Source organism: Heteronotia binoei, chromosome 5 (genome assembly GCF_032191835.1).
Source record: "Heteronotia binoei isolate CCM8104 ecotype False Entrance Well chromosome 5, APGP_CSIRO_Hbin_v1, whole genome shotgun sequence".
NCBI classification, from domain to species: Eukaryota; Metazoa; Chordata; class Lepidosauria; order Squamata; family Gekkonidae; genus Heteronotia; species Heteronotia binoei.
The window spans coordinates 140,763,781-141,052,138 of record NC_083227.1 but is presented as its reverse complement, the minus strand read 5'-3'; the positions used below and the strand labels follow the sequence as shown (position 1 = coordinate 141,052,138).

The 288,358-nt window shown below is 42.6% G+C and overlaps 4 protein-coding genes across 7 annotated transcripts; 1 reads left to right on the top strand and 3 right to left on the bottom strand.

Annotated features, from left to right (window-relative positions):
* Positions 1 to 82,734: 82,734 nt before the first annotated feature.
* NDFIP1 (Nedd4 family interacting protein 1) lies at positions 82,735 to 139,706 on the bottom strand. Of its 3 annotated transcripts, none has more exons than XM_060240528.1 (8): positions 139,291 to 139,706; positions 114,835 to 114,922; positions 107,285 to 107,415; positions 106,200 to 106,287; positions 105,503 to 105,627; positions 102,324 to 102,390; positions 98,325 to 98,430; positions 82,735 to 83,265 (listed from the first exon to the last, which is right to left on the bottom strand). In XM_060240528.1, the coding sequence occupies exons 1-7, from the start codon at positions 139,363 to 139,365 to the stop codon at positions 98,327 to 98,329; spliced, it is 678 nt and encodes a 225-aa protein (XP_060096511.1). In that variant the 5' UTR covers positions 139,366 to 139,706; the 3' UTR covers positions 82,735 to 83,265; positions 98,325 to 98,326. The 3 variants fall into 3 exon arrangements, with proteins under 3 accessions (XP_060096511.1, XP_060096508.1, XP_060096509.1); XM_060240525.1 differs by having other exon boundaries at positions 82,735 to 83,261; positions 139,291 to 139,506; XM_060240526.1 differs by lacking the exon at positions 82,735 to 83,265 and having other exon boundaries at positions 97,877 to 98,430; positions 139,291 to 139,506.
* A 9,747-nt stretch (positions 139,707 to 149,453) lies between these two features.
* Positions 149,454 to 172,018, top strand: GNPDA1 (glucosamine-6-phosphate deaminase 1). The gene is made up of 7 exons (XM_060240524.1): positions 149,454 to 149,592; positions 157,705 to 157,834; positions 160,131 to 160,232; positions 162,352 to 162,534; positions 163,839 to 164,023; positions 167,746 to 167,920; positions 171,563 to 172,018. Exons 2-7 carry the CDS (start codon positions 157,711 to 157,713, stop codon positions 171,658 to 171,660), a joined length of 867 nt encoding a protein of 288 aa, XP_060096507.1. The 5' UTR covers positions 149,454 to 149,592; positions 157,705 to 157,710; the 3' UTR covers positions 171,661 to 172,018.
* RNF14 (ring finger protein 14) lies at positions 171,516 to 194,017 on the bottom strand. Of its 2 annotated transcripts, none has more exons than XM_060240523.1 (8): positions 193,867 to 194,017; positions 191,329 to 191,513; positions 187,965 to 188,116; positions 185,265 to 185,774; positions 184,359 to 184,587; positions 183,257 to 183,429; positions 179,707 to 179,837; positions 171,516 to 173,930 (listed from the first exon to the last, which is right to left on the bottom strand). In XM_060240523.1, the coding sequence occupies exons 2-8, from the start codon at positions 191,480 to 191,482 to the stop codon at positions 173,882 to 173,884; spliced, it is 1,398 nt and encodes a 465-aa protein (XP_060096506.1). In that variant the 5' UTR covers positions 191,483 to 191,513; positions 193,867 to 194,017; the 3' UTR covers positions 171,516 to 173,881. The 2 variants fall into 2 exon arrangements, with proteins under 2 accessions (XP_060096506.1, XP_060096505.1); XM_060240522.1 differs by having other exon boundaries at positions 193,847 to 193,898.
* Positions 194,018 to 210,735: 16,718 nt separating this feature from the next.
* On the bottom strand, positions 210,736 to 278,163 carry HSPA4 (heat shock protein family A (Hsp70) member 4). The gene is made up of 19 exons (XM_060240521.1): positions 277,647 to 278,163; positions 254,998 to 255,055; positions 252,341 to 252,481; positions 250,376 to 250,498; positions 248,400 to 248,499; positions 246,850 to 246,983; positions 245,688 to 245,932; positions 243,940 to 244,016; positions 242,726 to 242,877; positions 241,427 to 241,533; positions 241,022 to 241,155; positions 231,335 to 231,516; positions 230,726 to 230,818; positions 226,967 to 227,119; positions 226,698 to 226,823; positions 225,974 to 226,081; positions 225,030 to 225,149; positions 212,539 to 212,700; positions 210,736 to 212,023 (listed from the first exon to the last, which is right to left on the bottom strand). Exons 1-19 carry the CDS (start codon positions 277,751 to 277,753, stop codon positions 211,817 to 211,819), a joined length of 2,529 nt encoding a protein of 842 aa, XP_060096504.1. The 5' UTR covers positions 277,754 to 278,163; the 3' UTR covers positions 210,736 to 211,816.
* Between the last annotated feature and the right edge of the window lie 10,195 nt (positions 278,164 to 288,358).

Sequence of the window (288,358 nt, the reverse complement as noted above, 5' to 3'; positions counted from 1 at the left end):
CTCTGCGCATGGGCGCGTATCGCTTGGTTACATGCAATAGCGTTGTTACTGTATAATGTTATGGCGATACACTACAGTTTCTCTGTTTTGTTTTTGCTTATTTTGCTTACTAGTAAATGACAGAAGGTGCATTGTAAATGGTGGGGGGGGAGGGCAGTGGAACCCAACTTTGGTGGGTTAAAATCTAATTCGAAACTAATTTGAAACGTAGCGCCTTCAGCGAGGCGGTGGCGTTCGAGAGGACCTCCAGGACCTTCCCCAAGGCCCGGACAGAAGCCGCCCACCACGAGGAGCTGGACAACGACTGCCCAGAGGAGGAAGAAGCCCACCAGCTGCGCCGCCCAGCCGGGCCACCCAGCAGAGCCGCCCAACGCCCCCGAGCGGCCGAACGACCCCCAGCGACGGAGAGGGTCCCGGCCACCAAGTGCGCCAGCTGCGGCGACCCCCACGACAGGCGGGACTGCCGATACCGGACCTGGGACTGCCGGAGCTGCGGAAAAACGGGCCACATTGCGAGGGCTTGCCGAGCCAAGCCCAACCGCCGGAGGCCGACCACGCATCACGAGTCGGCGGAGTTCCACTCCACGGACTCCACGTCCCTGCAGGTACTGAACTTGCCCCTCTCCACCCCCGATAAAATCAAAATGGCGGTCCTCATCGAGGGGAACCCCTGCCAAATGGAAGTGGACTCTGGTTCCTCCATCTCCATTATAGCGGAGGAAACCCTGAGGAAGCTGTGCCCCCCCCAGCGGCTGCAACTAAGGCCGGCGAACTTCATACTCCGGGACTTTCAGAAGAATCCGGTGCAAATCGCGGGGTGGGCGCGGGTGCAAGTCGAGCGGGGGTCCTTCTACGGCCCGCTGGACATCCTGGTGGTAAAGCGCCAGCTTGCCACCCTGCTAGGACTGGCGTGGTTCAAACCCTTGGGGATCCGGGTGGAAGGGGTGGGGCAAACCCTAACACCCAGGGGGTTCGGGGAGATATGCCAGGAGTTCCCTGACGTGTTCGATGGTTCTCTAGGGAGCTACAAAGGGCCGGCCATCTCCCTACCACTAGACCCCACGGTCAGGCCGATTCGGCTCAAGGCGAGGAGGGTCCCGTTCGCTTTAAAGCCAAAAATAGAGGCCGAACTAGACCGCCTCACAGCCCAGGGAGTCCTGGAGCCTGTGGACTACGCCACCTGGGAGACCCCCATCGTAACCCCTATCAAGCCAAACGGGGAGGTGCGGATCTGTGCAGACTATAAATGCACGATAAACAAGGCACTGCAGGATAACCCCTACCCAGTGCCGGTGGTGAGCCACGTTCTGGCTGCCCTAGCGGGGTCCAAGATCTTCGGGAAGCTGGACCTGGCACAGGCCTACCAACAGCTCCCGGTGGATGCTAAGACGGCGGAAGCCCAAACGATAGTGACACACAGGGGGGCCTTCCGGGTGAGGAGGCTTCAATTCGGGGTTAGCGTCGCTCCCGGGATCTTCCAGAGTATAATGGACGCTCTCCTGAAAGGGATCCCGGGAGTCCAGCCGTTTTTTGATGACGTGCTAGTCGCCGCCCCGGACCCCGAAGAATTCGGCAACCGCCTAAGAGAGGTACTCCGCCGGTTCCAGGCAGCGGGGCTCAAAGTCAAGAGGGAGAAATGCCTGTTGGGGGTCCCACGGGTGGAGTTCCTGGGGTTCGCCGTAGACGCAGCGGGAATCCACCCAACGGAAGAGAAGACCCGAGCCATTGTGAAGGCGCCAGCCCCCACCTGCAAAGCGGAGCTACAAAGCTTCTTGGGGGTGCTTAACTTTTACCATTCATTTCTCCCCCACAAAGCGGCCCTAGCAGAGCCCCTGCACCGCCTGCTGGACAAAAAAGCCCCTTGGGTTTGGGGCAAACACCAAGCAGCCGCGTTTCAGGCAGTCAAGGATGTTTTGGTGTCTAACGCGGTGCTCCACCATTTTGACGAGGGCCTCCCCGTCATCCTGGCTTGCGATGCGTCGCCATACGGGGTGGGAGCAGTCCTGGGGCACCAACTCCCCGACGGGAGGGAGGTACCGGTCGCATACTACTCCCGCACACTGACACCAGCCGAGCGCAACTACGCGCAAATAGACAAGGAGGCTCTGGCAATCGTGGCGGGGGTCCGCAAGTTCCATGAATACCTGTATGGGCGGAGGTTCACCATAGCCACGGACCACAAGCCCCTCTTAGGCCTGCTGGCCCCCGACCGTCAAACCCCCCAAATACTGTCGCAGCGCGTGTTGAGGTGGAACCAATTCCTCAACTCCTACACTTACACACTGGTACACAGGGCCGGCAAGGCTATGGGTCACGCGGACGCACTCAGCCGCTTGCCGCTTCCGGAAACGGGTCCAGACCCCGCCCCCGCACACCAGGTCATGCTAATGGAGAGCCTCCCGGAGCCGCCCCTACATGCAGCGGAGGTCGCCAAGGCCACCCGGAAACACAGGACACTAGCACGGGTGCTAGACTGGGTGGTGAGGGGCTGGCCGGAGGGGAACATGGGGGAAGAATTCAAGCCATATAAGACCAGGAGGGAGGAACTAGCAGCCCACAAGGGGTGCCTGTTATGGGGAAGTAGGGTGGTGATTCCACCCCCGCTGCAAAAGCGTGTCCTAGAATCCTTACACGAGACCCATCCCGGCATAGTCCGAATGAAGGCCTTGGCCAGAAGCTACGTCTGGTGGCCGGGGATGGATGGGGAGATAGAGAGCTGGGTCCGACGGTGCCAAACGTATCAAGAGTCACGGCCCGAGCCCCCCAGCGCCCCCGCCACTAGGTGGGAGTCAACCCGGAAACCATGGTCGAGACTCCACCTCGATTTCGCGGGGCCACTCCAGGGGCAGATCTTCATGATAATAGTGGACGCCTACACCAAGTGGTTGGAGGTCATCCCCGTAGGGTCCACCTCATCCGCCGCCGCAACCCGAGCGCTGCGCAGGGTCTTTTGCACACACGGTATCCCGGACACCATAGTCTCAGACAACGGGGCCGCGTTCACGTCTGCAGACTTCCAGGCGTTCCTCCATAGATACCTGATTAGGCACATAAGATCTGCCCCCTTCCACCCAGCCACCAACGGCCAGGCGGAGCGGATGGTCCACACCACGAAAGAAGCCCTGGGCCGAATTGTGCAGGGGGACTGGGACCACCGATTAGCGGCGTTCCTTTTCGACAATAGGGTCACCCCCAACCCGGTCACAGGGGTGAGCCCGGCAGAGCTCCTAATGGGTCGCAAGCTGACAACCCGACTGGACAGACTACACCCCGCCCGGGCGTCAGACACCCGCGAGAGCCCCGAGGTTCGGGACACAGTCAGGGGGTTCTTTGCAGGCGACCCAGTTTACGCCCGGAACTATGCAAGGGGGCCTGATTGGGTGGCGGGCCGAGTGCTACGAGTGACAGGGTCCCGCCACTACGACATATCCACCGAGGGGGGCCAGGTATTACGGCGGCACATAGACCAGTTGCGCCGCCGCACGCCACCGGTGGAGCCGGCGGACGCAGAAGAGGCGTGGTCCGGGGAGGGGCCAACCGAGAGCCGATCCGTGGACGAGGCCCCGACGCCCATCACGCCGACGCAGCAAACACCAGAACGGTCCGAGCCCGAAAGACCCGCGGAACCAGTCCCGCCGCCTTCGGCCACACCACGGGTCGCCGAAGCACCAACCGCGGAAGCAGCGCCTCCCCCACCGGACCTCCCCAGGCGGTCCACCCGGGAGCGCCAACCTCCCGCGTATCTCAAGGACTATGTTCCTTAACTAGGGGGGGAGGGGTGTAATGTATCAGCAACAACATGCGCCCGCGCGGAGGCAACTGGGCTGTCCCAGAAGCCTCCAGCGCAGGGCGCAGAATCACCCGCCAATCAACAGCTGCGGCGGGTAGTTCAACAGGTCAGGATTGGCCTGACCAACCCAGTAGGCTGTACCGGGAATTGTATATAAGCGGGGCCCGGCCCGCGTGCTCTCTCTCTTGCAACGTGCTCCTAATAAACTATGTTGCCCTACGCTCGTCTCCGCCTCGAGTACGTTACAGTTACTGTATAATGTTATGGCGATACACTACAGTTTCTCTGTTTTGTTTTTGCTTATTTTGCTTACTAGTAAATGACAGAAGGTGCATTGTAAATGGTGGTGGGGGGAGGGCAGTGGAACCCAACTTTGGTGGGTTAAAATCTAATTCGAAACTAATTTGAAACGTAATTTTCATGGTGGTAGATCACCAGCACTTTTGTCTGGAAAAAATAGATCACAACCTGTTCGAAGTTGGACATGCCTGTTCTATGCTAAAAAAACTGTTATAATAAAACCCATAAACAATACCACACAATGTAATCTTTGAGTGCATGAAAGATGGCCTCTGAGCATTGTTAACCCTCCTGCATTACTTAATTCTGAAAATACCTTGTTTATGATGCAACACAAGATTGTGTTGCATCATAAGATGGGCTGGGTTGCCACCAGTACGCTGATGACACCCAGCTCTATCTACTCATGGACGGACGGCCTGACTGTGTCCCAGAAAACCTGGACCAGGCATTACAAGCCATGGCTAGATGGCTCAGGCTGAGTGGGCTGAAACTAAATCCAGTGAAGACAGAGGTCCTTTGCTTGGGTCGCCGTGGTCTGGGGGGGGGGCGGAAATTCCCCTTCCAGCCCTTGACGGTGTGCCACTGACAATGGCGCACAGGGTCAAGAGCTTGGGGGTACTACTGGAGCCTGCCTTAACTATGGAGGCCCAGGTAGCAGCCACTGCTAAGTCCGCATTTCTTCATCTTAGGCGGGCGAGGCAGTTGGCTCCCTTCCTGGAGCGGGACGATCCAGCAACAGTGATCCATGCAACGGTCACCTCAAGGTTGGATTACTGTAATGCCCTCTACATGGGGCTGCCCCTGTGCCGAACCTGGAAGTTGCAGCTAGTGTAGAATGCTGCCACTCAGCTGTTATTAGGGCTCCCTAGACGGGAGCACATTCAGCCGGGCCTTCGGGACTGCACTGGCTGCCAATAATATACCGAGTCCGGTACAAGGTGCTGGTTATTACCTTTAAAGCCCTATATGGTCTAGGACCTGCCTACCTTAGGGACCGTCTCTTTCCATATGTTCCCCAGAGAGTACTGCGATCTGGCTCCCAAAATCTGCTCATAATCCCCGGGCCAAAGGAGGCCCGGTTGAAGTCAACCAGGGACAGGGCCTTCTCAATAACAGCCCCTTGCTGATGAAACCAGTTACCGGAAGAGGTCAGGGCCCTGCGGGATATTGGACAATTCCGCAGGGCCTGTAAGACAGTCTTCTTCCGGTTGGCCTATAACTGACCGGCACCAAAACTACCAAAATACTGAAGGAAGTTTATAGATAGCATATTGTTGGATTGATGCACTGATTTTTTAATGTTTTTAATGTTTTAATTATGTAATTTGTTATTGTATTTAAAATTCGAATTTCATTGTTAGAACCTCTGTGTTGTAAGCCGCCCTGAGCCCGCTTTGGTGGGGTAGGGCGGGATATAAATCAAATCAAATCAAATCAAATAAATAAATAAATAAATAAAGATTGTCTGGAAAGATCTAGTCTCACAGACACAGTGAATTAGATTGTCGGATGAAATCTTTCAGCTTTATACTGCTGGATACAGCAACGCTGTGTTCATTTGCACTAACTGTAGACCTAGCCTTAGAGGAGTGGGATAATTTAGATGCTGTCATGCATGTGATGGAAAAGCGACCCACATTCTGTGTGTCAGGATGTGGTACAGGCAGAATTCTCCTTGGTTTCCACTGAGAGCCTCTTTTTTATTTTTAAGAGAACAGGAAATAGCCTTAAGGCAGTCAACAACATTTCTCATGATGTGTGAGAACCACACACAACGTTGTCCTGACAAAATGAAGACATGGTCTAAAATACACAAACATGCTCAAAAGAAGGAAAACCATGGAATTCAGGATAATAAATAACAAAGAGAGGCACATACATAGGATCTGTTAGTGTTTATGAGTCATCAAGATTTTCCTGTCTCATCTTATAAATTGTGGGAATCCACAGTGGTACATCCTCTCTTGAAACCACTGAGGTGCTATTTTCCTCACATACCAACTAGGAGAACCTAAGGATGGGAGAGGAGTCCTTTTGTGGGGAAGGAAAAATTGTATCTTTTTTTTTCTTTCTAAAATGGGAAACCAAATCAGAAGGGCCAAAACACTGTAAGGCACATAAATAGCATCAGCTTCCCAAGCCAGATGGATGAAGAACACCATGTTCTGTTCCAGAGTAGTTTTTCAACTGCAAATGATTTAACAATGGAAAGGACAAGATCAGCAAGGAAAAGATCTTGGGATACAGTGTTTTTCAAAGTTTATCATTGATTTTTATGGAGGAAGGCTTTATTTCATTACCGCTTCCTTCACAGAAGATAAATTATGGATTGCAACCTGCCTTGAACCAAAGGAAAAGTGGGAGTGAAATGTTTTAATAATTTTTTTAAAAAAATAAAGATAAGTCTTAATTCTCTATGCTGTACAGTACATTCCTTTGCTCAGATTGTCACTCCGCATCAATGCAAAGGCAACAGTAAATCTAAACATTTTAATTTGGGGGGAGAACTTTACAACATGAACAGACAGGGCTTTTTTTTTGAGCAGGAATGCACAGGAAAGCAGTTCTGGCTGGCTTGGCATCAGGGGTGTGTGGCCTAATATGCAAATGAGTTCCTGCTGGGCTTTTTCTACCAAAAAAGCCCCTGTGAACAGTGATCCTTGTTATGACCTTTATGCTGTTGCTGAAGCAGTTTCTTGGCTCCTTCCAAGTACTACTGTACCATTAATGAAGAAGAGCACCAAAAAATGAACCTATGTAGTAGTTGCTGATGAGCTGCAGCACAACACAAATCATTTATTGTCATTTTACCCTACACTGCTCCCTACTCTTTATACAGTAGTAGTTTGACATTTCAAAATGTTCAAATACAGGTATTAAGCAACTGGCTGTGTGACCTGCCGATTAACAAGAAATCCTAGCAAGGAACAGCCTTATGCGGAGTCAGATTTCACTACCACCATACTGTTAGTGGTGAGTTAAGTAACTATTGAGAGAGACAGAAGAGGCACATATCCAACCATGCAGTCTGCCTGATGGAACAGCTTTTCCATTTGCAGAACAGGCAGGGACAATCCCTCCCTCCCACTGCAGACACCCCTCTTGCCCCCGAACTGTTCTTGACACTCAAGAGCAAAATGTCAGGGCACTCAGTGGAGGGGAAAGCAGAAAAGTCATGCTTGGCAAGATCTGTGGATGGGTGGGTGGATATATGCCAGAGGTCTTTACCAACCATGGATCTTTTTAACTGGAGACATCAGCATTTGAAGTTGGGATTTTCTAAATTCACAGCATGGGTTCTCCCACTGAACAACGACAATCCAAATATCATCACTTCCCTGAATTGGTAACCTAAAATATGTATCCTCAGAGAAGCAAGCAATTATCCTTATCCTAGGTAAGGCTAAACCCTTCAAAAGAGTTGATGAAATGTAGCTTGGATAGACTGCTCAGGTGGTTGTTTTTTATCTCTCTAAGAAGGATTTCCTAATAGAGTTGTACTGGTTTCCTTTGTTCTTTTCCTCTCCAACCACCAGCAGGCTGGCTAGTTGCCATCTGCAAGAGTGGAGCTTCCTAAAAAGCATGTAAGTCTCTACAGGATCAAGATCAAACAAGAACAGGGTAGCAATTCATTCTGGACACAATAGGAGTTATATCCAAGAGAGCAAGTAGATCAGAGGCAACTCACCAAAAGAGCGGATCAACAGCAAAGCCAGACAAATGCTAAGGAGCAGTCCAAAGACAGCAAAGCAAGAGTAAAGGACAGGATTAGGGTGACCCAATGTGGAGAAGTAGAGGTTAGATTCAGACTGGTAGCATATGTCATTTTTAAATGTGGGGCTGTGTTCTTTACAATCAGAAGTAAATCTAGTAATATTGGAAAATCTATGTAATAGTGACTGTTGATTTCTGAATGAAACACAATGTAAGGACTGTGATTATATACACTCAGAAAGTTTTTTTTTCAAAACACTGAGACAGTTTGGTAACTGGTGGGAATTGAAAATCCCAAGCACAAAGTCCCAATGAGGATCATTCTGTTCATAGGAATCCTTCCGCATGAAAGTTTTCTGTCATACATGCCAGTCCCAATACAAATTCATCCGGTCCTCCTGCTGCACCCCAAACCCAGAAAGCAAAGCACCAGAATAAGTCAGATCATCAAGGAAGGAATACATTATTGTTATAGCTTGTTATAACCCTAGAATGCTATAGTGATCTAGGAATTCCTGATTTTAAAGATATCCTGAAAAGGCTCCTTTTGCTGAGGGAGGGGTAAAATGGTGGCGGGGGGGGGGAGGGGGCTGAGGCAAGGCAAATGACACCAATGTGGGCAACACTTGCAAATATGCACCCCTTCCCATCCATTTGTCTGAAAGAGCTTTGCGTGATTTTCTCAACAAAATTCCGAACCAGGACTGGGAAACATCACAACAAAACACAGGCTAACACAGAGGCAGGATGAATATTTACTTCATTTATTTACTTCATGTGTACCCTGCCTTTCTCCCCAGTGGGAGCCCAAGGCAGCTTACATCGTTCTTTTCTGCTTCTCCTTCTTTTTATCCTCACAACAACTGTACTTTGGTGGACTGGCCCAATGCCACCCAGCAAACTTTGAACCCTCATCTCCCATATACTAGTCCAACCAGGGGTGGAATTCTAGCAGGAGCTCCTTTGCATATTAGGCCACACACCCCTGATGTAGCCAATCCTCCAAGAGCTTATAAGGCTCTTTTTTGGAGGACTGGCTAAATCAGGTGGGTGTGGCCTAATATGCAAAGGAGTTCCTGCTAGAATTCCACCCCTGAGTCCAACACTCTTTACCACTAAACCATACTAGCTCTCTAGAGGATTATGTTATGTAGATGCTCCTGAAAACAATGCTGATATAAGGATACCGAAGTGAAGTCAAATATCCATGCAGAAAGAAGCTTGAGAAGAAGTGTTCTAGGTTCTGTATGAATATTCATCACTGGATGATTGCCTCATGCAAGGCTGTATGTGTGAAGGAGACTTCCAGGATAGACCTGACATATGACCCGAAACACAATATTTTCCACTGTTGTCAGTGAAATATTCCACTTACAGTCAGGTGTCAAGTGATACACATGCCAAGTACAACAGTGCTCTTATACGTAATGTACCATACAATTGTGTAATGCTACCAAACACTTCACCACATGCTCCTGCGCTCTAAGAGCCCCTTACCGTGCTCTTCTAGTGAAATACCAAAATTCAGTAGCTAGTTAGGCCCTTTGTGGGTAGATGTATTTGTTTCATTTAAAAAGCACAAGGGCATGCTGCTTCCCCCCCCCCATCCACTCCATCCAAAGGAGGTGGCATAAATTGGTGTAAATCAATAAAACACATGTCTATTTTAAAGCCCTGCTTTGCCAGCATTACACCCCTCAGCCCCCACAAAAAGTAGTTTGCCCACAGCAGATTCTTAAAACAAAAACCAATATATGTGCAGCTACACAAATCAATAAGCAAAGAGGCTATTCTAAATATTCCATCATTTGACGGAAACAAAAGAGTTGAAACCCCTGAAATGTCAACCGTAAGTGATATAATTTCATGTTTTCACTAACTAAAAGGCACGCTTGAGCAGTTCCTTTCAACACCAATAACACCTCACTTGTTCTTGAGGCCCAAAACAGCAGTCAAGCCAAGAGGCAATGCCTAGCTCTCTTTGGCAGAAAACTAAATGAGAGATGACAGGTTGTAATAATGGCAGAAACCTTGTTAAGGCCCAGGATGCAACCAGCAAAATTCCATGGCAGCTTTGATTTAGGACAGGCTTTATCCTCTCCCTTTGCACACCATGCAACTGTGGTTCTTTAGGAGTTTGTACATATATAACAGCTCTGATACAGAGAGTGCAAAAAGGGTTTATTCTGCCATCCAGTTACTGTTTTGCTAAATGCTTCAACAGCAGTTTGCTATTTTGAGGTTTTTTACAAAGGTGTCCAAAACTAGCTAAATTTTAACTCATCTTGAGCCATGTTTAAGATATCATATGAAAACCAGCCAACACAAAATGACAGTGAGCAGGGTTTTGTTCACAGCAAATGCTGAGAAAGAAAAACAAAAAAATTATACAAGTAATGTGTCAAAAACCTCAAGGAGATTCTACCACAAAGTAAAACCCATAAGACTTATAGTGACACTTCAGAAAACAGTGGCTCAGGATCACTCCCCTTTATAGCTTTCAAAAATATGAGTAAGTCCATTCATGTCTTTAGACTTGTAGCAGTGGCACATTGGTATATGTGGCAAAACCTCCAGACTGGCTTCCTAGGTTTTTCCTAGTCACCTCTTCTCTCAGACCAGAGTACTCCATGTATATTTACAACTGAGCCTTTCTGGTTTAATAGAAATACCAGATACCTAGGAGATCCAGCTTCTTGAAGGGAGGCTAGGAGCCTCTGAAATAATTTGATGCACTTTCACTGAAAAACAATTGCCAAACTTTGCAAGGGAAACTGATGACCATCAAGTGGTACATAACTGACACAATCACAGTTGACAAGGTCACTTGTAGGCACCTGTTCTCCATGTCTGGGCAGCCCCTTGGTTTACTGAGGGGGCTACATATGGCTACAGTGGAGAAAGACTTGTGACAAATCTGACAAGGCATGGGCTAGAGCTGATTTTAACATCTTCTCTTTGGCCATGACAGTAGTAAAGAAACAATATTTCTCCACCACCAATGCATCCACATAGTGTAGACCTGCAGAACTCTTCTGGGTGCTAAGGAACCTGTTCGGTTCTGGGCAAAGGGTGTAGTTGGACTGCTCCATAGCTCACTTGCTCAACACTTTGCAGATAAAATCTTGTGCATCCATTCCAACTTGGACTGTACATATGCAGGGACAGAATCTAATTGTCCCAGTATGCTGGCTTGTCCTGTTATACGGAATGTATTTCAACCTGTTCAGTCTGAGGACATGGATAGGGTTCTTGGATGATTGAAATCTATCACCTGCTTGCTCTTGCTGGATGCTTAATTCAGCTGGGGAAGGAGTGGCAAACTGATAAATACCTCCTCAACAGAAGAAATGGTTGCTTGTCTTGAAGTGGGCAATCGTGTGTGCCCACTTATAAAGAAACTTTCTCTGTACTCAGAGAAGTTAACAGTTCCATCTGAACTATTCCATTTTTGAGCAAGGTGATTGAACTAGAGATGGCTAGGTTACTTCATGGATTCCTTTATGAATTGGAATGTTTGTGTCTATTCCAAACTGGCTTCAGCCTGGTTGTGAGACTGAAAAGGCTTTGGTCACCCTAGTGGATGATCTGCACTGGGAGATGGGTAGAGACATGCATTCCTGTGATTCTCCTGGACCTCTTGGTTGTCTTTGATACCATCAGTCATAGTATCCTTCTGAACTGTCTTTTTGTTGTTGGAGCTAGGAGGCATCATCTTTGACGGGTTTGGTCCTACCTTGAAGGCAGAGCCAGCGCGTCCATTAGGCAACATTCGTCAGCTGCCTCGGGTGCCAGCTCTTGGGGGGGGGGCATTGTTTCTGCTTCCTGAGGGGCCAGAGAAATCTTCCAGCCCCTCACCAAGCAGAAACAATGTGGGGCTTAACTTTCAGTCCCAGGCACTCTCGAGCGCCCAGGACTAAAAGTGCCGCCTTGTTTCTGCTTGCTGAGGGGTTGGAGAAATCATCTGGCCCCTCAGCAAGCAAAAACAACGCAGGCTTAACTTTCAGTCCAAAAGTGTTGCCTTGTTTCTGCTTGCTGAGGGGTCAGAGAAATCTTCCAGCCCCTCAGCAAGCAGAAACAACGTGGGGCTTAATTTTTAGTCCGAAAGTGCCACCTTGTTTCTGCTTGCTGAGGGGTCAGAGAAATCTTCTGGCCCCTCAGCAGGCAGAAACAATGTGGGGCTTAACTTTCAGTACAAAAGTGCCGCCTTGTTTCTACTTGCTGAGGGATCGGAGAAATCTTCCGGCCCCTCAGCAAGCAGAAACAAGGACGTGAAAGCAAGCAGAATAGGTTTGCCAATCCCCAGGTCCCAGAGGGGGTTCTTCCACTTTCCCAGTCTCCTTCCCGCCCCCAGTCAGCTGACCGGCGGGGGGAAACCCCACCCCCCAAAGCCACCATGTGATTTTTTCCCCTTCGGAGGCTCCAGTCTCCGATTGGAAAGGCTTCCTCTTGGGATGGGGTGTCTGTGTTATTTGGAAGAAGCTGGCTGCAACTCGTGAGTAGAGAGGCCAGTCCCTCACTTCAGAGTCGCCAGAAAATGGAGGGGGGGAGGGGAGGAACGTCTGCTGAGCACTTCATTATTCCCTATGTGGAGATCGATTCTCATAGGGTATAATGGGGAATTGATCTGGAGGTTTCAGGGGCTCTGGGGGAGCTGTTTTTTTGAGGTAGAGGCACCAAGTTTTCAGTATAGTATCTAGTGCCTCTCCCCAAAGTACCCTCCAAGTTTCAAAACGATTGGACCAGGGGGTCCAATTCTATGAGCCCCAAAAGAAGGTGCCCCTATCCATTATTTTCTATGGAAGGAAGACATTTTAAAAGGTGTGCTGTCCCTTTAAATGTGATGGCCATAATTCCCTTGGAGTTCAATTATGCTTGTCACACCCTTGTTCCTGGCTCCACCCCCAATGCCTCCTGGCTCCACCTGCAAAGTCTCCTGGCTCCACCCCCAAAGTCCCCAGATATTTCTTGAATTGGACTTGGCAACCCTAAAGCAGAAACAAAGCACATGCGTGATAATTACTGGGCACGCATCGGCATTCTGCCTCAGGTGGCAGAACCCCACGCTCTAGCCCTGCTTGAAGGTGCACTGGGGGACTACCACTCAGCTCCTTCGTCTGTGACCTATAGAGTTCTGCAAGGCTGCACCTAGTACACCATGCTTTTTAGCATCTACATTAAGTCGCTAAAAGAGGTCACCCAGAGATTTAGGCTGTTGTCACCAATTTCCAGATGATACTTAGCTCTACCTTGTGCTGTGGAAATAGTAAACTGGTGCCTGGAGGCAGTTCTGGAATGGATGAGGGCTAAAAAGCTGAAATTTAATCCTGTCAAAATGGAGGTGCTATTGGTAGAAGGAAAGTTTGACCCACAAATGGGGATCTTTTCTGTTCTGGATGGGTTTGCACTAGCCCTCAAGAAGCAGGTTTGTAACTTAGGGTGTTGATGGATCCAGGCCTCCTGAAAGATAAACAGGTGGCAACAATGGCTAGGGGCACCTTTTACCAGCTTCAGCTGGCAATCCAGCTGTGGCCCTTCCTGGGCAAAAAAGATCCTACCACTGTGGTGCACGCCCTGGTAACATCTAGGTTAGACAACTGCAATGTGCTGTATTGCAGGGCTACCCTTGAAGAAAGGAAGCTACAGGAAGCTATAGAACGATGCAGCCAGAATATTTACTAGAATGGATTGTAGAGAAGGCTCCTAGTTTCCAACTATATTGACTCCCAATTTGATCCCTGGCCAAATTCAAGATGCTGATGTTGATCTTTAAAGCCCTGTATGGCTTATGACCAGCATGCCTTAAGGCAGGGCTATAGCTCAGTGGTAGAGCACCTGCTTGGATGGAAGGAGGAGTTGGTTTCATACCCCACCCTTCTCTACCTGAAGGAATCTTGGAGTAGCTTACAATCACCTTCCCTTCCTCTCTCCACAACAGACACCCTTACCGATTCTGCAGTCAATGTTGCTCTGCCCCGGCTTCTGCTTTTTGTCAGATCAAGCAATCAATTCCCCACCAGTTGCCGCATGGGCACATTTTGACTCACAGCTCCCTCCAATTCCCCTCACACTTTCCTGATTTCTAAAAAAACAAGATTGGGAAGGTGCAGGGAGAAATGGAGGGAGCTGTGGCTCAAAATGTGCCCACACAGCAATCAATTGCTTGATCTGACAAAAGCAGGAATCAGTTCCTTGATCTGACAAAAGCAGAAGCCCAGGGGCAGAGCAACAGTGACTGCAGAATTGGTCTCTGTGAGTAGGTGGAGCTAAGAGAGCTCTGAGAGAACTGTAACTGACCCAAGCTCACCCAGCTGGCTGCATATGAAGGAGTGGGTAATCTAACTCGTTTCTCCGGAATAGAGTTTGCTGCTGCTAACCACTACACCACACCTGGCTCTCATTCCAGGCATAACATCCCAGAACATTGCAGGTTTAATCCCTACTGTCTCCAGTTAAAAGGATTGGGAGTCCCTGCTTTGAATGCCCTCACCATCTTGCAAAAGAGGACAGAGCAGGACTTCTACTTTACTGCTGCATGGTTGTTTGTCTATGTGGGTCCTGCAGTCACAGGGTCCAGAAGGACTATTGAGGTGAGGGGAACGCAGGAAACAGCTGTGCTCCTTCCATTCAATCCATATTAAGATATTCATCATTCAAGTGCCACCATTGAATAAATAGCTTCTACAATGTTCCATCAAAGTATATGAAAATACCAGGTAGATAATACTAAAATAAACAGATTTTGTTAAACAAATTATTTTATTATTTCTGTAAAGTGATAACACTGTAGCGCATTCAGTGCCTAGCATCATTCTCCGCTTCAAATGCAAAGCTGGTATCTTAATATCCATCAATATTGTGTCAAAAACTAGTTCAACATATTATGACAAGTGTGCTAACTTAGGTCACAATCCTAAGAATACTTTCCTGGAAGTAAGCCTTATTTAATAAAATTACTTCTGAATAGACTTGCTTAGGATTGCTCTCTAAGCATTGTTAATAGTGTACCATTTCGCAATACATGGCAACTGTAACAGTAGCTTAAAAGCTGTCTTAAAAGTAGAGAACAACTGCAGGACTCATCCAGGTTAAAAACCAATTAATTAATAGGTCCCAAGGAGATAGTTAAATACTTTATCGAAGTCTGATAATAATGACCGGCGCCCAAGAACTGATGATCTGTTGGATTTATTAAGAGAGAGAAAATGTCTCTGTCGACATTGGATCAGCAAACATGCTCTTTGGTGTTTGCCTCATGGAGTAATCAGAAAAGTCTGTGTGCCAATTACTGTAATCATTTCTGTTCTTCAAGAGACCTTTTGGACAAGTGGACAGTAAACGCTGAATACACTTTGGCCAGCTGGACATCAGCAGAGCATACACAGTAAGCAGACTTGCCTAGAACCTCAAGCAATTTAGCAGTACACATGGATTGAAATAGGAAACAAAGCAGCCTAGTTTCTTGCATTACCTTGCCACACCTTTGTAATAAAAGGTCCACGTGGTGAATTGCTCCATTTGTTAGAAGCCTGCATGTGATGATTGGCTGTCTTCCATTTCCTTTCATTCCCTTTGCAGGGATAACAGCAGAAATGATTTTTTAAAAAGTTCTTCCTCTTCAAATTTCATTCATTTTCCAAACTTTCCCCCCATGTTTAAGTATTTTGATAAGCATCTGCCAAATCTGGTATTTGTATATCACAGCAAGAGAAGGAGTATTTTAAAATGGGTCCAAAATGTAATACAGAAAAGAAGTTTAACGTTGTAAGCCAGGTATCATAAAAACAAAGGACAACTGCCTCAAGCTGAAATCAATTTATTTAGAAAATTTTTATGCTGTCTCTCCAGAGAAGGCACTTGAGGTATCTTTCGAAATAAAACATTTTAAAAACCCCTAAAAGATGTTAGCAATTAAACTGTTAAAAACCCAGTCAAAATATTTTAAAAACCCAGCATAAAATACCAAACAGCTGAAAACAAATCTCATTAAACAACTCAGTCCAGGATCAGCCTACAAAATGAAACAATTATTTATAACCAAACTGTAACAATCTAGGAAAGACTTGACAAACCTGCTTTCCCCCCATTATTTGAACAAGATTGGTGATTTTTGTCATTTTGCCCAGTGTCGTTCTTTAGCTGTAACTGCAGCTGAGACATACTGTTTGCAAGCAATTAGCATTTTTGCAACTACTAATATTATTTATTCAGTATATTTATAGTCCACCTCTCCCACTGAGATTTAAGGAGGATTACACAGTGGAAGTCAATGCAATCAATAGGATGAAACATCTGAAAGATTCTGAAGAAGAATTCTGTTTCACCCCATATAGTTCAATAGTACATTTACTGGATTAATGAAGTGTCCCAAGGGTTCTAAAAGAACTTGTGGGTGTAATTTCTGAGCCTCTGGCTATTATTTTTGAGAATTCTTGGAGAACAGGAGAGATGCTGGAAAATGGGAGGTGGGTCAATGTTGTTCCCATCTTCAAGAAGGGGAAAAAGGAGGATCCGGGTAACTACCAACCTGTCAGCTTGACATCTATACCTGGAAAAGTTTTAGAACACATCATCAGTCAGTCCTGGAACATTTAGAAAGGATGGCTGTGATTACTAAGAGCCAGCATGGGTTCCAGGGTTCTTTTTCTAGCAGGAGCTCCTCTGCATATTAGGCCATGCCCCCCTGATGTAGCCCCCCCCCCCCACATCCCCTGATTCTCCAAGAGTTTAGAGGGCTCTTAATACAGAGTTGGAAGGGATCTCACTTCAAGGCTATCTAGTCCAACCCCCTGCACAATGCAGGAAATTCATAAATATCCCTCCCCCCACACACCCCAGTGACACCTGTTCCACACCCAGAAGATGGCAAAAAAAAAAACCCTCCAGGATCCCTGGCAAAACTGTCCTAGAGAAAAATTGCTACCTGACCCCAAAGTGGCAAACAGCATTTCCCTGGGCATCTAAGGAAGGGCCATGAGAACTAAGCACTGATGCAGTCCTTCCTGCCCCCCTCCTCATGATCTGCCTATGTTCACAGAATCAGCATTGCTGTCAGATGGTCATCTAGCCTCTGTTTAAAAACCTCCAAAGAAGGAGAGCCCACCACCTCCACTGAGGAATCCCTCTAATTGTCAGAAAGTTCTTTCTAATGTTTAGTCAAAAACTCTTTTGATTTAATTTCAACCCATTGGTTCTGGTCCGACCTTCTGGGGCAACAGAAAATAACTCTGCACCATCCTCTATATGATAGCCCTTCAAGTACTTAAATATGGTGATCATATCACCTCTCAGTTGTCTCCTTTCTAAGCTAAACACACCCAGCTCCTTCAGCCTCTACTTGTGGGACTTGGTCTCCAGACCCCTCATCATCTTCATTGCCCTCATCTGGACACATTCCAGCTTGTCTATATCCTTCGTAAATTGTGGTGCCCAAAATTGAACACAATACACTAGGTGAGGTCTAATCAGAGCAGAGTAAAGTGATACCATCACTCTGCATGATCTGGACACTGTACTTCTGTTGATACAGCCAAAAAATCACATTTGCCTTTTTAGCTACCACATCACACTGCTGGCTCATGTTCAGTTCAGTGTATAGTCCACTAAGACCCCTAGATCTTTTTCTCATATACTACTGCCAAGACAAGTCTCCCCCATCCTATAATTATGCATTGGATTTGTCCTAGCTAAGTGCAGAACATTACATTCATCCCTGTTAAAATTCATTTTATTGGTTTTAGCCCAGTTTTCCAGCCTGCCAAGATCATCCTGTATCCTGACTCTGTCTTCTCTTGTATGTGCTACCCCTTCCAATGTAGTATCATCTATAAATTTAATAAGCATTCCTTCTATTCCTTCATCCACATCATTTATAAAGATATTAAACAAAAGAGGTCTCGGGACAGATCCTTGAGAAGCTCCACTTGTCACTCCTCTCTGAGAGGATAAGGAACCATTTGCAAGCACTCTTTGGGTGCAATCTGTCAGATCCACCTGGCAGTAACAGGATCCAAACCACATTTTACCAATTTGTCAACCAGAATATCATGTGGAGCCTTATCAGAAGCCTTACCAAAATCAAGATAAAGTATGTCTACAGCCTTCCCCTGATCCAGCAAGGTAGTAACTTTCTAAAAAAATGACTTGTTCTTGAGAAACCCATTCTGGCTCTTAGTAATCACAGCTATCTTAGTAATCACAGCTGCCCTGAGTCTGCTTCGGCGGGGAGGGCAGGATATAAATAAAATTTATTATTATTATTATTATTATTATTATTATTATTATTATTATTATTATTATTATTATTATTATTATTATCATCATCATCATCTTTTCTAAATGCACAGAGACTGACTAACTGATGATTTGTTCTAAAATATTTCCAGGTATAGACATCAAGCTTACAGGTCAGTAGTTACGTGGATCCTCCTTTTTCCCCTTCTTGAAGATGGGGACATTTGCTCCCCTCCAGTTTTCTGGCATCTCACCTGTTCTCTAAGAATTCTCAAAAATAATGGCCAGAGGCTCAGAAATTACATTTGCAAGTTCTTTTAATACCCTTGTATGCAATTCATCTGGTCCCAAGGGCTCAGTTTCATTCAAAGAAAATAGGTGTTTATGTACTACAGTCTGCCAATCCCAACTCCCTTTTCCTCATCATGTGTTCTGTTTTTGCCATATTGAGCACCTTTTCCCTCACATGAGAAGTCTGAAGAAAAGTAGGCATTGAGCAGTTCTGCCCTCTCTTCGTCACCTGTTACAATTTCACTTTCCTGTCCCCACAAGGAGCCTACCATATCTTTGCTCTTTTTCTGACTTTGAACATAAGAAAATAACTCTTTTTTGTTGTTCTTAACATCTCTCATTAGCCTCAGCTCATACTGAGCTTTAGCTTTCCTAACCTCTCTACCAGTGCTGGTTATTTGTTTATATTCATCCTTCATTATAAGGCCCTATTTCTGTTTCCTAAATGAGTCTTTTTTTATTTCTCAAGTCCTTAGAAAGCTGTTTATGGAGCCATCTTGGCTTCTTTAGGCTATTCCCATTTTTCCTTCTAATAGGAATCATTTGTGATTGTGCCTTCAATATTTCACTTTTAAGAAACTCCCAACCCTCTTTAACTCCCTTCTCCTTAAGTACATCTGGCTATGGGATTCTACCCAGCATAACTTTAAGTTTGTCAAAATTTGCTTTCCTGAAGTCCAAACTCTATATATCTGACTATGTACAGCTTTTCCCTTTCCCAAGACTGTAAATTCCAAAAGTGCATGATCACTACTACTCAGGGTGCCCACTACTTCCACCTCATCAACCAGTTCTTCCCTGTTGGAGATAATCAAGTCCCAGATAGCAGATCCCCTTGTTTCCCTCTTGACTTCTATTCTTTCACCTACAGCAAGACTATAACTGTCTCTCACTTCCCATATCTTAGATGTTGTGCAAATTGACCATTCTGATCACTGACTGAAGGTGAGGGGTGCAGGAGAGAGGAGCCCTAGCCCTTTTTTTGTTGCCATGCAGAACAGTGGGAGCTTCCTGCTCTGTGTCCAGCAGGCAAGGACGAGTGCAAAAGGTGTTAACAAGAAGATGAAACCAACCAGGAGCTGAACCTCTAAAGAACTTTTCCTCGGACTTCCGGTTTTGGCAACATGTTGTTAGAAGCAGCTCTAAATTGGACTGTTTGAGGGGACCCTTACAAAGGGTGACTCGACTCTGGGACCCAGGAAGGGTCCCAGAAGGCAGGGAGCTTGAGCAGTTGAATGGGGGTGACAGCAGAGGTGGCTTAAACTACTAAAAAGAAATAAAAGGTAGTTTAACATTCTAAGAATCTTCATAAAAAAACACCTTATAGCTATAGTAAATTAAAAATAAGGAAAAAACCATTAACTGTGATTATTATCCATCTTCTTTATACTCCTTTAGTCTTCAATCTTTTTCATAAAAATAAAATTGAAGAAAAATAAATTCCCATAATCTCATTTTAACTATAATCCTTATCAATATAGGTTGAAAAAAAATTAAGAAAGGGTATAGTCCTATAATCACATTTTTAACTATAGTCCATTTATGTTACCTCTAGCATTTAACTATTGTCAAAAATCACTAAATGTCCTTTCACCTTCCATTGTTTTTTAACATACATCTGAAATTTTCCCCACTCATTTTTAAAATTTTCTAAATCATATTCTTTTAAAATTCTTGTCAGTTTGTCCATTTCACTCCAATGCATAATTTTCATAATCCAGTCCCACTTTTCTGGTATTTTGTCCTGCTTCCACATCTGCGCATATAGTGTTCGTGCAGCTGAAAGCATGTACTAAAGTATTGTTCTATCTTGTTTCGGAAAGCTTTCCATTTGTAATCCCAACAAAAAGACTTCTGGTGCCTTCTTTATGTTATAACCCAGAATCCGGGTGAAAATTTCCTAGAATTACAGCACATCTGTTTTTGAAAAACTCTCCCAAGTTCTTTGTTTATTTATCTTGTCTGACCTGATAAGGTCTAAGCAGAGCGTGTAATTTTAAAACAATGTCCAGGACCTGTTAAGATTCATGTTGATGGGAGTCTAACACCGGCAACATTTGAAATATATTGTATAACATTTCTGGCACCTGCACTCCCACCCTGCAATAGCAAAATATAAGATCGATCAAATTAGAAGGCAGTTATCAAAACATCATGAAGCTGAAAAGGTCTAGTTGTTTTTTTAAAAAAGCTGTGTTCCAAAGCCCCTTGGAAGAAATCACATTCCCAGACACGGGCCTGTGAGAACTCTTTTTGCAAGGATGTGCTTTTTTGTTTTGGCAACCAAAGTTAGATTCTCCAGTCTGGATACTGGCAACCTTCCTGAGTGCTTGCAGAGAACAAGATGCCATCTTCTTCATAATCGTCTGAGAACAGACCGCTGAAGATGCTAGAAAAATAGGATTTAATGTTGGAAAAGCGTGAATAAGAAACTATAGGTGTTTGCAATTAATAATTAATGGGGCAGTGTTATTAGAATGAACAGCAAAACTAGTCATGCTTGTCTTGCAACATTTCCCCCCCTGTAAAACACACAGAGGGACACTGAAAAACCTTTAACACCCTCAACATAGTTTTTTCCCCAAAGCACAGCTTTTGCACAAATGCCCAGCATTAGGGTTGCCAACCTCTGGGTGGTGATCTAGAATTACAATGCATCTGTTTTTGAAAAATTCTCCCATTTCTAATCACAAACCGGTGCAAAACAACAAATAACAACAAATAACTGTGGGGGCTGGCAAACCAAGGATCTAGGATTCAGGCCAAAACTCTATGGCTTTACTGAGCCCCAGAGAGTTGTATCAACACGCAACCTGATGTTAAAGGGACGTGTTATCGGTATAAGGTTAGCTGTGTTCAGTTTAAATCCATCATTTTATCCATTGGGTATGTCTCCTCTTCAAGCTATGTCCACTTAGAACAGTTGCTTCTCCACAATTCTCTAAATAACGTCTGTGTTGCAAAGCATGCTTTCCCCAAACAATATGAAGCAGGCTACACCAGAAGCATAGACTGACCCCTCTTTTTCCCCCATAGAAAACATCTGGTATTCGTTGGATGGGTGGATCCCTAGCCTCCCATCAGGAACAGTTGCTTCAGTCCCCCATAGGAAAACATATGGTATTCATTGTGGGGGGGGGGGCAGGGTGTGTGGGAGGGCAGCTGTCACTTTGGTATGCGGCTTGATGATTATAGGGTACCCCTATCTACTACTGGTGGTTGAGAATGCAAGTTGAATCTAGGTATGCCAAAGACAAGATGACAGGTTTCAATACAGAACAATACACATTTGATAAAATATTTCTAGGCCCACAGGAAAAGTTAATCTCTAAACTATATGCATATCTACTACAGATGAAGATGCAAGACGAAGTTGTAAAAGGTTGTATGGTTCAATGGGCAAAAAATTTTGGTCACAACATTACATTAGAAGAATGGGAGAGATTGTGAAAGTTCAATGTTAAATTAACTAGGTCAGTAACTTTTAAAGAAAACTTGTATAAGATGTTTTTTAGATGGTACTTGACTCCACAGAAATTGTGTAAGATCTATACTAATATGTCTAACAAATGTTGGAAATGTACTAAACAGGTTGGTTCCTTTTATCATATGTGGTGGACATATGAGATGGTGAGGGACTATTGGAAAATGGTTCATGAACTATTACAGAAGATTATGAAGACACAGATTCAATTCAAACCAGAATTGTTTTTATTGAATATATTCCCTGAGGATTATTTGTTGGCACATTTCAATACAGCAGCCAGGATTCTCTTGGAGCAGAAATGGAAATCTCAGGAAATTCTCACGAGAATGGACTTGGTGGGAAAAATTCTGGAAATAGCAGAGCTGGACTTCTTGTCCCAGCTGTTGGCTGGGGAATCTAATGGAAGAAGCAAGAAAATATTGGATGAAATTTTATGCCTGGCTAGACACTCAAGACTCTTAAAATTCTCTGGTGTGAACTTATATCTCCTTTTCGCCTGTATTTTGTATCACAAGATTACCTTTATTGGAATTGTCAAAACCAATAGATATCTTAACAAAAAGATTCATAACATAAAATATAAAAATGTTGATGACGCAAAATTTAGAGATAATATGTGACAATTTATGTATTTTAAGAAAGTATTGCAGATGTAGACTTGTATTCTTTGAAAGTATTTTTTATGCAGAATAAGACTAATATGTACTTTTATTTTCTATCCCCCCCTACTTCCTACCCCTAATTTCTTGAAACTAATAAAACTTTTAAAAACTGTAAGAACTTCTCCTCAGCTGTTGAGCCTCCCCTTCAGTTGAGCGGGCTCTCCTTCTGCGTAAAGTGGAGGTTTGATTCTGTGGCAGTGGAGAAGGGCTATGGGGCAGTCTGTCATCTTCCATCACGTTTAGCATTCTGACTCACATTGTATGGAGCTTCTCAGAATGGTGTAGCAGTCAGAGTATCAGACTAGGACCCAGGTTTGAATTGCCATTCTGCCATGGAAGACCTTGTTAAGCAAGTAGAAAAATGGGTGAAGTTGTTGCAAGAAAAATAGTCTTTTCATCCTTAAAAAAATTAACCCTCAAATTATTGCGCGGGTCAGAACAAGTAGGTTTGGTGATGGTGTTTTTGTTGTTTTAATGTATTTGTCTATTTTTATTTATCTATTCATTTTATTATACATATCCCACCCTCCCCTATCAGGCTCAGGGCAGCTAACAGCAATTACAATAACAAAGAATTAAATCATTACAATAAAATCACAGTAAAATCTATATTAATGCTACCAACCATGAATGAGCAATTGAATTTCCCCAGCATGTATACTGGTGCAATATGAATGCCAGGAAACACAATGGGCAGGATCCTATGGACATTCCATTGGTGAAAGTGGATCTCTCTGTGCCTTCTTCTGCCATGACTGCTATGGGTTGCTGGCACTCAGGGCCGGCCCTCCCACGAGGCAAACTAGGCAATTGCTTAGGGTGCCAGCCTTCTGGGGGCACCGAATTGGGTGCCTCCATATGACTCGATGATGTTATCAGTGGGGGGAGAGGCACCAGAAGTTAGCCTTGCCTAGGGTGCCTTGCTGGCACTGACCTAGATGGTCCATCAGATCTTGGAAGCTAAGCAGGGTTGGCTCTAGTTAGTATTTGGATGGGAGATCACCAAGCAAGTTGAGGGTTGCTTATGCAGAGGAAGACAATGGCAAGCCACCTCTAAACATCTCTTGCCTTTGTTAGATGTTGGGAAACTTTGGGGGGAGGAGTGTCATGTATTGGAACTGGAGTTTGGCCTTAGGGCCAGCAGAGACTTGGCTGAGCTGGAGACCCTTAAACAAGAGCCACCTGGATTCAGCAAGAAGGCCCATCAGAGATCGTTAGGCCAGCTATTAACCCATAGTTGGAATTATGGTAATAGGATTCAGGAAGGAGACCCATCAGGGATCATTAGGCCAGCTATTAACCTATAGTTGTGTGCAATGGGATGATGGTAATGGGTTTTGGGGTGGGGAGGTTTGCATGCATATAAGCAGGGCCATTGGTCCTGCCAGACAGTTCTGTTTCTATCTCTCTATGCTGAATCACTGAATAAAGAGCTGAACTCACTATCTCTTGGGCATCCTCATGCTTTGAACCCAGTACTTTTTAGCCACAGAAAACAATTCTGCACCATCCTCTATATGACAGCCCTTCAAGTACTTCATATCACCTCTCAGCCACCTCCTCTCCAGGCTAAACATGCCCAGCTCCTTCAACCTTTCCTTGTAGGACTTGATCTCCAGCCCCATGCTGTGGTCTGCATAGACAAAAAGCCATGTAGGCTGGGAACCTGCAATTAAGAAGTGAATCAGGTAAGATCACCCATTCTTCCTCTTCTGTCAGCAGAACATCTGTAGGATCCAATCCAATTTTTACACAATTGATGTGACAGGGGATAAATGTTCAGATTTCCTGGAATAACTACCAACCATGCCTTTCTTGCATCAGAGTATGGTCATCTCGAACAGCCCAAAGAGAGAACACCAAGATCTAGTTAAAAAATTAAAAATGTAATTGCAGGAACACTTACCATCTTGTGATTGTGGATCTTTCTTTCTCTATTCATATGGGAATGAGGTCATTTGGGTACATCGGAAGCATCTTTTCCAGCTGTCTGCTGGTGCGATTTATTACTAAACAGAAGGCCAGTTGGAACATGCAGGACAAACAGAGTGAGAAGGGGAATGGTTGACAAACTAAGCACAGATAGGGACAGCAAAGTGTATTGTCAGCTAGTAAAGAAGTATACTCAAGCAAGTTACATTGGCAGACTGTGTATGAATGTAGGAAACTGCGCATTCTTACAGAAAAGGGGTGTTGTTATCTTGCAAGGAATGTCTGCTACATTCTTTAGTGGTTCAAGTGTGTCTGTAAAGCTTATTGTTACATGTATAATGGACTAAATGCTATTTGATGTTTGTCTTCATGTGTTTTGTGTTTATTTAGCGGCATTCATTTCTGGCTTCCCTCGGCTCCTCAGAGGTGGTGTCCTCTTGCTCATCTTTGAATAGCTAGACAAGCTTCTTATTCTTAATTGAATGGACTCAGGGGGGAAGAAGATTGTCCTACTTGATGCCACAACAATAGAGAGGAAAAGGAGCAGCCTGCTTTTGAGAAACCAATGCATTAAGTTAGTTTTGTTAGGAGGAAGCCCATGAATTAGAGTCCCTGATATAAAATCTTATTCATTATTGCCTTACATCCTACTTGCTCAGATGATACAGAGATATACAATGGTCCTGTTCTGATCTGGCTGAGGTTTACTAGGGTGTGGTATTGCCCTAATAAGAGTGTCTGAAGAAGGTGGAGTGCAGCAGGAGTCACAGGAAGCCACACCATTTAAATCACTCACATAACCGACAGAAGCCATAACTGTCAAGTGAGATGTCTCTTCCATATCACCTTTCATACACTGCCGGAATACAGCTTTATCCAGAGCTAGAAAGTTCTTTCACACAAACAAGTTGTGTCATGGAAAGTTTAATCATTCAATTGAAAAACAGGGCCAAATGAATCAGCCCTTATGTTACCCAATAGCTGGCTATAATTCTTCACACAGCAATGTTACAGTCTTGATTATTTAAACAAATGTAACATTCTCAAATCATTGACATGATACCTATTGTTACTGCAGCTATATGGCATTTATCAAATGCATTTCTTCTTGAACACAAAGCTCCCCTCCACCCCAATATCATCAGAGCTTTTTCGGGTTTTTTTTTGTTAAATCACAACTGAATATCATTCTATTAATATAACATTATAACTGTGTGACAGGTTCCCCGAATTCCTAGTTTTCATTTAAAGTCAATGAAAACCTTTTATCTCCACAACTAAAGGCACTGGAAGCTTACTTTTTAAAAAAAATGAAAACTTGGAAGTTCAGAGAACTGTTTATACAAATTGTTATAAAGGTCTATTTATACAATAATATTCAGTTGCTGATTTTTAAAACAGCGACTCCTTTCCCCTGCAATGGGAGGAAATAACCCCTGCGGGGGGGGGGGGGGTGACTGCTGTCTGGGTGGGACTGGGAAAGTCTGAAGTTTGCCATCCATGCAACAGCCATGCAAGCTTTACTGTGATCCTTCCCAAAATTTAAAGAAAAAGAGGTTTGGGAAAGAGACAAGAAAAGTCGGGGAAAACCCAGGAGTCCCACAAATGCTAAGGGGAATTAGGAAAGAAGTCCACTTCCCAATAGTTTTGCAAATAACCTGTGTGGAAATGGCCCCAGTGGCCTAACTGGGACACAAGGTGTGTCAGACGTTTTCAGAACCAGAAGTTTGTTGAGCATCTTCAAAAACTGAAACTTGGGTTTTCTGCCAAATGTTAGGCTGGTGGTGGTGGAAAGTGCTGTCAAGTCGTGGGGGGCTTGTACAGGGTTTTCAAGGCAAGCAACATTCCAAGGTGGTTTTCCGTTGCTACCTCCATGTCATGCCCCTGAACTTCCTTGGAGATCTCCCTTCCAAGTAATAGCTTGGGCCTACATTGCTTAGCTTCTGAGATCTGATTCTGATGAGATCAGAAAAATGCTGGTCTAGGAGAAGGGTTTAAAATAAGATTGCCGTCAGGGATGCTAACCTTAGGGAGACTGCAAGGGGAGACTAAACAGAATGGCATTGCCCAATGTTATGCATAATTTCCATCCACGTATTCAGAAGTACCATCTCCACATGACAGGATAATCTATGATTCCTAGAGCATCTCGAAGCACCGTGATATGAGTTGCGGTTATGTGACCAGAAATAACATTGCAATATTGCAAGATGTTGTTTTAGGCTCTACCTTTTCCCCTGCTGCTTGCTATAGTGAGGATGGCAACGGGTGGCTTGGCCACTAGGTAAGTGCCAACCCTAGTTTTAAATAGGGTTGCCAGGTCTGACTCAAGAAGTATCTGGAGACTCTGGGGATGGTTGTAACAACCATAACTGAACTCTGAAGGGAGTTCAGGCCATCACATTTAAAGGAACTACACACCTTTTAAATGCCTTCCCTCCATTTGGAATAATAAAGGATAGGGGCACCTTCTTTTGGGGCTCATAGAATTGGACCCCCCAGTCCAATCATTTTGAATCTTGGGGGGTGCTTTGAGGAGAGGCATTGGATGCTAAGCTGAAAATTTGGTGCCTTTACCTCAAAAAACAGGGCCCCCCCCAAAGCCCCAGATACCCACAGATCAATTTTCCATTATACCCTATGGGGATTGATCTCCATAGGGAATAATGGAGTGCCCAGCAGATATTTCCCTCCTCCCCCCACCCACTTGCTGACAACCCTGAAGTGGGGGAAGGGTCTCCAAACTTGGGGGTCCCCTGCCCCCACCTGGGGATTGGCAGCCCTAGTTTTAAAGCTGCAGAAAACAGCACATTTTAAAAACAATTAAACAGAAATCTACCACCAGTGCCTCCTCCAGAATCTCCACAGAAATGAATGGAGTGAAAGGGAACTCCATAAAATTACTACTCTGCTCCTGTGTAGTTCTCCTTATTTTCCATCAGGCTAGTGCTGAAGAACTTTCCATTGGACAGTGCACTAAATTGTCCTAAAATGCTGCCAGAAGACCAAAAAGAGCCAACAGATTATTAACTCCAACCCACATCTGTAGGGGAGGATAATTATCCACATATCAGTCATCCATAGATTTCTGTAGTCTATCGTTCAAGTTCTCCTTATAGGATGCCACAACTGCTTGGAATCAGAACATTTGATCTATTCTATCCGTGGATGCATCAACAGCCGCTCAGAAATAACCCCTCATTAACGGGATAGTGGGAAATGGGCCTGCTATTGTGGAAATCACTGCAGAGGATCTGCAGCTGTATCTGTTGGCAGCACATGGCTCATGTTATGTTCTACATGCACACATATTCCTGGAACAGATCATGATGGGTAGCTGTGTTAGTATGTCAGGGGCAGATACCAGGGGTGAGATCACAGGAGAGATTTGGCCTGACCTAGCCATGCCTCCCCTCCGAATTTAATGTGCATGATCACATGCATACATCTACTCCCTGAGTCTCTCCCATACTTACCTCATCTCAGGACAGGCTGGGACTGGATTAAATAGCTCCCGGTATCAAATCTCTAAATGCATGCAGGGCGCGTTTCCTGGCTGTCTGAATGGCCAGGGTGTGTGATGCACCCACCCCACATGCACAGGAGCAGTCTGAATGTTCCTCTTGCACATGTGCAGCCATGCCTCTCTAGGAAGCAAGGTGGGGCCACAACACGTGCCAAAGAACACTGGCTTTTTCAAAGCTGGTTGCACCAAATTCCCAGCGTGATCTGAAGAAGTGAGCAGTGACTCAAGAAAGCTCATCCCCTGCCACAAATTTTGTTGGTCTTTAAGGTGCTACTGGATACTTGCTCTTTTCCACTGCTGCATTCCTGAAATAGTTGAGGTCTGCACTAGACCTAAGCAGCATTCTTATTTCGTTTTCAAGATGCAATTTTATGCGAATACAAAAGATTCCATTAAACAGTACTATTAGTTGCGTCAGTTGGTAGAGCCCAACACTTTGAATAGCTCCTATGTGTTCATGCCGCCCTGAGGGCATGTGTGGCAGTGTCAGGTCACTACTTTCCAGCAGCTTTAACTTGGAAGCTTTAAACCTCAGTACATAATGACAAGTGAAATCCCATCTAAGTCTGTGAAATAGGATGAGACTCAGTGAAGTCACTGTACTTTGACCACATCTACAAGTTCATGCAGCTGCAAAAAACCCCAAAAACTTGCTTATATCTTCACTGAGTCAAGTCGGAAACAAAGAATCAACTGGAGCTAGGTGAAATGTCCATGTCAGGAGGTAGGTGGAATATCCACATCACACCCACCCTGCAGTCACTAGATTGGTCATCAATCAGTTAATGCGTTTCGTTCAAGGTACTGGTTATTAACCCTTCATAGCCTTGAAGCCACATACTTGCAGGACTGTTTTTCCTATCATGCCCTGTCGAGCAAAATCTTCTGATGGGTCGCCCTGCAGATGAGTCAGATTGAAAACATATACATGCTCAGTTGTGACTCCCACCTTGTGAAATAGCCTTCCTAAGGAGATCAAAAAGGCCCCTACCCTGCTACTATTTCACAGGATATGCAAAGCAGATATGTTCGGTAGAGCATTTTTGTAAAGGGATTAGAACTGTAGTATAATGGAACAACTCAGAAGGATGTTTTTATAAGGAGATAGGATTATAGTCTATTGCAATGTTTATTGTATGTATGTATGCATTACCTTTGCTTTTATTGCATTATATTCTAGTTTTGTAATCCAAATCATTGTAATCTAAAAACTTGAAGACCTTCCCCCTCTCCCCAAAACTATAAACTGGGTCCACTGGAAGAGGTCAATGAAAGTGTCAGCAGACCAGATCTTTCTTTCCCTTGCCTTTTCTTGAGAAATGTAAGTTTTGACAACTCTTAAAAAGAGTTGTTTTTCTGAGCAGAGAATTTTTTTTTCTGAGATCAGTATTATCCTTCATGGCCATGTCAAGATAGCATCTCATGAGGGACACTTTCAGGCCTCAAGGCTGGGTTCATCCCCCAAAGTGATGAAGAAGATGTGTTTAGACTTAAGGTTTATAGAAACAGTAAAGAAACAAAGTAATGGTATGTATCATTACATTATTGAGGAAAATGCAGAGATGCCAAACAGTGTGCGACTCAAGGGCGTGTGGTGCCCCAGGCAGGTGTTGCCCCCACGGCGCTGCAACACAGTGCCGCACTCCCTTGCGCCCCCATTGGTGAGGCAAGGCAGCGGCACCCCCTTCTCTCCCCTCAACTCCCCCCCGTGTGTGTTCACAGCACGCTGCACGTGGGCCCTACCGGCCCCAGTGCGGTGTGTATCTTATCTTTAGAAGGACAGCACTGAAGTGAAGGCTTCTCCCCCCTCATTTCCGGAAGGGAGGGGGAGCCAAGTCTTCTCCAGCACTGTCCTTCTAAAAATAAGATACACACCGCATAGGGGCCAGCAGGGCCCACCCGCGCACTGTGATTGGGGCAGTGGGGTGGGGGCAAAGGGAAGGGAAAGGAGGGGTGGGCAGCGGGTGGAGGAGGCAGGCAAACTAGGTGCTTGCCTGGGGCACTGGGAGGGGGGAGCCCAATTTGGCGCCCCCACCCTCCCAGCGCCCTCGACAACCACCTAGTTTGCCTAGTGGGCGAGCCGGCCCTGGTGCTAAGTAGGGCTGCCAACTCTAGGAAAATTCTTGGATATTTGGGAATGGAATGTGGGGAGGGAAGGGTTCTCAGTGGGGATGGCACACTATCGAGCCTACCCTCTAAAGTAGTGGTTTTTCTCCAGTGGAACTGATCTTTGTAATTTGGAGATCAGTTGTAATCCTGGGAGATCTCCTGGAGAATGGCCAGTGCCAAATGCCTGTGGCATCTCATAGTCTGTGCTGATGAAAGAAGCCATGGCATTTCTCCCACTACACTATCTATGTAAATCCTTATATAAAGAGGAGACTGTTGATAGCAGGCTAAGGGCAACTAAAACATTCCAGTTGTGCTTAGCAGCAGCAGCAAACACAAATGCTATTAGGAATGAGAAAAATGTTTCTCTTATTTTGCTAGGATTTGTGCCATCCTCTCCAAACCTGCAACTGGGAAAGAAAGGAGAGTGTAATGTTTTTCCATAAAAAGAATCATCGGTATGTTGACAATTTGCTTGATTGTTAAATACATTTTATTGTTCCTTATAAACTGCCTACAGAGCACTTCGCACCCTAGCTAATATAGTTCAAGGCTAGCATAAAAAAGGTGAGTGCAAAAGTAGTTGAATAAGTGGAAATTGGCCCTGCTCTGTAGTATGCAAGCCAATAGTTCAACTTTCAACCATTTCCGCTACCTGTTAACAATGCACAGAGGAATTTCCAGTTTCCACACATCCCAACTCTGACAGGACTTCCACTTCTAAATTTGGAAATAAAGAAATGGCAGGACATTCTTTTGTTATGTCAGCTCTGCTCACTGTTTGATCTGGCTTTCTTCAACTATGCTAGAGGGGCTTGATTTCCCCAGGAAAATCCTTTGAATAAGCTAAAAGATAAAGAAGAAAAAGAACAGTCTATTTAACAAATGGTTTTGAGCAGCAGAGTGTTGGACTGGATGGGACACAGGCCTGATCCAGCATGGCTTCTCTTATGTCCTTATGTCTGGGGTATGTGATGCTCTGTATTCTTGGTGCTTGGGGGGCAAGAATGGGAGGGCTTCTGGAGTTCTGGCCCTGCTGGTGGACCTCCTCATGGCATCTGGGTTTTGGCCACTGTGTGACACAGAGTGTTGGATTGGTTAGGCCACAGGCCTGATCCAGCATGGCTTCTCTTATGTTCTTAAGAGCAGAGGTCCAACAGTGGCTATTAACCACACAGTATAGAGGGAACACTCTGTCTGGGGCAGTGATGCTCTGTCATCTTGGTGCTTGAAGGGCAACAATGTGGGGAGAGGGCTTCTGGAGCTCTGGCCCCACTGGTGGAGCTCCTGATGGCCCCTGGGTTTTGGACACTGTGTGACCTAGAGTGTTGGACTGGATGGGCCACTAACCTGATTCAACATGGCTTCTCTTATGTCCTTAGGTTCTTAGCAAGGAGAGGTGGATGGCTATGGTAGCCAGCTCCAGGCTGGGAAATACCTGGAAATTTTGGGGGTGGAGTCTGAGAATGACAAGGTTAGGGGAGGGGATGGATTTCAGTGGGGTATAATGCCATGGATTCCACCTTCCAAAACAACTGTTTTCTCCAAGTAAACGTATTTCTGTCACCTAGAGATCAGTTGTAATAGTAAGATATCTCCAGTCACCACCTGGAGGTTGGCATCCCTCTATGGCTATACCTCAAAGGCTGCCCAGGTAGGGTCTGCTGCCTTTTTCTCCAGGCTCTGCTTTTGTGCCCCTAACAGCGGCTGGTCCTAACAAGTGACTCATTTCTAATTTATTTATGTTTGGAAAAGTCTCTACTAAGTACTGATGTACTCAAGTTAAGACCCATGATCATGGCCAGGGAAAGGAAACAAGGGGCCAGGTTATTGTTTGTTGTTTTCCTTCTTTCAGTTTTGGTTCCAGATGTGCATAAAGAGGGATGCACAAAGCCTTCTTTTCTTTTCTCCATGTCAGCCACAGTAAAGTCGAGGTACCAATCATGGTCCCAATCGCTGCTTGCCTCGACAGGTTACAGACACACCCTTAACAGGTTGTCGACACCTTGTCTGGAAGGGTGTTCCTGTGCCTCATAGTGGCTCATGGAAAGGAAACATTTAGCAGGTGTGACTTTCCCCAACACTGATGGGATCACCGGAATGAGAGAAAACCACACCTGCCAAAACTGCTTTTTGGTAAGGACTTGGCAACTGTAATCATACACCCCTGTTCTGCAGGTGTGTATACCAGAGTGATTGCTGGGGAAAATTTGAGAATGTGCATTCAAACAAACAAGCGAATGTTCTCACAGAAAAGAAGAGAAAGAGAAATAAAGTGTCAACATTGAAATAAAACAAAGTGTGTGAGGAACAGAAACATACCCTGTGGACAGTAAGTTAATTCAATAGGCAAGAATCTGGGAATGTGTCTTTCAAAGGATGCGATTGATATAGAAATGGAAAAGAAGGAAAGAGGATGAAACCTAACCCAAACATTTACATCCTTCTTCTATGTTAAGTCAAATGAAGCAAACCGCACAATTTAACCACTTTGTGGCACTGCTGACATATTTAGTGTGCATCAGAGAGGTAGTCTGGCACAGCTCAAACAACTAAACATCTTGTGAGTCCTTACAGGTTAACACATTTATTGTGACATCAGTTTCTGTAGAGCAACCCCATTCCATGAGATGTACGGAATTCCGTACAAGTGCCAGAAATATATAAATGGGTACGAACAGAAGAAGGGTTGGAGACGAGGAATCAAGTGAAGCCAAGAGGCTCTGCCATCCAAGAGATGGATGTGTTCAATGTTCCCTCTAAGCTGTGGAGTCTTGTGAGCAAAAATTCTACTTCATTATCTACTGGCATGAAAGTTGTGAGTGAGTGATTTGGCTACTGCATAAATTAGTTTGCTCTGGGATCATCCTTCCTGAGCAAAAACAAAAATGTGTGAGCCGGAGGCTAAAAAACTGTGAGCTAGCTCACACAAACTCAGCTTAGAGGGAACACTGGATGTGTTATGTTACTGTGGTTCTCTCGGCTTGACTTCGCGAACGAAGATTTAAGAAGGGTGCAATAGTCCACGTCTGCTGCAGGCTCGCTGGTGGCTGACAAGACCAATGCGGGACAGGCAGATCCGGCCACAGTGGCTGCAGGGAAAAGTCTGATTTAGGGTTGGTGCTGTAGCAGTGCGATTCTTCCTCAATCTCCTTTTGTCCCCAAGACCAGCTATGCGTGCGTTCTCAAAGGAAGAGACAGCCTGGTGGATGGTGTGCCTCCATGCTTTGCGATCTGAGGCTAGGTCAGACCACTGGTGATGGTTGATGCGACAGGTGCCAAGGGAGTTCTTCAAGGAGTCCTTGTACCTCTTCTTTGGTGCCCCTCTGTTTCGATGGCCGGTGGAAAGTTCGCCATACAGAGCAATCTTGGGAAGGCGGTGGTTTTCCATCCTGTGGTTAGAACTGTGCTTAGAACAGTTTAAAACCCACATTCAATCCAGATGGATGAGTATGGGAGGAACCAGCCCAGGCTAATGGGTTTCCTCCAATCCCCACGACTTCAAGGTCACATAGGTGGGGTGGAAATGGCCGGGAGGGCATGGCATCCCACTGGTTATTTAAAAAGAACCCAGAAACAGGCTATAACTATGGTGGCTGATCCTGCTTAGAGTCCTGGGGCACAGAGTTCAGTGGAGAAGAGGAAAAGTATCATGATCCCTGGTATAGCAATCCCCTCCACACTGAGGTCTGATGGGCGCTCTAGCAGTAGGAGTCATAGGGGTACTGGGAGCAACTTGTGAGAGTTTGTGGGGTAGGGACATGGGATGCATGGCATTGTGTGTATCACAATGTTCCCGGGGGGGGGGGACCAAAGTGACATCATGTCACTCTAGGAATCACCAGAAAGTCTATGGTAAAGCCATAGAGTTTTTGGTGATTCCCAGAACTACATGGCATCACTTCCAGGTCCCCCCCCCCCCCTCAAGTGAAGTCACATTGCACATCCTACTGGCATTTTTAAAAAATTGAATCCCACCACCACTCAGAGTAGCAGCAGACAACTAAAGGGCAGGCAGTGGACCAGAGGCAGAAGGAATCTCAGCTATATTTTTAGTAACCAAATGAGCTAAGCAAACGATGAAAATAAAATATAATTTTTCTGTTATTTTCCAGTTTTCATATTTGCCCTCTATAAAGGAAAGAAAGTTTTGATGGCTAATTCTAGAGCCTAGAGCACCAAAAAAGACTAGAACCCACTATCCTAGAATGATGGAATAGACAACTTTCAAAAGGAATTAGATAGATTCATGGAGAATAGGTCTACTAGGGTGCGGTCAGACGTCCAAAAAACCCTGCTACAGGCATGAGTTGAGCCCGCATGCATGTCGGATTTTACCGGGATGTTCACACATCCACATCTGTGAAGCGTGCTTAGCCCGTGCCCGTCCCACGCTGATGCGCCTTGCTCGCGGATTAATTTGCCACTGCTTTTAATCCGGAACAAGACGTTTCCTGAGCGCTTCCTGGGCGCTCTGGAGCGTCTGGACGGGCAATCGTTGCTAAGTTGCAACAGCGCTTCCCACTTCCCGCCACAAGCAAAATGCATATCACTGCGCCATCGAAGGAAGGGGGGGGCCTTCTGAAACGTGCAAGCCCGGCCTTTAAAAAAAAAAATATTTTAGTTTATTGCGTAATAGCGATATATCGAAATATCGCACCTGTATGACCAACACGGCTGCACGGTTTTAATCCTGCTATGAGCTTTCGTGCATGCACCATACCAAGGGCTCAGACTGAGAAAAGTTAACTTTCTCCCCCTTTTCAGTTTTTCCCCCCTCTGGAGAATACGGTAAAGGCGTCTCCGTCACGTGCGTCACTTTTCCTTCTCGCTTATGATTATTGGAAGGGAGGAAGACGATTCTCTCGGAGCCCAAGGAAAGTGGGCAGCTTTGGCCGCTCCGAGGAGGAGATGGTTCCACTTTAAAAGCCGCCCTCGGGGAGGGCCGGGACTTCCCTGGGCTGGCGGCGACCACCCCGCGCTCCTGCCTCCGGCTGCAGAGTCTTCTCCAAAGGGGGACCGAGAGGCGCGGCGACCTTCCTTCACTTCTCCTCCTCCTGCCGGCGGATCCGAGTCTTTCCCTTCTAGCCGGGTGTGTGTGCGAGTCGCGTGTCCGGCCCGGGGGACGTGGGAACTTTTGGCCGCCACCATGGGGATGTGTTCCAGCCTCCTGCCCAGGCTGCTGGGGGGCGCCCACCCGCCGATCCCTCCCTACGTGCCGGGAGACGCGGAGGTCTCGGAGCGCGACGGCGACCGGACGGCCACCAAGCAAGAGCTCAAAAATTCCATTTCGACACAACGATATATCGATATATCGATAGAGCAGCGGGGAAACAAAAAAAAAAGAGGTTTAATAGCCGGAAACCCCGCAAACCCTCCTGTTAGCGCCCAGCACTGCGCCTGCACTAATGCGGATTGCTGCCATCTGAAAGAAGTTCCGGAGGGCGCTGTGTGATCGAGCAGGGGACGGGATCAACACGGCATGCCATCGGAACTCCATGCTGTCTGATCGGGAAACAGGATGCGGCAGATTATCTGACATACGAAATAACGGCGCTTTAAAGATGGGTTGCTGATGGATTTAATGTAAGTGTGACCGCACCCCTAGTGGCTACTAGCCACAGTGACTGAGGGAAACCTCCATATTAAGAGGCAGTTACCCTCTAAATCCCAGAGCCAAGAGGCAACATCAAAAGAACATCTCAGCCTCTATGCTACATTGTTGGCCCTACAGAGGAACTGGTTGGCCATTGAATGAGACAAGATGCTGGCCTAGATGGACCACTGGTCTGGTGCAGCAGGACTCTTCTTATGTTCTTACCTTCTTTTGGGGGGGAGGATATAAAATTTTTATTTTCAAGAAAAAAAAGGGGAAAGGGAAAATGAAAATAGAAAAGTAATAATACATTTGTATAGAAAACTAAAATACATTCTGCATGTCGCTGTAGAATTCAAATAAAAGAAAATTTCATCGTACTGTTACATGTTTAGCCTGTCATCGCAATAGTCATATAGAATTATATTGCAAGTTCCCACTTAAGTTATCAAAGTAGCATGAATTTCAACCATATAAACTGAAGAATATTAACCACAGTTCATACCAAAACAATTTAAGTGTCTAGCCATACATATAACTCCTCCCAGTATCCTCTTGCTTCTTCCTTGGATTTCCCAGCAAGCAATAGTGATAAATAGTCCATCTCTGCTGCTTCCAGTATTTTCCCGATCAGTTCCTGTTTCGTGGGTAGTTCTTGGATCTTCCATTTCTGAGAAAACAAAATCCTAGCTGTAGTATTAATATCTGCCATTAAATGTCTTGTCTCTTTTGTATAATCACTAGGATACATATTCAGCAAAAACAGTTCTGGTTTAAGAGGAATCTGCATCTTCAACATTTTCTGCAATAGTTCATGTAACATCTTCCAATGTTCATGTAACATCTTTAAGAGGAATCTGCATCTTCAACATTTTCTGCAATAGTTCATGTAACATCTTCCAATAGTCTTTTGCCTTCTCACAAGTCCACCACATATGATAAAACGATCTCACTTGTTTTGTACATTTCCAACTTTGTTAGTCATATTAGAATACATTTTAGAAAGCTTTTGAGGAGTTACATACCATCTGTAAAACATCTTATACAAATTTTCCTTAAAAGATACTGATTTGGTTAATTTAACATTGAATTTCCAAAGGGTTTCCCATTCATCTAGCGTAATACTACGCCCTATATTCTTAGCCCATTGTACCATACAGTCCTTCACAATCTCATCTTGCATCTTCATCTGTAGTAGATAAGAATATATTTTTGAGATCAGTTTTTCCTGAGGACCCAGGAAAATTTCATTGAAAGGATATTGATCAACATTAAACCCTACTATCTTATCTTTAACATATCTGGACATGATTTGCGTTCTGAGCTACCACTCATATTAATGTTCTTACTCTCTAGTTCTTCCTTGGTTTTCAATTGATTATCTTGTTTCAGTATTTCCTCACATTTTGATCTGGTTTTAAAAGATTTGGTGGTGTAAATGTCCTTACCTTCTTATGATGCAGATTACTAACATTATTTATTCTACAATGAAAAAAAAATATCGATTGCTAGTTATGCCCCCTCTTGCCGCAGGCAAGATTGCAGGATGCTGTCTGCCTTGCAGCCTCTAACCTCATTGTCCAGGCCCCTTTTCATTCCTGAAGATATTCTTGGCATGTGGGCTGACTTTCTAGTAGAGCAATAGGGGAACATGCCCTGGGCATAACCTGATCAAAATCAGCCATTATTAAAATAGCAATAAATTGATATTATTAATGTAGACTTGTTTTCAAGGTGACAAATGGAAAGCCAGATATCAGAGGCTTTGTGAAAGCTGCAGGCCAGCTTCTCACTGACTTTGTGCCAAGTAGCAAAACCCATTCAGACACTGCTGGTGAGAGAAGGAAATCAGAGACACGTGATCTTGGCCAGCTCCTGCTGATTGGACATTTTGCCCTAATGAATCAGCATTCTACTGTGCCTGAATTAATCAAGATGTCCTCTGTAGATACCATGTTCTAGCAATGACTGTTCCACATCTCTGCATTTATGTTCCAGAGGTGACTCAATATGCATAATAATAATATAATAACTATAAGCTCCTTGATGGTTGCTTCACTAATGCAAGAATGCCTGTAATGTTCATCCTTTGAAAAGTGGCAACAGTCCTTGAGATCCATCTGCTTTTCACAGAAGCTATCTGCACATCAGCTTCTCATCCTTTCAGGAAAAAAAATTGTTAGGATGGGACATGGAGCACTCCACTCAGATATTGTTCTTTTCCATGTACAAACAGTACAAATAGTCACAGTAATCTTGACATTTTTCACAGCAGCCGAATGAGATATCATTCAGCACAGAGTGAAGTTCAAGATGCACAACAACAAAGCAACAAACAGGCCCCAGATTCCATGAACTCGCCCTGCCTGCCATCACCAGATTGTTCCACATCTCCCCCTTCGGCCTGCTCTCCTTTCTAGCTGTTTTACAGATCAGAGTGCATGCCCCAAGAGTCTGCACATACTGGGCCACTTTCATAAAATGTGAAAGTGCTCTTCGTTGGACCGTTTCTTTTTGCAAAGGGAAAAGTGGAGAAAGCTCAGCTCCCTTGTAACTTGTCCAAGTCTACTGATGAGTCCCTGATGTATTGGACTGCTTGGTTTTGGTAACGTCTTATAGTACACAACTCTATTAGCCAGAGATTCTTTGGGCTGTTTATTTTCCATCTGCCCATATGTTTCCCACAAAATCTATCCGATCCTCTGTTTTCTGTTTAGGCTGAGAGAAGCTGTAAATGCAGCAGATGAGCAAATGTAGGAAGCCAAGCAGAAACAACACAAGTGAAAACAAACACCATATGTTGCAAGGGTGTCTTCACCCCCTCAGTCCCCTCCACACACAACTAGAAGACTGTAAGGACTGGTTCAATCACGCATGTATTTAGTTTCTCTACGCTTGATGATTGGCAGCTAAGTGTGTGACCTGATAAAACATTGTGTCTGAATTGATATTAGGTATGACAATTCTCCCTGTAATGGTCCGTTCATACACACAAAAATGCCCCATGACATTGCACTTACCATGTGATGAATGCATGTGTATGAACATGATGATTAATTGCCCTCAAGTTGCAACCAGCTTATGGTGGCTTTTGAGGCAAAGAGATGTTCAAAGGTGGTTTGCCATTGTCTCCCTCTGTGTTGCGACCCTGGGTTTCCTTGGTGATCTCCCATCCAAATAGTGACCAGAGCCAACGCTGCTTAGCTTCTAAGATCTGACAAGGTTGGGCTATCCTGAGCCATCCAGGCGAGGGCACTTCAAGATAATCTAATATTTTGATCATGTTATAGTGAGATCCCATCTACATGTGAGGGGCATCGCCAGGTTTGCCCCAGGGACATGCTGCCATTTTTAAAAGTGTGCTTCCAGGAGGGAACTCCTTTGAACTTTGCCACAGGGGCCTCTAACCCAGGGGTCTCAAACATGCAGACTGGGGGTCGAATCAGGTCCCTGGAGGGCTCCTATCAGGCCCCCGAGCAACTGGCTGTCATCTGCTTCCTTCTCCCTATATCTTGCTTCCTTCTGCGTAACAGCTTGCTTTGCAAAGCTTGCTGAATTGCACAGCTGAGCTACTGAGCTATTGGCTGAGGCTCCTCCCCCTCCTGGTTGCCTGAAGAAGGAAGGAAAGAACCACAGCTTCTTTTGCCCAGTTTCCTGGATCCCATGGGAGAAATACAAAGAAAGCACCTTTAAGACCGAGTACTAACATTTTAAGCATGTTTTAAGTTTTTTTAAATATATATATTTAATTGTGTTTGTGTCCTTTATAAAGATTATATCTCTGCCATCTAATCTTAAATAGGTACACACATGGCCTGGCCCGACACGGCTCAGCCCAATCTGACGTAGCCCGGCCCAACAAGGTCTCATTTACGTCACATCCGGCCCTCATAACAAATGAGTTCAGCCCCCCTGCTTTAACCCTTGTTGCCTAAGTCTCCAAACAACTGCAGTACAGAGGGAGGAAGAGATCCTGACTTCCCCTGTTCTTCTCCCTGAAATAGTGCTGAGGGAGTATTAATTGCCCACTTGCCCCATGGTATCATTTTGATGAGGGAAAACAGCATTTGGGGAATCCCCTCCTCCTCCCCCATATCACAGAGGCCTGCTCTGTTCAAATGAAAGAATAGTACCATCACTCTTTTGAATGCAATGATAGGGGGTGCAATCAGTGGTGTGAATCCCCTCCCCCTCCCCCTCCCCATATCACTGTGGTCCCAACCAGATCAATCCTACTTTGCAAAGTTTAAAGGTGTTCCCTCTTAAGAACTTTTAAAAATGGTGGCACATCCCTGGGGCGAAACCAGGGGTGCCCATTATGTCTAGATGGGCCCTCAGGATAACTGACCAGGGAGACCTCTGAAGATCTTCTTCCATTGGACTGAGTGATCCATTTCTGTTACTTCTCATGTAAGAGTGCCCTATAACAGTGGTCTGTAGCTGAGTTGTGTTCTATGGATGTGCATGCTTTAATGCAGCATTGCCTTGCTTTCCCCTTATGCCTGTTCTGTTCAAATGGAAGAATAGTACCATCACTCTTTTGAATGCAATGACAGGGGGAACAATCAGTAGTGTGAAGAACTCTTCCAGGACTGTTGAGAAAGGGGGGCAAAATGTTTAGCTCCTTTTAGCTGGGGACTATTTTCCACCTTTGCTCAGAGGTCCACAACGTCTCTCAGTGGTCATGAATTCCTTGATAATGGGTTTTCAGTGTATGGGATCTTGAATGCTGGCTGGGGGAAAAAAATCTCAGATTTTGAATAGCTAAGAGTGATTCAAGAATACAAGACTTACTTGTGCTTTTCACTTTATTAATAATTGCTGTGACTTTTAACATGCAGGCTATTGTAGAATTCCTCTTTCATTCCACAGCACAGTTCCATATAGGGTTCCTTAGAGCTCAGTTCCCCACTGGAAAAAAAAAACGAGTCTCCCAAAAATGTGCCATAATAGGTGTGTAAAGTGCTGCAAGGCTCCATTTTGGTTTTGCTGCAACAGACCTTTCTGAAACTTGTCCGGTATTGTCATCTTCCTTGTCAATGTGAAGCTGCAGGGGGCTGGAGAGCACCTCCCAAGATGCACCTCTCCATTTGAATGGAGAATGCATCTTAGAAAGGGTCCCAGAACATGGTCCAACATACAGCTGTCCCTCGGCAAAGAAACAGCTATTGAAAATGTTCCCCAGGGGTAAGATGAGGTAGGTCATTGCTATTCCTATTTTACAGATGAGAAGCAGATACCGAAAAGGGGTTCGACTTTTTCAAAGAGATTTGCTATTTATGCAGGGTTTCAAACTCAAGTCTCTGAAGGACAACATTCCATTCATTGGACCCCACTGGCATTTCTGTGCAGAAACTCAAATGATCCCTCTCTCTCTCTTTTTGGCCGACTTACAGCACACAGGAAGCACAAAACTGCCCGAAGAATTTCAGTGTCAAACTAGCAGAGGAAAAAATATTGCTGTAAAATTAGTGAACACTTCTGTATGCATGCTGTCTCCCATCTGGTGGTTATTCACGCCAAAATGGAAAGAAAGACGGAAATAACCCTGTTTTCCCCATTTAAAAAATCCTAATTTAATTCCACCACAAGCTTGCATAAATGCACTGTAACAGCTGTATGTGGTCAACATTGCTAAATAATGCTTAATGACTTCCACATTTGCTTACATGTCGCCATTTTCCCTACGGTCAGCAGTTTCTTTCCATTATGCATATACACAGAGAAGAGGAAAGAGAGAACTCTAATGCTTTGGCAAATGTTCTGTACTTTTGATGCTGCACTTACACTACATCTATGTTGCTTTTCAAAGCCATTGCTTGTCTCGGTAGGCAAGAGGGTATATAAAAGTACCCTTTCTCTTCCCTTTGCAGCTAAATCAATCCCTAAGGTATCATAGAGCCAACCAAACTCTGTACCACTGATGGCAGATGATAACCTTTGAAGAAGCTTTGTTTCAGATCCCAAATATCAAGGATGTTTGCTGGACTCAGAGAGAGACTTCCTAGACATTGCTACAAATGTAGAATGCCATCTCTGGAGATACCGCCGCCCTCTTGTGACATCATTTACCAAGGATGTGCTTACTGAGCAGTGTGTGAAACAGCTGGCTTTGTTCTATCAGATAAATGGCAGATTATAAGCTTTTCTTTCTTTGACATTTCTAACTCCAGGTATTAGGGCAAATGACAATCCAAACTGCTATTTTAATAAAAACAGATTGTACTTCTCACTCCAAGCCACAATGACACATTTTGTTGGGAGTCTGTGATCTGATTCTCAGAAACCCTTCTTCCTATAAGACAATTGCTTTCTTCTAGGAGGATCTCTGAGACCACTGATGGCAAATGGGTTTTCATGCCATTGGAAAAAGTTCTTGCAATCTGTTGACTGCATCCATATAAACATATCAATTGGCATCTGACCTGACCTGGATAGCTCAGGCAAGTCTGATCTTCAGATCTTGGAAGCTAACCAGGGTCAACTCTGGTTAATACAACTCTGGTTAATAAGACCTCCTTGAAATACCAGGTTGAAGGACAGGGCAGGTCTTATTCAGCCACCTCTCTGAATTTCCTCCAGGCCCCAATAGGAGTCTGTCCCCAGAAGTTGAAATAACTTCCAGATGCAGGCACACACACACACTGAAAAAAAAAATACAGAAATACCAAAACATATCTATTGGTGTCCTGCTAGCCTGAAGGCCAGATGGAAAAACTTGATCTACAACCTTATGTCTTCCTGTAAAGTCAGTTTTAATTTAGCCTCTGACCATTAAAAGAGTATAATTCAAATATGGTCTAAAAATTGTAATTTTACATGTATCTGGGGGTGAAATATACCACACTGTTCATGTTATTATAGCAGAGAAAGAGCTTTGATTAATTAAAGGAAAAACTGATCACAACAAAAGTGACTCATGCAGGACGGTTCTAAAATTCTAATCTGGAACAGTAATATTCTGCTTGGATAGATGTAAACTGTTTATTATACTGTTGTGGTTGGCTCTGGATGTTATGCTTAGCATATTGCTGTTTTGGAACATGATCACTGCTGTGATACACTATCCATTACAAAGTCAGTCACACAACAGGATATGCTAAGTGGTTGTATTTGTAACCATTCTATGACAATATTGAAGGATTGAGGAATCTTATCCTGATTACACTTTGTTCATTTTCCAAAGGAAACTATTTAAGCTATTTTTCCCCAGCTACATTAATGTAATGAAAGTTATATCAGAATACAGCACATGCAAATAAGTCTTTCAATCATTTCATTTTTCTTAAATGAAGGTAAAGAATCAGGACTGGACAAGCAATAAAAATGCCTTGATTCAGAGAAGGAAATCCACACATGAAAGCAGTCTACCAGCAGGATCCAGAAACAGGTGTAGATCAAATTCTATATCAAATTTAAAATGGCAACAAAATGTTCTTAATCTGTTATCACATTGTCCTTAATACAGGACTACTTGATTCAGATTATCCTCCTTGTCCACGTGCTGACATCATTTCTTTGTGTGTCAAGTTGCAGCCAACTCACAGCGACCGCAGCAAGTGGCATTCAAAGCAAGTGAAAAGCTAATATGGTTTGCCCTTGCCTTCTGCTGCTAAGTCTTCCTTGGTGGTCTCCCTTCCAAATACTGATCCAGATTAGTTTCTGAAATCTGATGATATTGGACTATACCATACTGCCTTCCCTCCCCTGACATTATGAGTTATATGCAAATATCATTTTTACATTTGACTAGGGCTCGATTAGAACATAAATGAGAAAATGGATCCAGTGTACTTCAATACAAGATAGATTTGCATTATACTCATGATATTATCCTTGCTTAAGAAAAATGCAACAGCTCCCCCCCCCCCAAATAAACCTCAAACCTTCAAACAACTTTAATTTCATCTCATCATCTTCTTATGTGAAAATATGTGTGCATACGTTGAGAAATTCCACAGCTCCATTTAGTTGCCAGCTCTGGGTTGGGAAAAACCTGGAGATGTTGGTGTGGAGCCTGGGAATGGTGGGGTTTCAGGAAAGGAGGAACATCAACAGAGTATAATGCCATAGTAGAGTCCATCTTCTAAAGCAGCCATTTTTTTCAGGGGAATTGGTCATCTGAAGATCTATTGTAATAGCTGGAGACTTCCAGATGTCATCTGAAGGCTGGAAACCGTACCAGTGGTTTATCATAAAGAATGAGACCTGGAAGTCCTTTGGCTCAATGGCTCTATCTATTGTAAAGCCAGCTCTGAATCAACCAAGAACACTTTATTACAAGAAGAAATAGTCACAAACAGCACAGGGACTTCACTCATATATACTCTGGCCATGGTTAACCATGCCCCCCTAGCAGGCAGCAGTTACTCCTGTTGGCTCATTCCAGAATCTTTCATTTGCATCTCTTTGTTACAAGTTGTTACATGCCTAGCATCCTGATTGGCCAGTTCTTCCAGGCTTCAGGATCCTGGTTTTCAAGGAGTGCCTGTCTCAAGCTCAGACAACAAGACCCCAGTACAACATACAGAACACTATTTTCTTCCTTTGCCTGCACAACACAGCTTGGGAATGGAAGACTTCCTGATTCCCAATAAACCACAGTTTGGTGTTACATCTGAAGCACAAATCATGGCCTGTTTCTTACCTATAAATAAATAAAATAAAGCAAGAAACTTCTGAGTATAGCCTGCAAATGATTACTGCATGGTAATCTCCTTCAACACAAAGCGAGGCATGAAAAATCTCTTCAGAAATCTAAGACTCCACATATTCCTTTGGGAGACACAAATTGCTTCAGACAGAAAGAAACACAAATCTTAGTGGAGGGGAAGTACCAAAGGAAGAGCTAAGGAGGCATCTTGCAGGAAGTCCATTTTCCTCCGCTAGAACAGTCTAATGCTTTCAGCCAAATGTTCTTGGCTGTACATGCTTATTGTTTCAAATATGCATGAGGTAATTTGCAGTAAATTCAGGAAGTTTGTAGCTATAAAACACTCCTTCCTCTAGATCTCCAGCTGGATAAGGATTGGGTAATGAATTGTTCTTGCCTGATAAATATCCCTGCTAAACAACCAGCAGGGCCTTCGATGCCAAAAAAAGAGCAACAGCCTGTTGCAGAGGACACATCTTATGCTCACTGTGTCACCTTTTTTTTTGCCAAAGCTCCAACTATGAGTCAATAGCAAGGCAGATTTTTTTTAAAATCCAAAAATGGGCCCCTATTTGCTCATTCTCAGCTCCATGGGAGTAATTATTTAAACACGTCTTCCATAACAGTCTGTACTCAGGAAAGAGGAATATTGAAATGAACACAGATGGACCAAAGTGTGCACACAGTGGAGAACAACAACAACAGAGTACAAATCAATGCACAGGGGAAATGTCCATAGTCTCCATGACTATGTGCCCCCCCCCCGGTGATCTGAAAGGAAATAATTGAGCTGTGTTATCACATCCACTTTACTTATTTACCACATCCTTATTTACCAAGAACAATCCCTACTTTTAAAAACCTGTCAATGGTCAATGCTTGTCCCAATTTTGCATTGTTGGAAGATCTTGAGGATGTCCATTATGGAGGTGTTAGGAGCAGTCCCTCCTGGTCTCAGAAGATAAATCTCTGAGCAGGCATGGATACAAATCAATTCTGGCATGCATGTGTAGACTGGAGCCAGTGGGATTTAAGCACACTAAGTGCACAATATAAACTTGATGAAGATCACAGATCTCCATTGGTAAAAACTAAGTTGTGTTAGTGTATATTCAGCCGCAGTGTGTATTAGGTCCATTTGAAAAGAAAAGAAGGGATCCAATAATTCAACTCCTTCTCAGTTTTACTGATTAAAATTGGGCTCCCTAGTTTTTTATTAGCAGTTTAAAGAAAAGCTGTCCTTTAACACTTTTTTCCCCATTTAAAATGCTAGTGAATGTGGAAACCAGGATTCAGTTAGTGACAGCACAAAGGAGTTGAGGGCCTGATCCCCTTCTCTCTTGCTGCATTGGCCTGATCGGGCCCATTTCTATGTGCATGCACTATTGACATTTGTCAAAACAGAGATCTGTGAACTTCCTTTGATCTATTTTTGCCCTACCTCTGTATTGGTTTGCAGCATGAGGCACTATGCAGTGTATTGCCTGCCCATGCCATGCAGTTAGGTGAGGTTCATTGTGAACTGTGCATAAAATATCAGGAGGGAATGTTGCATGGTATAGCCAGGTCTCATCAGAACTTAGAAGCTAAGCAGGGTCAGTAGCTGGAAGGGAGACCACCAAGGAAGACTCTGCAGAAGAAGGCAATGGCAAACCACCTCTGCTTCTCATTTGTATTGGAAGCCCCTTGCAAAGTTGGCTGCAACTTGATGGCACTTTATGCACATGCATAAGATATCAGAGGGCTATTATTAGGAATGCACATTGGGAACATCATCAAAACCCAGCCTGAACATACCTTGTCCACCAACCTCAAAGGTTACTAATCCCACTGAATTTTTCTCCAGCTTTTGAATCCAGGAAATAACTGAACAGTGACATCACATATATTCTAGTTAGTGGTTCTTATTTACCACTAGATCTGGCCATTGGGGGGGAAGCTAATTATACACTAGTCCACCTGTCCACAAATAAAGGAACAGGGTCTATTTTCCTTTTCCTTTTTTTAACAAAAACAGACCACATGAGTGGGTGAGGGAACAAACTCTGCTCTGCTCTCCTGACCGTTCCCTGCTTTGTTGAGCATTTGGATGGAGCATTTTTTCCTCTCTTGGCCCAGCTAGGAAGCAGGGATTTTAATTGCCTGTCAAATTTGAAGCCATTCTCCTACCTGCCTGAAAGCTAAGAGACAGGATCTCCTGGGTGAGGGGCACAGTCTGCTGTGATTTTATCTGGATTGGTTCGGGTACAAAAAAGGTAACATGTGGGAATGTTTTCCTCACTGAAGCCAAAGACAGTAACTCCAAACACGTGTCATAACAATGTCAAAGAATCTGAACATAACATTTAACTAACAAAATAAACCAACCTGAATAACAGTTCTGCATACAGCCCTAGCAATTATAGTGTTCTAATGTATTAATTTTTTAAAAAACGATATTTTTTAAAAAGCTCCATTTTGGCTTTAAGGAGAGGCTGTCACAGACTAAGGCTGTTTCTGCACAGCAAGGATTCTCCACATCATCTTCCTCACAACTCCAAAGGTAGAGGAATGCCCACTGGCAGTGGAGCTTCCATAGGTGGAAGTTTCCTGTGTGTTTTCCTCTATCTTTTCCCCAGTTTTTAGCAGCTTGGCTATTGCAGTTGCTATGATGGTTAATTATTCCCCCCTTTTTTGTTCTTCTCTTCACACATGCATTATAATAGTTCTATTAAAATCTGAAATAGATATGTGGCGATAGATAGTTACAGGGCTATACCATTACCAATGTTCAAAGAAGTCCTCAAAAAGCTTTCAGGCAGCAGATGACCCCCCCTCTGCCCAAAAAAAAGCTAGAAAAATGGCACCCACGAGGTGGTGGGAAAATAGTGACATTCCTTCCAGACAGCATGCTAATATACTCAGATTGCCATCTTCTCAAACAGAGCAGAATACAACAGGTATGGAAAGAGTGTATTATGGATTGTGAAGACTTGGAAACTGGATGATTACAGCATGATGTCATATGGATGCCCCCCCCCGCCAAGCACTCCAGTTTGGAAGCCAAGGACCTCCACGTAGGAGCAACCTAAATCAATACAGCATGTCCAAGAAGACTGGAAGACTCGTCAACAGTGCGCTCATAGGAAACTAAGGAACTTGCTGTGCAAAGGGGGCCAACGTGGTATGGTCTTTCGAATTGAGGACTAGAATCTGGGAGATTATTTCAAGTTCTGATCCCCACTCTAACTTGGAAGCCTGGAGGATGACCTTGGGCCACTCATTCTCTCTCAGCCTAGCCTACCTCACAGGGTTGTTGAGAGAATAAAATGAAAGAGAGGAGAATGATGTATGCTGCTTTGTGTCCCCACTGGAGAGAAAGGCAGGTTATAAATAAATAAGTAACCAATACTCTTTGCATCTATGAACTGCAAGAGTATATGAGGGGCATCCCATGCTATACATGTCTAAAGCTATCATTATAGACCAATTTATTCAACAGCAGGCCCTAACACTACCCCTACAGCATATTTCTCAAAATGACAAGCAGACAGTTGAAGCCAAGAACAGGTATGGCGGCCAGTGTGAATGCACCTGTTCCATCTGCTTAAGGCCACCTTTGGCATGAAAATACTGTTTAAAATTTGCTGTGGGTGGTAATTTTAGTTCACAAATATTTTCACAATAGTTCATTTCTTCCTAAGCTGTCATGACTCCAGCCTCCCACTGAAAGCGGAACTATTGAGCAACTGTTTGAGAAAAGAATGTTCTGCTGGTTCCATTCATGAAATTCTTGCTTGTGTTCTCAGATATCACAGCCAGTTCAAATGGCCAGATACCAAAGAATAGTTCTGCATGCTGCGGCAGGTATATATAAAGTGCACAATACCGCTGAGGTTGATAAAGATTAGAGACTAAAGAAAATGGGAGCATGAGATCATTATCCCAGTCTTGGGTTCCCTTTTTTAAAGGGTCACTATCCTTATCCAAGCCACAGAACTATAATTCAGTTTTTTCCTATGATATTAGTATAGCAGAAAAGTAAATAAATCACCTTAAAAATATGTCTCGGGAAAAGACAAAGGGACTTGGATTTGGCAACACAATCGCTACAGTCTATTTTTTAGTAATTATAGTTCTCAACAAAGTTCTATTCATCTTCAGGCAAAGATCTTTAATCTTCTTTATTAAGGTTGCCAGGCCCCCGCTAGCCCCTGGTGGGGGATGGGGGAGCAGGGCTGCCATACCTAGGTTGGGAAATTCCTGAAGATTTGGGGACAGAGCCTGAGGAGGACAGTGACCTCAGTAGGGTACAATGTCATGGATGCATGGGATGGAGAAAGTAGAGAAAGAAGTCCTTTTCTCCCTTTCTCACAATACAAGAACTCGTGGGCATTCGATGAAATTGCTGAGCAGCCAGGTTAAAACGGATAAAAGGAAGTACTTCTTCACCCAAAGGGTGATTAACATGTGGAATTCACTGCCACAGGAGGTGGTGGCGGCCACAAGCATAGCCACCTTCAAGAGGGGGTTAGATAAAAATATGGAGCAGAGGTCCATCAGTAGCTATTAGCCACAGTGTGTGTGTATGTATAAAATTTTTTGCCACTGTGTGACACAGAGTGTTGGACTGGATGGGCCATTGGCCTGATCCAACATGGCTTCTCTTATGTTCTTATGTTATAAAGTCCAGGTTCCAAAACATTCATTTTCTCCAGGGGAACTATCTCTGCACTCCAGAGATGAGCTGTAATTCAGAGGGATCTGCAGATTCCCACCTGAACGCTGGCTTCCCTGTTCTGTAAATAGAAAAACTACCCAAATGACTAAGGGCAATCTAATCTCCTCCTTATGCATGCAAGACCAAGGGTAGAGTTTCTCCTTGTACAGATAGAGACTGAAGGTATGCCATAAAGTTTGCACCTCAAATATCAGAATGCTGTATAGAACACAAATCAGCGTGGCCTCAGTGGTGCACCAGCAATACATCAGTGTGTAGGACAAAAAGTATGCACAGCGAGGGCAGATACCATCGAACATCCATTTTGCATACAGAAGTTCCAAAGGTCAACTGCCAGAGATCCAAGTGAAACTATCAGATAGGAGATGATGCAACAGACTGGATAAGGGTTGCCAATCCCCAGGTGGGGACAGGGGTTCCCCCAGTTTGGATTCCTTCCCCCCACTTCAGGGACATCAGAAAGGGGGGGGGGAATGTCTGCTGGGCACTCCATTATTTGCCTTGGAGACTGATTCCCATGGGAATAATGGAGAATTGATCTGCAGCTATTGGAGGCTTGGGAGGCTGTTTTTTGAGGTAGAAACACCAAATTTGTAGCGTAGCATCCAACACCTCTCCTGAAAAGATCCTCCAAGTTTCAAAAAGATTGGACCAAGGGGTCCAATTCTATAAGCCCCAAAAGAAGGTGCTCCTATCCATCATTGTTTCCAATGAAGGGAAGGCATTTAAAAGGTGGGCAGTCCCGTTAAATGTGATAACCAGAACTCCATTTGGAGTTAAATTCTGCTTGTCACATCCTTTTTCTGGGATCCACCCCGAGTGTCTCCTGGCTCCACCCCCAAAGTCTCCTGGCTCCACCCCCAAATTCCCCAGATATTTCTTGAATTGAACTTGGCAACCCAAGACTGGAGACCTTGGAGAGCAACTACCAGTCAGAGTGGACAATGCTGACCTTGACAGACCAGTAATCTGACTCAATAAAATGCAGTTTTGCAGGTTCAAAAGGCTTACTTGGAATTCTATACATGCTCAAGGCTCATTCCTGCCCCTTGAGATGGCATGTGATTGCACCTACAAAAGACCTGATATAAGGATGAGGGCAAATGAAAGCAAACATCACTGGCTGAAGCAACCATGGGCAATTTACTAAATTAACATAAATTGGGTGAGGCAGATGGCTTGAAAGGATGTGGCCACATGAAAGTCATCCTGGTCAGTAAGTTACTTGAATTAGGCCACTGATTCTTGTCCCACTCTTTCTGATTGGCTATAATATTACTGTGACAGTTATGTGTCTGTGTCTTCCCAAATATTTCCTATGCAAGGCCATGGACAGGGATTGAACCCAGGACCTTTAGTGTACTGAACCTGTCTTTTTCCTCAGGGCTACAACCCCCACAATGGCCCTTTATGCTCTCTGGGTTCCATGATTGGGGCAGTGGGGAGTGATGGGGTGCATGGCATGAGCTGAGCCTTAGAAACTAACAATAAATCCCTACACAGAATTCCTCCTCTGCTCTAGGCTTAAAGCTGAGTAACTGCGCATAGGACTGTACTGTTCAAAATCCCTAATTAATAGTGCATTTGTATACTACTGTGAGGTTGGGATTTGGCCTGCCTATTTTGTGTAAAGCAAACTGATCTAGTGCCATTGTTTCCCATGATACTTAGTCATGAGTAACAGCTGGCTTTGGAACCAAACGCTGGTGTTGTTTTCATGGATTTTAAAATGCACTGTCAGCGTGTAACGTCTGTATACCTAATTTCTTTGAGAAAAAATTGTGCAAATTACACTTATTTTTTTTGCCAGGGACAAAGACATTTCCCTTCAAGGCTACGCTGCCATTGTGGGAACCCCATGCTAGGGGACTCTGTTCTGTGAATAACATTAAGAATAATTGATTCCTTCTATATAATAGGAATTCCTGTTTCCAGCTGTCTCCCAGCACTGAGCAGAGCACTCCAGCGATGTCTTCTGAGACAGGACCTTGCTTTAGCAGTGGTTGGCATGAAATGTTTTGTGCATTTGATCATAAGCTGCTTTAGAAACTTCTGGAACACATTAATAACCACCATCTGATTTGCAACTATGCTCAGTCGCATTACAGGGGCAAGAGTAATGTATACAATCTAACTTCCACTGCGTCTAAGCAACTGCAGAATGCCCACATCTCTACCACAATACAGGCTTCCTATACAAATTGATAGATCTTGGTTTGATAATCTGCAGACAATATTTAATTTCTACTTGCCCCCAGAAAGTAGAGGACCCAAATATCAAAAGGATTTCCAAAGGATTGTGGTATAGAAGTTTGAGAGTACATTTTGCACATTATTTTTAAGTATGCTGATAAGTAGATGATTCCTCTCTTTGAGATCTAAGTAGATTCCTCTCTCTTTGGGAAGAATGAGTGGGTGAAACTGGTTCCCTTCAAGGAGCCTCTAAATATCAGTATGCGAGGACAACATCAGTGGAAAGTCTCCGCCTCTATGCCCTGCTGTAAAAGAAGGCTATACGCTACTTGGAAGGGCACAAAAAAGAAGCTACTAGAAATTAATCTTCTCTCCTGTATGGATGGAATTGACTGGGATGCTTGCAGAGTTCCATGCTTTCTTTAGATGTTACAAAGGAGGGGCATTCTTTTAATTTTCCAGCATCCCACAGTTCCTGGAATAAGACGACAGTAGCATTTGGTCTAGAAGCTAAATTGCTGGGTGTAGTCTAAAGCAGTTCTCAGATCACTCTGAAACAAACAGAAGATAAGATAGCATTTTTATTTTGCAGTGTGTCATCCTTTTATGGAAGGTTATGAAAGCAAGTCTGGGATATATGTCATTCGTTTGTACTTTTTCCTCATTGCATACACAGCTTACATAGAGGACTAAATGGCAATAATCCAAATGTTTCCAGAGCTTGTTTTTTAAAAAAGCAGGAATGCACAGAAACACAATTCCTGCTGGGTTGGTTTCAGGGGGTGTGGCCTGATATGCAAATGAGTTCCTGCTGGACTTTTTCTACAGAAAGCCCTGTACAAAACAACAGTGATGTCAGGGGGTGTAGCCTAATATGCAAATGAATCCATGCTGGGCTTTTTTGGTAGTTTCTATGTCTTTGGTAATTTAGCAGTATTTGCACAATGGAGCAGCGGATAATAAGAGCCCAAGGCATCAGGGGACTGCTGAGATGTTAGGGCAGTGGTGGCGAACCTATGGCACGGGTGCCAGAGGCAGCACTCAGAGCCCTTTCTGTGGGCACACGTGCTCCCTTGCCCCTCCCATGCATGAGGCTCAGCTCCCCCCCATGCACAGCCCCCCACCTTCCCTCCCTCCCCGGAGCTGCAATGCAGCTGTGCTCCGTGGCCCCCCTCCTCCTCAGAAGTGTGCCGAGCCGTGCTGTGCCAAAGCTGGACCCTACCGGCTTCAATGCAGCCAGTGTGCCTTCTAACTCTTTGAAGCCCATGCAGCAGAAGGCTTTGCTCCCCCTCACTTCCAGCTTCAAAGAGTTAGGAGGTGCACCGGCCGCATCGAAGCCGATAGGGTCCAGCTTCGGCACAGTGCGGCTCGGCGCACCTCTGAGGAGGAGGGGGGCCACGGAGCACTGCATTGCAGCTCCAGGGAGGGAGGGAAGGCGGGGGGCTGTGGGGGGAGCCAAGCTTCATGCACGGGGAGGCAGGGAGCACGCTTGCCCACAGAGAGGGCTCTGAGTGGCTTGGTTTGGAGAGGGATTTAAAGAAAAAATGCCTTCTCCAAGCTGGCTGATGGGGCGGTGGGGGCTTCGAGATCCACACAATAGTTGCGAAAGAACCATCTGTAGCTCTTGAGTCTTGGTTTGGCCACCCCTGCTCCAGGTGGTAGCTGGAGGTTGCTGGCTTTTACAACTGATCTCCAGGTGACACCTGGAGAAAATATCTGCTTTGGAGGGTGGCATTATACCCTTCTGAGCATGGGTGCAGAACAGGGTAGCCAACCCCCACATGGTTCAACCAACACGTGGTGGCTGGAAACCTCCTGGGATTACAACAAATCTCCAGGTGATAAGAGATCAGTTTTTCTGGAGAAGATGGCTGCTTTGGAAGGTGTACTCTGGAGTCATATCTCATTGCAGCTCCTCGTCTCCCCAAACTCAGGTTCCTTCCCCCAAATCTCCAGGTATTTCCCAACCCAAACCTGGCAACCCTAACTGGGCCTCATTCAGAGAGACAACAGGGCACTCCAACCTTTTTGAGCTCATGGGCACCTTTGGAATTCTGATGTGAGGGGGGTGCAACCACAATACAGACCCCAAGCACAACACACAGAGGAAAATTCCTGCAGTTGTTCCTGCAGTTTTAGGGAGGGGGTTAGATGGGACCCACTAGGGCAGGGTGGCCAAACTTGCTTAACATAAGAGCCATATAGAATAAATGTCAGATGTGTGAGAGCCACCAGACATGAATGTCAGATGTCTGAGAGCAAGAAGGAAGGAAGGAAAACAGGTGGGGAGGGAGACAGAAAGGTGGAAAGAAAGCAACTTGAACTTTAAATGCATTCTCAAAGCCACTGGCTGGCTTGGCTTGAAGAAGTGGTTTAAAGAGACAAATGCCTTCTCTGGTGGGGGCTTCAAGAGCTACACAATGTGTGTGAAAGAGCCACATGTGGTTCCTGAGCCACAGTTTGGCCACCGCTGCATTAGAGAGATGGGTATAAGGCAGCTTCACATTTTCATGTGGCCAAGACCTGATTGTATTTCATATTTCAAAACTGTTGTGGCACGGTCCAAGCTGAAGGGAAGAAGAGAGCATGGATGTGGGGGCGGGGGGAGGAGAGATCAGATCCTTGAATCAAGCACGGTTTTTTTGAAGGGATGTGGGTTTATTACAGAAAATGTTGGATCGAACTAATCTGGCAGATACAGCAGCCGGGATCACTTCTGGTTTAGGAGTGGAAAGGGAGGAACTGCAAGCTTCCTTGCTTTCAAATATTATGCTTCTGATAGCAGTGTCTGAGCAGAGCTCTTTCCAGCTACAGGGAGAAGAAGATATTGGATTTAAAGAAGATATTGGATTCATATCCCGCCCTTCACTCTGAATCTCAGGGTCTCAGAGCAGCTCACAATCTCCTTTATCTTCCTCCCCCACAACAGACACCCTGTGAGGTAGGTGGGGCTGAGAGAAGCTCTCCCAGAAGCTGCACTTTCAAGGACAGCATTGTGATAGCTATGGCTGACCCAAAGCCATTCCAGCAGCTGAAAGTGGGGAATCAAACCCGGTTCTCCCAGATAAGAGTCCACGCACTTAACCTCTACAGCAAACTGACCCTCCTTTCTCACATCAGACTTTCTAGTTAATACAATTCAGACTATCCCTGAAGTTTCCAAGGGTAGCTGTGCTGGTCCATAATAGAACAACTAGATTCGAGCCCAGGAGCACCTTAGAGATGACCAACAAGATTTGGGGGAGGGGGCACAAGCTTTCCAGCAATCAAACTCCCTCGATTCGATAAAAGGAGCTTTGACTCTCAAAAATCTTGTTCTCTAAGGTGCTGCTGGACTCAGATTTAGCCATATAAATCAGTGGACTCCTTTCATCAACTTAATTTATTAACTAATATCATGTATCCCCTGCCTTCCTCCTCCAAAAGGACAATGAAGTGGTTTGACACTCTCTCCCCTTCTCTTTTATCCTCACAGCGAATCTATGATGTGGGTTATCTCAGAGTATATTACTGGTCCAAGGTTTCCCAGCAAGCTGCCGGGGCAGAGTGGGCATATGAATCAGGACCTCCCAGATCTGATTTGGACACCCTAACCACCAGCTCCTACTAAACACACTATATTTTAATGTATTATTTTTTCCTAATGGCAAAATAGAATGATGTTTATAATAAAAGTTCAAAAGTAAATTAGGTGGACAGGAACACCTCTGGGAAAGGCATGTTCTCAGTTTAACCCAGACTTGCAAGCAGCAGAGCAATGAACAGCCTCCATTTATTGCCTTATGACACTCTCACCATCATTCTCCCATTCTGACATGTTACTATTTTGTTGGTTTCCTAAGCAAATGCTATCCAGACCAAATGTTCTTTCAGTTTGTTAATTTCACTATGAGTTGTTTTTTTCTAAACTAAAACCTCAGTATTCAGGTTAAATTGCCGTGTTGGCACTTTGCGATAAATAAGTGGGTTTTAGGTTGCAGTTTGGGCACTCAGTCTCTAAAAGGTTCGCCATCACTGTGTTAGGGGAACAGGTCACTTCAAGGCTGCCAGATATTCTGCACATAATATGACATTCTGCACTGCCATAGCAGAGAACTCAGCATCTACGCATTTCAATTTGTCCGGGGCTTTTTTTGAGCAGGAATGCACCGGAAGGCAGTCCTTTGGTGTTGGGGCGTATGGCCTAATATGCAAATGAGCCCCTGTTGGACTTTTTCTACCCACAAACCCTGTACAAACAACAGTGTTGTCAGGGGTGTGTGGCCTAATATGCAAATGAGTCCCTGCTGGGGGGGGTTTCCTACCAAAAAGTCCTGTTTGAAACAATGGTGATGTCAGGGGTGTGGCCTAAATATGCAAATGAGTTCCTGCTGGGCTTTTCCCTAGGAAAAAAGCCCTGAGTTTGTCTGTTTTCTGGGAACAAGTGTCTAGCCATTATGGATGCAGGAGAGATTTATCTCATGAAATCTCACAAGCCTTTTTTACAACATGTCAGATGAGCATATGTGTGTCTGTTTTATACCTGTTTAAGTACAGGTAGTCAGAACATGGTTTCAATGCCTTCCATATTTTCCATGGCTAGCAGAAGCAGAAGAGGTGATTGTTTTGTTTGCATAATGTATTAATGGCACAGTACCTTGCTTTTTCTGACAGACAATTCTAATATTTTAGCACACAGCTCATATAGCTGCCCATATCATTTCCTGCTAGTTGCCTGTGGACAAATTAATAAAATCCTGTGTAGGCACTATATCACTAGAGAAGAGGAGAAGAAAACTGAAATACTAGAAGAACATGCATTGTTAAAAGAAGCCTGGTTTTATCAGGGATTATGAAAAAGGCCATTTGTTGGAATTCAAGTTATTTACATTTCAGTCATTATGGGCTTAATCAAATGTTAGTAGCTAGTAAGCAGGATATGATGTGTTGTAGTTTGTATCCAATTGAAAATTGTTCGTAGAAAGCCTGCGAAAACCAAGAAGGAAATGGATTGACCTGTAACCTTACTATTGGTCAGCTAACACCTTGTTTGTAAGAATGCTTTGATCTTCTATGCAAGCTTAACAGCTGTGCTTCCTGTCTCTGCACTTGCTGGGAAAAAGAAAGCAACAAGAATCTCTATTACAGAAGTAGCCACGTAGCTGTTAGAATGTCAAGGCAGAATGCATTGTTTATTTTATTTTGTCCCAAGTACTCTTCCCTAATATTTTCCAGTAAACTTCATTTCCTTTAAAGCATTATGACTCATCTCAATAGGGTTGCCAGGTCCAATTCATAAAATAACTGGAAACTTTGGGGATGGAGCCAGGAGACTTTGGGGGTGGAGCCAGGAGCAAGGTTGCGACAAGCAGAATTGAACTCCAAAGGGAGTTCTGGCAATCACATTTAAAGGGACCGCACACCTTTTAAATGCCTTCCCTCCATTGGAAATAATGAAGGATAGGGGCACCTTTTGGGGGGCTCTTAGAATTGGATCCCCTGGTCCAATCTTTTTGAAACTTGGGGGGTATTTTGAGAAGAGTCACCGGATGCTATGCTGAAAATGTAGTGCCTCTACCACAGAAAACAGCCCCCAGAGCCCCAGATACCCACAGATCAATTCTCCATTATAACCTATGGGAATTGGTCTCCATTAGGTATAATGGAGTGCCCAGCAAACATCCCCCCCCCCATTTTCTGATGATTTCCCTCTCCCACCCTACTTTCTGATAATTATCCATTTTACCCTATGGGAATTGGTCTCCATTAGGTATAATGGACTGCCCAGCAGACATTCCCCCCACACACACACTTTCTGATGATCCTGAAGCGGGGGGAGGGCCTTCAAACCAGGGGATCCCCTGTCCACACCTGAGAATTTGCAATCCTACATCTCAATCCATCTGGACTTTAAAATGAGTAGTACCCCAACACCATGTTTGAGGCATGCAAGAAAGCCAAATTAACAGTAGTAGCTTCTGTCCTAAAATGTAAAAATGTAAAACACCCCAAAAGGCAAAAGATTAAAAAAATCATTATATGAGAAAGATGAACTCTGCTTTTTGCATTTCCTTGCTGACAGACAACCTATTTCTGGCACCCTTTTTTTGCCACAGCTCCAATGATTTGTACATAGCTCAAGAGAACTCATTACCTAAGTCTGATCCCGGCATCTCCAGCTGGGTTCAGATAGTTGGCTCAAGGTTGACTCAGCCTTCCATCCTTCCAAGGTAGGTAAAATGAGTACCCAGCTTGCTGGGGGTAAAGTGTACTGACTAGGGAAGGCAATGGCAAATCACCCCGTAAAAAGTCTGCCAAAAAACATCATGATGTGACATCGCCCCATAGGTCATTAATGACTTAGTGCTTGAACCCTGAAATTCCTCCTTACAATGCTAACATCAAGAAATTGTTAGCTTTATCGCAGGCACAGGCTGTCTCTTGTTTGAATTTCTAATAGACAGAACAAGCTCTAACTGTCAGAAGAATGTACAGTACTTGTAAATACTTCCATTTGTTCAGTTCTGTTACTGCCTTTTTTATTATTTTACCTTGAATATGATGTTCCCTCCTCTTTCTTCTTCTTGAAATAGACAACAACGTTCAGAACTAAAAACGCAGCCCTGTTTAAAACTGTCTTCCACCAGTGTTTTTGCATCTGCTCAGTACAACAACAGCGCGGCTGAAAGCAGCCTGATTTTACAGTATTCCCCCATAATCCCTTCCCCCAAAAGAAAGACCAGTGAGAAAGGAGTTGTACTGCAGTGGAAAATACCACTGTTTAGGATTTGGCATTTCAGAAGCAGAACAAGCACTGCTTTGCTCTTCACAGTTTGAAAACCAAACAATCCATCTTACTTGCACTGGCAAAATCAGCCTGGCATAATACATATAATTTAGCATCTCCAAACTAACCTTAAGTACTATGACTGTTGTCTCCTTTTTTCCTCTGACACTATTCTTGTCCCTTTAACAGCCAGGACTTCTGAGCACCAACATATGCCCCCAGATACAGAGTCCTTTGAAAACCAGGGTGGCCAGTTTCCAGGTTTGGCCTGGAGATCCCCCACTATTACAGTTGATCTCCAGTTACAGAGATCCATTCCCATGGAGAAAATGGCTGCTTTGAAGAGTGGGCTATATGGCATTATACCCCACTGAGGTCCCTCTCCTCCCTAAACCCCATCCTGTCTAGGCTGCACCCCCAAATGTCCAGGAATTTCCCAAATCAAATTTGGTGACCCTATAGGAAACCCACCTCACATCACCCAGACCCAACCCATATATTACATGAAAACAAAACACATTATTTGCTGGCAGCATGTAGATTCTATGTGTATCATATATGTTTTCCCAGTTCCTCAGCTTTATATGCCACTTTACAAGTGCTTTTGCTCAATTTTGGCTGGTGCCTCAGCTGTGCCCATTCTTGGTTCAGTCAGATCTAGCCACAGTAATCCATACCTTAGTTACATCTAGATTGGACTACTGGAATGCACTGTGTTTGGGGCTGCCCTTGAACAGTGTTTGGAAGCTGCAGCTAGTCAGAATGCTGTGGCTAGACTGCTGGCCAGGGCCATCTACCAGGAGCAAGTGACCCTGATGCTACAGCAATTACACTGGCTTCCAATCCACTCCTGAGCTCAAGTCAAGGTAAGAACATAAGAGAAGCCATGTTAGATCAGGCCAATGGCCCATCCAGTCCAACACTCTGTGTCACACAGGGCTAATAGCCACTGATGGACCTCTGCTCCATATTTTTATCTAAACCCCTCTTGAAGCTGGCTATGCTTGTGGCCGCCGCTACCTCCTGTGGCAGTGAATTTGTGTTGGTTTCATCCTTTAAAGCTCTACATGGCTTGGGACAGGGTACCTGAAGGATGGTCTTCTCCCTTACATTCTTGCCCTGGAATTATGATCACAGGTAGAGGTCCTCATTTGCATTTCCCTCTAATTACATTATGCTGGTGATGGACAACAGAGAAAAATGTGAACATTCAACAATGTATAAACTTCCAGAATAGTTTCAGCTACTCAACCACTAGAAACAGAATGCTGAACTAGATAGTCCTTTGATCTGATTTGGTAAGACATAGGGATGGGCACAAACTGAGGAAATGATAGTTTGTGTTGGTTTGTGGTTCATTTGACTGCATGAACCATGAACTTACATGAACTTTTCCATTTCCTGAACCAGTTTGTGGTTCATTTGGTTTGGGAAGTGGTGAAACAGCCCCCTCATGAATTAGAGATGCCAAACAAGACAAGGTGTCTTCAGCAGGCTCTCCTCCATCTGCCCTCCAAGTTTAGTGTAGATTGGATTTGGTATGTCCCCCAAAGCAAGTGTCCCCAGGAAAGCTCAGCTGTAGCTTCAGTTTCAGTCACTGAATCTGCAGCAAGGAACACCTTCCCAGCTGGGAGAGGTATTTTAAAAATTGTCTGACTGTGTGTGGTGGGGGAGGGAGGAGCTCCTCAAAACCTCCCCTAAATCAGCCACAGAGCAAACAATTCTTCTGTCACAACAGCTAACTTTTCTCTCTTTGTGCTGCAAAGTGAAAGCAGCTGAGTCAGGGTGTGGTATTATAGAGATATATAATTTGCTTCCATAAAGCAGACTGGGAGCTTCATGGTTGGCTCCCAGAGCTGTCAATCAAACTGTGGACGACTGCTTTGAATGTTTCTAGGGCTCTCCACAAGTCCTCCCTCAGCGTTGCATAGGAAGTGATTGAATTAGTGCCACGCTGTCTGGAGAACATACTGCAAAACAAACCACCCAAACTTCAGGGCGGGGATGGGGGGGAGTTGGTTCTTTTTTTGGTTCAGGAATGATGCGACCAAACGAACTGGTTCAAAACAAACCATGAACCAGCACAGTTTGTGCTCAACCCACAGTTTATTTTTCAATTTATGCCCATTCCTAACAGGATACTTTGGAACCCTGCCAGTGACAAGCCATTCTCCTCTGTTAATGACAACTATTGTTCTCTTCCCTGTGTCACAAGAATACCAAAATTAATTTTCTAGCCCCCAAAACAATGAGAAGGTTGAATTTGGGGGTAATGGGTCAAAAAAGAAAGAGAGAAGTTAATATGTACATTGCAGGGCAATATAAACCTTCCACAATGACCAGTATTGCCTGTCAAAGACAAAAGATGCCCACCTCAGATACTCATGAGGAGGAGACATTGGTCTCTAAGTCTCTCATCATGAGAAACAGCCATCACTGTGGCCACATGCCCTGCCAGTGTGTCAGACAATCAATTGCTATCCAAGAGTTGCCTACATGTAGGGCTGCCAAGCCTCCGGTCTGGGCAGGGAATCCCCCGCCTGTGTGGTTACCAACCTGCCAGCCCACATTGCGACACCCGAGGGGAACCTCCCCCTACATCGCTGGTGCGATGACATCACCTGGAAATGACATCATCAAAATGGTGGCACCCATGCAGGGCCGCTCTAGGCGTTTCCAGAAAAACTCTGTAGTATTTCTGGACACTCGAGCCATTTAAGAGGGAAAACACTATGGTACAATAGGTACCATAGAGTTTTTACCTCCCAAATGGCTACAGCATCTAGGAAAACCATAGAGTTTTCCTGGAAACGCCTAGAGTGACCTGCACAGGGCGCCGCCATTTTGATGACATCACTTCTGGGTAATGTCATTGCGCCGCTCACGCACGCAAACCCCACTCTGGGAAGCTGGGGACTTGGCAACCCTATCTACATGACACACAATGATGGCTCTCTAAACCTTCCATCTTAGCTTACTTCCCCATTCCATTACATAGGGAAACCAACCTCAACATGGGGCCTAGAGTTTTCCCCGAATTACAGTCACCAGACTTACAGATCAGTACAAAGAAATGGCAACTTCAGAGGACAGACTTTATGGCATCACTTCCGTGCTAAGCTCTCCCCTCCCTAAAGTCTGTCCTCCCCAGGCACCGTCCCTAAATCTCCAGGAATCCCCAAAGCCAAAGGTGGCAACCCTAACATTACAGTGCTTTTGCAACATATAATTACAGTTTATCACCTAGGGACAACGTTGTGCAAATACCCTTCCCATTCGTATCACCCTCACAACAGCCTTCTGTTCCACAGCAGCAGATGGATCTAGGGTTGCCAATCTCCAGTTGGTGGCTGGAGATCTCCTGCTTTTGCAACTGATCTCCAGATGACAGAAATCAGTTCACCTGGAGAAAATGGCCATCTCCCAAAACTCCAGGCATTTCTCAACTCAGGGCTGGCATCCCTAGGCAGAGCAGGAAGTGGGAATAACAAGGACTGTTGGCAGGCTTGGTACGGAGACAGAAATTCTGAAGATGAGCTGTTTGGCCACTGAACATATTGGCCTAATTTTTAACAATTTATGGACAATGTCCAGTGTCTAAAATTAGGAGTACCAAGACACAAGCTTGGCAGCCATGCTTTTTGAACTAGTCTGCCCTCAAATGCCAGACACATTCAGACTCACTGGGGTTACTGAGAGAGAAGCAAATAGCATATTTCAAGAGGTCTACCCGTTCAAAAACTGGCCTCCGTGACAGAGCCCTGCTTACCAGTGCTTCATATGAGGAGAGGAAACAGCTGGGCAGACATATACTTCTCTATTGTGCCTTGATCCCTCTCCTCCCTGAAACTTTTTTTTTTTAAAGGAAACCGCTTTGAGAATATTTTGTACAGAAAAGTGATATGTAAAAACAAAAATAACCAAAATAGTCACCCAATCCTAGGCCAAAACCAAGGTGTCATGCTGCCCAAACCTTTCCTGAGATCAATCTTGACCAGTTCTGGTGCTATGCTCAGTGCTTTTTTCTCTGCCCTAGGAGGTTCCTGGCTAAGGAAAACTTCTTCCTGCCACTTCATCTCACAATCCTTTCTGGTGAGGCCAACTGCAGCTTTGACATCTTTGCATATTTTTCGTGATGTTACTTGGGTTCACTTTCTTTCCTTGACTCTCCTTCAACCTTTAGCTTGTTATAGTTTTAGCAGCTGGAACCAATTGGATTTGTTTGATTTGTCTGTTGATGGTTATTAGGTACAGGAAGTGCCGGAAGGGATTTGCCTTGAGTTCAAAAATCCATTCCCATTACAGCCACTAGGTCTTTAATTATAGATTGTGCATGGCTTCTGGTTAAAAAAAAAAAAAAGCAAAAATACACCATGGCCAGAGATACACTTTGTTGCTTTCAGTTTATAAATCTTTGACAAGCACTGGATTATGTATTTGTGCATTTCACTGACTGAACAGGTCGCGGACTTGGATAGGAGGCATGGATCAAAAGTATATTTACTAAACACCAAGCAACATGATACAGATGATATAGACAGCTTCCAGTTCTAGTCAAATGTCCTCCTGCTTCCTAATAGGAGCTTTTGGGTACGCTATAATTTTGATCAGAAAAATAGCACCAGAGAGGCTTGTGGTCCAGGCACAAATCAGGGTTGCACACACTTGGGAATTGTGCCCTCAGTTGGGACATCACAACCAATGTCTGTTTAAAGTCCCATGGGAGGAAGCGTAAAATGTGAAGTACAATTAGGCCCTTTAGGTCCAGACAGTTGAGTAACTTAGCCCACCAAAGGCAATGTTTCCAACAATCCACCATGAATTCTGCATTGTTTTTGTATGCCCAGGAGAGCTCTTTTCCAAATGATGGAGCAGATGGGCACAGGGTAGGACCCAAATATATGGATGCATCAGCTGCCAACCCCACACGCTACCATACTCACACAACCTCTTTAGAAGTCTCCTCAGAATTTGGGCTTTTACCCTCTTCTTGGCGCCGCCTTCCTGTCCTCTGGTTATGTTTGGACATGTTTACTTGAAAACTGTGTGAGCTTCAACTCTGTAAACAATAGAAAGGTAGGATTGAAAAGCTGCAGTAATGATTGAGGGAATGGCACTGCATAGGAATGGACCAGCTGAAGCACAGGCAGGAGATTTAACCCGTACCCATCCCTATTCTGCTTTCCTCTGAGGGACCGTGTTGCCACTAGCGAAGAAAGCTTTATTGATCGGCACTGAAAACATAGTAGCTTAAGAGAGGTTGATTCCCACTGGGAAAATGTCATGGGAGACACTGGTAGGGCTGCTACCCAAGCAAGAAGTAGCACATTTATTAGTACTGTACACGTCTATCAACAAAAAGATACAGACAGTGAACTCTGGTACCATTACAGCAATTGGAAATTAATCTGCATTTTGAGTTGTGCTGTATTCATGGACATTTGTAAGAATTTTGGTGAAGAATGCATGAATGGGATATAAGAAATTGTGGAGCAATTATTTGCAATATATAAATAATGCAGTGGTTTATTAGTTGTTACTAATCCCCAGGTGGGGGCAGGGGATTCCCTAGCTTGGAGGCCCTCCCGCCTCCTCAGGGTCATCAGAAAGTGGGGCGGAGGAAGGGAAATGTCTGCTGGGCACTCTATTATTCCCTACGGAGACCGATTCCAATAGGGTATAATGGAGAATTGATTCACAGGCATCTAGGGCTCAGGGGGGCTGTTTTTTGAGGTATAGGCACCAAATTTACAGCATAGGATCCAATGCCGCTCCTCAAAACACCCTCAAAGTTTCAAAAGGATTGGATCAGGGGGCCCAATTCTATGAGCCCCAAAAGAAGGTGACCCTATCCTTCAATATTTCCAATGGAGGGAATGCTTTAAAAGGTGTGCAGTCCCTATAAATGTGATGGCCAGAACTCCTTTGGAGTTCAATTATGCTTGTCACAACCTTGCTCCTGGTTCCATCCCCAAAGTCTCCCGGCTCCACCCCCAAAGTCCCCAGATATTTAGGAGTGTTGCCACTTCTGGGACTTTACTCAGAAGTGACATAAAAAGATCAGAGACATTTTCCTCTCCCAGACCTTACTCTGAAACAGTTGCCAGGGAATATGGATGCAGGCAGGGTTTGGGGTTTTTTTCTGGAAAAGAGGAGCCAGAACTCTCAAGGGGAATATGAAAGAGAAACACGAGTGCCCCTCGTGAACTTTTAAACATTTTTTGAGAATTCCTTTCCATGAAGAGGTTCTGGAACTCTGTTCCACCATGTTCCTCCAGAAGAAAAGGCCCTGGATGCAAGCCTTACACCCCAGGCCTGGATAGAGTTGCCAGGTCCCCCCTGGTCATCAGTGAGGGATGGGGGTAGGGTTGCCGGATCCAGGTTGGGAAACTACTGGAGAATTGGGGGTGGAATCTGAGGATGCCTCAGTGGAGTACAATGGCATAGTGTCTACCCTCCAAAAGCATCCATTTGCTCCAGGACAACTGTTCTCTGTAGTCTGGAGATGTGCTGTAATTCCAGGAGGTTGGCATCTCTAGGCCCGGAGAAAGGATTAATCTTCCCTCAGCACTGTAACCATGATGTCTTTCCTTGCTGGGAAATTCCCTTAGACTAAGGGTTTCCTGTAAAACTCCCTGGTAATCTGCTGCCACCAATCAGTACTTCCTGAGAACATCTAGACTGACCTGCTGAGAAAGTATTCTTCCAGCACAGCACTAAAGCAATAATGAAGGGTCAGAATAGAAACTCTGGAAAATGTCTTCTAAATATTCCATTAGCACCTGTGCAATCAAGTGCATTAGGAAGAGATTAGGGAAAATATCCCAGAGAAATAAATTGTACTAAGCAAAGCCAAAAACAATGCATTTTTTTTTGGGGGGGGGGTGTTAAAAAAAAGTTTGATATAAAGAGAGAGAGAGAGAGAGAAGGGGGGAAAGTGGCTGAATTCCAAATTGGGGTGGGAAAGGGGCAAAAAACACAATGCAAAGGAAGGCAGGCAGCAACAATGGTTCAGGAAGGTTCAAATGAAAAGCAATACCATTGAACTAGCTAAGCTAAACTCACAAATTGTTTAGCTTATTTAGCTGTGGCAGGTTCCTCAAAACATGTGCAGAGTTCCTTGCAGTAACATGAGGCTGAAAGGGTCGTTAACTCCTACCCAATGTCCTGTGGACCCGGTTTATGCTGAAGACTGAAAACTGAAGACAAGAAAAATCCCCAAAGTCCAGATATTTATGGTGAATGGAATTAGACCTAAGCCAGGGGTGATCAAACTTGCTTAACATGAAGAGCCGCGTAGAATAAATGTCGGCTGTCTGAGAGTTGCAAGACATGAACAAATATTATGCATACATCTTTATTAAAACTCTTAATACTTTCTTTGCACAGAAAGATAAAATACATACGTAAGCACTTTACAACATGACCATGCTAGAAGGGCTTTTTTTTTTTTTAATGGTTGTGTTGTAAAGACCAGCATAGGGAAAAGTTAAGGAATTACCTTTTGGCAACAGCGAGAGAAGGAAACACACATGTACCATATAAATCACTGACCCCTGTTTGCATCATTATGCATCTCTCTTTGCCTTGACACCAAGGTTGGTAAATACAGCTCCTAGAAGAAATATGAAACTAAGAGGGAACCCTGCGCTGACATCTTTAATTCCATCCTTCTTTCTGGTGGCTTCCTCTACACTTTCTTGACCCACTCAAGGTGACTGGGCATCCTCTGTAGTGGAAGAGAAGAGCTTGCAAGCCTGCCTATTTCCCCCTCCTTTCCCGCTTCACACATGGCAGAAACAGTTGCCTATCTATGGGCCAGTGTTCAGAGGCTGACTGAAAACTTGATGTTAAGAACGCTTACTTGAGACTAAGCCTGCATTGAATTCCTCTTTGACCTCCGGGAGCCACACAAGATGTATGAAAGAGCCGCATTTGGCTCCCGAGCCACAGTTTGGCCACCTCTGACCTAAGCCAGCCTCCTTTTTAAGAGTGGAGAGCCGCTTTAGTGAATCCTATGCTCCAACTCTGATGTCAAAGGCTACTGTAACCAATCAGAGCTATATAAAATATAGTCCCACCTCCATGAAGCACCTTGTAAGGGCTCTGAACTTCCATGAAAAATCTAATCTTAAACAAATTGTCTTTTGTTCAAATGGGACTAAGTGTGCCAGAACGGTCCAATGTAGAATGGGAGTGAATAGCTCATACCAATGTACCTGCCAGGAGTCTAAAATCCCAGACAGTCTAGGTGGTGCTTTAAGCCTTGGTAAGTTTTAGGGCAGGGGTGTCAAACATGTGGCCTGGGGGCCAGATCAGGTCCCCAGAGGGTTCCTATCGGACCCCTGAGCAAGTCTGCTTTCATCTCCCTCTCTCTTGCTTCCTTCTGTGTCACAGCTTGGTTGTCGGCTGTCTGAGAGTTGCGCTGAGAGTTGCGCAATTGAGAGGTGTGCTCAATTGCACAGAAACTACAGAGCAAAGCCTCTATTTTCCCCATTAGCTGAGGTTCGTCCCTTGGGGAGGAAGGAGAGCTTGCTTTGCCAGGCTCTCTCAATTGCATGGGAAGGTGGGACGGTGGCTCAGTGGTAGAGCATCTGCTTGGGAAGCAGAAGGTCCCAGGTTCAATCCCTGGCATCTCCAAAAAAGGGTCCAGGCAAATAGGTGTGAAAAGCCTCAGCTTGAAACCCTGGAGAGCCGCTGCCAGTCTGAGAAGACAATACTGACTTTGATGGACCAAAGGTCTGATTCAGTAGAAGGCAGCTTCATATGTTCATATATATGTTCATGGCAGAGCTATTTAGCCAAGCCTCTTTTCCTCTGTTGGCTGAGGCTCCGCCCCTCCTCATCCCCTGGGAAGGGAGGGAAAGAGCTAGAGCTTCCTTTGCCCAGTTCCCTCGATCACAAAGAGAGATTAAAAAAAAAATCCTTAATTGTGTTTGTCTGTCTCCTTTATAAGTTTATATCATCACTATTCTGGCATTACATTTTATGACACGCATAGCCCGACTCGACAAGGTCTTATTTATGTCAGATCTGGCCCTCATAACAAATGAGCTCGACACCCCTGAAAGGTTTCGGTCACAGGCGTGTCTGTGCCAAGACCAAATCTAGAATCTGTTGTTGTTAAGGTGACAAACAGGAACTTTAGTTAGCATTACATGAATGCTGCAGTGCTCAGCCAGGAGCACACAGGAAGTAATTTGATTTAGTACCTTTTCCTCCTGGGTCAATATTACACTCTCTTCAGGAAGGCAGCTATGCAAACTGCATTGCCTTGACAGCACATGAACCAACCCTGTAATCTGCACTGGCTGATGCAGCCCAGTGCCCACTTTCAGTTATAGGGACTATGAAACCGAGGCAACGTTCAAAAGCAGCTTGACACGCAGCAGGGGAAGATGTTCAGTAAAAGGTCACCTCACCCAATGGGGCTGCTTCCAGATGGCAGCAGCAACAGCAAGCAAAATGAGAACAGGTGGGAGAAAAACCAACACACCTCTGTCCCTTCACCATCTGCAGCTATCATTACTCTGAAACTCCTTCTCCCTTTCCCCTTCATGCCTACAGAAAAGCACAGATATGAAAGTGATTCCAATGGGACCCCATATTGCCAGACACGCCCCCCCCAGTAGAGATGGGGGTCCCCACCACCAGGCCTTGCCCGCCCCCGCCTCCCATCAGCTGCCTAGCATGGGAACAAACCATTAGAAAGGCCCAGGCCACATTTGCAGCATCACACAAAAAAATGATGTCATCATGCCAGTGACTTCTGGATGACACTGATATTTGGACAAAAACTCTATGGTAGAAGCCAGTTTTACCATAGTGTTTTTTGTCCAAATACCAGAGTGTTGCCTGGAGGTTGCTGGAGTGATGAGTCACTTCATGTGTGATGCTGGCAATGTGGACTGCTCCATTCTCTTTCTCCTGGTAAGTACCTCTTATGATGGCCCTGTACACTTCCCCCCACCACCACCAGACTCAAGCTTTTCCCTCAGTTTCTCCTTCCCTTTACTGACTGAGCTGCCCTAGTAATGGGTTTTCTTCTTTGCTGAAGAACTCTGGCTGTTCCACCCTGTCACAGTATGATACCTCGGCTGTTGGCTCAGCCTAGGAACCTGAGGAAAGGACCAGGAGCGTGCTTTAACAACTTAAACAGCACTCAAGGTGTTTTGAAATTCAAAAATAACAAAATATTTTATTTAACGTAGAGGGGAAAGGTCAGGAGAACTCAGGGGCTGAAATTACTGAGGTAAACCAGTATATGCACAAACTACTTCTTACATTTCAGGCTAATGAGAGTTTCTTCAGACAGTGACTTGATGTTGAGAGGCATTTGTTCCAGTGTTTTCTCCAAACACCCCAGTACACTTTCTTCAAATATTCTATAGTACACTCTTTCAAGTACGCAGATCCCTTCTCTTGAAACATTAGTAATCATCTTGAGTTTTTAACAGAGTCTTAAGGTCTCTGAAGACAGTTTCTAACCACTTCAAAGCTAACTCCCTGTTTGGCTGAGTAGAGAATTTCTTCTCTCTCTAGACAATCTATCTCCTTTCCTTGACTCAAATAGGAGTCTTCACCTACAGTTTTCCTGTTTGTGTTAAACTGCTCTCAGTGAAGGTGAGTTCCAAAACTGTCAATACTTGACTCTTCTCAATCAGGGATGAAATCAGAACATCAGCATTCAACTCAGTCAAGACAGAAATCTGACTGAATCTCTCCTCAGCAGGCAACACTCTCAAGACTTTCTCTGCTCAGCTGATGCTAACCAATCACATTGCTTGGAGCAGCCTGTCACTCAAAGCTCTCTGTTTCTGTGAAGAATTAGCTCTTCACAGTCCTTTGCCTGGTTGTACAGCACTTCTAAGCTTTTTAAAAGTGCAGTCTGTCATACACCCCATCCCCCCACCAGTTGCCAGGAGGGAACTGGCAAGCCTTGTGGACCTCCACTTCCCCCACCAAGTTGTGCTGTAACTCTACAGTGCAGTTTGGCAGGGAAAGGAGGGAAGCCCTTTAAAGGATTAAAATGGGGAAAATGGCACACAACAGAAAGCCTTTTGAAAGTGGAGTTTAGCTCTGCCCCACTTCCCTTGGTGGCTACAAGTGGAGCATCCAGACAATTGATCTACCTGCAGTCACTTCACAGTTGCAAAACATCCCCCCCCCCCTCTATATTAGAGGGGAAAGCCACAATATGGCATGTGGATGCTCCCTTTTAACTTAGGTTCTATGAGGAGAATATCTATAAGTGGAGGCAGATTTAGCATGCTTAAATCCTTGGGTGTACTTACAGTAAATGTTCACATCCCATTCATAACCAGTCTTTCTTATTCTCTGGCACCAAGATTTGGTATATCGTCAGAAATGATAACATGGCAAATAAGCAAACAGGACCTTGCAGTTCAAAAGCAGACAGTTAGCTTTGTTAGAGATGCAGTGTATAGCTAAGTCAATGCAGGTTTCTTTCTACCCTTTCCTAAATAAACCATTTAAGCCAAACGGGATCAGGAAAACGTAAACAAAACTGCTGAAAAAACCATACCTGACTAATAATATAAAACATCCCCCACATGCACACCTCTAACCACCTAGAAGCTGTTTGCTGCAGGAAGAGAATTGGGACTACTTGAAATTCTAAACTTTGCACCATCAATGTAAGGTAAACATGTGGCTGATTGGTAGGTGCAAATAAATACAGCCCAAGATAAAGTGCTGATACTGTGCCCTTGGTGCTTCTGGCAAAGCCTGTTTGAACGTATTCAGTGAACACACAAAGATCTCTTTGTGCAGCATGACTCTGTGACCATGATTCTCCCTCTCCCATTTTGCCATAAATGTTACCAAGGCACAGGACTTGTTATCACAGCATGTGCTTGCACAAGCATGGCATGTCACCTTGCAATGTCTCAGAGTAGGGATGGGCACAAACCAAATCATGAAACAAAATCTGTGATGAATATTGCCCTGATCGTGGTTCAGGAACTGGAGTCTGTGATGGGCCCACGGTCACAGCTTTCCACAAACTTTTAAGGCAGTTCATGGGGTTTGTGCCGGTTCCTGGCCAGTGCAGAAAGCAGGGGTTTAAAGGGACTCAGAGAGCCCTTTAAATCACTGCTTTCTGCTCCAACAGAAAGCTGCAAAAGCAGCTGAGTAGCTTAGAGTACTCCCTGCTGCTCAGTATTTTGAGGCTTTCTTGTGCAGTCCCCTTTAACGTTTAAGGGAACTGCGCAGGAAATCCAGGAAATGAGGAGCAGCCTGTCTGGTGTCGAGTGCCACTTCAACAGCGAAGTGGAGGAAGCTGGTGGTGAGGAGGCAGCTAGCTGAGGTGGTCAGCAGAGGAAATGACCATGGTGAGCTACTGAGCAGCAGCAGAGCCACAGTGCCAGTACACTGGCCAGGTCCACGCCAGGAGTCCAGGGCAAGGGTGAGGGAGGTGGTGCTGGCAGAGAAGGAGGTTGCTCCAGCCCAGGAACCATGTGAGTTGGGCGTCCCCCCACGGCTGGCAGGCTTCCTGTTGGGCCCAGCTTTGCCACCACCACTAGAAGATGCCCAACCAACATCTCATCTGGGCAAAAATCTGGAACTGATGTCAGCATATCAACAGCTCAACAACAGCACTGGTTGACATCAGCCCATAGTCTAATGTAATTTCCACCCCCCACTGTTTCTCCAGTCAGCCTGAGAGGGCCCATTAGTAGGAACTTGCCCACCTAAAGCAAGCACTTGGCATGCCTAGGCAACCCCCAGAGAGTTAAGATTATAAGGTTGTCTTTAACAGCTACAGGGAACACCAGACATTCAGAAGGTGAAACTTTTGCTGGTTTACATCATCAGGCTGCACCTGAAGGTCAATAGCCAATGCTCTAATAACATTAGAAATTGAAATGAAAATTCAAAAAAGAAAAATTAACAAACATAAAAATCTTTAGTTTATACAAGTTTCTTTGCACATCTTCATAATTTATGAGACCAGCAATTATAAAGGAAAGAGGATGGGGACAGAGTTGCGTTCATATAAGCTTGAAGGTTTCAGATTAGAGGGATATACACCTCTTGAGCTGCAGCTGTTTGTGGTGCTTGTCGCTTAAGCTATTAGCCAGAGAAGAGTCATCTACATCTGTCCCCATCTAATGGGAATAGTAATTGCCAGTGGGAGGGGAATAAAGACAGGAACAGCATTTGGAAAGGCAGCTCTGTCTACATAGACCTGTTGCTATGGTGGATCGTATGAAAACAAATTACATGTCTGATGAATACTTAGATTACAAAAAAACGGATGCATTGTAATTCAATTTATGGTGCTCGTGCTTAGAATGATCACTGGTCAGGACCTTGCAGCTGTATTAAAAACAAGGCATCTCGAAAATGAGCTAGACAACTTTTAACTTGCAGGATCCCACTTGAACGACCACAGTTGTTCTTGCGTGACTCAGCAGTGCAGTAGATGTTGCTCTGAGCCAGTATGGGAGGGTTCAGGACTAGGGAATCTCTAACTCAGGGATTCCCAATATGGCAACCATTGCTGCCATGATGCCTGCCAATGCCTTTCCTGGTGCCCACCAAGTGTTTTAAGAAAAGGGGCAGGCTCAGTCGAGATTTTGCCCTGCAAGGCTTCTGATTGGCTGTACAGATTTTTAGGTTGTTTTGGCAGCAGCTGCCACCACAGCATAAGAATCTTCACTGTGTGATTAAAGGTAAGCTGTGTATATGCAAGGAAATATTTTTAACAATACATTCATCTTAAAAGGCATCCTATTAAACAGAAGTTCTATCTGAAATATGGAAGAGTTACAGTTACAGATATGTATTACCTCACTCGCTGACATTTTGTGGCGGCTCAACCTTTTGAGACTGCCATTTTATGATTGGCTCTACCTTCTGTGGCAACCATTTTGCAGTTGCACCCCTACCCTGTGTCAGAATTCCAAAAGTGCCCACAAGATCAAAAAGATCGGGGAGTCCTGCTCTTGCAACATATTCTATTGGCTTCTGAGCTTGAGCAGGCAAAAGGTTGCTATTTTTCTCTGGCAAGGCTCCTGTGTCTTTAACAGCTTAATTAAAGCAACAATTCAGTGTTCATATCATATAGCTGTCAAAGAAAAAAGGTGGCAACTTGAGCAAAGCAGGTCAAGGTTATTAGTACTGTTTCTTGTCTTGAGCAGCTCCCTGAGAACAAAATCACACAACCATTTATCCTCTGGCTGTTATCAAGTTATTCAGAGCTTCTGCACCCACTTGGAGCATCAAATGTGACTCAGCCTTCCAATTCCTTGGAATTCTCAATAGAGAAAGAGTAGAAGGAAAATGGTGTGTGAAGCTGGAACCCTGAGGCGGTACAAAAGGCTTCATTCCCTAGCTTTGAAAGTTCCTTGACTTTAAAACTCCCTCCAAATAAGAAACAAGCAAAGTTCAACTCTATTCTTTTTGCACTGGGCTTGCACCAGAAGGTTTCCCTCGGTTTGCAATATGTAAAGCAAAGCTTTGTCCTCTGGTCATGGTTCAAAATAGTCTTGCAAATTATGATCCTGGGGGACAGAGGGCAATCAAGAACTTCATGAAGGGCAAGGCAGAGATTTACCACTGAAAGGGGGGACTGGCAAGATTTTCCCCTCCCCTCCTTCTCTGGTAGATCCAAGTCTTCACTTGCTCTGCTGGTTTTTCTTTTTTATTTGTAGCATATTTTGAACAGAGAGAGGCATTTCAAAATGTGATCTTCCCCTGCAGTCTGAAGAGGTGCAGTCCACTCTCGCCTGAACATTCCGCTTCATGTGCACAACCAGGCCTTCACTTCATGGATGGAAGATGCATGACTAATCATCCATGAGGGCAAGTTTTAAAGCAACCCCTAACGTAACATTTTTCTCTCCCAGACCCATTGGGATTGCAGAGGCATCTGAGTGGCAATGGAAGGTCCACAGGGGTGGGGTGTCTCTGTACTACCCCCTCATACTCACTTCCCTGCCGCTGCCAGAATGCTTTTTGACAACTTTTTAAAAATGCAGTAAAGTATGTTGCTGTAGTGTAATTATGCTATAACATTGGGCTCTTCGGCATTCTCATTTTCCTTGCTTGTGTGTCCCTATTACTTTGTGGGGGTTTTCTTTTCTCCACATGCTTTGGTCTCTCCGGTAGCCGATTCTATATTACATCACTGAATGTCAGGCATATCTCCCTGCAGATTTAAACTCCCTGCAGATTTAAACTGCAGGTTTTTATGCTGGACATACACCAATGTCATATTGAATTGGCCTCTAGAGGGAGCAAAACACATGCAGAAAAGAAAAAAACCTGTGACTCAACAGGGACACAAAAGCAATGTAGCCTCTAGCAATCAAATGTTAAATACAATTATGTATTATGTAATAATGTAATACCAGAGAATGTGGCCGGAGCATTGGAGGGTGGGCTGGATGCATATGGCAGAGCAGGCTGGAGCTAAATCAAGCAAAGATGGAGGTGCTGTACCTTGGTCGTGGTGGGATTGAATCAGGTATCAGACTCCTGCTCTTGGATGGTGCAGTACTTGTGCTGCCCCAGAAAGTGAAGAGCATAGGTGTGAATGTGGTCCTGGATGCCTCGCTTTCTATGGAGGCCTAGATGACCATTGTTGCTAGGTCTGCCTTTGGTATATCAGGCAATTGGTACCCTGCCTCTCTGCCTAGCTACAGTGACCCATGCACTGGTCACTTCCAGGTTTGATTACTGTAATTTGGTCTATGCAGGCTTGCCCTTGGGACTGGCCCCAAAACTCCAGCTAGTGCAAAAATGTGGCAGCACGCCTGCTGATTGCATCGTGTAGACTTGCATTTGGCAGGCGCTACAGCAGTTGCACTGGATAACCGTCAAGTACCGGATCCATTTCAAGGTGTTGGTATTGACCTTTATAGCCCTGTGCAGCCTACAGTCAACATAATAAAGGGACTGCCTCTCTCCATATGTATCCCAAAGAGCTTTATGCTCAGCTAATCAACACCTACTGGCAGTCCCTGCCCGAAAGGATATCTGGTTAGCCTCAACCAGGGCCAGAGCATTTTCTGCCCTGGCCTGGTGGAACATACTCCTGTGTAAGATCAGGGCCCTGCCAGACCTTCTACTGTTTCACAGGGCCTGCAAAACAGAGCTGTTCTGCCAGGCCTTCGGTTGAGGCAATGGGCAACCAATTCAAGTTGGCCTCCCTTACTGCGACCTCTCTCTCCATTCGCCCAGCTTTTAGAAGTTTTTACTGCCCCAGTGGCTCTGGCTTAGTTTCCATTGTATTCTAACTGATGACTGTTTGTTTTATAGTTATGTTTTTAGCCATTTTAATCTATTGCATAATTATGTATTTTACTATCTGATGCAATCTGCCCTGAGCCCATTTGTGGGGAGAGCAGAATATAAATCAACATAAATAAATAAATACATCTACTACTGATGGAAAGAGAGCACCACTCCCAGTGGGGGGGGGGGGACAGTGGACACAAGGGGAAATGGTGCCAGATATGGTTGGAGAGGTGAAGAAATCCGCACATTCCCATCCACATTGATCCTGAGCCCTTTGCTGAGCACAGGTTTTCCAGAGACCATAAAACAAGTTTGTGAACCTGTGCAGCAGAGCCAGAGAAAACCTGGATGGGGGACAAGTACAATGTTATGTGGAAGCAATTTAACCTCTAGCAAGCAAATGTCATGTAAAGTGATGCACACGTTATGTCAACAAACCTGGAAAATGCAACAGCGGCCACAGGATTGGAAAAGATCAATTTATATTCCAATCCCAAAGAAGGGTAATGCCAAGGAATGTTCAAACTATCACACCATTGCACTCATTTCACATGCCAGCAAGGTCATGTTAAAGAGCCTACAAGCTAGGCTTCAGCAGTATGTCGATCGGGAACTGCCAGAAATTCAAGCTGTGTTTCGACAAAGTAGAGGAATTAGAGATCAAATTGCCAACATTCGCTGGATTATGGAGAAAGCACGGGAATATCAGAAAAACATCTATTTCTGTTTCATTGACTGCGCTAAAGCCTTTGACTGTGTGGATCACAACAAACTGTGGCAAGTCCTTAAAGAGATGGGAGTACCAGACCACCTCACATGTCTCCTGAGAAACCTGTATAAGGGTCAAGAAGCAACTGTCAGAAAAGGATATGGAACAACTGATTGGTTTAGAATAGGAAAGGGAGTTCGACAAGGATGTATATTGTCACCCTGCTTATTTAATTTATATGCAGAGTACATCATGCTGAATGCTGGCCTGGATGAATCACAAGTTGGAATTAAGATTGCCAGGAAAAACATCAACAACCTCAGATATGCAGATGATACCACTCTAATGACAGAAAGTGAGGAGTTCCTAAAGAACCTCGTTGAGGGTGAAAGAGCCCAAAAATAGGCTTGAAACGCAACATTAAAAAAACTAAGATTATGGCATCTGGCCCCATCACACCTTGCCAAATAGAAGGGGAAGATATGGAAGTAGTGACAGACTTCACATTTCTGGGATCCAAGATCACTGCAGATGGTGACTGTAGCCATGAAATTAAAAGACATTTGCTCCTTGGGAGGACAGCTATGGCGAACCTGGGCAGTATAATAAAGAGTAGACACATCACCCTGCCAACAAAAGTCTGTATAGTCAAAGCAATGATATTCCCAGTAGTAATGTATGGCTGTGAGGGCTGGACCATAAGGAAGGCCGAGCGCAGAAGAATAGATGCTTTTGAGCTGTGATGCTGGAGAAGAATCTTGAGAGTCCCTTGGATGGCAAGTAGATCAAATCAGTCAGTCCTAAGGGAAATCAACCCAGACTGTTCCCTGGAAGGTCAGATGCTGAAGCTGAAGCTCAAATACTTTGGCCACCAAATGAAAAGAGAGCACTCACTGGAGAAGATCCTGATGCTGGGAAAGACAGAAGGCAAAAGAAGAAGGGGACGGAAAAAGATGAGATGGCTGGACAGCGTTACTGATGTAACAAACATAAATTTGAGCAGACTTCAAAGGATGGTGGAAAACAGGAGGACCTGGTGTGACTTTGTCCATGGGGTCACAAAGAGCTGGACTCGACTGTATGACTGAACAACAACAAGCAAATGTCAAATATGTGGCTGGTTTGTGCTTAGAGCAATGGACCTCAAAACCAGCATTTCAACTTTATCATCTTTTATTTTTCTTTACATATTTATTCTTCAATTAAGATTATAAATTTTATCCATAAAAACCCTACAAATGCCTCTCAGACAGTCCTTAAATTTGGCCCTAAATAGACCAGCTGTATGTCTTTTACCAGATGAAGCTGGGGTGTCGGTGCTGGTAACTAAAAAGGTTATCTTTCCTGTTACACAAATGCAATAAAGCAGGGGTTTGTGCTTCTATTATGTATTTAATAATGCAATTATATGACAGCAGGTCTTTGCATTTTATTGACAGAATACATAACCTTGAGGTAGGCATTGCACCATGAAATAGCACAGCCGGATAATTTAAAGGAGATTTTTAAAGCTTTCACGTCAGCCAAAATTGGCTGCCAACACAGCCCAGAGGAACGAAAAGACAATACAAATGACAATTAAAATTCAATAAAAATGTTCCTAAGAGAATTGATTCTCAGCTGCCTGCTGCCTGCCCTGCCTCTGAGGGTTTCATCACTGGCATCGGAAGCTGCAGAAGGGGATTGCGGAGCTAAAGATGGATCCCGGCATGATGGAGGGCCTTTCTTGCTATCAAAGACCCATTCCTTTCTCATGGGGATAAAAACAGACAGGGGCTCACCACCTCTAGGAACAGATATACTGAATAGGAATTGGCAGGAATCTAAAAATGCCATCTTGGTTCAGGGTGGTTCCTGCACTGAACCCCAAATTGAGCCAAAAATATCCCAAAGTGGTCAGTTGGGGTCCTCCCTTCTCCCAGAAAGGGTTAAATGGCTAGAAGCCATTTAATCTATCTGTTTTGGGGGTGAAACTGATGGGTTTAATGGTTCACAGCTCATCTATTAGGTTTAAATGTCCCCGACAGCCAAACTAAACCAGACAAAGGTACAGTAAATGTTCGCAGAAGTCGCCTTCCCCGAACATTGGTTTTGGGGCTCCAAACCAGGTCAAGTTTGTGACTAACTCTGGCTTGTGAACTGGTTCATGCTCATCCCTAGCTTTGAACTCAGGGTTGGACATGAGGCTATGGAAACCTTCCTCACAGGGAAGATAAAATGAGAAAGGACACAAAGCATGCTGTCCTGAGCTTCTTGAAGGAAGGGAGGGGGAATAGAAACGTGATGTTGGTGTACTTGAGAATTCCATGACTATCTGTCATTCACAGCTCTGACACTGGATGTTCTTGTTTGTGGCTTTTGTCACACACTCATCATGCCTAGTCTAAAAAAATGTGCTTGAAAAACTTAATTAAAAATGGGGCCAGGTCAAATCCCGATGGCTTGAAATGAGGAAAAGCTCGTTATGGTCCACTCCATAGTCAGAAATATCTCAGGGCCAAACTCAAGGACCATTGTGAGGCCCCACCTTCATACAGTGCACCAGTTCTGCAAGCCAACTCAATCTTATGCAATTGGGAAGGATATGACTGGCTCCACCATCTTTAGGCACCAGAGAAATATAAATTTGCATGCCCAAAACACACCGGTGATGTCTCCAGTAGGAATTCTCACAGGACAGATTTACCTTATCTTGTGAGAGCATCCTAAGTGTGGCGCATACACACCAGTCATACCCATCAGGCTGCTTAGGACAAGGATATGGTCAAAGATGGCCATTATCAAAATGTTCCATGACTGGGGGGTAAAGGACAGACAGATCAAACTATCTCTCGCTTGAGTATGCAATAAAGAGCTAGTCCACACAATAGTTTATTCAATAATATGTGTCATGTTTGGTTGGTGGCAACATCATTTGCACACTGTGAATTGCATCAACAGTGAGCTCCCAGTGTTAGGCAAGGCAATTTCAATGAAAATGAAATGCATCTCAAAGTATGCAAGTTACGACTGTCAACAACTGAATGAATTGATCGATCTTGGGACTGGGTCTTCTTTTGAACTGGTCCCTCTTTATAAAACCCTCACCATTTTTCTGTTGTGTACACAAATCAACATGACAGATTTACACTGCAATACATCTCATGAAATGAACTCGTCTCATGAAAGCTGGAATAAATTTTGTTAGTCTTTAATGTGTCATTGGACTAGTTTAATTTAACTGTTAAATTTGTGATCTTCTAGCTCACACTATACTTGAGAATAGGCAACTGGGTTCACGCAATTGGGGGGGAAATGCGGACTACGCCATACGATTGGTATTCTGAAAACAGGGCAACACCACATTGGTCACCGATATGCCAGTCCTTTTTATAAACTTCCTTTGTACTTGAAGCATATGAATTTCTGAATTACCCAAATCTTCAGCTACAGTGGAAAACTGCCTGAAGAAAAAAATATTCTGCCCTTTTAATACAGGTTTAGTGTGTGAAAATGGGCAGATGAAGCTTTTCATGGCATGGAGGTAAACAGCATCAACACCCACAAGCCTCTCACTAAGGAAATAAGACTTTTCCCCCTCCAAGTTGCTGGCAACACTACATTCACCCCTTGGAACCAAAAGCTTTGCCATGCTGTAGAATTTGAGCTAATGTATGGTTTGAGGTAGGAAAGCCAATGGCTGCAAACATCTCAAAATTCAATTAGTGCAATACGTTTTATTATGTATATTTTCTATTATAAACTTGGGGGGGGGGGGTAAAGAGAAAAAAAGGATTTTCCAAAGAGAGTATTGTAACTTTTTTTTTTTGAGACTTCATTGTGCCAAAATGTAAAATACTGAAATATTTTTAAAAAGTAATCAGGAGGTTCACCTTTAACTTATGTCTCTACAAATAAGGCCAGGACTCATCTGAATAGGGCTGGGTTGCAGCGTGGGCTCAAGAGAGGTTTAGAGGAGGCCTCCCCCTCCTTTGCTTAATGGTTGCAAAAGTGGGAGCCTCAAGCGACCACTCTGGCTGGCCCCATGTCATCCGGAAGGGCCAGCCTGGTTTGATGTTGCAAGTTTTGGTGGGCTCTACACAGGGCTGATGCAGAGCCTGCCCGAAGCTATTTAAATTGTGCAGCCTGTTGGTGCCAGCAGCACAATTCTCATTGGATTCCCACCCATAATCCCCTTTTTTAGGGTTCTCGGGATATATATACTTTGGCTGTCACAGCTGATGGCTTTGTGTATCTGGTCTGGGTGGATTCTTTTGGGGGAGATGGGCCTATGTATCCACGTCCCCCACTCCAGCTCACCCTGTGTATCAAATTGGTATCACTTAGCAATAGCCACCCTTGTGTTACAAATAATCTGTCACGCCCAGCTTTTTCCCAGCAGGCAGGCTGAGGAATGTTTTTAATTGAGCAGCTAGTGGGTTGCTTGGTTTTCCAAGATTTGCCCCCAAGCTTTGCTAATACTCCTTGGTTTGTGATCAATAAAAGCTGTGGCCTGGCTTTTATTCCAAAATGTTGTGTGGTGTGTTTTGTGTTTCTCCGCAAGGCCTCTTCTTACAAAACCCTGAGCTTGCAATCACTAGCTCTTCTTTCTTTCATACAAAGAAAGAAGACCATGTATAATTCATAGAAACTGAAATCTAAATGTAAACTTTCATTGGAACTTTTTTGGCTGACTTTTATGTGTCCCTTTGCTATTCTGTTATAGTGCTCAGATGCGAATTTGGCTTTCCTCCAACACCTGCAGCCCTGTCCTCCACGCTCAGATGTGCCTGACTCCAATGCTTAGATGTGCCTTACTCTTTACATGGGAGTTGCTAATGTTTTTGTTAGTTCCAAATTTCAAAGACAAAGTCAAGAAGTTCACCTGGGGGGGGGGGGGGGGGGGAGAAAGATTCAAAAGAAAAATTCTAATGAAAAGAAAGCAAAATAATAAACTCAAGCACCAAACTAGTTTGGGATCACTTGTCTCTAGACCATCTCAATTGCTTGCTTAAAGGCAAATAATGATTTATTTGGTTTATGAAAGGCTTAAATAATCCTTTCCTGACACCAAGGAAGTAGGGAGTCAGAAATTCCTCAGTTGTAAATCTTTTTTAAAAAACTGTTTAAAGAAGATTTTTCTCCTCAGAATCTCTCTTTTGCAAGACCTTGCTTCTCTTTTTGCAAAGAACTCAAGGAATGTGATAAGCAGAGCTTTAGGGGGAAATGCTTACTAACATGAGCAGCATCAGGAAATGGCTGGATCATCATTCCTTCCTCCCCATGTTCCACCTTGAAGTCAATTTGCTCTTGGAGTCCTGGGGCTGAAAAAAGCCAGACACATCTCTGGAAAACTAACATAAGAGCAAGGAAGGTTTTTCGGGGGTTTTTAGCAGGAACGCACAGGAATGCAGTTCCAGCTGGCTTAGTGTCAAGGGGTGTGGCATAATATGCAAATGAGCTCCTGCTGGACTTTTTCTACAAAAAGCCCTGTGTGGAACAATGGTGATGTCAGGGGTTGTGGCCTAATATGTGAATGAGTTCCGGCTGGGTTTTTTCTAGGAAAAAAGCCCTGGGACCAAGTGATCAACCAACCACTAAAGTTCTCAGCAAAACCCAGAACCGTGATCAGCTACTCAGACCCACCTTTACATTTACACCTTTAGACTGGGCTTTATTTTGCTGGAAAAAAGAAATCCCAATTACAGGTTTACCTGCAAGTATTTGAAAATCCTAAAAAATTTAAAAACACATTATTCTCTTTAACAGCCAATTCTAGTTGGGGAGAGGGGTTGGATGTGATACCAGTCTATGACATACTTAAAAAAAAAAAAAAACCACAACGGGCATCTTTCCCACATCAGTTTCTGTACAAAAAGGGGAATAAAATATTCAACGAAAAGATTAACATAAAGAGAATTCAAAGGCTTGCAGAACTCTTAAGCATCATCGAAGCATTTATGTGACCACTACATGGGAAACTTGGTACCGTACTTAAAAAAAGAAATGGCCTGTGACTCAAAGTTAAAGTAGTGGAAGATGAGGAAATGTTCCATTTTTTTCTGTTTTCTAAGAATATTCACAAGTTATTACTGAGCTTTTTAAAATGCAAATATGAAGGAGTAATATTTTACTACGAAACTCCTCTGAAGTTGTAAATAATCAGCACCTCTTTGCCAACGGAAAGCCTACCTTCTCTCCAGTACCCCATCAAGACAGTCAAATATCACCATTATCAGGTGTGCTTCTTTTAAACTTCTCAGGAAATGACCAGTGAAAGAGGGGATCTGAGACTTCTTTGAAAAACTATAAAGCTGTAGATTTCCCCCAAAGCATAAATGATTTGCTTAAAATAAAACCCTCAAAAACCACATTATGTTAAATGTTTTTAAAAGAAAGCTGAGCTTTTAAATCCCAGTGTTACTGAAAGTGGTACTTTTCCCTAGTGTTTTGTTAGGAGAAAAGCTACCCTGTCCCCAAAAAGTTTGCTGTGAAAAACTCACATGATCAAATTATTCATTACCGTTTACACAATGAATTAAGTTTTAAGTTCATTTTAAGTGATAGCAAGCAATAGCTTTAAAGCAATACAATAAAATGGGAAGGGATAGCAACCTGACTGATTGAGTTGTGAACTCATATTGTGAACACAAGTTACAATAACACTTGTGACCTACTAACTTACAATAAAATCTTTAAATTGCGAAGTCCTAGATGTGACTTATCACTTAGATAGAAATGCCATACCTATCAATGTGCTAGAAACATAGAAGGACATCACAGAGTACACTGCAGAAAAAAGTATGGGACAAAGTTTGGCATAATTGGTTGAGGAAATACAAGCATCCTCATAGGGTGTGCTGAAATCAGGATAACATAATTTAAGTCCTCAAAATAAGGGGCAACAAAGTGTCAGTAACAACAGATGAATCCACTGTATCTCTCCTTCGGTGGAAGAATACCAATGGCATATCCCCACCAGTACTGCCTTCATAGAGGCCGTCACTTGATTTGGCTCCATGTTTAATCAACAAGATCAGGAAGGAATTTGTGAAGAGCTCTTTAGGAAGACCCAGTGCTTCTAGATAGCATTCTATTAGGGTGTTAAGCTAGTGCCTGAGATTGGTCACCAGGCCACATCCATAAGCAGATTAGGACAATGGAGCACTGGAATGACTTCTACAACAGGAGAAGGCATGCCATAAAGAACAACAACAACAAAAATACAGTTCTTCTGATGGCCTCCATTAGATACAAAAACTATTAATGATATGACCACTGGAATAATCACGAGATTATCATTTGGTCCCAGCATCGTATGTGCACGATTTGGTAGTCATGATTTGCTCTGTTAAAAAAAGAAGTTACATTAAGAAACAAACAGGTCCCTATGTGTGTGGGGGGGGGGTACCTACTCATATGTGGCATTTATTAACATTCTGCTATATTTACAGTTTTAACATACTAAAACTCTGAATTACTATTTTGCAGAAAGAACAGAAGTGGACATTTTTTGTGAACTGCACCAAAATTAGAAAAAGCAGAAGTACAGGTATGTTACGGACTACCTCCGGAGTCCTAACATCAACACAAATGGTGGTGCATACTTATTTTACACAATGCAGAATCAAAATCTTTTCATTTGACACCACCAACGTTAGGATCCCTATTCAAAATCCATGGCCTTTAAGTAATATGTACTGCAAAGTTAAGAATGCATACTACCAAAACATTTAATACTTGCGCCACCTTCTTAGCAACATTCTTTCAGGACCAAAAATTTAAAAACATTCATATTGTGCATGTAAGTTTTACTTCCAGGTTGTTTTCAATTTATTTTAACAACAGATACACACTATGTGCAGAAATACAGTCAAAACAATTTTCTAAAGTTCTGAAAACATCCCTTCACAATGGCCAGCATTATTACATATCTTACCAGAACATATTGAAAGTTCATTTTTTAAGGAAAACAAAAAGCAAGACTGACCCCTTCTGGGCTACAGGGCAATAGCTCATGCTATTTAAATGACTACAAATACTATATAAGGCTTTATTAGTAACATCACAGACTTGATTGCAAGAGCCATTTCAAACATTAGCCACTAATGATTCAATCAATGATTACAGGAGTTCTGCGTTAAACTATTAAAATTTTACATCTAGAAACAAATAGAAAGAAATGTTTCTCTTTTTTCAACAGTACTTTATTTCTTTTAAAGCAGGTGATTATTTTTCTTCTTCTGTGTTCAGAATCTTGATTCGGTTCCTGCAGCTGTCCACTTACTATTTGAGGGAGGATTCAATACAGGAAGATGTTGCCAGAAAACATCTGTCTGAGAAGGATACGAAAACAGCAAAGTACAGTTAGAGCTGTTATTTTAGCTAGAGAAGGATGTCACAAAGAGTTTAGGGTACAAGGGAGTTTTCTGGCATATAGAAATAATCAAAGAGGATACAATTATGTCATAATTTATGTACCTTCATGTCCCGAGTCCTCCAGTACAGCCCAGTTACTTTTTTCTTATTCATTTTATTGTTCTCCCATCCCTTTACACTTGTGTTTCACACACAAAAATTTATCAATAAAATTTTTTCCAGCGTCACAAAGGTAAAGGGTAAAAATGAACAGCAAACTTATTTCCTCTTCTCTGGTTACCTGATATTAAGTTTTCACATTTTAAACTAATATAATCCCCTACCGTCTGGACTATATTATAAGTAAAATTGATCCAGTCTTTCTTTTGCTAAGACAAGTAAAACGCATGAACAAAAATGCCACCATTTGTCCTGACTGAGGATCTGTGTCTTCAATGGCTGTACAAAAGGCAGAAATTCAATTAACTGATCACAAACTCCTATACCAGTTGAATTTTGTCTGACATGTAACCTTTATTTAAAAGTTTCTGAAACAAAATTTTAATTATCCAATATAACAATAATAAATTCCAATAAAATAATTACAAATATAAAAATTAACAAATACTGTTGGATACAAATATATATCAGTACTCCTTAAAATTGTGCCTTGTACCACTACATTAGGAGCGACATCATAAAAAAAAAAACGAATTCTTACAAAATTATTTTTTAGTCACAAACAAACACAAGCCTTTATTGGCATATACCAGATTATAAAAAAAAGCAAAAAAAGAGATACAGAAATAACAAAATAAACCAGTCATATACAGCTATACATGAGACTTAATTACCAGATTCAAGGATAAACCAACCTTTTCAGTTATTTCAGATGACAAATCATTCAGAAGACCTGACCAACTTGTCATATTGAGCATAACTGGATCTAGAAACCTAAGGTGTATGGTATCATATTGGGAGCAGTAAAGAATAATACGACAACGAATCAACTTGTTTTAAATTACATGTACAAAGTCTTAATGAGAGTGGGATTTTTTAATATCTACTATATATCTTAAATATTATCCCTTTGATTTAAAGGAGTTTTTTTCACACCTTTGCCTTCACCAAGAAAGCTTTAGAAAGATTTTATTGTTCTCATCCCAGCTTTTTAAAATATAAAACTGGTGTTATTAGGTAAAAAGCTGGAAATAACCCAAATAATTATCAATGTATACATAAAGTATTTCCATGAATGAATTAATAGGCTGTTATAGCCCCACTTAAGCTAGGGTTCTAATAGTCAAATACTCCAAAACAGAACATACATTTAGTCCGTAAAATGGACTTTACTCAGTCTGTACATTACTAAAAAACATCAATGAACCACATGCCATAATTTTAGAGATAGAGTTTTTAAACCATAGTAAAAAACAGCAGGTTTAGGTTGTCCTCCTCAGGATCTGATCCTCTTCATTCTGGTTGTCATCACTCAAGAGCATTTCTTCCTCAGGGGCTAGTTTAATATCCAGTGAGATGAGCACAGCCCAATGGGATGCCTGAGGTTCTCTAGTAGAGATTCACTGCGGTAGACCTGTAGGTCTGATATAGCACTCCATTTAAACTGCACATTTGCTTTAAGGAGTTTAGAAGCTACAGGTTTTAAGGTTTTTCTTTTTTGCAAGGCTTCTGAAGAGAGATCCAATAACATTTGAACGTTTTTGCCATCATGCATTAAAGTTCATCTCCTATGGGCTTTCTGGAGAATTCTGTCTCTAGATCTTGGATACAAAAATGGTACCAAATGTCTCTGGGGTGATTCCGATGAGATCTTACAAGAGGACCTAATCGGAAGGTTTTAACTATAGCAGGGGCTACCCCATCTTCCAATTCTAGGGCTTTTCCCAGCCATGAAGAGATATGAGAGGCTAATCCCCTGCAGAGTCAATTTCCTCATCCAACTCCCGACATTTAGATTGTAGGTCCGCCATCTATTTTCTAGTACTATAATTCTGTTCATTAAATTTTTCTCTGACCTTTTCATCTGTTGAATTTGAGTTGTCAGAGTTGCTCTGATTTCATTAACATGTTCCCCACTCCTCCACTTGCAGCTGCTGGAATGACCTTGGGTCAGCCATAGCTCTGGCAGAGGTTTCCTTGAAAGGGCAGCTGCTGTGAGAGCCCTCTCCAGCCCCACCTATCTCACAGGGTGTCTGTTGTGTGTGGGGGGGAGAAGGTAGAGGAGATTGTGACCGCTCTGAGATTCAGAGTATAGGGCAGGATATAGATCCAGTATCATCATCTTCCACCATCTTAGTTGTTTCCATTAGGCTCACAGCTAGTCATTACTGGCTGGAGAGCTTCCTTCACGGATTCTTTTATAGAAGCTTTTAAGTAGGAGCGGATGTCTTCTTTCAAGTCCAAAAGGTCTTGGCGACACAGCAAAGCTGAGTCTATAGGTTTTTCTCCCAGTGTGGTTGTTAAGGACAGGTGCCATGTTGTGTTCCGCTGGGGAGCCCTGGGTCAGAAATCTCATGTATCCTGACATAAAATACACTTTCACTGAGGATGAATCTTTTTGAGTTGGTTTGTTTTCATTTTCCATATTTCTTCCCATTATTGGAGCCAATTTTTGCTGTTTGTGATTTATTTTCAAGGCATTTCAGAGGGGAATACCAAAAATCTCAGTGCCCACTCTCTATATATTTAGGACTGCTCTGCTAATTCCATCCCATATAGTTGTCTGAAGTGTGCTTTTAGCACATGAAAGCTTACATTGTGAATAAAACTTTGTTGGACTCCAACTTTGACCCAATGGAGTAAAAGTTGAACTCAACTATAAACATTTAGACGCCTCCATCTTTCAGTGTAAAACACATATCAGAGAAACAGAACCAAAGTATGATACAAATCTTTGGGAATATATTCACTTCAACACTTGATCAACTTCTACCACCAGCACTTCTTTGGAAAGAATTTGGGCTTTTTGAAGGGGCTGGTGCCAATGTATCTGTTAAAGAAGGTAAGGCATCAGAAGCAGGCCACAGAAATGCATGCACAGACTGTATCTCTCCCACCCCTTCCCAAGACCCTCTTGTGCTTAGCACTTTGCTTGGATTAGGTTTCTCTTTACTTCTGTACTAGCATTAACCACTGTTACCATCAACTAAGGCAGGGGTGTTGAACTCATTTGTTATGAGGGCTGGATCTGACATAAATGAGACCTTGTTGGGCCAGGCCATATCGGGTTGGGCTAGGCCATGTTGGGCAGGCCAGGTCAGGTGTGTACCTTATTTAAGATTAGGTAGCAGAGATATAAACTTCATAAAGAACACAAACTAAATTAATTTTTAAAAAAAGAAAAAAACTTTAAAACATGCTTAAAATGTTAGTACTCATTGGTCTTAAAGGTGCTTTCTTTGTATTTCTCCCATGGGATCCAGGGAACTGGGCAAAGGAAGCTGTGAATCTTTCCTTCTGTTCCCAGGGAGAGAGGCTTGGCTTAGTAGCTCTGCTGTGTGATTGAGAGAGCCTGGAAAAACAAGCTTTGCTTTCCCCCCTGCCTCCCCAAGGGAGGGGCCTCAGCCAGGGGAGAAAATAGAGGTATTGAGCAAGGCTTGCAAAGCAAGCTGTTATGCAGAAAGAAGAGATAGGGAGAAGGAAGCAGATGACAGCCAGTTGTTTGGGGGCCTCATACAGCCCCCAGGCCACATGTCTGACACCCCTGAACTAAAGTGTATTCATTAAACCTTAATGGCTTCCTTTTAAGCACTGTTTGGTCTCGCACCCACTTTTGAGACAGGGTGTCATGCAGAGAGAGGAACAATATTCAATTCAATCCTTAGAAGACGGAGGGAATACTGATTATGAGAGGCTTATGTGAATAGGAGGAAATGGCACTTGAGAGAGCCTTTCATTAACATACTTGGTTAAAGTTTGTGAATCCTCTTCAGTCTTTGAGAATCAGGCAAACTGGGTGGCAAACAATGCTTTCTCTCAACGGCATTTAGCTTAAAAGCTCTGTCTTTTCTTGGACCCAGCAGACCTGGCTGTGCTAATTCAAGACTGGACTGTGGGAACTTCAAGATTGGACTATGATGATCATGGGACTGCCTTTGAACTCAATATGGAAGTTGCAATTGGATCAGAATGCAGCAGCACGAATGCAGAATTGGATTAGAAGGCAGCAGAGTGATTCCTAAAGTTAAAAACCCGTCCTCTTCCTTCACCTCTAAATATGGAGGTTCCCTTTAGTAACCATCACTAGTAGCCATTGAAGGACCTATCCTCCATGAATCTTTCTATCCTCTTTTAAAAGCCATCTATGCTTGTGGCCATCACTAACTCTGCTGGTAGTTAGTGCAAATTCCACAATTTAATTACTGAGTAAAGGATTATTATCTTGTGTCTATCCTGAATCAACTGCCCATTAAATTCACTGGGTAGCCTTAGTTCTAGTATAATAGGAGTAGTTCTCTCATCCATTTCCTCTGCCTCGTGCCGTGTATGCTTATCACTTTCAGTTTTAAAAATGAAGCACTGATTGCCAGTTTGCTTCTGCATGCAATTTAAGGTGCTGGCTTTAATCTTTACAGTTCTTCATACCTTGCATGACTCTGCAGAACAGCTCCTGTTTTCAACTCAGCCATTGTTAATATTTCCAACATGCAGGACAGTAAGAACTATGAAGAGAGTCTGGTTGACAGTAGCTGTTCCTCTTTTGTGAAATAATTGTTCATAGGCAGTAACAAATACACCCATGCTCAGGTGTGCAGGGAATCGGGCTAAGGTATTCAAATGATCCTCAGAGATCAGAGTGATGCCAAGAATGGACTGAGTGCCTGTACTGTAACAACACAGAGCAATTTTATGCCTTGTTTTGATTTTTTGTATGACTGTGCTAAGATTTAGATGCTTTATGATTTTGAAGTCCTGTAATCCACAAAAAATATAAATATTTTTAAATAAAGAAATAAATTAATCTTGGGTTTGAAGCTCGGGTTATGAAAGCATCCTTCTTCAAAAGACAGAAAGCATTTGTCTGCCCCAGGAAGTGTGCAATCCTGCAGCTGGCTCCCGATCTTTTAACTATGGTTAAGGGTTATGACTGCACTGGGTCATGGTTTCTCACACAGAAGAACAAAGGTACAATTTTATGTATACTCAGGTTGAAAGTCTCATTGAATGCAGTCAGGCTTGTCTTCTTGTACCAAAAATAAGAAAGAATCACAAGGAACCAAGTAGCTCCTACTTAAAAAAAAAAGCTAAAATCACTTAAGGAATGTAACAAAAATGTAATTACAAGTCCCAGCATAAACAACTGAGTAATCTGTTTGTGCCTATGGCCTTTTTGCACTAGCACTAAAAGAGACTTAAAATCAGGTTTGCATTTCAGTGTAAAATTAAGATCCAGGACTACAGAGGACACCACAAACCATGCTAAGGAAGTAAAGAACCCTAACCACAGAATATTACTTTTTAAAATAGCTTTTTCCAGTTCAAGTATTCTACTGTGGTCAGTGCCAGCTGCATTTCTGACATGGTCTATGTCGTGATGGGTTGTTTTTTTTTAAGAACTTTGTCATTGTTAAATAAGTCTTCAATCTGTGGGTGGTCTAGCTATGCATTTCATCAACTTTTGGAAGGAAAAGCAAGCCTTTTACAGCTCGTGTGGTTACTGGCTTGTTTAAAAGAAAAGCGGAAAAAGAAAACTAAAAACAGGTTGCTTACCTGTAACTGATGATCTTCGAGTGGTCATCTGTGCAGTCACACACATGGGTCTTGCCGCAGGCAATGAATCCATTCCTCGGAGTTCCAATAGCTCGCCTATAGCGCTTTTGGCGCGCTCCCCTCCCGCCCTGGGGAGCAGGCAGCGACCGCGCATGCCTGGAGCGGGGGGGGGGGGAGCGCCCATTCCACTCAGTTTCTTCCAGCCGCCGTTGGCACTGACACTATACAAGGTTAAGCAACAATTACAAGAGGCCAGCAGCGGGGAAGGCTGGGTGGGCGTGTGTGACTGCACAGATGACCACTCGAAGATCATCAGTTACAGGTAAGCAACCTGTTTATCTTCTTCGTGGTCTCTGTGCAGTCCCACACATGGGTGACTAGCCAGCTGAGTAACCTGGAGGAGGGTGCTGGTAAAAGAAGATAGTTAGTCACATAAGAAAACACATCATAATCCAAGACCTAGAGGCAGGAGCCAAAAACACTCACCATACTTCAGTGGAAGATGGACCGGAGGACTGCTTGGCCGAAGGAGGCGTCCCGTCTCGCACGAACGTCCAAAGCATAATGGGAGACGAACGTGGAAGGAGAGGACCACGATGCAGCCGCACAAATGTCCTCTAGAGAGACGCCTTGTAGAAAGGCCGAAGACGTCGAGACCGCTCTAGTAGAGTGAGCCTTAAGGCCTTCGGGAGGAGGCTGTTTAGCCAGTTCGTAACACAACCTGATGGCACTAACTACCCATTTGGATAGTCTCTGGGTAGAAATTTTGTGTCCCTTGCGAGGTTTGCCGTAGGCCACAAACAGGTTAGGGTCCTTACGGAAAGGTTGTGTGCGATTGAGATAGAAGGCTAACGCCCTTCTGACATCCAGAGAATGCAGCGCTCGCTGCCCCTGGTCCGATGGGTTAGGGAAAAACGTTGGTAGCGAAGTTGAAGTAGACAAATGAAACTTGGAGACAACTTTAGGGAGGAATGTAGGATCCGGTCGCAAGACAACCTTGTCCCTGTGAAAGATGGTGTAGGGAGGGTCATGTCGGAAGGCACATAAGTCACTTGCCCGCTTACCAGAGGTAAGGGCTATTAGCAATGCTGTCTTCCAGGAAAGAAGGTTGAGCTGTATTGTCGCCATGGGTTCAAAGGGGGTCTTCATTAGACAGGAAAGAACAAGGGATAAACTCCACGTTGGGACGAACGGTTTAACAGGTGGATGTAGGTGCAGCATTCCCTTGAGGAAGGATTTGGATAAGGGGTGAGAAAAAACCGTCTTGCCATCAATGGTGTCATGGAATGCCGAGATGGCAGAGAGGTGCACTTTAAGTGAAGAGTAGCACAGGCCTGATTTCTGCAGGGATAGGAGATAATCTAGAATCAGGTTTAGAGGTGTTACTTCAGGTGTTAGATGATAGGATGCGACGAAGGAGCAGAAGCGCTTCCATTTGCGTTGGTACGAAAGTCTGGTGGAAGGCTTTCTTGCATTGAGAAGGACATTGGTTACTTCGGTGGAAAAGCAGGCGAGTGTATCCTCCAGGCAGTGAGGGCCAGAACCCGAGGGTTGTGATGAAGTATCTGGCCGTTCGCCTGCGATAGGAGGTCTCCCACGATCGGGAGGCGGCGGTAAGTGTGTTGTGACATTTGCAGAAGTCTGGTGAACCACGGTTGCCGCGGCCACCACGGTGCGATAAGGATGCAGTCCGTGCCATCCCGTGCAACCTTTGTCAACACCCGTGTCAGTAGGGGGGTTGGTGGAAAAATGTAGTGGAGGGGACCCCTCCAGAGATGTAGGAAGGCATCGTTGCCCTTCCTGCAGTAGAAGCGATGACATTTGGCATTGTCCCTGGAGGCAAAGACGTCCACTTTGGGAGTGCCGAAGCACCTGAAGATCCGACGAAGGTAGGTCAGATTGATGGACCATTCGTGGTCGTCTATGCGTAGTCTGCTTAGTGAGTCGGCCAGCACATTCTCGACACCTGGGAGGTGGATGGCAGTCATGTGGATGTTGTGTTTGATACACCATTCCCAGAGCAGTATAGCTATGCGGCACAGTCGAAGAGATCTGGTGCCTCCCTGCTTGTTTACATAGAAGACTGTTGCCATATTGTCTGTGGAGATCTGGATGTGGCGACCCCCGATAAGAGGGAGGAAGGATTGGAGAGCTCTGTGTACAGCAATCAGTTCTAAACAGTTTATGTGCAAGGTCCTCTCCTGAGGAGTCCAGAGACCTCTGACAGTCCTGCCTTCTAAGTGGGCTCCCCAGCCCCACATGGAGGCATCTGTTGTCACGGTAGCCGTTGGAGTAGTTGGTAGGAACGGCATGCCCTCGAGGAGGTTGTCGAGGACGGTCCACCAAGTGAGAGAGAGAAGGACTCTCCTGGGGACGGTGAGCAGGGTGCTCTGAGGTTGCACATGAGGACGGTAGGCACGTACGAACCAGAGCTGAAGTGGTCTCATTCGTAACCTTGCGAAGCGGAGGACTGCTGTAGTAGCGGCCATGAGACCTAGAAGGCGCTGAATAGTTAGGGCCGGTTGGATGGGTTGTAGCTGGACCAGCCTGGCAAGGCTGATGATTCCTTCCTCTGGGAGGAAGGCACGGTGTATAGAGGTGTGGAGATGGGCCCCTATGAAGCTGAGATGCTGAGTGGGGGTGAAGTGCGATTTGGTGACATTCACCCTCAAGCCGAGAGAAGACAGGAGGAGAAGTGCTGCGTGGAGATTGGACTCGAGCTGATTTGGTGTTGGTGCAATGAGGAGCCAGTCGTCTATGTAAGGGAAGACTGTGATGTTTCGGATCCGTAGAGCAGCTGCCACCACCGCCATGCACTTGGTGAAAACCCTGGGTGCAGTGGAGAGGCCGAATGGTAGAGAAACGTACTGGTAATGATGTTGGCCCATCGCAAACCGGAGATATCTGCGATGTTGAGGTCGGATAGTCACATGGAAGTAAGCGTCCTGAAGATCTAGGGAAGCCATCCAGGAATTCTTTGGAATCAAGGGCAAGATGGACTGCAGCGAGATCATTCTGAACTTCCTGTACTGGATAAATTTGTTTAGCTTCCGAAGATCTAGAATAGGACGCTTGCCTCCATCCCTCTTGGGGACCAGGAAGTACCTTGAGTAGAACCCCGTTCCCCGATGTTGGGGGGGAACAGGTTCTATGGCCTTTTTCTGAAGCAAGTCCAGAATCTCCTGATGGAGGTGGTGGGATGGAGGGGTAGTGACAAAGTAGTGGTGGCGGGGTAGTGAAGCGAACTCGAGTGCGTACCCCAGGCGTACGATGGTGAGTACCCAGGAGTCGGTTGTAATTGAACTCCAAGTCCTGTAGAATGGGGAGAGACGCGTGGGGTAGGGTGACTGTGTGGGGAAGTCAAAGAGACTGCTTGTTAGGGGGGGATGCTTTTTTGGGCTGTTGAGAGCGCTGCCTTTGATGGAAAGAAGGCTTTTGTTGTGCAGGTCTTCTCTTCCAATATTCGGTCTGCTTAGGAGAACGTTGGCGTCTTTGGAAAGATGGTTTCCAAGGTTGTTTGCGAATGAACGGTTGCGAAGCTGGTTGGGATACTCCTAGGCGCTTAGCCCTTTTACGACCGTCGTCAACGGAAGACAAGACCTCATCAGTAGAGGCATGAAAGAGGCCCAGGCCGTCGAAGGGAAGATCCTCTATCTTCTGCTTGATGTCGGGTTGAAGATTGGTGGATCTTAGCCAAGCATGACGACGCAAGGCAACTGAGGAGGCGAAGACGCGGGAGGAACAGGAGACCGCATGGCGAATTGAATTGATTTGTTGTTTGGAGACCCTTGAGAGTTCAGAAACCAGGGTTGAGGCTGTTCTCTGAGAGGAATCAGGAAGCGAAGGTATCAGTGGTGCGAATTGGTTCGCCAGATTAAAAGTATAAGCAGCGAAGTAAGCTAGGTAATTGTTCAGCTTCGAGTTGGTGGAGGCTAGTGTGAAGATTTTCCGTGCCAATGTGTCTAATTTTCTTCCCTCACGATCCGGAGGTGTGGGATGTCTGGAGGGTTTGGTCTTCATGGCCGAATGAACAATAATAGAGTTCGGAGCCGGATGTGAGGCTAGGAACTTAGCATCGGGGGCATGGACTCGATAGAGGGAGTCCAGCCTCTTTGAAGTGGGGGGTACTGAGGCAGGTTTGTCCCAAGCCTCCTGAAGACCCTCCAAGTGCACAGGTAGCATAGGAAGCAAGGACCCGGGCGGAAAGTCTGACTGCACCAAGTCATGTACCATGTCCGACACCTTGGGGGAGTCCGCCTGGAGCGGTATTTTCAGTGCCTCCGCCATAGAAGTAATTAAGTTGAGGTATGCCTTGGATGCATCCGAAGGAGAGAGCCGGAGCTGTTGCGCAGGGTCGGAAGGAAGAGATGGAGAATGGTCTTCCGAATCCGAAGAGTCTGGGGACTCCCTGCCCGAAGAAGAGGCCGCCGTGGAGGGAGAGGGTGGAGGAATGATCGGCTCCGAGATGGGAGCTGTAGGCTCCGAAGTCTTGGGAGGAGACCGAAGTCGAGAATCCGGGGCCACGGATACAGTGGCAGAAGTAGTACGAGGTTTTGCCGCGTCTCGGTACCGAGGGTGCTCCCGGCGTTGATGCGAGGGGCCAGCCTCTTGCTCCGATGATAGGAGGCGGTTAAGGAGTCTGGGTGAGTACTCGAAATGGCTTCGAGGGTCACGGAGTCGAGAGGGGCGGTCGAAATGGAGGTGAGGTGAGTCTTCGCGTCGGGTCGAGCGCGCGTAACGAGGCCGAGGCGAACCTCCATAACGGATTCGTGGAGTAGCGGCATCACGATGGAAGTAAGAGTCTGACTCCTGGTATCTATGATGAACATCCCAATCGGAGTGGGAACCGGAATGGTGACGAACCCGGCCCTGTCTAGGTGAGGGCGATCTGGAGAGAGGAGAGTATTCATATCGCCGTCTGGTGTAATAATCTTGCTGTTCAAAATAGACGGAGGAACCGGAGTCGTGGCGGCTACGCGGTGAGCGCGATCGGATTCGAATCCGATGGGAGGAGACTTGAGTTGCCGATTCACGATACAGCGGGGAGACTGCAACATCGTGGAAGGAGTCAGGTCGTAGAGATGAACGTAGGTAGGCCTGTGTCGGGTCGGTGGTACGGTCGGGTTCAAGGATCTCAGACGGTACCACGCTGTGGACTGAGGGCGATCGAGATCGAATCGGAATCACCTCCACGGCTGTGGAGGTGTGAGGTGTAAGCCGAGGCATGTCGGTGATGACGTCAACCGGGGTCGACAATTCGGGCGGCAGGAGTGGTTGAGCTGAACTCGATTGAGCAGTCGAGGCCATGGTGGTACGGGGCTTTATGGGCGCCGAGTCCGCCGATTCGGAATGCAGGGTCGATTCGGAATGGTGAGGTTTCTTAGGCGCCGAATCCGAGTGTCGAGGCTTCTTAGGCGCCGACTCCGACTCGGAATGACGCAGTTTTTTCAAAGACTTGTGGCCGGTTTCGGCGTGCTTCGAAGGTCGTTTCCCGGACTTGTGCGTCTTTTGAGACTGAGGCGCGGCCTGGGAAGCCGAATCTCCCGCTCGGAGTGGGGGAGGCGGCGGATCGGAAGTGGGCATAGCCCGCAAGGACCGTTCTAAAAGGAAAGCCTGTAGTCGTGCGGCACGGTTCTTGCGTGCCTGCTTGCCGAAGTTCGCACAATGCGGGCAAGCGTCGACTCGATGTCCTTCCCCGAGGCAGAAAAGACAGTGACTGTGGCCGTCTGTGGTGGGGATTTTAGCCCCACAGTGCCTACACTTTTTGAAAGTAACCTTCCCTTCCATACGCCCCGGACGGTGGGGGGGGGGGGAAGGGAGGGGGGGGACGGGTTGGAAAGGAAGAGAAAAGCGCAGAAACGGTGTATTTTTTTGTAATTTTTTTTTTTTTTTAAAGGACGAAAAAAGGGGAAAGAGAAAACGATACCAGATGAAGCAGAAGTAAGGCGAAGGAGAAGACGAGCTGAGGAGACGAGCTAAGGAAGAGCGCAGCGAGGAAGGTGTTGTCCGGGCGGCGGAAAGGAAGAAACTGAGTGGAATGGGCGCTCCCCCCCCCGCTCCAGGCATGCGCGGTCGCTGCCTGCTCCCCAGGGCGGGAGGGGAGCGCGCCAAAAGCGCTATAGGCGAGCTATTGGAACTCCGAGGAATGGATTCATTGCCTGCGGCAAGACCCATGTGTGGGACTGCACAGAGACCACGAAGAAGATGGTGCAGTTTACCAACACACAGTTTAAAGTTTAGTTTTGCCACCAATGTCCTGGATAGAGTCTCTTCTAAATATGCTGTTCTGACTACTGAAACTTTTTATGATGTTTTAATTCTGATGTTTGCTTTTACTGCTGTAAGCTACCCTGAGCCCGCTTGTGGGATTAGTATCTCTTGGATAAACACAATGCCTCTAAGGCAGTGTTCCTCAAATATTTTGAACTCAGGGCCCCCCTGCTAAGATTATTCTAAAATTCTGGCCTCTCAAACTTATGCCTGGCAAGTGAGTCTACAGAGGTCCTCACACAAAACTATGTGAATGTAGCCTTTTGTTACACATAATTAATTATGAATGAGACTGACATAATATCAAATATGCTTAGCCAAAGTGTTGCCACTTACCCAGTCATGCCTACTCTCTAGTCTGTCTCTAGCTCCAGTTCCACTCACTCACAGAACCCAGCACTGAATTCAGTAAGAGGGTCCAAAACCCACACTAATTTTTATCATTGGTATTCATCTTGAAATTGGGAGGCAGTACTCAAAAGTTTTGTTTGATGGGGGATGGGGAGGATCTGCATATATCTTCATGCTTCTGACAGGTGGTATCCCTCTGTCTAGAACATAGATGGATTTAGCCACATTTTCCTACATCAGTGAATTACAGCAGGGAAGCAAAACCTAATATGGTTATAACAGCCAATAACAGTTTTGCTCATTAAAGTTTACTGTGATGCAAGGCGCTTTTTTTTCTTTTTCTTTTTCTTTTTGAGGGGGAACGCACCTTGTCCCTTTTTGGAGCACTGGACACTTCCTTAACACATGAGGTGCAGTCCTAAACATAATGACATCTCAACCCATGCACTGCCTTGGAAATGTAGTTATTACCTGTGCTGTAGCATAATGTATTTAAAATAGCAAGATAGTGCTTGTGTTCATTTCTGGAAAACAAAAGCATTTAAAACTTTAAGATACTTCAGAGTGTTGTTATTTTTTACTTCCCAGTATGTGACAGAGATGGGAAATCAAACAGCACTTTCTGCAAAGGAATTGCAAATGGAAATCTGTCAAGAAATGCTGCAATTTTTAGACCAAGGCAAATTTAGAAATTTTTATCGCAGGTGGAGGAGAAGAATAGACTCCCCTGATTGTAGCCGCAGTGCTGCTCATAGCACTGGGTCTTTTAAAAAGAACTTTATGGAGCTCTATAAGGTGGGCGTGGCTAGATGACCACACTTCTGGTGACATCGGGGGTGTGGCCTAATATGCTATTGATTTCCTGCTAGGCTTTTTCTACAAAAAAAGCCCTGCTATGATGTAATGTTAGGTATATTTTTGTATCTTCGTGTCTCAGCTGCTTTTGACAACAGTGGATTCTAGTCTGCAAACGATTACACCATAATAAAGGTGGTAGACATTCAGATGACACAAGACTGTCATTTCTGCTTCTAGTCTGCAAAAGATCACACCATAATACAAGTGGTAGACTTTAAGGTGTCACAGGATTCTTGGTCATTTCTGCTTCCCTGGTCATGCTGCATGCCTCCCAACCCACCTTGGGGGCCACTTCACACTCTGAAAGCATAGGCTCTGAGGAGGCCTTCTCTAGTAAGAGGTGCTTTTTTATTTACCAAGGAGACAGAAACTTGTAGATGACATAAAAACGGCAGTGAATTCTTTTTACAGCTTCTTTCTCTCAAAGACCATCCAGATTCCAGCATAGAGAAAAGCAAAGCAACACTGACATAATACTCTGTGGTTAGGTAATGCTCTGTGATTAAGTTTCTTTACTTCCTTAGACAGCCAGTTTTCTGTAGTGGTTAAGTGTGCGGAGTCTTATCTGGGAGAACCAGATTTGATTCCTCACTCCTCCACTTGGACCTGCTGGAATGGCCTTGGGTCAGTGATAGCTCTGACAAAGGTTGTCCTTGAAAGGGCAGCTGCTGGGAGAGTCCTCTCTGTCCCACCCACCTCACAGGGTGTCTGTTGTGGGGGAGGAAGATAAAGGAGATTGTGAGCCACTCTGAGATTTGGAGTGGAGGGTGGGATATAAATCCAATATCATCATCATCTTCTTTGTGGTGTCCTTTGTAGTCCTGGATCTCAATGTTACACTGCAATACAAATCTGACTTTAAGTCCATTAAGTTCCTTCAAACTGGCATTAGTTAGACACAAGCCAGGGGTCTCTAAGGGGATCACAGGGGAGGAGGAATAACTTTGAAATCTCTCTGTCCACCAAATCCTCTTTCCTGATAAGGATTTATTTTAGAAGTCTTGTGCAATCTGATTTCACAGTCCCCCCTGCTTCCCCCACCACTTTAACTGACACTCACCTGGTACCAGAATTGTATCTCTACTGAAGAATTTTCAGTCCTTACCAGGCCAGGTGGTGGCAGTTATTGTTTTTCATTTGGTAAATTACAGTATCGTATTTTTCTGCATATCTGGGAGTCCCTTAAGTAGGTAGACAACCCTATTTTGTCTGTGGATGGCCCTGTAGTTGTGTTTCCATGGTCCAAAAAATGCAGAGTTAATGTATTATTTGATATCATCATAAATAAATTGTTTGGGTATAGAATAAAGTTGTTGGAAAGCAGCTTTTAAAAGGAATACAGACTGGGAACTTCATAAAATTAGTGGGGAAACAGTAGAATTTCACCATCAAATTACTGTTTTATTTCAGTAGCTATAATAACTCCATGAGCACATAAAAACTTTGGCTCCAAACTCTTAAGTGATTGTTAAGACAGAAGTTCTGCTAAGAATTAGTTAGTCAAAATTCTTTACAATTATTTTCAAATATTAATCCTCTGATGCCCTCTGACAGAGGTGATGCGGTATGCTCACAGTTTTTACTGGCATGGAAAACGTCCCTTCAGCTGGCTTTGTGTACTTTCTAATATTCTAGGAAAACACAAGGAAGTGATTTTCAATGGAACCAGTGAAATTTAATTAAGTTCAACTAGTATTATGATCAGAGCAACAATGTGAGACACACAAATAAATAAAATAGATCTACATGGTGCAAGAGATTCAATTTCCAAGTTTTTGTCAAGCCAAAAAAAAATGGAATTATAGCAGGCTCACTAGAGTATTATTACCTTTAGTAAATAAAGAGAACTCTAGTCCTGGGAAGAGTGGAAAATGAATCGGGCATCTTCCGAACTTTTGCATAATTAATAAATCCTCTGAGAAACAGGAGAAAGCCTAAGGAGAAAACACACAATTAATTTTACATATTTTTCTTCTTCTAAAGCCCAAAGCCCATCTTGCAGTTGACATACTCAGAAATTACTTTAAACCACACAAAAATATACATACATCTGCACATGATTTACAAAAGCCAGCCTGGCATATTGGTTAGAGCACTGAACTAGAATATGGGAGATCCGGGTTCCAATCCCCATTCTGTCACGGAAGCTCGCTGGGTGACCTTGGGCCAGTCAACATTCTCAGGCCACCATATCTCACAGCGTTGTTGTGATGATAAAATAACAAAGGCAGAATTATGTATGCTGCTTTGGGTCCCCACTGGGGAGAAAAGTGAGATATAGAAATGTACATAATATAAACAAACTCATTTCAACTCTTAACAAATAAAATCCATCTTTCCATAGATGTCTCTAATAAAGTTTTGTAAGCCTTTCCAGCAAGGTTGAAGCCTCTGCAGATTTCCCTTTTTATGCAATGCACACTACTTTGCAATTCCTAATAAAGAGACAAGTTTCCTACCCATCTGAAAATTTGTTATGGCTCCTGAATATTCCTACAATCACTTTCAATAGATAGTTCTATGTTTAAGCAACTGTAAGAAAGAGAAAGTCCTCTGTCCATTTTCTCTACACCATGCTTAATTCTATGGTCATGATGTTCCTCTTTAGTTATCTTTTTGTTTTATATTTGACTCTTTTCCAGTCTGGATTTAGGCCTGGTTTTGAGATGTCAAGAGCCTTGGTCACCAGCCTCATGGGAGATCAACACTGGGAGCAAAATAATACAACTCTGTTGATTCTCCTGGATCACTCAGTGGCTTTCAATACTATTGATCACATTATCCTGAACTGCCTTTCCAGGTTGTTGGAGGCACAGTTCTGCTGGGGTTCCGAGCGATGGGCACAAACCAGCTCATGAACTAAAATTCATGATGAATTTTAGCTGGTTCATGGTTTGTGAAGAAAAATTTGTGGCAGGTCAACCTGCAAAAGCTTTCTACAAACTTTCAAGCTCTTTGTGGCAGTTCATGAAGGATACATTTCCAGACAGACTCAATCTAAATGTTTACCAAACTTCAAAGCAACAGGGGAGCAGAAGTTGGAGGGCATGTAGAGGAGCATCCAGTGGAAATCCCCTACGAGTTTGATGTCTCTAGCCTGCATGGGATCAGTTCTACACACTCCTGAAACTGCACCTCTCATTTCCCCAAAAAGCACTTTCCTGGGGGCAACTTCTTTGAGGACGCTGTAAGTCTCCGTAAATCCAATCCTCACCAAACTTGAGAAAGCAGATAGCGATCCCCTGAGAGTTCGATGTCTCTAGCTTGTACAGGATTTATTCTATCACATCACAAATCTCACAAACCAAAACTGGGCATACCACAAACCAAATCGCATTTTCCAGGTTCATGCCTATCCCTGGAGGGAAGGTTTCAGTGATACCCAGCAATGCACCCCTAGAATATGATATAACTATGTACCCCTAGAATGTGATATAGCAATGCAGCCCTGCGATATGAAACAGCAATACCCACCTGAACTGGGATGGTCTCTTTTCCACAGAAGAGAGGCAAATCCAATTAAATCTCTAGGCCCCTAGGCAGGCCAATATGACACCAAGTCTGGTTCACAGGCTTAGCAGACATTTTGGCTGTGCTGAAAGGCTAAGAGGCATCCATTTTCTGATTCTGGGAATGGAGAGACCCAGGCCCAGATAAGGAAATATAGTGGGCAAGGCTGGAACATTCCTTCACCCTTTTGGTAACCTCTTTGGTAACCTGTTCTCAAACCATTAAAAAAAACAGGACATAAACACCCCTTGCAAATTTTAAACAAATGGCCTGGATGGTACGGTCTGTTGTCTCTCAGGAAAGACAGCAAAGACACAAAGGTTAAAAGCTAAGCGGCCATCTTGTTACGGTGGATGTGTGGTATATTTCTAATCTGGTCTTACATTTATGTCAGGGAAACTATTTATTACAGAATCTACGTTTTTCTTTCGTTACTGCTGAAAACCATCAGAGTGGAACTGTCTCCTAAACACATGACGAATGGATGTCCATCTTGACACATAGAGAGAGATTTATCACCTCTCATGAGCTTCAAGGGAAACTAGCCTCTGCAATAACAGGGCCATAAAACCATTTTCCCAGAGTAATTAAAATTCCTCTTTTGGAGTTTGCATGTATTTGACACCCTGCTTTTTCATTGGATACTTGGAATCTCTTGATATGATGTAATTTACACTAGAAAACAGGCCATCTTACCTGTTAGGAGAGGGCTCTCTTCCAGCCTTCCCACTGTCCCTTCTTGAGAGAGAGTCCCCTATCCCTCTGACCGAGCCTACATTGCAAGAACTAGGTACTGTATCACCTTCCCCCTTCCCTACCCATCAGCTAACCTCTGTAATTCCTCTTGTATGCTTGAAATTTTTTCGATTGGGATGTAACTATTTAAAATCATTTTTCAATAATAAAATGCATTAACTTAACCAAAGATTTCAGCGGTCTATCTCCGTAAACATGGACGGAGTTCCTGCTTACCTCACCTCTCGTAGTCTACCATTTTGAGCTAAGAAAAATTAACATTCCCCAATAAAAAGCTGGTTGAGGGAACATCAGATGTGCTGGGAGAGTACTGCTAACGCCTTTGGCTTGGGGTGTCCTGCAAGGCTCCATCTTTTCCACTATGTTCTTCAACGTCTACATAAAAGCTAGTGAGGTCAACCAAAGATTTTGGCTGGGTTGTAACCAATATGCAGATCATATTCACTTCTATTCTGTGATTCCAGCTGATTGCAGGGAGGCCATCTGGATATGGTGTCTTGTCAGTCACAGTTTTTGTTGCCTCTATTTTGTAAAGTTCCTGGTATAACATCTCTAAAATAATCTCTCAATGAAAACTGTGGCAAAGAACTGATCTTGCTTCTCAGTCTCACTGACCTCCTTCAGTTCTCTTTTTACAACTTTGTCTAGTAGTTCCCTTGTCTTCCAGGCTGGTTTCCTACACTCAATATATTTAAATAGATGCTTGCCTTTATGCCTTTAACCAATCTGAGCCTTGTCAACTTACATTTAGATGTTTATACCCTGTTTTTCTCTCCAATGGGTGTTTAAAGCAGCTTACAGCATTGTTCTCTTATCGCCACAACTGCCTGGGGCGGGGGGGGGGGTTAGGCTGAGAGAGTACAGCTGGCCTAAACCTTCAGGGCAGAGGAGGTATTTGAACCTGGTTGTTTTAAATACCAGTCTGACACTCTAACCACTATACCATTCCATTTATTATGACACAGTTGGCGCTCTTTTTATTTTTTCTAATTTAGGCACAACTTCCACTTTTCCAAAAGGGCTTGATGCTGCTATGTAATCCTGCTGCATCTTCTTGGACTTCTTTGTTCCCCTTCTACTACTCTACGGTATATATTTTAGCTTCATCTCTATTCTCCCTTTTATATAATCGCCAACTTTTCTGAAGAGATTTGGTCTTCTTGATTCTGCTCTCGTGCTTCCTTATAGCTGATCTCCTCAGTTTTGCAAAAGTTCCTCTTCTGAAACAGCTGACTGCATTAATGTCAATTCAAGGGCAACAAACCAGCAGCTGGGCAATAGTCAAAAAGGTTGCCTATTTGACATGAAGACAGTTAAATCCTCCACTAGATGGCAGGATTCCTTTAAAGACTACAGAATGTTCTACAAATTAGTCGAGGGTTATTAATATTGTAAACCTCCCTTAACAATTAAGAACTTAATTCAAATACTTGGAGAAAACCCTGCACTAAAATTGTTATTAAACAAACATCAATCTCTCCCCTCCAAAGGAATCAGCAACATGCATATGACTGTTCACATCTAGGGAGGTAAGAATTTGAAATCCGCTTATAACACTCACCTAATACGAGGAACACCCACCACAACCAGTACTGACCATCAAAGTAACCAGGAAAATAGGTGGAGAACTAAAAAAGAAAAAAAAAAGTTAGAGCACTGAAGTTGTTCTGAGCCTAACAGCCAAAAAGATCAAGCAGTCATGAGTGACTGGTACTCATGAGATGCACATGGTTCATGAGGTCACACAAACTTCCACATTTACTGAACCAGTTTGTTTCATAAGGTTCAGGGGAAAATCTCCTACCTCTTTTCTGCTGGTGGCTGCTCCCCAAGGCCAGCAGAATGGAAGGGTGGGGAGTTCATGCAAAAGCCGTTTAAAGGGAAGCTTCCAAGCATTCCCTTTAAATGGCTTTTACAAGCAGGTGCTGCATATGATCAAGAAACTGGACTTCACTTGTGCATGGTGCCCACTTGCAAAAGCCATTTAAAGGGAATGCTTGGAAGCGGGAGAGGGGGAGAGCAAAAGGGATTACTGAAATGGCTTGCATCCATTCAGCCTCCGCACCCCCCCCCCCCCTGCTTCTCAACACAAACCCCATGGACCTCCAAAATCACATGGAAAGTCATAGGAAGGTCATGAACAAGGATGGGTTTGTGGCTATCCCCACTCTTAACCATTATACCACTGGCTCTCGCTGGCTCTTTTAATCATGTCCTCCAAGTTGCTTTAGAACTCAGAAAAACTGGAGCTAAAAAAAGGCTGCATTGAAAGGAAACATTGTACAGTTTCAACATCAAAGGAACTGACATAAAAGCCAATTTTGTGGGAACACCTCCTATTGCTTTCAATTCACCATTTCCACTTTTTTCCCTATCAGTCTCATTTTGATCTGTCAACAGCTCCCCCTCATACCCAAAACGTTCTGCCTTCATTTAAATTGCAATAACCTTTTTGTGGAAGCAGAGGCAATATAAACTATAAAACCTATCCAGCTATTCAAATCATTCCTTCCCACGTCTCTTTAAAAGCAGCTGATTTTACATTTACAGTTTTACATAAACAGCTTTGTCAGCAACCAATAATTATTGGTTCTTAGGAAACAATTAAAATTTGACTTCCTTAATAAAGTCTAATGAATCATCGCTCTCTCTATCTCTCTTTTGACAAGCTATCTTTTATATTCACTTATTTGCCCTATTAACATGGATCAGTAATATACTGTATCGGTGGCACATCCAAGGCCATTATATCCAAAGTCTCCTTACAGGTTCACATGTCCAGTGGTCATTTGCTCCTCAAATATCAACACAGCTATTCCTAGTAGTTCTGAGACTAAGCTATAACAAGCACAAATTCTTCTGCTCCTTCTAGTCATGCAACATCCCACATCATTATACAGCCAAAGATCAGCTCCAGTTACCACCTTTAAGTAGAGCTGCTTTATGACAAAGGTCCTAGAAAGGCCACTGCCAAACAAATTAAGTTACTTCCCCTAGAGGTCAACAATGCCAAGTGCAGATCTGGGTTTTAATTCTGTAATAACCTGTTCCCTGCCTCAGGAGAAGGTCATGCTATTATTCAAGCATTTAGAATCAGAAGACAAATTCTGTGCTAAGTTTTCAGTCTTAAAAACCCATGTTGGAAAAGTACACCATACTCTGCTGAAAGGCAACTTTAAGATAAAAGGGGTTGGAAGTCCCTAGCTATGAATTCAGTGTTCTCAACATGCAAATCTTCTAATATGTGGCTAAGTGTTGTACCACCGAAGGTAAATTTAATAAAGATAAGAAAGCAGCAGAATTTGGGAAAAGCAAAACAGGTCGATTTCATCCTATTGTAAAGTTATACTTTGATGGCCTGGTTTATTTAGTTTAGGATGCCAGCTTTCGAAAATCAGCAGAACAGTCACTACAGAAGAACAAAAGCAAAATCATGACAATGTCACTGTAGAAGAAAACATAAACATTCTGGTATTTTTGCTAGAATCATGGAATATTCAGAAGATCCCAAGTGTGGGCCCTAGATGGTAGACTGCGCTTCATATATCAGTCATACCTCATTGTCCCCCTCCTCCAATCCATCTAGTCTCCTTCACTGTTCTGCAGGATTTGAGAGTTCCCAAAGACTTTTATCCCTAAACAATAATTTCTTTAAAAGTTACTAACTGATTTTAATACAGGAAATAAACAGAAACATCAAAGGCTTGTGGCGCCTTGATGAGTAACACATTTATTGTAGCATAAGCATTTATTTATTTAGGAATGAAAGTTCCTACTTGGGAACTTTTTACATATGTAAAAACAATATGATAACATCAAAGACTATCAATATAAAATCAAATCATTAAAAATAAAACAAAACAAATATTGAACACCTTTACAAATATCCATAAAGCAGGTACCAGGCCAGAAGCAGAGCAGAAATTAGCTAAAAAGATAAATCCCTCTAGTTAAAAGCCTGGGTAAAAAGAAATGTTTTGGCCTGGTAACTAAATGAAAATATGGTAGGCACCAAGTGTGCCTTACAGGGGCTGGCATTCCAGAAGAGAGGTGCCACCACTGCAAGTGCCCTATCTCTAGCCACTCCCACCTCCACTGTTGGGAGTCTTTACTTTAATAATCCACTGATGAAGTCTTTAATAATCACATTTTCTTCTTACCCTATTCTTTGCATCTCTGACAAAAGTGTGCCCTAGCCAGAGCTTTTTTTGTAGAAAAAGTCCAGCAAGAACTCATTTTGCATTTTAGGCCACACCCCCTGCCATCACCATTGTTTCACTTAGGGCTTTTTGTAGAAAAGGCCCAGCAGGAACTCATTTGCATATTAGACCACACCCCCTGACACCAAGCCAGCATTCCTGTGCGTTCCTGCTCAAAAAAAAAAAAAAAAGCTCTGGCCCTAGCCCAGAAAATACAGTGCCATAAAATCAGTGCTAATTTATAAGGTGCAACATAACTCCTTTGCTAGAGCTGCAATAAACTAAAATAACTACCCTTTGTAGCAAATCTTATCCATATTTTACCCTCTGACTGTAAGCCATTTTGTGTGGTTATAATAAAAAACGGGGTAAAAATTTTCTACAGGAAGTAAATAAATCCCATTTCAGAAATTGGGTTTGTTATTCACAGAATGTATCAGATTTACTGAAGAATTTAATAATGCCTATCTTGGAGACAGCACATCAATCAGATTCTGTTCCCATGCAGTCAGCTAAGGTTGTTTTCCACTTTGCTACTTACCCTGACAATCAAGATCCACTTAATGAGAGAGAGACCAAATCCAGAAATGGCCCCGTATCTTCCTGCTGCTGAGGTAGTCAGGCAGAAAGAGAGAAAGAATCCAATCCAGTTGAAAAGGAATGCCACTGAGGGAAAAGCAACAACCAAAAATGTCAAACAGGCTCATTGTGTGGTTGCCGAACACAAAATCACAGCAAACAATAAATAAAGCAAGTGAGAATCAATTACCATACTGCTAGAGATGGAAAATTGTCTTTAAAAGCTGTTCACTCCCTACATTTCCATTTTACTACAAGTTCTCTTCCTAGTATGCATATATAAATGCATGTGTGTGAACTAAGTCCCATTTCCGTTATCTTGAAAATACACCCCCCCCACACACACACAAAAAAAAATATTCTACTAAATAAGAGACTGGGAGACTACTAGAGAGTGTTCCAAGCGGACAACAAAACCTTCCTGGTCAGAAACATCTAGTATGTCAGTTATGTGCTTAACAGAGGCGGCTGCACAGAAGCAATTACACAAAAATTGGGCAGACAGTTATCAAATTAATCACCATCCATGGGGAGCACAAAATTAGCCTGGATAATCAATATTCTAGGAAGGCATCCAACATGTGGATGAACTGTCTTAAAATGTGGAAGTAAGGCTTGCTTATCAACAGCTCTATAGGGTTTTTTTTTAATGTACTTACTGAAGAAAGTCAACATGAAAATGCCATCATTTCCTATTCTCAGCTGGTCAGAATCATCAAAGTCATCCCTTGCCACAAAGTCCTCCTCCTAAAACACACATGGGAAATGGGTCAAGTCGGCCTGTAAATGTCTGACTTAAATTAATCTAGACCAGGGGTCCTCAAACTTTTTAAATAGGGGGCCAGTTCACTGTCCCTCAGACTGTTGGAGGGCCGGACTGCCGTTACTATACAAGGCCGCGGGCCGTCAGTTCTCCGTCTTCTGCATCTCTCTCCCTTCCCCACACCACACACCCTGGCCTGGGAACTCATCTCACCTCGGTATCACCTCACACTCTGTCTCCGTCGCCTCAGCCCAGTGCCGGAAGTGTGCGTTGCTAACGCGAGTTTAGGTCGAACGTCACTTCCGGTCTGATTTTGCCATAATCCGGCAGGCCGCATAAACGTCCTCAGCGGGCCGCATCTGGCCCGCGGGCCGTAGTTTGAGGACCCCTGATCTAGACTGTCTTGATAGCACAAGTTTAAAAATTTCTATTAGCTTTTTTTTTTCTAGAAGTGACCTCCTTCTTAGGATAACAGATTACTAAAACCTAGTATAAAAAGTGTATTCTTGCATAGTGAGGGGAGAATCAGGCAGCATTTAAAAACACTGCACTTCCCAAAGCGTCATAACCAATTTTTATCATGGAACTGCATCATTATAGAAAGTATTTGATGGTTTCAAATATTTATATCCCACCTTCTGACTTTTATAATCACATAAAGTAGTTTAACAAAAGATCAAGCAAAACAATTTAAGCCTACAAACGTAACATAAAATCATTTTGTAACCAATTAGCCACAGCAAAGAAATACAAGGTCAGATGCTTCACCACAAACTTAACATTAATGCAACCAAAAATGGATGAGAGGAGGGAGAAAAAAAGCCAACTTCCCTGAAGGGATGAACTGTTTAGCATCAGCCTTTGGGAGCAACTTACAGTGGCTGTTGGCAAAATGCACATTCAGTCTTCCCAAATGAAGCATACTAATGAGGATTTAGAAAACACACAAAAAATATACACCAGCTAACTTATCACACTTACCCTTCCTGGAACTAAAGGAATGGTAGCTTCTGCCTTAGTTCGCTCAGCTTCATCATAAGTAGGCAGTGTTGTGGCTACATTATAAGAAGGAGGTTTGGGGAAACCAGCTTCATCTTTGTAGTCAAAATACACTAGGAAAAAGAGGGGGAAGGATATAGATTAATTACGAAAGTAATGAACATCCATGTACTACAGAGTTTTCCTTCCAAATTCCTAGAGCATCCGGGAAAACCAAAGAGTTTTATCGGAAGCTCCTAGAGCAGCTGGTGTGTGATGCCGCCAACACAATGACATCACTTACAAGTGATGTCATCACGCCACCAACGTTGGGAGGGGATCCCCAAAGCGGGAGAACCCTCACCCTGCCCGGGAGCCTGGCAGCCCTGGTGCAAATCCTCCCTCCATTTTTTGGTTAGATCTATTGGAACCCCCCCCCCCCCCGCCAAAAAAAAATTCAAGGGTTTTTGTTTGTTTTAATTCCAGATCCCATTCCCCCCCCCCAGGTCCAATAGACCCGAGATTTGGGTGGGGGGGGAGAGAAAAACCAAACAACCCAGGAGTGGCAAAGCCACAAAACATAGCTGAGCCACAGGAGCACATTGCTCCAACCTCTCAGCTGTTTTCCCCCAATTTTTTCTGCTGTCCTTTTAAACCAGGCTGGTTAAAAGGGACTGCAGAAGAAGCAGGGGAGGAACAGCTGGGAGGTAGGGAGCAGGCTCTAAGGCTCTCACCTGTTTTCCTGGATTTTTTTTCTGCATTCCCTTTAAAACCAGCTTGTTTAAAGGGACTGCAGAAGAAGGGGGAAAGAGCTAGGAGGAAGGGAGCTGTCTCCCTGCCTCACAGCTATTTTCCCCGATCTTCCTGGTTCCTGAAGATATCTGGGACCCCCTACCCCATTTTCACAAAAAATCTTGGATATTTTTGGGATGCCTAACATTCCTGAAAAAATACCAATAACTTATTTTTTGGTAGCTTTTGGCTCAGGAAGATCAAAATGCACACCTCTAGGAAGGCTCTTATTAAATAATCAAGCAGAACAACATTTTCTCCTCTGAAACTTTCTGCTTCTGTCTATTACAACACAGAACAGCATATGCTAAGTTGCTATGAATTTTTCTTAGAGTTTTCAACAAGAGAAAAGGGTGAATTTATGGAATTTCATACTGAACTCTCAATACCTACAGCAGTGTCCTATTCACACCAGGCCAGCTACTGTAAAATAAACACAACCTCCTGGGAGCAACAATATTAATGAATATCACTACTGCAGGCTTATTATTGTAAATGCTCCACAGTATTATTTCCCCTAATGTGGTACCTTTTATTTCACATATTCAAAGTCTCAGTGCTTTTTCTAAACATGCATTAAAAAAAAAAAGGTAAAGGTAAGTCCCTATGCAAGCACCAGTAGTTTCTGACTCTGGGGTGACGTTGCTTTCACAACGTTTTCATGGCAGATTTTTTACGGGGTGGTTTGCCATTGCCTTCCCCAGTCATCTACACTTCCCCCCCCCCCCCCAGCAAGCTGGGTACTCATTTTACCTACTTTGGAAGGATGGAAGGCTGAGTCAGCCTGAGTCGGCTACCTGAAACCAGCTTCCGCCGAGATCGAACTCAGGTCGTGAGCAGAGAGTTCAGACTGCAGTACTGCAGCTTTACCACTCTGCACCACGGGGCTCTCTTACATTGCATTACAGAGCCTTATCTCTTTCTGAAATTATTCCTTCAAACTGATCTTTGCCCAGATTAGGTACAGTTCTTGCCAGCTGTAAGCTCTTCAGAGGGAAAAGTGATACATACAAAGGTTTTATTCCTTATATTCAGTATGCCTTAGTGTGATGTGAGGATTAAATTGGAATATGGACCCAGTAGCCTGAGCTACTGGGCTCTAAGGCCTTTGGCTGGGCCAGTGCAATACTGGGATACTGGATTAACCAAGGTCAAGTTTTGTACAGCTCCTTGGTAAGAAGCCTGCAAAGAATGGACTCATGATAGTCAGGCTATGTGGTCTGGTCAATGTTGTGCCAAAGGAAGCCTGAATATGGCTTGAGAGGAGGCCCTTTCCTCACTGTTTTCAACTTAATATTTGGTGGGGGAATATTAGAATTCAAGAAGCTCCCAGATGCTTTTAAACTTAAGGTCATACTTGGCTGCTGGATCGGAGAGTCCCAAATGTAATGCAGCTAAGCCTGGAGTTAAGTAACATGGCAGAGGCCAAGAGTTCCAAACATTTAAATCCCTTGATGGATCAGAGTCAAGGAACCAAACAATGTAAACAATGACCGAGCCTTATAACAGCTAGGGTGCTTTGGGAGAGGGGAGAATGTGTGAATTCACAAGCATATGAATTGTTTTGGAGAACTGTGCCTAGTTTAAACCACACACGAGCAAAGAAAGGTTTTATGGTACACATGGTTTGTGGAGTGCATGTGTGAGAAAGAGTGACATGATGATGCAATGCAAAGGACAAGGCATGAAGATAGGAAAGAGCAAGTAACATACAGAAGCATGTGAATAAGAGCAAAAGAGATGTGTGATTTTCTAGCAAATAAGTTAAAATTAGCTGCCCTACTAAGGAAAGCACAGGAGGGAAATGACAGAGGAGGAAGCTAGAGGATTACAAAGAAAAGTTAATAACCTTCAAGCCCAATTAGAGCAAGCCCAAGAGGCAAAGCATTTCCTGGCTATTCAAAACCACTTGGCTAAAGCTGCAATCAGCCATGTGGAATGCAAGGTCACCATTAATAAAATAAAAGGAGATCTGGGTGTGCTGAGAAAGTGTGATTGCAAGTAGTTACCTAGGTAAAACATTCCAGAGAGACAACAGACAGGCAATCTTCATTTTATCAGTGGAGTGGGGGGGATGAGGCCATTGCTGGTCATCTAGTTTAGTTGTCTGCCTTGGTCACCTAAATTTCCCCATTGATTCCCTCAATTCTGTTTTTCAGAACAATTCCACACCATAAGAACATAAGAGAAGCCATGTTGGATCAGGCCAACGGCCCATCAAGTCCAACACTCTGTGTCACACAGTGGCAAAAAATTTTGTATACACACATACACTGTGGCTAATAGCCACTGATGGACCTGTGTTCCATATTTTTATCTAAACCCCTCTTGAAGGTGGCTATACTTGTTGATTAATCAAATCAACCTATTTGATTTTGTTGTTTAACACAAACCAGTAGATGCTATCTAAGTTTAAAGGTCTCAGGGCCATTTTGGTTTGGCTATTTAAACCTCCATACATATGTTTGGTAAAGTCTACATCACTGGAACCAGTGGTGGAGGGTACTCCCTCAGTTTCATATTATCCAAACATCAGCTACTTAGGCTCAAGTTGTTTTCAGGTGAGACAGACTTCTGAAGTGTCTCTGTGAACATTCCTTTCTGTTGCATCTATCTTATTTTGGCACTTTTAACCTGCTTTTCTCCACTCAATGCAAACTCAATATAAAGAGAACCAAAAACCAATCTGGAAAACACACCAATATTTAAACCAAAGTTACCTAACAACAAATACAGGGCTTTTTTTTTAAGCAGGATTGCACAGGAACGTAATTCTGGCTAGTTTAGTGCCAGGGGTGTGTGGCCTAATATGCAAATGAGTTCCTGCTGGATCTACAGGGTAAAGAGGGGAGCAGAGACAGTGGTACCAATGCTGCCCAGGTACTTTTTTAAAAGCTTCTGGTGCTTGGAGTGGAGATGTAGAACAAATATCCTGATTGAATGCTCAGGCATCAGAGTTCTTCAAATATTGATTACATCCTCCTCATCTTGGTGAGCAGACTGAAGTATGCCAGCCTTCGGGGCATCATAAAATGCTTCAATGGGAAAGTTACATGAAATCTTAGCTGTCAATAGTGGGGTACAGGGTTAGGTGGGCTAGGCAGTTAACACCATTACCCTGGTTCAGTGGCTCTAAACAGTCAGCAACGGCCTTGGCCTCACTGGGGAACTGCCAGACTATTTCTCCTTGGTTCATCCAAGACCTCCATGGTCTCCTGAAGCTGGGCTTTTAATTTATTGATGGCAACCCTGCATCCCATTTGACTTTTGAACATGCTTCCAAATAAAGTAGAGTGAGGAAAAACAGTTTAAACACTAGCAGAAAGATACAATCCCCCTCTCCAGAAATAAGCACCCCTATAAAACAGTGCCCAATTAAGGTAAACAAAGGTGAATCTTATGTCTGTAGACTATCAAAGACTATCAAGTTACCTGTGGGGACAAAATTATGGTTGCCAAGTCTTACGTTGGCTCCAGCAGGGGATTATTTTCATGCATGCTTTGTGTGCGCAGCATGATGATGTCACCCGGAAGTGACATCATTGCGCTGGGCATGTCATGCCAGGAACACTCTAGGATTTGGGTAAAAATTCTATGGTACCACACAGTTTTTACCTGAATGCTAGAGTGTCCCCAGCGCGACATGCCCAGCGCAATGATGTCACTTCTGGGTGACATTTTTGTGCTGGGCATGTCACGTGATGATGGAGCTGTTTGGGAGTGGGGATTCCCCCAGCAGCTCACTCCATGCTGGCAGGGTGGGGGCCCCCAAACCAGGGGAAACCCTACCCCCAGCAGAAGCTTGGCAGCCCTAGGAAAACTACAATTAAATTATTTCAGCAGTGGCTCTGGGTTCAAGTTTTTACTCAGGAACAGATCTTACTAATGCTTTCCTGGTTACACCTCTTCCACCTTTTAGCTTGTACAAATTCACCATTTTTTAAAGTTAGGCCACTATATATTTAACCATATCCATAAGTGTTTCACTCCTTCCTCAGCATTGTTCATCCTTCTACACCAGAGCCAATGCACAAAAATATGTATGAGGTTCAGTCCACAATTCAGGACAGCAGACTTAAATGGATTGGAAGATAGAAACTCTCTTTAGGACTGTACTGTAAAAGCTACTAGAGAAAAGCCCCACATACTCCAGTTCAAGGTAAAATTTCGCACAAGACCTTTACTCCTGATTTAGCCCTGTCCCCAAGCTGACATTCTACAATAAAATCATAGAATCATAGAGCTGGTTTCTCTGATTCTAGTGTAGAATGTAAGTTTGGGGACAGGGCTAAACCAGGAGTAAAGGTCTAGTGTGAAATTGATCTAGGTGTCTTTCTGGGTGAAGAATAGACAGCCAACTGAGAATGAAAGTATTCATCAAGTTGCCTGCTCTCACAAAACTTCATTCTCTCCAAGCCTGCTGGGAACTTTTGGCTTCTCCTAGGAATTTGTACTATAGGTAAGACCATTAACCAAGCAGTTAAAAAAAGGTTATGAAGAGGACGGTAAACAAGAGCAACAAGAAATCTTTGTGCCTCTGAAGGGACACCTGCACCTTAGTGTACCCTGATCCAGCTTTCCCATTTACAATTCAATTGGCTTCTTCAGAAACACCTTAAACCAGCAGTAAACATAACGTAGTGATATGGAGCTGCATTCACAGTTTTGCTACTGCCAGAAAAGTCATAACAGCAGCAGGGCACACCTCATCTCCTGGAAGTAACTGTTACTTGCCAAAGGCAGACAGTTGGATATTAAAGTTACAACACTGATTTAATGGCTAGCAGCCAGAAGCTGTAACCATCTCTGGTTTATCAAGGCACTTATGATCAAAATCGACTATTTTTAAACTGAATACAGGAGAAGCTTCTACAAAGTAAAAAAAGGTGACCCAGATGCAATGAAAATAGTTATTATAACACAGGGGTCCCCAACCCCTGGGCCGTGGACCAGTACCGGTCTGCGGCCTGTTAGCAACCGGGCCATGAGTCGTATAATTATTTCATTATATATTACAATGTAATAATAGAAATAAAGTGCACAATTGTATCATCCCGAAACTATCCCTCCCCCCACCTGTCCCTGGAAAAATTGACTTCCATAAAACCGGTCCCTGATGCCAAAAAGGTTGGGGACCACTGTTAAAACAAACATTTCTAAAGAAGGACACTTTCCTGAAGGTACCAACCTGACTTCTTAATATTAATGTCTTTATAACCCTCATTGCTGAGCAAATTATATTAACAATTTAATATGAAAAGTGAATAAATGGCGTATTTACTAATGAGCAGAACAAGTCACAGGTTGTATGACGTATAAACACTGATTGGAATATATCCAGTAAACAGTGGTATCGTGCAGACAATATATTAAACGGGATACAATTAAGCAGTTTTAAATCCCACTGATTTCAATAATGAAACATATGCATAAATCTAATTAAAATTTGTATTTCTATTTTTAAAAATTCCCTCATGCCTTCAAGCCATGGCCGTCTGATGTGACTGGTTCACTCAAAGCTAATAATTTGGTTAGTTACTAAAAATAAAGGATGGTTGGAATTATCATAGTCAACTATCATGGAGGTGACAGGAGCAAGGCATTATGAACTTTATTCAGGTGTGATTATATGTAAGAAGAGATCCCTTGTATGCAGTCTCTACGGACAATCAAAGTTAATTCCCTTTGCAAAATGAACAGTTGTCATGGCTATATTCATATCAATTATGAAGCTAATCATATAATGAATGTCACTTAGAAGCAGATTATGGTGTTTTGATTCATCCTATTAATTCTGCAATGTATGAAAATGTATTCCCAGGTGTAAATTCGAAGCCCAGATGGTTTGGAACTTTTCAGGATGATCGTAGCCTGTTATAACAGCTGAGATCAACTCAAGCATGTCTGTATAATCGTTAGAGATACAATGAATGCTTGGAGGAAGCTATCTTCTGAAAGCAATAATTAGCTAATGTTTTCAAATATGCTGCACAAGCAGCAGCTCCTTTTTCCAGACCAAGGTAAACAGCATATGCAATGTAGCGGCTTTAGGCCTAATGCACAAGAAATACAGGATCTAATTCTCAGAGGAATGTTAATTAACTTCCATGTTAGTTCATTTGTAGCAGCAGAGAGCAGTAGATGCAAAAGAGAAAAACCCAAGGCATGACATGTGCAGAACAAAACCTCTAGCATGAGATCTAAATCAGAATGCATTATTGGCACAGGGAACATGTCTGTATTAAGAGTTCTCATTTCCTTGGTTCCGCCTCCTCTTCTCAGTATCTTAATCAGACATAATTTTTACAAGCAAGCAAATATTCAGATTAATTGTCTACACACATCAATACATTCACATGAGGTTGCAGTCTTGATCTAACAAAAAGCGAAGGAATGAAGCAAATCACAAATAATCACTCCTACTATGGCCACTAGCAGCAAATCCAAGCTGATCTAAGATGCAAGAATAGTTAGAGCAATATATTATGAAATACCAGATTCCTGTTATGGATCCTATATTGGCCACCTCAAGATCCTACCCCACCCCCTGCCCAGCACAATTCAGCTCTTTCATTCCCTCAACCTTGGTCTTTCTCTCTTCTCTTTCTTCCCTGATACATGGACTGTTTTCTGTCTCTCTTTCTTGCTCCTTCCTCCACCTCAACAGTTACAGATGACAAGACTCCATGGCCATGTGCAATAAGAACAGCCAGAGTCTGCAAAATTTCATGGTTCTATCAGCAACCAAATTATATTTTTACCTGAATTTTCTCCAGAAATGCTGCTGTAAGGTGGCGGGAAATCATTAGCAGTTTGCAGATTATCACTAGGTTCTTCTTCATTCTGCAACTGAACAGAAACATTTTCCATTCAATGTGAGCATGAACAAAATAAAACTGCAAATTTGATTGTAAAGTATATCAGGTTAAGTTCAAAAGTGGCTGTATTTGGGACTACCTCTCTCAATATGCCCCTGGAAGAGCATTGCACTCTGGGACTAAGCAGCGCCGGATCAAACCCTGTGGAGGCCCCTAGGCAGTCAAAATCTCAGGGGCCTCCTCACAAATTATCTCAGAGTTGGAGCACCCACCCCGCTGACCACAGCCCCTGCAGGCACCTTCTCAAAAGCCCCCTTGACAAAACTGTGGGGGAGAGGCAGAGAGAGGCAATCTCGGCGATGACACCAGCAGCAGTCATAACAGGCAAGATGGGCAAAAAGCGGCTCAGTTGCTGGCTGCACATGCAGACTGGGGGAGATCTGCAAGCAGGGGGAAACCATGGGGGAAAGCCAGCCTGGGGCTCAAAAGGCATGGGGCCCATAGGCCAGTGCCTACCTGGCCTAATTGTTAATCTGGCCCTGGGACTAAGACTTTTTTGGTGGTCCCCTGGCCTAAGAGACCCCTATCCGGCTGTCCTCAATGAGGGCCAAGGCTTTTTCAGCCCTGGTCCCTGCTTGGTGTAACTTTCTGCCAGAGAACATCCATGCCCTGCAGGAATTACCTTTCCATAGGGCATGAAAGACAGATATGTTCAGCTAGGCATTTAGTTGAGGACAGTGACAGAGCAGTACATTATCTGGCATTCTCACCCCCTACCCCCCCCCCCCGCAACCCTCCTCGCAGGCAGTTCTTGGGCATTAAATTCTTTCACACCATCTTGAAATATGTATTGTTTGTATGCTACTGCTATTTTAATCTTTGGTTTTAATTTGCACATATTTATTGTTCTAGTTTTGTTATTAGCCACCCTGAGCCCTGCTTGCAGGGAAGGGCAGCCTATGAAATCCAATTTCTAAATAAATAAATTTATAAATAAACTAGGAGTAAGATCCATTGTGAAGAAAAATACAACAGGCTTTAGAAGGAGTCACTGGGTGAGTGCCTGCCACCCTTGCTGTATTCCCACCCATCCAAGTCAAGGCACTGATTCCCCCCACCACACCTCAACGGGAGCTGATCTCTGCCATCTAGAGAGCAGTTGTAAATCAGAGTGATCTCCAGTGGCTCCCCAGGAGGAAACGGCATTGTACCTGTCTGAGGTCTTATCCCTCCTCAAACCCCACCTCTCAAATCTCCAGGAATTTCCCAACCTGGCGTTGGCAACCCTAGCTCCTTCAATTTATCTGGCCCTCTGACTTCAGGTTTCCATTGCCTTCCCCCTCCCTGCAGCCTCTACATAGGAAAAGGACAGTCTTTCTTAACAATGTGGGGAGGGGACTAAAGCAGCTTACATCATTCTCCTTTCCCCCATTTGATCTGAACAACAACCCCATGAGGCAGGTTAGGCTGAAAGTCTGTGACTGGTCTGAAATCACCAAGTCAGCTTCCACAGCCCTCACGGGAAGGTTGAAAGCAGGAAAAAACAATTATATAATAATGAAAATAATTCAATCGAGATTCAAATTAAATTGCAAAAGACCTTTTAAATAATGTGATAATCACATACTTCATTCCTTAAATCATACAACTCGGGTGAGTAAATTCAATGACATTCCATAACAAATTTGCACCTAAGCACACATACAATATTTATACAGAATTTGATTCTATGAACAAAGTGCTTAGTGCAGAAAATTAATGAGGAGATACAATATAATTTTTAAATCCTTTAAAAATGTAACCATTTTAACAGTGTTAACATTGTACAAATAAAGCACAACAAGCACAAAGAAAAACAGAAAAACCATAGATCTCCCTATGGATCACAACAGAACATATTCTAAATCAATTCCTATAACTTTACTAGCAAGAAACAAAGCTATTAGTAATGTAACTAAATATGTATTCTCATGAAGATCATTGGTGTTGGCAAACTAATTTTAAAATAATAAATTATGTCAATTTAGGAATTTAAATTATGACTTAAATTGCCTCCCACCAAACAAAAGACTATCAAATAAAAGTTTTCCATTCTGAAACTCATATTTTTTCCTGAATGCAGAGTAGCTGGTTACTATATAAGAACATAACTCATTCACAGCTAAATATACTATAGCAGTGATGGTGAACCTTTTAGAGACGGAGTGCCCAAACTGCAACCCCAAACCCACTTATTTATCGCAAAATGCCAACACCACAATTCAACCTGAATACTGAAGTTTTAGTTTAGAAAAAACAACTCTTAGTGAAATTAACAAACTGAAAGAACATTTGGTCTGCAAAGCATTTGCTTAGGAAACCAACAAAATAGTAACATGTCAGACTGGGAGAATGATGGTGAGAGTGTCACAAGGCAATAAATGCAGGCTGTTCATTGCTCTGTTGCTTGCAGGTCTGGGTTAAACTGAGAACATGCCTTTCCCAGTGGTGTTCCTGTCTACCTAATCTACTTTTGAACATGTAACATACATTATAAACATCATTCTATTTTGCCATTAGGAAAAAATACATTAAAATGTAGTGTGTTTAGTAGGAGCTGGTGGTTACGGTGTCCAAATCAGATCTGAGAGGTCCTAATTCATATGCCCACTCTGCCCCGGCAGCTTGCTGGGAAACCTTGGACCAGTAATATACTCTGAGTTAACCTGCCTCATAGGTTTGTTGTGAGGATAAAAGAGAAGGGGAGAGTGTATCAAACCACTTCAGTGTCCTTTTGGGGAGGAAGGCAGGGGATACATGATGTCAGTTAATAAATTAAGTTGATGAAAGGAGTCCACTGATTTATATGGCTAAATCTGAGTCCAGCAGCACCTTAGAGAACAAGATTTTTGAGAGTCAAAGCTCCTTTTATTTAATCGAGGGAGCTCTAATGCTGGAAAACTTGTGCCCCTTCCCCCAAATCTTGTTGGTCTCTAAGGTGCTCCCGGGCTTGAATCTAGTTGTGCTACTATGGACCAGCATGGCTACCCTTGGAAACTTCAGGGATAGTCTGAATTGTATTAACTAGAAAGTCTGATGTGAGAAAGGAGGACCAGTTTGGTGTAGAGGTTAAATGTGTGGACTCTTATCTGGGAGAACCGAGTTTGATTCCCCACTCCTCCATTTTCAGCTACTGGAATGGGTCAGTCATAGCTATCACAGAGCTGTTCTTGAAAGCACAGCTTCTGGGAGAGCTTCTCTCAACCCCACCTACCTCACAGGGTGTCTGTGGTGGGGGAAGAAGATAAAGGAGATTGTGAGCTGCTCTGAGACCCTGAGATTCAGAGTGAAGGGCAGGATATAAATCCAACATCTTTTTTCTTTAAACTAAAATTGCAATCCTGTGCATGTGTAGAGAGTAGGTGCCACAGTGCTCACTGCAGATTACTTCCGAGAAACCATGGAGAGCAAGCCCAATGAGGAAAGGTTAAGGGACTTGCGGATATTCAGTCTGGAGGAGGTTGAGGAGGGAGACATGATTGCTCCTTTGAAGTATTAGATGGGCTGCCACTTAGAGGAGGGCAGGGAACTGTTCCTGCTGGCAGCAGAGGAGAAGACTAGCATAGGAAAAACTTTTTAACAGTAAAAGTTGTTCAACAGTGCAATTGACCCTCTCACTGGCAGTCATTAAGCAGCGGCTGGACAAACACTTGTCAGGGATGCTCTGGAAAACCAGAACACCAGTGCAACAGTTCAAAAAAAGCTTATCAACAATTTCCTTTATGGTCCCTGTAGCTTGAAAGAGCTCTGCTCATATACTGCTATCAGAAGCATCATATTTGAAAGCAAGAAAGCCTGCAGTTCCTCCCTTTCCACTCCTAAACCAGCTGCTGTTTCTGCCAGATTAGAGGGATCCAACATTTTCTGTAATAAACCTACATCCCATCAAAAAAACGTGCTTGATTCAAGGTCCTGATCTCCTACCCCCCATCACCACACACCCATGCTCTCTTCTTCCCTTCAGCTTGGACCGTGCCACAACAGTTTTGAAATATGAAACACAACCAGGTCTTGGCCACATGAAAATGTGAAGCTGCCTTATACCCATCTCTCTAGTGCAGGGGTGGCCAAACTGTGGCTTGGGAGCCACATGTGACTCTTTCACGCACATCATATGGCTCTTGAAGCCCCCACCAGAGAAAGCATTTGTCTCTTTAAACCAGTTCTTCAAGCCAAGCCAGCCAGTGGCTTGGAGAATGCATTTGAAGTTCAAGTTGCTTTCTTTCTACCTCTCTCTCTCCCTCCCCACCTATTTTCCTTCCTTCTCTCAGACATCTGACGTTCATGTCTGGTGGCTCTCACACATCTGACATTTATTTTGTGTGGCTCTTATGTTAAACAAGTTTGGCCACCCCTGCCCTAGTGGGTCCCATCAAACCCCCTCCCTAAAACTGCAGGAACACCTGCAAGGAATTTTCCTCTGTGTGTTGTGCTTAGGGGCTGCATTGTGGTTGCACCCTCCCAAGTCAGAATTCCAAAGGTGCCTACGAGCTCAAAAAGGTTGGAGTGCCCTGTTGTCTCTGTGAAGGAGGCCCAGTTAGGGATGCCAGGTTTGGGTTGGGAAATACCTGGAGAATTGGGGGAAGGAGCCTGAGTTTGGGGAGAGGAGGAGCTTCAATGAGATATGACTCCAGAGCCTCGTGCACGGGTGTGTGTGTGTGTGTGTGTGTGTGTGTGAGGGAGCGCACGTGCCCACAGAGAGGGCTCCGAGTGCTTCCTCTGGCACCCATGCCATAGGTTCGCCACCACTGTACTATAGCATTCATGCTATGGTGCACTGCCTCCAGAGTTCATCTCCAGACTACAGAGATCATTTCCCTTGGATATAATTAATGCTTTGGAGGGTGGATTCTTTGGTATCGTACCCCCACTGACGTCCCTGCCCCCATAGCTCCACCCCCAAATCTCCAGGAGTTCCCCAACCTGGAACTGGTAACCTAGCACTTCTATCCCCTGCCAGGGACCAGGGAGGACTTGGTAATCCTACTCCAATGAAACTGCTGAGGAATATTGTCCAAAGATGCCTTCAGTATATATGACCTCAGCTCCACTTCTCCTAGGGTTGCCAGGTCTGTGTTGGAACATATCAAGGGATGAGGTGCCACCTTTTAAACTTTACAAAAGATAATAGATCTGAAGAATAAGCAGAAACCCCAGTTTTGTCCATTGTCCTACTGATAGCCGTGATGTTTGGTACTAGAGGGAACAAGTGTGGGCTTACGAGAATCACAGGGGAGGACCCCATCTTTCCCCTCACTTTTTTGCTGGGCCTAGTACAGCTGTATTCAGGGGAACTGCACTGCTGTATAGTTATTTAAACTAGAAAAGAAAAACTGAGGGAGATGAGGAAGCTGGCCTGCACAAGTCTCTAAAAGCTTACTGTATCCGAAAGTGAGATCTAGGTGGAGAGCCATGTTGGTCTAAAGCAGTAGAACAAATTTTGTGCCATGGCACCTTTAAGACCAACAAAAGTATACTCAAATATGAGCTTTTGTGTACAGGCACACTTCCTCAGATACACAGAAATGGAAGTTAACGTTTCATATATACAGGCAGATGCCTCTACATAGGTGAGCAGCAAATTAGCATACAACGTAATGAAGATGTTTTGACTTATGCAAAGTCTAGGTAGCAACAACAAGCTAAGTTTCTAGGTCACAATATGTTTGGATTTAATTACAGGGGGGAAACAGTGTACGCTAATTTAGAGGCCTCTGCCTATATATACGAAATGTTAACTTCCACTTCAATTAGGCTTCCCAACCCCCCCCCCCCCGCCCTGGCAGGGGACCCCCGAAATTGCATCCTCCTTCCCCGCTCTCAAAAAATCTGGGGGTGGGGGGGGAGAGAGAACATACCTTTAGGCATCATGTTGTAGAGCTTCTGATCCGTTTTAAAATGTGTCCCTTTAAGGCTGCACAGGAAACAGGAAGGGCTTCATGGAAAAGTAACAGTTTCCATGGAGAACGGCCCCTCCCTTTTCCTGTGCAGCCTTACTTTCGTTTTCACAGCAAGCACATTCTGCTGGAAGAAGACCAAGTACGGTAAGTGTTTGTGTGTGTGAGAGAGAGGGAGGGGGCAGGGAGGGGGGGATTCCCTGGTATGGAGGCCCTCCCCCCCCCCTTAGAAAGCGTGGGGGGGAGGGAAATGTCTACTAGGCACTCTATTATTCCCTATGGAGAATGATTCCCATAGGGAATAATAGGGAATTGATCCGTGGATATTGGGGCTCTGGGGGGGGCTATTTTTTGAGGTAGAGGCACCAGATTTTTAGTATAGCATCTAGTGCCTCTCCCCCAAAATACCCCCCAAGTTTCAAAACGATTGGACCAGAGGGTCCAATTCTATGAGCCCCAAAAGATGGTGCCCCTATCCTTAATTATTTCCTATGGAAGAAAGGCATTTAAAAAGGCGTGCTGTCCCTTTATATGTGATGGCCAGAACTCCCTTGGAGTTCAATTATGCTTGTCACATCCTTGTTCCTGGCTCCACCCCCAATGTCTCCTGGCTCCGCCCCCAAAGTCCCCAGATTTTTCTTTAATTGGACTTGGCAACCCTAACTTCAATACATCTGAGGAAGTGTGCCTGCACACAAATTCTCATACCTTGAATAAACTTTTGTTGGTATTAAAGGTGCCACCAGACTCAAAATCTGTATCCCAAAGTGATACAGGAAATTCTCCCAATGTCCCAATCATCATGACTATTTCCAGGCTTTCAAGATGTTATTTTATTAAAAGCAAACTATGTATTCAAAGATTTTAAGGCTCAATTTAAAATCTGCCTCATCTGTAATGTTAATGGACAAGGCACAAGGGTATCCATTTCTATAATCCCTATTATCTAAAATTCTACTAACTGCTCATTAGCACAACAAATATCCATATGCTGGAAGAACAAATGATCAGTTTTACATAAACAAACGGTGCTTTGATACCTAAAACTGGCATGTTTTCTTTCACTTGTAAACTTTTTTTAAAAATGTTGGCTACAGATTATTGGATCAACATGGAACAAAACGGCAACCCAAAGGTTGGATCCCACTGAGGATTTCTGCAAATGGAAAGGGGGTAATTTGCATGGTCTTGCGCCCATGCTGTTCCCAGGGGTACCCTGTCAGCCAGAAGCAGTATTTGGGGAGGGGGAATCTGGGATTTCAGTGGTAGTCACACTTCCTCTGCAAATTTATCAGAAAATCTAAGCTTTGTTTGTAAAACTCAAGATAACCACATTATGTCTTTTGCTTTTGTGACTGGCCAAGAATATTTATTTTAAAACATAAAGACTGGAACACATATATACTAAGTTTAAACCACATCAAATTTTTAGACCTAGGGCCCAGAGTCATTTATAGCAAAAATAGGTGCACTGTCATTTTAAGTAGGTTTAATGTCATCTCTAGGTTACAAATGACTGAAATTTACTCCACACACAAAGGCTGGTATAAAACAATTATAAATCTTTTTTAAAAGATTGGCTATATTTATATGCCACTTTTTCTTTTAAAAGTTCAATATTTTGGGTTTGGGGAGGGTTTTTTTATAAAATTGATGTTAATTTCTGGCACCAAGCAACTCCACATCATGCTGCGCTTGAACAGCCAGGGGCTCCTAGCTAGATGTTGTATCCATTTACTGAATTCTGCACTTAGCTACATTTTGCGTAGCACTGAGCCGCCTGCTGCTGTCTCTTGCATTGCTTGATGCCTTGCCTCACTTTTGTTAAAAATTCTGTACTTGGGTATAAACTGATGAGAATCATGTATCTGATGAAGTTCTGACTGCCTCACAAAAGGCTATGTCACAATCTGTGTTCCCTCTATGCTGAGTTAGCACGAGATAGCTCACAGTTTTCTGTCCTCCAGCTCACAAGTTTTTGCCATAGTTCAAGAAAGATGGCCCCAGAGCAAACTAATTTAGCCAAATCCCTCACTCACAACTTTAATGCTAGCAGCTCATGAAGTAGAATTTTTGCTCACAAGATGCCACAGTTTAGGAGTATTCATCACAATCAGGGTTTCTTTCGATCAGGAATGCACAGGAACGCGGTTCCAGCTGGCTTGGTCAAGTCTCCGGCTCAAAAAAGGTCTCCAGCAGAGAGAAGGCACAAAGCAGCCACATACTCCCCACAGCAGTCATTCCCATCCCCAAACCCCACCATCGTTAGGATCCACCCTCCAAATCTCCAGGTATTTCCCAGCTCAGAGCTTGCAACCCCTAAGCCCCATAGAGCTCAGTGAGATTTCAGAGAAAACCTGTGATTGCACTGTAATACTATAATATAGTGGGTTCAGAGCATTGAGGAAACGAGGTAACAGTGATAACAGCTTTTTATTAGAAGCAGCATGGTGAGGGCCGCTCCAACAGAGACTGGGGAAAGGGCCTACTGGCCAAACCTATATACAACTCCCGGTTCCCGTGCAAGCATGTCATTGGTTCATTCAAACAGGTAGGGGGCCTGTGATTGGAGTAGGGCAGCAGGTATTTGGATCCTACTGTCCATTGTTCCCAAGTCCTGCTCTCCTGGCTCCAATGAGCCTGGCAGTAATCTATACTTTAATCCTATACGTAACAACTACCTATACGTAACAAATACCAAGTACATGAGATTTTTCTTTTGCTTACTCATGGACTTATAAGGTAAAACACTGGCAGCAAGTGCCGGAAGATCAGCGGGCTGGTAGAAGGAAGCCCGAGGTTGCTGCCATTTGAATACAGGCCAGAAAATGAGCAATTGCACATGCCTGACTGGGGGCAAAAGAGCGGTGGCCAGCAAGAGGATCAGGAGAGACCCAGCTGGGTGCAGGAAGGATGAAAGAAGACAGTGTGAGTTACATGAGGTAGGGAAGCAGGCCTGTAGCTACAGGGGGGCTCAAGGAGCTCCATGCCCCACCAATCAATTCCCTGGGTAATCCCTATGGCCCCACCATCGCTCTTCCTCTCTTTCCTCCCAGTGGTTTTTTTCACCACAGTGGCATTTTGCTTCTGGCTTCTTTTTTTTTTGCCTGGCGTTGTGAGGAAGTGGCTCTGTGCAGCATGCCTGGACTTTGCAGGGCTGAAGAGGAGCAAGAGGAAGAGGTGGTGGGGCAGGTGAGAAGCCTGGCGAAAGGAGGGGAAGTGATTTGTGTGTATCCTTGTTGAGGCTCAATGGGTGACTGGGGCAAAGAGGAGCAAGGCTGGGCTTGGAGATCCTGTGCCCCATTGAGCTGGGCCAGGCAGCCCTAGTTCGAAGACAGGATGTTTTCCTTTGGCCTTTCCTTGGGCAGAACCTCTTCTGCTGCTGCCCGTCCCTGTAGAGATGGCATAAGGCTGGTGGCAGGCATGCAGGAGCCTTGCCAGGAAGGCAGCCAGCATCACCCTTGTGTTTCTACACTCCTTACTTGACGAGCCCAGCATGACAACTGCCACCAGCAGTGGGAAGAAGGAAGGAAGAATCTCCTCTTCTGGAGTGCCAGGGGAGAGGTAAGGAGGGTGTCCACAAAGCAAGGAGGAGGAGGGCTGGCATGTGCATCCTGGCATGCGTAGGCACAAATGGCACCGATGCTACCTTCCTCCCATCCAACTGGAGCTTCAGTCCCCTGGCTGCTGCTGCTTTGCTTGCTATTTGCCAAGGGGCTCACCTTGTCCTCCCACCCTGTTAGGAGAGGATGGCTCTCAAAGCCTCCGGCTGGGCCACAAGCTAGTGCTCTCAAAAGTGAAAGTGCTGCAGGTCAATACTGCCATCCTCCTCTTGGTTAAGCACCCCTGCCATATCCCGGGGCCCTGCAGCAGCCCTCCTTGCACCCAAGGGGTTTGCCCTGCTGCCAGGGGGGAGAGCAGTTTGTTCTTTGCTATGGGAAGGGGGTTGTTGGTGCCCCCCCCAAAAAAACAAAAACAAAGTCTCTGTGCCACTCCAAAATTGAAATCCTGGCTACACCCAGTCCAATGAAGCCTGCTATTATCATTCAACTGCTATTGCCGTGTGGCATCTATTGCCATTTGGCATATAAAGTTTATATCTCATGTACTTAGTATTACATTTTATGGCACACATTTATGTCAGATCCATCCCTCATAGCAAATGAGTTTGATACCTCTGGGAATTTTCTGGTTAAAAACTTTGCTAAGGAAACAATAAATTCCGTTTATGGCATTTAAAACCTGCTTTGTGGGCTTTTCATTAGGTGTTGGATTTTTCAGCTTCCCTTCTTAGGAAAAGAAATTTCTGGACTCATAATGCTACCAACTGAAAGAACTGCATAAAAGGTGTTGGGCACTAAAATGATTTCTGGCCCATTTTTCTCTCCTGTGCTTCCTAGTGAAAGCTTTCCCATTCTGAAAGATTCACCTTTTATTTTGAAGAGTATTTCTTATTGGGTTTCTATCACTACAGGTATTCAGTCAATGAAAGAATGCAGAGGTTCATTTGCAACTGCACATGTATTGATTCTGAACAACACTGCATGCCTACTTCCTATGTCTACCACAAAAGGCTAGATTATTAATTTCCATTACTAAATCATATATTTTAATGCGTGAAAAAAATGCTGAACAATCCCATAGCAACAATGCATGAGATAGCCTCTAAACTGTAGATACCACCCCTCAATCTCAACCTGTTGCTATGGCAACAGAAGGGGAATTCCATGGTCTCTAACAGGTAAACAGAAGGACTGCACTAGCATTTCATAACAAAATAACATGTAATCCATATTTCTCAGTCTATATAGTGTGAATACACCACACTAATTACTATATAATTAACTACTCCTTTACTCAGAACCATATATACTCACCAAAGGGGTTTGGCTGTTCTGTGCTTGCTTATTCCTCGTGGCAGGAGCAAGGGTCACCTAGGTCTAGATTTCTCTCCAATGCTTAAAGCTAATGATTGACACAACCACCCCCTCACATTGTTCATTAGACATTTCATCCAACAGCTGTATTGGCATGCACTGTGTATTCTCTGCCTTGGGTCTCAGTGAGAACAGTGGACAATAAGGTTGCCAAGCCCAATGCAAGAAATATCTGGGGACTTTGAGGGTGGAGCCAGGAGACTTTGGGGGTGGAGCCAGGAGACACTAGGGGTGGAGCCAAGATCAAGGCTGTGACAAGCATAATTAGGTTCCATATTTTCCATCTTTCACAACAGAAATTAAAAATGCAGAGCAAGTCTGCAAGCACATCACTGCTCAGACTCCTCCACAAAATACCACCTTTGTATATTCACTTCCAAAGACCACTACAGATATCAGAGTCAGCCCATTAATAGGACAAATCAACCTTTGAGAACTGATCCACCCCTAGCCCCTCCCACTGGGAAACAGGAACTCCTGTTTCTTCAGGCTTTTCTAACCCACTATTAGGGGGGGGAGGGGGGACCATAGTGAAAGCAATATGTTTCCAAACTATTCTAGTAATACTTAGTTCTAGGCACTAACTGCCATTCAGTGTGAAATCTGTAACCTGAGATGAGCTAACAAATGTCAAATTTGTATCAAATTTAATAAAAATAACAACTCTGTTTGGGAGGCTCAAATCAGGAGCAGCGACGCTGCAGAAGCAACTGCGCAGAACCAAAATGTGAAATATACGGTATACTACACAAGCACTGCAGTTTGTGTAATGCAGTCAGTGTAATGCAATGGACATGGACCCTGTGATATCCAGGTTCAAATGCCTACTTGGGCTAGAAGCTCTCTTTCTCTCAGCCTAACCTATTTCATTGCTATTACAGTCCTAATAAAGACTTCAGGCTTGTTAGCAACCCTAGATCACAGTCAATACAGATGGTAGGCAATATGCAGCTATGAGGCTGTATTCAGAACACTATCAAATTGTTTAAAATGCCCCCAAATCCAATCCCACTATGTGCCAAACTAACAGTGCATCCAGGGCTTTCTTTGTAGAACTCATTTGCATATTAGGCCACACACCCTGACATCACCATTGTTTTGCATAGGGCTTTTTGTAGAAAAGGCTCAGCAGGACCTTATTTGCATATTAAGCTACACCCCCTGGCACGAAACCAGCCGGAACTGTGTTCCTGTGCGTTCCTGCTCAAAAAAAGCCCTGAGTGCATCCCTAACCAAAGTAACATCCCTCTAAGGGCTAACTAAACTAGCTATGATGACATCCTTGTGGCAGCTTCAATGATGCCATTGTGATTTTAAAATACCACAAGGGCCCAATACTGAACAGGCCTGCAGCATGATGCTCTTGTTTCTCCCCCACCCCACCCCGCTCAATGCCTTTTCAGTTGATGAAACAGCTGCTGCAGTGTGGGTGGGTGTGGCTGTTTCAACAATGAAAAGATGCTGGGAGAAACAAGAGTGCCTCAGCTGCTGCGCTATAGCCCGATCAGGATCATGCCTTTGCAGCATTTTTAAATCACTTTAACATGGCAATAAGGAGCCCCGTGGCACAGTGGTAAAGCTGCAGTACTGCAGTCAAAGCTCTCTGCTCACAACCTGAGTTCGATCCCGGTGGAAGCTGGGTTCAGGTAGCCGACTCAAGGTTGACTCAGCCTTCCATCCTTCCAAGGTAGGGTTGCCAAGTCCAACCCCAGAAATATCTGGGGGCTTTGGGGGTGGAGCCAGGAGACTTTGGGGTGGAGCCAGGAGACACTGGGGTGGAGCTAGGGGGAGGGGGGGAAACAGTGCCAGGGAGCGTGGCAAGCCACCCCGTCTCGGAGCGGGCAACGCCGCTGCCGCCTCTTCTCCGCTCGCCGTGGCTGCTCGTCCGAGATGGGCTCAGCCTGGGCCCATCTCGGAGGAGCAGCTGCAATGGGCGGGGAGGGGGCGGCAGCGGCGCGGCAGCCTCGCCCGCTCTGGGATGGGGCAGCTCGCCATGCTCCCCGGCGCCGTTTCCACCCCCTCCCCCCATTTCCATTTTTTTGAGGAGCGGGGGAAGAGGGTGGAAATCCTGGGGTCCCCCGCCAGGGCGGGAGGGTTGGGAAGCCTATTCCGAGGTCAGTAAAATGAGTACCCAGCTTGGTGGGGGGAAAGTGTAGATGACTGGGGAAGGCAATGGCAAACCACCCCGTAAAAAGTCTGCCGTGAAAATGTCAAGATGTGACATCATCCCCGAGTCAGAAATGACTGGTGCTTGCACAGGGGACTACCTTTACCTTTAACATGGCAATGGCACCCCTGTGGTGGCCACATATAAACATCACATCAAGTTTTGCCCTAATGTTATTAAGTTTATTGTTGATGTTTTATATTGTTAAATTTAAAGGTTTTATTATTATTATTGTATGTTTTTATAAAATGTTGTTAGCCGCCCTGAGCCTTCTGAGGTGGGGAGGGCGGGATAGAAATAAAATTTATTATTATTATTATTATTATACATTGAAATCAATGGATTCAGAAGGATATAACTCTGTTCGTGATTTCACTAAGTCTCAAGGTAACATCTGGACTGTATTTTGAAAGCTCCAAGCAAAACAATACACCTTTATTATAAATAAACACATCACAGTTTTGAGCCTGTGGGGTTAATGTACTCAGAACTACACCAAGTGTGAAGTGAAAAGACTTATCTTCCTTCTAAACTATGTCATTCAGTGACAATGATCACTTGCTCTGAAATACCACAGAATCAAAATGTCATGGGCTATCAAAGAAGTGCATGTCTACTAGCTGTGACTTGTCATTTGTCACACACACATATATTTTGACACTATGAGGAATTAAAGATACATGCCTTTTTATAGTACCTATCCAAACAGCCCTGGTTTATGTTGCACTTCGCATACAACAAAGCCTCCAAAACATGACTTCTGAGTAAAATTAATCCCTTCCCAAAAAGCTGAATCTAACTTTTGTTTGCAAAGCTCAATTGAATAAAAGTTTGAAACCACTGAGCAAGCAAATTGTGTAATTAATTATTATTCGTTCAACAGCAACAATCTGCTCAACGGACACTAACAAAAAGCCTGTCTCAAAATAGTAGCTTTTTCAGTCTAGGAAAGAGCTCAACAAACATGTAAAACTAAATTAATTGTATAAAACCAAAAAACCATTTACATTCTCCTCTTAGAAATCCTTCCTCACATATGAAGAGTTTGGTTTGCAAATTAAAGATTAAGAATTAATGTAGTAAATCTAAGGTAGATCAGAAAAGATCATCACAAATGACTACACCACAACAGGAAACTTTACTGCAGGCTGTACTCAGTAGTGACAATCAACTAGGAATCTCCACTCACTTTCTAAAAAACACTGGGTGAGTGTCAGAAAAGGTGTGTGCAGACACCATGATATAAATGAAATGAAATAAATAAATAAATGATGCCTTCAGGCCCAGGGCTGGGCCTAGGGTTTGTGGTGCCCCAGGTAGACTTGATGGCGGTGTGGCCCCACACCCCTCCCCTTTTCTCTGCCTGCCTGCACCGCGGCCCCTCCCTTACCTTCACCTCCCCTCCCTTGTGTTATTTGTGGTGCCGCAATTCCAACAAAGGGAGGGGGAGTGAAGCCTCATCCCGCACTCTCTCAAGAGAGAACGTGGTACTGCCCATTGAAGTAGCAGGTAAGGAGAAGGCTTGCATCGCTCCTCTGAGCACGCCAGGGGGACGGTGGCAGGCGGGCCACCTTCCACCCCTGGCGCACTCAGAAGAGTGATGCCAGCCTTCTCCTTACCCGCTTGGACGGGCAGTACTGTGTTCTCAAGAGAGTGCCCAAGGAGGCTTCACTTCCCCCTCCTTCTGGAACCAGAAGGGAGGGGGGAGCGAAGTCTTGTCAGGCACTCTCTTAAGAGAGAACGCGGTACTGCCTGTTGAAGTAGAGGGTAAGGAGAAGGCTGGCATTGCTCCTCTGAGCGCGCCCTTGGGGAGTGCGGAAGGTGGCCTGCCCCCCCGCTGCCATTGCTGCTGAGGAGAACCAGTGAGCCGGCGGACAAGCGGGAGGTGAGGAAATTAAACGTTTGTCTGGGGTGCTGGAGAGAGCCCAATTCAGTGCCCCCCTCCCAGTTCCCCCAAGCAAATGCCTAATTTGCCTAGTGGGCGAGCTGGCCATGCTCAGAACTCAAGTCAGGGACCCCTATAGGAAACTAACACTTTAATTAGAGCATAAGCTTTTATGATCTAGATCAGGGGTGTCAAACATGCAGTTTTGGGGCCGAATCAGTCCCCTGGAGGGCTCCTATCAGGCCCCCAAGCAACTGACTGTCATCTGCTTCCTATATCTTGCTTCCTTCTGCATAACACTTTAGCTTTGCAAGTCTTGCTCAATTGCACAGGAGGTACAGAGCAAAACCTCTATTTTCTCCATTGGCTGAGGTTCCTCCCTTGGGGAGAAGGGGGGAGGGAGAGCTTGCTTTGCCAGGCTCTCTCAGTTGCACAGCAGAGCTACTGAGCCAAGCCTTTCTTCCTTCTATTGGCTGAAGGAAGGAAAAGCCAGCGCTTCCTTTGCCCAGTTCCCTAGATCCCATGGGAGAAATATAAAAAAGGCATCTTTAAGACCAATGAGTGCTAACGTTTTAAGCATGTTTTAATTTATTTATATATATATATATATATATATATATATATATATATATATATATATATATATATATATATATATATTTGTGTTTGTCTGTGTTCTTTATAAAATTTATATCTCTGCTACCTACTCTTAAATAGGTACACACAGCCTGACATGACCTGGCCCAACAAGGTCTCATTTATGTCAGATCCGGCCCTCATAACAAATGAGTTCGACACCCCTGATCTAGGTGCATAAAATGCTATGCTTAGTTGCACATTATACGGATCCAGGATTTTAATTACACTGTAGAGTTGCCAGGCCCAACTCAGGAAATATCTGGGGCTTTGGGGGTGGAGCCAGGAATATGTGACAAGCATGACTGAACTCCAAAGGCTGTTCTGGCCGTCTCATTTAAATGGACCACAGTCCTTTTGAATGCCTTCCCTTCATTGGAAATAATGGGAGGATAGAGGCACCTTTTTGGGGCTCATAGAACTGGGCCCCCTGGTCCAATCTTTTTGAAACTTGGGGAGTTTTTTGAGGAGAGGCACCAGATGCTATGCTGAAAATTTGGTGACACTCCAAAGCCCCAGATAACCACGAATCAATTATATCCTATGGGAATCAGTCTCCACAGGGTATAATGAAGTTCCCAATGGACATTCAAACCCCTCCCCCTGCTTTCTCATAACCCTGAAGCAGGGAGAAGGCCTCCACACCAGGTCTCCTGTCCCCAACCAGGGATTGCCAACCCTATTGCACTGAATTACTATACAAAGCATATGTGAGCAGAAGATCCAGCCTAGAGTACAGTCCATCAGTTTGACAAATTGAGTGGTGTTGTTGCCGTTTGCCCCATGAAGAATTCCATCTTTAATTGTTTTTAGCTGCTTTTAATTTCTGGTTTTACTCCCAGGGTCACTGACTTGTTTTATTGCATAGTAGCTGCCTTTGGCAGCTTCAAATGTTTTGATTTTTTTTTGGTTCTGTGTATTTTTAGTTTGCTCTTACCATTTGAGTGCAAATGGGCACTTACAGCTTGTGCCCCACTTTGGAGGAGTACTGTTTTAGCAGGGGAGTAGTGTTTTGACTGTTATCTGTTCTGCTGAGTGTTTCATATGGTTTATCTGGTTTTAAATTATTTGTAGACAACATTTTGTATGTTTAAGTACACAATTCCTCTCCACTGGTTGGGGACTACTCCAACTAGCAATGAACTAGTAGCTAGTGATATCTTCTGCAGTGAAAAGAGTTAAGAGTCTAGTAGCATCTTTAAGATGATTTTTTTTTTAATTCAAGGTATGAGCTTTTGTGTGCATGCACGCTTCTCCAGAAATAATGAAATGAACCATCACGTTATATGTAAATTTGCTGTCCAGCCTCTGTCTATGTTTAAATGGTTTTCTATCATTTCATTATACGTGAAGAAGCGTGTGAGCACACAAAAGCTCATATCTTGAATAAAGCTTTGTCGGTCTTAAAGGTGTCACTGTTCTCTAATCGTATTCTGTTGCTTCAGACCAATATGGTTACCACCTGGATCTGTCTTACATAGTGAGTTAGCCACTCACAAGGATCTTCATTATACAAATCCAGCATGAAGCTGCTGACCGGGAATTCATATTTAATGCTATCAGCCTTGAGAGTAGCTAGCACATTACAGAAAGCAGTTGCTTCTCTTTAGAAGTTTACGTACACTCAGGGCCGGCTCGCCCACTAGGTAAACTAGGCGGTTGCCTAGGACGCCGGGAGCGTGGGGGGGCTGAATTGGTTTGCCTGCCTCCTCCCCCCGCTGCCAGCACGGTTACTGCTGAACCCTCCTTTCCCTTCCCTTCCCGTTGCCCCTCCCAGGCACAGTGCCCGCCCACTCCTACTCTTCCCAGCACACCGCCCATCACCTGTGCCTCCTTTGGTGCCCCGCCACTGCCCACCCCTCCTTTCCCTTCCCTTCGCACTCCCCCAGGACGTTACCTGCCACTACCCACCCCCCTCCTTTCCCTTCCCCTCCTTCCTGTTGCCTCCCTCCCCTCACTGCGCACCATGCCTGGGCCCTGCTGGTCGCGGTGCAGCTTGCCTCTTATTTTTTAAAGGACGCATGCAGGGTGGGGGGGAGGCGAAGGGAAGGAAAGGCAGGCAGCAATGGCGGGGTGGTGGAGGAGGCATGGGCAGCAAGCGGTGCACTGGGGGGTGCGACGGAGTGTGGTGCAAGGGGGCTCCCGCCTAGGGCGCCACACGCCCTTGGGCCAGCGCTGCGTACACTATACAATTTGTTTTACTAATTACTAATTAATATTAACTGGGAGTGGTACACACACTGATGGGACTTTCATTTTCCTGACTGGATCTTGTTTTCATAGGTGATCTGCAGAGTACTCTCCTGGACTGATGTCAAAGGTCAGTATTATTGACCAACTACCAAGACTACAAGACTGGGAAGACCACTGCTGTTCAGCAGCAACATTCATAAACTGATCTCTCTACCTTGGTGACAGAAGTGGTGACACTGGACACCCCCTGGAACAACTGGTTGTGTGTGTTTCTTCACTGTCCGCTGGTAAGCGCACCACCCTTCTCTTCCCCCACTTCTCTTCTAGTGGATAGTAAGGCAGAAGACACTGCTACATATCACTAGTCACAGTTCTGTCACCTGTCCAGTCAAGTAATGATGGCCAAGTAGCCAAGAGGAAAAAGCAGGTAAATAAGAAATGACTGGTTGTTTTTGCAGATGAGTAAGAAGCAATAGTGACTAGGAACAGAAGTTGTCATTCCCTTTCCTGCCTTCTCTCTGTGTCATGGCTATACCTAGGAGCCTGCTAGACAGCATTTTGCTGAGAATACCCCAAAATTAGAAACTGGCTTGACCATATGGATTCATTTTGTAACAACTAAGGGTTTGCAAAAAAAAAGGTCTTTTTACTAATTCACGTCTACTGGGCTGTCCCTATAAGATATAATGGAGAATTTCGCTAGCCGAATTATGCTGCTGCGGTGTGACTTGGTGAGTGAACTGAAGGCATTTAAACTTTAAATGCTTTCAAGTTCACTATCCGAGTCAGCAAGTGAAGCGAAGGCCATGGCTTGTTCCACCTCTCCCATTGGGTCTGCTGAACGCTCCAACAGTCTTTCACCCATCACCTGCCACAGCACAGTTCCTGTATCACATTTGGTGGGTCTACTCCTCTTTCCCGCCTGTTGCCTGCTGGACAAGACTACCAAAACGGCTGCGTGTCTGGAGGCTGACACTTCTCCTGCCACTGTTTCTCTTGAAGGCCTACTCCTCACCTGCTGTGATGCCTGCCTCTCCTCAGAAACGGCTGGCTATGCTCCGCGGCTGCCTCCCTGCCTACTGCCTTACCTCCCCTCTATGGCTCCGGTCGCCACAGTGGAGCCTTCCTCAGGCCCTCACCCCAACAAGTGCCTCTGTCTCCCTCCACTGGGTGTGCCACAGCCTACTACAGCCTCCTGCCCTCCCCTCCCCATCTGTCTATGACTCTGAGCCCGTCAACCCATTGCTGGCCTCAGGCACCTTCCAAACTGCTTTCAAGTGAGACAAGAGAAAGGGTTGGGGTTTTTTAAAGGATCCTGGGCATTACTGCCTGGCAGCAAGTGCCAGGCAGAAACGTCTGCCTTTCCTTTAACTCCCCCCGCCCTTTCCCTTCAACTTCCCCACTTCTGAGAGGTGAAAGACAGCGGGGGAGGGGTGTCACACAGCAGGGGATCAGGAAGGGCCTTTTACTGACTGCCACAACTCTGGTAAAGGGTCTTTATGGGAGAGCTCACAGCACCCACCCAATCCCTGTGTCTTCCTTATTAGCAGGTACCTTTTTATAAATATTTATAATCTGATATATGCCAAGAAAGGCTTTTGGGAGAGGCACCTTTTTAACTGCGACCGAAGAGACATGAGGAAGGATCCGGGCAATAAACAACAACAAAAATATTATAAAGTTCTCTAGAACAAGTGGATAATAAAAGCATTTAGTGAACAGCGGATATAGCAAATAGTAAAGGTTGGTGGAAATAAAAACCCTGATGTGTCTGACTAGATTTTTCTTATCGCTTGCTTGTATGATCCTTACCCTTTCTGATTCCTTAAATCTTCGGACCGGGGTGGGGTGGGGGCTGGCTGACTGACTTACTGGGTCTGAGAGGTAGTTACTGCTTCCTTAAGAGAGAAGGCATTCACCCCAGCTTTGAAATAGTCTGTGATGAGTCCACTTCTTTAAAAAGCCTACCTTCTACCCAAGAGAACTCAACAATTGTCAACAAGTCTCAAATGTTCCATTCTTGAGCAAGTTGATTGAAGGGGTGGTGGCTGGACAATTCCTGGATGAACCAAATTGTTTAGATCAGAGGTGTTGAGCTCATTTGTTATAAGGACTGGATCTGACATAAATGAGACCTTATCAGGTTGGGTCATGTATGTCACAAAATGTAATGCCAGGTAGCAGAAATATAAACTTTATCGGGCACAAACACATCTAAAGATTTTTTTAAACTTAAAATAAAACATGCTTAAAACTTTAGCACACTTGCAATATTTTGTTGAAAAGTCTCTGGTAACTGACACCTTTTGTTCTGCATTATTGCATCAAAATCAGGAGACAATGTCTGTGCTGTAGCAATTTTGAGTATGCTGTATCTGTAAGTTGCAAACCTACTTTTGATTTATTGACATTCAGTACAGAAAGCTCATGGTCAATGCTCTGAGCCTAAGACCCAGGAGAAGACAGGAAACGGCTGGGCATTTTGAGCTTTTGTACAATAAGCTGCTTTGTGTGCTGGTCAAGGACATGTGAAGGAACCATGGCAAAGACTGAGGGCTATGTGTTTGTCTACAAAATGATATCTTCCCCCGAAAAATTATTGCAACTCCTATGAGGCACTGCAAGAATAGACAGACAACAATGTATAGTGGTCAGTATTAGCCTACTATCTGGGAAGCCTAGGTTCAAAATCCCCAGTCTACAAAGGAAATGTGCGGGACACCAACTCTCAGCCTAATCCTTGTTGTTACTCCTCATCTAAATAGTTCACATTGCTTTCCTGCTGAGAAGGACTGGATCACGAGAACATGAATACAGTGAAAAGGGGGAGGGAACCCAGTTGCACCCAGGAGACCCCTGGCAAAACAAGTTTGTCAAAATGAGGAGGAGCCCTAGCCAATGGAGGAGCTTGACTCTAGCTCTGTTGTGTGACTGAGAAAGCCTGACATGGCTCTAGTTTTGATTGAGAGAGCTCTAGCTGTGCCAAGCTCTCTCAATCACACAGTAGAACTACAAAGCCAAGCTTCTCTATTGGCTAAGGCTCCTCCTCCCTTGAAGAAAAGGGGTGGGGAAAGAGGCAGAAGCTGCTTTGCTTGGCTGCACTGCACAGGAGAAATACAAAAATGGCGTCCAAAGGAAGAAGAGAGGAAGGAACCAGACAACAGCCACTTGCTTGTGGGCTTGATAGATGCCCTGTGGACTGCACATTTGACATCCCTGGTTTAGACCCTTCAAGTCTGGTTTTAGGCTGGTTAAAAGGGACTGAAACAACTTTGGACATCCTGGTGGATGACTTGCCTCAGGAGATGGACACAGGGAGTACAACTCTCTTGATTCTTCTAGACCTTTCAGCAGCTTTCAGTATCACTTATCCTAGTAGCTCTCTGGACTGCCTACCTAGACTAGAATTGAGAGACACCATTCTGCAGTGGTCCCAGTAATACCTGGAGGGAAGGTTTCATCTGGTGGTGCTGGGAGATTCTTGTTCAGCCCTTGGCCTTTAGGGTTCTGGAAGGTTCTATCTTGTCCCCTATGCTCTTTAACACCTACATAAAACCTCTGGGTAAGGTCATCCAAGATTTGGCTACATTGTGACCAATATACAGATGATGCTCTGCTCTATTTTACACTTCCAGTGACCCAATGGAGGCTATTAAGGCCCTGGACTGGTGCCTGGGGGCAGTTTTGGAATGGATGTAGACTAATAAACTGAAGTTTAATCTTGGCAAGACAAAAATACTACTGGTTTGTGGAAGGCCTGACCCACAATTTAAGGTGTCACCCATTCTGGACAGGGATGCACTCCACTTGAAGGAACAGGTCCATAGTCTGGGGATGCTATTGGACCCATGCTTACTACTGGATAAGCATGTGGCAGCTGTGGTCAAGAGGGCCTTTACCAACTCAAGTGATTAGCCAGCTGTAGTCTTTATAGATCCTCAGAACTTAGATCTACAGAAAGCATGTATCTTCATAAGCGACACTTTCTTTGGAAGGAGCGCAGGGAAATGACAGGAAGTGCCATGGAACCTTACATAGTACCAACTTTAAGAAGGTCTAATCACAGTTCTACTCAAGTCAACTCAATGGAGCTTCCTCCCAGGAAAGTGTCCTTAGGACTATTAGTTATCCTGAACTTTATCTCCATTATTAATCTAGTTAAATATATTTCATACATGGGAACTAAAAGTAACCCACCTACACTATTTTGATCAGACTGATTAAGTGTAGATTTTTAAACAAGTGGTAACTCCCTACAGTACTGGTTGTTTTTATTATATACCCACACATGGTTATAATTATACCATACGTCTGAACCCAGAAATCTAGCTAAACTTACCGTAGTTTATTCTATTTTGGATTACAGTGGGTACAGTTTAAGATTCTCCTTTCAGACATTGCTGTCCTAAAAGTTCCCAGTGGATAATATTTCTGCTTTGTAACCTTCCATTCAGAAAACAGATTTAAAAGTTCTCTATAACCTTATTCAAAAATGCCTTAATTATTCCTAACTATCTTTTTTTAAATATAAGCTACCCCTCCATAATGAGCGGTGGTGGAAAGTGCCATCAAGTCACTGCCAACTTATAGCAACCTCGTAGGGTTTTCAAGGCAAGAGACATTCAAAGGTGGCTTGCCATTGCCTGCCTCTGCATCATGGTATTCCTTGGAAGTCTCCCATCCAAATATTAGCCAGGGTTCAACCCTGCTTAGTTTCCGAGATCTGATGAAATCAGGCTAGTTTGGGCTATGCAGGTCATGGTCCTATGACGAGACTGGTTTAAAATTCATTTTTTTTTTAATTTTAAAACACCTTTTAATAGTAGCAACAAGGAAAATTAAAAGGCAAAAAAGATCCATGAAATGGTTAAATGCTGAGTTTTAATGGAAGAAAAATATTCAGCACAGAAAAATCTGTAGACTTATGAAAAATCTGTGTTCACAATTAAAAAAACCCCTCATTTGTAAATCAAGCATAGACACAGAAGGAACTTCATGAGCCATCCAGCTTATCACGATTTCATGCCACTATTCCTAGAAGACGTCCTAATCATTCCAGAAGTACTTTTTAAAGCCACTGTGATTTTGCAGCCTAATGTGAATTTTCATGTTGTGCTTATTTTTGAAGTGTGACTTTAGTCACACTTTCTTAACAATCTCATTTGTCACTATCTCCTCCACTGACTTCCCCACCAGTGTTTCATTTCAGATTCCTAGATCCCTTTGATTTCCAAACTACAAAACACCCACTGAACCCTAAAGATAGTCAGATAAATAAACTGACACATAGTGCAGTAATAGAACTCAGCAGGCACATGTGGGTTCTTATCCGAAACCTTCACGTAGTAGCATGACCTCAAAAACAGGCACATTAAATGAAATACTAAAACCGCACTCTTTAAATACTTTACTTCAAGTTCAACTTAATCTCTCTTAAGACAAACCAAAAGATGATTTAAGCATGCTGATCCAAAACTGACATACCCATATATGTTATATATGACACCTTCCTTCCCACCTTCTCTTTATGAAATTTTATTACAAACTTAAGTGCTGGACTTCAAGGATGTCTCTCCTGGGTGGGGTGGGGGCTTTCAGTTCCAAAACCATGAAGATAAAATTGCCTGGGAGTAGCTAGGATTTCTTAACAAGAATACAATAAACAAAAGAGGGAAAGCCCCAAGAATGGGAAAAGTGTTAAAACAGGGGAACTTGATTGCCTCCTGTATTTTTTAGATACTGGTTGTTTGACCATTTTCAGCTCTGCACTGACATTCATACTTGCTAAAAGCAGGAAAAGCAAATGAAGGAGAACCTACCCTTTTCCAAGCCTGATTATCCTACACAGAGTTATGTCCTACTAAATCCCTTGAAGTCAATGGGTTTAGGATGTTTTTGATTGCAATACAAGGCTGCAATTCCACACAAATCGAAGAAAGCCCTGCCAAACACAGTGGGGCTTGCTTGTGCATAATCACCCACAGGATTGTGGTGTAAACAGGTGGTTTTAAACACGTTTCCTTAAAATGTCCAAATTCCAGAGAGATAACCGTATTAATCCGCATCAGCAAAAACAGCGTTCTGGTACGTTACAGGCTAAGAGCAGTTTATTCTAGCGCACAAAGCCCTGTGCTAATACAAAACCGTGCCACACGACTCGGCGTTTTATCAAAACGTCGAAGAACAGCAGCAACCAAAGGAACAGAGAGAGAAACTGGGATGCTAGGTCTTGAAGCCCCTTTTATTTTTGTACATCTCAAAAGGAGGAAGTCGAATTCCTTCCAGCCCCCCCCCCCCTCGCAACATCGGGGAAGATGAAGTAAAACAGCTATAAAATGAAGGATTGTGGGAGATTGGCTGGGGCAAGGGACCGGAACACCAGAGGCGGACAAACAACTGAAAACGGCCTTTGTCTTTGCAATAAATAGGAACCGTAAGAAGAAGGACTCTTGTCCTGAGATGATGAAACAGAAAGGGCAGGATTAGGACGAGAGTCAAGAGGGCCTGCTGTCCTGAATGTCTCTCTCTCTCACACCCCACCTTCCCAGCAAACCTTCCCCTGCCCTCCCCCCAGACCGAGTGCGGCCTAAACAGCCGCGGCGCTTGCGTGATCCCTCCTGCCAGGTTCTCCGCACTTTCCCTCACCTGCTGGTATCGGCCGCCGCCGCCACCGCTACTGTTGCTGGCATCAGCTGCCGCCGCCGCCGCCGCCGCCGCCATGGCGTTGGGCAGGAAGGGAGCGAACGAGCTGTGGAGGGAGTAGGGTAGTGCCGGGCTCAGGAAGCTGGGAGACCGGGCGAAGGCCCCACTGGGCAGGGCTCCCGCTGATTCCCCCCTTCTCCGCTGGGCGCCGCTGATGTTCGACTTGGGGGCGGAGGGGACGGGCCACTGGCTGCTTCCACCGATGCCGCCTCAAGCTCCGGCCGCTCCGCTTCTCCTCCTCCCTCCGCCGCCGCTGCTGCTGCTGCTGCCTCCTCCCCGTCACACGCCTCCTCCTTTCAGCGGCCGCTGTGGGACGCCTCCTCGCTATCGTCAACGCGGCGAGGCCTAGCAGGAGAGCGATGCCGCTTTCCAGAGACAATCCCGTGGGAATGTGCGAACGCGGGATAGGGTCTCTGGCATTGCTATGGCATTGTGCATGTGTCACGTCTGTTTGGCTCTGCTGAGCTAGGGATTCTTTTGAAGCGTTTCGTGGTTTCTTGCAGCCACCTTTCTTACAGTGGGAAAATACAAGTGGCAACCAGAAATTGTGACTGTTCGTATCCGGTTCTTTCAAGGAAGACACGCCACTTTTAGAGTTCACATGAAGCTGCGTTTATACCAAATAAAACTATTGATCTGTCAAGGTCAGTGTTATCTACTCTGACTGGCAGCTGCTGTCCAGGGTCTCAAGTGAAGGTCTTTCACATCATCTGATTTTTTTTTTCTTCAGTGGAAATGCTAGGAACTGAACCTGTGATCTTCTGGATGCAACACAGTTGTTATACCACTGAGCCCACAGTTCATGTGCAACTTGCAAGGCTGCCAATTGTTGGAGTTTTGTTTATTTTAATCTGGTACCTGGAATCTCAAGGAGAAACCTCTGTGCTCTGGGAATTGCATCCTGCAGAACAAATGCTGTTTAGGTAAGATACACAGCTATTGTGTATCTTTACCATTCTCTTGCCGCCAAGCAATACAATCCATATATCACCTCTGCTTATCACGACTGATTGCAGGTTACACAAGGTTCTGTCTATCCTCCATGCGATTCAATCTTTGTGTAAAGCCCTTAGGAGAAATTATTTGTGGTTTTGAAATACACTGTCACCAATACACTGATGATAGCTAGCTCTGTATCTTTAACTATATTGTCTGATAGATCCAAATAGACAGCCGTGTTGGTCTGAAGTAGTAGAACAAAATAGGAGTCGATTGCACCTTTAAGACCAACTTAGTTTTATTCAGAACATAAGCTTTTATGTGCATGCACACTTCTTCAGACGAGGAATGAGGTACAGTAAGCAGAGCTACATATAGCCGGTAGGGTTTGGAATGCCAAGTGGTGCAAAGTTAAAAACCAATAGCAGAATAGTAAAATTAACAAATTCAAAAAACCTTTTATCTGGGTTGCCTTTGATCTGGGAAATAAATGCCTTCTTTTTGACCCAGGTTTATTAGCAATAGAATAATTAACAGGCATTCTCACATTCTGACATGTTACTGTTTTATGGTTTCCCACCCTAAGGCAGCCCAGATCAAAGGTTTTTTGAATTTGTTAATTCAGTGATGGAATCCAGCTGATACTTTCTGACCTGGATAAGAGCCTAGGGGTCATTCAGGACCCAACATTACTATGGGAGAGGCAAACTGGAAGAGCTACCAGAAAAGCATTTTTGCCAATTTCATTAAGCCTGGCAGATAGCTCCCCCCACCTTGACTCAGCTGGTCTGGCCACACAGATCCATGCTATGGTCACTTCAAGGCTAAACTACTGCAATGCTCTCTACATGGATGTGTCCTTCAAATCAGCTCAGAAACTCCAGCTGGTTCAGAATACAGCAGCTCTGTTATTAGTGGGTGCTAGACAGAACACACATGTCATACCCATCTTGCAGTCACTGCATGGACTACTGGTCAGTTATCAGATTCAATTCAAAATATTGCTTTTTACTTACAAAGGCCTTATTGGTTTGGAACTCACATACCTACAAGACTGCCTCTTCTGCTGTGCTCCACTATCACAACTTCACTCATCTAAGCAAGGTGTGAAGTTTCCTCTCTGCAAATGGATAAGATCAACAATTGCTGATCCAGATTCAGGATGGACAAAAGGAAATACTACTTTGCACAGAGAGTGATTAAAATGTGGAATTCGCTTCCAGAGGATGCAGTGATAGATTCATGGAGGATAGATCTATCAGTGGCTACTAGCCATAGTAAGTAAAGGGAATCTCCATGTTCAAAGGAATCAACCTATGAATCAGGGAAGTGACATCATCACTGAAGGGACGTCATGTGATGACACAACTGCCTGGGGGTGAGGTTCCTTGGGGGCTTCAACCCACCAGGGGAAACCCCACCCCCAAACAGTGATGTTGTCACATGATGTCCCTGATGCAATGACATGAATTCTGTTGCATATGACATCCTGCGCACCCCTAGACCCGCCCCCCACAAAAAAAAATCCTTCTGCCACTATTAATCTCTATGCCAGCAAGCAACATTAGGGAAAGGTCTTGTCCTCTATGCCCTGTTGTTGGTCCTTCAGATGAACTGATTGGCCATTACGTGAGACAGGATGCTGGATTAGATGGACCTGATCTGATCCAGCTGGGCTCTTCTTATGTAGAAACTCACTTCCAGAGTAAAGGGTAAACTGCAACCACTCCTGAGGTGCAGGCCTCATGCCAAAGATGTGGCTGTTTTGGTTGAATGTGGTAAATGTGGCTATTTTGGTTGAAGGTCATAAAGTATGGACAATGAGTACATTTAAGGTCCGGATGGGTTGCTATCACATTCCCCCTTAATAGTCTCTTTCTAAATCAGGGGTGGGGAACCTCTGTCCCGAGGGCCGAGGTCACTTGGTGTGACCCTCGGGGATTGCTGGGCCAAACCGAGCCATGTGGCAGCCTCGCTGGGGCCTGGCTGGCCAGCAAGGATCGTAGGGCCCAGCCGCGCTGTGCAGCAGCCTCCCCAGGGCCAGGCAGGGATCACAGGGCCCAGATGTACTGTGCAGCAACCTCCCTGGGGTCTGGCTGGCCGGCCAGAATTGCTGCAGGGTCTGGAAAAGTTACTGTCACAGTTCAGTTTGCACTTGATTATCCCAGATGGTGTGGCCTAATATGCTAATGAGTGTGTGACCTAATATGCTAATATTGGGAGATGTGGTCTAATATCCTACTGAGTTCCTGCTGGGCTTTTTCTACAAAAAAAGCTCTGGACCTAGGCATTTGCCTAGAGTGGCGCCCAGGGATATGTGTGTGTGTGCCAGATTAGGCTCTTCCCACAATTATTTGTATTAATTTTGCTGGCCTGAATCATTCTCCCTCAGCGGAGCACTGTTAATAATTTTTTATGGCCCACAAATGATATTCTAAATATCCATATGGCCCTTGGCAGGAAAAGGTTCCCCACCCCTGTTCTAAATTGAAAAGTCCCAGACTACTCAGCCTTTCCTCATAGGGAAGGTGCTCCAACCCCTAATCATCTTAGTTGCCCTCTTCTGTACTGTCTCTAGTTCTGTGATGTCTTTTTTTCCTATACAGTGATCAGAACTGTTCACCGTATTCCAAACGAGGCCACACCACATATCTATACAGGGACACTATATCAGGCATTTTATGTTCAGTCCTTTTTCTAATTCAAAGTAACAAAATAGTGCACTCTATGTTCTAAGATGCTTATATAATGAAATCTGTATTCTTATAATATGTGCAACGTACAAATAATCAATTATTATTATTATTGTTACAAATAAATAAGTTTAACAAACTGGAATTAGTGATCAACAAAGAACAGTCCATAGGAACATAAAAAATAATCTCTAAGGTATAGAGTCTGTTGCAGTTTGGTCCGTCTCAAGAAAACTATTGAAATGCTTCCATGCAGAAAAGAATTCTGAACAGTATTTCTCAGTATTTCTCTACACGATTTCCGGATAAATCCAGGGCCGTTGCTAGGCCTTCTGGTGCCCTAGGCGAATCACCCACTAGCACCCCCCATTATTAAAAAAATATATAAGGAAATTGAAGAGTGGCAAACTTTAAACTTTTCACATTTTTAATTTACTGATTTTTAATTTTAATTTTTCAAAAAAAATGTGATGTTATGAAAAAAAATTGTGAGAAGAAGTGCGTGCCGGCCATGTCAGGATGGAGGATGGCAGGATAGGATGAGGTGGGAGGCCAAGTCACACATCGGGGAGAGGGGGGTGGCTTGGCTTTGTTGAGGGCAGCTTGGTGATGGGAGAGGACAAGGTGACAGTGGTCAGGAGCCAGAGTCATGCATCGGGGGGGGGGGTGCCCAGTGGTGCCCCATAGGCCAGGTGGTGCCCTAGGCAACTGCCTACTTTGCCTACTCTCACGCACCGGCCCTGGATAAATTCACATTTCAGGAATCAAAGGCCTTGTTCAGGCTGGCATTGTAAGGAGGAAATATCTCCTTTGTATTGTAAACTTTACTAAGTGAGGTCCCAATTGCGTTCTTCAAAGTGGCAAAGCTCAAATCGTTCAAAGTCTCGGGTATCACCTCTCCTGTACTTGCCGTCTTCTGTACTTTTTCTAGCTCTGTGATGTCTTTTTTTCCTATACAGTGACCAGAACTGTTCACCATATTCCAAATGAGGCCACACCACAGATGTATACAGGGACATTATAATATCAGGCATTTTTTTGTTCAGTTCCTTTTCTAATCCATGCAATGGTCATTTCCAGGCTGGACAACTGCAACTTGCTGTACATGTAGGCTTCCCAACCCCCCCCCGCCCTGCCGGGGGACCCCTGGATTAGCAGCCTCATCCCCCGCTCTCCAAAAATGTGGAAGCAGGGGGGTGGGGAAACAGCTCGGTGTCTCTTTCCCTGCCTGCCTTCCTCCCTTGCAGGCTTTAGGCTTCTCCCTTCCTCCGGGTCACAAAGACCCGCCCACCGCCGGCCTGCTATTCGCTCCAGTCCGGCCTCCCTTCGCGAGGTGCATGCTGGGACTCGTAGTCCTTGCGTCCTCTCCGGCTGCCACAGGCGTCCCCTCGGGGAGTCTGGCCGGTGGAGGGGGGGGAGCTCCGCCCCCAGAGGACCATGTGCGTTTCTACCTCCGGAGGCTTCAGTCGCTGGTTGAAAGGCTTCCTCTTGGGATGGGGTGTCTGTGTTACTTTGAAGAAGTTGGCAGCAACTCGTGAGTAGAGAGGCCAGTCCCCCTTCAGTGTTGCCAGAAATGGGGGGGGGGGGAAGTCTGCTGAGTACTTCATTAATCTCTATGTGGAGATCGATTCTCATAGGGTATAATGGGGAATTGATCTGGAGGTTTCGGGGGCTCTGGGGGTGCTGTTTTTTGAGGTAGAGGCACCAAATTTTCTGTATAGTATCTAGTGGCTCTCCCCAAAGTATCCCCCAAGTTTCAAAACAATTGGACCATGGGGTCCAATTCTATGAGCCCCAAAAGAAGGTGCCCCTATCCTTCATTATTTCCTATGAAAGGAAGACATTTAAAAAGGTGTGATGTCCCTTTAAATGTGATGTCCAGAACTCCCTTGGAGTTCAGTTATGCTTGTCACAGCCTTGTTCCTGGCTCTGCCCCGATGGCTCCTGGCTCTACCCCCAAAGTCCCCAGATATTTCTTGAATTGGACTTGGCAACCCTATGTACATGGGGCTCCCTTTGAACTTGACCTGGAAATTGCAGCTGGTGCAAAATGCAGTGGCACATCAGCTGACTGGGATGTTGTTACCCCTGACAGAATAATAAAGTATTGTCTTTGATCTTTATTTGGGGAAATTAGCTTCAAATGGCGGAGCGGAGCGAGAGGAGGGATATAGCAGGGAAGGAGAGGTGGGGTGATACTATACCCGACCTTGGAGAATAATTCAGCCTGAAGATGAACGAAAGGAGGGGTGCATATGGAATGACCAGTGCTATACATGGAGGAGACCCGACATGGATCTGGGGTGCTGCTTTGTGAGTGGTCAAAAGGACACAAGGGACATGGCAAAAATGGAATGTATTTACAACTGAAAATGTATCCTTGGAGGTATGTTAATGTGGTTGGACTAATATGACAAAACTTGATGATTTTAGGAGATCTTGACAAAAACAAGGTTTACGTTCTCCAAGATGTTAGACAAAAAGAAGGATGCATCTTAACAGGTGTGATGGCAAATTCTATAGGGCGGTATTTACAACACGGTAGAGAGAAGGGTTCCTTGATAGCCTGGTTTGAAGAGAATTGCAGATTTAGACAAATATTTAGAAAAACTATTTGGAGGAGGAATGTACTAGAAATCCCATAGTACAGCAGAAGGGAAATTGGTTATGTTAATGCAGACAAACATTAGAATAGGTGTGTGTGTCCTTACCAGAGTGATGGCTAAAGGGAAGAAATACCATTAGTATCAGAGCATGACAGGAAGTTAACAAAACATAATCCATTCATACCATGGAAGATGTGCTAGAGGCAGGATCTTTTTATCTGTACAGCTTTTCTGACAATAGGTAGCCTCTTAGCCCATTAGAAATTGGGACCTTTGGATTATGGCAATTGCCCATCCTTTGTTTCCCGGAGAAGAGAGAAGAACGGAGGGAGGGGGAAGGAGCACAGAGGAATGATGCAACCAGCTTGTCACTGGAGCTTGTATCTCTCTCAGATCCATCAATAGCTCCTGGCAGACCCCCCATTAATGCCAAGCCTGGCTTTTCTGAGGGCACCGCTGTGGAGACTATCAGGGTGTCTCTAGTCACAGGGAAAGACCACCCCAGGCTGGAGGGCTGGCACCTTGGCAACAATGTCTGTGTGGGCACACATTCAGCCAGTGCTGCGCCAGCTGCATTGGCTTCCAGTTGAGTACCAGATCAAGTTCAAGATTATGGTAACCTTCAAGATTATATGGTCTGGAACTAACATACCTGTGGGACCTTCTCTCCCCATACATTTCCCGGAGAGCTTCAGAACAACATCTCCTTGTATTCCCAGGCCTCAAAGACATCTGTTTAGCCTTGACCAGAGCCAGAGCCTTTTCAGCTCTGGCTCCAGCCTGGTGGAACATGCTCCCGAGTAAGACTATGGCCCTGCAGGACTTAGACCAATTCTGCAGGACCTGCAAAATGGAGTTGTTCTGCCAGACCTTTGGTTGAGGTGATGGGTGTCTGGCTATATTGGCCACCCCTGCTCTAACCTGTCTATGCTGTACCAACTATGCGATAGGTGACAGCCTGGCCCACCTACTGATATACAGGTCTTAGTGTACTGCAGTACAGCCACGGGACTTCATTGACTCTGGTGGTTTCTATCTCACCACCCTGGTTAAACAACTAATTTTTAGGTTTTATTTTTTTTATGAAGAACTGTTTTTTATCTGTCCTATTGATCAACACCGAACTCTCATTTGCCACACTGTCACCCACTTATCCAATCTGTGGAGGTCCTCCTGGAGCTCTTCACAGTCAGTCTTGGTTTTCACCATCCTGAATAATTTTGTGCCATCTGCAAACTTGACTACTATGCTACTCACTCCCAGTTCCATATAATTTATAAATAAACAGTACAGGTAGTACCTAGGGTTGCCAATCCCCAGGTGAGGGCAGGGGATCCCCTGGTTTGGAAGCCCTCCCCCCATTTCAGGGTCGTCAGAAAGCGGGGGGAGGAGAGGAAAATGTCTGCTGGAAACTATTATTCCCTAGGGAGATTTATTCACATAGAAAATAATGGAGAATTGATCCGCAGGTATCTGGGGCTCTGCGGGGGGCATGTTTTTTTGAGGTAGAGGCACCAAATTTTCAGTATAGCATCTAGAACCTCTCCCCAGAATACCCCCCAAGTTTCAAAAAGATTGGACTAGGGGGTCCAATTCTATGAGCCCCAAAAGAAGGCGCCCCTATCCATTATTTCCTATGGAAGGAAGGAATTGAAAAGGCGTGCCGTCCCTTTAAATGTGATGGCCAGAACTCCCTTTGGAGTTCAATTATTCTTGTCACAGCCTTGATCTTGGCTCCACCCCTAATGTCTCCTGGCTCCACCTCCAAAGTCCCCAGATATTTCTTAAAATGGATTTGGCAACCTTAGTAGTACCTGCCAACCAAAGCCCCACCAGGTATAGTTCTAATCCACTTTGCTGAAACATGGGGCAAATACCATATTGTGGAATAGTGTTTAGCAGAGCCACAGGTGACACGGCAAATAGCCACATGTAACTACCTAGCCAGTGAATCACTGGCTTAGAGTGTTGGACTACATTTATGGAGACCAAGACGTGTTCAAATACTATAAAATTCTGGCAAGTTACACTCAGCCTGACTTACCACACAAGATTGTTGTAAGAATAAAATAGGAAGGATTGTGTGATAAAAATATGCTAGATAATAGGTATGTATGTGTGCAGCAGGGTGAGAAAAAAATGAATTGAATCAGTATTTCTGTCCACAGAGTCAGCATTTCATTTATGTCAGTTCTTAACATGATCATCAACTCCAGCAAAATTTGTAAGATATTCCTGTTTTAATTCAATTGATAGCCCACCCATACATGGGCTTGGGAAGCAGGTAACACTTTGGATACTGCAATACACGGGATTCCCCCCACCCCACATTTCCAATTTTGTTTGTTTTTATATTAGTTCTCACTTTGTTAACACAACACTGTGGTTGCTACATTTTGTAGATGAATTACAGGCAGCTACAGCAGGCATTTAAAGTATGGTCATCTGGGTAGTCTTATACTTGACCTGAAGAGACTTGTGTTAGTCAGCATTTCTCACCTAACCTCATCACAGGGTTATTTTGAAAATACATAAGAGTGGCCATCTGCACTCAAGCACAGGAAGAGGGAAACAAGAATACTTTACCAGGACAAATTGGTCCAGATAGACCTATGATGGTTACAGAGGCACTGAGATATCTCATAAATAAAATCATTTTTCCTTCAATGGCTCATATGATTGGCTATATGCAAAGGCATCAGTAGTAGGAAACATGATTCAAGATACTAGCAGGCCTAGAGAAATAATATTTGGTTTGCGATGCCACAGTCAGCTACAGGAAAAGTGGGTAAGATATATTATGTATTAAATAAAAACAAGATGAATTATTTTAGTGGAACGCAGACTGCATGTGCTAGGAAGCTGTTTCTTGCCAACTGCATGTAGAAAGAATTTTAATAGGATGCCATTGGGGTATACAATGTTTTAGTTCAAATTGTTTTTACTTGTTTTTAAATGTATATATTTATTAATCCATGTTGTACGCTGCCCAGAGCTCAGCACCAGCTGGGATAGGGCAATTCATCAAGTTGAATACATAATAAATGATAATAAAAGTAACATGTACCTGTCCCTACAGGTATCTCCCTCCAGAAAAGTAATACATACCTCTCCCTCCCTTGGCTGTGACTTGAATGAGCTTTCCACATAGAATTTTAACTGACACTGGCTTGGCTACAGTGATCCATGAATGGAAAGAAAACAGTATGTAGTGCAATTGTTTGAGGAAGTATCAGTGCAAGAGATGTAGCCGGCACACAGTGCTTTAATATAATTTTTAACTAAATAGAAACATACCTGTGGAACAACTGAGCTTATGCATGGTTTTGTTTTAATTTGCTTATGAAACTGTGTTAAGAGAATAAAACCTCCAAGATCCTTGGCTAATCTTGGAGGAAAGTTCCTTCCTGGCCCCAAACTGGCAATTGGCATTACCTTGGGCATGTAAGAAAGGTTCTCCAATAGAAGTGTTCGATTCGAGTCAAGCAGCATCTCAGTGACCAACAAGCGTTTCAGAGTGTAAATTTTTATGATCAAACCTCCCTTTGTCAGATTGGGGAGGGGACTCAAATCTAACTCAACTATAACAGAAGGCGGCTGATCCTGTTTAGCTTTCAAGCTCTGGCCAGCTTGGCCTAAACTGGGGCTATACAGAACGCTCAACAAAGCAGACCTTAATTCAATTTTCCGCAGAAAATAAAGAATTTTAATAGGATGCCATCGGGGTATATAGTAATCTGTTTTAGTTCAAATTGTTTTTACTAGTTCTTCACTTCAGTCTCCAGCTCGGCGGAACTGCCTCTAGAGCAGCGGAGCGATCAGTCCGGAGTTAAGCGTTTCCGGGGGCCAAATTAGGGCAGAGTCCAGTAGAAGCGGGCGCCGCCGGCAGAAGGTCCTTTGCTTGCTCAGCTCTTCTGATCTGCTGACTCTCTGCCGCTCATGTGACCGAATGAGCTCAGCTGGTAGGCGTGTCGCAGCAGAGGGCCGTCTGGAGTTGCTGCACAGCGGTGAGTTTTGCGTGGGGACGTGGGGATTCGAGCAAGATCTGGGCTACAGATTGTCCCGAGGCGTCGCTCTGTGTCTTCCCCTCCACGGAAGCGGTAAATGCTCTGCAGAGCGCTGACCGGTGGGTGCGCGTTCTGAGCCTGAATCCTTAGCGTGTTGCAAAAAGGGTCGCTCGTTAGCTTCGTTTAGCATGCTTGGAATGGCTTCCTTTCTCTTTCCAGGATTGTGAAACTTCCCTTTCCTGTTTCTTCACCGGTGATTTGTTTTAAAAGTCTTGTATCCCCGTAGGATATAAATTGCGTTGTTCCTAATTATATGATGGGCTTCTGTTAGGAGTGTTTTTATCAGCGACCCCTACTTGGAATTAACAGTGCCCAAGAAAACGCAAGAGTGTTTCTGTCTTTTTAACTTATGCACAGAAGTGTGTATATATGTGTGTCTAATCTTGTGCTATTGGTGTTTGCGACTTGGTTGGTGACTGCTTCTGAAATGTAGAGTACAAAGATATGCCGCTGATATCTGTTGCTGAACAGATGCTTTGCAGTCTTCTTTTTCCCTTTCTCAGCACCGGAGGATGGTTTTGCTGCTCTAAGACAGGCAGGGGCCGGGATCGTGAATAGGGCTGAGAGAACTTACATCCTTGTAGTTGGTGTTCTCTGGGTGGCCTCGTAGCAATTCATCCATCTCCTGGGATGATAAAGTGGGATAAACCCCATGCATGCTGCACTTTTTTGAGGCAAAGGGGTGCTTAATCGAGTGGATGCATAGGAAGAAGAGATATGGCAGAAATGAGCCTGCTTAGTAGTGACTTCAGACAAGTAGTTTTTGATTGGTTTTTTAAAAATGCATTCTGAGAAGTTATTTGCGAAGGGGTACATAACAAGCAGTTCACCAGGATACTACACTTTAAAATTGCTATACCTTTTTCAACAAGTGGTCCTTTCTTGGTGCTTGCCTCCAATTTCTGCTTTGCATTCCCTCATTTTAGCCAGTTCTTGTGCTGCCCTTTGTCACATTTAGAAGCCATATGTCCCAAAGTGACAATGGGATTAATTGTCAGTAAACAGCGAGCCTCTTCTCCCACCCCATTCTTTCAAACAGCAGTGTTTTCTGGTAAGATATTCAGGCCCCTGTTGAAGGTAATAAACTTGTAATGCAGTGATACCCCTCATGATATCTGGACAGGAGTGGACTTTCAAACTGAAAAGCCTTAAGGTATATTTGCTCAGGGGATCATGACCTTATTGAATGATATGCTTAGTGCTGAAGAATTCGTGCTGCTGTCTGCAAATCCTGCTATGAAATGCCAGTTTCTATAGTGTCTGAAGAAGGATTCATACATCCAGCCAACAGTGAAATCTGTGAACTCTAGAAGTTGTAGAGGGCTCAAAAATCTCCCTGCAGGTGAGAACTGCATATCACAGGAAAGAGGAAGGAGAAAAGCACAATAAATTCATGTTTTTCTTTTTTGTTGTAGTTGATGATTTGACTGACTGTTAGATGGAAAGCCTTTTAGAGATGGAAATTGGTTGTTTTTCTCAGTTGCAGAACTACTGTTCCATACCCTGAGCTTTTCAAAGAGATCAGAGCTATATATCAAAAACTAGAAATATAAATTCATTATAGTTGCAAGTTGCACTGGCTGCTAATAGAGTTCCAGATCCATTTCATAGGCCCTGAGCGGCTAGAGCGGCCCAAAAGATCAGCCTAGTCTCAACTAGGGCCCCCGGGCGTTTTTGATTCTGGCCCTGACCTGGTGGAATAAGGACGCAATAGAGATGGGATCTTTTACTGTTCTGCAGATCCTGTTAAAACGGCCCATTGGACTTACCGTGAGGGGTCCTTCTCCTCAGAGGTTCGGAGGACATCTCTGTGGGTTATTCCTACTATTCCTTCAGGGAGGCAGGAACACTTTTTTCAACTTCCTGTTGGCGCCTTCGGAATAACCCCGCCCTCAGTTGTGGGACTCCGAAAGCAGTGTCGTCTTCCCTCTAACTAGAAGGACTATAAACACAACTAACAACTCGTTTTAACATGTAAACTGTAAACTTGAACTCCGATAATACTGAAAGTAACACAGTACAAGGGAGATAGGCTATAGAAAGAAACCTAAGCGATGAAATGAATCTGGGAGTGGCGAGATGTCCTCCGAACCTCTGAGGAGAAGGACCCCTCACGGTAAGTCCAATGGGCCGTTCTCCCTCAGAGGTTGTCGGACATCTCTGTGGGACCTATCAGAGCAGTCCCCTTTAATCGGGTGGGTCTTCATCGCTGACCTCCCCCAGAACATGCAGTAATACCTTTCTCCCAAATGCTGCATCTGCTGATGCCATGGAATGGATCTTATAATGTCTTATGAATGTAGACGGAGAGGACCAAGTAGCAGCTCTACACACCTCTTCGACTGAAGCCCTATTCAGCAGTGCCGCGTTTGTGGAGGCACTCCTAAGAGAATGTGCCGTGATTCCTCCAGGTACCTGTAACCCTGATGCCCTATATGCTTCGCTGATACAGGCCTTCAGCACTGCACTGATGGATGAATTAGACATCTTGTCTCCCACTCTTGGAGGAGAGATGTTGATGAACATGGATTCAGTTTTTCTAATTGACTCAGATCGTAGAATGAAAATCTTCAAGGCCCTGCGCACATCTAACGTATGCCAGACTACCTCCTTTGGGTGTTTGGGTTCTGGACAAAAGGTGGGTAAGTAGATTTCTTGTGAGCGGTGGAACCTAGAAGCAGCCTTAGGAATGAAGGAGGGATCCGTGCGCAGAACCACCTTTTCTTTGTGGAACACGCAAAGACCCGCCTTCACTGATAAGGCCCCCAGTTCCGAGACTCGACGTGCAGACGTGATGGCTACTAAGAAGAGAGTTTTCATTCGCACCCATTTTAAGTCCACCTCTCGAAGGGGCTCAAATGGCTTCTTGGTAAGCGCTGATAAAACGGTATGGAGCCGCCAAGACGGAAAGCGATGGACTGTCGGAGGAGATTTCGATTTTGCCCCCTGCAAAAATAATTGGATGTGTGGATGTTGAGATAGCCTATACCCTCCAACGACCGGTAAGACAGTGGACAGGGCAGCTATCTGCCTTCTCAGCGTAGCTGGTTTTAACCTGGACTCCAGGCCCTCCTGTAAAAACGCTAGTATCTCCGCAATGGAAGGGGAAAGCGAAGGAACCTTTTTCCTACGACACCATCGGACAAAGGCCTTCCAGGTGGTGTTGTATATGCGAACTGTGGAGGGCCTTCTTGATGCTAGCATAGTGTCCGTCACCTCCGGAGAGTAACCTAGATTTCTGAATGTCTCCCGCTCAATCTCCACGCGGTCAGATGAAACCACCCCGGGTCGGGGTGCCACACCGGACCCTGATGAAGCATGTCGGGAGGAACTGGAAGTGACATTGGAAGGTCTATTGATAGCTCTGTCAACATTGAGAACCACGGACGCCGTGGCCAATAGGGAGCTACCATGATGATTTCCGCCTGTAGAGCTCTCACCCTCCGCAGTACTCGAGAAACTAGAGGGACCGGAGGAAACGCATACAAGAGACCTGGAGGCCATATGGCTGTCAAGGCATCTGTCTGTTCGGCTTCTGGATGGGAGAACCTTGTGAAGTACCTTGGTAGTTGCGCATTTGTGTTTGAAGCGAAAAGATCCACCTCTGGTAGACCCCAACGCTGGCATATGAGGTCGAATATGTCTGAGCTGAGGGCCCACTCGCCCTCGCAGATTTCCTGTCTGCTTAACCAATCTGCCTGTATGTTGTCCTGGCCTCTGATGTGTTCCGCCCTTAGAGAGGCCAGATGTTTTTCTGCCCATGTCAGAATTCTTGATGCTTCCCGGTGCAACTGAGAAGACCTGGAGCCCCCCTGGTTGTTCAGATACGCCTTGGCTGTGATATTGTCCGTTCTGACAAGCACATGCTTCTGTAACAATTGGGTCCTGAATGCAACCAGGGCTAGACGAATGGCTCTGATTTCTAGCAGGTTGATGGGAAGCAGACTCTCGGACTGAGACCACCTGCCTTGGACTGGCTTGTCCTGAAGAGAAGCTCCCCAGCCCCCCAGGCTGGCATCTGTGAATACCTCCAGGTATGAGGGAGGATGGAACAACTTGCCCTGGCGAAGATGAGACAAGTCCGTCCACCATCGCAAACTCCTCTTGACTGACAACGGAATTATCAGATTTATGGCCTTTCTCTCCATTATCTGAAGTTGAAATGGTCGTAGGAACAGTTGAAGAGGCCTGGAATGGAATCTGGCCCATTGAATCATGTCTATGGTCGATATCAAAAGTCCCATTAGTTTGGCAAGCAACATCAGAGGAGATGATTTGCTCTGGATGACCCTGGAAGCCAAATCCTTGATGGCCCTTGCCTTGGACAGAGGTAGAAATAGCGAATTGCAAGTGGAGTCGATCATTGCGCCTAGGTGCTCCAACCTCTGACTCGGCTGAAGTGAACTCTTTTCTTTGTTCACCAGGAATCCGTGAGACTGAAGACACTGAATGGCCAGAGTTGTCCCCCGAAGGGATTTCTCCTTGCTGTTGGATCTGACCAAGAGGTCGTCCAGATAGGGGTGAATGTGAATACCCTGCTTCCTCAGCTGGGCTATTGGGTGAATTAACATTTTGGAAAAAACTCTGGGCGCTGTTGACAGGCCAAAGGGTAGGGCCCTGTATTGGAAGTGCTGATTCAGTACCACGAACCTTAGAAAACGACGATGAGAAGGGTGGATAGGGATGTGGAGATAAGCTTCGGTCAGGTCTATGGAAGTGAGGTACTCCCCTGACAATAGAGAGTCCATAATGAATCTCAAGGTTTCCATTCTGAAGTGACGTACTTTGACATAGCGATTTAGAAACTTGAGATCCAAGATGGCCCTCCAGTCGCCATTCTTCTTGGGTATGGTGAAAAGGATGGAGTATACGCCTTTCCCCTTCTCCGACCCTGGGACTAGTTCGACTGCTCGAATGTCGATAAGATGCTGAATTGCTTTTGAGGTGATGAGACGTTTGTGCTTCTGCTTGGGGGAAGGTGATCTGACAAATCTGTCTGGTGGAATGCGGTGAAACTCTATTGAATACCCCTCTTTTACAATTTCTAAAGACCATTGGTCTGCCTGAGAGGCCTCCCAGGCTTCTGCAAAGTGGAGTAGCCGAGCTCCCACCGGTACGTGACCGTAGTCATGCCTGCTTGGACTTGCCCTCTCTGTCAGGCTTGTCCATTTTGGAAAAGTTATTACGATTGAATTTGGAGCCGAATGAGCCTCTTTTGAAGGAATTCTTTGGTGTTTCCCAATTAAACTTCTTTGATTCAGAACGATATCTGGCCAAGGAATGTTGGGTCCGAAAGGACTGAGGGCCCCTCTTTTCATTCCTCCGAATGGATTTGGGCATGGCCTTCTTTTTATCCCTAGTCTCTACTAGGATCTTGTCCAAAGCGTCCCCGAAGAGACGATCCCCTTGAAAGGGATAAGCTGCCACTGTGGATTTAGAGAGGAAGTCAGCTTGCCAAGCCCTAAGCCACAGGAGGCGTCTAGCCACAGTAGCGGAAGCCATTGTTTTAGAGGCAAAGGTCAGTATATCTAAGGTTGCGTCAGCTGTGAATGACGCTGCCTTAAGGATGCGTGAGGCGCCCTCTAACATGCGTCTGTTGTCCTCTGGTAACATCTGGAGTAACTTACGTACCCAAACAATGGACGCCCTGGAGACCAGGGAGGCCGCGGAGGACGCCTTAACTATCATGGCCACAGATTCGTACAATCTCTTCAAGGTTGCCTCAGCTTTTTTGTCCAGGGGATCTCTAAGAGAACCCTGGCCGTCCTCTGAAACCAGTCCCGAAGACTGTAGAGCTGCTACTGGGCCGTCCACAGTTGGAGCTTGTAACAACTCATTGGTATAGGCAGGCAGTGCATATAACTTCTTTACTAAGTGAGGAAACTGCTTAAGGGAAGCTGGCTTTTCCCATTCTGCTCTAACCTGCTTTTCAAAGTATTCTGGAAAAGGGAAGACTTGTTCAGAAGCTTCCCCCCTGGGCAAGAACTCAGAATTACCACTGGTTCTTGACTTAAACTTCTTAGATTTAGCTACCTTGATTTCCTCATCAATAGGGCCCTCCTCAATTTCTAAGGCTGAAAGCGTTTTGGCTAGAAGGAACTGGTAATCTTCCTGATGGAAGAAACGACTAGCCTTTTCAGGAATTTTAACCTCCTCCTGTTCCTCCTCAGAGAAACATTCCCCCTCTTCCCTGTCTTCCTGGTCAGAGTCAGATGCCATAGTCTCGAGCTCTAAGGATTGGGAAGACTGCACTGGGGCCTTTCGCGCTGCCTTAGTGGGCCAGGAGAAAGAGCGGGGAGGATCTGCAGGAAAGGTTGACCCTTGAGGGAGAAGCCCCAGCCGGGCGCAAAAGGAGCCCATTTCCTCCTGCATAGCTCTTCTAATAAAAAGCATAGCCTCTGGATTCAGAGGGTTGCCCATTTGTACATTACCCCCGTCCTGGAAGCCTTCGATGCGCGGTTGCAGGTAGTTCCGAGTCTCCGGAGTGCCTGCTCCTGGGGGTTGGAAGGTCTGAGAGCTACGCTCCGCACTTCCAAAATGGCCGCCGCTGCTTGCTGCCGCCCCGAGGGACGTAGCCTGGGCCTTCATTACGCGCCGTTTCTTGGCGCTGGCAGCTGGCTCGTCTGCGGCCGCGTCAGGAAGGGCGCGAACAAGCCGCAAAGGCAGGTCGGCTCCTTCGACGTGAGTCGGCGCTGCTAGAAGCGCGGCGCGCGACTCTCCCTCCTCGTCCGATAGGAAACCGTCCCTACTACAGGCCATTCTAAAACGACCCAGAACAAGTTTCCTCGGTAGTCTTTGATCAGCAAAGGCAGAAGGAAAAGGAGGGATAAGTAGATATGGAAAGGAAAGGATATGGAATGGAAATTGAGAAGAAGAAACAGAGAAAAAAGGCTGAGCCTAGCCTTGTGCTGCTGCTCCCTGTAGAGGCAGGAACAAAACTGAGGGCGGGGTTATTCCGAAGGCGCCAACAGGAAGTTGAAAAAAGTGTTCCTGCCTCCCTGAAGGAATAGTAGGAATAACCCACAGAGATGTCCGACAACCTCTGAGGGAGAATGGAGCTTTTCTACCAGGCTTGTAGCTAAGGCAATGGGTGTTATTCTGGTCTCTCTGGCTCAAACGGCCTGTCAAGCCGACTACCGGATTGGAATTTGCAGCGACCTAGACAGCTTGGGAGCCGGACCTCATATCTTTTAAAAGGAACTGAGCCAGGAGATGGTATTTTTTTAAAACGTCATCTATAGTTTTAAGAAATGATGTTTTTAGGTTTTAATTGGCCTATTGTTACATATTTCTATTTGTGACCCACCCTGAGCCTGCTTGTGGGAAGGACAGAATAGAAATCAAATCAATGAAATAAGTAGTTCAGATTGCTGTTTTCACATGCTCCATATATCAGCTGGCTTTCCTTACCTGAAGATACCCCAACGCTAACTCCTTGAGAATAGCCATTTCCTGCTAAGTAGTTTGAAGGTAGAATATTGGCTAGGTAGTGGTATTATGAGTCAGTGATACCTAAGTTGGTGTGAATAAAGGGGCAGCCCCTGAATAATTAATTAATACCCCCAATAATAATATTTGTCATATTGAGTAAAAATATGCTTTGCCTTTAAACTAAGGTATCTGTAGTAAAACTGCCGTTAGAAACTGACTACCGCCCAGCGGGTGTGAGCTCCAGCTGTAAGATTAGATAAGGGACCAGCCTCCTACAGGCGGCTTGCTGTATATAGATAGAGTAAAGAGGGCCATGTCATGGAAATTTACTAGGAGCTCTGTGAAGGCGGGATCTTTGAAATCTGATAAGCTTGCGCCAGCCTGCTTGCTTGCTTGCTTGAAAACTGTATGCACACAGGGAAATATATCTCAGTCAATTTGGGGGCCCATGCCCGACTGAGTTCTGCTTATGGTACCATAAAGTAAACCTCGCTTCAAGCCAGTAAGTCTATGTGGACCTCGTTATTTCTCTGCTTCATGAACTCATCAAACCTCCTCTTTCTTTCCTCCTTACCCCATTCATACGGTATGGTAATTGAGATCTTTTTTTCAACCTTGCAGGTTACAATGAAACTCATCATTTTAGAGAACTATTCTCAAGCTAGTGAATGGGCTGCAAAATACATTAGGAATCGGATCATCCAGTTTAACCCTCGTCCAAGCAAATACTTCACTCTTGGGCTTCCCACTGGTGAGTTACAAATCAGATTATGTAGCTTTGTCATAGGTACCACCTCACCTCTGACTCTCTGTTTAAGGTTTTTACTCAGTTTTTACTCAGCTAGAGCATTTGGCAAACATATTACAAACTAGAGTATTCGGCCAGTATATTACAAACAAGGTCATTCAGGTATGCCAACTTCTGCAGTTGTTTGCTGCTATGTATTAGAAACCTGAGAGTTGGATCTGGTGCAAGGACCGTGTGAGGATCACTGAACTTCCAGGCTCTTCCTTCCTCCCAGAAGCCATTTCTGATGCTGGGAAAGCTTACTCCCAGAATAGTGAAATCCAGCTGGAGTAGTCGTTCCCTTCTCCTTCTTTCAGTGGATCTCCATGCGCAGAAGTGGCAGGAGAAAACCATTTTGCCTCTTTCTTCTCTCCTCTGCAGAGCCCCCCAAACCCTCATGGCTGTTACTTCATGCATGTTCCACAATCACAGAACTTTCCTGGAGTCAGAAATGGTTGCTGGGAGGGAGGAAGTGCCAAGACAACCAACAGTCATCAGAGATTTCTGCTGATGGATTGCAGGATCCAACCTGTTGGCCTATTTAGAAAGCACTGATGTGTACAAAACATATACTCTAATCAGTAGCACTTTATAAGCTTGATGTGTTATCCTTTTTCATATACCCAACCTGTTAACCTTGTGTCCTTATTTAACAATCCAGTGGTCTTGGACAGAACCAATCTATCAATTACGATCCTCGCACAAAAGCCACATCTGCCAGAAATTTAGCCACAGCCAAAGGATTGTCGGGATCAGTTAGCAAAAAAGACCACTTTGTTAACATGTAGAACGCTGTGAATGATATAGTTTTGTATATTTAAAACATGTTAATACTACTTTTCCATCCAACTAAGGGTCCCCAAAGTGGTGAACTATTAAACATTAAATCATTTTATATATAAATACAATTTAAAAGAGCAATTTAAAATAATGGTTAACAGAAAACATAGAAAATTAAGCACATGAGTAACTCAGTTCCAATACTGAAAGTGAGCTGTGAAAAAAACTGCACTGAGCAACAGATAATCTAAGAGAGGAGCAGGATTTAGCTCACCAATCTGCCACTCTGAACAAATGAACAGGAGGATATATGAATCATTATACAAGGATGCCCCTGTCATGTTAAATTTGGCACATTTTATAAAATTCAACTAGTGTATAAATGCACCACAGCATTTATCTTGTCCTAATTCAAAGGCTGCACATGTTACCCCAGATTGGCTAAACCCTGCATATCCTGAAACTGATTTATGCTGCATAAAACAGAAACATGGGGTGCAGGAAGATGGTGGATGATAAATGACCACTTTTCAGCATGTGGACAAATTACCCTCCTTGCCTAGTTCCTTATATTCATCATAGGTATAGTCATTGCACTAGTATAAAGATTGAGGGAACTAAACATTACAGAAAGATGGAAAACCCTCATGTTGCCCTCTCCCCCTGGTACCTATTTCAATTTGATGTGAGGTCAGGCATTTTTCTCGCTCTGTTCAATATCATGGTCTGTCAGGAAAATGTGCTTTAGGATGCAGGGCATGTTTAGTTGTAAATTCAGTTTTACAAGATGCTTATAGCCATTCAGGGGAGGTTTTTAAGTTGAGAAGTAGGGTGAAATAAAATCAGTGGTAGACAGCACAAGAAGGGGTGTTACATACTTTACACAGAGCGTGATTAAAATATGGAATTTGCTGCCAGAGTGATGGGCACAGGAATCAACAGCTTTAAAATGGGAATAATTAGATTCATGGAGGATGTTTATCAATGGCTATTGGCCATAGTGGCTGAGGGGAACCTCTGCATTCAGAGGCACTAAATCAGGAGGCAGCATCAGGGAAAGGCCTCAGCCTTTATACCCTATTGTTGGCTGTTCAGAGGAACTTGTTGGTCACTGTGTGAGACAGGATGCTGGACTAGATGGATTATTGGTCTGATCCAGCAGGGCTCTTATGTTTTTATTGTATACATGAGAAAGCTGGTTTAATTCTCCTTATATGCTGATACTTGGGGACTATTCCACTGATATCAAAAGAAAACACTTCAGAGAGAAACTTCTTGAAACCAGAGTGCCCATATAGTCTTGCAGGGAATGACAAAGTTCTGAACAGCATGAAATCAAGCAGATGGAACTGGAATTAAAGCTGCATATGGTTGGGTATGCATTTGAGCCATTTTTCTGTTAGATATGACTTCTATGAATGCATGTCACTATATTGTGCAGAATTTCTTATAGGTGAGTGCTCTGCTTTCTTTCATTCAGGAAGTACTCCACTAGGGTGCTACAAAAAGCTAATCGAATATTTCAAGAATGGAGATCTCTCTTTCAAATATGTGAAAACCTTCAATATGGATGAATATGTAGGTGAGTTGTTTTATGTTAAGAACTGCAGGGGGAAGAAATAATTACTGTTCCGTGCCTTCACATTTCATTTGGTTGCTTTAAATAAATATACTAAGATTCTGTACTGTAGTGCAGAGACTGAGCTGGAATCTTGAAGAATCTCGTTCTTCCACTGCCTCTTTTAAGACATTTTATCTCCTTTAGAAGAAGATGAAGATATTGGATTTATATCCCGCCCTCCACTCTGAAGAGTCTCAGAGCGGCTCACAATCTCCTTTACCTTCCTCCCCCACAACAGACACCCTGTGAGGTGGGTGGGGCTGGAGAGGGCTCTCACAGCAGCTGCCCTTTCAAGGACAACCTCTGCCAGAGCTATGGCTGACCCAAGGCCATTCCAGCAGGTGCAAGTGGGGGGAGTGGGGAATCAAACCCGGTTCTCCCAGATAAGAGTCGGCACACTGGAGAGCCAGTTTGGTGTAGTGGTTAAGTGTGCAGACTCTTATCTGGGAGAACCGGGTTTGATTCCCAACTCCTCCACTTGCACCTGCTGAAATGGCCTTGGGTCAGCCATAGCTCTGGCAGAGGTTGTCCTTGAAAGGGCAGCTGCTGTGAGAGCCCTCTCCAGCCCCACCCACCTCACAGGGTGTCTGTTGTGGGGGAGGAAGGTAAAGGAGATTGTGAGCCGCTCTGAGACTCTTCGGAGTGGAGGGCGGGATATAAATCCAATATCTTATTCTTAACCACTACACCAAACTGGTTCTCCCATCTGTAGCATGGGGATATTATTGACTTTGCTTTTCCAGGAAATTGTAAGGATTCCTGAGGTAAAGGATTGGGTCACATGGAAAAATGCTGCTAATGGATGTGGGGGTGGGGAGTGCAGTTTTTACTAATTCTCCTTTTTTGTTATCTGACTCCCCTCCCCACTCATGCTTTTTCTGATTCTAAGGATCACTTTGGGCTGCAGTGAGGTAGCTAAAACATTAACAATAGTTCTCAGGGGACAGCTGCACATTTTGTTTGCAGGGAGTTCTTCTCCCTACTGGTGGAGGGTCTGGAATGCTGCAACTAATATTATCTCGTACAACCTAACTTGCTGCTGATTAGAAAATGAGCATTGGAGAGTTACTGTTCTTTGTTGAGTAGCCTTTTTTCCTGAAGTTTCCTGAGCTGGAGGTGCCATCCAATTTAGAGTATTGCAGACAGTTGAGGAATGTGGGGTTAATTTTTTTTTAACTTTATGTTTTACCTTACAAAATGAAGTCATATACAAAAGTTACATTTAAAATAAAGACTTAGAACAGGTCTCCTGGGCCCTGAGCACCCTTCGAGCATCCTGAGCTGATGTTGGCTATTTCATCATGACTCACATGTGACTCACGGGGCTGCCAGCACCTCTGATCACATCCATATACCTGCAGAAAGGAAAATGGCAGATGCTCAGCCTAACCATATATATGCCAGATTTCCTCCCCTCCTCATGTTTCTCACCAAGCTCCAAATATCTGCAAAAAAGGTTTGTCAAATAGCAAACTTGGGCTTGATGTGCAGACAGGTCAGCCAAAGGACAGCATTATACTTGGTAGACATTATTATTAACGTCTTGCTCAATTTCTAAGCAATAGCAGATTCTTCAAGGTGGTTCAAGATCGTAAACTTCAAAGGTAATGGTGGTGGAAACAAAACGGGCCACAACATAGTCTGAACATGATGAGGTTTTACAGGATTTACATCACAAGATTTTTGCCTTTGTGGGTTTTTGCCATAACTTGTAATTTTTATATTGATGATTTTTTTTTAAGTTGTAAACCACCTTAAGCAGGACTCTGAAGAAGTGGCGTAATACTGTGATGTGTTGAAGGGGGAGGAGTGGGGAGATGAGGGAGTAAAGAAGAGACTTTGGGGCAGAGGAGAGGGATGTAGAATGGGAACTAGCAATGACAGGGGTGCAGAAAACCAGGAGGTTGAAAGGGTCGTAGAGAATTTGAGACAGGAGATGTTGGCAAGCGGGCTGGCAGGGGGCAAAGGGAATCAGGCAGAGGGAAGCAGAGGTGGAGAAAGGAAATTTCCCTTGCAGATGAGTTTGTGGGTTCCACACTTATAGTAGTTACAGTAACTGTGAGCTTTCTTACTTCAACAGGCCTTCCAAGGGATCACCCAGAAAGCTACCATTCCTTCATGTGGAACAACTTTTTCAAGCACATTGACATCTCTGCTGAAAACACTCACATTCTGGATGGAAATGCAACTGACCTGCAAGCAGAGTGTGAGGCTTTTGAAGAAAAAATCAAGGCAGCTGGAGGAATTGAACTCTTTGTTGGAGGTGAACTTCTGAAAGAGTGGGGAAGAAGGGTGAGGTTGCACATGTGTGCTTATTGTACTGTCACCAGGACAGGAAGTGGTGATTTGCATGTGTCATCCAAGGTCAGTCACCCACACACATAGCATTCAAATCCCCACTAAAATGTTTTGCAGTGAAGGCAATGTATGTTAAGCTGCAAGAAGAGTTGATAAGTCAAGAGAAGCTAAAGAAAGTTGTGTGTGTGCATATAACAGATTTAGGATATTTATTAGGAAAATTGTTGTGTGGTTTGCTGTAACTGTATGGCAAACCTATTAAAATACACAGAGAAACAATCACTTATTAGGCATATACAGCCCCATCCTAATTCTGTTTCCTGATGAATAAGCCTTATGGGTTCTATGGGGCTTGCTTCTAAGTGTGTAGGATCGCGCATTTTTGTAACTTCTCATTTTATTGGTGTTGTGCCCGTCTAATAGTTTTTGGAGCATGACATGTTTTAGTAGATGAAATTCCCTAATTACTCATGGCAAATTCCCTTTAAAACTGAGGGAGTGTGAGCTGAAGCTGCTTCTTGGATACCAGTCCATGTAAATATTGTGATTACATTTTAAATCTGTCTTGTAAATAAGCACTTTTACTATTCCATGAAATTCCATGAAAACTGAAAATTAGCAAAGTTTCCATGCAAGTGAGATGAGCTTGGAGTGAACTGGATCTGATACTGCGGAAAATTCTCCAGCCCAGCCATGGCCTCAGCTCTGATCCTGCCTGAGAAGAAAAATTCATGACTTGTGACACTTGCTGGAAAAGGATGGAAAAAGTCTGGTACATATCCTACTTGTGGAAAAGGAAACCTTGAAGTGATGGGCAGGGAGAAGAGATTGCTTGGTGATTGTCATGGGACCAGCTTTAGCTGGGACTTTAAGCTAGGAGACTGGGGAAGAGCCCATTAAATTAATCCTTGGAGGCACACCGAACAGGGAATTAGGAAGCTTACTTGAATTTGAAAAGCGCTTCTGTGGTTAGCTACTTAGCCCTTTCTATTTTTGGATAACAATCTACCAGTCCAAGAGCCAATTTTACTTAGAAATGCATGTCTTTTTGCTGAAAACGTCTGTTGAAAGCTCACCTCTTCTGTACCCAGTTGAGTTCTTCCTTGATATTCTAAATATGGCACCATCTTCTCCTAAATGCTTATGTATGGGAGGTGAGCAAATAGTTCATGACAAAAGGCACACTTGCAACCCTTCCTATTATGGTTATGTGCTTGTTTTGCTTAAGCTGATGTAATTTTGGCTTTCCTTGAACTGTCTCCATTACAGGTATTGGTCCAGATGGTCATATTGCTTTCAATGAACCTGGCTCAAGTCTGGTGTCCAGAACCAGAGTGAAGACCTTGGCTATGGACACTATATTAGCTAATGCCAGATTCTTTGATGGAGATCTCTCCAAAGTGCCAACTATGGCTCTCACAGTTGGTGTGGGTACAGTCATGGATGCCCGAGAGGTTAGAAACATAGTAGTAACTTAATAGAAAGTTAAGCAACAGTGAGTGCAGTAGTCCCATCTTGATAACTGTTGTCAAGACTATGGTGTGTGCATTTAAGAGGTGGGGGTATGTTTAATCAATCGCCAAATGCTGCCTTTTGCAGCAACTGATTTTTAAAGAGGTGATTGTCTAGATGGGCTGCCTTGTATATGCCCACTGCTTTTAGATAGGTGTGTCTCTTTGACATTGATGCTCCCCACAGTAATGGAACTTGCTACATTAATAATAATAATAATAATAATAACAACAACTTTTTATTTCTATCCCGCCCTCCCCGCTGGGGCAGGCTCAGGGCGGCTCAACATAAAATATATTGAAGTAATATGTTGAACGGGCTCTATGCTCAGAAAAACCGGCACAGAGCACCCAGCACTCCTCCGCACGAGTGCCCCTCCAACAGAGGCACCACCGAGTTCTTAACAACATATTACTTCAAGCCCGGATAGACCAGACGCCTTAATGGCGAATTAGCTGTGACCACCGGAGAAGGGGAGTAGGCGAAGCGGCATTTGGAGGACAGAATAAATGGTGAAGAAGGGGGGGGGAGTATATCTGACCCTAAACTGGAGATATAAACGAAGGAAAGAATTTACTAAGTGCGTTGTTTTGCCCCTACTTTCAAGTGGAATCCGACGCTGGGGGGAAAGAGACCTGGTTTGGCGAATGCACAAAGGTAGAAAGCGGAGGAGTGGTGGAGGACTACCTTGGCAGCAACGGCAGAGGTTGGGAGTCGTAGACTGGCTATGATTGTAAAAGTTTGTGAAGAGCACTGAGACAGAGGAGGTGAAGAAGGGGGGAAAAGAGGAAAGAAACAGGAGATTTCTGACGATTTAAAGGGAGCCTTCACGAACCTCTTTTCCTCTCCCTTTTCCCATATGCTTGTGCATGGCGATTTTCTTAAAGAGACAGGGAGCTAAATAAAGGCTCAACAGTGGTTATAATATACAGGGTGGAAATAAAGTCACTGGACCTTTGAAATGAGTTGAATCTGAAGATGGGAGACTTTTGATGTTAGTATAGAGTTTCCAGGAACGCAAGGGCGGAGGTGAGGTGGAGAGGATGGAATTCCGTTGGCAGAGATGTGGAAGAACAGGAATGGATTTACTGAACTGGCTTTTTGAACTGGTAGCAGAAGAGAGGAGCAGAGATTGAGATTAAGAAGAGGAAGAGGAAGACAGAAGGATAAGCGGTTGGGAAACATTAAGGATTCAAAAGAGACAGTTAACAAATAATTAATGGATTGAATAATTATTATTGTTAAATTGATTACTGCTGATTTTCTGTATGATTTTCTATATGTAATGAGTTAATGTGAATGTTCAGGTGAAGGGTGTTTGGTGGTAAAGAATAGTAATTTAAGGATATAAAAAACAACTGGTATGTGAGAGTGTTAAAGGAAGGTGATGTATGAATTTTGAGTGAAGTAAGGCGAAGTAGTAGTATATGAATTGGAATTGGGGTGTCAGTAAGACCTTGGATAATAGAAAAATGAGTATGACATACAAGTAAGACAAAATAGATAGGTTAGTACCACTATTGGCAACTTTAAAACTGATGGAGATAATGTCCTCACAGGAAGTTATAGAGGAAGTGCAGAATTCTATGCAATTGTATTTTATGAATGCATTGAGTCAGGTGCAGGCAAATCTGACAGAACAATTAGATGGAGTAAATAAGAAATTAGATGGCCTGCAAAAGCAATTGACGGAAGTAAAGGAAGAGATTCATGGCTTGACACAATCTGCAAAATATGTGGAAGGAAAGTTGGAAGTAGTGAATGAAAAGTCTGAGATTGAAAAAGTTCAAAAATACGAAGGGGACAGATTAGCGAGAATAGAAACGGTGCAGGTAGAGCATATTTCAGGAATGCAGAATATTCCAGAGGATAGGTATGACCATATAAAGGAGGTGATAGTAGAGATCTTGACACCAGTTCTTGGTATGAAGAAAAAGGAATTGGAGAAAGATATAGAAAATGGCTATAGAGCTTGCCTTATTTTTTTCAAGGAACACCGCCTGCTGAGAGAGGTTTATATAAGGTGTATTAGGAGGAAAATGAAGGAATTGGTCTGCCAGACGATGAGAGACAAATCATTAAAGTTATATCGTTGGCATATTACACCAATAAAACTGAAGAAAATGTATTCCGAAATTGCTGGTTGCTTTGTTGCAGGAAAACAAATTGATACCATGCAATTCACAAACAAAGTAAGATGATTTGAAATGCCAATGTTTTTTTTTTTCTTCTTCTTTTTTGGACCACAGTGTAGAAGAAAGTTTTCTTTTTCGTTAGTTCTAGACTTAGCTGAGGTAGATACTCTGATGGAGATACTAAGAGAAGAAATTAACAATTAGATAGAAGGAAAACGGAACTTATTGTATTAAAGTGTATTCCAAACTTGCTGGGGGTTTTTTGTTGTTGTTGTTGCAGGGAATTAAATTGATACTGTGTAATTTATAAATAAAGTAAGATTACTTGAAATGCCAAATGTTCTTTTGGATCACAGTGTAGAAGAAAAAGTATTTTTGGTTGGTTCTAGACTGAGCTGAGGTAGATACTCTGATGGAGATATTAAGAGAAGAAATTAACAAATAGACAAACAGAAGGGAAATGGAACTTATTGTATGAATGGTTATGGGGGAAAGATAATAAGAATATAGTGTAAAAAGGGGTTAACTGTAGTATGTATGATTTGGTTTAGGTTAGAATAAAGGATTTGTATTCTAATGATATAAGTATATAATGCATCCCGCTGTCTACATCCCTAAGTTTATGTTTTGTGTATATATATATATTGTTATTGTTGTTGTTAAATGTAATAAAAAGTTAAAAACTCAAAAAAAACATAAAATATATTATACGACAATTATACTTATAAAATCATAGTTAAAACAGATTATTAAAATTAACATTAACAATAAAATGCTATAACATTAGATCTTCAATAGAATTCAGTAACTAAAAGCATTTTCAACGGCACTTCCTGGCTTGTCGTTAGTTGAAGGCTATTTTGAAGAGGTGGGTCTTACAGGCCCTACGGAATTGATCTAAGCATCGTAGGGCCCCGTACCTCCTCCGGGAGTTGATTCCACAGCAGTGGAGCAGCAATAGAGAAGGCTCGATCCCAGGTGGCCTTCAATCTGGCCTCCCTTGGCTCCACTCCGAAGAGTCTCAGAGCGGCTCACAATCTCCTTTACCTTCCTCCCCCACAACAGACACCCTGTGAGGTGCCCATGAATCAGCCCTAAAGTTAGTAAGGAACATCAGTAAAATGCTTCATTGATCCCTCTGCCTGCTTTGGCTACTCCTCTTGTTGTATACCTAACCACAGCTGGATATAGCCATAAATTCTCCTGATGGAAGAGGTGTTGGCAGTGGAATGTGAATTCTTGCCTCCCCTTTCCTGCTGTAACCTAGACTGTAGCTCCTTATGGACTCCCTGGAAACAATATGGAGGGAGGGGGGTCAGAGGTCTAGTAGGAGGGGGGGTTGGAGAGAATAATCCCCTCTTTCCACTACCTGGATACCCAATGCCACTTCCCATCTCTTTCCCTACACTGGTGACCTGACAGCACTTCTGAGTTATGTTGATTCTGTAAAGCAGGGTAGAAGGGTATTCTTGGTGTGTTTCTGAAGCCATTGCCAACAGGCCTAATATCCTATATGTTCTTCATTTTAGGTTATGATTCTGATCACTGGAGCTCATAAAGCATTTGCTTTGTACAAAGCTATTGAGGAAGGAGTGAACCATATGTGGACAGTCTCTGCTTTTCAACAGCATCCCCGTACTGTCTTTGTATGTGATGAGGATGCCACTCTGGAACTTAAAGTAAAAACAGTGAAGTATTTTCAAGGTAGGTGGTCAGATGAGGCTGTGTGCAAACCAGGTGATACTCCTATACAGGCTAACTTTTGCATAAATATTAAACACTAATGTTACGCTTGGCTCAAGGTATTTTTAAAGGAAATGTTCTATGGGTCTGGTTCCACTAGTTATAATTAAAGGTAGGTGCATTAATCTTCATGAAACTTAGACTTGGCAGGAGAAGTACCATATTTCTTAAAGCAGATTAGCTTAATATTCTGCTTAATATTCTGGAGAGCCAGTTTGGTGTAGTGGTTAAGTGAGTGGACTCTTATCTGGGAGAACCGGGTTTGATTCCCCACTCCTTTACTGGCACCTGCTAGCATGGCCTTGGGTCAGCCATAGCTCTGGCAGAGGTTGTCCTTGAAAGGGCAGCTGCTGTAAGAGCCCTCTCCAGCCCCACCCACCTCACAGGGTGTCTGTTGTGGGGGAGGAAGGTAAAGGAGATTGTGAGTCGCTCTGAGACTCTTCGGAGTGGAGGGCGGGATATAAATCCAATATCATCTTCTTCTTCTTCTTGCTTGTTCATTATTTTTTGCCATGGAAAGTTAATACCTCATTGAACAGGTTGTTTTTCAGTGTCCCTAGGTTTGTTGGACCCAGCATCCATCCTAGCAATACCTTAATTGTGGTTTCGCTAACCTTAAAAAAAAAATCTGGTTGAATACATGTTCATTTTCTCACTTGCTATAATGAGATGACTGAAGCCTCTCTCATCCCTCAGTATTTTTTGGTTACACCCATCAGAACAGGATGCATGTCACTCTGTAAAGCTTGCCTGACCCAAACTCCAGAATATGTGCGCGCACACACACACGCAGGCACACCCATTCACCCCAAGCCATCCAGGCTAGGCAAGCAAAAAACATACTAAATATGTACACTAGCTATGTAGAAACTTGATGAGTGGCAACCAAAGGGCATTTTCTAATTTAACATCTTTGATGTACATGGTATTGCAATCCTATGGAGGAAGTGGAGAGGATGTCAGTGAAAAATGTGAGTTTCACCTCATCACAGTGGATATCCTTTAACCAGCGGAAGTTTACAAGCACAGCATGAAGGCTGTAGTTTGGCCCTGCTGAATGTTCCCATTAACTTGCAGTCAGAGAAATGCTGCTGCCTCTGCACAGAGAGTGCTTATTAGGTCTGTTATTAAACAGCCTCTGATTTAGTAGATATCATTTCATGGAGTCAATTCCATAAATTAGACTGCAATAAAGTTGTCTGCTTTTCCTGCTCATCTTTGCCCTTTATAGCATGTTCTTCTTTAAGTGGAGACCGAAACTGCACAGCATTCTGAAGGCAGTCACCTTTATCCAAATATGGGGTGGGTTGCCATCAGCATGCAGATGATACTAAGCTGTGTCTGTCGATGGATGGCCAGCCAGATGCCACCCTGGATATTTTAGCTGAGAGCTTGGAGGCTGATTGGTTGAAGCAGAGCCCAAATGAAATTAAATCCATCTAAGGCAGAGGTTCTGCAGCTGGACTGGAGGGATTTGGGGTTAGGTTGCCAACTCCCAGCTCTTGATGATGTGTCTTTAACTTCAGCACCAGCTGTCAAGAGTCTGGGTGTGATCTTAGATGCCTCTCTCCTTTGGAGGCCTGGATCACAAATGTGGATAGACTGGTGTTTGTCAATCTCTGCCTGGTTAACCAATTGGTTCCCTTCCTATCTTGCCCTGACCTAGCCCCAATGATCCATGCAGTGGTCACCTCCAGACTGGACTGCTGTAACTCATTCTACACAGAGCTACCCTTGAGGCTGACCTGGAAGCTCCCAACTGGTCCAGAAGGTGGTGGCACAAGTATTATGGGAACCCCATTTAGATCCCATATTCAGCTGGTGCTCCAACAGCTGCACTGGCTCCAGGGTGAATACCAGATCAGGTTCAAGGTTTTGGTATTAACCTTTAAAGCCTGGGAACAATCACCTCTCCTGGTATACCCCCCCCCCAAAAAAAACAGCATTGCACTCAATCAATAACAACTTGATGGTGATTCCTGGCCCCAGCCTTTTGGAACTCTTTGCTGAGTGAGATCCAGGCCCTGCAGGATCTGATGCAGTTCTGCAGAGATGTTCTTCCAGGCCTATGGGAGAAGACAGCAACAGTTTCCATCTAGGCTGCTTTTCCTGCTTGCTCCTCATTCCCCACCCCCCCCAGTCTCTTTCCTCTTATTCTCTATTTACCAATTTGTAAGATATCTATTCTCCCATTGGATAAGGGGCACCATGTTGTGCTTCCTTTTTCTGTATGTATTTATTGGCTGCCAGTAGCATTTTAAGAGTTGTTTTAAAGTTATTATAATTTATACAAATACTGTTGTTACCCGCTTTGAGCCCTGTTGTACAGGAGAGAGAGGGCTATACATAAAATATTAGTAGAATCTATAAGAACCACAATACAGAAAAAGGGAGCCTGGTTTAATATTCTGCACTCTGATATTTCTGATGCATGATGGTGTTGTAGAAACCCAAAAAGTTTCAGTCTTTGTCCTTGCAGCAAAGAAAATATGTGCCAAGGTGGCAAGGCGAAGGGATAACTTTTAGATTCATGTCTACCCGTGGCGGAGTGGTAAAGCTGCAGTACTCCAGTTGGAGCCCTCTGCTCACGACCTGAGTTTGATCCCAGCGGTAGCTGGTGTCAGGTAGCTGGCTCAAGTTGACTCAGCCTTCCATCCTTCCAAGGTCGGTAAAATGAGTACCCAGCTTGCTGGATGGAAAGTGTAGATGACAGGGGAAGGCAATGGCAAACCACCCCGTAAAAAGTCTGCCGTGAAAACGTTGTGAAAGCAACGTCACCTCAGAATCGGAAACATCTGGTGCTTGCACAGGGGGCCTTTCCTTTTCCTATATCTTTATTGTTATTGCCACTAAATTGCATCCCTTGTTATACCTTACATGATACTTTGTATGTTTTAACTTCTAGTTTGCTTTCCTTTTTTTGAGATTTTTGTAGATTTGTAACAGCCAATGGCTAATTACAATAAATGAACTGGAACTAGAAATCCAGTCATCATGGATTTCATAGCAGAGCCTCAGGAACAGCATGGAGGGCAAAAGTGGGAGGGGGGGATCTGCTGTGGGAAAGAAGAGTTTATTGGAAATCACTCCCCCCTGTGCAAATGAAAATGACATTCAACTGAAGGGCCTGTGTATTTGGATAAATATGTACATTAAACTAGAGCTTGATTAAATGGACCAAATCCCATTTAGTGGCTGTGTCAATGTCGCATAACTGTTGCAGCCCTAGGTCCACATCTCTAACTCTTATGAAAGTTATCCACCCCTTCCCTAGTTTCATTAATTTAGCTTTTGCACGGCAGGAAAACTGAATGTGATGTCACATCATGTAGTCTCCCAGGTAATCCAAACTGTGATTTCCCACCTTTTTGTGTGTGTGTGTGGGGGGGGGGGGAAGCAGTATGATTACTCTTCCACCTAAGGAACCTGGTACTTACATTCTTAACTCAGTTCATAAACCAAAGGTCATCTTGTACAACCTATACATACAATGTATTTAAGAGAAAGCAAGTAGAAAGGTATGGATATATATTTTCACTTTGCCTCGTGACAGGTATTTTGCTTTACAAACTTTATTTTACTTAATGCTTTCCATGGTGACAGGTTTGATGCTAGTCCACAACAAGTTAGTGGATCCCTTATACAGTATGAAAGAAACGGAAGCAGAAAGAAGCCAGTCCAAGAAACCATACAGTGACTAAATCTCTTAAGACTCTGGAAGGAGAACCATGTGTTGGAGATTTTCACCACCACTTGTTACAAGTCTACAAGAACATAACGTGTTGGGGGAAAAATTGAATTGGGACCTAAACCAGGTGGAGGCAGTAGCTAGCAAGGGATGCAATAAGCTCCAAGAGGAAGGGCCCATGTTTTAATAAGCAAGACCAAATGAACAACAGAAATGTGTCTATTCTTTGTAACAGATTGTGGCATGTACTCGGAAGAGATTTAAAAGAAATGAATTTATTTGTTTGATTCACAAAAACTCAGTGTCAAATTATGTGGTACTTTGCTACTAATGTGATTTTTCTAAACTAAAAAGATACACGTTTTCCAAAATAATCAGTTTGTTGTTAAATTTTTCCAAATCATGGGGAACACTAGCTAGGTATCTTTAAGGTCTATGCATGCCCTTACTCTCTCAGGCTGCTCACAGAAGGAATGGGGGGTATGCCACTTCCTTCTCCTACTAAGGCTCATACAAGCTTACGTAGATTGGAAATGCATGAGGGAAGGATTACTGGTCTCATTTCTGAATCACTTTATTATCTGAATGTTACAGCTGTTGGTAACGCAGATCAAAGAAGGTGAGTCATTACAACACAATGCAGGAAGGGGTTTATTAATAATGGACTTGACTTCTTTGGCAGTCCCTAATCTGTATCAACTAGAAGGTAGTAGATGGGCTTGAGTAAGCCTGAACACCAACTAGGCAACAGGCACAAAGACTTCCTAGTCTTCCTTCTGTGTAAGAGGAGAATGGCATCTGCAGCCACTAGGGAAGGTGGTAGGGAAACATCCTCTACTGCTGTGTTAGAATTAACATACATAATAGAACATGACATGCCAAATTTCATACATAGTTTGAGCCTCTGAACCAAATTCTCTTGTTATCCTTATGTGTTGAAGTTTATAAAAAAATCTCTTTAAAGAATATTGCGATTCAGTGCTTGATTTGTAAAATTTAAAAAAGTGTTTTTAAAATTTTGGGTTAGCAAATCAGCATGTTTTACAACCAGCTCCTAAAAAAGCCGTAAGAGGTGGTTCCTTACACTAACAGAAGTTATGATACAATATACATCATCATCGTAGAAAAGACAACAGGCTTTCTACTTCATATGTCTCTATGGAACCATCTATAGTGACTTCTTCAGCAGCAACCATTATTGTGTAGGCTTTACATTATCAAATGTCAGTATTTACTTGAAATGCAATAGCCAAATTTATAGAACAACCAAAATATATTACTCAGACCCCATTATCAAAGGCATTCCAATTAACTTTCATCTTACACATTTATAGTAGTAAGTTACCAAGTGGATAGATGCACACTGTCATCGTGTCCAGGCAATTGGTCAGGAGAATGTTACCATCGTACTCCCCCCAGAACCCTGTGCTGGTGCAAGGTATGAACTCTTCCCCTGGCTCTTCTCCTGGCTGTGGTAAGTTACCAGTCTGTTATATGGCTGTCTACATTCATCATGGGATTTTTTAAAAAAATCAAAGCTGAGGCATAAATACAGCTGGGGTAGAAGCACAAGAAAGATGAGTCCACATTAGGATATTTCATATAAATTGCTATTTTTTGTAGGGTCGTTCTAGAGATACAGCATATATCGGGACAAGAATGAAGACACAGATTCCAGAACTGGAACATCTGCTGCATTAATACCTGCAGGAATGGGTTCCTTCTAAGAGATATAGGCACACAAATCCCCTCTCCTCTGACCAAAACACAAACATGATAAAACTGGGGTGGCATCTCCATTCTCCCACTGGACCAGGCCCTACCCAGAAACTTGTTTTTTGTTTTGTTTTGTTTGTTTGTTTTGCAAGGGGGAACATTTAGGAATTTCACATTTGTACAATTATAAAGAACAAGCAAATGATGCTTACATTCTCAGCTGACTGCTGAGTCTGTTTTAGCGGTAAAGGACCAATTACAAAAAAAGAACAAACTGCAAAGTATCTAATTTAGAGTTTTGCTTGATTTTCAGTTCTCTATATTATTTTAAAATTTAAAAAAATCTATGGGAATCAAGGCTTTTGGTATCACCAAAGCAGCTTTGTAAGCATTCTGCAGCTTTTCCTTTGCCCTCTTATAATTCCAGTAACGGCAGGATGGCGTGGGAATCAGGCACAGAGCATATATGGCAACTGCCTCAATGTTGCTTTTTTCAGCTTTTGACACTGGGGTGAGGGTTAGTCCTCATCCTGGAAGTCAGCATCATCTTGCAGAACCTGAAATAACCTGAAACATGTAAGAAAATGAATTAGGAACAAGAAGGTCACCTGAAATGTACTGACATATTGCCAGCTATGCACACCATAGCTTGGTTCACACTTCCATTCCTACTAGCGCCCTTTCTTCTTTTATAAAGTCTTTAGGACCATTATATAATCAGCAGAACCAAGTGGATTGTAGCACTTCAGGCAGTGGAGTTTCAGAATTAAAATATCACACTCAAAATGAAAACCAAACAAGAACTTTGGTTGTACGAAACTGTATATTATGAAGAAAACTGGTGCACAATGCATCTCTGTTATGCAAATATATCATGCATGGCAAGTTATTTTACATGAGGGGAGTATCCAGATATGCAATTTCCCCAATGTGGGGTATGAAGTTGCACATTCTAAGCAGGGGCGTCAAACTCATTTGTTATGAGGGCCAGATATGACGTAAATGAGACCTTGCTGGGCTGGGCCGTGTATGTCATAAAGTGTATTGCCAGGTAGTGGAGATGTAAACCTTATAGGGCACAGACAAACACAACTAAAAAAATTTTTTATTACTTTAAAAAAAATGCTTCATTACCATGTTTGCAATATTTTGTTTAACAGCTTCTGATAACAGACACCTCTTGCTCTGAATTATTGCATCAAAATCTAGAGGAAAATGTCTGTGCTGTAGCAATCTTGAGTATGCCGTTAAGGTGTGCATCTGTAAATTGCGATCCTACTTTTTATTTATTGAAATGGCTGGGCATTCTGAGCTTTTGTACGTAATAGCTTTGTGTGCTGGTTAAGAACATGTGAAGGCACCATAGACTGAAGGCTATGTGTTTATCTATAAAACTATAATATTCCCCAGAAAAATAATTACAACTCCTACGAGGCAGTGCAAGTATAGAGTATAGTGGTCACCATCAGCCTACTATCTGGGAAGTCTGGGTTCAAAACCTGCAGTCTGCACAGGAAATGTGCTGGACACATACTCTCAGCCTATTCCACCTCACTGTGAATTGTGATTATTCCTCATCTAAACTGTTCCCATTGTTTTTCTATTGCGAAAGACTGGATCAGGGCATGAATACAGTAAAAAGGGGGAGGAAACCCAGTTGCACCCAGGAGATCCCTAACAAAACGAGAGAGAGAATAGCAACAGAGAGAATTAACAGAGAGAGAATAGCAAGGCAAAAAGCTCATACCTTGAATAAAACTGTGTTAAAGCTATCAAAGATTTCAGGTTTTCACGGCTGGTAACATCATTAGGGTTTGTAGAGTCTTTCGGGATCAAGTGCCGTGTTCTACTGGAGGTTGAACTCTATGGCATTATGCCCTGCTGAGGTCCCTCGTCTCCTAAACCCCTCCCTCCTCAGGCTCCACCCCCAAAATATCCAGGTATTTCCCAGCCCAGAAATAGCAACCCTAACTGTTGGGAAATTAAGTAAAGAGGCTGGCTACAGTCCTGCAAAGAAACAGGTGTGTTGAGATCAGTGGATTTAATTCTGTTGGATCATGGCAGTCAGTGGCAGACTGGCCCGGGTGTCAGCTTGCCCGATGAGCTAGGCTTTCCTTGTAAAGGAAGCCCTGCTTGGAGGAGAACACATGTCAACACACTTCTAAGCAGCGCACCTAGTGACTTCCTGAATCAGTGCTCTCACAAGTGAACAATGGATGCGGCTTTGGGGAGGAGTTTTAAAACTTGGAGGGGAAGTTCTACAATTACAAAGTTAGATCTACAAGTTCAGGCAAACTCCTGTTCAAAAGTACTCGAGAACTGCAGGGCAACTCCAGGGTGAAAGCATTTTTGTTGTCCATTCAAAAAAAAATAAGTGTAGAAGACTTGAGAAATTGCAAAGCAAGACAGAAGTGACAGCAGTACACAATGTAAACGATTACTTTTAAATATGCACAGACAAGGATTTTCTGCCAAGTGTAGAAACAGCCAAAGAGAAATGGAAGGAAGGTAGACAGACAGAGGCTGCAATCACACATGTTAAATAATGCAGTTTAAATCCAGTTTCAAAGCACTTTCCATCTGGATTTTGCCAGTTCACACAGTAAAATCCAGTTAGAAAGTTCACTGAAAGTGGATTGAAAGTAGGGTTGCCAATCCCCAGGTGGGGGCAGGGGATCCCCAGTTTGGAGGCCCTCCCCCTGCTTCAGGGTCATCAGAAAGTGTGGGGGGAGGGAAATGTCTGGTAGGTACTCCATTATTCCCTATGGAGACCAATTCCCTTAGGGAATAATGAAGAATTTATCTGTGGGTATTTGGGGCTCTAGGGGAGTTGTTTTTTGAGGTAGAGGCACCAAATTTTCAGTTTAGCATCTGGTGCCTCTCCTCAAAAAAGTGTCCAAGTTTCAAGAAGATTCTACCAGGGGATCCAATTCTCTGAGCTCCCCCAAAAGGTGCCCCTATCTTTCATTATTTCCAGTGGAGGGAAGGCATTTAAAAGGTGTGTGGTCCCTTTAAATGTGATGGCCAGAACTCCCTTTGAAGTTCAATTATGCTTGTTGCCACACCTTTGCTCCTGGCCCCACCCCTGATGCCTCCTAGCTCCATCTCCAAAGTCTCCTGACCCCATCCCCAAAGTTCCCAGATATTTCTTGAACTGGACCTGGCAACCCTAATTGAAAGTGCATTATTTAGTGTGATCACAGCCAGAATGAAATAAAGACAGAAATACAAAGAAACAGAGAAAGAATGAGAGAAAGAACAGAAGGGAGGTAGAAATCTGAGGGAGGGGGAGGAGTGAGAGCAGGGGTCATTTTGTAGAAGAAGAGGTGCCAGAGCTCATTAGCACAACTCATCTGCATAACTGTTTGCATATGCCACACACCCCTGACATCTCCAGAAAGGGTACTAAATTATATGAGCTCATCATCTACTTTAACATGCTTCTTGAATTATAATTGTCATCTTACTCCCATCATACTTTTAAAATTACCTCCTCCTATGTGGCCACAGTAGCATGATAAAGATTTCCATCTGTCTGCTTTATATGTTTTAGTTATTTCCCTATTTTTTGTGGGGGGAAATATTACAGAGTTTGTCAAATCTTAGAGTTCAGCAAAATTCTCACAGGGGGTTTGAACAATGGAGCCCAGAAGAAATTAAGGGGGTGGGGGTTTAAGAAAAAGAGCACAATAAAATTTAGAGGTTCTGGAACTCTACTCCTGTGAGCTCCTGCTCAAAATGATGCCTGTGAGATAAGTAAAAAGGAGAAGGAAGATAGACAGAATGAAAGAAAAGGACAAAGATAGAGAAAGAATGAGAGAAGTGAATGAAGTGAGAGTTATGTTAAAGTTTGTGAGAAAGGAATAAAATAAAGGGAAAGGAAGGAAGGAAGACAGGGAGACAGAAGTGACAGGAAGACAGGCAGCCATTAGAAGCCTGCCTTTCACCCCCTCCCACTTGCAGGTATAGGGGGCGGGGAGTGAAAGGGAGCATTCAAATGGCTTCCTGCCTCTTAAAGCAAGCAGCCTACTGTAGCCTAATTTGAACAGAAAGAGTGAAACTATTTGCAGGTGGAAAGGGGGCTTGAGTAGAGAGAATATAGAGTATAGAGAGCCTGTTTATGTGCTCTGCTGAACTGCCCCTCCCCCCTGTTGTGATAGAACATTCCTTTTCTGTTGAAGAGATTTAACTGTTTTCTGTCAGAGTTTGCTTCCATGTATATAGATATTAAATGATGTTCAGTGTTACTTAGGCAAGTATGTGTGCCACATGATATTAGTTCACACTGGATTCAACTACAGTAAACCAAGAGGTGGAATACAGCCCCATAAGGAGATTTTTCTGGCATATTTATAAATACTTCATCTCCCAAACAGTAGGGGCGGGGAGAGTGTACTGAGCGAGTGCAGCTTTGGCAGGCAGTGTTCATTGGAGGTGGCAAAACGGTGGCAGCATTGTTTTGGGGCGGGGAGATGGACTGAGGAAAGGCAGTAGTAATCAGTAAAGCTCCAGAAGAACCTCTCAGTAGACAACTGTCTTTGTCAGAGGTCAAGAGGCTGACTGATGGGATTCTGGCCTGACAGGACCGGCAGTAGGCGGGTCACAGCGAGTCTACCCAATGACAGGGGGGAGTGGTGACAGAGTGCAAGGCCACTCCTATGGTAGCCACAACTTCCAATAAAAATTGAGGATCAAGCCACCCGTAAGGCTTTTATTATATCTACAATTGTCCTTTGTGACAGATCCTGAGACATGGTTAATATTAGACACATAACATCACTGCAGTCTTCAGGGTCCAGGTCACTATTTGCTTCCCCAAATGGAATTCCAACAAAGAAAGCCTCAATGCCAATTTCTTAACCAGGAAACATGGCTTCACTGCATATAGGACTCAACAAGAGCAGCTTTTTAACTATCTAGTGGGTGGCTGATACTCAGCTTCCATTCCAGAATACAGATTATTTAACAAGATATCTAATTTTTCCATGTCTCTAAAAATGTGTTATTATATAGACAGACTGAAAAGTAAAGTGTCCTTTAAGAGGCTGAAAAACTTTCCTCTCAAAGAGTAGCGATATTGTAAACATTTCCACCAAATAAAGCATCTTAAATAGTGGAGGGAGCATGCTAGTGCTGCCTCAGGGTTGGTTCTAGCGAATGGGAGCACAAAGACTGCAGATCTTTCCCTTGTTCCCCTCCCCACAGCAGTCCTTTCTGGCCCCAGAAAAGTTGATTCTGTGGGTCAAAAAGCCAACAGTTCTGTGGGTTAGGGGGAGTGATACAGAAGAGGAAGAAACCACCCTGTCCTCTTTCTTTTGTCAGTGCAGGTTTATTGACAGAAGGACAGGTTGATTTCACCCCATTCCTATTGGTCCTGCAACCATCAAAAGTGCTTGGGCAGGAGAGAGAAGGGAAAAATCTACATCATCAGTGCCTTCTGTTGACAGTTCATTCACTGGATCCAAGCAAAGAACTACTGATCATTATGTCACTGTAATGGACATTATGGATGTGTAGGTATGACACCTGTTTCCACAGGATAATTTGATGTTCATAACATTGTAGCATCCCAAGAGTGTCTTCATACACACATCTCAATGTTTTGTGAGGAGTACCGAAATGCTGTAGCAGAATCCAGCAACAAGCCACATATGGGTCCTTTCTATCCAATGGACCCTGAATTAAAAGATTAATTTTGTTAATTTTCTACCAACAAAAAAATTAACCCTTAAAAATGCAAAGAAAATAAAATCTGTCTATAGTACAAGACCAAGCAGCTAAATGGAAAAAAAAATCCACTATGGTATACGCAAATCTGAAAAAATTGTTTTATCACACCTGTTACTTTGAACATTGTACCACAGGGATTGTCAGCCAGCCATGTTGGTGACAAAAGAGTCATCAGACACATCCCTGAGGTATCAAAGATTTCAGGTTTTCACGGCTGGCATCATCATTAGGGTTTGTAGAATCTTTCGGGCTCAAGTGCCGTGTTCTCCAGTAGAACACAGCACTTAAGCCCGAAAGATTCTACAAACCCTAATGACATCCCTGAGGCTTCTTGAAAAACGGTTTGCTAAATGCACATTTCGAATCAGTAAAAAATTGCCTCCAGAAGAGAAAAACAAAGCTCTCCAATTGTACTGGGACAAACTGTTTTTTTACTTGGTTTCACCGCAATGCAAACACAATCCAAACATTATAAACCAGTCTTGAGCTGTTCCTAAAGCTTGTGCAGACTCTATGCTGAAATTCTTCTAGAGTTCATCCTGTTGTTAACACAAGTAAACATGGTGTAATAAACAACTTGAAGAAATTTACAGTAATGTGTAATTATACATACCGGTCAAAACATGGGGAGGCTGGATCATTAAAGTGTCCATATGGATTTTCCTTTGACAGCAATCTCATACAAAGCCAACAGAAGTACCGCATGCAGCCAGTGCATGTCATTTTGTTACAGCCATCTAACTTCTGACAATTGGAAGAAAACAAGATACAAAGGATCAACTAAACAACAGTAGAAAAGTCATAGATTAGCATTTATGCTAAGCACTGAAACTTGCAATGCAGAACACAGGACATTTAATTGCTTGCTGGAATCTGGGGGGGGGGGGGGGAGTGGACAAGTTGCTCTGCTTATCTTTGATACACATAAGCAGTAGTCTCATTCCAAACTGGACAATAATGTCATTAAGGCCAACAGTTTTGCAATGGAAGAGAGGAATGGGAGAACATCCCCTGAATTCTGGGAAGCAGTAATTCCTAGGAGTTTCTAATAAACACTGTTCTTTGATCCGGACTGAGCACGCCCACAGCTCTACAGAATTTAAGCTTTTGGTGTATAATGGAATGTCATCAAGCCCATCAGCATTTACCTGGCAATCCAGCTATTTCACCATTATCTGCATAATCTCTTGAACAGTCCTATGATCTTGGGCACCTTGGAAGACCTATACCTAGGTAGTTATCACAGTCAGCCTTCCTAAGTGCTCGTAATAATCCAAATCAATATGATGGGAGTCTACTATGTTGCTTAAAGACAGTGAATGATGCTATCCCCATCTTTCACCAGAGATCATTCTTCCTGAATTTTGTAAATTTATCCAAACCTATAAATTTTCAATGAGCCACACAAACTAAACACTGTCTTCTAAAATTTCTTTTCTGAACAATGCTCCTTTTCTGTAGGCCTCAAGATCTGCTTGCTAGGCCTGTTATCCTGAATGCTAATCTCTCCCATTGCTTGCACAACTTTTTACAATGCTATGTGGTCAAACTAAATCTACTCTAAGTAGGAAACCTGAGGTAAGTAAGTAAATTTATTTATACCCCGCCCTCTCCGCCAAAGCAGGCTCAGGGCGGCCATCAGGTAGAAACTGCCATCAAGTCATACCTGACTTATGGCAACCCCATAAGGTTTTCAAGGCAAGAGGCATTCAGAGGTGGTTTGTCATTGCCTGCCTCCACATCACAACTCTGGTATTTCTTGGTGGTCTCCCATCTAAATACCAGCCAGGGCTGACCTGCTCAGCTTCCAAGATCAAGCTAGCAAAACATCAAATATGGTCTTGGCTTTTCTAACAACTCTAGCATACTGCCAAAGCTACAAAGGAATTAGTAAGGGGGTGGTGGGTTCCTTGAACTGACAAGGAAATCCTGTCATAAGAAGTCATATTTGGATAAGAGATGTGGGCAATTATTGCCTTATGTCCAATCTCCGCTTTCTGGACAGGGTGACTAAGCAGGTTTTGGCAAAGCAATGGCAGACATTTCTGGATGGAACATCTGCTCTTGAGCTCAGCTGAAGCAGCGCTTGTAAGCAAAGATCCTCAGCCACAAATTAGATAAGGGCAATGCATTGCTGCTGATACTGTTCTATCTATTAACGGCATTTGGTACACTGCCTGAAGTCAGTGTTTGGGATAAAAGGGACTATCATCTACTAATTTTACTCATTTCTTGTTGGCAGCAAAGAGATACCACAGAGGAGGCAGTCAGCTAATTTGGACATGATATGTGGGGTACCCCAAAGAGCCATTTTATCCCAAAACTCTTTTAATCTCTATATAAGGCCATCGGCAGAGATCATTAGGCGCTTTGGAGAGGGTTGTCACCAATATGCTGATGATACCCAACTTTATATCTTACTCTCCAAGTTTCTGGAAGCAGCTGTGAAGTTCATGGACCCCTGTCTTAAGGCTGTGGTCAAATGGATCAGAATAAACAAACTCAGTCTAGACAAGACGAAGGCGATGCTTGCTTGGGGAAGCAGAATGTTTGGCTGGTGTTGATTTATCAGACTTAGATGAGGTTAAGGTTTCTGTGGCAGATCTCAAAAGTTTAGGGGTGTTCCTGGACCTAGCCTTGCCAATAGATAAGAAGGCCAGTGCTGTTACTATTCAATACATCTACCTTGTAAACTGGCCAAACTTAGAGCCTGCCATCCTGGCTGCGCTGATCCATACTATGGTAAACCTCCAGACTGGATTGTCGTAACATGCTGTACATGGGGCTGCCTTTGAAGACATCTCAGAAGCTTCAGCTGGTACAGAAGGCAGTACCATGACTCCTCTCAAGGGTTAGTCACTTTGAACATGTAACTACAGTGTGCATCTATTTATCTATTCCTTCCAGGCCTAATTCATAGTGCTTTAAAGCTCTTCATACCTTTAAAGCTCTTCATGGCCTACGGGACCTCTTTTTTATTTAACCACATCTCCCAATATACGTCCCTGTGCCAAGTATGTTCTTTAGACAGCCTTCCCCTTAAGGGGTCTTCCCATATGACTGATGTGTACCCCAACATGATCACAATCCCCTCCATGCTAGCCCCAGCCTTTTGGAATAACCTGTCAGAGTGGATAAGGAGGCCATCATCACTTCCTACATTTGGAGAGCCAGTTTGGTGTAGTGGTTAAGTGTGCGGACTCTTATCTGGGAGAACCGGGTTTGATTCCCCACTCCTCCACCTGCACCTGCTGGAATGGCCTTGGGTCAGCCATAGCTCTGGCAGAGGTTGTCCTTGAAAGGGCAGCTGCTGTGAGAACCCTCTCCAGCCCCACCCACCTCACAGGGTGTCTGGTGTGGGGGAGGAAGTTAAAGAAGATTGTGAGCCGCTCTGAGACTCTTCGGAGTGGAGGGCAGGATATAAATCCAATATCTTCATCTACCTCCCAGGGTGTCTGTTGTGGGGGAGGAAGGTAAAGGAGATTGTGAGCCGCTCTGAGACTCTTCGGAGTGGAGGGCGGGATATAAATCCAATATCTTCATCTACCTCCCAGGGTGTCTGTTGTGGGGGAGGAAGGTAAAGGAGATTGTGAGCCGCTCTGAGACTCTTCGGAGTGGAGGGCAGGATATAAATCCAATATCTTCATCTACCTCCCAGGGTGTCTGTTGTGGGAGAGGAAGGGAAAGGAGATTGTGAGTCGCTCTGAGACTCTTCGGAGTGGAGGGCAGGATATAAATCCAATATCTTCATCTACCTCACAGGGTGTCTGTTGTGGGGGAGGAAGGTAAAGGAGATTGTGAGCCGCTCTGAGACTCTTCGGAGTGGAGGGCGGGATATAAATCCAATATCTTCTTCATCTTCTTCTTCTACATTTGGCAAAGCATGGAAGGCAGTCTTATTCGAGAGACTGTTTGGAGGAGGGTGAATTTTTAAAGAAGATTTGACTGTAAGCTTGCTGGTCCTGTCTTTTAACCTGTTTTAATTTGGTTAATTGGATTACTATGTATGTTCTAATAACTCCTTGAATCCAAGGAGATAAGGCAGGATAGAAATGCTTTGAACAAACAAAACCAAACAAGAAGACAATGCTTTGAATGCAAAAAATACGTATTCAAGAAAACAACTATTTGACTCAAGTTCTCCTCCTCTGCCCTGATATCACCTGTATAGGAGTGCCACAGGAGGGACATGCTTTGGAATTCCTTTCCAGCCATTCTCTGCTTCCCTTTTCCTCCAGTGCCTTTTGAATCACCCTTTGCCCATAGCGTTGCTCTAAAAACTTCCTTGTATCCTCATCCGCTTCAAGGTAATCATTCTCCAAATCTATTAATTTCTCTAAAGAAAGCAGAGAAACAAACAAGATTGTGTGAGGACTTGCAACATTATCGTAAACCAACGTGCCTTGCTACACCATGGACAAAACAAATGCCATTACCAGTGAATCATGCATCCTTATCCTATACAAAACAATCAAGAGTATATATGTTATCTGGAGACTAAGCTCTATGAGGAAAGGCTGAGGGACTTGGGAATGTTCAGTCTGGAGAAGAGGAGGATGAAGGGGGACATTTGTTCTTTTTAAGTATTTGAAGGGCTGTCCCTGAGACGAGGGCAGAGAACTGTTCCTGATGGCAGCAGAGGAGAGGACTTGCAATAATGGGTTTCAATGGGTGGGAAGGTACTGGTTTGATATTAGGAAAAACTTGTTCACAGCAAGAGTTGCTCAACAGTGGTATTAGCTGCCAAGGGAGGTGGTGAGCTCCCCCTCGCTAACAGTATTGAAGCAATGGCTGGACAAGCACTTGTTGGGGCTGCTCTAGGATGATCCTGAACTGAGCAGGGGGCTGGACTAGATGGCCGGTATGGCCCCTTCCAACTCTATGATTCTAGACGAAGTAATAATTCAAGACAGAACATTTTCTACATTTCTCGAGAAATAAAAACTACCAATGTAAGCAATTAGTTAGGTGCAGACACCACAGGAAAAGTTATTTTGTATAACAACTCTGAGGTTATCTGCTTCACTATGTTTTACCCAAGTGGTGTTTTGCACTCTACATTTTGCAAGCACTACTTTCTCCCTGTTGAGTTGAAGGGCTCAAGGAAGATAAGGAAACAGCAAGGGTGAGTAGAAAACATGAAGACTGACCAAATTAGTTGCATCTTTGGAGAACAGTAAGTTATACTTCAACTTTAGCCTAAGCTACAGCATTCATCATTCAAATATTCCTTAGTGGAAAGTCTTGCGCTTTCATTTAACTCACCTATACTGACTTTACATGGAGAGACACCATGATAACTCCTCTTACACAGGATGCAGAAGGCATAATTGCACCTGGAACAGATGGCCATGCTACAGCATGGTTCCTGCATCACCGGTGTTTGGCAACAGGGACGTGGGCAGTTCACCACATCTGCCATCAAATCCAAGCTGGACTGAAGCAGCAGACGATCATAACGTGCAAATAGCTGCTCTCCAACCAGCTCTTTCACCTAAAAGAATAGGATACTATCAATATACTATACTATAAGGTTAGTAAATTTTGATCCACTAAAAAAGGGGGGGGGAGCCAGCAAACAGCTTTTATTCTAAATCCTAGAAGGTTTTCATAGTCCAATTACCAAGAAGGACAAAAAATATGAAGATATTGATGCCTTACCACAAAAATTCCAACCAGGAGTGTTTACCCCAAACTGTATTTTGTTATTAGTGGTCACTGCAGAATACAATTGGTGTCCAGTACTGCATATCTGTACATGTGCTCAAGGTGAGCAAAAACCAGCACTAGTCCAGACAACATTAAATACTAACTGTAGGCTTTCCATATACTCCAACTGAACCCATTTATCTAATAACCCAATATAGAGCAACTTTATGAACTTGGTCTAATCCATATAATACTAAGCCTTGGTAGCCGCTGTTCTCTGACAAAAGTGACAACACAGCCTTTCCTCTTTGGCACACCCTTTCCTGCACTTGAGTCTTAGGATATTGCCAGAGAAATAGACAAACTATATAAGGACATAGTAACATAGTACATGCAGATCTGCTCCCAGATCTCACCGGTTACCGTCCTACTTAGTGTGCCAGGAGTTTTGAGATCACAAAGAGAACTCATAGAAGCCAACATGTTTTCTTTTTAATAGATTGCCCATTAACAGAATGTTACCTGCCCTGGAGTAGCAACAGAAGAACATTCTGATCCTGGACAACTCAGGCAATGGACCTCCCCATCTCTGATCCGAATTTCAAAGTAGTCCTTTAGACAGGCTTTGCAATACACATGGCTGCAGTCCATGAAGTGCATACATTCGCTTCCCAGCTTTTCGGAAAAGCATATATCGCATAAGTACATCTTACTATTAAAGCACTTTTCTCTTTGGACCTGATCAAAGTCTAGTATTTCTCTAATCAGGCTGGACTGAGACTCAACATCTTGTATAGCTCTTGGATCAAGGGTTTCTTCCTGTGCTGCTGCAGCACTTGCTATGGCACAGCAAGCTTCTTCATGTGTTCTGTTTTGCTTTTGTTCTTGGCTGCAAATCTTTGGCTCATATGGGGAGGTAATGTTCAGATACCCAAGTGTTTCTTCCTTGAGAAACTGCATCCAAGCAAACAAGACCACACAACCTTGGTTTTCTTCCCATAAATTGTCTAAGTGCTTGCAAAGTGCGGTGAGCTAGGTGAGAAACAGAAGAAAAGAGTATTAGGGGTACATAGTACACAAGTAATACTTCTAGAGAATCATTGCTTCCATTTTAATCCTGTATTTAATTAAAAAGGCCTTTTGTAGATTAGAAACTGTTTCATTCATATCAATGGATATTATGTGTTGCAGCCCAGGTGCAGAGGAGTCTGAGAATGGGAGGAGTTTCTCATACTTAGAAATATCAACCAATACACTAATCTTTGAACTATATCTTCACTCCTGTGACTCCTCCCATTCTCAGACTCCTCTGCACCTGGGCTGCAACACATAATATCCATTTATATGAATTAAACAGTTCCTAATCTACAAAAGGCCTTTTTGATTTAGGAAAACTGGGGGTACAGAAAAAAAGAGAAAGAGAAAAAAGAGGTTATACAACATAATTGTGAAAAAGAAAGAGGAGGAGGAGACTGGATTTATACCCCACATTTCACTCAGAATCTCAGAACAGTTTACAATCTCCTTTCCCTTCCCCTCCCCACAACAGACCCCCTGTGAGGTAGATGGGGCTGAGAGAGCTCTTTCGAGAACTGCTGTTGAGAGAGCAGCTCTGAAATTGTGATTGAACCAAGGTCACACCAGTAGTCACATGTGGAGGAGTGATGAATCAAACCCGGTTCTCCCAGATTAGAGTCCATGCTCTTAACCACTACACCAAACTGTCTCTTGAAATCTACAATCATGTAATACAAGCTGTATAGGACAGAGAATATTTTCCCTTTAATCCCCTTCATTTATAATTTTAACGTATATCTATAAAACACAATTGTTCTTATTTCTATTGGGGTACATCATCATAATTTAAGTTTCAAACTTCATAACTAAACTTTTAACTACAACACTAGTTTCATCATTACTACATATTCAACATAACATATTTTTGCCATTTTTAGATATTCCTTAGAACCTTTGATAGATAAGTTGTATATCAAGGTCTAAAAGAAAACTATTATATATCTCATATCAAGAACCCATTTGTATTCAAGATATTACATTAGGAACAGATTTTAATTCTATTTCTATTTCATCATCATACATTTGTATATATTTTCTCACTTTTTTGTCTCCTGCAGGCATATACACGTTCCATCTCTACTCAAACTTTGTAACAGATATGTTTTTTGAAATATTTTTAATACTATGACTGATTCCACATTTAGCACTTGCCTCCTTTCTGTGGCTCCCTCACAGTGGCTCTTTTCCCCAGATTCTGCACTGGCATCTCTGGAGTGGGCCTGTTCTGTTCCCTGCTTGCTCCCTGCCCCACTCAAACTCTACAGCTGAGAATGAGACCCCGGGACAAAGGCTAATGTGGAATCGGTCCAAATGTGATGGAGGAGGATAAGAAGATCTGCATATATTTTGTTTTATGAAACATTTTTAGTGTTACGTGTCAAGTTATTTTGACTTTCAAGGTTCCACTTGGAAATGTGAATAACCAAATATTTTAATGTATTGGAGTGTTTTGTACTTAATACTCGTTATGCAATACATTAGAAGTTTGGATAATAAGGGATTTCAGAAAAAAGAGAGATTTGAATATTGAGCAGTGTTAAAATTAGGCATCTTCAGGAGAAAACTTATTCTTCATTATGAGAATTTAACAATTTTCCAACTGTGTTTCACATCATGCAAGCATACAGCTGCTTAACATTAAGGATGCACGTATATTCATACCCCAACAATACATTTATGATAAGATCTTCAAAACAACATGCACAACTACTTCACTAAATTAGAGATTAAAGATTTAGATTTGATTTTCAGAACAGCTGAATTTTTTAAAAACTGCACCATTTTGAATGTATACTTCAAGAGCTTTCAGAAATGCACTGAGAAGAATCTTCAACTAAGAGCAATTCGACATTTATATTTATTGTTATTTATATTGTTTTTTTCTTTTTGCTGAAGGTGTCTAACAAACTAATTTTAAGCCCAGAATCTAATAAAATCCCCAATACCCTCCCTCTCCATTTTTGAAATGCATCATAAGTTTTAATGCACTGATTATTTTCTCTAGTGGAATCTAGATTTTAGTGTACTTCACTTCTTGCAAGTAGTCTTTCTGTGGCAGCAACTACAGCAATGAGAGCATTCATCAGCACTATACATCTTTTTACTATTCTGGAGAAAACAAAAAATTAAAGAGTAATGGCAAACCTGTGCTCGGGAGAGCCATTTGCTACTGAGAGTGAATACGGGTGGGGAGGTTGATGGATACCCTACTGGGAATTCAAAATTCAGAACAATTGGAGGTAAGAAGCAAACTGTGCATTCGAATTTGCCGTTCTGAAGATTCTCTAAAGGACTGCCTGAAACAAAATAAAATAAATTTGGTAAAAACATAAGGACAGCCATGCTGGATCAGACCAGTTGTCTATCTAATACAATATCCTTTTTCATACAATGACCAACCAGATCTCTCCGGAAGCCACCCAGCACTAACATTCGGAAAGTTACTGCTTCTGAACACCAAGGTTTCATTTAATCATCATAGCTGACAGCCACTGATGGACCTTCCAAAAATTAGTCTAAGTCTCCCTTAAAGTCAACTAGCCAAAGGCTATCATTATATATTTTATCCTACGGGGATGAATTTCATAGTCTTACTACACTAAATAAAGAAGGACTTCATTTTGTCCATCCTTAATTTATTACCAAACAACTCCATCAAATGCCCACAAGTTTTATATTTTAGGAGAGTGAGAAAAGGTTCTGTCAACTTCTCTTCATGCTATTGTCTTTATGTTATTGCCCAACTTTCTGCTTTGTGTTATTGTCTTTTCTCAAAGCCTTAAACCCCACAGTCTTTCCTTATACAGGAGGTGCTCCATCTCTTTGATCATTTGGCTTACCCTTTTCTAGAGCTACAATATCCATTTTGAGATACAGCTGTTACCCAAAGAGGCAGTCTCCTATTTAACTGGAGGAACTAAGTTTTAAAGGAGACAAAGTGAGAGGGGTAACCAGGATTCTCCACCTATGTATATGGGGATCTTTCTCTCAAGAGAACTCTCAACAGATGTTTGACTGGAATGGGTTTTATTAAAACAGGGAATACAAGGCCAAAACATGCACATACAAACACATGGGAAACACACAAGTCTGGTTGTTGTGTTAGCAGTTAGATCCCTATTAAAGTGATACTGCTTTACTCTGTTCTGGTTAGACCTCACCTAGAGTACTGTGTTCAGTTTGGGGCACCACAAATTAGAAAGGATATAGACAAGCTGGAATGCGTCCAGAGGAGGGCAACGAAGATCGTGAGGGTTATGGAAACCAACTCCTATGAGGAAAGGCTGAAGGAGCTGAGTATGTTTAGCCTGGAGAGGAGACAACTGAGAGGAGATATGATCACCATCTTCAAATACCTGAAGGACTGTCATATAGAGCAGGTATGGCCAACGGTAGCTCTCCAGATGTTGTTTGCCTACAACTCCCACCAGCCCCAGCCATTGGCCATGCTGGCTAGGGCCGATGGGAGTTGTAGGCAAAAAACATCTGGAGAGCTACCGTTGGCCACCCTTGATATAGACAGTGGTACAGAGTTGTTTTTTATGGCCCCAGAAGGTGGGACCAAAATCACAGGGTTGAAATTAAATCAGAAGGTTTTTTGACTAAACATTAGGAAGAATTTCCTGACTGTTAGAACAGTTCCTCAGTGGGACAGGCTTCCTTGGGAGGTGGTGGGCTCTCCTTTGGAGTTTTTTAAACAGGAACTAGATGGCCATCTGACAGCAAGGCTGATCCTGTGAACTTAGAGGGAGGTATTTGTGAATTTCCTGCATTGTGCAGATGACAAAGCTTACTCTGACTTTCATCTGCATTATTTTGAAAATTCTAAGAAATTGTGAAGGAAGTGCACATTGTTAAGGTCATTTAAAAACATATGCTGAAAACTTCTCTCCCACTATCAAAACATGTATGCTCAGCAGTAAACGCTGAGTTCGAAAGGACTTACTCCTCAACTGAGTGAACTTAGGACTGCAATTTAGGCATGATAAAAATCAAATCACAACTCTGAAAAGAGATAAAGCCTGCTTAACATTTATATACCTTAAATAAATTGGTTGGTATAATATATTGCATCTCATTTTTGCTGGATTACAGTCTTATTAATTAAAGCTTTCAGAATCCATTAACAAAGAATGTGTAGTATATGCTCCCCTCCACACACAATGCATGCAAAATGTGTCATGTGACCTGACTAGATTTCCTTATTACAAGTGTTCCAAACAATGAGACAGGAAACAGGCGAGTGGATACTTGAACCAAAACCCTACCGTGTGCAAAACCTACATGCTGAGCAGCCATTTGTCAAGCCCAACTATTTCAGTGTAAGATGGTTGAACAAATGTCAATCCCAGGCTCTGGTTTTCCTCCATTATTTACAACCCATCCTCCACGTTCTCCCTGCCATCTGGCTAAGAAAGTTTATGTTACTGTGAATGGCCTGCTGTGTCTGAAGCGTATACTCCCCAACATTCACAGGCTTGTTATCAGCTCATGGGTTAATGATAGAATGCTTTTGCAGAATAAAGGGAAATTACTGCTGTACCTTTTGAACCTTAGATATGAATAGAGCGCTTTTTGTAACTGTTTATAATAGCCTATATAGCATCATGTAACCTCCGGTATCTCAGTCTTTCCAAGGACCATGTTCCTTGGGCACCTTCGAGTTCTTAAATAAACTAGTCTATTTGAAACAAAACAAAGGACTTCATTATTGAGAATATCGGGACTTGACATTTTGGAAAGACTGAGATACCAGAGGTTACATGATGCTATATAGGCTATTATAAACCGTTACAAAAAAGCGCTCTATTCAAATTTAAATTGACGGGGCAGTGTTCAGTGAAGAAGAAGCCAACGAACCCCCCCCCCCCACCACCACCACCACAGAGACGCTGACTGTGCAATAGAATTGATATCTGGGCAGAGCCTACCCAAAGCCAAAATTTACTCTATGGGGTGGGCTGAAAAGGCCGAACTCCGGAAATTCCTAGACAAGAACTTAGGAGCGTGGGTTCATACGCCCCGCCACGGCACCCCATGCCACAACAGTACTGTTTCGTAAGAAAAAGGACGGGGGGCTACGGCTTTGTACGGATTTTCGCGGGATAAATGCGATTTCCGCATCGAATGCATATTCCATCCCCCTCATCAAGGACCTCTTAAGCACGGTATCATGGGGGAAAATATTTACAAATTGGATCTGAGAGACGCTTACTTTAGAGTCCGCATTAAAGAGGGGGATGAGTGGAAAACGGCATTCAACACTCCCATGGGGCAATTTGAGTACTTGGTAATGCCGTTTGGATTAGAGGGAGTGCCCGGGGTGTTTATGAACTCTATCAATGAAGTATTCAGGAATACTCGTATCAAGGGGTAGTGTTGTACCTGGATGACATCATAATTGAGAATATCGGGGTATGACACCATTCACTTAAACAACTGCTAGTTAAAGATGTGATAGTAAGACAATAATTTCAAGATAGCAAATGTCAAAAAAAGCTGGACTCACCAGTCATAAATATATCAAAGTTTTGTGGAAGGTCCACAGAGACTCTCATTTCTCCCCCCTGTACAATCTCTGCTCTCTTGAACTCATTTTCATCATAAATACTTGCCAAAGCAAGAAGCTCATCCTCTTGAGCTTCTTTGTCTTCTGAAGACATTTAAATTTCCTTTTAAAGATTAATATATTTCCTAGATTAAACAGAACAGTATAAATTAGAACCATTATCATTTTGATATATATATGTAGTCAAATGGGCAAAACTTTGTATAGTTTCAGTGGGATTACATTTTAGGAAGCATTTGCAATGCACACCTAAGATACATTTTGTCCATAACATGATTTTGTTGCAACCTAAAAGCATACAGACCCACATAATGTGTGATCAGAGCATAGTAAGACCGACTTTTTGCAAACATTCAGGGCACTTTACACTAGGGCTTGTTTGATTACACACTGGCCAAACTGACAGGCAAAATACAGGTTTAAGTATTATCACCTACTCATATCCTATATTGCTCTAACAAGAAATGATGGTAACAGCAGCAATGTATCTTTTCTAAAGAGACACCCACAAGCATCCAGTTTGATTTGGAAATCTCCATTTTACACTCTCAGGATGGGCCAAAGTTCATTGGATTTGTAAGGAACATTACACAACTCTGCATTCCCTTGGTTGTAGGCTTCAGGTTTAGAGGGTGATATGATGCAGACACATGGGCAATGACAGTCAAACATATATTAAAATATTTATATTTTTATGTTCCAATCAAGAATACACCAGCAGACAATGATGTTGGAGTCCAGTAGCACCTTACATTCTGAATAAAGCTTCGTCAGTCTTAAAAGTATTACTGAACTCTTTGTTCCATTGCTTCAGACCAACATGGCTGCAGACTGGGGTCTACAGACAATGATGTTGGTTGGCATTTTTATGAGAAACACCATGCAAACATATTTGTACCTTTCTACATACATTAATAAGTTTGGGAGATTTATGCTGTTCATCTTCTGATTTTACAAGGAGCTACAAACCAATATTGGTGTGTGCTGCCTACCATAGGTCTACTTATCAGCAATAAAGAATCATGTGGTACAGAAACAAACAATTTCCATTTCAAATGCTCATTCACATTATAGTTTCTCCCTCCAGAATAATAATACTACAGAACTGTGGGCTGTAAAGCCATTAAGCTGAAGAAGGTCTTAGGACTGAAACCGGTTCCAGCAGTGGGTCCTGCCAGATTTGCTATTGGACTTGTGGACCTATGAAAGAACTCCTTTACAAGGAACAAGTTTTGGATTTACAAAGAAAAAAAATTTGAACTGTGATAGAGAAGAAATGGACCCAAGACTTTTGTATTTGCTTAATGCTTGATGTACATTATGTGGAATCATTTTTTATATATTGTGAATAAGTATTTGAAATAGAAATCGTTGGTTTCTATGCCAAATGGTTCTTTATTGTTGATACGTTGATTGTTGAACTGTGGGTTTTCCCATTGTTAACATCCTACATAGATCTAACAAAACATAATATTTATTTTATTCTAAAGAGGAATAAGAGATCAACATTCTCTCTTCATTTGTACAGGTTTGACTACACACTGCTAGAACAGGCTGATTTTAAAAATCCTATCTAATTTTGGATCCACTGTATGGCTTACTAAAACTAGTGAGTCTCTTTTATGCTGAATCAAACAAGTAGATCCAGGCATAACAATGTGACTATCACAGATAATCAGAGATTTCCCAGAAATTAATGAAATATTTTGGTGAACCGAAATGATGCTGTTGTAACAGAAGGTAGCAAAAACAATACAGTAGGAGCCCTTGTCCTGTGACAGAAATTGTACAATCATTCTTGAGAAGAGTCAACAGAGTAGCCATTTTATTAAAAGATGACTACATGATTTCTCTTAACGGGTGTGGGGGGGGGGGGTGAAGGGCTTATAGAGAAAAGTGTAGGGTGCACAAAACCGCACTTACAGAGGGAAGGAGATGCATCACCTATTATTAGGGAGATCACAGGTACTCCTTTGGTGACAATCATGTGCTTATAGTCCACATAGCATGGCATGTACAGAAGGTTAAAAATAGCCATTTAAAAGTCCCTGTGACAGAATCACCGGGGGCGGGAGGAATAGCAGGAAGATCCCCTGCGACAGTTTAGTAAATAAGCTGCATGTTGCTGCGCTTTTAAAGATATTGCCTGAAAAGGCTCTAAGCTTCGTCGACAAAATGTTCAACAAAGCAGCAATTGCCGTTCAGCGGCACAGCGCCCAGTCTGACCCCCCGTTTCGTTCCGCATTCCGGCTTCCTACATTACCGGCTGTACTTTCCCTTCAGATCGCCAAGCTCTACCCAGAGGCACACCAAGCCCTTCCTTTGGGGGAGACTGACTAAGCCATTCCCACATGTCTCCTCTCCCCACCCTCCCTCCCTCCCTCCCGGGTTCTCGCCCTAGCGCAACACCCGCCCCTTTCGCGGCCTCTCACCTTCCCGGCACCCGTCCCGCCCCCACCTCGGATCGCAGACCCTCACCCCAGGGCTCCTCCCAGAGCGCGTGCGCCCGCACTCTTCAGCCGCGCGGAAACTCGACGCTTGCCCCTCTCCGACCCCAAGCTGACCCTCAACCTTCGTCTGTAAGTTCCGGGTCTGGAGTTCCGGCCGCTCTCCTTGAGCGATGGTTAACGAGCATAGAGACGGACGGACTCCTGCAAGGGCGGCTTCCCAGGCTTCCGGTTTAACGCTGGATTTCTCATTTTACGGCGGGGACAGGTTTTCCAAGAAGAGACTGGAGCACCAAGTGCGACGCGCCTCCAAAATCCAGCGGGCGCAGGTGTTAGGTCTAGGGCACGCTACAGCTGGCTTGAGCATTTACCTCTCGGTTGTGGTGGGTCTTCTGTGTGGTTTTCGGATTGGGGTTCACACGCGGACAATGTTAGCTGAATGCGGTTCGCTTGAAATGCTTGCCTCTTCTGCTATGACGTTGTTTTCGCTCTCTGCATCTTGGAATCGTGTGTGAAGTGCATAGTAGACAGTGTGCTTTTTTTAAAAAAAATTAACAAACTTTATTAAAAGACTCAGTATCAAAATATACATATCTTTCTTCGTAGACAGTTCTTTAAAACCTTTTATTGGAGAGTTGTTACATATGCAGGTGGGTGGCCCCGTTAATGTGTAGCTGCAAAATAAACAGGAGTCACTTGGCATCTTAAAAACCGATTGAGGCCTGATTTACAGAAGCCTATGCTGGAATAAATGGCTGTTAATAGCAGACTCCCGTTTTATTTTGTTGTGGTCTGTCACTTTCCGAGCTGTTTTGAAATGTGTAGATATTGGCATGAATGGCAAAGCAGTCACGTTCTTGAGCCTTCTGTAATATATGTCTTTTGATCAAAATAAAATTACTTTTCTAAATATTTCTATTGCCCTCTTGACACAAAATACTGACTACCACATGTTAAAGGTTAAAGAAACCTCCAGTCACTAGGCAGGCCATTCTGAATTGCATTCCCTGGAGTACAGGCTGGTTGAAACCCACACCAGTGTAATATGGGATATTAACAGTAGACTACAGTCTGTTACGCAGTTGTCTTTTCTAGATTTGTTGTGAGAATACAATGATAGATAGCCATGTATAGCATCCTCTATAACTATAACTGTGAACTATAAGAGCATTCAATATAATTGTTTTTATCCCACGCTTTGTTCCACCACGTAGTTCAGGAGAGCAAGCATTATTTTGCCTTCCCATTGTATTCTCAAAACAGTCTTGTGAAAGCAGATGAGCAGAATATGATTGGATCACACAGAAAATTTCACAGCAGAATGAGAATTGGAACCCTCGTCTTCCTGGTGTCGATGTGCCTTAAATGCTGTCAAGCTGCTTCTGATTTATGGCAATCCTATGGACTAATTACCTCCAAAACATCCAATCATTAACAGCTTTGCTCAAGTCTTGCAAAACGAGGGCCATTGCATCCTTTACTGAGTCCATCCATCTCATGTTAGGTCTTCCAGTTTCCCTGCTGTTTTCAACTTTTCCTAGTATCATTATCTTTCTCAAGTGACTCTTTGTCTTCTCATAATGTGGCCAAAGCCTCAGTTTGGTCATTTTAACTTCTAGGGGGAGTTCAGGCTTGATTTGATCTAGAACACTTTTCTTTTTGGCAGTTCCAAGTATCCGAAAAATTCTCAACACCACATTTCAAAGAAATCAACTTTCCTCCTGTCAGCTTTCTTCACTGTCTCAACTTTCACACCTATATATAGTAATAAGGAATACTACGGTATGAATTATCTTGCTCTTCCAGAAGCTAGGTCAATAATCTAATCATCATTACAACATGCTGGATCTCAGTATATAATGTGAATTATAAAGCAGTTTACCAGACATTCAAAGTAAGTCTTTATGTTACCTTCATTGGGTCTCTGGAGAGGCAGTATGTACAATTTCTAAGTGCAATCTTCTGGATCTAAAGCTTTTGGCTAATTTAAATATGGTAAAGTTAAACATAACAGACAAGATTAAGGAGATGCTGATGCAGTTTAAAAAGACTGTATTTCACTGCCCAGTTTGCTTATCAGAGCAGCAGCCCTTTAGAATACATACAGAAGCAACACCTGCAGTTTTTACATGGCATAGCTAAACTACATTCGGCACTGGGTGTTGCCTTTCTAAGAATCTAAGGCATTAAAAAATGAATTAGAGATCCCGGACTCTAGCTATTAGGACAAACCCCTCAATAAAGGGAATCAACATTGGCCCTACTATTCACAAAATCCCACTTTATGCAGATGACATTGTACTCTGTATCACCAACCCACTAGACCCTATAAAAGAAATTCAACCTATACTGCAGCAATTTAGCAAAATCTCAGGACTATCCTTCAGCCAAATAAAATCTGACATGTACCCCAATAAATATCCCAGCAGACAAAACTCAGATCAAACGGTCCTTCCCATATAATTGGATATCCAAAAACTGGAAATATTTAGGAATTAATATTCCCGCAGATTTCTCTCAATTATTTAAAGTTAATTTTCTATCTCTACAACATGAAATTAGAAACTTAACTAAACAGTGGAACAGTTTGTTACTTACCTGGTCTGATAGACTAGATCTCATTAAACAATTTCTTCTCCCCAAGTATTTATACCTCTTTCGGACCATACCAATAGAAATCTCTAAAAAATCCCAACAGACCTATGTCAAAAGGAATTGCTACAATTTCTTTGGGCCAAGAAACGCCCAAGAATCAATAAGAAAACTCTTAAAAGGCCAATACAAAATGGCGGTCTGGAAATTCCCATCCTCCATTATTACTATGAGGCAACTAACTTAGCTTCTTTTTTAAGAGCTGTAATATCTCCCACAACAGCGTGAGTTCAGCTGGAGTAGCAAGATATTGCACCACTTAACTTTTTTGACTTCTTTTGGAACTCAAACCCTAAAAATATCAATAAGGATAAATGTACTTACCTTCACACAGCTACCAAAATCTGGAATAAATATAAGAAATAGCGCCAGGATTATCCCCCCAATCCTACATAAACCAAGAATAGTCAGATAAGGACCCGAGTTATTGATTTCTTTGTCAAAGGCAAATTGATAGAGAAATCAATATTGGAAAAGAGGATTGGTTTTAAGGTGTTATGGTTACATTATTTCCAAATACGGAAAACCTCCTCAATGCCGACAATTCAGAACACTATAACCAGACCTCAAACTGGTTTTGAAAAGATGATTCATACTCTGCAGGTAGAAGATACTGAACTTATCTCCAAAGTGTATAAATTAATACTTAATACAGCTTCAAAACCTCTATTGAAATATCAGAATTTGTGGCAAACAGACTGCAACAAAAGTTTTACTTCTAAAGAATGGAAAGAAATCTGATCCTCTCCATCATATACTTCTAAAATACTCCCCATTAAGCTTCAATCTTATAAACTAATAATGAGATGGTACTCACCTCCTAGTCTTCTGCAGCATATAAATGACACTATAAGTTCAGCCTGTGCAAAACAATGTGGGAACACAGGAGGCAGTTTCCATTGTTGGTGGACATGCAATTCAATACAAAATTTTTGGAGCCAAATTACGAAACAAATATTTTTAATCACAAATAGAGATCTACCTTTAGTTCCTGAAATTTTTTTGCTTGGAAATTGGACAGACCCTGAAAATGATAACAGAAGCTCAGAGAGAATACACATTCTTATTTCTGCAGCCCATGCCACAATTGCCTCACAATGGATCGATAAGTCTCCTCCGACCATATTAGCATGGCAACACTGTTTATGGGAATACTTTATAATGTCCAAAATTACAGTTCAAACTCACTTTCTAGTAACAGAGAAATATTAAAGTTTCTTTATTGCAATTTGGTTTGATTATCTTACTGAACATGATATTCTTCCACGTAGGGTAGTCAAGTCAAGTCAGTCTTTATTGCATTAGCAACAAAATGCCATAGCAACCGACAACCAGACAAAAAAGTAAAATAAAACGTTAAATACAACAATAGAATTATATAAATCATGATAAAAATTAGGCTGAATTATCAATAAAATTTATCCAATGACATCCTAAGAAAACAATTCACAGTAGTAAAAAGAAAAGTAGTTAATATATCTCTACTCATTTTTTATCTATAATGGCAGCCACATATTTTGCCACTTGGAAACTAATATATCTCTATCTGACAATAGGAATACTAATTTTTCTTGATCCGACCTTCCAAGAAGGTGAGATAAAATGGTACACAAAAACCTATTTCGTTCTGCCTCATGTTTTACACAATAAAATATGACATGAGATAGGCCATGTAGGGTAATTAATAGGAAAATGATGTACTTTTAGACTTAGGCCTATCCTTGGTTATTTTCTTGGAATGATGTTATATTGACATCATAGACATAGATATGTCTCTCCTTCAATTTTTCTTTTCCCTATATATATGTAACCTGTTATCACTATTATATCTTGTACTGTACCTTAATAAAATTATTTTTTTAATGAATTAGATATGCACAGGGTCTCAGGAGAGAAGAGATTTTGAAACTTTTACATGCTACTTTTGTGACTAATATTGACACTGCAGGGCTGCTACTTGGACAAACATACAAAGTCTCACTGTACTGGGCTGGGCTTTTTCAGGTTGGGAAAACACAGTGGGAAAGTGTCTTTTAAAAACTCTTTATCTTACAGTTATGTGAGCCTAGGACAGGTTTTTGAGAAGAGGAAAAACTTTTGAGCTTTAGCTGGCTACAGAGTTGCTGGTACTTCGTGCTGTTCATCTCTGGGAAGATTAGTGGAATTAATGGATAACACTGAAAAGTAAGGCTGTAAGGTCACCTCCATGCTTGAGCGAAGATGGATGGGACGTAATGTCCAGGTCTCAATTATTTGCTCACAGCATTCCACAATTAAGGATACATCAATCTCCAATTTAGATATATTTATTTCCTTCACTATGCTCCTCCCCTCCCAATTGTAAAACCAATAACCTGGGATCACATATTACAGGCAATACAAAAAACAAACGCTGTGATGTACTGGCTAACAATGTTTAGTAAAACCTTTTCAAGAGTCATCTCTTTTTGTACATTACAATATTACAAGAAAAGTCCATCCAATGAGCACCTGGATATAGGCTCATTTCGTCAAAAACTTCCTCAGGAGCAGTATTCCTATTTCCTTCAGGGTTATTGGCCTCTTGTTATAATTCAATGTTAATGCTCTCTGCAACATCTTTATTTTCTTCAAGATCTCTTATCCTCTCAGTAGCACTTAAGCATTTATATTTATATTAGGAGCTTAAACCCGTCCTGAACGTCTTCTCTAACCAGATGCAAAAGCCTTCTACAATGCTCTCTACAATATTTATATAAGGAGCAAGCCGTTCCTTTTGATGGCAAATTCTCTCAATTCATATATTAAGAGCAAGCCAGTCCTGAACATGTTCTTTTACCAGATGCACAAGCCTTCTGGATTTTGCTGGCGAAATGCTCTCTGCAAGTATTAGGAACAAAGCATTCCTGATCGACGGCCAGGTGCTTTCAATGCCACCTAAGCGTATAGTGTATAGAAGTGGAAAAGCCTTCTGAGAGCACTTGCCAGCATGATTCAGGCTTTTGCATCTGGTTACAGAAAAGGTATATGTATGGACTGGTAAATTCCATTTCATTGTATCTGAGGAAGTGTGCATGCACATGGAAGTTCATACTATGAATAAAACTTCGTTGGTCTTAAAGGTGCCACTGGGCTCAAACTTTGTTCTGCTGCTCCAGACCAAACAGCTGTCCACCTGAATTGAAAAGTAGGTGACTTGTGTGGAAAAAATGAAGGTGGTTGGCAAAGTGAGGCATGCTCTAAAGAGAGTTAAATCCAGTAGTTGTAGTCATACCTAAAAAAGAGCAGGCAGCATTCCACAATATAGGAACAAAGCTGTTTGAAGAATATTTTCAGCTGCCTGCCGTAGAAGAAACTCCGCCGGACCAAAATGTATAGTTTTTAGTTCACTAATTAATTCTTGAAAAATAAGCATCTTGAAAAGATGAACAGTATTTTTAAAAAAAAACAAAAACTCTATCTTGGCTGTAAGCTTATACTCTAAAGAAACATAAGACTGTAAGGAAAAGGGAACGGTTACAAAAGGGAAAGATTAGACCTCAGCATCACAGAACAGTACATAGATTTTTCAGGAGCTATTTAAAGACTTGCCAGGAAAGAAAAACATAGATATGAGAAGGCAATAAAATCCTGAGAAAGGGGCACCAAGAGAGAAAAGACAGGGCGTGAGAGAAGTAACCTGAGGGTTTAGCTAAGGAAAAGCTTTGGCAGAACAATGATGGCAAGAAAACATCTAAAGAGAAAAGGATAAAAAGGAACTGCCAAGGAAAAGCTTTGGCAGAACAATGATGGCTAGAAAGCATCTAAAGAGAAAAGGATAAAAAGGCATATATATATATATAGACAAAAGGGGTAACTTGAACAGGATGTCTTAGGAAAGCAGAAGCCAGTCAATGGGGCATAATAAAGGATAAACCAGAGCAAACTGAGATATGGGTAGAGGGAAGCAACGGACTTAAGAATGGAGGAGAAAAAGAAGAATCAGTGACAGTGAGTGGCCAACCCAAAAGAAATGTAGCTGGATGATAAGTGTGCTGTCAGTACATTCAATACTTCTCTTGCCAAGTACAGATTAAGATTGCCATTTGATGTGTCTTCAGCACCAAAAATGTAAGCAAAGTTTGTTCCAACAGATGATGTTGACAGTATCACAGGATAATACAAAAATATAGTGTGAAGAAGGATCAAACATGAACATGAGAAACTGAAACAAAGTCTAAACATGAGTTGAAAAAGGAATCTGAAACTGACTAAAAGAAATGAAACTTTGCTTTGTCAGAAACAAAATACATACAATATTCCTTTGAGTAATCTTTCTAGATAAGGTTTGTTGTCTGGATAGTGCATTTCATTGATGGCCTTTACCTGAACTACAGAATTTATTAATCCTCCTTTGATTTTTAATCATTTATCCCCCCGCCTTTCTCACCAGCGGGGACTCAGTATCTTACATTGTTCTCCTTTCCTCCATTTTATCCTCACAACAGCCCTGTGAGGTAAGTTAGGCTTAGAGAGTATGACTGGCCTAAGGCCTCTCAGCGAGCTTCCATGGCATGAGAGGGGATTGGAACCAGGGTCTCCCAGATCCTAGTCCAACATTTAATTATTACATTTAAATTAACTCCTGCTGCAACTAAACAGGAGCCACTGGTGAAACATTAATTCAAGAGATATCTAATAGTCCCTCAGTGGTCCATTATCTAGTAATTATTTCCAAATACAGAAACTGTGAGGTCCCTATTAGGAGAATTATTGGTCCAAGTTGGGTTTTACTGGCTGATCAGCCATGGAAGATTGTTCAAATAGCTGAACATATATATTGAAGTGTTGCGATGCAAAAAAAGAGAAGAAGAAAAAAGAGCAACTCTCTCAATGAACAATAGTTTTAAAGAATTTATGTATTGTTGTGAAAAGGCTCCATTTAATTTTTTTTTTAAACCTGGCAATGACCCAAAATAACTATGCTCAAATGGCAGGGTTATCAATGGTTTCTGGATGCTTAAATTCCAAGAAGAAGAAGAAGAAGAAGAAGAAGATATTGGATTTATATCCCGCCTTCCACTCCAAAGAGTCTCAGAGTGGCTCACAATCTCCTTTACCTTCCTCCCCCACAACAGACACCCTGTGAGGTGGGTGGGGCTGGAGAGGGCTCTCACAGCAGCTGCCCTTTCAAGGACAACTTCTGCCAGAGCTTTGGCTGACCCAAGGCCATGCTAGCAGGTGCAAGTGGAGGGCGGGATATAAATTCCAAATGATTCATCAGTGCAAACCCAAACTTATGAAAAGACTACAAATCATTGGAAGCAATTTTCAGAAAGCTTTCATATAATATCCTTTCAGAACTGGCTAAATGGTACACAGAACAGGAAACGACCAGTAGATACTCACCATGAAGGGTCCTTCTCCTCTGAGGGCAAGAGGACAGCTTGTGGATGATTCCTAACCTCCATTTAGGGAGGCAAGAAATTGAATTTTTGAACTTCCTGTTCCTGCTAGGAGTCACCCTCCCTCAGTTCAGCTACTCAGAGAGCAGTATGACTTAACATGAGAAAACATAACTGGAGAAAATAACTGTTAGTATCAAATAGAATAAGGTATACCAAGAACAGGAAGATACAGAACCTCCAAACAATGAAATAAGTATCAGTGTGCGATGAACAGGGGAACTTAAGGAACTATGATTCTTCTGTATTGAGTATGGCCAAGGGCCTGCCTACCTGAGGGACCGTCTCTCCCCATACAAACCCCAGAGAGCACTGAGGTCAGCAGGGAAGAACCAGCTGACTATCCCTGGACCAAAGGAGGCCAAACTCCAAAACACTTGTACACGGGCCTTCTCCATCACAGCTCCACACCTATGGAACCAGCTCCCGGAAGAAGTGCGAGCCCTGCGGTGCCTTGACCTCTTTCAGGATGGCCTTTGCTGGCTGAGAGACCGCTGTTGGGTGACTTTCGCTATTATCATTATAAATGGAATTAGAACCCGGAAATCTGTATAATACTTGGTTAACTGGAATGTTTTAAAGTTAATGTGATTTTAAACTCTGTATAATTTTATGAAATGTTGTTAGCCGCCCTGAGCCCGCCTCGGCGGGGAGGGCGGGATATAAAGTTTTATTATTATTATTATTGTTGCCAAGTCCAATTCAAGAAATATCTGGGGACTTTGGGGGTGGAGCCAGGAGACTTTGGGGGTGGAGCCAGGAGACATTGGGCAAAGAGCCAGGAGCAAGGGTGTGACAAGCATAATTGAACTCCAAAGGGAGTTCTGGCCATCACATTTAAAGGGACAGCACACCTTTTCAATGCCTTCCTTCCATAGGAAATAATGAAGGATAGGGGCACCTTCTTTTGGGGCTCATAGAATTGGACCCCCTGGTTCAATAGTTTTGAAACTTGGTGGGTATTTTGGGGAGAGGCACTAGATGCTATACTGAAAATTTGGTGCATCTACCCCAAAAAACAGCCCCCCCAGAGCCCAAGATACCCACGGATCAATTCTCCATTATTTTCTATGGGAATAAATCTCCATAGGGAATAGCAGAGTTCCCAGCAGACATTTCCCTCCCCTCCCCCCGCTTTCTGACGACCCTCAAGCTGGGGGAGGGCCTCCAAACCGGGTGATCCCCTGCCCCCACCTGGGGATTGGCAACCCTAGCGTTGAGTAATCTATCCTATACTTTACAGTGGCTCTCCTTCCTTGATGGTCGGGGACAAAGGGTGGCAATTGGGGGAGAGCTGTCCCGGAGGCACCCACTAGTGTGTGGAGTGCCACAAGGGGCAGTCCTCTCACCAGTGTTGTTTAACATCTATATGCGCCCCCTTGCCCAGATTGCCTGGAGGTTTGGGCTTGGGTGCCATCAATATGCAGATGACACCCAGCTCTATCTACTAATGGATGGCCGACCTGACTGCGTCCCAGAAAACCTGGACCTTGCATTGCAGGCCGTGGCTGGCTGGCTCAGGCTGAGTGGGCTGAAGCTGAATCCGGCGAAGACAGAGGTCCTTTGCTTGGGTCGCGGTGCCCCAGGAGGGGAAATTCCCTTGCCAGCTCTTGACGGTGTGCCACTGAAAGTGGCCCACAGGGTCAGGAGCTTGGGGGCCCTTCTGGAGCCTTCACTATCTATGGAGGCACAGATAGCGGCCACTGCCAAGTCCGCGTTTTTTCATCTTCGGCGGGCAAAGCAGTTGGCCCCCTTCCTGGAGCGCCGGGACCTGGCAACGGTGATTCATGCTACGGTCACCTCCAGACTAGATTACTGCAACGCCCTCTACATGGGGCTGCCCTTGTGCCGAACTCGGCGGTTGCAGCTGGTGCAGAACGCGGCGGCTAGGCTGCTATTGGGGCTTCCAAGATGGGAGCACATACAGCCAGGGTTGCGCGAACTGCACTGGCTGCCAGTGGTCTACCGAGTTCGTTACAAGGTGCTGGTCATGACCTTTAAAGCCCTATATGGCCTATATGGCCGAGGGCCTGTCTACCTGAGGGACCGTCTCTCCCCATATGAGCCCCAGAGAGCACTGAGGTCAGCTGGTAAGCACCAGCTGAATATACCTGGGCCAAGGGAGGCCAGAATAAAGACCACCCGGGATCGGGCCTTCTCCGTTGCGGCCCCACTACTCTGGAACCAGCTCCCGGAGGAGGTACGGGCCCTGCGATGTGTAAATCAATTTCGCAGGGCCTGTAAGACATACCTCTTCAGAATAGCCTTCGCCCATGCTGAGCTAAGATAACGTCGCTGTGTATGTTTCTTCTTTTCTACAGAATTTAAGATCTATTTAGCACCTTAATGTTAATTTTAAATGTAACTGTACACTGATTAAGATAATTTTATTGTTTTATATGATTTTATTATATTGTATTGCACTTACATGTTGTGAGCCGCCCTGAGCCTGCTTGTGCGGGGAGGGCGGGATACAAATAAAAAGTTATTATTATTATTATTATTACTCTCTGTGGAAACCTACTGTCTCAGATGCTGTGTACTTAATATATCTTTAATTTCCTTTCACTCTCTCACTTTTTTTTTAAATGGATGATGGATATGGTACTCTGCATGGGCCAAGATGTCCTCAGAGGAGGAGAACATAAGAACATAAGAAGATGATGATATTGGATTTATATCCCGCCCTCCACTCCGAAGAGTCTCAGAGCGGCTCACAATCTCCTTTATCTCCCTCCCCCACAACAGATACCCTGTGAGGTGGGTGGGGCTGGAGAGGGTTCTCACAGCAGCTGCCCTTTCAAGGACAACCTCTGCCAGAGCTATGGCTGACCCAAGGCCATGCTAGCAGGTGCAAGTGGAGGAGTGGGGAGTCAAACCCGGCTCTCCCAGATCAGAGTCTGCACACTTAACCACTACACCAAACTGGCTCTCCAGAGAACCCTTCATGATGAGTATCCACTGGTTGTTCTCCCTCTGAGGCAGAGGACATCTTGTGGGACATCTTAAAGCAGTGTCCCTATTAAGGTGGGTTAAGGCTGTCACCATCATCCAAAACATGTTGGAGTACCCTGCGACCAAAAGCCACATCAGTCAAATCATGTGTTGATTTTATGAACATTGAAATAGAGCAGGGGTGGCCAACGGTAGCTCTCCAGATTTTTTTTGCCTACAACTCCCATAAGTCCCAGCCAGCATGGCCAATGGCTGGGGCTGATGGGAGTTGTAGGCAAAAAACATTTGGAGAGCTACCGTTGGCCACCCCTGAAATAGAGGACCAGGTGGCTGCCCGACGTATCTCTTCTATAGATGCCTGCCTAGCAAAGGCTGTGCTACATACGGAATGAGCTGTTATGCCTATAGGAACTGGTATTTTTTGTGCTTTATGTGCCTCAGTGATGCATAATCTGATGGTCTTGCTAGTAGCTGTACTAGACATCTTTTTGCCTGTGTGAGGAGGAGATATGCTTATGAAGAGTGCATCTGACCTACATAGAGGTGCTTTTCTATGGATATAGGATTTTAATGCCCGTCTGACATCTAGGGTGTGCCAGATCTTCTCTTTGGGATGGATAGGGTTAGGTCAGAAGGATGGAAGATAAATCTCTTAAGTTCTATGAAAGTTTGAGACAACTTTTGGTTGAAAGGTGGGGTCCATACGTGGGACTACTTTGTCTTTATGAAATATACACAGCTCTGACTTCACTGATAACGCCCCAAGCTCTGATACTCTTCTTGCAGATGTAATCATTGTCAGGAATAAGGTTTTCATTTGGAGATACGTCAGAGAAATGTCCTTAAGTGGTTCAAGGGGGGGGTTGTTAGTGTGAATAGAACTGTTTAGTTTCCAGGCTGGGAACCTGTGAGTCTGGCATGGCTGGGAGAGAGTAGCCCTTCTTAGAAAGCATGAAATGTGAGGATGTTTAGATAATTTAATCTTCTGAATTCTTGGTAATACCGAGGACAACGCTGTGACCTGTCTTCATAGCGTAGATGCCCACAATCCCACACTTAAACCTTCTTGCAAGAAGTCTAAAATGTCTCTGATCCCTGGGCAGAGTTAATCAAGTCTTTTTTGGTGACACCAACGAACAAACACTTTCCAGGTATCATTGTATATTCACTGTGTAGACTGTTTCTGAGATGCTATTATGGTCTCTGTCACTGAAGTTGAATAACCTAATTGTAAGAACTTCTTCCTTTCAAGGCAGTCAAGTGGAACCATTCTGGACAAGGGTGAAGAACTGGACCCTGATGAAGAAGGTCATATGAGACTGGTAGGGTCATTGATGGTTCCACTGAAAGCTCCTGAAGATCTGCAAACCACAATCTTCTTGGCCAATGAGGTGCCACTAATGTTTACCTTTGCACGTAGCTCCCAAATTCTCCTGAGAAGTTTTGGTAGCAGCGGAATGGGTGGAAAGGCAAATAGGAGTTCCTTTGGCCATAGAGCTGGCAGGGCATCTACCGCCTCCGCTTTGCGATGGAAGTACCATGCATAGAAGCAGTTCAGCTGGTGATTTCTCAAGGAGACAAACAGATCCACTGCTGGCATCCCGAAGTGTGACACGATCTGTTGGAAGGTTTTCTTGCTGAGAGACCACTTGCCTTGTCTGATCTCCTGACAACTCAACCAATCCGCCTACACATTGTCTGTCCCCTTCAGATGTTCTGTATGAATGGCGATAATGTGAGCTTGCATCCCTGTCTGTGAAGTGCTGAAGATATGGATCTCTCTTGTTTATATATGCTTTTGCTGAGATGTTGTCTGTCTGAACAGGGATGTGTGACTTGTGAATCCGAGGCACAAAGTGAAGTAGAGCCAGTCTGATCGCTCTCAATTCTAGAACGTTTATTGGAAGCTTCGATTCTGCTTTTGACCATACACCCTATATGGGAGAGTTTTAGAAGGTAGCTCTCCAGCCTGTTAGGCTAGCATCTATGTAGACCTGTTTCCAGTCTGGCACCCAGAAGGTTTTCCCTTGTGACAAGTTTGCCATCTTGGTCCACCACTGAAGACTGTGTTTGACTTCCAGAAACGTCTGATAAGGTAGCAGGAAACTTTGAAGTCGCCTTGCATGCAACCTCCCCCACTGGATTGTATCTATGGTGGAAATCAGAAGACCCTGTAATTTGGCTAGAGTAGGGGTGTCAAACATGCAGCCCGGGGCAGAATCAGGCTCCTCAGAGGGCTCCTATCAGGCACATGAGCAACTGGCTGTCATCTGCTTCCTTCTTCCTCTCTTGCTTCCTTCTGCATTGCAGCTTGCTTTGCCTGGCTTGCTCAATCGTATAGGAGTTACAGGGCAAAGCCTCTATTTCCTCCATTGGCTGAGGCTCCTCTTGGGGAGGAAGGCGGGGGGAGGCAGAGCTTGCTTTGCCAGGCTCTCTCAATCACACAGCATAGCTACTGAGCCAAGCTTCTCTTCCTTCTATTGGCTGAGGCTCCCCCCCCTCCTGGACCCTGGGGAAGGAAGGAAAGTACCGGAGCTTTGTTTGCCCAGTTTCCTGGATCCCATGGGAGATACAAAGAAAGCACCTTTAAGACTGAGTGCTAATGTTTTAAACGTTTTACTTAAAAAAAAAAAATCTTTGATTGGGTTTGTGTCCTTTATAAAGTTTATGTCCAGGTTTTTATAGAAAAATCCCAGCAGGAACTTATTTGCATATTAGCCCATACCCCTTACCATTTCCACATAGGTCTTTTTTTGCAGAAAAAGCCCAGCAGGAACTTATTTGCATATTAGACCACACACCCCGATGGCAAGCCCCCTGCTCAAAAAAAGCCCTGCTTATATCTCTGCTACCTGGCATTACATTTTATGACACACATGGCCTGGCCTGATAAGGACTCAGTTGTGTCAGATTTGGCCCTCATAACAAATTAGTTTGACATCCCTGGGCTAGAGATATCAGTGTGGAGAAGCTGCCTCCTTGCTCTTTTGGGCTTTGAGATCTGGGAGGTACAAGCATGCTGTCCATGTATTGATTATGATTCTGAGATGTTCCAGGCGCTGAGGAGTAAGGGCTCTTCTGTAGGTTTACTAGGAAACCTAGGCTGAGCCAGAGCGTACGTCGTGCTACAGAGGAAGATGAAATTACTCTTGATGCAAACAGTAAGGAATCTAAGGTAGAATCAGTTAGAAAAGATACCGCCTTCAATACTCTATTGGCCCCATCAATGGCTGTGGTATTCTCCAGTATCATCTGTCAGTTTCCTCATCCACACTATGCTTGCTCTAGCAACCATAGATCCAATAGCTGTAGCCTTGAGTATCATGGCAGCTCCCTCATGCAATTTACGTAATGCAGAGTCCGCCTTTTTGTGTAAGGGACCTTTGAGAGAGTGCCCTGACTATTCTCTAATACAAAGCCATAAGATTGAAGGGCAGTGATTGGCGCATCTACTAATGGAACTTTGAGGAAATCATTAGGAAAGGAGTACAGGGGGTATAGTTTCTTTTAAGAAACCTCTGCATTGCTTGTTTGTAAATGGTCTCTTCCATTCAGTCCTCATCTGTTGCTTAAAGTACACTGGGAAAAGAAAGGCTTTCCCAATGGCTGTCTGCTTAGGGAAAAATTCAGCATCCCCCTCATGTCTCTTTCTGGGTCTATCCTCCTCAATGTCTGGATCATCTTTGAAGTCTAAGGCTATGAGTCTTGGATAGTTAATATAGTCATCAGCCTTAAAAAACCTGAGAGAAGGTTCTGATACCTCTAGCTCAGTCTCCTCTTCATCAGAGAACTCTCCTTCTTCTCTATCACTATGTCTCAATGGCTGATCCTCCTCCAAGTCCTGAATGGAAGCAGTGTCCATTTCGGGGTGCACTACCTGCTTCTGTGCTTTGTTGTCCAGCGAATCTTGCCTGCTGTTTGCTCTCCTGTGTGGGGAAGAGCGGGAGGAGGAGGATGACAAGGGGGATCTATGTCTCCATCTTCCCCTGTTGTTACAACAACTAACTTTCAAATACAATTCAGCAACTGGAAGGAGATTGGAGATGTTGAGGTCTAGAGAAATAGAAGAAATCAGCATTGTACGAAGGAGCCAGTGATGGGAGTCTCAAGATAAAAAAATAAAGTCTTTGTACAACCAAGTGCCATATAGATCTGATGTTTTAGACACTAAGGAGCCTGTGATTACACTTACATTTTAGATAGAAAGTACTTAATAACAAATGGAGATTTATTGGCAGTAGGAAACAAAGTGCTCTATTCTGCCATAGATGAAGGAAATCTGTTCTGAGAAATACCAAGAGAACACTGAAAGCTGAGCCAACAGTCACTGGGATCAGTGACAAGATGTACACACTATTAAATACATGTCTCGTGTGATGTTATTCTGCTGAATTTGCACCAACAAATTATTTCCTTCTTTAAAACCTTGAATTGGGTCTAGGATTCTTACATTTCTACTTTTCAATAGCTTACTGGTGGTATTTGTTTGATCTTAAATACTCATTTAAGACACATACAAATGAGAGCTTTTGCTCTGTATCTTCAAAAGCAAACACGATAATAGCCATGAATTGTTCCACTTTTGTTGAGAAAGTTGGCAGAGCCTAAGGAGGGAGATTTAAACTTTATTGAACAGTCCTTATCAGCACATTGTAAATTTGCTATCTAAAGATGACAAGTGCCAAGTGACAAGATTACTTGAAGATCCAGTTCATACTCCTGCATTTTAAGGCAGGAGGCTGGTATTCACATATTCACTATGTATATACCACGGACTATGTAGTGCTCTTGGCCTGTTTAGTATACATTAATGTGCTAGACATCCAAGTTGTCTATGGACTGTCTTCCTTTTAATGAAACTATTAAAGAGGCAAACATGACTTTAGAACTGTTTACACATCCTGGGTGGGAGCCACATTTGCTGCCTCCTCTACTAACTTATGTCACAGACTGACATTAACAAGTTATGTCTATAATAATATTAGTATAGCTACCTCCTGATTATGAATTACATTCTCAGTTACTTAAAATATTTATATTCTATCCTGTGCTACAGGATTCAAAGTTATCGCTTGTCACTAACCGTTCTTTTCCGGTAAACTTTTGTCATCTCTGTTCCAAGCCATTTACCATTTCTTTCTTCAGATACCCAAAGCAGCATCTTCATTAAACACATGCATCATTTAATTCCAATCTGACATATTAAATCCATTTAGGGTATTTCCTACAGCACTTTAAAATACTTATTTCACCATTTGTTGCACAGAAAATGGTAAGATCTTTGGGCTTTATGGAAAACTGTGCCAAAATGGTAGTAAGAAATAAAAGCTGACAAACGGGAAGATCTAAAGCTTTTATTTCATTAAAAGAGTTGCAGCTGCCATTAACAGGCAGCAGTCAATGAAGCAGGTAGAAAAATAGCAGCGACTGCCATTTAGGGGAAGGCAGAAGAATGAAAGGAATGTACTCAGGGTATTCTTGAATCTGAAGTATCTTCCAAATTGTAAGCATTAGATATTCAGCTTTCAGTTGAGATGCATCATAAAGTTATATTTCACATATTGCTCAACTGTGTGTCTAGAATACAGTAATGCTTTCAAATACCAGTACACTGTCGGTGATGTCAGTAAGTACTTGCCAGTATCAAAGAACTCATTTAAAAGATGAACACCAGAATGAATGCATGACCTACTTGCCATTGTTATGAATGACTTTACAGATTCAAGAATCTCATAATAGTTTGTCTAATGAGTTGAGTTTACATGGTTTTCAGGTTTCTTTTGAGAGCTACTGCAGTAGGAAGACGAATCAATTTTCCGAATTCTCAAGAATTTAATTTCCTTGACCCATAATCAACAATTTAAAAAAAATCCAGTATAATCCAGTGCATTTATTTCTTGCAATGTGTATGGAAGTTCCATTTTGATTTCAACACATACAAGTTTATGACAATTATCAATAATAGAAGCAAAACAGCCAAAGGGTCGAAGAGCACATGAGAAAACTGCCAGATTTTTTTTTGTTGGAAGATAATGCCAAATATAGGAAGCAAATTTTCTCTTGAAGGTTAGCAACTAATCAGAATCATCCATAAGTACAGCAGACAGCAAGCAGTATATCTTCATTTTCTCTACAAGCAACTACTTAAACTAGAGACAGAAATTTACACAACATTTCATATAGATGGTGAGAATTTACCAAGAGCATATGTATTTGGATATCTAATAGCAGGTTTAGACACATATTTACTGCTCTGTGTATCAGATAAGCAATTTGATGTTGTGTCTGGGACATTAATATCCACAACTGAGTGTGGACATTACCTTGAAAAAGCCCAAAACAAATACTCTGGCTCTTTCGATTCTTTGTACTTAACACAAACATGAAATCTGATCGATGGTGTAGTATACTTCACATTAACTGTCAGTGACACAAAAATGAAATGAACTGATTCCTGCTAGAAAGCACACCTTTATTGCTTCTGTAATTGCAGAAGAATTTTAAACTGGTACTTTGTTCTTTCCCCCCCAGTAGGAGCAGAGCTTCAAACACCTCTGGCATTCTCTCTCAGTAGACACATACAATGCTGCTGCTACAATCCATAATAGCAACTTCATATTTAGAAGCTTAACTGTTTTTTCTAGTTGTCCTCTCTCTCTTTTAAAAAGGAACCCAGCAGGAGTATAATTAAACTGAAGGATCAGCTAAGTTTGTTTCTGCAAATCTAATGGTTACAAGAGGGTTCTAATGTCACATGGCAGAACATATGAACTTATTCAACTGAATAGTTTGCTACCCGAGAGTCAAGATGCCTCATATTGACCAATCCTACCCCAAAACAGAGCAACCACGAGCAAACTGCAGTTCCCATTTGGCTCCCATTCTTATTCCAAACATAAGTTGACAACTTAAAGCTTTATTGTAATTTCTAATATAAACAAGTGCTGGAATTCAATCAATGTCCATTTCAGGAAGTTTCTTTTCTGTAGATGCTGGAGCTGTTGAATCAGAATTCTGTTCCACTGTCTGAGACTCTCTGTTACCATCTCCCTGGCCTTCTACTGGGCCATTTTGTTCTGCTGGTTTTTGATCCTCTTTTGGAAGTTCTACCTTGGGTTTTGGTTTGGTGACTATTGGATTACACGTGGTTATCAGTTCCTAAAATGAAAGAGGTAGTAAGTTTTAATTTCCTGATATTATAAAGTCTAACATTTATATAAATATTTCCAGTTTTCAAGGCACTTCACAGACACTGTCTTATTGTAATTCTTTACAATACCCATAGCATGGAAGGCCATCACCATCACCATACTGCAGAAAAGGGAAGAGGCTAAGAGCACATGGCTTGATTAAGGCCCCCTACCAGGTTCATGGCAAATCACCAGTTCATGGGTATTTGTCCTTTCTAGATCACAGCTCATTCTCTTTGACAATATACTAAATCAGCTCCATTTAACCTAAGTTTGCTGTACAAAAGAACAGTAACATGAAAAGGTTGTGGAACAAAACAACTGGAATCATGCCTTTTCTTCCACACATACACAAATGCAGTGGAGATTAGCAAAAGACAGTGCAAAAAATTCAAGAATCAAATACAAATAAAGTTAGCAGAAGGTATCATGTAACACTACTCAATTTAACAGTTTTTCCTTGGAGTGAAAAGAATTACTTACTTTTGTTTTACTATCAATCTCCTTTGCCTTGACGAGTGGGTCCAAAGCAAGACTTCGCTTGTTCTGAAGATTGAGCTTGTTGTTCATCCACTCCATTGCCTCATTTGCACTCTTTTCCACTTTGGCCACCTCTGCTGCATCTAAGTGGTCGTACTGTTCATCCTGCATTTTAAGAAACAAAGTCATCATGCAATTCATGTGGTAACACAGCTATCCATTTTTTGGCATACCCAATACTAGCCTCAGCAACCAGATAAAGCTAACAAAATGGAAATTGAATCAGAATTGATACATTTCTCCACCATATACAATAAAGGTCCGGTTTTACAAAGAATTGAAAATTGTTGATTTGCCATAAAAATTGTTGCCAGAGGTGGGTGTACTGTGATTATGTTCTGGTTCCTCCATCTCTTGTGGGTCAGGTGACATCCTTTAAAGTAGAGGGACGTGCAGAAAGTGATCACTTCCCTTTGACTTTTGATATTAATCATTTTTTGGCCCCAAAAAGTCAAACCTGTGAGGAGCATGCTTCTCGGGAAGAGGGAACTAGGGTTTCAGACTCATTTGATGAGAAAGTGGCTGTAAAGAGCCCTATTTCCCCTAATCAGTGGCATGATTATTTCCTGTCAGTTTTCTATAAGGACAGAATAAGCCTTGCAGAGGACCCAGTTTTGAACCTGGCTGATTGCCCTGACTGGCCCTCGGTTCAGGCTGAGGAGGTAGAACCCCTTTTCAAACATCTCAAGCCTGGCAAGGCTCCTGGGCCTGGTGCAATCCCTCCTGAATTGTTCAAGGCACTCCCAGAAAGGTGGGCTCCATTTCTACCTGCTTTGTTTACTGAAATTGACAGGACAGGGATTATGCCCAATGATTGGACAAATGCAATACTGATGCCAATTTTTTAAAAAGTGACCATCAATAACCAGGCAATTACAGGCCTATTAGTCTCCTGTCAATTGCTGAGAAACTCTATGCAGGACATTTGGCTAACAAACTCAAAGCATGGTTGACAGAATGCCAAATTCTGGGTCCAGTACAAGGGTTCTCTCATGGGAAATCTACTTTAGAACACTGCATAATTCTTGATCATCTTGTCAGTAAATATAAAAAAAGCACAGGGCTCTAAACTATTTGCAGCCTTTCTGGATCTTAAGGGTGTGTTTGATTCTGTCCCAAGAGAATTACTCTTGAAAATTCATAGCCCTTGGGATAAACAGGAGACTGATATTTCTGATCAAAAAGCTACACCATAACACAGCATGCCAGGTTAGATGGTCTTGTAATGGGGCTCTAACCCCCAAAATTCCAATAAATGTGGGGGTTAAGCAGGGATGCATTCTAGCTCCACTGTTACTTAACCTTTTTCTAAATGACTTGGCTTCATTTTTGAAGGAAATGGGTGGTCATAGCCCTAAATGTGGGCCTACCATTGCTTTTATATGCTGATGATGCTGTGTTGCTTTCCCTTACACAAATTGGAATTAAGAGATTACTCTCATGCTTCTTTGATTACTGTGAACTAAATCAATTGGTGCTGAATGGTGAGAAATCAAAAATCATGGTTTTCACAGAGGCGTGGAAACCCTAAGTTGGAGTATAAGAGGTAACCAGATTGAACAGGTCAAAAACTTCTGTTACCTTGGAATTCATTTTAACTATAGAGCCAGCTGAGTATCACACAGAAAGGAAATAATCAAAGTTACTAAATGTAAAGTAGCAGTGCTCACCCAGTTCTACTTCACTAAAGGTAATCAATTTGTTTCTGCAGCCAAGTATTTAACCATAAAATCACTGCAGGATTGCTCTATGGAGCTCTCATTTGAATTATGGCCCTCAATAAGGAAGTGGAAAGAATTCAATCAAGTTTCCTACGGAAGATATTGGGCCTTCCCACATGCATGCCATATGCGGCCACCTGCCTAGAAATCAAAGACTCCTTGAAACAAGAGCATGGACTATGGCCATTAAATTTTGGTTGTGCATGCTTTTTAGAACAGATGATGGTAGTCTTATTGCTCACTTGTTAATGGAGTCTCAGTTCTCTGCATGGCTGTGCCACACAGAGGACAAAATCAATTCAATCGGGATTAATATTGATCTATTTCTATATACCGAAAAATCAGCTTTCTTATTGATTAGACAAAGATTGGTTGATATTGAATTGCAGGTTCTCTCTCTCTCTCTCTCTTTTTACATTTTAAAAGTTTTATTAGTTTTCTAGAAATTGAGGACAAGGGGTAAGAAGGGATAAGAGATTATAGTTACAAATTAATCTCAGTCTGTATATAGTATACTTTCATAAAATACAAGTCTGCATCTAATATACTTTCTTAAAATACATAAATTGTCACACATTATTATCTCTTAACTTTACATCATCAATATTTTGATATTTTTATATTGTAAGTCTTCTTATTAAAATACCTATTCAAACTGACATTTCCAACAAAGAGAATCTTATAGTACAGAATACAGGGAAAAGGAATATAAGTTCACACCAAAGAATCTTAAGAGTCTTGAGTATCTACCCAAATATAGAATTTCAACCAGTATTTTCTTGCTTCCTCCTTATATTTCCTAGTCAACAGCTGGGACAAGTAGTCCAGCTCCGCTGTTTTCAGAATTTTTTCCACCAAGTCCATTGCCCCCCCAGTCGGAATAAAGAGGCTGACATGGGCCACTTTATTTAATTAACACAACTAACACGGGAAACGGGCCACTTTATTTAATTAACACAACTAACACGGCAAGGGCAATCTGCAATGGGACGAGCCCTGGGGTCTTCCTCAGACCCCACCAAGTCCCACAAAGGGCAAGTCACCCTGCCCCCAGCCTGAGCCATAAGATTATGGCTAATGCCGGGCCGGCCAGGCCAAAAACCCTCCCCTAAACTTCCGCCCCGATACCCAGAAGGAGGCGAATTTAGGAGGAGGCATGACTACGATCCGCATTATACAGCACTGAGCCGTAAAGCCCATCTGCCGCTCCTGCGTATCGACTGCACTAACAGGTGCAGATGCCTGGGTGCTCACCTGCAAGGTATAAACCCCTTGCTCCTTCTGCCAAGTGACCAAACTAAACCCCCCTTACCTAAATTCCACACCACTGTCAGCAGTACAAGGTAGGCGAAAAAACACCCCACCTCAGGCCAATCAGGTTAGATGAAAAAAAAATTCCTACCTGGCCCCTACCCTAATAAGACGACCGGTCAAACCTGTACTGCAGAGGGTGGGTGGGTGGGCCGAGAGCAGAATCCGGACTGCCCTGGGAGGGCGGGGCCGAGGCTACAAATAGCCCCGACGCTCTGCCCGCCCGCAACACCCGGATGGGCAGAAAGCTCTCCAACAGCCTCCCCTCCTTCCGGGGAGGAAAAGAGCGGCCCCGCGGCATGCAGCCACTTTGCGGCGCGGCCTGAGCGGGGCCGAATTCTTGTGGGAGTCTCCCAAAGTTTCCATCTCTGTGCCAGAAGAATCCTGGCTGCTGTACAAATATGCACCAACAAGTGTCCCATCTCTTTGGGATAGTCTTCAAGAAATATATTCAAAAAAATAGTTCTGGTCTGAATTGAACCTGTGTCTTCTTAATTTTCTGTAATAGTTCATGGACCATAGTCCTTCACAATCTCACATGTCCACCACATATGATAAAAAGAACCCACCTGTTCAGCACATTTCCAACATTTGTTAGACATATTAGTATTCATCTTACGCAATTTCTGTGGGGTCATGTACCATCTATAAAACATCTTTTACAGATTTTCTTTAAAGGTTACTGACTTAGTTAATTTAATATTGAATTTCCACAACCTCTCCCATTCTTCTAACATGATATTATGACCCAAGTTTTTCACCCATTGGACCATACAATCTTTTACTACCTCATCTTGCTTCTTCATCTGTAGTAAGTATGCATATAGTTTAGAGATTAGCTTTTCTTGAGGACCTAGAAAGATTTTGTCAAATGGATATTGCTCTGTGTTAAAGCCTACCATCTTGTCTTTGGCATACCTAGATTCAACTTACATTCTCAACCACCAACTCATTTTAATGTCCATATTTTCTAGCTCTTCTCTGCTTTTCAGTTGATTGTCTTTTTCCAGCAGGTCATCATATCTGTAACTCTGATTATGTTTTAAAAGATTTGGAGGAGTGAATGCTTCCACTGGGGATACCCATCTTGGAATTTTCTGGTAAATTTTCATTTTTAACCATGACCATGTGCGGTATAAAGATTTCCGGAACCAATGATTCTTAAAATAAGAATGTCCTTCAAGTCTTTGATACCATAAATACGCATGCCAGCCCAAGTCAAGATCATTAAGACCATTCTTTTGAGATGCCACTGCGTCTCCCAGTTCCCTTGTTATTGGTTCATTTAGAATTTTTTGTTGTTCTTCTGTAAATTTATTAAGATTATTTTGACTAATATATTCTTCTAAATCTGCCTTATGAACTTGTTTATCTTCATATAATTTTCTGTAAAATTGTTCCACAATTTGGCATATCTCCTGTCTTTGAACTTTGAACTTTCTCTTTGTTATTCTCGTCTTTCAAAACCGGTATTATTTTGGCATTCTCTTTTCTCATTCTATAGGCCAGCCACCTTCCAGGTTTATTAGCATGTTCAAAAAACTTTTGTCTTTCAAATCTCAGTTTTGTCTCCATCTCCTCTATAAATAATAAATTGAGTTGATGTTTCTTTGTCCTTGTTTTGAAACTTCTGTCTTCTTGGCTGCACTTTTAAGTTCTTTTCAGCGTCTCCTGCTTGCAACATTAATTTTTGAAAATTGTCAGTTCTTTCTTCTTCTTTGCACTATATCTGATTGCAAGGCCCCTATAATATGCTTTAGCGGTATCCCAAACTACTTGCATCTTTACATCTTGAGTTATATTCTGTTTTAAAAAAGGTTCCATTTCAATCTTAGATTCTTTAAGAAAATCTTTATCTTTCAAGATAGAAGTATTTAACCTCCACGATCTTCTCATTTGTGTACCTTGAGCTTCACCATTATAGGACTATGGTCTGATATAACTCGTTTGAATTTCTGTCTCAACTAAATCTTTAACCAAATTTGCAGAGAGCCAGCACATATCTATTCTTGACCACGTTTGATGACTGGCAGAGTAGTAGGCAAAATCTTTCGAATTTGGATATCTTGTTCTCCATACATCAACCAGATCCAGTTCTTCTACTAGCTTCCAAAAGCTTATTGGTAGCTGGGGACTTTTGCTTTTAGTATGTTTATGTATTTTTTTTTGTCCAATTGTCTATCAGAAACTGCATTAAAGTCTCCTACTATGCAATGTTCTACATATTCTAGATTTGATAAAATGTAAATCTTGAAAAAATTTCTCTTCTAACGGATTCTGCAAGATCGTGACCATGTCATCCATATACGCTAAAACCTTATACGTTTCACCTTTAACTTTCAGACCATTAATCTTGTTATTCCTTCTTATAGCGTTGTTCAAGATTTCCAAAGATAAAATAAATAACAACGGAGATAAGGGGCAACCTTGTCTTGTACCTTTCCCTAACTTAATCTCCTCTGTAAGGTCCCCGTTAAGAACTACTCTGGCCGTTTGATCACTATAAATAGCTCGAATATTTTTTATAAATCCTTCCCCAAAGTCCATGAAACTCAAAAGTAAAAACATAAATTCCCAGTTTAAATTATCAAAAGCTTTCTCAGCGTCTAAGAAAAATAACGCTACCTGCTTATCACTGTGTGACTCATAATATTCAAAAATGTTTGCTAGTATTCGAACATTGGTCCTCATGTGTCTATTAGAAAGAAAACCAGTTTGGTCCGGGTGAATAGTAGTATTAAGAATCTTCTGTAAACGCTGGGCTAATATTGTAGTGTATATCTTATAATCAACGTTAAGTAAGGATATTGGTCGGTAGTTCTTAACCTCATCTAAATCTTTTTCGGTTTTGGGGATAAGAACAACATTTGCGGATCTCCAAGAATCTGGTAGTTTTGCTGAGCCCCATACCTCCTCAATAAGTTTTTTGAACTGATTAATAAGAACTTCTTTAAATATAATATAATATTCTGCAACTATACCATCCGGACCAGGCGCCTTGTTCTTCTTTAACTTACTCCAAGCCTCCTCTATCTCGAACATCGAAATTGGGCTGTTCAAAGCTAACTTCTGTTCCTCCGTTAGCTTTTGAGAGATTTTATTCCGTAAATAATCTATCTGTGTTCCCCTGTCAATCTCCACCGCACTGAATAGTTCCTTATAAAAATCCTTTACAATTTTCTTCATTTCCTCTAGCAGTGATCTATGATTCCCATCTTTATCTTTCAAAGTCTTTATAATCTTTTTTTCACGTTCTTTCCTAATCTTGTAAGCCAACCATTTCCCAGGTTTGTTGGCATTCTCAAAATACTGTTGCTTAGAATAACGTATTTTTTTCTCCATCTCCTCTAGAAATGCTAAATGAATCTTATGTTGGAGAAGTTTAATTTCATTTTTAATTTCAGCCATTGTAGGCTTCACCTTTAATTCTTTCTCTCTTTTTTTCAATGCTTCAGTGAGTTCTTTTACGTTTTTATCATCCTCTCGTCTTTTGGAAGCATTATAGTTTATAACTAACCCTCTAAAAAATGCTTTACTTGCATCCCATATCATTCTGTAAGAAATCTCACTCTGTATATTGGTCTTAAAAAAAAAATTCATCTCCCAATCTATATAATCAATAAATTTCTTATCCTCCATTAGACTTACTGGCATTCTCCAGCCTATGTTCTTTTTTCCCCCTCGCATACCTAATAAAATAGAATTGTGATCTGCTATAGTACGGGGGAGAATTTCCACCTCTTCTATAAACTTCATCAGTTCTGCCGTTATCCATACCATATCAATACGGGACCAAGAGAGTGCCTATTAGAAAAGAAGGTGAAGTCCTTTTTTCCAGGGTTTAACGTACGCCAAACATCCACCAGTAGAAATTCATCAGCCAATCTATAAAAACTTTCTGGCAGAGTGTTACTACCTGTTTTTGCCTTTGCCCTGAAGGACCTGGGGGTTCTATCTATTTCCGGACTAGAAACAGCGTTAAAGTCTCCGATTAGGCATATATGTTCGATTTTACATTTAGTTATTTCGGCCTTAAGGTCTTTAAAAAATGTGGCCTGCTTATCGTTGGGGGCATAGATATTTACTAATAAAATTTTTTGTTTTTCTCTTGTTATTTCAATACCCTGAAATCTGGCATCATTAGCCTCAAATAATAATTCAGCCTGCATGCCTTCCTTAAAATATGTAACTAGGCCTCTTTTTGTCTGGATCTGAGGTTATTATTGCTTTCCCCAGAGACTTCTCTAGCAATCGGAATTCATCTTTTCTCTTAATATGTGTCTCTTGAAGGCAAGCAATGCCTTGCAGAATCCGTTAGAATCGGTTGAGGAAATGCTGTCCGAGATAGAGGACTACGGGAAAGTTGCAGGGCTAAAAATGAATAAACAAAAATCAAAAATAATCATAAAAAATATGTCAACTCAAGATGCTAAAGAGCTAGAGAGAAAAACGGAATTCAAAGTAGAAAAAAAAGTCAGGTATTTAGGTATAAACGTGACAAGTAGATGTAGTGACATATACGATAATAACTTTACACCTTTACTAAAAGAGACTGAACTGGATAGTAAAAAATGGAGCCATCTGAAATTATCTTTCATGGGAAGAATTGCGCTAGTTAAAATGAATGTCCTACCAAAAATGTTGTTTCTCTTCCAAATGATTAATTTTGCGATTAGGAAGATGTTATTTTCTAAATTAGGTTGACTGATCCGCTCATTTGTCTGGCAAGGAAAAAAACCAAGGGTCAAATGGAAAATTTTAACAGACAGGCGAGAAAACGGTGGAGCTGGACTCCCTAATTGGGAAACATACTTTACTGCATGCGTAGTCCTTTGGTTAAAAGAGTGGATCACTTTGGAAAACAAACGAATTCTAGCTTTGGAGGGTTTCGACTTACAGGCAGGTTGGCACGCCAACCTATGGTATGTGGCTAAGACTCAAAAATATTTTACGAACCATCTAATACGTAAGATGATAATTGACGTTTGGTTAAAGTTAAAGGGGAAGATATATAACAAAACACCAAGATGGATCTCACCTGAGGAAGCATCAATACAACCGCAATTATGGGAATTTAATAAGGTGGTTAGGTATAAGGATCTTTTAGATGATAATGACAAATTGAAAGGGAAGGATGAATTGGAGGCAGCAGGGTTTAAAATTCATTGGTGGGAGATGAATCAAATTAAGACCAAATATAGTAAGGATAAAGTAAGAGGTTTCACCAAAGACAATTTCGATTTTGATAAAATACTTTGTACGGAAAAAAATAAGGTGATTAAGAAGGTGTACAACTACCTGACCCAGTTAAACTTAGAAGACGAAATTGTGAAAGATACTATGATTAGATGGGCTAAAAACTTAAAAAAGAATGTTAATTTAGATCAGTGGTCTTTATTTTGGAAATTGAATTATAAGATTCTGAAACCAGTTAACTATAGGGAAAACGTCTTCAAACTATTCCATCAATGGCATATTACTCCCATACAGTTATCTAAAATCAATCCTAAGATTTCACCCATGTGTTGGAAATGTGGTGAGAAGATAGGCTCCTACTATCATATCTGGTGGACGTGCAAAGTAGCAATAAAGTTAGGGGTTAAAATGCATGAAATCCTAAAAGAAATTTTAAATGTAAATATACTTTTAAAACCGGAGATAATGTTACTTTCGTTAGTAAGGAATGAGATTCCAAAGGAAGATGAATATCTAACTATTTACATTCTCACGGCGGCTCGCATCTCCTTTGCTAAATATTGGAGACAGGAAATTGGCCCTCCGCAGGAGGAGATTGTCGATAAAATATTATATGCAGCGGAGATGGATGTCTTATCTAACCGGTTGAAAGGGGTGTTGAACTCTGATTCTCTTAAAAAAATGGGAAAAATTTTATATATGGATAAAGAATACTTCAATGGGGGAGATGAGAAAGGGATTTGAATATGTGGTATAAATTGATCCTTTTTTCTTTGTTGTCTCAATCCCCAATTATGTAAATTTATGAACTTTTTTTCCTTATGGTTGACCACATCCACACTCCTTGTATACTTAGCTTACTGTATTTTTTTTCTTTCTTTGCGAAGCGTATGCTTGAGCTGTTTATTGATTTGTGTTGATGAAATAAAAGTATAAAATAAAAAAAAACAGAAAAAATTTCTCTTGATGATCATTTGGAGCATAAATATTTGCCAATAGAATTTTTTGTTGTCCACCATGATTTCCACTAAAAGAATTCTTCCATCTTCCGAAGCATACTGTAGTTGTGGGTTAAATTTATCATTAACATAAATTGCTACTCCTCTTTTTTTTATTCATGTCTGTTGCTGTAAACAAACTGCCAAGTTTCTTATTTTTCAAAAGGTGTTGATCTTTAGCTAAAATATGGGTTTCTTGTAAGCAAATTAGGTTCATTGCCAATTTTGTCAGGTATCTAAAAGTCTACCTCCTTTTAACAGGAGAATTAAGTCCATTCACGTTAATAGAAATTGTTGCCATTATGAATTTTTCTTATCACTATCTTGTTTATCTTTTTTAGTCTGTAATCTTGTCGGGTATTTCCGTGGTTCATTTGGGTCCTCTTCACCAGAGCTTTCTTCTTCCTCTTCATCATCCTTCTTTTCCTTCCCCTCTTTTTCCTTCACTCTGTCCAGAAAATTCTGAGCTTTGAAAATGGAATTTATCCTATACCTGTTCTCTTCATAAGTAAAAAGGAGGCCTTCCGGCATTAGCCACGTATAGGGTATTTCTCTGTCTCTCAGGAAGCTTGTCAAAGTTTGGTATTCTCTCTTCTTTTGTCTCACTGGCCATGGTACCTCTCTCAAGATTTTCACCGTATTTCCTGCTATCATCCTTGGTTTGTCTCTTGCTTGCTTCAAGATATCATCCCTGGTCTCATAAAGCTTGATGGTACTCTCTTAACTTGATCAAACTCTTCTTCCATCCTTTGAGGAGTCACCTGTAGAATTTCAGCCAAGGCCTCTCTTAGTATTTTCTGTAAATCTTTATTTTTTTTCTCTTCTGGTACATTTTGAAACCTCAGCATATAGGCAGCTCTATCTATTTCCAGTTGTAAGAATCTGGTATCATGTATATTCTGTTCTTTTCCCAGTTGTTCCACCTTTTGTGTATTGTCTGTCACCTGAGCATCTAGTACCTTTAAGGCTTTGTTGGTCTCTGCTATCTGTTTTCTGTTCTCTAGAAGCTCTTGTTTGATCTCTGTCATCTGCTCCCCTATATTATCTACTTTACCAGTCAGCTGTGCTATGGCAGTTAGTAGAGTATTTTGCATCTCTTTCATATCTCCCTGCATGGTCATAAATTTCCCTGGACCAGATGCAGAACTGGGTGACGGGATTGGTGGTTTACCTTCTCGATTGTCTTTTTTTAAGTTGTTTCTTTAAAGCCAATCGTGGCTTTTCCATCCTTATTATTAATTAATAATCCTTATTAATATAATTACACTCACAACCACAAGGTCCTTATACTGCCTCTTGAAGTTTTGTTTTGGAATTCAATATTCCTGTGTATATTAGATAAGCTAGTATCTGCCAAACAGTACCAGTATTATACAATGGTTTTAGGAAAACAGCCTTCTAGCTACTATCAACAATTCACGAGACCCAAAACAATGATAAAACTCATAATAAACAAGATCTTTTTAGCACAACATCCTTAGTTCCACCCAGCCAAAACAGTTCAACACACTGAAACAACAGTTCACTATGACGTCTCTTCTGACAATGGTAGCGCAATAAAATCCAAGTCTAAGCAAACTCATACAACTGCACCAGGTTATAAATTGTAATCCAGGGCTGGATGCCCCATTTGTAATCCACAGGTGAAATCAAAAATTAAAAATTAAACAAACAGCACAAGAGAAAAAAGAAGGAAAAAAAATAGCATAAACCAGAGCAAATTAATCCAGATATTCCCAAAACAAGAATAACAAAAGTAAAAAACAAAAAACCCTCCAAATATGATATGAAAACCAGGAGAAAATGAGAAAAATGAGTATAAAAATGAAAAACAAAATATGTTCAAACCATATGAAAATAGGACCAGACTTAAAAGGTTATATCCATAACATCCACCTTCAGAGGTTTATAAGGTTTGCACAGGTGTTCTTCCTTCAGCCAACGATCTAATTATATTTTATAGTCCAGTATACACAGAACACAAAGGTCTAAATGTCTGTTTGAAGCTCACATAAATTAGTTCAGAGCACTTCGATATAACCAGATTGCTTCTTTTGCCAGCTGTCCTTCTTATCCACATATACTTGCAAGCGTCTTTCGAGTAATTAGAGGAGTTGGGGGGAAAAGGTAATGAAGTGGCCCCTTTCAAACGTGAAGAAAAGCACCGTTGCCTCTCCTGGAGTAACAGAGATGGCATTTTGAGTTGTCCTTTGTCGCAAAGACATCTATCTGTGGAAGCCTGAAGCATGCGAAAATGCGATGCAGTTAGCGTGGATTGAGAGACCATTCGTGGTCATCTAGGCGAATCCTGCTGAGAGAGTCGGCCAACACATTCTCTATCCCTGGCAAATGGTAGCAGTCAGGTAGATTCATCGTTCCTGACGAATTTGGAGCTGGATGTGAGGCTAAAAATTTTGATTCCACAGCATGGATTCTATACAGGGAATCAAAACACCTCGAGGTAGGTGGAACAGAGGCAGGTTTGTCCCAGGCCTCACGAAGTCCTTCCAAATGCACTGGTAGCATAGGGAGGAGCGATTCAGGAGAAGGGAACGCAGGAGCTGAGGAGAAGGGAATGCAGCAAGGTAGGTGTTGTCCGGGCGGCGGTTAGGAAGAAACTGAGTGGGAAGGGCGCCTCCCATTCACTCCAGGCATGTGCAGTCAATGCCTGCTCCCCAGGGCAAGCGGGAGAGTGCGCCAAAAAACACTCTAGGCGAGCTATTGGAGACTCCGAGGTACAGATTCGTTGCCAGCGGCAAGACCCATGTGTGGGACAGCACAGGGACCACGATGAAGATCTACTGGTAATCCCCGGGCCGAAGGAGGCCAAACTGAAGGTCACCAGGGAAAGGGCCTTTTCGATCACTGCCCCCAACTGGTGGAACCAACTCCCACAGGAAATGCGGGCCCTGCGAAATTTTGGTCAGTTCTGCAGGGCCTGCAAAACTATCCTCTTCCAGCTGGCCTTTAATTGATACAGAGCCTACATCATAGATGGAATACCGTCGCACTGTAAAATCTAACAAGGTAATATCTAGATCTGAGCACAAAATGATTTGTTGTTTTAATGTCTAAATATATAATTTTATAGAACGTACTACTTTATAATATATATAGTTTTAATTCTGTGAGGTTTTATGCCGTGAGCTGCCCTGAGTCTGCCTTGGCGGGGAGGGCAGGATTCAAATCAAATCAAATAAATAAATACCTTTGCTTTATATGCATGAACAACTTTCATGTAAAGTTGGATTTGTTTTCCCAGCTCTTCAAAGGCTTTTGGTCTTTCTTCAGATTCTTCAAATCGTGCCTGAATAGGCTGACCCACAGCCTGGATAGAAGAGAAGTTTACTGAAGCATAGTTATATCTGGACTACACTTGTAAAATATGGTACACTCATTCTTCAAGACTGCCTTATATTGCTGAAATTCTAAATATTTATATCCCTATGGTGTATTAAATTTTCAATAGTTTCTAGAAGGCAGTTTCCAGTGTTTAACTTAACATACACAGTGGCTATGTTATACATATAATGCAAAATTACTGTGTACTTCAGCTACTTCCACTGCCAAAGATATAAGCTGTCTGCTTCTACAACATGAAGAACCACAAAAGCACCACCACAAAAAGAGGAAAAAAGCTTGCAGATGGTTCTCTTTCTGCTATAGTCTAATAGCAGCTATATGCAAATATCACTAAAAAAGTTAGACAAAAGGCTTGTTACTAGGAAGACATATGCTTAGCAAAACTACAAATGCCAGTTGGATAAAAAGAAATCCAGGTTATGGTTTCAATGCACACTACAGGACACTTTCTGAAGTTAAAGTGTATTTCTAGCCAGTGTTCTTATTTGAGACTTCTTCAAAATCTTAAGTACATTCCCTTGAGTTTTGTGATGGAAAAAAGGTAGGATATGTGTAAAAAAAACCCTGGTTAAATACCTGCAACCATTAAGGCCTTTATAACACAGAACAAGATTAACCCAGATAGCTTACATCCTCTTAGAAATCTCAGAACACACTGTACTTAAAAGACAGTAAAGTAAAAGCTTCCACTGAAGCTCTTCAAAGTGCAGTGCAGACCTTCCCATCCATGGGAACACACCCTTGTGTGTCAAGCTTCAGCTAAACAGTTCATACTGAAGGACCACTTACCTTTAGCTCTACTAGCTTATCAATGTAAACTTGCTTAGGTTGATCTTCACCCCCTTCATATAGCCAGTTTTCTGTGTCTTCCAACTTCAAAGTAAAGCTATTACGATCCTGAAAGAAAGGGGGGAAAGCCAACTGAAATATAATTTGTAAAAGTTACTCTTCCATGAACATCTCATCCCAGTATTTAAAACTGAAGATAAGTTAAGCGTGCTGTTAGCAGGAGAAGTGACAGGAAGAAGCAAAGATGTGGAGCTGGGATTCATGGAAAGCAATCAGGGAGGGCAGGTGAGAAAGTAGTGAATTGGTGTAGGCAACTGCAAGTCAAATGACTGCAGGTACCAAGCCTGACGTAGTTGAAGTGGGGTGAGATTTCCATGTTGCTCACAAGACAAGTCAATTCTAAAACAAATCAAGATGGACAGCCATATAAGTCTGTCTGTAGCAGCAGAAAAGAGTAGGAGTCCAGCAGCACCTTAAAGACTAACAAATTTATGGTAAGATATTAGATTTCATAAGCTGTGTGATTCATGAAAGCTCATACCCAACCACAATTTTTTTTTTGTCTTTAAGGTACTACAGGACTCTTTTCTAAATTAAATAAGTAAGATCCCGATAACCATGCAGTATTCTTTGGGCAATATACTTTATAAGCTACAGACCAGGCATCTGATACACTGAGCGAATTTGTCTTAACATGTATAGACTCATCATTAGCAACACCTACCTCTTCACCAACAAACTTCTCATACATGCCACAGAGTTTGTCTCTCATTTCATAAACATACTCCTCCACTGCATTCTTGGCATCATTCCGTTCCTTCTCCAGTTTATCCTGCATGATCATTTTTCCCTGTAGAAGATAAATTTATTACATTTTTGTTTTGGTTAAGAAACTCTTGAAAGCTCATTCCAAGCTCCCTTTACTCCCTGCAGACAAATCAGTTTCTGTTCTCCAATCAATTGTAAAATCTTCTATTGATACTTATTGCTCACCTCATTCTCAATAAATAAATTCAATGTATCCTTTCCTCTTTGCCACAGCAGTTGATTCTCAATAGGAAGGTCAACTGTAGTTGTCTTTACTTTTGCTTTTTTAGCCTGAGGAGGTTGATCTGTTTTCTTGTCTTTTGAACCAGCTTGAGAGGTCTGAATAAAAACATAATTTGGAAAGGAAAACATGATGACGTATCAGTTTGCGGATGGGATTCTCAGTGTACACAATGCTGTGGTGAGTGGTCATTTGAGATGACCATCAGAGGTACTGAAAGTGTGGCATGGGTGAAGGATATAAATGGAATACTACTCCCACAATATGCAGGCTTTCTGCACATTCAAATCTCTCCTAAACTGGGTGATGTGAGAACTCTCAGTGAACCCTTCTTCTTCAGCCTTCATGTTGTGCAGGTTTATCAGGAAAAAGTTCTCTAACATACTGCGGTTTAGGGGGAGAATAAGACTTGGGCATGTTTGAGACAAGGCTGGATAATTAGAACCATGTTATTTTCTTCCAAGTAATACCAGCTGGGTAAACTACTTCTCAATAACTCCAAACTTGCTGGGAGGGATACCAGAATTCTCCATGTGTCTCTCTCTGATGAATTTGCAGTGCAAGCTGTTGTCACCTTTGATCAGGAACACTTTGTGTTGTGTTCCAAAACAGACAGCATATTCTGCTGACATACTGCCCACCTAGCTCATCAGCAGGTGCCCTGTATAAACTTGTGGGTGGTCTCTGGCCTAGTGCTAGAGAAACTCATGAGAAACTTCTGCACACTTAAAGCATCTGTCGAGAGGCAGACTTGTTGGGCAATACCACCATGTCACTGTCCCAGACTACTAGACCTTATATCTGAAAACAGTCACATTTGGGATTTAATCCTTTGTACCAACTAGGTATCTGGTGATATGAAAAGGGTGTTAAATAATACAGCCTGTGCCATAGTTGGATGATTTTCTGTTGAAAGTGGGGGTGTCTACGATGTGATCGTGCAAGGGTAATGGGTCAAAAGTCCATCCCGGAGACTGATGAATCAATCTGTCTCAGTTTCAGAATGCTCTGGGAAATTCTGCTAATCTAAATGGCAATTCCGCTGAGGTTTTTTTTTTTGGGGGGGGGGCTGGAATATTAGGCTCTTTAGAGCAACAGACCAGGTGGTCTGTTCCTAACTTGGAAGGCATCCCGCTCTTCTCTTGGAAGGAGCACAGCGCCATAATTTACTATAGAGCTGGGAGAATTTAAATAAGGCTGGAAGATACCGTAAGCAACATTGGTGGAAAATGCATGTCAAGCATAATTATTTAAATTAGATATTTAACAATTTCAGAGTTCTAGTACTACACAGATTGCAATTTGACCATTAGCTGTGATGTCTTTATTTGGCAAATCCAGTTTGGTGAGATCACACAGCGAAAGTGTTCAAATCACTACCTGGACCTTTTTCCTGAGTGTTGTGAAGATGACTATGTGCAGTATAAGTCTTTGCCATTCCTGATTATTAAAACGTTGAGATACTACAGCAGACTCTTAAGAGATACTGATTGAAAAGCAGGCCTGACAATTTGCTTTAGTTTTCAAATTTCCAAAACATACACAAGGTTTACCTTCTCAGCTATGTACTTGCTGCTCCATCCTTGGGGAAGAGATAAACTTTGAACAGATAGATGGATGCCCAGAAAAATCTCCAAACAAACTGATTTAATAGATCACAGTTCTGACACATATTTCTATGGGAAATCTCTCTAATCATAGAGAGGCTCTCCTCTTATACCATCAGAAGTTATAATGGTATGGTTTTGGTATGGTCATGAGCGTTTGAATATCTCAGATGTCGGTTGTGTGAGACAATCTTTCTGAAAATGCTTTGGTGAGTATCTCAGAAATCGTATTTTATCCTTTAATCTTAAAATAGATAGAATGAGGGATGATATATGTACATCCTTCTATTTCTGATTTCATTTACATATGCAATTATTTTTTTGTATCATGGTGGCTCTTTCACATTTACTCATTTTGAAAATAATCAGACTGACCTCAGATAAAAATCTTAGAAGTTAAATATAAGAGCACTTCGGGTGGGATACAAGGTTTTCACATGACACCTGCAATAAACAAACGTCTGATCTCTCTTCAGCCACAAAGCTGTTATGTTTTAAAAGGAATGCTTCCTTTACGGAGGAAGATTTTACGCCACTGAGGAACTGAACCTTGACTTGCACAATATTGTGAGGGATCCACTGGTAAAAATCAGTGACTCTCTGTCAGAAGGGAACTTCCCAGGAACTTTAAAATAAGGTGAGGCTTTTTACTATTGAATAAGCATTCTGTGGACAAGAACTACTGGAAATTAGGGGCCAGTTTCCATCCACATTTTTAGGAGCATGAGCCAGCATGACATAGCAGAGTATTAGACTGGGATACGGGAGACACAATATACAACTCCCCACTCTATCATGAATCTTTCTACCTGATTTTGGACCAGTCATTCTCTCAGTCTAATGTATCCTACAGGTTGTGAAGATTATAAAGGAAAACTGAAAGCTATGTACACTGCTCTGACATCTTTAAGAGGAAGGATAGAAAAAAGGGGTATAAAAATGAACTGAGCTGGTGGTAGTAACAGAGCAATTATTGGGGGGGTTTTTTGGATGACTCATTTGCCTTTGACTCTTTTAATAAGGTTTCAAGCCCTGTAAATAAGGAAAGGCTTCCTTATTTTGCTTGCTTTTCCAGTGACATTTAATGCAGCTGACCATGCCACATTATTGGAGAACCTGGAAGGTAGGACAGTGATCAGAAAAATTGTGCTTATCAAACCAAGTTCAGAAGGTGGCTGCTATATATTATGCAGATAGAGATGTTATTTGAGGGATTTCACAGGGATCTGTACTATCTTCCATGCTAACATTTATACATAAGGCTATTAATCAGACCAAAACTCTCAATCAGATGTCATCAAACATGACTATGGGCAACTTTACATTTCTTTAAAAAAATCTCCTGAAGATGTTACTTCTTTCCTGGGCAATTGCCAGGATGTGGTGCAAGGGGACCAAGCTGGGCAATTGCCAGGGCAATTTCCTGGGCAATTGCCAGGATGTGGTGCAAGGGGACCAAGCTGAATCTAAGCCCAGATAAAACAGAGATGATACTAGGAGACAACTCTAGAGAGAACCTGCGCTACCTATTTTGGACAGGGTCTAGCATGGAAATATTGTAAAATCTGGTAACTTAACTACAGTAACCTTGAGGGCTTTAATACATTCACTGGGCTGGCCTTGAAAATAACTTGGAAACTTCAACTGGCTCAAACTGTTATAACCTAATTATTTACAGTTAATCACGTCATACATATGTTGTTTTCCAATTCTGAGCTTTAACCACTGCAGTTCCTGTTAGGGAGTAGCTTTCCATGAAGCCGTTCTCCCTCATACATTTTATAAATACGTACAAAATGGAATCGCTTGAGAGTGCTTTTCAGGGCCTTTGAAATAAGTGTAATACTGGTCTGTGCCTTGTCTTTTGTGTTTTTAGTTTTAGTATTTTGTTATAGTTCCAATTTTATTATAAGACACTTTGAGTTCTTTGTTTTAATGAAAATGTATTTCTCAGTAAACATGCTTAGGACAACAGCATTAGGTAACTTGAAACCCATGGACCTGAAAAAGGCCTGTTTAACCTAAGCTTCTCAGTGAACCTGCTGCTGTTATTTAAATGATTTGAAAACTAAATTTTACTCCAAACACCATTTTCACCTCCATTTCCTCTGACTCAGCTTTGTTTTCAGCTTGTGCTGATGGAAGATGTTCCTCACTCTTTTGTTGCTCTTCTTGATCTACTTGCATCTTCTGAAATTAAAAAGAAAGTCTTGTGTAGATCAAAGATGTCTTATTAAATATGACCAACAATATCATCACTCTTGCATACATGGAAAGTTGTTTTGCCCTATTCCAATTACAAAGTCGTACAAGTCATTAAAAGATAGGAATTTTAGAAAAGAATGCTGTGTCTCCAGAAAGAATGCTTCCTTATGGTGCTGCCCAGCCCTTTCTATTTCAGGAAGAACAGTTCTAGGAGCTCCACTCAGCTGGACGAACAGTGGTGCAGTACTCTGACAGGGGCATATAATCTCTTGGTTTTTAGAAGCTACTGCCAAGCCGAGAAGGCAGGAGAAAGTTGAAGCAAAGACAGAAGAAAGGCAGGCTAGAAAACAAGCCAAGGCTCCAGAATACTAGCTTACCATTTTGGGGGACCCAAGTACATCCACTTCCTACAGATTTATTTCTGTGGATTTTGATTTAGTAGTGGAAAATAATAATCTATTTCAAGTTCTGCAACAAATGATTACAACCCAAAGCAATTACCTCCTCTTCTTTTGGATGCTGATCTGTCTCCATGGGCTCTTCACTGTCTTCTGACTTGTGAACCTCCACTAATGATGCACTTGAAACACTGAAAATGCCATGGATGTTTACTCTGACCTTAACTTTCACTTTTGAACTGGATCCATCTGCTTGTGGTGTTACCTTCTGAATTAAAAACTGACCTAGAGGAAAGCCAGCCAGCATTTTAGTAAATACTTCGATAAACCATATATAAAGACTATTAGCTGAAAACAACCGTTGAAATCAAACAGCATTTACCATCATTCCACTTTGGTATCTGTTTCCTCATTTGGCATTAGTCACTTGTTTGCGGCATGCATTCAAAAAAACTCACACATCCTCAACTATATCACTGATAAAATATGGTTATTTATTTATTTATTACTGGTCACTGAATATATACCCCGCCCTCCCCACCAGCAGGCTCAGGGCAGGTCACAACAGTCAAATAAAGTACAGATAAATACAATTAATAACAGATTAAAACTTTAAAATCAACACAGCACAACAACTCTCTCTGGCACTATTACTGCCTTCCATAGCGCAAGGCATATAGCGACTAACAACATAGCCTGTTCAGCAGATGCCAGGACAGTTGTTGAAGGCGGTGTGGACAGGGGAGGCCAAGGTCTACAGGAGTCTGCTGCCTCACCCAAAGACCTGGCTGCCTCAACCAAAGCTCCATCTTGCAAGCCCTGAAGAACTGCACTATACCCATAGGGCCCTGATCTCAACTGGGAGCATGTTCCACCAGACTGGGGCCAGGATGAAGAAGGCCCTGGCCTTGGTTGAGGCTAAGTAGGTAAGACAGATTGGAGATGGGCAAATGTTATCCCCCCTCTTTAAGAAGGGGAAAAAGGAGGATCCAGGAACTACCAACCTGTCAGCTTGATATCTATACCTGGAAAATTTTTAGAACAAATCAAAAAGCCAGTACTTGAGCATTTAGAAAAAAATGTGATTATTAAGAGCCAGAATAGGCTTCTCAGGTCACGTCAGACAAACCTGATCTTTAAAAAAAAAAGTTACTATTTTGCTGGATCAAGAAAATGCTGTAGACATTGTTTATCTCGATTTCAGTAAGGCTTCTGATAAAGTTCCATATACTATTCTTATTGACAAGTTGGTAAAATGTGGTTTGGATTCTGTTACTGTTAGGTGGATCTGTAATCTGTAAAGAATGCTTGTGAATGGTTCCTCATCCTCTTGGAAAGGAGTGACAAGTGGAGTGCCTCAAGGATCTGTCCTGGGACCTGTTTTGTTCAACAACTTTATAAATGATTTGAATGAAGGAACAGAGGGAATGCTTATTAAAGTCGCAGATGATACTAAATTGGGTGGGATCGCAAACATAGTAGAAGACAGACAGGATACCGGATGGTCTTGACAGGCTGAAAAACTGGGCTAAAACAAATAAAAAGAATTTTAACAAGGATAAATTCTGCATTTAGGTAGGAAAAATCAAATGCATCATTATAGGATGGGGGAGACTTGTCTTGGCAGTAGGATGTGCGAAAAGGATCTAAGGCAAGGGTGTCAAACTTGCAGCCCAGGGGCCGAATCAGGCCCCTGGAAGGCTATCTGGCCCGGAGCAACTGGCTCTTGTCTGCTTCCTTCTCCCTTTCTCTTGTTTTGCAAAGCTTGCTCAACCGCAAGCAAACCTATTTTCTCCATTGGTTGAGGCTCCTCTGCCTCCTAGTCCCCTGGGGAGGGAGGGAAAGACCCAGGTAGTAATCCAAAGAACTACCTTTGCCCAGTTCTCTGGATCCCATGGGAGAAATACAAAGAAAGTACCTTTAAGATCAACAAGTGCATGTTTTAAGTTTTGTTTTTTTTAAAAAACCTTTAATAGTGTTTGTGTGCTTTAGAAAGTTTGTATCTCTGCTACCTAACCTTAATTAGGTACACATATGGCCCAGCCCAACCTGGCCTGGCCCAACAAGGTCATAAATGTCAGATCCAGCCCTCATAACAAATGATCTAGGGGTCTTAGTGTATCATGCACTGAACATGAAGTAGCACTGTGATGCAGTGGTTAAAAAGGCAAATGCAATTTTGGACTGCAGAAGTATAGTGTCCAGATCAGGTGAAGTGATGGTATTGTTTTGGGTATCACAACTTAAGAAGGATATAGACAAGCTGGAACATGTCCAGAGGATGGCAACAAAGATGGTGAGGGGTTTGGGGACCACGTTCTATGAGGAAAGGTTGAAGGACCTGGATGTTTAGCCTGGAGAGGAGATGACTGAGAGATAATATGATCACCATCTTCAAGTACATGAAGTGTTGTCATACAGAGGATGGTGCAGAGTTTTTTTCTGTCGCCCCAGAAGGTTGGACCAGAACCAACAGGTTGAAATTAAATCAGAAGAGTTTCAAGCTAAACATAATTAAGAATTTCCTAACAAAGCAGTTCCTCAGTAGAACAGGCTTCCTCAGGAGGTGGTGGGCTCTCCTCCTTTGGAAGTTTTTAAAGCAGAGGCTAGATGGCCATCTGACAGCATGCTAATTCTGTGAATTAGGCAGATCATGAGGACGGCAGGAAGAATTGCATCAGTGCTTAGTTCTCATGGCCGCTTCTTACACACCCAGGGAATACTGATAGCCACTTTGGGGTCAGTCAGCAATTTTTCTCCAGGCCAGTTTGGCAAGGGATCCTTGAGATTTTTGCCATCTTCTGGGCATGGAGCAGGAGACATTGGGGATGTATGCGTCGGGGGGAGGAATTTGTGAATTTCCTGCATTAAACAGGGGGTTGGGCTAGATAACCCTGGAGGTCCCTTCCAACTCTATGATTTTATGATCTTTTGGGCTGAAAACTACCAGGAGATGTTCCTCAACAGAGCACAGAACTCTTTGGGGCACATAAAGGTGGTCCTGCAGATATGTTGGGTAAGAGGTGGCCCTGCAGATATGTTGGCCCCAGGCTACACAGGGCTTTGGAGGTTAATACCATAACCTTGAACTGGATCTAATACTCAATAGTCAATCAGTGCAACTGGCCTAGCACCGGGTGAATGCGAGTACACATAGATGTCAAAGTCAGCAGGCGTCCCATTGCATTTTGCGCTGTCTTCAGTTTCTGGGTCAGGATCATGGGAAGCCCTGCATAGAGAGCATTATGGTAATCGAGGCTGGAAGTGACTACTGTATGGATCACTGTAGCCAAGTCCCAGGAGGGGAGTTGGAAGCCTGATTCCCAATCCCACTTCCCCATGGCTCAGATATAGGACCTCCATCTTCAGATACAGGACCTCAGCCATTTGTTTTAACCACCCAGCCACAACTCCCAGAACCCTGTCCAAAATTTCTTGGGTGGCATCTGGCTGTCCATCTATCAACAGATAGAGCTGGGTGTCATCAGGATACTGGTGACAACCCACTCCAACTCCCTGGACCAACCAGTCAAGGGGGTGCAATATAAATGCTGAACAGAACCAGAAAGAGGATCGCCTCCCTACAGCATATCGCATTCCAGCAGGTGCTGTAGGGAATCCCCTCCCTACCACCACCCTCTATCCCCAACCATGAAAGAGGAGAGTCATTGCAAGACAGACCCCTGTATTCCTTTGTCAGCAAAGAAAAAACATGATCGACTGTTAAATGGTACTGTTAAATCCAAGAGCGATAGCACCAACCCGCCCCAATCCAGAGGTCATCTGTGAAGCCAGACTGGAATGGATCCAGAATGGAGGCATCATCCAAAAAAACCTGGGCAGTTGTCCTCTCAACCTCCTAGCCCAGGATCAGTAAATTGGACACTGTGTGGTAGTTGGTTAGGATTAGAGATAGGCACAAAACGTGAAAACGGTTGTGCATTTCATTTTGTGGTTCGTTGATTTGTCTGATTCGGTAGTTCATGTTGTGTTTTTTTATTTTCTCAATTTTCAAAAGTTTTTATTAAGTTTCAGAAAAGTTTAGAAAATAGGGGTCAGGGAAAAGGGGGATAAAAGCACAATACATTCTGGCCTTGTTTTTTATATAAAATACTTTCAAACAAAAAAACCCCAAAAGGATAGTTCTACAATATTTTCTTAGCATAAGTTGTCTCTTGTTATTATTATTTTTATCTAAACCATATATAATCCATTTTAAAGTTTTATAATATAAATCTTTAGCTATTTTCTAGTAATTTGCCAACTTCATTCAAAATAGATTTGAAAATTCCACTAAGGATAAATGTTATAATATAAGCACAGGAAAAAAGAGAAACAAAAATCAGATCACACCAGAGAATCTTAACAGTCTTGAGTGTCCAACCAGGCATACAATTTGATCCAGTTTTTTCTTGCTTCTTCTTTAGATTTCCCAGCCATCAACTGGGATAGAAAGTCAAGCTCTGCTGTCTCCAAAATTTTTCCCACCAACTCCATTTTCATGGGAATTTTCTGAGATTTCCATCTCTGTGCCAAAAGGATTCTAGCTGCAGTATTAAAATGTGCCAACAAGTGTCTCATCTCTTTAGAATAATCCTCTGGAAATATATTCAATAAAAAAAAGTTCTGGTTTGAAATGTATGAGTCTTCATGATCTTCATGATAAAAATTTCATGTACCATTTTCCAATAGTCTTTCACCATCTCACACGTCCGCCACATATGGCAAAAAGTACCAATTTGTTTGGTGCACTTCCAGCATTTGTTAAACATGTTAGTGTAAATCTTACACAGTTTCTGTGGGTTCAAGTACCAGAACCTTCTTCTTGGTCCTCCTCCTCCTCCTTTTCTTTGCCTTCTTTCTTCTTCATTCTTTCCAAGAAATTCTGGGCTTTGAAAGTGGAGTTAATCCTATATCTGTTCTCCTGGTATGTAAACAGAAGGCCTTCTGGCATTAGCCACATGTAGGGTATCTCTCTTCCTGTTAGTGCTTGATATTCTCTCCTTTTTTGTCTCACTGGCCAAGGAACCTCTCTTAAAATTTTCACCATATTTCCAGCTATCACCATAGGTTTCTTACTTGTTTTGGGATGTCACCTTTAATCTTTTTTCTTGCAAATCTCAAATGGACTTCACTAGGCAATTTGTTTTGTCTTGTATAACTCGATAGAACCTGTCTTAACTTGATCAAACTCATCCTCCATCCTCTGAGGCGTCACCTGTAAAATTTCAGCCAAGGCTTCACTTGATATTTTCTGTAAAACTTCACTTTTCTGTTCCGGTATGTTTTGAAACCTCAACATGTAGGCCGCTTTATCTACTTCCAACTGCAAAAGTCTGGAATCTTGTATAGTCTGTTCTTTTCCCAAATGTTCCACTTTTTGAATATTCTCTGTCACCTGACCCTCTAATGCTTTCAAAGCTTTATTGGTCTCTGCTGTCTATCTGCTATTCTCCATAAGCTCTTGTTTGAACTCTGTCATCTGTTCACCTATATTATCTATTTTTCTTGACAGCCGTGTTATAGCAATCATTAAGGTGGTTTGCCATTCTTTCATATCTCCTTGAGTAGATGTAAATTTCCCTAGGCCCGATTGGCCACTAGGTGAATAAGATGGTTTCCCTTCTTTGATATCTTTTTTGTAGGCCGTTTCCTTGGGAATGGCCCCTCTTTACTATCCATTGTTATTAATGTGAGCACCCTCACAACCACCAGTTAAAAAAAATATCTCTTCAACATTTGTTTTAAGATTCTATATTCTGTTTGTAGCAAATGACTAATCTTCTGCAAAGAGTTCTCTTATTGCCAAATAGTTCTGGGGAAAAAAACCCCAAGCTTCTAACTTCTCTCAACAATTTGTGCTAGTCGAAACAGTACTCAAAATAATAACAAACAAAACATTCACCATGGTGGATATTCAATAGACAAAACAATAGACCACAATTCACTGTCCAGTAATTTCCATCACTATTAATTCAGAAGCAAACCAGCTCTCCACCTTGACTTTCAAATATCTTCTAAACACAGCAATTAGCAAGTATAGTTTTGTAATCCAGGGCTGAATGCCCTATTTGTAATCCCAAAAATGAGAAACAAAATTAAATGAAAAACAATAATACAAACAAACAAGAGAAAAAAATCCAGCAGGACCAAAAAGAAACCCCAAAAGTAATCCAACCACAGGTGAAAAATAATCCTGAGATGAAAAGTAATCCACAGGTAAAAATAATCCAATCACAGGTAAAAAAGGCAAAAATAAAAAATAAAAACAAACTCAAAAAATTATATCCAAAAAGATTTATCCACAACATCCACAAAATTAGATCAAAGTTCACTTCCCATCCAGAGCATTAAAGTTTTAAAGTTTTAAAACTATCCATAAAATCCACCAAAATATGATTAAATCCATTTTACAAGGTTGTAAAAAAGTTCTTCTTACAGCCAAAAATCCTAAAGTACAATGTCAGGTATCCACCAACTTTTAAAGGTTGATTAAAAAGCTAATTGAAGTTCTTAAAAGTACAGTTTAAGCACTTCAATGCTTCAGCTTATGCTTCAAAAGATCTTTCAGCCAAGCCTCTTTACATCTATATATACTTGTCAACAAAATCTTTCTCCAAAGTCAAAGCCTCTTCCTTCTTCCTTCCAGCAAAATCGCAATAAGTCAATTAAATTCAGCCACCAAGTTTCATATAAAATACAAATTGCTGTAGTTTCCCGCAGGTAATTTCAGTGTTCTAGATAGGCAGAAACTTTTGGAAGCCTTGAAGGAGAATGGGAGAGCGTTCCCCCCCTTTCTCAGTCTTTTGCCTCACTTAAAGTCTGCAGCCTCTTTATTCCTGCTTCTCAAACATACATCCAGAAGAAATATAATGGTAATCAGTTACAATGATTTGTGTACACTGTTGCCAGAAGGTTTGCTTTTCACGTTTGAAGGTAAAAGACAGGATCAACTCAATCTTCAAGGCAGAAAATTTTTTGGAAAAATTTAGGAAGAGAGAAGGAAGGAAAATGGGGAAGAACGAAGTTCAGAGGAAGAAGAACCAAGTGATGCAAAGAAATACCAAAAAAGACTACAGATCAAAAACGATAAAAAAGATAGTGATAAGGACTCATAATGGTGTCAATAATCTCTACTAATGTGAATGGACTTAATTCTCCCATAAAGAGAAGGAAAATTTTTAAATATTTAGCAAAATTGGAAGCTGATATTGTTTGTTTACAAGAAACCCATATATTGGCCAAGGATCAACACTTGTTGAAAAGCAAAAAACTGGGCAATTTATTTATAGCAATGGATTTGAATAAAAAAGAAGAGGGGTGTGGTAGCATATGTAAAAGATAAATTCAATCCACAATTCTGCTTTACGTCAGAAGATGGAAGGATCTTATTGGTGGAAATAACTATGGAGGGTAGAAAAATTTTGTTAGCAAATATCTATGCCCCAAATGATCATCAAGAAATTTTTTTTAATGAACTCCACTTCAAATTAATGAGCTTTGATTACTCAGAATATTGTTTACTTGGAGGCTTTAGTGTGGTTTTTGATAGACAATTGGACAGAAAGCAGCATAAACAAAGCAAATCCAAAGGATTACAATTACCAACATGTTTTTTTCAAACTAGCTGAAGAATTGGAACTAGTGGATGCATGGAGGACAAGGTACCCCAAATCAAGAGATTTTAGCTATTATTCACCTAGTCATCAGTCATGGTCAAGAACTGATATGTGCTGGCTATCCATGGCTATCCATGGGCCTGATGAAGGAACTAGTAGAGGTGGAGATTCAACCCAGAGTGGTATCCAACCATAGTATTTATTAAACTTAAGGGAATACAAAGAAGAAACTGAAAGCTAAACACTCAAATCCTAAAAGAGAAAAAATTTTCTCCAAGAAGCAAAATATGAAATGGAATTTTTCTTTAAACGAATATAACACTGGAGGTGAAGATGCAGGTGGTATGAGATACAGCTAAAGCATATTTTGGGGGGCTGGCAATTAGATTCAATGCCAAGAAAAAGAAGGAAGAAAAAGAAGGAAAGATCTGAGAACTTTGAAAAGTTAATGGTCCAAGCAGAAGCAGCAGATAAGAACCTAAAACTACAACTAACAAAACAAGAGTTCCAGAATAAAATAAAAAAGATACATCAGCGACCTGGGTGATGGCACACTCCCCTGCACCACCACTGCGCATGCACCTGAACTCCCAGTGTTCGATGAGGCCCTCACCTCCACCCAGCAGGAAGACTTCCGCAGAGTCCTGAGAGAATGCCCCGTGGTATTCTCCATGAAACCCAGTCTGACCCATCAGGTCCAACACCAGATCCTAACGCCCCCAGGGCAGGTGGCGAGAGCCCGGTGGCGAACCATGCCACAGAAACGGTGGGGCACCATTGCATGAGAGGTTGACGAGATGTGTCGCCTTGATGTTATCGAGCCCTCCCAAAGCGACTGGCGAAGTCCTGTGGTCCTGGTGCCGAAGCCGGACAGCAGTGTGCGCCTACCCAATGCCCCGGGCGGAAATCCTCAATGACCAACTCAGGAGGGCACAGTACCTCTCCGTGATAGACCTGACAAAAGGCTATTGGCAGGTGCCCATGCACCCCGCAGACTGGGAGAAGACGGCGTTCGCCACCCTGCAAAGCCTAATCCAATTCAAAAGGATGCCCTTTGGTCTCAACGGGGCAGCTGCTACGTTCCAGCGGCTCGTGGACCGCGCTCTGGCTTCACCCAGGCCTACATCGATGATATTATCATCTGCAGCCCCTCATGGGATGCCCACCTGGACCACCTACACCATGTGCTGCGGGCCTTACGCACCGCGGGGTTACGGACCAACCCCCGGAAAAGTCATCTCAGGTTCCAGGAGCTTAAATACTTAGGGTTCCTGGTCGGGAGAGGCTAACTCCAACCCCAGCCCGAAAAGATAGTAACTCGGAGCAACAACCTCGCCCCCACACCAAAAAACAGCTGCGGCGCTTCTTGGGATTCGCAGGGTATTAAAGCAAGTTTATACCCAACTTCACGACCATGGCCACCCCACTGACAGACAGCCTGCGGAAAACCAGCCCCCCAGGAAGCCAGCCGAGAACTAGGAAAAGGGAAACGCCCTAGGATGCTGCAGCTCGGCATCAGGGCTTATAAGGAGGGGCCGGGCCAGCCCAGGAAGGGAAGGGAGAGTGGGGGTGGAGCCGGAGGGGGGAATAAAAGGCAGTCAAGCAGCGAGGTCCGGGAGAAAGCAGTGGTTGTGAGGTAAAGGGCTGCCTACCCACACAGAGAGAAGACAAGGAGCCCAGCGCACCACCAGGGATAGGAGGCTTTGGGTGGTGTAACCCAGCCCCTTCCCATTTCTGAGACCTCTGCAGCTGACTACCAAGAGCTGCACCGGGGGTGCTGGCCGTGAGGAGACCTCGGGGGGGAGGGCAGGGGTGTGACAGATTTCTAAGCAGCAGACGATTTAGTTGTATTTTTATAATGGTAGGATGACTGGTGTATTTTAATGGAATTAAAATTTATAAACCACTTTAATTGAGTAACATTTCAAAAATAAAGTTGTATTAGTAATTTTTCCCTTTCCATTTGGCACAAATCTCTCTGCCAACTTATGCTGTTTAAGAAGATACACATGCTTCTTATATTCACTGGACAGTGGGTACAAGTGCTTCGCTCAAGCCCTTAGAATACATGTGGCAACAAGATAGAAATATCCCAACAGAATTAAATAGAGACAGAGTGAGAAAATAGGTGCCTATGTCACGACAGTGTTGTTTTCTGTAGTTTTACATACCTATGGCAGGATCTGGATATGGCAGTTCTTTAGGACAACTGTAATAAGCCTCCAGACGGAAAGGCTCCTTTCGGTAGAATGTGAGAACCTTGGAGAATGGTGCAGCGTGATTTTTAGGGAAGACTTCACAATCACTGCAAAAACACAGAATGAACCATATACAGACATATTTACTTAATTTAGTTATAAACTACAATTAGGGATTAATTTTATACTTAGTAGGCAACGTATTTGTTTGCTAAAGAACACTGTTTGCCAGATGGCACTAATTTGAGAGAATCGCAACTCGAAATAAAAACTGTTACTTTAAGCAATTTCAAATAGCTTCACATGAATATCCACACAAACTGCTCGATCATTAGCCATTATCACTGTAGGCTGTAAGTTCTATACAAGTCCTTTTACCTTGCTCCTTCTTCTGCTGGGGAATTCCATGTCAAAGAAATAGGATATGGTACCAAATCTGTGATAGAAAATTCTCTCACTTTAAAAGCTGGGGATAAAATAGCACACTGTAAGAAACAAAACATTAAGTTAAATTGTGTCAGATAAAAGTACATGTCAGCTGTAACGTCAACAGCTTGCCATTAAAAATATATTTTGAGGGCTGAATTTCAAACATCCTGCCCATGTGGATCCTGATCCCATGCATGTTTATCCAACATTAAGTCTACTGAGTTCATTACAATTCACTTCCAAGAAAAGCACAGGATTTCAGTTTTAGTCCATGAATCGTAAGTAACTTTGTGCTTCTGTTCATTCGTGTGGAGTGTGCGTAATAAGAGGGCAAACACGTTATATAATAAGAGTCATAAATAGAATACTTATTTTATTGGGCATAACAATGCCATCTATGTTATACCTTGTGCTAGATCATGTTCCATGAAACTCTCTGCAAGATTAAAAGTCAAACAGAAAAACAGCACCACGAAAGGAGCTCAAGATTGATCCAGGAAGATTATACTAAATGCAGTTTAAGATACAAGTTGCAATTCAGATCCTTAGACTACCTCAGCAGTGGTACTGCTTTTCCTGCATTATTTATTCCCTTAAGAGTCTGGATAATCTTCGGCTGTTGAATTGTTTCGGATGGCATATGACATTCAAATGGAAGAGGGCTGCCACCTCACCTGAATCTATCTCGCATTAGCACCAACTGCCTAGGATCTGACCGCTTTGGAGAAAAGAAAATACTATATGATCCTCCCTGAATAGATGAAGTAGCATCACTGTGATTTTTATCTGATTCTTTTACTGTTCTAACATTGTTTGTCTTATGTTGTTAGCCGCCTTGAGTCTTCATAGAATGGGCGGGATATAAATCTAATGTAATAAATAAATAATAAATAACTGAATGAAGCACTCAAACTAGCAGCAGCAGCTCCTATGCTGGACTCCGTTCCCAGCACCCACCTGCAACCCTCAAAGTCATGAACGTAGAGGAAAAACAGTTTTCTGCTTGGCCTCTTGTCAGCATAGCCCAGAACCATCTTTAATACAGGGAGGAACGAATCGGTGTAGCAAGTCACTGTGCAACGCTTTTCATGCATGCAGGTCCCCCAACCCGCAGCACCACCTTTTCAAGGTTCATAAACTGTTGCTGGGACAAGGGGGGACAACAGGAAAAATCTGCCTCTTATTAGTGCCTTCGACTGGTACTACTACAGAGAATCCTGTCTTTAGTGTGCAAGCCATTGTTGTTACCTGTAACGCACAGCCTCGAGCAACAGCTTCGTCTGCATTCAAAGTTGTACTGAGTTCTTTACCAAAAAATTTACTGACACGCTCTTTTATAACAGGTATTCTTGTAGTCCCTCCTACTATTTCTACTGCATAGATATCTTCCTTCTTTAATTCTGTAAAGAAAGAGACACTTGAGACATCTAAAGCTGAGCACAAACATGTATTATCAGGTCCACTCTTCTCACTCATTCTCACACTATAAAAGCCTCACATCAAAGGAAACAGCAGTCGCCAATGAATGCCTTCAATAGTTTCCTAATGAAAAACATGTAATTGATGAAGAATATTCCACAATGAGTCCTTGTTTTAGCCAATGTAAAGGACAGCATAAAATATTCCATCTATTTCATGAATTTTTTTTTGTAAAAAGAATAGACATTGAGACTACAGTTCTGAAGCATTAGGTGCTCAGCAGTCTAATTGTTCAGAACAGCTATTATTGCTAACATTTTCAATACATCAATTCCTATACAAGATAGATCCAGTTGGGCGGCCGTGTTGGTCTGAAGCAGTAGAACAAAGTAGGAGTCAAGTAGCACCTTTGAGACTAACAAAGTTTTATTCAGAATGTAAGCTTTTGTATGCATGCATACTTCTTCAGATGAGGGGATGGGGTACAGTGAGCTGAAATACATATAGCTGGTGGGTTAAGCGTGTAAACTGATACAAAGTTAGGATCAAATGGCAAAATAGTGTAATAAATTGGAAGAGCATTTGGTCTGGATAGCATTTGCGTGGGAAACCAATAAACGGTAATAAAAGTTGCCTGTTAATTGCTCTTGCTACAAGTCCTTTTGTTTTACCTAGACATTTCTTTTTGCTTTACCTAGACTTGTAGCAAGAGCAATTAACAGGCAACTTTTATTACCGTTTATTGGTTTCCCACGCAAATGCTATCCAGACCAAATGCTCTTCCAATTTATTACACTATTTTGCCATTTGATCCTAACTTTGTATCAGTTTACATGCTTAACCCACCAGCTATATGTATTTCAGCTCACTGTATCTCATCCCCTCATCTGAAGAAGTATGCATGCATACGAAAACTTACATTCTGAATAAACTTAGTTGGTATTAAATGTGCTACTCGACTCCTACTTTGTTTCCTGTACAATTTGTTTCAGAGAACGGTTATTCCAATATGTAACGTTCTGGATAGCAAAAATTATACTTACTAGATTGCTCCAAGACACTGCGAAGAGGTGGTTCTATCCTAGCCAAAAGATCATGACACATTTCTAAGAATTTGCTCCTAGAGGGAGAGAGGAGAGGTTAAATTGTCTTTTATGATAACAGCAAAATATTCAATAGCATACAGTTTTTTGGAAAATCTTAAACTATTAAAATGGCATACACTGGAGAATAACAGAAGAATATGTATAAAAACAAGGCTTGGGCCCCACCTAGCTTTCTGCAGAAGTAAGGGTATGTGTGATTTTTGCCAATGCTGCAAGCTATTTCCATCCCTCAGACCCAGCATTTCAAGGCATGCTTTTGGCTGTCACCGAAGGGAGAAATTAGTGAAAATGCAAGTCAAGTAAACTATAAAAAGTAAAGAGGCTTCTTTTTAAAAATGGAAGGCCTGCCCCAATGAATTGAGCAGAAGGAACCATAGACTCCGGTAAAAGAAATGTAAGTAAATGATTAGGCATGCAAAAAGAGTTTTTTTGAGAAATGTGTTGCTAAAAGCATCAAGACAAACAATAAACATTTTTTTATAATATATCTGGAGTATGAAACCAGCCAGAGAAGTAGTGAGATTGCTGAAGGAAGATGGAGAGATGGCAGAGAAGCTCAATGACTTCTTTGTTTCTGTGTTCACTGAGGAAAATGTGCAGCATGAAACCATGTTGAAGCCACTAAGTCTGAAAAACTGATATGAATTGAGGTAACCAAAGATGAAGTTCTAGACCTACTGGGAAAATAAAAAAACCGTAACTGTCCAGGTCCTGATGCCATACAACTCAAGAGTTCTTAAGGAACTCAGATGTGTGAACACTGATCTACTAACCCATGTACAGTATGTAACCTATCACTAAATTCAGCCAATGTATCAGAAGACTGCAGAGTAACAAATGTGACACCCATTTTTAAAAAGGGATCCAGACGGGAAACAGGAAATTACAGGCCAGTCAGCCTAACGTTTGTCACAGGCTTGGCAAATTAATAGAAATTGTAATCAAATATAGACTTGTTAGGCACATAAAGGGACAAAGCATGCTGAGGGAAAATCAGCATGACTTCTGCAATGCAATGGTATATATTCAGGTTAGAATTGTATTCCATGAAATCACTTTCACAAATACATCAAATTGGAGCCAATATGTGCTGCTGCCCCTGAAAAGTCACTGCTGAGGGCTTGGAAACTTTGTGGAACAACATTTAAATTAAAATAGGGGAATGTACAAGCAGAGGAAGCTTCACACACAAAGCAGAAGCTTGAACAGGAGCAGTAGGAGTATCCAACCAACACCCCTTTCTTGCTGTAGCCACAGATAGTACATGGCATATCATTCTGGACAATTCCCCTCAAGGCCTCAGAAGCAGCTTTTCAGGGGCAGGAGGATACAGGGTGAAAGAGAATGCAGTGAAAGAAAATTGCTTCATATGTGAAAGCCTTGACTTCAACTGAAATACCGTATGTAAGCGCCACCTTTATGAAATTCACTGTGTTGTGGACACCATTTAAGCACTAAAGAAATGCTCTTCTGAAGCTTCTCTATAAACAGTAAGCTGTTGAAGCAAGAAAAACTTTTTGTTCTGAAATTAAGAGCTACTTTTCACATCCCACTTTCCACTGGCCCTTAGCCTAATAGGTATGAATAGATCTGCAGCAAAAGAGACAAGCAAGGTACAATGTCTACTTTAAAAAGGGAGAAAGATTTTAAGAAACAAATTGCATCTAGAAATTAAAATAGGATACCTGTTCATAGTCCCAGAAACATCAATATCGTTCATGAAGCATTCTATATTCATCGGCAGATCAGAGGCATTTGCACTCATCAGCTTCTTTAGTTTCTCACATTCCTGAGACAGCCTCAACAATGCACGAATTTTGGACTTTATATCCAGTTTATACTTTTTTCCAAATTCTTCACAAAAATAATTTACTAACACTTCATCAAATTTCCTTCCACCAAGGGTGGTATCAAATGCTGTTGCAAGAACCTTCATAATAAAGTGGATCAAAGAATGTCAATTAGTTACTCCTGAGAAATCACAGGGCTGACTGAAAATCATTGTTACACATGAAGTTCTATGAAGCAACTGTAGAGTAACCAAGATATCATATCTCAAATAGGACACAACTCAAAAGCCCCCTCCCCAGTTACTACCACTTTTTAAATAAACTTGCCAACTTCAAAGCTTGTATCAACTGCTCCAGCCAATGACAAAGCCCCCTTTCACATACTTGAAATAACAACTGTCTTTCCAAAGTCCTCTGAATTTTAATACTCAAGAGTTTTTCAATAATATTCTGATGCTCTCATTACATGGAATGGAATGTGAGCTCTGGAATGCAAGCCCCTTGTCAGCTTTTTATTCATATTTGACCCAAAACTATCTATGAACATAAGTTCTGGCTGCTACTGAATTATACTTTTTAAGCCTATTCATAGGTATGTGCAAGTTGCCTGAACTTTTTAGTTACAGTCTGTTTCTCTTTCATGAACCAGTATTTGGAATATATTTGTTGCAGGAAAGGGTAAGAGTAGGGCTTCATCTGGCATCTGAACCATGAAAAAGAAGAGTCATGATACCGCATACTGAGCATATTTTATTATTGCCTGTGCTTTGCATTTCTGACATTTCAATATTGCCTTTTCATGTTGTATGACCATAGTGAGCTATAAACCAGATAGGACCAGTTCATTTCTGGAAATGTATGACCTGCTGATTAACAAGAAGTCATGCATTTCCTACAAGCAGAAAACATTCAGAAGGGAAGAGAAGGTGCAGTTATTTTTCAAGCCAGTGCTATGGCTGGATTTTTAGTTAGTTATCTTCAACACTTGGCTACTTCTCTGTTATACCATACTGGCTAAATGAGGAAACCACCCGTTAAACATGTTGTTAACTCTTACCTTCAGCTTCCCCTTGTTGAATGCACATACAGAAACTTGATAAGCTGAATGCCCTATGTCAACAAATACCACATTTCTTGGTTTCTCTTCAGGTGCAGGAAGATCTTGTTTATAGATTCCATATGCCAAAGCAACTAAAGAAAGAATTCAGATTTCTATTAGTACAGATAATTCTTGTTCTTTGCAAGGTATACAATTTATAAAACAGTTTACAATATATAACACAATTATCCAACAAAACTAAGATGTTTACAAATGGTTACATATTAGAGAGGTAAATACCACATGAGCATATGAAGATGCCTTGTATAAAGTGAGACTGCTGGGTATCAAATTCAGTACTGTCTACTCTGACTGGCAGCAGCCTTCCAGGATTACAGGCACTGAAGTCTCTCACCACCTGATTATTAGAGAGCTTTTAAGTGGGCACAGATTAAATCCTTGGGCTTTCTTCATGCAAAGAGTGTGATCTTCCACTGATCCAGTCAGTGGCATCATGATATAGGATGCTATGTAGTTTTAGTAGATGTACCTAGGAATGCTGCAAAATCCTTTTGAGATTAAAGAACTTTCTTAGGAATGCAACTCAAAACCAGATTCCCTGCTTAATAAAGTTCAGATGAAACTACAACTGGTGCTTGCACAGGGGACTACCTTTACTTTTTTTCCTCCTCTCAGTCATTTAAGTTATAGCAACAAATGTGACAAGCCAACAGTCTTGTATTTTTTATGTGGCATCTAGAGCAGGGGTCCCAAACCCCAGTGCCCAGGAAGAAAGTGGGGAGGAGACAAGGGCAACGCTGCTTTTTCAGCAGGTTGCTCGCCGCTGCTGCCCCCAGCGCTGATCGTGAGTGTGCCAGAGGGGCATAGGAGCCCAGTCTTTGGTGCGAGTTTTCCTGCCGATCAGCTGATCGGCGGGGGGAGGGGGTCGGCTTTTAAAGAGCCCGGGAATGTGGCACTTCACTGCCCCTTCCCGGGCCTTAAAATTGCGAAGAATGGAGGAAGGAGGAGGCTGGGGAGGCAAACATTCAGTGCCCTCATCCTGCTGGCCCTGGGGTCGTGGTTGGTGGGCCAGCCCTGGGGCCATGGAGTTAGGCACAGACCTTCGCCCACTCCTCATTTAAAGACCCCCCCATGAGGGGGCAGAGATGGGGTGGGGGCAGCCTGGGGTAGCAAAAACCCTCGCAGCCCCACCGGTCCGTGAAAAAATTGTCTTCCACAAAACTGGTCCCTGGTGCCAAAAAGGTTGGGGGCCACTGATCTAGAGAACCAACTTATCATAAACCACTGTTGTAACTGTATATCCAAGTAATGGCTATGTATGAACTGAGAGTTGAGTTTAAAGTTTTCTGTAGAGATAATTCATACACATCTCAGTAATATTGTTCTCATGCTATGCCTAGAGTAAGTCAAAGTAGTTTTATTAAGAGACTCCTTAAGCCAGTACCAACATTAAAATAATTTTTGGAAAGAAAAAAACCAGAATAAATGCTGAAAGACTTATTGGGCAAAGCACCGTACTTTATATTATTTGGGCAAGAAGTAGCTACCTGCAGTTGTCTCATTAATTAATCGTAAACAATTGAGTCCAGCAATTTGTGTAGCATCCATCACAGATCTCCGCTCTGCATCAGTGAAGAAACAAGGAACCTACAAGATATAAACCACTTTTTAAAAAGACAACCCTTCTTCCAAGCCCTTTGACAAGAGTGCCAATTTTTTTAGACCAATTTTTAGGAATTAAGATAAAGCCACAATTAGAGTAGCTGTACGAAGCAAAAACAGTTAAGCAATTAAATGCAAATCATCTGTCTTTTAGCTGTTAAGCATAATTGCTTAAATAAATTTCAGGCACTTGTTTATTATAAGGCTGAGATCATGTGGTTCACACTACTGGTTAAAAGCACAACATCAACAGATTTAACTGTCTACTTAGCATCACAGTATAATACATGTCCACTCCTCAACTGGAGGGGCAATCTTAAAAATTACTTTCTACTTAAAGAACTAAGAATAGTTTTGAGGAAATATTCAACAAATGTGATTTTTATACTCTCTAAGACACAGATGGTTTCCAGAGGGAGAAAAGCTTGTGCAGTCCCCCACTGCTGCTGATACAGAACAGTGACAACGGGGCTTCCACATTGCAGATTTCTCCAAATATTCCCTGCCCAATTGCCCTGGCAGTGGCCATCCCTGCACCATCAGGGCTTTTTCAGTTTGTTATATGGATATAACACATGACAATTAAAACATACACACACACACACAAAATATGTGTATCAGGTTGTCTGAATATAAACAAACTTCCTTTCATTGCAGAAATATGCCTTTCTTTTTACATCTTATACAGGGGGCAGGCATTTACTATTTGAATGAAAGCTGGGAATTCAGAGAATTCAGTATATAGATTGATACAGCAATATTATCAGTTGCTGATTAAAAACCAAAAAAGCCTTCCAGTGACAGTGGGAGAAAATTACCTCTGCAGGGACAGGAAAAATGGAGAAAAACAACACACTCACTCTGTATAGAAAATAATTCTCGGTGTAATCCACAATTTGCAACTTCTATGTGCTAGTAAAATTCAGTAATACAGATTGCAAACCATTCTATGCACAACACAACTACTGTCCAAAGAACCATGCAACATTTAAACTGTAGTCCAATGAATGATAAAAGAACTGGTCCAATTTCGTTTTGAAAGTATTCTCCTTCAAGGGACCATCTTTTGTACTCATAGGTTCAGCAGAGTTGAAGTGCCATAATTCATTTCCTGGCTTTTCAAATTACTATCTTGTTTGAATTTTTAAAAATTCTTTCTGGAACACCAGTCACAATCCTTGGTGATTAGGAGGGACAATAGTGGAAGGACTTCTAGTGTCCTGGCCCCACTGATGGACCTCCTGATGGCACCTGGTTTTTTTGGCCGCTGTATGACAGAGTATTGGACTGAATGGGCCTTTGGCCTGATCCAACATGGCTTCTCTTATGTTCTTATATGATGAAATAGGAAAAAATCTGCTTCCCAACAGCATTGAACCCAGGACAAATAGCCTTTGTGTAAACAGCCATAGCATCAACTGCCTACAGTCTAACTGTAACCCTATCTAACCTCCCTTCTACTATAGCTCAATATTGCACAATAAAGACTAGTTCCTTGTCAAAATAGGTGGCACTGCTTAAAGTTATATTAATGATAACAAGATGTGCTAAATAAAATTTGACTAGTTTATTATATCAAACAATATCTGCATCGTTTATGAGGTTCACATTGCTGGATCCCAATTACCTTGTTGAATTATGCTTTCAGGCTTGGGCAAATGCAGATTTTGATTTGGAGAAAGCTAAGGACACCTGAATAATAAGAGTGACATCATCTATAAATAAACTGGGTTTGAATAGTGATAATCATGCTCCTAGAAAATTAAACAATTTGATCAAGCTGCTGAAATAGTAAGAACAGAAACTGTTTGCATTTACAAAAATATCCTCATAAAATATTAGTATAAAATTATCTACTTACAGATACAACACAATCAACTACAGGTCTCTTAAGGGCATTCTCTGCAGTTTCTTTTAGTTTTGTGAGGAGCATTCCTGTTATCTGTTCAATGGTGAAGGTTCGTTCTTCTTCCATATACATAACCTTTGGTGTAAATAAAAATGAGGGTTTGGTATTAGAAGAAGCAGTGACTCATAAAGTTCATATCCTGCCACAAATTGTGTTAGTTTTTAAGGTGCCACTGGACTCTTGCTCTTTTTTAATAGGAAAGGTTTAAACTTTCAAGATTATCTTAGAGGTATTTTACAAATGCCAAAATTAGGCTGAATTCAGATACCATACTTTATTGTGGTTAAGTAAAACTGTACATCAACTTGGCTTGTTGTCTGCCTCACATACATGCCTCTTCTCTCAAACTTTTATCTCAGAGAATCCTTGAAATGGCTGTCTGTGCCAAAGGAATGCAGCTGCCACATGGATTAACTGATCTTAGTGTAAAAGGATGCAGAAGAGCTACTGGAAGTTCTAATAAGGGATTAAACTTGGTTTAGAATCCCAGTTAGCAAAGGGAGCCAACACTGGTTAACTCACACATCTGCAGTTGTATATCCCTGTTAACTGATGATAGTTTTTAACTACAACTCCCAGCTCAACAAGGGGAAGAAGTAAAACATGTGCACAAGCTGGGCAACAAACTTGTTTAGTGCACCATCATTTAACCATAGTTAAGTGTGACATTTGAATACAGTCCCAAAGGTTTCTTCCCTGTTTTGGAAATAACCATTAACCCTTTGAAATGATTCATTCTTGAATATTTCAGAATAAGTTTGAAACTCATACTTTGAAACTAAATAGTGGATCATGAATCCTGTTAAAATGTACGTCTTACATCAACCTGATATAATGCATTCCCCTATTTTACCTCAAAAAAATGAAACACATCCAATAGCAGTTTGGAGTGAATTTTCAAAATATATTCAGGAAGGCTAGCATTTATGAAAATAACCCACATTCATTTCTATTTCACTGATCTGATTTTTCTGCAATGCTACTGTGATGGAATGCACTTTTAAAAGCTTAGAAGTGCTGTGCAAGCAGATAAAGGACTGTGAAATACTAATTCTTCACAGAGCCTTGAGTGATAAGCTGCTCCAAGAGATCTAATTGATTAGCATCAGCTAAGCAGAAAGAGATTGAATGCTGGAGGAAAAATCATTTGGAATTCAGCCCTGACTGAGAGCAGTTTAACACAGACAAGAGAACTGGGGAAAGTTGGCAAGGACAAGTGGGTAGTTAGGACAAAGAAAGGGTATAGATCTTCTAGTGAGAAAAGAATTTCCCAACCCAGTCAAACAGGGAGACAGCTCTGAAGAGTGCAGCAATCCCTGGCCTGGTGTGGTTAAAAACTGCCCTTAAGAGATCTTAAGAGCCAGTTAAAAATTCAAGGCAAGTACTGGTGTTTCAAGAGAAGGAGTTTGAGTACTGAAAAGAATATACCCACCTTCTGGAAACCAAGAGTCAGAGAAATAGTTCCAGAAAGTGTATCACAGTGTTTGAGAAAACATTGGAACAAAAGCCTCTCAACATAAAGAACTTAAGTAGATGTGAATAGCTTAAGAAACTCTCATTAGCCTGAAATATAAGAAATAAAGGACTGATTTTACCTCAATATTTATCTTTATTGAGTTACCTCAGGAATTTTACCCCAGATTTCACCTGACCTTTCCTCTCTATATTGAATACAAAATGTTGTTAATTTGGAATATAAGCATCAGCTCCAAAGTCTCAGCTGATGCTAACCAATCAGATCTCTTAGAATAGCCTTTATCTGTTTACACAACACTTCTAAGTTTTTAAAAATGCAGCTCATCACAGCTACTATTTCCACTCTCATCAAATAGCCAAACAGTAATCCATTTGCACAGGCAAATGCCATGTTCACACACTTTAAAGCAGTCTAAGCTTTCACTTGTAGAGCTGACTCACCTTGATACCAACTGAGCCAGATGGCAACTGGACAAGTTCATAAGCAAGTTTTGTTTTTTCATCTTGAACAAAAGGATCCAAAAACGCACATCCATGAAATCTTTTAAAACTTTGTACTGCATTCTTTGCATTTGAAATTACCTGAAATGGGAGAAGAATTCAGTCCCATTTGGTAGAATTTTCCTTTCTGTTCTACGAAAATGCTAACATTTATTCTTTTACAATCATACTTACAGTTACTCTAGTCTTACATGTGGTACATATAAACAGGGTTCTTCAAGAAATATTTAATGTCCATGATATAAAAACAAAGCACAGCCAAAAACTATTAAAAATATACTGAAGGAATACACAGAAAATTATAACCTTGATAGTTTTACTTGTTCTTCACAAAACTAGAAGTGGCATTGTTTTCCTTGAAGAACAAGTTAAGATACAACCTTATCCAATGAACTATTCACAGTAAAATTCAGAGGATTACCTACCTATCTCAGTCCTAGTGACCCCTCATTTCCCTCTTCAGAAAGCTAGCTCTGCTCTCTTGTATGACTGGGAAAGGAGTTGATTGCACAGCTCCTTAAGCAAGTTTTTAAAGGTTCGCAGGGCATGACCAGGCTCCTAACCCTCATGCAATAATGTACAAGGTAAACATATAGCAAGATATTCCTGGATAACACCTGTAAATGTATCTTCAAACAAAAAGCTTAAAGTACCTACAGTGCCTTCCTAAGCAGGTTTATATTTTATTGGAAATCATGGGTCTCAGAAGTCTATAATGGCAAGAAACTTCCATTTGCTTTATAGTTTAAGACTTACAGTGGTAACTCAAAGGTAACACTATTTAGGCATATATAAATTCTACTGGATGTTGAAGTCCACTGTGTTTCAGGTCTAAGCAACCATAAATTCCAGTTGTAAAAGTCAAGCCTCTTATAAAAATGTTGTCAAATACAAATTTAACAAAAAGTGTGCCAAACATGCCAAAATGTTCTATATCAAGTGTTTTCAACCAAAGTATTCTTGAACCAAGTATCTAATGCAGGGTCCTCAAACCTTCTGAGCTGGCAAACACTTAATGCGTGACACCATGAAATATCTGCCAAGATACAGGGCCAATCGCAAAATGGTTATGTATGGGGGGGGGGGGTGCAGGAGAAGTTCTAACAACTCTCTATGACAGAGGGAATTACTTCCAAATGGTCTTTCCCTGAAGATGCAAAGGTGAAACTTCTTGGGTTCTTCTGAAGCATCTCATACATCAATATGGTAGGGGGAAAAATCTGAAATTGGTTCCTTGTTTTGGAGAAGAAATTCTGTCTTTTCGGTTTCCCAAGTAAGGGGAAAGTGCCACAGGAATATGTTGCCAAGACCAGTGGCAAAACCTATATCCATGTCCAAGCTGACGTCATATGGCTATGATGCACCTACCTGGTAAGTGGTTGGTGTTTTAATAGTATAGTCCAAATCTCCTTTTCTGTTCTACTCAAGGATTTTCCTCGCTTGTATTCCCCAGAACTCAATAAGCAAATACACACCAGCAGGTTTCGCACTGTTAATCTTTAGATCAGCAGTTCCCAATGCCAATTTCCAGCAATTAAAGACATTGTGAATTTGTTTTTAAAGCCACAACTTGATAACTTCATTTATGTAAAAGATACATTGCAGGCACTCAATAAGTAATTATGATAATCATGTTCCTAGCCTACAAAAAGAATGAATGCCAAACACAAAGTGTGGAGTTTCTCATGTATGAGGACCAATAGATATAGGATACATCTTTTGAAGTTCACAATGCAGTTCAACAAATCCTCTGATGTTTGTGCATTATCACAGAACAAGAAATACAAAGCAAAGGAGGGCATGATTCATTTGCACAAATGCTTAAAGTAAGGCAAGGCAAGTCTACGATGTATCAGCTTTGAAGTATAACAAGCAGAAAATAGCCACTGTAATTATTATTATTATTAATTTAATTCATTTATACTCCTCCTGTCTACCCAATGGGGATCCAAAGCACTTTGAATCATTCTCTTCTACTTCATTTTTATCCTAACAACTCTTTGAGATAAGTTAGGCTGAGACAGTATGCTCGAAATCCCCCAGCAAGCTTTCACAGCACAAATGGGGATTTGGACCTGGGTTTCCCAGAAACTGGTCTGACACACTTAACCACTGTACCAAAAAGTGCAGGGTTTTATTTTTCTTTTTGAAGTGCTGTTTTATTTGTGATTACACAAGCCCAATGTTCCCCAATGTGGTGCTGATGGACATCATGGCATCCACCAGTGCCTTCTGTGGCACACCCCGAGCTTTCAGGAAGTAGATGGAACCACAGGAAGGCAGGGCTTGTTCTTGGCTGTCCTCTTTAAATGAAAGGTTTTCCATAGGAAGGTCAGGAAGACTGGTAAGAACCTGGGCATTTTTTAGTGTGCAATTCCACTCTGCCTTCCGGATTTCCTTCTTCCCAGGAGATGAGGGGAGGGAAGTATTTCATTTGGCTCTACATTCCAAGGCAGCTATTTTGGGTGTGGGCCACCTTCTGTGACTGCTATACTGTGGTAGCATTTACCATTCTCTCTCAAAATTCAAAGGTGCTCACAGTCTGAATAAGTTGTGGTCCCATGCATAAAATACTTCTGAAAACACAACATCCTTACTTGGCTTTTCGCTGCAGCTCCAATTGAACGATTTTTAGGTCCAAATGCTACACATGACCTAGAATGAAAAGAAATGTGATTTTTAAATAGTTGAACTATATCAGTTCATTCACAAACCAAAATAAAGTAATGAGGCTTGAATAGTGCGAAGCTTAATGAGGGTCTAATAAAGCAAATCTATTTACAAAGATGCTACATAATACCAGCCAATTCCATAGGAGTTTATTATCAATTAAAGCTGCAACTAGGAAGCTATTAGGAGTTAGTACTAGTTACTACTAAACTAATGATCAGTGCAGCCTATCCACAAATTTCTTTTAAGCCAAAATCCTCTACTGTGTCTTATTTTGTCACTACTATATAAGGATATTGTAAGGAATAAGTAGAGCCCCTGAGAAACTCATGGAGCAGTGTGTGTGGGGGGGGGGGGGGGGAGAGACTGAAGCAAGACCCTTCTTTCTCCTCCTGGTATCTTTCTGCATATCCAAAGATTCTCCTGCCTTGTGTCAGTAGTTAAATGCCCCCTACCTGAATATGACCTTTTTTTGGAATTTTTCTAGGGCCATATTCAGAATTCAGGGGTTGAAGGCTGTGGTAGTATGGTTTAAAAAGTTGGCTGAGACCAAATCCTTCTAAGATGGAGGTTCTATGGCTGGGCTGGGGAGACTCTGGGTTGGGGAGCCAGTTCCCATCCCTTGATGCTATGCCCCTGAGACTGGCACCTACCATCTGGGTGTGATCCTGGATGTCTCCTTGACAGTGGAGGCCCAAATCACAAGTGTTACCAGACAGCTGTTTTACCACCTGCATCAGGCCAGGCAACTGGCCCCTTACCTGTCTCACCCTGACCTAGCCATTGTAATCCATGCAATGGTCATCTCACTCTACATAGGTCTACCCTTAGGGTTGACCTGGAAACTCCAACTGCTGCAAATTGCAACAGCAAGGATCCTTACAGGGATGCCTCACACAGTGCATATTCATCCAAAGCTGCACAAGCTGCCCTGGCTTCTGGTGGAATACTGGATTAGATTCAAGGTTATGGTACTGGCCTTTAAGGCCCTTAATAGTCAGAGACCTACATACCTTTGGACACCTCTCATGATGCACTCCCAGAAGAGCATTACACTTGAAAGATCAGAACTTATTGGTGGTTCCCAGCCTGAAAGACATCTGGCTATCTTCTACCAGAGCCATGGCTTTCTCTGCCCTGGCTCCAAGCAGATGGAACTCTCTGCCAAATAACATCTGTGCTCTGTGGGACATTTTACAGTTATGCATGGCATGCAAGGCAGAGACATTAAACCAGTCATTTGTCTGAGGACATTAACTTTCTGAGCTGGCAAACACTTTGAGAATTTTGAGACACAATGCGTGACACCATGAAATATCTGCCAAGATACAGGGTTTTGGCACTCCTATAACCATGAGATAGCGGCACTGTTAGGATTTCAGCACCATTTGTACTCATTGAAGACAACTACTGAATTAGATTATTATGTTTTTATGGTCTTATTTAAATTCTGTTTGTTGTATTGATGTTTTATATGACTGTGTTACACACTGACTTGAGCCTGGTTCCACGAGGAAGGCAGTTAATAAAGTTTATATATAAATATAAATAAATTAGACACGCCATCATATTGGAAAACACCTGCCAAGAATCATAATCTTTATTAATGTAACTTGGTCTTAAATAGAAGTGATATATTTTGCTGGATATTTTGCTCTCACATGCAACTACAAAGCTGAGCAACCATAGTTAATTCATCTGCAAGTCACTGTTTTTTTAATTTAGATATTAACACATTGCTTTTCTGAGACTGTTACTCTTTAAAAAATTAATATAAACAAAGATTTTACCATAAGCATCAACATACAAGATCATTCAGTACACTGCTGCTTCACTTCTCTCTAAATTTCAAGTGCACCTAAATTTCAACTGCACCTCAAATACAAATCATTACTATCACACTTGAATCCTCACTTACTACTTTTGAAACCTGAAAGAATCTTCAAGTCCCCCCCCCCTTATGTTGGTGGAAGACACCCTTACCCGCATGACTACATGGCCACTGTTGAAGTAAAATGGTAGAATACAGCCCAATGATGGCAGCGTTTTCATTAATAAGTTATCACTGTTTATTTCTCTTACCTTCACATACACAGCAATAATCTGTTTTATTATAATACATTATTAAAGCATTAAATGTTTTTGACGTTACGAAGTTTAGTTTAATAACCAGATATGCTGGTAATCCTACCTAACTATATCCAAACATCCACTTTTATTACATAACTTTTTTTTAATTTTAAAATAAAATATTTTATTTATAAAATAAAAGGAGGCTTATTTTTTCTGCAAGAAATGTAAGTAAGATTACAATTTTTTTCTGTTATTCTATAGTTACAAAGAAAAGCTCTATTATTTTCTGTTGTCTAAAATTTTTATCCATCAAAACCACAAATGATCAACTCATTATCTGATTCATGCACAAAGTCTATAACGGGTTTCCAATCTGCAGTGAACACACTTACTGTCTTTTCTCTAATCTGTGAAGTAAACTTCACTGGAGGAGCTTACAAAAGGTGGCTCCATAAACAAGTCTGACTTGGGAAATAAAGACTAATTTAGGAAATGGAAGGAGGGTCTTATAATCAAGGATGAATATAAACAAATAACCAGTACTTGTAGAGAAAGAGAGTTAGGAAAACTAAAGCTCAGTATGAGCTTAGGCTAGTGAGAGATGCTACAAGTAACAAAAAAGGGTTCTTTTCCTATGTTCAAAGTACGACAAAGAGCAAGAAAATGATAGGCCCCTTTGGGAGACAGGAAAGTGAAATTGTAACAAGTGATGAAGAGAGGGTAAAACTGCCCAATTCCTACTTTTCCTCAGTCTTCTCTTCTGAGGAAAATGGTGCTCAGCATGGCAAAACAGAACACATGATGAGGGAAGGAAGTTGCAGCCTAGGATCAGCACAGGGAAAGTACATAAACATCTAGTTTCTTGTCCTTGGGGCCAGATGAACTGCATCCAAGGGTACTAAGAGAACTTGCGGACATAATTTCTGAGCCTCTTTCCATTATTTTTGAGAATTCTTGGAGAACACATGAGGTGCCGGTAGACTGGAGGTAGGCAAATGTTGTCCTCATCTTCAAGAAAGGGGGAAAGGAGGATCTGAGCAACTATTGACCTGTCAGCTTGGCATCTATACCTGGAAAAGTTTAGAACAAATCATCAGTCAGTCAGTCCTGGAACATTTAGAAAGGATGGCTGTGATTACTAAGAGCCAGCATGGGTTTCTCAAGAACAAGTCATGTCAGACTAACCTTAGCTCTTTTCTTCAAAGTTACTTTCTTGCTGGATCAGGGGGAATGCTGTAGACATAATGTATCTTGATTTCAGTAAGGCTGCTGATAAGGTTCCACATACTATTCTTGTTGACAAGTTAGTACAATGTGGTTTGGATCCTGTTACTCTTAGATGGATCCAGCGCAAGCCCTAAGGCATGTGGTACCCCAGGCAGACTTATGGCCCGCTGCAGAGCAGGCAGCGCCACAGAAAGACTACCGGATTTATTAAGATTTTGGAGAAGACCCTGGGAGCTGTTGATTGTATTGCTCTGTATTGATAATGTTGATGCAGAACCACAAACCTCAGGAAGCATTGATGTGAAGGGTGTATAGGAACATGGAGGTAAGCTTCCGTCAGATCTATGGAAGTGAGGAATTCGCCCGGCAGTAGAGAGTCCATGATAAATCTCAGAGTTTCCATCCTGAAATGCCGCAATTTGATGAAATGGTTCAGAAACTTACAGTCCAAGATGGCCCTCCAGTCGCTGTTCTTTTTGGGAACGGTGAACAGAATGGAATAACTTCCCTTCCCCCTCTCTGGTCTGGGAACAGGTTTGACTGCCCAAATGTCAAGGAGGTGCTGTAGAGCTCTTAAGAGTGATGTCCCTTTTGTTGCTTGGTTTTGGAGTAGGGGATCTGATGAATCTGTCCAGTGGAAGACAGCGGAACTCTATTGAGTAACCTTGTTTCACTACCTCTAAAATCCATTGGTCTTCCTGGGAAGCCTCCCAGACTGATGAAAAGTGAAGTAGCCGAGCTCCCACCTGGAGAGATTCGCAGTCATGCCTGTTTGGATTTGGACTCCCAGTGAGACTTATCTGATTTGGAGAAGCTGTTTCAGTTGAACTTGGGGCCAAATGAACCTCTCTTGTACGAAGTCTTTGTCATCTCCCAACTGGACTTCTTTGTATCGGATCGATACCTGGTCAAGGAATGCTGGGACGAAAGGGAAGAAGCCTTCACCATCATAGAAACCGATTCTTGGAGCCTTTTCAAGGTTCCCTCAGCCTTTTTGTCAAGGGATCCCTGAGAGAGCCCTGGCCATCCTCTGAACCTTCACCTGAAGACTGGAACGCCACTACTGGACCCTCTACAGTTGGTGCCTGTAACAATTCATTAGTGTAAGCAGGTAGAGCACATAATTTCCTGACAAGATAAGGAAACTATTTATTAGAAGCTGGTTTTTCCCATTAGCTCTGAGTTGTTTTTCAAAATACTTTGGAAATGGGAAGACTTGTTCAGAAGTTTCCCCCCGGGGCAAGAATTCAGTGTTTCCACTGGTTCTGGATTTAATTTTTGAGGCAGATGGCTTGGCCTCCTCATCAATAGGCTCCTTCTGAATCTCTAGAGCTGAAAGGGTTTTTGCTAGCAAATATTGATAATCTTTCTGTCGGAAGAAACAGCTGGCTTGCTCCGGCACCCTAACCTCCTCCTGTTCCTTTTCAGAAAAACATTCTCCCTCCTCCCTGTCTTCCCTGTCAGACCCAGAGATCATGGATTTAGAATCTGGGAGATGGGACTGAGAAGGCTGTTGGAGGGGATCCTTTCTAGCTGCCTTCTTAGGTCAGGAGAAAGGACTTTGAGGATGAGAAGGATATTGGAAAGGAAAAGGCACCTGAGGAACAAGCCCCATTCTGTTGCAAAAGGAACTCATTTTCTCTCACATTGCCCTTCTGAGAAAAAGCATAGCCTCAGCATTGAAAGGATTGCCCAGCGGTGGTACATTGCCCCCAAGTAGACCAGAGGCGTCTTGGGAGTCATCATGATGGGCCTGCAGGACCGTCTGAGCTTGTGGATTGCCTGCCATGTTCAGTCGGAATGTCTGGGAGCAGAGCTCCGCACTCCAAGATGGCCGCTGCTAGTCCCTGTCAATCTGCTCTGCATTGCAGGGTCTCCTGGAGTGCGGCGTTTCTTGGTGCTTTGAGCCGCCTCATCTGCAGCTGCGTTGGGGAGGGTGCGAACAAGCTGCAAAGGCAAGTCGGCACCACCAATGGAGTTTCCCGCCGCGAGCAAAGGGGCACGTGTCTCTCCCTCCTCGTCCATGAGAAAACTGTCGCTGTCCTCCGTCACTCTTGCCCAGCAGGTAAGAAACAGGGACAGAAAAGGAGAGAGTAGATGGAAGGAGAAATGGAGAAGTTTTAAAAGTGAAGAAATGAAAAACTAGCCTAGCCTAAGCTCTGTGCTGCTGCTCCCTGAAGAGGCAGGAACTAAACTGAGAGGCGGGGTTATTCCAAAGGCACCAACAGGAAGGGGGAATAGTGTTTCCTGCCTCCCTGAAGGAACAGTGGGAATAACCCAAGGAGATGTCTGACAACCTCTAAGGGAGAATTGTTTTCTGTTGCCCCAGAAGGTCATACCAGAACCTATGGGTTGAAATTAAAGAAGAAGAGTTTTCAGCTAAACATTAGGAAGAATTTCCTGACAGAGTGGTTCCTCAGTGGAACAGGCTTCCTTAGGAAGTGGCGGGCTCTCCTTTGGAGGTTTTTAAACAGAGGCTAGAAGACCATCTAACAGCAATGCTGATTCTGTGAATTAGGCAGATCATGAGAGGGTGAGCAGAAAGGGTTGCATCTGTGCTTAGTTCTCGTGGTCCTTTTTTACATGCCCAGAGAGATGCTGGTTGCTACTTTGGGATCAGTCAGCAATTTTTTCTCCAGCACTATTTGGCAAGGGATCCTAGAGGTTTTTGCCATCTTCTGGGCATGGAGCAGGGGTCACTGGGGATGTGGGTGGGAAGGAAAGTATTTGTGAATTTCCTGCATTGGGCAGGGGGTTGTACTAGATGACCCTGGAGTAAAAATGTGAAAACCCAGAAAAAAACAGAAAAATTGAAAAAAAAGAAAGAAAATAAATTGATTATGGAACGTTTTATTTTAACATGATGAATAAAGTAATTTAAGACAAGGTGTTCAGATATTTTCCAAATCATTTCTAAAAAATATGTATGGTATCAGATTATTCTAATTTCTACGCACTGAGGACAAGGAAGTCCTAGGTCATGCCCGTTCATTGAAACTTTGTCGTACACTCCCTTCTTTCTATACACTTCCCCCTTCTTCAATTCTTTTTATGAGAATGAGGTTTTTTTTATTTAATACTGTGGAGAGAAAATATGAATAATTGTTACTTCTGGATTTTTAAAAATTGTTTTGTGGAGGGTTTTTTGTCTGTTCCACATAAACTAGTAAACAGTTCAGGAGACTGTTGCTCCATTTGTTACAATTACAAACATATTATTTAAATAGTAAATTCTGTTTGTAATAATTGTTTGGATACTTTTAATATGCTAGTTGTGATAATTTCATGCCAAGTAAAATTGTCTATAGTCATATTTTATGTTCCTAAAGTAACAGAACGACTTTCAGTCTGGAAAAGAAAAAAGTGCTAATTTAGCATTTTTTTTCAATTTTTCCAAAAATATCTGGTTTTTCGCGGGAAAAAACTGGGTTTTTTCCGAGCTTCAAAAATTCCGAAAATTTTACATCTCTACCCTGAAGGTCCCTTCCAACTCTATAATTCTAATTCTATGCGTAGCCATCTCTGCAAGTTCCAGCACTTTCACCAACCATTCCTCTATTGTAGGCAATGTCAGACTCTTCCACTTTTGCATGTATAATAGTCTTGCTGCTGTTGTCATATATAAAAACAAAGTTCCATGACTTCTTTCCACCTGAGTGTCCAGTAATCCCAAAAGAAAAGTCTCTAGTTTCCATTTCCAGCATAGATTCAAAGTACCTTTACGGTATGGCCAGTTTCTCGGGAGATGTATACTAATAGTACATCATATTATACAAGTTCTCTTTAAGGCTAGAACTTAATGTCAATTTCAACACTTTTAACCACAAATTTTCCCACTATTCAATTCATATATCATATCCAAACTTTTTAGCCAGTTTTATCATACAGTATTTCATCTGGTTCTTCCTCTGTCTCAAATTTGAACTAAAAATTGTACAATCTGGCAATAACACATTCATCATCTGTATATAGTTCTTTAAAAATTCAGTGTTAGATTGCTCAAAATCATAAAGCCCTTTGTCTATTTTAAACCTTTCTAAGATTTGCAATAAGAAAACCCCTGGTGAGAATGTCCTTCTATTATCAAGTCTTCTCTTGATTTTATTTTATATTCACCTTGCAAACATTTTAACATATCACAGTATGTTAACTATTTATGCAAACTTGCCATTTCTCTTCTGTGATGAGCTTCCTGTGATGGTAACCCGAAAGGTATTTGGGGGCTAATCCTAGGTTAATAGTTATTCCATATTCTCAAACTGGCACATCTAATATAGTGGTTATTAAATTCTATTTAATTTTAGCTTTGTCATACCACAGATACCCAACCCATGCCACCCAAATTTAAAAATTATGTCCTTCTAACTTCCCTAAATAATTTTTGTAAACTTCAGCTACTTTTTCCTAGCTCTCAGGGGGTAAAGATTAAGATAAACAATCTGCAATGTCTCACACTAGGTGCAGCAGTTTGCAACTCCTAAGTATTGTAATGCATTAAAACAACTCTTGTAATGTTTGTTTGTATCACCTTTTTCATAGTACATTGTGTACTACCTTTCTAACTAGAGATAAAAAATGTCTGGAAATCTTGAAGCTATTGGGGGGGGGGACATTTTTCCTCTGCTCTTTTCCAGAAAAAAAGGTAACTTGGGGAGAAACTGAAATATATGCAATACTTACTGTCCTATCAAAACTAATTTTACTGCTTTAACATCAAAGGCATAATGTAAATGTACTTAGCATATAAAATTGCAGTATTTGACATATTTATGGAATTTAAAAGTTATAAAATGCTTATGTATTGTACAAGTTGTAAGCAGTGTTCCCTCTTAGCTGAGTTAGCATGAGCTAGATCAGATTTTTATCCTCCAGCTCATACATTGTACTCTTAGTTCAGGAAGGATGACCCCAGAACACACTAAGTTATGCAGTAGCTCACAGTTTTAATGCCAGTAGCTTACAAAGTAGAATTTTTGCTCACAAGACTCTGCAGCTTAGAGGAAACACTGGTTGTAAGTATTATATAAGCAAAATTACAAATATACTCAATATCTGAGGGAAAATGCAAACATGCACCTTACACTGTCTTTTAGCACATGTACCTTAACTTTTGCTATTTGGTTAGGGAAAGCTAAATTCTTAAGTTTTCCCAAGCTTTGGTATAGTTTCTGCCCCCACCTCCCTTTCTTCTCCCACTTGCAAGGCAGGGCAATAAAATCCTTTTTACCTAGTCCTTGAGTAAATGTATCACAGTGCAAGAGACAGGTGAAAAGGTCAACCACATCAAGTCAAAAGGACAACAGAAGGCATGCAACTGCATGCTCTCCTTATGAAGATTAGGTATCCTTCTAGGTGTAGAAATGCATCTTGGATTTAAGAAATAAATACGTCTACAGTATGCCTATCTTGCCTCTAAAAGCATTTCACTCACTTCGAAAAAGAAAATTTTTAATAGTTCCCTCCCCAGTATTCCCACTGATCCAAAAAAACCCCACCTCAATACTTCAGACATCTGTATTTCTAATGCACTTTATGCTTTGTGATACGTCTTAACTAATTTTTTTGTTTGCACTGTACTCTAATTCTGTAATCCCAGTACTGCTGCTCTCTTTATTGGAGGTCTTTGCTGTTTTTATGCTTCATAATCCACGTTGAGTCCCAGTGAGAAAGACAGGCTATAAATGAAGTAAATAAACATTTCAGCCAGTGTACATTTAAATTTCAGAAGAGCTGCACCAACAAAAATCATTATTTTATTATACCTTTCCTCCAGGGCTCTCCTTTCTTTTGTCACAAGTCTACAAGGTAGGTTAATCTGAAAGTGATGGACCCCGTATCAAAGCTTCATGGTTGTGAGAATTTCACTGAACTTGGGTCTCTCTAGCCTTTGTCTAGCACAGGGGTGTCAAACATGTGGGCTGGGGGCTGAATCAGGCCCCCAGAGGATTGCTATCAGGCCCACAAGCAAGTCTGCTTTCTTCTCCCACTCTCTTCTGCATTTGCTTTGCCAGGCTTACTCAACTGCAAAGGAGCTACAGAGCAAAGTCTCTATTTTCTCCATTGGCTAAGGCTTCTCCCTTGGGAAGGAAGAGGAGGGAAAATTTGCTTTGCCAGGCTCTCTCAATCACACAGCACAGCTACTGAGGCAAGCCTCTCTCCCTTCTATTGGCTGTTGCTCCGCCCCCTCCTCATCCCCTAGGGAGGGAGGGAAAGAGCCAGAGCTTCCTTTGTCCAGTTTCCTCCATCACACAGGAGAGATAGAAAATCTTTAACTGTTTTTGTCTGTGTCCTTTATAAAGTTTATATCTCCACTACCTGGCATTCTATTTTATGACACACATGGCCTGGCCTGACAAGGTCTCATTTATGTCAGATCTGGCCCTCATACAAGTGAATTTGACATCCCTGGTCTAGCACTTACACCATATAGTGTCTCAGTTCCCTCATCCTAACTCAAACAAGAAGCTGCAGTTCTGAATGTACTACAACCAAATGTAGAACATTTCAACAACAAAGCTAAACTTGCCCTAGCAGAACAGGGTTTCAGAGACATACCTACTGGCTGCATTCAGAAAAACAAACAAGGAAATGAATCAAGTCCACAGGCTCCCTGCCCCATCAAACTAATTATACTAGTTTAGAACTTTGTTTTAGGCAAAAAAAGGCCACAATTTGTTAAGCCACCCATTTTGATTGTCACAACAAACCAAGAAGTATTCCAAAAGTGGGATGTGCAAGGGAAGAAAAGAACATGCAAATCTGAGGACTTCTGTCTCATTCTTGTCCTGCACACATTTGTTCATTTGAGTGCCATCACTGTGTCAAACTAAATATGTCACACTATTGTTGTTGCTAGCCACCTTGGCAGAACGAGCAACAACTTCTTCCAAGCAAGTAGTTTGCCAAACCTGCAACACAAGTCATTATGTTACACATACTGGCATATGCACAACAGGCCTCTTCTTCAGTATGATCAGCAAACAAGAAAGCACAGATATTTAGGAACACACTGCCAACCCTGCAATTCCCAGGTGCTCTTATGTTCACATTTTGCTTTAGTCAATACATGCTTGCAATTGAGATATCTAATCCAGTACAGGGACTTGAATCTCTAAGAAGGCAAGCCCAAACTTGTTTACATTGAAGAAGTTTATTAAAGTCAGTGGGACTTAATAACTTTAGGAGCGTGCTCTAACTTTATTAGAGCTAAAGTCAAAGTAAATCCACTATGCAGAGCAACACAAGACAGCTTTAAGTATTACTTCCCTTTTCAGCTTTCTTTATTGCCAAATTGACATGACCCTAGCTTGAAGTATACTAGTAAGTGAAAGATCTGTGAACCCTGTTTACAGTCTTCACACTCAAGAAGACTACAAACCGCATGTTCTTGAGAACTCTCTCCCTGAGGCACCTGTAATGGTATGCTAACATACTGGATACATACACCTGCCTGATAACTGCAGCAATATGCTTAGAGAGGTATGGCATCCAATATAAAGAAGATCTTTCTCACCTGCCAAAACACTGGCAAGGCAGTATCAGAAAATGAAGGGAAGAAAGGGGTGGACTGAGCTACTCATTTTACAAGTGTCACTAAGTCAAGTTCATCAGGGGGAAAAAATCTAAAATAGCTTTTCTGGCTTCTCTATAAAAGACTATGCACTAGAATTCTAGTGCTTGGAATGATGCAAAACTGTCAGTCATGTTAATGGCCACTCATCTCTTTACCTGTAGCCAAGTAACATTTGCCTTCAAATGAGCAAGTAAGCAAGTTTGCTTCACTTTTCAGGCTACTGACCTGCCATAAGTGACTAACACAGTTAGGTATGGGCCTATAAGCTTGCAAAAATGGGATAGTGGCATTCACAGACGTTATAGAGCTGATAGTTAATTCCAAAGTTAGTGTGTTGGCTCTTGGGCTCTAATTTTCTTACTCCTTAGCATGCAGCAATCAGTTGTAACTTCCATTTTTCAGATAACTGAAGCATTTTGGTGTATTAGTAACTTGTCTGATTTTACTTTGATGACTTCCATTTGTGGTATCAAATTTGTATGATGAAAATGTGGTCTTATCTTGGCATGTTGCAGATGTACATTAAAATCCCTTGTCCCTTGTCTACATTTTAACAGAGGATGCTCACTCAAAAATAGCATATAAATTTTATAAGTAAAATGCAAAAAGTACATTGCTATCCATAAGCACGAATGTATTTTTTCAAGCCTTGAAGAGAAATTTGAAGAACATAGTTATTCTTACAAAAGAACTCCATAGCACTGACAGCATGTTAGGTAAAAATACTCAGATATCAATCTAAATCTTGGAACAGATTTCAAATAAGATATACAATATAAATACTTCAAATCAATATCACACTACAAGACCAGAAACTTTTAAAAAAATAACTGACATTACACAGCAATATTGCTTCACTGTTCACAAATCTCTATTGAATTGCCAAATATTATTGACTACTTAATAATAGCTTAAGCAATTTAGGCATGGGTTGCTCTTCCCTGTTATTTGAAATAAGAGTTGTAGGCTGTGGCTCAGTTCTAGGGCATCTGCCTAACATGCAGACGGTCCCAAGTTCAATCCCTGGCATCTCCAGTTAAAAAGATCTGACAGAAGGTGATTTAGGGTACAACTCTTCTCAAGCTAGCTGTTCATTTATCAACAAATTTCTAATAAACATACTAATTCAGAGAGCAAGCTGCAAACTGAGATATCCTATGCTAACTTAGAACACATAACTTAATTTCTGCCATCTGAAAGGCAGGGGGTAAAGCTGAAATTAGACAACAAATGTGGTAGTGAATAGAAGAGTTATTTGGTCAACAGCATGACCACAACAGCATCAGCATCTTTGCATACTGAGTTAAACTTTATAACACTGAAAACACTGAATTCTTGGTAGAGAGGGAAGTTGTGCTCTGCTGATAGAAATCCCCTCCATCCACAGAGAGCTTCAGGTAGAATCAAACCCATGTTTAATTTTCAATCCGAATACCTTTTAACAGAAAAGTTTATTATTATAGCTGAAGCTTTTTTAAAAAACAAGATCTGAATTTTAAATAAGAAATGAGATTACTTTTGATTATTATTTTTTTTACCATCAGTTCTTATTCACATGGACATCAAACTGCTTCTGGGAACATTTTTGCCTGTCTCAAAGCACAGCTGATATCCCAATCTATTTTAAGAAGACACTGGACATTGGATTTATATTCCGCCCTCCACCCAGAGTCTCAGAGCGGTTCACAATTTCCTTTACCTCCCTCCCCCACAACAAACACCCTGTGAGGTGGGTGGGGCTGAGTGGGCCACTTCCAGAGCTATGGCTGACCCAAGGCCATTCCAGCAGGTGCAAGTGGAGGAGTGGGCAATAAAACCCGGTTCTCTCAGATAAGAGTCCGCACACTTAACCACTACACCAAACTGGTCTCTTAATAATCAAGAGACACCATTGGATATAGTATATAACACTCAGATGTGTAATTAATCCAGTTAGAATATCTGGGTAGATGTGATTCTTGAAGGAAAACACCAAAAGGTTTGAATAAAAGAGGTAATGGGCATTATTTTTCTTCATACTAACAAAGAAAATTGGAGATGAAAGGCAGAAGGAAAGAAGGAGGAAGCTATGAAAAAGATGGAGACACAGGACAAGTAGAAGAGAAAGAAATAGCCCTAAAACACTAGGTTGTATCCTGCCACTATGCTTTGACAAGTGTGGAGTCTTCTGGTAACAGAAGATGTTTAACGGAACAGTAGGATAAAGCCAAGACTGATATTTTAATATCAGTAAATTCAATCCCAATTTTATTTGTCTTAATATAGCACCACCAAACCAACCCTTGCCCTGGCATCCTAAACAATGATATAGCTAGGGCAGAACATTCAACATGCATAAATACAACCAGCTAATCTTGGTAGTAGTAACAATAGATTTTGTGGAAAAGAGTCTGTTACAAGCATTTCTTATCTGACAACTGCTAATTCATTAATATGAAGGGCTACAGATTTAATGTTATACACAAAATACTCTCTAATAAAAAATTTAAAATTCTTTCAAGCCACATTTAGTTGAGGGCAGTTAACAGTTTATTTCAGCTGATGCCTTTTCCTGTTTCTCCTCCCCCCCAGACACTTTATAAGCTCCCCATCTCCCCCCCACCCCGCACTATGACATCCTGGTACTCCAGACCAATGTTCCCTCTAAGCTGCAGAGTTGTGTGAGCAATTGTTTCTAAGCTGCAGAGTCGTGTGAGCAATTGTTCTTGAGCTAGAACCAAAACGTGTGAGCTGGAGGCAAACAATCTGTGAGCCAGCTAATCCTTAATGTACTTAATTTTAATATGTTTGTCAATTGCTAATGTTTTTAAACTGTTGTTAGCCACCCTGAGCCTGTCAGGGGAGGGCGGGATATAAATCTGATAAATAAATAAATAAATAAAACAACAGCTTAGAGGGAACACTGGTCCAGACTGTATACAAATTAATCATAGGATGCAATCTGAGACTGTTCTGAGAAATTTTAATATTTATTGTGTTATTAGTCCATGTATTGCTTTAATTCATATCATGTACATCACTCAGAGCCCCACTTGCCGAGATTAATCAAATCTAATAAATAGTATGTCCATAATCAAGACTGATCTCGAAATTTTTAAAAATGTAATACATATATGTCTGCTTAGTGAAGACCCACTACTAGCATCTGATGAAGTGGTTTCTATTTCTGGAAAACATACCAGAATAAAACCTTTTTAGCCTTTAAGGTACTACTAAAATTCAGCTTATTTATATTGCACCAAAGTAACGCAGTATGTGGATATTGTGTGAACCAGAATACTATACTAGAGGATCATTGAGTTGATCCAGCATAACATGTACTGACAATCCATAGCCAACTCATGGCACCCCTATGAAGTTCCACCTTACAGGATCACAGTGCAAGAGATGTGGTCTGTCATGATCTTCCTCTGCACTGCAACCCCAGTCTTCCTTGGTGGTCTCCCGTCCAAGTACTGACATGCTTAACTTCCAAACTTCTAAGAGATCAGGCTAGTTTGGACTATTAGAACTCCTGGCATAGCTACTCTTATGCTAAATAAATTTTAAAAAATAAATAGTGGGTGGATGTCTGCTACATCTCCTTCTCCCTCCACAGTTTCTCAACATGAGCCTTCTGCAATATATCAATAATAAAACTTTACATTTTGCAGTCTGTTACTTCAATTCTTCTTCCAGCTTCAAACAAAATACGCATCAAAACAGCCTTATGTAGGCATCACAGACACACATACCGATAAACAAAATAAGCCCTGATGTGAAAAACCCAAGTGCACACCTGAGAATGTCAATTTTTTTAATTAATATTAGTTTTCCAGAAAAATAGGGGGAATGGGTAAGAGGGAAATAGAAAGTTCAAAATACAAATGTCCATGTTATAATAATCAAATTTGCATGAAAAATGCTTTCTTAAAATACAATCTTGTCAAATGCTATCGTCTCTTTACACTATTTCATCCACAACTAAACATATTTTAACTAATGTAAGTCTTCATTTAAGATATCTAGTTAGGTTTCAATTACCAATATAACTACACGTTACAGGAGACGGAAGATGTAATACATGTTACAATGTAATACACGTTACAGGAGATGGAAGATAAAAGTTCACACCAAAGAGTCTTAAGATTCTTGAGCATCTAGCCAAGCATATAACTTCACCAGTATTTTCTTGCTTTTTTAGATTTCCCAGCCAACAACTGAGATAACTAGATCGTCTCAGGCGTTTCCAGTATCTTCCTGATCAAGTCCGATCTCGTGGGAATTTCCTGGAGTTTCCATCTCTGTGCCAAAAGAATTCTAGCTGCTGTAATAACACACGCCAGCAAATGTCTCATCTCTTTCGAATAATCATTAGGATATATGTTCAATAAAAATAGTTCTGGTTTAAATTGAATCTGTATCTTCAGAATTTTCTGTAATAGTTCATGAACCATCTTCCAATAATCTTTCACCACCTCACAGGTCCACCACATATGATAAAAAGACCCAACATGTTTAGTACATATCCAACATTTATTAAGACATATTAAAGTACATTTTACAAAGTTTCTGTGGGGTTACATACCATCTATAGAACATCTTGTATAGATTTTCTTTAAAGGCTACTGACTTGGTTAGTTTAATATTAAATTTCCATAATATCTCCCATTCTTCTAACATAATATTATGACCCACATTTTTAGCCCATTGTACCATACAATCTTTTACAATCTCATCTGCATCTTCATCTGTAGTCAGTATGCGTATAATTGTCATGAGCCCTGACGAGGAGCTGGAAGGGTTAACAGACCTGGAAGAGTTGCCAGACAGTTCCTCAGCTGAACAAACAGCAGCTGGCCCATCAATCACTCTCCAGGCACCAGTGTCAGTTGATGATCAATCTCCTCCAAGCTCTCCTCCTCCCATCTCAAGAGTTCGAAGCAGGCTCCAGAAAGAACTTTCAGAGCGAAGACATGAGGCACGCCGATGCTTCAGATCTCTCAGCCCTGAGTTCTAGCAGAGTCACTGCCACCCAGGGAGCAGGCTGATTGAGACTCCCACCCAGGACCTGGTAACCTTGTGGAAGCAACAAGTCTATTCTCTGGCTTGTATCCATGCTCCTTCCTGATCCTGACCTGCTTGATTTCCTTGGCACCCTTACCTTTTAGCTTTTGGACATTGACTTCTGATTTCGGTTTGTGATTCTGCATTGGTGACTTGGCTCCTGCTTGACTTCCTGGACTTTGACCTTGGACTGGCTTTGGACTTCTGCCTGCCTGCACCCTGAGAATGTGACAATAATTTTGAAATTAATTTTTCTTGAAGGCCCAAATTTTTTTTATCAAATGAATATTGTTCCATGTTAAAATATGTTGTCTTATCTTTAGCATATCTGGATTCTACTTGTGTTCTCAACTACCAACTCATTTTAATGTCCATATCTTCTAATTCCTCCTTAGTTTTCAGTTGATTATCATCCTTCATTAATTCATATCTGTAACTTTGATTAAGTTTCATAAGGTTTGGAGGTGTAAATGCTTCCACTGGTGACACCCATCTTGGAATTTTCTGGTAAGTTCTCAATTTTAATCATGACCATGTATGATATAAAGATTTCTGAAACCAATGATTCTTGAAGTAAGAATGCCCTTCTCATCTCTGGTAGCATAAATACGCATGCCAGCCCAGGCTGAGATCATGACCCTCTAACAACAACTGTCTCCTATCATTCAATAGCACCCAGTCTCTAACCCAGGACAGCACTGAAGCTCTGTAGTACAACTGCCAATCCGAAAGGCCCAAGCCTGCTCTCAGTTTGGAATCTTGTAGTGTCTTTAGCTTAATTCTTGGTTTTTTTCTTCCACCAAATAAAATCTGAGACCATCTTATTCAGTTCCTGAACGAACACATTGGTTAAAAGCACTGGTATAGTCTGAAATAGAAATAGCAGTTTTGGCAAGATGTTCATTTTTACAGAAGCTATTCTTCCCATTAAGGATAAATTCGAATCTTACCATTCCCCCAATTTTTTTTAATCTCTGTGAGCAGCTTATCATAACTGTCCATCTTTAAACTACTACAGTTGTTTGTAATATATACACCCAAATATTTAACTATTTCCTCATAAGAAAATCCTGATTTTTGTTGCAGGAGTTGCATTTGTTCTGTCGTCATATTCTTTGTCAGGAATTTTGTTTTATGATAATTTATCTTTAGTCCAGCCCAATAGCCAAACTGGTTAATCTTATTTATCAAACAGTCAATTGAGTCTGTTGGTTGCTCTAATATAAAAACCAAGTCGTTCGCAAAGGCTCTCAATTTGTATTGCTCCCCCTTGATCAAGGTCCCCTTGATATTTGTATCTTCTCTTATTTGGTTATTCAATCTCTCTAGACACAAGATGAAAAGAAGTGGTGACAGTGGGCATCCTTGTCTTATGCCCGTCTGGATAGCAATTGCTTCTGTTAGTTCACCATTCACCATCACCTTTGCTCTTTGTGAGTATATTGATTGTATTGATCTCAGAAAATTCTCACTGCATTCTATACCCTTCAGTTGTTGCAACATAAATTGCCAGTGCATACTGTCAAAGGCCTTCTCTGCATCTAAACAAATTAGTGTCAATTGTTTCTCTGGATGGTTCTCATAGTACTCCAATATGTTACATACTGTTCTGACATTATCTTTCAAATGTCTTCTAGGAAGAAATCCTGTCTGATCTTGATGTACTATAGTCTGAAGGACCTTCTTAAAACGGTGTACCATTACTGAGGCAAAAATTTTGTAATCCACATTTAAAAGAGAAATTGGCCAAAAGTTCTTTATGTCTTTCAAATCTGTACCCTCTTTTGGAATTAGGGATATTGTAGCTTCTTGCCATGAAGCTGGAATTTGAGCTTCCTCTTGAATCCTTTCAATAAGACATTTAAATGGTAACAGCAAACAATCTTCAGAGGCTTTTCAGAACTCTGCAGGTAAGCCATCTGGACCTGGTGATTTTCCATTCTTTTGAAATGCCACTGTATCTCCCACTTCCCTTATCGTTATTGGCTCATTTAGAATTTTCCGTTGCTTCTCTGTAAACTTGCTAAGATTGTTCTGTTTAATATAATCTTCTAATCTTCCTTTGGAGCTTGTTTATCTTCATATAATCTTTTGTAAAATTGTTCTACAATTTGACGAATCTCCTGTCTTTTAAATTTCTCATTATTTTCATCTCTCAATACCGGTATTATTCTTTTTGCAGTCTCTTTCCTCAATCTGTAGGCCAAGCACCTTCCTGGTTTGTTTGCATGCTTGAAGAAATTCTGTCTAGCAAATCTTTTTTTCTCCATTTCCTCTACAAGTAATAAGTTAAGTTGATGTCTTTTTTAACTTTATTTTGAAACTCCTGTTTTGTAGAACGTATTTTTAAATTCTTTTCAGCTTCCCCTGCTTACGACACTAGCTTTTGGAAATTTTCAGTTCTTTCTTTCTTTTTCTTGGCACCGAATCTAATTGCAAGTCCCCTAAAATATGCTTTGGCTGTATCCCAGACCACTTGCATCTTGACATCTTACATTATATTCTGTTTGAAAAAGGATTCCATTTCTGCCTAAGTTTCTTGAAGAAAATCTTTGTCTCTTAGAATTGAAGTATTTAACCTCCAAGTTCTTCTCATCTGGGTGCCCTTAAGTTTTATTATTACAGGATTATGATCTGATATAACTCTTGGTTGAATTTCCGTCTCAACTTAGTCTTGAACCAGGTCCGTGAACAGCCAACACATATAAATTCTTGACCACGTTTGGTGACTGGCAGAGTAGTACGTAAAATCTCTTGAATTTGGATATCTTATCTTGTTCTCCACGCATCAGCCAACTCAAATTCTTCTGCCTGTTGGTAGTTGAAAACCTTTAGCTTTAGTATGCTTACGTATTTTTTTGTCCAATTGTCTGTCACAGACTGCATTAAAGTCTCCTACTAGATAGTATCCTGAGTAGTCCAGATTTATTAACCTAAGATGTAATTCGTTAAAAAAATCTTTCTTGATGTTCGTTCGGAGCATAGATGTTTGCCAATAAATTTTTTTTGCTATCCAACATTACTTCCACTAATAAGATTCTTCCATCTTCTGAGGCATACTGTAGCTGTGGATTAAATTCATCCTTAATATACATTGCCAGGCCCCTTTTCTTTTTATTTGTATTTGCTGCTAGAAACAAATTGCCAAGTTTCTTGTTCATCAAGAGATGATGATCTTTTGCCAAAATGTGAGTTTCTTGTAAACAAATTATATCCAATTCCAATTTTGCTAAGTATCTGAAGGTCTTCCTCCTTTTTATAGGAGAGTTGTCCATTAACATTAATAGAAACTAATGATGCCATTATGGATTTTTCTTATCACTATCTTTTTTGACCTGCAGTCTTGTTGAGTATTTTCTTGCACCACTTAAGTCCTCTTCATCTGAGATTTCCTCTTCTTCTTCTTCATCATCATCCTTCTTCTTCCCCTCTTTCCTTTCATTTTTTTCCAGAACATTTTTGGCTTTGAAAATAGAATTTATCCTGTATCTGTTCTCTTCAAACGTAAAAAGTAGGCCTTCCTGCATTAGCCACGTATAAGGTATTTCTCTTTCTCGCAGAAAGTTTGTCAAAGTTTGGTATTCTCTTCTCTTTTGTCTGATTGGCCATGGTACCTCCCTCAAAATTTTCACCGTATTTCCTGCTATCGTCACTGGTTTGTCCCTCGTTTGTTTCAAAATATTATATCTGGTCTTCTTCCTTGTGAGTTTCAAATGGATTTCACTAGGTAGTTTATGCCATCTCATGAAACTTGATGGTACCCACTTCACTTGATCAAACTCCTCCTCCATCTTATCAGGTGTCACCTGTAAAATTTCTGACAGAGCTTCGCTTAATATTTTCTGTAGATCTTCAGATTTTTCTTCTGGTACGTTTTGGAACCGTAGCATATAGGCTGCTCTATCCATCTCTAGCTGAAGAAATCTAGTATCATATAGTTTCCGCTCTTTTTCCAGTTGCTCTACCTTTTGCATGTTCTCTGTCACCTGTGCATCTAGGATCTTTAAAGCTTTATTGGTCTCTGCTGTTTGCATTCTATTCTCTTGGAGTTCGTTTGATTTCTACCATCTGCTCTCCTATATTGTCTACCTTGCCAGTTGAGCTATGGCAGTTAAAAGAGTATTTTGCATTTATTTCATGTCCCCCTGCATGGCTGCAGGTGTGAACTTCCCAAGGCCAGACGAAGAACTGGGTGAAGGAATCGGTGGACTACCTTCTCAGTTTTCTTTGAGTCTCTTTAAAGCCAATAGCAGCTTTATTGTCCATCCTTATTAATATATTTGCACTTACACTCACAAACTTTAAATGTTTCCCCTTGACAGACCTGTTTTGGAACACAATGTTCCTATTTGTATCAACTAGCTAAGTATCTAACAAATAGTATCAATATTATGAAAAGACAGTGGGTTGTTTAAGAACAAAACTTTCTTGCTTTTGTCTACAATTTAACCAGCCCCAAACAGCGATAAACCCTATAATAAACAGAGCCTTTTTATCACAACTACCTTTAGTATCACCAAGCCTAAACAATTAAGCTCACAGAAACAGTTCACTATAATACATTTTCAAGGATAAATAGTTCAATCCACTTTAGGACTTGCCAAATACATCCAGATGCTCCAAGATATAAATTATAATCGAGGGCTGGATGCCCAGTTTGTTTAGACTCCAGAAGAAAAAAATTAAAAATAACCACAGAAGAATAGCAAATGAAAATCCATATATTTCCAATAAAACAACAGAGAAGAAAAAATCCACCTTGAGAAGAAGGATGCGGAAAGATTAAAAAGAAAAAAAATATTCCAACCATATGTTTATAGATAAATCCTCCAGGGAAGGCGAAGGAAAAAAAAAACAACAGACAATAAACCCAACTTCAAAAATTAAATGAGATGCAATAATCACCTTCGGTCAGCCAGCTCTTTATAATCCATTAGGATGTTAAAGACCAGAAGAAGAAAAAACTAAGAACCATATCAACCATCAAAAATTGTGTAATCCACTTGCAAACTTCACAGCTATTCTTCCAACTGACATCAATATAGCTGCATTTTATAATCCACTGCACAGGCCAACTAGGACCCTGGATATGTCTTTAAGACCAGCAAAGTTTTATTCATAATTATATTGCATCCATTAAATGTCAGCTCTATAAGATGTCCATTGGCAACAGTCTTAGCTCAAAGTTCTTGCAGCAACTAGTCTTCTCAGCCACATAAACTTGCTACTCACCATCCCATCAACTGTAAATCAACGATGAGATCTTTCTCTCCCCAAACATTTCTGAACAAATCAGTTCAATTCAGAGGTCAGTTCCTCTTTAAATTAAGAAACTGGTGTGGATTAGTCCCAACTTCCAAAATATCACTAGAAAGATCACCAGAGTAGGCACAGACTTTTGGAAACTTTAAAGGAGAGAAAGAGGGAGCCGGGCATTCCCCCCCACTTTGTGCTTGCCTCCATCAGCGCTCCAGTGTCTTTCCACTCTCCAACTCCCATCCTTTCACTAATCTTAGTAAAAAGTTTAAAATAAAAACAGAAGAAGACTTATACTCCATTCCGTGGGTAGATCAAACAGACGTACTTATTTGAAGCGAAGAAAAGTAAAGAGTCCAGCAGTCAACCCCGATGCCATTTAAAAATGGTGATCGGGACAGCGAGGCTCGCAGCGACATCAGGCTCGGGAGCCAGCCATCGCTGACAGTCCCGATCCTCCACATCAAGCCGCCCGCCTTCTCGGACCCTTCCTGGGCCCCAGACTCAGGTCCCCAAAGATGGAAGACCCCTCTGCCACCTGATTAGAGAGCAGCCCTGGACCAGCCAGTCTGAGTCGCTCTCTAGGTTAGGTCGCCGAAATCGGAAGTCTCCTGAGAATGTCCATCTTAACCTTCATAATGGTTAATGTCTATTTGTGAAGGAGTTCAGGATTATGATAAGTTAAAAATACATTTTAACATATTCTTGAACAACAAATGACTGCAACAAGAAACGCTTTAACACATTAACAAAAGTGGGAAGGCCAGGACAGCTGTCTAGCAGGAACTGCGTAAGGCCTGGTAAAGTTAGTTGCTCCTCTGTTACAATTACTCAAAGTTAGGACATGGCCAGAGATACAGCAGGCTGACTCACAGCCAAGAGCTGTGAGAAAGATCCACTAGCAGAGACACATGCTCTGTATTCAGAAAAAAGGCAAGATATTAACAAATGAAAACCCACCCACCCCTCTCCAATCCTGGATATATAATTCAACAAACATTGAGCACTATACAAAAGTAAGGAGCTGCGTCCTCACCCTCTTCTTATTAGGCACATCCCGCAAACTAATGTACACAGGCTGGGTTGAACCCATTCACCATCTTTCTCCCACGTGGGGGAAGGGCACTTCCTTGCCCTCTACAACGTAGTGGCTTTTTATTATGCACTGATTAAACGTACAGCCGCCTCTTTTTTTCCCTCTGTTCTTTTTTTAAAATGATTTCCCTGTTCAGTGTGGAAAACCACCTGCCCCAGTCTCAACCAACCAACCAACAAGGAGAAAAGTAGGACCCGTGGCTGGGCTAGCCCCTTTCCTAAAAACTTGGGACTCAGGATATCCAGGAGATTAAAAAAAAAAGTTCTCTCCTCCCTTCCCCTCCCGCCCCTCTGCCCGTTACTCACGGGGTGCTGCGGTCGCTGTACTCGTTGGCCACAGTCTCGATGCCCCCCGCCCGAGCCACAGCGACATAGCAGCTCTGGAAGCCCAAATCGAAGCCCACCACAGACATGCTGAGAGAGGGAGCGGCGCGGTCTGAGAAGGCCGAGGGAGCGCTGGAAGCTCGGAGCCGGCCGCTGGGCAGGGAAGAAGGCAGGCGGAGAGGGTTGGTGGGAAGAGCCGCGCCGCGAGGAAACGTCCTGCCCCGCCGCCCGCTCTCCGTTCACTCAGCGCGACCGCGGTGGACTGTTTAAATCAGCAGCGGCGGCGCGCGACTCTTCTCACGATGACGGGAGGGGGGGGAGGGGAGATCGAAACGGCAGCAGAGGAGAAAAGAGAGATCTCGAAAGATCCTGTCCTGTCCCGTCGAGGGGCGGGCGGGAGTGCACGATCGTCTCGCGAGATTCCCCTTCTGTCGGAGCGCTGGCGTCACTGCTTGAAGTCTGGTTGCTCCGCCTCCAGCGGCATGGTTAAAAAAAGAAAGCTTAGGCAGGAAGGTGGGATATCCCGGTAGGCAGCCCGCCAAGCCTGGTCTCCGCGCCTGCTCAGATCATCTTCTTCGGATGATGGCGAAGGAAAAACGCCAATCCGGAGAGTCCAGGCTAGCGGGCGTCTCTTGAGAGCTCAGAAGCTAAGCCCTGTTTAGTATTTGGGTGGGAGACTTGCAAGTCCTCACTTGTGGCTAGGTTGTAAGTAGCCGGGTTAGTCCAAAGTAAAATCTAAAATTTAAGTCACATGATGCCTTTTCATCCGTCAACAAATACTAAATTGGGTCTTCACTGTGATCCTAAACAGGTTTCTTCAAAATCCTTCTGATGTCTGTTCACTGGGGCTGAGTCCCAGGAAAGCTTACTTAAGAGGCCTGTAGCCAGAGGGATGGGAGTGGGGGAAATGAGTAAGCTGGTGGTTAGCCCTCATTATCTCCTCTGCTTTCTTTCAACGTGATCTTACACACACACACACACACCCCAACAGGCTTTTAAAAATTAGGACTCTTCAGCCCTGCTAACTGCTAATTCTGTTCTAGCCAACTGCCTAGAGAATATCTGGATGATTTATTACAGCAATCATATCTTTTTACCTCAGCTCCTTCCATTTTTACATAGCGAATTTACACTTGAAAGACTTGTGACAGATTTAACACCAGCCCCTAAGAGGGGCATGACACATCATGGATGGGGCTTGCCCCTTTTTGCACTACTGGCCTGGTTCTTGGGATTGCACTCTTTGTGTCTGGGGAAATGCTACAAACATATTTTGTAGGCTTCCTCAGAAGGTGGTGGGCTCTCCTTCCTTGGAGGTTTTTAAACAGAGGCTAGATGGCCATCTGACAGCAATGAAGATCCTGTGAATTTAGGGGGAGGTGTTTGTGAGTTTCCTTCATTGTGCAGGGGGTTTGGTGATGTCAGAGGTGTGGCCTAGTATGCAAATGATGGTGATGTCAGATTTTGAAGAAACTCACATACTAATGAGTTCCTGCTGGGCTTTTTCTACAAAAAAGCCCTGAGTAGTATGTTGTAGTGTTTAAGACAAAAAAAGTGAGCCGAAAGTCCCTGGCCAGACATTACTGGATGGCCTCAAGTATGTCTCTTTCTTTCAGTGACATCTCTTCCCTTAAGAGATTATGATGGTGATATTGCTCTGCCTTATAGGCAATATTGAGATACTAAATGTGAAACACTGAGTACTTAGGAAGACTGCTATAAGCATCATTAATCCTTGAAGCAATAAAAGAGAGAGAAATCTCCTTCTTTGACAGAAATAAAACAAATGCAACTCACTGCTGTCTTAAAGATACCACAACATTCTCATTTTTTCACTTTCATTTTGATAACAGCCCATGCCAAACCGTGGCTGAGAAGCAATGACACACGTCACTAGAGCATTCGTAGCAATGTACTTCTTCAACTGCCTCCTGACACCTGTTTTTGCATGTGACCAACACCAGATTGGATCTCTCCCAGCTTGGAAACATAATAGTTATATATAGCAAGAGATCTCCATCCCATCAAAAAAAATGTCCTCCAATGCATGTGGGCTGGCTAATCTTATGATGCTATTATAATGGCAGCTGCTATGCCAGAGTTAATGGTCAATGTAATATAATTATGATCCTGTGAACTGAGTCCCACTAGCGAAGCTGAAAGTGCAAGAATAGCTATAGAAACACAACATCAACACACAGCCCCACAGCATCCTTTCCCTGGCAACTGTGTCACTACAGATCAGTCATCATAATGCTCATGCATGTTGCTAAGGAGTGCCCACATTACCTCTGCAACCTTGTCCATGCTTCTGTGGCTAGTAAGTAGATGAGCATCAATTTATACTTAAAGCCACAAGACTGCCAGACTTTTCATGCAGAGATTGTATCCTCTGAATACTCCTTATTATCTCTATTCACTGCATGGTTCCTTTTAAATTAATGTTATTTAATCAAAATGTTGGTTATCCAAACTGCCCCATCTATCAGATAAACTGGATAATTTTAAATATCTAAAATGTAAGGTTATAATATATATTTTAACAGTTTTAGCAATTTTTCAGTGTTCCATTGGTCTTGAAGTGCTTCACACTCTGGAAAAAACAAAACAAAACCAGAGCATCAAACATGGACTTACTCCTCCAGCCAAATCTGGTTCAGATGAATAGTTCTGATCTACTAGTGAACGTATCAGTTAAAAGTTTCTCAGATACCTTAAGTTGCTTGGGGAAAGTTTAAGCATATATGCATGTATCCATAGTCTTTTGTCAGCTTTTGTCTGTAATCCTAAAGACACTTTCCTAGGAGTAAACCCCATTGAATAAAATGGGAATAATGTCAGATTACACCTGTTTATGTTTGTTTCTTTAAGTCTCTTAGTAGTACACAAAAGCTCATCTGTATATAGAAAAGCAGATGTAGTTCCATACCACTCCTGCTAACCGATGATAGGCAAAGAAGAGGCACTTATCACAGGGTGCGGTCACACTCACCATTAAATCCATCTGCAACGCGCCTCTATTATAATCCGCACAACCAATTTTCCGATCAGACAATAGCCGATGAGAGTGCTCTACTGGACCTCGTTTCATGAGACGTCAGTCTGCATTAGCGCAGGTGCAGTGATGCCCACTATCTGCACTATCAAGCAGATGCAGCATCTCCTCCCTTCTCCCCGAGAGACCTCGCACACCCACCATGACCTCGTTCTCGAGGGCGGGGATGCACGTTGCTTTTAAATGGGTCGGATCACTTACAGATTTGCTAGTCTGTTGGCACTACTTTTCCAGCACGAGCACTACGCGTGCAGAAAAAAACCCAGAAATTCAAATCAGTTCACATCTAGTTTCAAAAGTGAGTTTTGTTTTCGGACATAGGGGCAGGTAAATGATTTATCGAGCCAACATTCGCTCGCTCATTCACTAGCGCAGTGATATCACTTGCAGGGGGCTTTGGGAGGGAAGCGGTGGTGCACTTCCGACGAGTCGCCAACAAACAGAAATTCCACTCAGGAACCGTCAGAAGAATTTTGTTCCGGATTTAAAGCAGTATCAAATTAGTCCGCGCCCCAGTTGTCTCAACGCGGGATTCAAACGAGCTAACCACCATTCGCAGATGCTGACGTTTGGACAAACGCTTAAAATCCGACATGCTTCCGGACTCCACTCATGCCCGAAGTGGGATTTTCTGAACGTCTGACCTCACCCACAGTCTCTACAGCAACACCAAACAGCTACTGAAGTTACAGTTGCCAACCCCTAGGTGCAAATAAATATAGAACACTCCGTGAGGGTTTTTACTAATGCATGTACCAAAACAATTTTATACTAAACAATATTCAGTAGTTTTAAAAAATATTTTTACAGAAAATTGTAGAGCTACACAAAGTCCAAGATAGATATGACTGCTTCCCAAAACAGGTGTGGCTGCAAACAGACTGCTGCTTCCGTCCTCTTTTCGGAATATCCTTCTTCAGGCAGCTCACCAAAGGAGCTGGCATGTCATAAAAAATTGATTAAAGAATATTTTAAACAATATTTTAAATACATATTGTCTTGAGTCTTATTCAAAATACTCCCATGTATACTCACTGAATTATTTCAATTGGCTGTGCTCTGTGTTTCCAATGGATCTGGCTCACACTTCTGTTTGCTCTAGGCTTCTCTTGAAAGGGCCAGACAAAGAATCCAAAGGAGTCAAGTTTATGAAACTTAACAGGTGTATTCAACTGATATGGGAGTATACTGGAATGAGACTACTGTTTTACAAAGATCCTGAATTAATTTACAGCTTGTAGCACACCAAACCTTTTAAGGATCCTGAGTTAACTTAGAACTTTATGGCAACCATTTATACAAGAATTATTTAACCAAACTAAAGACTTTTAAATGCATCAGACTGACAGAACTGGAGGCAACGCGATCTAGTATCAGATTTTTCAATGGTAACAACCAAAAAACTTTTTACAGATATCAACACAAGTTTGAAATGGACAATAGATTGGAGTTGGTACAAGGGAGAGGTCTTTACTTAATGCTTGGCATTCTATCTCTGAAATGAATTTACTTGAAAGATTAATCACTCTATCCGATGCCTCCCGGGGTGGGAGGTCGACCCTGTGATAAAAAATGACTGGATTCTACCTACTTTTCCTGACTCCCTCCTGTTCTTCTGTTGTGTCTAGGTCTGAGTATACTACTATGATTCCTATCTTCCCCTGAGGAACTGGTTTCCTCCTCCAATGTATCTGTATCTTAATAGGTTTGCAAGGGATTAGTCCACGAGTGGGAGAGGAAAACCACCATGTGTATGTGTATATGTGTGTGTGTGTGTGTGTGTGTATATATATATATATATATATATATATATATATATATATATATATATATATATTTTTTTTTTTTTCCTATTAGCATAGTCCCTAGAGTCCCTATTATATTTCCAAAGTTTATCTGATCTTAATTTGGCTTCAAACTCCTTCAATGTTTTTTTTTATTTTTCTTATTTTATTATCAAATGTGCTTAGGGGACATTGTTGTCTCAGGGAAGTAATAGCCGAATCTATGTCCTGTTTTAAAGTGGAACCCACCTCTTTACACTTTTTTTTATTACCAAGAGCATCCTCAGAACATTCATTTAGTATAGCTACCCAGTCTGACTTGAAGCTTTCATCATTCCTAAACATGGCTGGAGGTTTGAAAATCCTTTAACTCTTAGATATCATATTTGCCTTGCAATATGATATCTATCATATTTGCCTTTACTTAGGAATGTCCCCCCCAAACCCAGAGGCCCCATCCTCCAAATCTTCAGGAATTTTTGGAGGTGGCAACCCTAACATATTCTGGTGAAAGCTGGTAGGATTCCAGGGCATTATGACAATAAAAGTTGTCATGAGTATATTGGACATTGCAGCCATGGCAGGAGATAAAAGGATTAGCCTGAGAAAGCCTTCGTCTGAACCAGGTATAAAGTACTTAAGGATCAGATGATCAATCCAAACTTTTGGTAAACTGGAAATAGTAAACATTTGAGCACAACAGATCCAAGAAACTGTCTGTCTTCATTGGGGGTAAGTAAAGACCACTGGCTTTGTCCAGAAAAGGGTAAAACTGGCACGTGTTTCTAGAATCCACCAGCCTTTACACCAAAACTTTGCATTTGTTTCTGGATTTGCTGGATCTGTAGGTAGCAACATATACTGATGAAGTCAGAAGATTGTCTATAGGCTGTATAATAGAGAGGACCAGACCCCTCTCCACAAATAGCCCTTCTGGATAATGCAGTCTGGGGGTAGTAACAAGGAGCCAAAATCCACATTATTTAGGACACATCCTGTCCAGAAGGTTCTAAATACCATGGATGGGACACCTATCCAACAGACTTCCTGAATAATCCTAGTAAGGGTTACTGCTTTGTGTTCCAGACATTTCTTTCCCAGATTCCAATGTGGTAAAGGGTAGTACACTTGAGCCTCCTCATCCTAAGAGAATATGTAACTTTCCAGTTGAATTTCTTAACATTCTTTGTGCTGGCTTCTTTTTGACTAGGAGGCTAGTATTAGCAACATCAGAGCTTCTGATTAAGAGCATTAACTCTGTTCCATTTAGTTTTCTCACATAGCAAGAAAGCATTACAGGGCAGAACCATACTTAAGGCTCGCCTGCCCTCTACCATCCTGATTTAGGTCCAGGCATTTTAGCCTCGTTCACTGTAGCATTACCTGAAAAGCACTAATAGAAGGCAAATGTCCAAACAAATGTGACCCAAATATAAACCATAGTTAATACTGGTCTCATGCAATCCTGATGTCACTGAACATCATTCTTAGCGCGTCATGTAATGTACTGGTCATAGCGCTATTCTGAGATGATCATGCACAAGTGGGATTTTCACCCTCATGTACTCAGGAGTATCATGTTTCTCAGATGCCAAATTCAGATCACACTACAGCTAATATAACACAGTTTAAAGGAAATCCTCACAGTCAATGAAACTGAGTGCATGTAAACCACTTCCTTCTAATAGAAAGTGTCACCAAACAAGTTAGAAAAAGTATTCCCTAGGGTTTTCAAAAAAAGTATTATTTTCTTCATGTTTTCTATGTATGTCAAGCATAGGATACAGGGTACGCTTATATGCAGGGTTGGCCCAAGGATTTTTAGTGCCCTCAGCAAACTGACGAATAAGTGGGTTCTAGATCAAATCAAGCCTGAACTCTTTCTAGAAGCTAAAATGACCAAACTGAGGCTATTTTACTTCGGTCACATTATAAGAAGACAACAACGCTAGGAAAAGTTGAAAGCAGCAGGAAAAGAGGAAGACCCAATCAATAAAAGAAGCCACAGCCCTCAGTTTGCAAGACCTGAACATATCAACATACTAACTCTAACTTATTGTTTTTAGAATTTTAATAGTTTTTAATTACCTGCTGGTTTATATTGCTAATTATAACTTAATGTATTTTAACTCAATGTATAACTCAATGAATTTTGTTGTGAGCCGCCCTGAGCCTGCTCCGGCGGGGAGGGCGGGATATAAATAAAATGTGTTGTTGTTGTGTTGTTGTTGTTGAACAAGACTGTTAACTGTTAACATTTTGGAGCTCATTAGTTCCTAGGGTTACTGGAAGTCAGAAGTGACTTGATGGCACTTAACACAGAGACACACAGGCAAGCGGTGAGTTTTGACATACATGAACATTCTATATGGAGGAAAAATAAGTACAATATTTAATATTTATATAAACAGAGACAAAAAATATCTTCTAATTTTTACTTCTTAAAACCTTGTTTGCCTATATGGCAAGGCCAGCCCTGCTTATATGTTCAGTATGTTCAGCATCTTCTAATTTAATTATAAATTAACAAATTTTGGTCAAAAAAAGGGGGGGGGGGAAATTAAGCAACCACAGTGGGCTGCAGCTTTTCATTAGCATATAGACACAAGATGTTCCTAGACCTCTGAGAGTTAGTCTGCTGTAGTGGTTAGAGTACTGGACTAGGATCTGGGAGTCCCAAGTTTACATTCCTACTCCATCATGAAAGCTTGCTGGGTGACCTTAGGCCAGTCATATACCCACCTCACAGGGTTGTTGTGATGATAAAGTGGAAGAGCGGAGAATAATGTAGGTCACTTTGGTTCCCTACTGGAGGGGAAAGCAGGGTATAAATGAAGTAAAGAAACAAAAAAAAATTAAAAGTTTTCTATATACTGGAAGAATCTACTTTGATATCAGTTTTCTACCTTGATATCAGTTTTCCAGTATTGCTAATTAACTGACTAGTCTTTATTCAACTTGGTTCTTTTTCGTTCAGCTCATTCTGTATCAACATAATGGGTATCAGTATCTTTTCTGGTAAAAGTTAAATGTCTAAATTTAAATGCCTCATTAAGAATCTGAGGTTGAGTGTTCCCAGCCTTTTCTTCCATCTATCTAAATAGAACTTTTTTATCTAATTAGTTCAGAGGCCTTCTGTTAAGCCAAATGCCCTCAAAACGAGGTTGGGGAATTAGTTAGGTGGACACCTGGCTTAATAGGAATCTTTTTACCAATTTATACCAGGCTCAACCATCCAGAGGGTAAATGCTCAATAAAAAGGACTCTAATTTAATAAAACCAATTGTAATTTATTGTGAAAAATAGTTCTTTCATACGAGATAAAAATACAAAACAATCACACATTCACACAGGTCTAAGGAAATACAGATAGATTGATAGGGGAACATATATGGGTAGACAGACAGGGCGATATTTACCATCGTAGTCTTCCAGGAAGGTTCCAATGGCGACTTAAGAGGACAGGGGAAATGGACCCAAAACTGTGGCCAGAATTGGGGATGGATCTAGACAGCGGAACTGGGATACTGTTAGATGCACACATGAGTGGAGTTGGGTCAGAGGTTAAATAGGCTTTCTTAGACCCTCAGGGGCTGGGAGGTCTTGGGGAGGAGCAGGGGGAGGCTCTGTGATGACCAAGGAGGCTGGACATTAGCAGAGCCAATGGTGAGTTCCTTGGTAACTCTTAATTGGATGCCAGCTTTGACCAATGAACTACACCTTAGTCCGGTGAACCTGAAAATTTCCAAGCTTCAATATTGCCTGGGGCAGCTCCAAGGTATTAGACTGGGGTGAGAATGGGAATGGCTGGATACTTGAGGTTAAATGGGATTATCTGGGAAGGTGACAATAGGGAATCAGATATTGGCCTAGGTATCCCCGGTGTAGACAAAAGAGTTGGTAATGACAGGAGATGTCCTTCCTCTTATTCCATCATCTTCTGGGCAGGAAACATTGTTTAAGGTTTTGCTAGACAATCAGGAACATTAGTTGAGCGGTTAATCCATTCATGGGGCAGATGGGTTGCTTGCAGGCCAAGGGTGACACAGGGTGTGTACGTGATCTTCCCGCTAAGAAGGAATAGAGTCCAGCCTGGCAGGGTATGCTTGGATAAGCTTATGCAAAGCTGAAGCAGATGCTGGAGATGAAATCAGGAAAGCACGATGGATCCTGGTGTTGTTAGCCTTAGGTTCATGGAGGCAGGCTGGAAACATGGTGGCCTGGCTTCTTCCACTGCAGCGGCCAAGACTGGGCACACAAGGAGCAAAGTTCTGGCTAACACACATCCAGAGGTGTAGAATGCAAAGCTGCCACATAAGCCTTAGAAGCTGTGGGCAAAGTCCACTTCTTAGGGCAGATGTGTGAGAGTCGAAACTCCAGGCACCCTGGCAACCATACTGGTGATCACGATGTCCATATGTATGAAAAGTAGGGGGCTTTTCCTCACAGTTCTTGAGCTTTTTTGCTGATAAAGTTGTGTTGCTCTGTCACGACTTACCTGCCAACATTGATACAGTAAGTGAACTGGCTGTCTTTGGGTTCAGTTTGTGATTCTTTCAACTTGCTCTCTTCTTCCAATGTTGACAGGGTCCTAGGTGCTGTCAGACCAACCACATATCCATGTCCCTCTTGGCTAGTCAAGACTGGTGATGAGAGGATACAGGGTCCTTTGAAGGAGATTATCTACCTGTCCTTGGAGACAGGGAAATTTCCTGAGGGCCTTAAGGAAGCAGTAGTCGTACCAATCTTGAAAAAGCCATCTCTGGATCCTTTAGATCCAGCTAAGAACTTTCCAGACTCAAATTTATCATTTCTGGGTAAGGTAATTGAAAGAGCAGTAGCTGAACAACTCCAAGACTTCCTGGGGGACACATCAGCACAGATCCATTCAGTCAGGCTTCTGCCCAGGCCACGGGATGGAGACTGTACTGGTTGCCCTGATAGACAACCTTTGTAGACAGCTGGATCAAGGTGGGGTCGGCACTGCTGTTGTTGGATCTCACAGCAGCACTCAACATAGTTGATTATGATGTTCACTCACTGCTTTACTGCCTCAAGAATATGTGGGGTAGCCCTTCAGTGGTCTTCCTCCTTTCTCCATGGTCAGGGACAGAGGATAATGCAGGGTGAGGAGGAGGTGTCCACTAGGTCCCCCTCTGTTGTGTGGGGTTCCTCAGGGGGCACTTCTTTCTCCAGTGTTGTTTAACATCTATATGCGCCCCCTTGCCCAGCTGGCATGGAGTTTCGGACTTGGGTGTCATCAGTATGTAAATGACACCCAGCTATATCTGTTATTGGGTGACCCGTCAGCCAATGTTCCACAAGATCTGGCCAAGGGATTAAAAGCCATGGGGGGCTTGTTAAGGAATAGCAGATTGAAGCGGAACCTGTCAAAGACAGAGGTTCTGTGGCTGGGTGGGAATGGAAATGGAGTTGGAGTGTAGATTACCAGCACTTGACGGGATGCCACTAACACCAGCGCTATCTGTCAAGAGCCTAGGAATGACACTGGATAACACTCTTTCATTAGAGATCCAAGTCATGCATATTATCAAGGTGGTGTTTTTCCATCTGTGCCAAGTCCTGCAACTAGCCCCCCTCCTATCCCATTTGGACCTGGCCACAGTAATCTATGTGACACTCACCTCCAGACTAGACTACTGTAACTCACTCTATGCTGGCCTACCCTTGAGACTGATCCAGAAACTCCAATGGGTCCAGAATGCAGTGGTGTGAGTCCTGTCGAGAACACCATGGACAGTACATACACAACCAGTGCTGCACAAGCTACACTGGCTTCCAGTTGAGTACCAAGTCAGATTCAAGATTCTGGTTTTGACCTTTGAGGCCTTGAG

Excerpts from the sequence above, each read along its gene's own strand:
- NDFIP1 (XM_060240528.1), bottom strand. The coding sequence starts at position 139,365 with ATGGCGGCGGCGGCGGCGGCGGCGGCAGCTGATGCCAGCAACAGTAGC. Across the intron at positions 106,288-107,284 it reads TTCCTTTAGTTCCAGGAAGG|GAGGAGGACTTTGTGGCAAG; the intron begins GTAAGTGTGATA and ends TGTGTGTTTTAG. Across the intron at positions 105,628-106,199 it reads TTTCATGTTGACTTTCTTCA|TGGCATTCCTTTTCAACTGG; the intron begins GTAAGTACATTA and ends CTTTTCCCTCAG.
- GNPDA1 (XM_060240524.1), top strand. The coding sequence starts at position 157,711 with ATGAAACTCATCATTTTAGAGAACTATTCTCAAGCTAGTGAATGGGCT. Across the intron at positions 160,233-162,351 it reads CAATATGGATGAATATGTAG|GCCTTCCAAGGGATCACCCA; the intron begins GTGAGTTGTTTT and ends TTACTTCAACAG. Across the intron at positions 164,024-167,745 it reads CAGTCATGGATGCCCGAGAG|GTTATGATTCTGATCACTGG; the intron begins GTTAGAAACATA and ends TCTTCATTTTAG.
- RNF14 (XM_060240523.1), bottom strand. The coding sequence starts at position 191,482 with ATGTCTTCAGAAGACAAAGAAGCTCAAGAGGATGAGCTTCTTGCTTTG. Across the intron at positions 188,117-191,328 it reads CTTTGATATATTTATGACTG|GCAGTCCTTTAGAGAATCTT; the intron begins GTGAGTCCAGCT and ends ATTTTGTTTCAG. Across the intron at positions 184,588-185,264 it reads CTGTTGCTACTCCAGGGCAG|GTGAAAGAGCTGGTTGGAGA; the intron begins GTAACATTCTGT and ends CTATTCTTTTAG.
- HSPA4 (XM_060240521.1), bottom strand. The coding sequence starts at position 277,753 with ATGTCTGTGGTGGGCTTCGATTTGGGCTTCCAGAGCTGCTATGTCGCT. Across the intron at positions 245,933-246,849 it reads TCAACAAGGGGAAGCTGAAG|GTTCTTGCAACAGCATTTGA; the intron begins GTAAGAGTTAAC and ends TTTATTATGAAG. Across the intron at positions 227,120-230,725 it reads CTGAGTCAGAGGAAATGGAG|ACCTCTCAAGCTGGTTCAAA; the intron begins GTGAAAATGGTG and ends GTTTTTATTCAG.